The sequence below is a fragment of the Rhineura floridana genome, chromosome 10, assembly GCF_030035675.1.
Source record: "Rhineura floridana isolate rRhiFlo1 chromosome 10, rRhiFlo1.hap2, whole genome shotgun sequence".
Taxonomy (NCBI): domain Eukaryota; kingdom Metazoa; phylum Chordata; class Lepidosauria; order Squamata; family Rhineuridae; genus Rhineura; species Rhineura floridana.
Genome location: NC_084489.1, coordinates 18,316,079 through 18,604,436, shown reverse-complemented (window position 1 = coordinate 18,604,436; position 288,358 = coordinate 18,316,079). Strand labels below are relative to the sequence as shown.

The following is a 288,358-nucleotide window of genomic DNA, read 5'->3' as shown; positions in this document are numbered from 1 at the left end:
ACCACGGTATCCCTCACGATCAACGTTTTTGCCCGTGTAAAACGAAAGCTCTGGAAACCCTCGCCCATGTCTTGTTTGCCTGTCCCTTTTATCAACAGGAACGATATCAATACATCACTCCCCTTATAATGAAATTTCCCAATCTACCCCCTGAACGTTTGATAATCTACCTCCTGAGTGGTTCCAACAGATCCCAAACCGAGATGGTGGCCAAATTTGTCTATGTTGCTCAATATAAGCGTCAAAAACAAGTTTGACACTCTATTGAGAGTTTCTCATCCCTATGTTTTACTTCCATGCTTATTAACTAACCAATCTTTCCTTGTTTTATACTTTTATTCATTTTACCTTTGTATAATGCTTCTCTTTGTATTTTATCCAATACCTATATGGGTCTATGACCGTAATAAACCATATCATGTGATAACGTCAAACCAGCCTGTGGAGAGCAAAGGGAGAGGGAAAGAGCACAAGCAATATTCAGCAGCTGGAACTCATAGTCCCTGAACCTGGATACACAGTAGGTGCCTGCAAGGGTGTGTGAGAGCACTCTGAGTGTGACACTGAGGTGCTTAGCTAGTGCTCATACATCAGCCTCCCTCCTCAATGAACCGAAGGATGCACCGACAGTGGAGTAGCCATGATACCTACTAGCCTTTGATAGCCTTATCTTCCATGAATTTGTCTAATCCTCTTTTATGGCCACCCAAGGTGGTGGAACAAGCACTTTTGCTTTGTTGCTCCCTGCATCCAGTGCATTGCTCTAACATGGAAGGGGATGTCTATGCTCTGCCTCCACAGTCAGAGACAGTATGCTTCTGAATGCCAGTTGCTGGGAACCACAAGAGAGGAGAGTCCTCTTATGCTTAGGTCCTGCTTCTGGGTTTCCCACAGGCATCCGATTGGCTGCTGTGAAGAGGATGCTGGACTAGATGGGCCACTGGCCTGATCCAGCAGGCTCTTCTTATGTTCTTATGGCTAGCAGTGACCGTAGCTGAAGTGGAGTACCTGACTTTTGCCAACAGAGAGTTTAGGGTGTGTGTGTGTATGAGTGCCTCCTCTGTGTGTGGAAGCCACTGTTGGGAGATGGGGAAGAGCAATAGATCAGTATCATTCAGATAAGACATGATATTCACATGTAGGAAAATGGGAGGAGACAGTCACAGGAATCCTTCACAGTATGTGTTTTCCCTTCCCTAACCTGTGTGGGGTGCTCTGTCCTGGCAGGCCCCCAGTTGTTGGTATTGAAGTGGGATGTTGAGTATTTGTGCTGGAACTCCCCAGGTGAGATACGTATTAGAGTTCTAGGAAGAAAAGTGTTAGCAATGTGATGTGCTTAAACTCCCATGGGTCTTGTGATGCCAGGCTCTTTTGAACAAAATGCTCCCTTTGAGTTTTGGAGTGCGTTGCCATCAATATGCTGATGACACGCAGCTCTATTTCTCCTTTTCATCTTCTTTAGGTGAGTCTGTTGATGTGCTGAACCGTTGCCTGACCGCGATAATGGACTGGATGAGAGCTAATAAACTGAGACTCAATCCAGACAAGACTGAGACACTGCTGGTGAACGCCTTCCCTGCTCAGATGGTGGATGTTCACCCTGTTCTGGATGGGGTTACACTCCCCCTGAAAGAACAGGTACGTAGTTTGGGGGTTCTTTTCGATTCTTCCTTGTCTCTCGAGGCCCAAGTGGCCTCGGTGGCACGGAATGCATTTTACCATCTTCGTCTGGTAGCCCAACTACGCCCCTATCTGGACAGGGACAACCTCGCCTCTGTTGTTTATGCTCTGGTAACTTCAAGATTGGATTACTGTAATGCGCTCTACGTAGGGCTGCCCTTGAAGACAGTTTGGAAGCTTCAGCTGGTGCAGAACGCGGCTGCCAGACTATTGACGAGGACCAGTCGGTCTTCGCATATAACACCTATTCTGGCGCGTCTGCACTGGCTCCCTATTTGCTTCCGGGCGAGATTCAAGGTGCTGGTTTTGACCTATAAAGCCTTACACGGCATGGGACCTCAATACCTTGTGGAACGCCTCTCTCGCTATGAACCTACCCGTTCACTTCATTCAGAATCTAAGGCCCTCCTCCGGGTACCAACTCATCGGGAAGCCCGGAGGGTGGTTACTAGATCTAGGGCCTTTTCTGTGGTGGCCCCTGAGTTGTGGAACAGCCTCCCCGAAGAGGTACGCCTGGCGCCTACACTTCTATCTTTCCGGCGCCAGGTAAAGACCTTTTTATGCTCCCAGGCATTTTAATCTTTTAATTTTCTTAATCTTTCTACTTTTAATATGTATCCTTCTTAATTTGTGTTGTATTTCGTTTTTGTTGTGCTTTCTGTTGTTTGTTTGTACATGTTTTTGTGATTTTTTACTATGATATATTGTATTTTACCTTGTTTGTTCACCGCCCTGAGAGCTATTCTGCTAAGGGCGGTATATAAATTGAAATAATAAATAAATAAATAAATAAATAAATAAATAAAATACTGTTTCTCCCACCAAAGCTCCCCCTTGTGAGCTTCAAGTGTGCATGACATGGGGGACAAAGATAGAGCCCCCCACATCATGCGCCCTATCATTTGGTTTTATATACAGATGGTGGTGTGCTATGATTGGGTGCTGAATTAAAGCATATCCTATGTCCCAACACGGGCAGGTAGGTAGCCAACATAGGGGCAGGTATTCCCTGTCTCCCACTTTCTTTGTGCTCAGTCTGTGGTTTGAATGAAGTCACTCTATCAGCTGGGGCTTGGCCACAGTTTGATGTGATACAGTCTAAGTGGGCTCCTTCCCTGTATTGCCCAAGACCCAGCCACAAGTATCCCATTTCAGCCATTTTGCTGGCAGGGCAGTTGGTGCCACTCAACCTGGTTGGGCTGCTATGGGGGTGTGGCCAAGTTTTGGTTTTCTCCCCATCCTTCTCCTTGCAAACATATGGTGGGTACTTAGCATTCCAATTTTGCTTATAGTATCTAATTCAACTGCAAAATGTCTTACTTTGGTTCAAAAGGGATTCCACCTGTCACAGGTGCTTCTCTGTTGGGAGAAAAGTTGTGTGGCCATCTGTTCTGGTTCTTTCTCTACCCTCCTCCTTTGCAAAGAAATATGGACACTTAAACATTGTAGTTTTAGTAATACTTAGCACCTAACAGAGCTGTAGTCCTATGCTTGCTCTCATGAAGACACACACAGTTAAGTCATATCTCCTCAGCAGTGAACAGAAAACTAGATCTCTGCTCATTCAGTAATGCTTTCTCAATCCTCCTGTTTAAAACACACACACACACAAAGTGAGTAAGCTGCTGCAAACTCACATTTAGTAGGCATATACAAAAGGCTTTAATTCTGTGTTTGCTCTCATAAGTAAACCCTACAGAATACCGTGGGGTTTACACTTACTTCTGAATAAGATGAAGAGGTAACCAGCAGTACTCAGAAAAATCATTTTAAGAAAGGAAAAAGTAGTTCAGTTCAAGTTCATCCAAATGCACTTTTAGTTCAAAATAATTTCTGCCTGCCACACAGCTGTTAAAGGCACAAGAGTACTGCTTTCCCCCAAAGCCAATCCTAAACCATACAAAGAACTCAAGTGAAGAGTAAAAAGAAAACAGATATTTGGCCAATTTAATAATTTTTAAGAAATTAAAACATTATTAAAATGAGCATCTGTAACTGTATAAATGTAATGGCTAGAGTGCTGGACTAGGACCTGGAAGGCCAGGATTCAGTTCAACATCCACTTAAATAAACACAGTGGGGCTTACTTCAAGTAAAAATTATAGGTTTATTGAGTTACAACGGCTAAATCATGCCTCCTCTTTGGTATAGTTAAAAATTACATATGTGAGACTATGCGTCACTTCTATGGAGAAGATAGCAAATATTATGTTCAGGATTATGTTTTATTTAAGCTATGCCTGGCTTATTCCCTGATATGCAGAAAGAACCTCACTGACCTAGAGCAGTGTACGTAAGTATCACGGATAGTAGTTATTGCCTAAAGATCTCCAGAGTTTCTTTTTTAAAAAATAAAACCAATCCTGTGAACTGTAAGTTCCTATTGCTCAGAGAAAGAGATATAGCAGGTAGAAAAAAAAAGAAGCCAAAATGTTAGGAAAAAAGGAGTCTTTCACACCATATGATTAGTTCTAAATACTGTAGCAGGATGTTCCACAAGTTCCTCCAGTATTCCATTGGTGCGGGGACTCAAACATTCATAAAGTATATTTAAGTCTTTTGGTTGTTATAAAAACAGGGATTTACTTACCTCAGTATTCCTTCTCCTTTTGATCGACTACATTTACACAGGTTCCACCTCCCCACTCAGTGAAATTGGAGCAGGATGTGTGCAATAGCCCCACACATGCCCCACTAATTGGATTACCAATGGCAGGGAATCTGTGTTATCAGCTACTCTTCTGCTCTCTTCTCCCCAGCCCCCATCATTAAAGACACAGTCCTGGGTTCAGAAAGAAATTAAACACAGGGTCTGCTTCAAAGGACTCCTAAGCTTTTTGTTTTAATTAAAACAATTATAATAAAATCTTGCTTATTATACTTTATATAAGCTCATATCACATTTTCAGATATATTCATTTTATTTATTTAAAGTAAGTAAATAAAAAGGTCCAGTCCGGTCCATTTTTGGAGCAGTTCATCACCTAGAATCTCCTCTCCCTCCCACCCTGACAATAAAAAAGGTCCACCCTAGCTCCACCCTATGAAGAAACCAGATTCTATAACACATACACTCAATGCCAGCCAAACATTTGGGGGGGCAGTTTGCCACCAAGAATCTCATCTTCCCCCCCACCCTGACAATAAAAAGGCCCAGTCCAACCAATGAAGAAACCAGATTCTCACACACACACAACCTTATGATGCCAGCCAAATATTTTTAGGGGCAGTTTGTCACCAAGAATCTCCTCTCCCTTCCCAACCCCCTACAATAAATACAGTCCAGAAACCAACATGTTTTTAGTGTAGTTTACCACCACTTCTCTCACTGATATGTCTGTATATTGCTGAGCATGCTCAGAACCAATGTATGATTCTGATATATGCTAAGACTACCAAATTGGGCTATTCTTGAAGCAGCCTAGACTCTTCCCTAATTTGCTATACAGTAGGGCCCCACTCATACGGCAGATTAGGTTCCAGACCCCTCGGAAAAGCGAAAACCGCCGAAAAGCGGATCAGCTGTAGCACGGGGGTCTAGAAACTAACCAGCTGATCGTGCCAGAGGAGGAGAAGATCAGCTGTAGCACTCTACAGCTGATCTTCCCCTCTTCCAGCACAATCAGCTCCAGCGCCGGAGTCTGATCTTCCCCTCCTCCTGCGCGATCAGCTGGAGTGCAGGAGTCTGATTGCACCAGAAGAGGAGGAGATCAGCTGTAGCACTCTACAGCTGATCATCCCCTCCTCTGGCAAGATCAGCTGGAGCACAGGAAGCTCCAGTCCCCCCCCAGCTGATCACCCCTCTGGTACTGTATTAGCGGAACACCTAAAAGCAGGGTGCCGAGAAGAGGGGCCCTACTGTAGTGGCTGTATTAGACAGGCCTCATAACAACAGATGCAATAGAAGCCTTCCTATGAGGGCTGACAAGCAGGCAGACCAAGGGGAGGGACTTCTTTCTCATAGCTACACTTTTGGATTAGGATTGGCTGTGGTGCAGAGAGCTGATTGGCCAGAGAACAGTCGATTGACAGAAATGTTTATAGAGCTTCTCTCAGTTCAAGAAGTTTAAAATGTGTTTGGAACAAGAAAAAGTGTGTGACTTTTAGATTTGGGGGCAATATTTTAAAAATTGCTTGGCATGCTCATTAGGAGGGCTGTGCCCCAGTAGCCCCAACCAGCCTCCACTGTCTACTGGTATATATGAGGCATTCCACCCAGGAACAGCCAGTGTGGTGGGGTGCTGCCATACCACCACCCTCCTGACAGTAGCAGTGCTGCGACTTACTGGAACAGTGGGGTAGTGGGGTAGGGCAATGACAACATCAGGGCTGCATGGGCAAACACACTGGAGGAGCCAATACAAGACCCCCGTCATCATGACCACACAGCCCCAACCTCTGCTACACTGCCCAGTAAGGGGCAACAACATGACTGTCAGAGAGGTGGCAGGGTTTGCCACACCACAATGGCAGCACCTGTGAATCTGTCGTGGTGGCAGCATATCTAGTGTTCTACTAGCATTGGCAAGGGGGTAGAATTCCTGTAAGTGCCATAGCCCCTCAGCTGGTGGGTCATGAGCACAGGATTATGTCCATAGGTATTTGTGCTTCCTTCATTGTGTTCTTTTTGGGGGGGGGGCTGCAAAACAGCAAAAAAAAAGTCATTCCTACCTAAAGTCTTATAAAATACAATTTTGACTGGTTTCATCCTTCATTTTGTTCTGTCAGAATCCAATACCTTATTATTCCTTCAGATAATGGGTCCTTCTATGGTTATACCATTATTTCCCCTGTCTATCTAGGTGTCTTTTTATTTTAGAAGCTTTAACATTAAAGACAAAGTTGTATGTCACTGCTAATTTTAACTTTAAATTACTTCAAAAGAAGAGCTTCTGCACTAGGGCATATCTGAATGAAAAGGAATGCCTCTGCTCAAATTACCTTCACTTTTTTAAAAAATAAAAAACCTTCTCCCTTCAATATTATTTAATATCTTTTGAGTTTGAAATTGAGCTCTCATTTTTTTCTGTATAGCCAGAGATATAGCTTATTTGATCCTCAGTGATATAACTAAGGAGACTTGTAATTCTCTGAACTTTATCTTGATTCTGTTGGATTACCGTCTAATGGAGTTCCCCCACCTGAACCCCAGTGACTTTTACTCAAAAAAAGGACTGAAAACTATAGCCTCTTTTTCAAGGTTATGGGGCTTGGGAAGACATAGGTCCAGACACCCTCTGGCTAAGCCCCTTTGCAGGATATTCTAGGGTTACCCCAGTGGGCCAGCCCCACAGTATCCTTGTCTCAGAGGGTTTGGGTAGCAGGGAAAGTCTGTTCTCCAAGCCCCTTGTACCTCCCAGTTAGCAGAGAAAGCCACTCAAGTCACTATCTAGGCCAGCCTTTCCCAACTAGAGTGCCTCCAGATGTTGTTGGACCACAACTCCCATCAGCCTCAGCCAGCATTGCCAATGGTCAGGAAGATGGGAGTTGTGGTCCAACAACATCTGGAGGCACACTGGTTGGGAAAGGCTGATCTAGGCTAACAGTTCCTCACATCTCCACTCCTTCTCTACAAAACCCCATTCCCCAACTACTAGCTCTAGGCCAGGGGTGGCCACTCCGTGGCTCTCCAGATGCTGCTGAACTACAGCTCCCACCAGTCTCAGCAAACACAGCTCATGGTCAGGGATGATGGGAGCTGTAGTCCAGCAGCATCTGGAGAGCCACGGAGTAGCCACCCCAGCTCTAGGCTATTTATGCTCAGCACCTCCAGGAGACCTTCATCAGCCCCAGAAATTAGCAGCTGCTCCCAGCCCCACCCATCTCTTGGCTTGACTGACTGAGATGCTGCCCTGAACCTTACAGAATTGGGTTGGGGCCTTCGGGGCTGGGCTGGTAGGAAGCCTTTGGCCTGAGGCTATCCACTGTGGGCCTTCACACCATCTGTTAAGTATGCAACGAACTAGGGGGTAAATTTGTCAGATCTTCACTGAGAAAGATTCCCTGTCTCTTTAAAAGCACTGCAGCACTCCTTTCCCCACCCCCGCTCTGCCCCCCAGTCTCACAATTTCTTTTTCTTCTTTTTAATCCTGCTCAATGCCATTGTTTCCCCTCTCTGCTGCTCAGTGTCATTTTCCCACTTCTGGTTATGATCTCTTTCTTCTTCTTGGATTAATCACATTGACAGTTCCAAGCAGACAGGGATAATGCTCTGAAGGGGATCATGATGCTATGTAGCTAATCAAATATAAATATGTAATGACATCAGTGGGAGCAAATAAAGGAACATGAGGGCAATTTTTCTGAATCAGTCACATAGGCGGTCCCAGCCAATCAGGGATTACACAATTAATGCCATGTCACTGCAATACAATTTAGCTAATCACAGCTAAAAGAGAGACTGACTCTTGAACAAAGGTTCGGCTGGTTTTGGGGTGGGTAGTACCCCCCTGTAAAATCAGGTTTGCAGTCTGGAAGTGCTCCTAGGCTCACTTTTCCACTGGAATGACCAGGACTTTCTAGTGCTGAAGTGATAAATACCCCAGAAGCCCGCATGTTACCACAAAGGCCCCTGTGGTGTACCATTCTTCAGTATTAGGAGGACTGCAAAGTGGTTTAGCTCAGAAATAATGCCTGGTTTACCTGCTCACTGCATTGAGCTTGGACTGTGTCACTTGCCAACTGAGCCCCAGAAACAGTTTAGTCCAATAAATGGGAAGGTTGTTGGTAGGGTTGCCAGGTTCTTGGCCTGAGACTGATCCTGTATCTTTAGGAGAAGAGAAAGTCAGCCAAGTGCAGGTGTTCCTGCAACGTTGTAATGAGACAAACCACAAGGTGGAATTCTCCTTTCCCCCTACACAACTTTTAAAGATACAGAAGACCTCTTGGTTGCCAGGCCCAGCCTCCAAGAGGTCTTCTGTGTCTTTAAAAGTTGTGCAGGGGGAAGAAAGAATTCCACCTTGTGGTTTGTCTCATTACAACGTTGCAGGAACACCTGCACTTGGCTGACTTTCTCTTCTCCTAAAGATACAGGATCAGTCTCAGGCCAAGAACCTGGCAACCCTAGTTGTTGGAGAGCTAGAAGGGAAGACCGAAGTGGGTGCTGGATTATTAAGCCAATGGAGCTGATATTCCCTGACCAAGGAGAGTAGAAGTGGTGATAAACTGGCTGGTGGTGTCTGGTCTCTGAGCATCATGGACAAGGACAATACAGTCAGCTGGGCTGGAAAAGTTGGCTGCCCCTGATTTACACTACAGTCAGTCAGTCATGATCATTTTATTTGTTTAGCAATATGCCATTACAAACATAGATCATTCAAAGCTGAGACACAAATTTAGCTCTTAAATTCCTAGCTGCCAGGGCAACTAAGGAAACATGCATTGAGATATAATTTTCCTTGACTGATAGCAAAAAAAACCCACACAAACTTGCTTGGTGAAACAAAATTTTTCCTACAGCTAAACTCAGAGAAATATTTCTCATGAGGATCTTTATATAAAGGACACTGGGTAACATAATGAATGACATCCTCCATAGCTGTTTTACAACACACACAAAACTGGTGTTCTAAGGGAAGTTTTTTTATAGCGATCATCGAGAAAAGCGGAAAGTATGACATTAAACCTTAACTCAGTAAAAGTGATTCTGCATGGAGCTAAAGTAATTACCTCTGAATAATTACCTTTCTGGTGATCTGTTTTAAAGCATGGGTACAGCCTGGAAAATCTCAAAGAATGGATAGTTAGTTTATCAGTTAAAGAAGCTCTTCTGTACACAAACAGCTTTAACTGCAGTTTAGACAGTAAGTGAATCTCAGACAACTCACTATCAAATTCTCTAACAAGTGTATGTAAAGCAGCAACTTGCTTTTGGGCATTCAAGGGTGAGCCATAAGCTATGGAGACCAGGGGGGACGGTAGCAAAGCTAATATTCTGTTGCAAAAATTTAGGAGTTGAACCTGTATTCTGGCCTGAATAGAGGCCAGCCCACTTCTGCACGAACATGCACAGCAAGAGTACCAACAGGTAAGCCCAAAACTTTCTTTAAAAAAGAGCTTTGAACTTTCTCCAACTCATGAGTGGCTAAGGCCCCAAAGCTCTACACCATATAATATGAAAGGGACAGCCTTCGCCAAAAAAATTTTTAAGGTCTGGAACAACCAGTTTCCCACCCTTAGTATAAAGGAATGTCAAAATAGCTCCAGTAAGACATCTTGCTTTAGCAACAATAGTGTCCAGATGAACCTTCCAAAAGGAGTTTGGTGCAAAATGGACTCCTAAATAGCAAAATGATTTAGTCTGTTGGATAGGATTATTAAAAATTGACCAATTGAATATAGGTGATCTCTTACCGAATACAACCACTTTAGTTGTTGAGAAATTGATACTGAGCTGTTTCTGCTGACAATATTTAGCCAACAAATCCATCTGCTTGTTCAGGCCACCCCTTGTCAAAGATAATATAACCATGCCATCTGCATATAAGAGAATAGTGACCTTCCTATTCCCTATAGCTGGAAGACATGCATCCAAATTCCCAAGCAATTTCACCAGATCATTTATATAAAGACTAAAAAGGACAGGGGCCAGAACACATCCCTGTTTCAGATAATTGGGATAGGGTCAGATAAGAGACCAGTCCTGCCAACTCTGATTAGTATCTAGATGCAAACTTTGAAGCAGTATCAACAGCCTAGGATCTATATCAAGAGCATGCAGTTTGGTCCACAAGCGATTTCCATCAATTGAGTCAAAAGCTGATGAGAGGTGAACAAACACTGCATAGAGTCTTGAACTCGAAAGATGTTTTCTCAATAAGATGCAACAAGGTATAGCAATGATCAATGGTGGAGTAAGAGTTCCTAAAGCCAGCTTGCTCTTCACACAAAATAAAATTGGAAGAGACCCACTCCTGTAGCTTACGTAAAAAGGAAGCATATATTTTAGAACAGATGTCCAGCAGAGTAATCGGTCTGTAATTCTGGGAAAGAGAAGGGTTACCCTTTTTTAAAACAGGATAAACTACAGATAGTTTCCAACCTGGAGGAATTAGACCAAATTAATCTCAGTAAACAATTTAGCAAGAACAGGAGCTCACCAATTAGGAAATGATTTAAAAAGTTCTGGTAGCAAAAAATCTTCACCCGGGGCCTTATTGAGCTTAATCAAATCAATCAAAGATTTAACTGTATAAGGGGTTACTGGGTCTCGATCAGGGGGAGCTCTATGATCTACAAAAGGGGAGGAAGCTGATAAGGAGTTATATAATGTAGTAAAATAATTGGTCAGTCATCGACTGGAATCTGAGCATCAATAAACCCTCTTGCCTCAGCCAGACCATGTGCAACAACATCCCAGAACTTAAGCTAGCTATTTTCTATAGCAGCTTGGCCCAAGGCCTCCCAGTGAGTTCTGTTGTATTCATGTTTTGAGCATATGAGGAGTTCATAAAATGATCTAAATCCGATAAGTTGTTGGGTACCTACTTCTGTTTTCAGTTTAAGGTGTCGCTTAGAGAATTTGGCCAAAGTTCTCTTGGCACTCTGACAATCCTTATCAAACCCCGAGGAGAATGACTTGAAATTCTGGAACGGCATACAAAATGAAGTTTAGAAAGGTTTTAGATAGTCTACAATCTGTTCATACATACTTAAGGGAGTGTTTTCTCCCAAAAGGCAATAAGAACAAACTGATAATAACTCTTTGGCTCTCAAAAGAGATTTACACTACAGATTATTGCTATAAAGTGGGCTTTCCCTAACCTGATGGCCTCCACATTATTTGGACTTCAATTCCCACCAGCTGCACCCAGTGTGGCCAGTATAAGGGCTATGACAGCTGTAGGCTACAAGGGCATGAGGTTCAGGAAGGCTGGTATAGGGCATAAGGCACTCACTGCAATTTCACAAGATTGTAAGAGAGCGCTGTATTCAATCCATCCGTTGTTACATCCCACATTCATGAAGTATACATAGGCATCATGCCCATCAGTCTGCAGTGAATACAAATAACCCTCACAGTTTCAGTGAGAAAATCCCCAATACTCATTACAGACACACCAGAGTTTCGGTTTGTGGCAGACTAATGCACAGAACCAGTTTGCTGTATGCACATTCTGTTTGTGCAGAAAATTGAAAAATAACATCCACACCCACACAATGGCCATGCATTTTATCCTCCCTCCCTGCCATCTACATAAGAAGAACCAGAATAATTATTATTTAGGGAGATCTTGCTGCAACAAACCAATTCTCGGGGAGGGGGGAGTCAATGAACGTATTAATGTCCTTCCTTTCTGTAAGAAAATTGTCATCTTCCACCCTCTTTAGAAGCTTCAAAGTTTCACTTAAATCCAGGCTCGTTTGTGACAGAGATCTCTGACAGAAGTGAGTAAGGGATGCTAATGCTCATATTTGTATTTCAGACACAATCTCTGCTAAAATTGCCACCTACCATGAATATTCCATCAATAAACATTCAGCCAGCATTTCTCACTTGCAAGTCAATAATCACAATAATTTATTTACTAAGGAGACCAATTGGCAATAGTTCCCAGGCACTACATGCATGTATAAAACTAAGTGGAAAACTTCAGTTTCCAGAAGGAATAATAAAGCTTCAGAACATCATCTTAGTGACTGAGCTTCTGTGAACTTTTACAAAGATCATTCAGTTGGTGACTACACAAAAGTAGGGGAAAGATGCAACTGGTAGCAGTGAACTGAGGTACATTCTATGAGGACTATTCTTGCAAAGTTAATGAAAAAGCTGATTCACAAGTTAGAAAGAAATATATATATTACCCCCAACATTAAGATAATCTTATGTTAATCTTATAATAATCTTATTTCCAGTTGTGGACAATGGGGTGTAATAATTGTCCAAGATAAAGAAGAGTGAACAACAGCTCTGACTACCGTGCCATCTGATCTCACAAAATCGCTACCATCCCAAGCTCGTTTCAGATCTAGTTTTTTAAAAAAATAAAGTTCAAGCAAGCCTTTTTTCTCCTCTGCCATCAGACCCAGAACCGCTTCTCAGCGCAGGGCCTCCTGCTCAACAACAGCCCAGTGTCTCCTCCCAACAACAGCCTGGCGCGGGGCCTCCTGCTCAACAACAGCCGCTGCCGCGTCCTTCTCCTCCTGCTCCAGGCAAAACCCAGGTCCCCGGGCCAAGCTCCTGCAGCCACCCCCCAACATAAACCATCACCAGCAGCAGAAGCCCGGGGAGCAGCAGCTGAGCAACCCCGAGGACATGGAGAGGAATACAACATTGAAACAGAAACTCCCGCTCCGCAAGGTACTTACCGTCACGGGGTGAGATTTGCGGCCCGGGACTGAAGCCCTAGCCGCCATGTTAAGGAAGGGTAGGCGCGCCAGGACTGGCGTGACGCCATCAAGGTGCACCGCGGATGACGGGCGGCCGAGCCTATTTAAGCTCGCGCCGGCCCCTCAGCCACCTCTTCTCTTCTTCAGCAGCCTGAGCTTCGTTGGAGAGCATCAGGCTGCGGATCGACGGGCGCCATTCTAGATGGCGCAATCGCGGCGTGGCGGGCGCCATTTTGTTTTTGCGGCTCCAGGACTTATTTCAGCAGGGAGGATCTTCTGAAGGAGTTTTTTGGGCCCTTTAGCCAGGCAGAGGCTGCGGCCTTGGGCCTTCCTCTTACGAGGCCTGCCTGCTCCTTCACGAGGCCCATCTACCGGGCCTTTCAGCCCGTCCCCATACCCAGTAGGGGGGGTTATCGGCTGTTTCTCCCCACTAGGGAGCGTTCAACAGATAGCCCGGCCTCGAGTAGGCATCTTTCTGGGCTTCTTGGTCAGTTCCCCCCCCTCGGGTGGGCTTGGTAGCCTTGCGTGGCTGCTTCGGACCTAGGCAGAGCGCTTTCGCAATAATGCCACCTAAAAAAGGGCAGGGGGGCTGCAGGGAAAGGGCAGCGCCCCTAGAGGGGATGTCATGGTGCCGCCTCCCAGGGCTGCCAGTGCAGGGGATGAAGAGCCACCTTGGGCTGCCATCCTGGCACGCCTGGAAGCATTGGAAGGGGATCCCTCACGGCGTCCTGCCACTGATCATTTAGTTGCTGCCACAGCTCACATCCCCCCTGCAAAGCGGGCTAGGGGGAGGGGTCCACAGATGTCCAGCATGGAATCTAATGCTCATACCGCCACGGCCTCTTCCTCTCACCAAACCACCGCCATTCGGGTGGCTGCTGCTGCGGCCCACAACCCCTATGCTAAACAGTTTACGGGCAGGCACCAGCAGAATGCGACCCTCGCTGTTACCGTCCACACACCCCTGGTATGTTCCTCTCCGCGAGCCACCCTTGATCAGGTGGCTGCTATTCCGGCTAATCCCCTTGCTAAGCGGGGTAGGGGGAAGGGTCAACAACAGCCGAACTCAGGAGTCAGTGACCATTCGGTTTCTGCTGCAGATGACACTAACCATGCTTTGAATTTGATTCTAGCTCATTTGGATGCCCTCGAGGCGGGGCCCAGCAGGCTGGCTGGGGTGGTGACTAATTCTTACCAAGCAGGGGCTACGACTCAACAGTCGTCGCGGGATGCTGGATCTGGGGATAGCTCGGGTGAGTGTGCCAAGGCCAGCTCACAAGGACCAGGTCCCGTGTGGGGTAGGCCTACATGGGGTTACCCATATTGGGGGCCAGGGCAGGCTTGGCCCTTCTCAGCACCGGTTGGGGCTGTGGATGAGGGACAGGCTGTATTGGAACCCACAGGGGTGGGCTATCAAGGCCAGCAACCCACCTCACTACAGGCTTGTGACCAGGTGTGGGGATCCTCACCGATTGAAACTGCGGCAGGGGAATCAGTTTTCCTGCGTCCCGCTCCTCCATCTGATGTTAACCCAATGGCGACTTCAACTGACCCCTGGGGCATATTATTGAAGGAGCTCTTCCTTTTGGAGAGACTTCTGCCCCCTTAGGGTTTCACTTGCTGCCGGCAACCAGGGAAAGGATATGGACAGGTGACTACATCGATCTATTTTCCCTGTTGTATAGGGAGCCTGTGAGGAAAGAAAAGGAAAAAGGGGAAGACACGGAAGGGGCAGGCCTAAAAGGCGCAGGGTAGAACGTAATTGGGCCAACTGGCTTCCTGCTTTCTTGACTTATCTGGGGGTAGTCTTGCAAAAGCAGCCACAGAAGTGCTCTGTCATGATTAAATATCTTGACATCATTTATAGAGCATACACAGAGTTCCAGGGTGTGGCTTGGCTTTCATACGATGAAGCTTTTCGTATGAGGGCTGCATATGACACTTTTCTCCCCTGGGACAAGAAGGAGGCTGACCTGTGGTTACAGTTCATGTCCCATTCGAGGCCATCACCCGGTGACAGAACCGATAGCGGCCACCTTCTGACCAGGCAATCACCATTCCCCCGTGCCCATGGGACCGCGGGCCAGGGGGTTCAATCCCGCCTGCTCTGCTGGGAGTTCAGCTCCCATGTTTCCTGCAGTCGCAGCTCATACCGGTTTAGGCACGAGTGTTCTATGTGTGGCAGACAACATGCCTGCACTGCCTGCCCCAGGAGACGTTTCTTTAGGGGTGGGAATAGAGATCCCCCCGGCCCCAGGAGGCAAAGGCCTCAAGGGGCAACTCATGGAAAAGGGCCCCAACCCAGTTAAGTTGCCAGAGTTACGGCGTTTGTTGGAGTTTTACCCCTCAGTTAAAGATGCTCAGTTTCTCTTGGAAGGTTTTACTTTGGGGTTTCGGATCCCTTACACTGGACCTAGGCGCGCATTCCAGTCCAAGAACCTTAAGTCTGTCTTGGGCATGGAACAGGTAGTCCAGGAGAAGATAGACAAGGAAAGGAAGGCTGGCAGGGTTTTAGACTCCTTCCCTTTACCACCCACTGCCTCCCTACGTGTCTCTCCTCTGGGCATTGTTCCAAAGAAAACACCTGGTGAGTTCCGTCTAATCCATCATCTCTCCTATCCCCACGGCCGGTCAGTAAATGATTTTATCCCACATCACCTCTGTTCGGTGCGCTACACCCCATTTGACTGTGCAGTTACCATGGTCAGGGGCTGTGGGATCGGTGCCCTGATGGGGAAATGTGATATAAAATCAGCATTCCACCTCCTCCCTGTCCATCCTGAGGATTTCAAATTGTTAGGGTTTGCTTTTGCGAACAAATTTTATGTGGACCAAGCATTGCCCATGGGCTGTTCGATTTCTTGCTCAGTATTTGAGCGTTTCAGTTCTTTCCTGGAATGGGCTGTCAGGAGGCGGTCTGGTTCTAAATCAATGATTCATTATTTAGATGATTTTCTGTTTGCTGGCCGTGCATACACTGGCGATTGTAAGGATCTTGTGGATCACTTCGCTGGGTTATCTGAAGACCTAGGAGTCCCGCTGGCGGAAGAAAAAACTGAGGGCCCATCCCCTATTATTACTTTTTTAGGCATTGAAATAGATACTTTGGCCCAATGCTGCAGGCTCCCACTGGAGAAGTTAGACTTGTTAAAAAGAAAGGTAGCACAAGTTCTTGCCTCCAGAAAGGCGACCCTGCGTTCTCTTCAAGAGCTAGCCGGTTCATTGAACTTTGCTTGCAGAGTAGTAGCACCTGGGCGCGCCTTCCTTCGACGGGTATATGAGGCTATGTCAGGACTATCTCATCCCCGTCACCATGTTAGGGTTTCAGCAGCCCTCAAAGTGGACCTGACAGTCTGGTCTACATTTTTGCAGGAGTTTAATGGGGTTTCTTTTTGGAGGCAGGACCACCTCCTGGAGGCTGGACTGCAGGTGCACTCAGACGCTTCTGGGTCTTTTGGATTCGGGGTTATTTAAATGAAATATGGTGCCGCGGTAGCTGGCCGCAGGCCTGGGTACAAGAGGGTTTAGTTAAGGATTTGACCCTCCTGGAGTTCTTTCCAATAGTGGCAGCAGTGTATCTTTAGCCGGATAGGTTTCAGGATACCACAGTCCATTTTTGGTGCGATAACTTGGCCACGGTGCACGTTATCAATTCGTTGTCATCGAGGAATCCCAGGGTCATGCACCTAGTGCGCGCCTTTGTTTTACACTGTCTCCGATTTAATATATTGTTCCTGGCACGCCACGTCCCTGGTACTGATAATAGTATTGCTGATGCTCTTTCACGGAACCAGATGGAGAGATTTCGACAGCTGGCACCGTGGGCCAGGGCTCAGCCAGACGTGGTACCGCCAGAACTATGGGAGATTGGCGTCTTGAATCTGAACAGGCAATAAGCCTATCCATTGCGCCCAGCACTATGGCCAGCTACCAAAGATCAGGTAGGGAGCTTTTGACTTTCAGGGCTGAAAGGGGATATGTACACCAATGGCCAGTCCCAGTAGAACACCTCATTGAGTTTTGTGTAGAAGGCAGGAGGAAGGGCCTTGCAGTCAAGACTATTAGAGGTAAGCTTTCCGGCCTTTCCTTTTTAGCCAAGTCTCGGGGATTTCAGGATTTCTCAAATGACTTCTGCATATGTAGGATGTTGGAAGGTTGGACCCAGGGGCACATCGTGGCTCCAGATGCCTGCTCCCCTATTCACCCAGAAGTTCTTCAGGGACTTCAGCTGCAGTGGGAGGTTCTATGCGCTTCCACTTTTGAGGCGCGGTTATTCCATGCTACCACACTCACACTTTTCTTTTGAGCATTCCGGATCAGCGAGGTGGTGGCCGGGTCCAAGGCTGATTCTTCCTTCCGGGCTCTGTTGATATCTGACCTCAGTTGGCGGAATGAGCAGGCCCTACTACGACTACGATGGTCAAAGACTGACCAGCGTAGGAAGGGATGGGTGGTTTTGCTTTCTCCGACACTGAATAGTGGCATTTGCCCAGTGGCTGCCTTGCGGATTTTCGTGGCCATGAGGGGCCAACAACCTGGATATCTTTTCGTTCATCAGGATGGCACACCCCTTTCTAAATTCCAATTCTGGGCATTAACTAGGATGGCCCTTGCTAATTTGGGGCTTGACCCTCGGTTATTCGGGACTCACTCCTTCCGTATTGGTGCGGCTTCTACAGCTGCATGCCTGGGCTTTTCACAAGAGCAACTGCAGGCACTGGGGAGGTGGCGTTCCAATGCTTATAGGTCTTATGTTAGGCCATTCCAAGGGATTTGAAACACTCAGCCTTGAAGTTTTGTTATTGTTTTTACAAGTTCTACTGATTGTTTTGGCAGGCCACTGGAGGGGAGACGGAAGAGCGTGCGTCCTTCTTTGCGGCCATAGTATGGTCTTTTGGGCAGGACGCAGGGTGGCAAACTCATGTGTTGGCACACAGCTGGGGCTGAGCCAGTGGGCCACAGTGCAGTGGCTGGGCCGCCGAGGGATGCGACGGGACGGGCTCCTTCCTACGCTTTTCCATTCTGCAGTGGTTCGTGAAGTACCACAGTTTTTGGTCATTCACCTGGGCGGTAATGACCTGGGGATGCTGAGAGGCAGGGCTCTTATTGAGCAGGCGTGTGCTGACTTCCAGGCCATCGAAGGATGCTGGCCAGGAGTGCGCTTGGTGTGGTCTGATATTTTACCCCGTAGGCAGTGGAATTGCATAGGTGACCCTAGGGGCATAAATAGGACCCATAAGAAAGTCAATAGGCAGCTCAGGCTGGCTCTTTTGGGCTCTGGTGGGTCAGTCATACATCATCCAGAGATAAGACACAGTAGGTTAGAACTATATAGGTCAGATGGAGTCCATATGACAGATATGGGTAATGACATCCTTTTGGGGGACCTGCAGGGGGGGTTATGTGAGTTGCTCAGCTGTGGGGTAAGCTGGGACTAAACTGAGGTTTGTCCCCTCTTTGGTGGCAAGGATGTGCGGGAAAGGTTAAAGGTGAAGGGCAGCTAGGTGACACCTTTAGGCACCTTTGCAGGTGATTGGCAGTTCCGGAGGCCTGCAGCTCCGGGTTATACGGCCTGAGGGCAGGATACAGATCGCCTTTGGGGCCAACATGTCTCATCCACTCGGAGTTTCAGGGCACCGGGGGCAGGTGGTGACGCAGGTTGGCCTTCCTACACACCCTATGGGTGTGGTCAGGGCAAGGGGTTGGCAGATTGGCAGCCCCTTGCCTGGCAGGGGTTGAATCGCCCCAATAGCTGCAAGCAGGCTTTGCCTGACTCACCAGGAGAATCCCGCACTTATGTTCCCCTCTGCAGGTTCATTATACAAAGTGAATTTGGTTAATAAAGTGGCCCGTTATTTAACCCAAATATATATTGTGTCTGTGTCTTATTTCACCCCTGGGCTGCAAACAGCTTCGCTGTAACAAATGCCTGTCGCCCTTCTGCCTCTCGGGAGCTCCCGCCCCCGCTAACACCACCTCCTCTTTCTTGGCGGTGCTGATAATGATAATGTTATTTGTGATGTAATTTTATTTGTTATTATGTTATTTGTTATTTAATTTAATTTTTGTAAATTGTATTGCGTTTATTGTATTTTTAGATTGTATTTTTATACCTATGTTTATTTTTCTTTGTAAGCCACCTTGAGGGCAGTAATATTGAAGAGGGCAGTTTCTTTGTCTAATTCATAGCCTCTTCTGAAAACCTTCCCAATATGAAGCTTTAATGCTGTCCTTGCTTTTCTGGGAGTAAAGCTGCGATGCTAATCATACTGGGAGTAAATCCCATTGAATTCAATAGTATTTACTTTTAAGTAGACATAGTTAGGATTGTGCTGTAAATCAATGCGACTTTTGAGTGAACTTAGCAAAGGATTGTGTTTGTGTTGTAAATCTTTCTCTATTTCTTGAGCAATTAGGCAAGGCTTACTTAGATATCATTGCTTTTATTTTGTAGGAAACTAATACTGATTTTTTTAAAAATGTTCTGCAATGACCAACTGGTTTTGATACTAAACTATTATATGGGGTGTATGTATTTTACATCTCCAGTGTGTGTGTATGGAATCTTTCCAACAACCCTGTGAGGTAGGGTTGGAAACCAAGGCATCTTACAGCAAGAAATACATCTATTTAAAATCCAATAACCATAAAACAGCTTAAAGTGGCATGATTCTGAATTTTGGGTTCTGTGAGTGAAGTTCCTTATCATTTGAGGTTGCAGTCCTGTGCACCCTTTCCTGTTTCAGTAAGTCCCATTGAATACATTGGGACTTGCTTCTGTGTAAATATGCATAGGATTGCACTACAAATATATTTACAGGTTGTGTAAATAATGAACATCTTTGACAGTCATGCTTACGTAAATATTTTTTCATACTATGTCCCAATAAGTATTTGATTCCACACTACTATACAGTAAGGGCCCGCATTTCGGCGCCCCGCTTTTCAGCGTTCCGTTAATATAGCGCCAGTGGGGTGATCAGCTGGAGGGGGGCTGGAGCTCCCCGCACTCCAGCTGATCATGCCCGAGGAGGAAAAGATCAGCTGCAGCTCGCTACAGCCAATCTCCTCTTCTGGTGTGATCAGACTCCCGCTTGAGCTGATCGTGGCCGAGGAGGGGAAGATCAGCTGTAGCATGCTACAGCTGATCTTATCCTCCTCGGGGGCGGTCAGACTCGTGCACTCCAGCTGATCACACCCAAGGAGGGAAAGATCAGCTGCAGCTCACTACAGCCGATCTTCTCCTCTTCTGGCGCGATCAGCTCAAGCCGAGGAGGATAAGATCAGCTGCAGCTCGCTACAGCTGATCTTCTCCTCTTCTGGCATGATCAGACTCCCGCTGGATCAGTGGGTTAGGTTCCAGACCCCCGCACTACAGCTGATCTGCTTTTCGGCAGTTTTTGCTTTCCGGCAGGGATCTGGAACCTAACCTGCCATATGAGTGGGGCCCTACTGTATACTATTACATTGTTATTTCCTCTACATTTTAAGTGTGCCCTTCTTCTGGGGGGGGTCATGGTCCCCCTCTGTTGCTTTAACTCTGAGGGGCAGATTAGGCTGAGTTGCCAATAATCACCCAGTAAACTTTGTAGATAATTTCCATTTTAAAAATTAATTAAAATGATTTATATGCAGGCAAAGTTTACGAAGTAATGCAGATCCACCTAATACATTTAAAACACATCCAACTCACATTTAAAGTGCATCACTTCCTGCAAATAATCCTGGGAAGTGAAGTTTCCCCCTCACAGTTATAGTTACCACCACCCTTAACAAACTACAGTCCCCATGATTCTGTAGTGGGATTCATGTGCTTCAAATGTGTGTTGAATATGCTTTAAATTAATGGTGTGGATCTGCCCTAGGTATGCTCTGTATTCATTAGTGAATTGAAAAAAACAATTTTAAAAGATACTTTTTTAAACAGGGAAAGGGCTGTGGCTCAGTGGTAGGGCACATGCTTTGCACGCAAAGGTCCAAAATCCAATCTCTGGAAAAGACTATTGCTTGGAAGTCTGGAGATCCAATGCTAGTCCATGTCATCACTACTGAGCTAGATGGTACCAAATGGCCTGTGTCTGTATAGGGCAGATTCCTTTGCTCCTAAAAGAGGAAAGAGACCCAAGGGCCACAGTGACTCTAAAATTTATTTATGTATTTTTTTACAACATTTATATACTGCTTTATTGTAAAAAAAACTTCAATGTGATTTAGAGAAGGAATTAAAACAATGAAATTATTGGCAAAAACAGTTAAAGACAGGTATTTAAAAACATTAAAAACAATAAAATGATTGATTGATTGATTGATTGCATTTATATACCGCCTCATAGCCAAAGCTCTCTGAGCGGTTTACAACAATTAAAAACATTAAAAACAAGTATACACATGTAAAATCATACCAAATTAAAACCCATAAAAACCGATAGGCAAGTTAAAAATGTACTATTCTAATGCTGTTAAAAAATGCCTGGGAGAAGAATAAAGTCTTGTCCTGGTGCCAAAAAGATAACATTGTTGGCGCCAGGCTCACCTCATCAACAAGATCATTCCATAATTTGGGGGCCACCACTGAGAAGGCCCTCTCCCTTGCTGCCATCCTCTGAGCTTCCCTCGGAGTAGGGACCCAGAGGAGGACCTTTGATGTTGAGCATAGTGTACAGGTGGGTTCATGTCAGGATAAAACTTGATAAATCTATCAATGAAATAAAAACATAGTAGCTTCTACATGCCTAGGTAGGCTTGCCTCAACAAAAATGTTTTTAGCAGGTGCCAAAAAGAGTACAATGAAGGCACCTGCCTAATGTCAATAGGCAGGGAGTTCCAAAGCTTAGATGCTAAACGATCAATATCTTACAAGAGCAGAACAAGTACTATGTGGTACCTGTCACATGGAAAGCACACAGTGAACTTGGCCTGGTAGCAGATCGGCAACCAGTACAGATTTCAAAGCAGAGGTATTATGTGCTGATAGGGTCTCAATCATCAGCAGTCGTGCCACAGCATTCTGCATTAGCTGCAGCCCCTGGGTCAGGTTGTGCTGTGTGGGGATTTCTGTGACCTTGGCTGACTGCCTGCCAGCATTTTTTTAGTTTTGGTTAGGAAACCTGATTCATTGTGGGAAGCTGAATTCATTGTCTTACTTGTAGGAATCTTGTGGTTAGGCAATCATCACTATCTTTTGTTTTTGTTTTTCTATTTGCATTTCATTTATCTCTGACCTTATTCCTTTACATCCATAGAACAACAGTGTTTCCATGTGCTCAGCTCAACCCTCTTAAACTCACTGATGATGCACCTTGTTGTGTGCATGATGGTTTGTTTCTTGCCCAATAGTGGTAAAATAGAATTCACATACTGGGAAGGGTGGCTTCAATTGCTGTTGTTCCCAATCTACTCCCTGTGAAGGTAGACCAATCCATGTGTGTTTTCTCTCTGTCAATTATTATTCACTGGAATTGAGTTGGCTGTCAAAATGAGTTTACAGCAGCCCACAGGGTAGGCAGAGAAGGGTGGAGGATCTTCTTAACTCTTACTCATTTCTCAAACCTCTCTCTGCAGTGAAGGGTCAAGTCCGTAAAAATGTTTGGAGCAGCCACATTAAAAGGCACGCAGGGCATTTCAAGGCAGGGGGTTGCCTACCCTGCTTTGATATCAATAACTTTGCAGAGAATCCCTAGTCAAGTCTTACCAACAGCACAATCCTAACCCTATCTACTAAGTAAGTCCTGTTGAGTTCTATGGGGCTTAGTCACTTAGTGTGTTCAGAATTGCAGCCTTCAGGGTCATCCATCTGTATTCCTGAGTGCTCCCACCTAACATCTCCACAACACTACATTCCCTTCTTTCTACAATGGCCTTCTGGTGATTGGCCTGGCCTAAGGGCACTTAAACGCTTCTTGCCAGAAGCAAGCAGGCTAGATTAAATGTTCCTTACGCAGGCTGTCTAAGCTGGTAAGAAGGAATGATCCTGTCACTTCAGCTGGACCTGGAAACACCCTCATTTAGCTAAGATTTCTTAATTTCCATTCAGAGATTTATTTTTGTTTGAGTGGTATGCTCCAAGCAACTGTGGTTGATGCCTAATGACATCACTAGAGCCTGCCCCATCACATCATTAGGGCCCACCCCCGTGATATCACTAGGCCCCGCCCCTGAAATCTTAGGGTTTGGGATGCTTCTGACCTGACAACCCTACTACCCATAGATGTGCAGAGAATTTATATATATTTTTAGTGAGGAGACAGTGGCACTCTCCACATGTGTAATGGCACAGTTTCCTAAATAAGTGTTGTACAAGTCCTATTGTGATGAAAACAGCAAGGTTTAAAACTGCAGCCCTACCTAGGGAAAAAAATTACCTGTCAACACTGCCAGGAGCAGCTTCTAGCTGGCTTGTTTGAGGTTTGTCTATTTTTCAATTTGCATGAATGACCCAGCTGGCTGAAAGTTCCAGGTGTGGAAATTTATCTCTTCTGCACTGACATCATCTCTGGTTAAGAGTTAAAAGTTTGAAGATAACCCTCAGTGACGTCACTAGGGTTGGTGTCACCCAGTGCGGGGCCTGATGGCCGCACCGACTGGCTGCCGGGACCCCCCGATCGGTGGCTCCGAGCTGGTGGCAGGCCGGCAAGGACGTTCCCCCGAGCCACCCCCAGCCCCAGCCCACCACGGGGAGGGGCTCGACCACCCACTTGCCTGGAGCCTGCCTTTGGCCCGCCTCCTGACAGATCTCCTCCTCCTCCTGGGACCGCTTCCCCTTCACACGTCCCTTGCTTCCTCTGCGGTCTGGGCTCCCGGCGCCTTTGCGCAGGTTTTGCGCACTCCTGGGTTCTGCGCCAGCCAGATGGGAGCCCCCACGGTGGCTCTGGGTGTCACCCCTCTCATGGTGTCACCCGGGTGCGGTCCGCATCTCCCACACCCGCCTAGTGACGCCTCTGGTAACCCTATCTGAACTATGGACAGTAAAAGCTTCTATGTCTTGTCAAATCTCTACAGAGGCCAATTCAATTCAGTTATGGACCTTATACAAACTTTGCCAATAAAATGAAGGGTGATGGTAGTGATCTGGTGGATCCATGGCCTTGAACCTTTTTGAAATTGGAGGTTACGTTTCTTGCTTTCTGGCTTCAACCATCACTTATCCTTTCTGTTTTCTTTAAGCATTTTGCTGCTCTGTTCTGAAGCTGTTGTTATTTATAGTAAAATAAGCAGATGGCATACTGGGCAAGTACCTCACAGTTCATTCTTCATGTCTATCAAGATCTTTGCGCTGCACTCTCTCTAGTTCATCTAACTTTTTTTCTCTTTCATCTAATATAACACATTCAGCATTGCTTTGTAGCCCGTGATCGTGCAAGTCTGCAATTACTGTAATTTTGAAGTGTAACTCTTTGGCTATCATATGGATTTGATGCTTGTTCAAACAGGTTGCCATCATCTTTCAAGCACATGCTTTTGGGAAAGCTTATTGATTTCGAACTCACTTCATATTTGTTGTTCACACCAAATATGTTTTTTATTATTAGTTCTAGATTGGGTTTTTTTTAATGATACTGTATTATTCTTGCTTTGGAAGATGCTTTAAGGTCACCTGGTAATGAAAAGTGGCATTCAAATATACCAAATAAATAAATAATAAGTCCACATTAAATATTCACATTGACTTTTAATTATATTTTATTGCTTCTTTTATTTCTTATATTGTATTACAATTTGAATTCTATGTATTGTAATGCAACAAAATACAATATAATGAGGCAATTACAATGAAAAATCATACAGCATCTAGCACAATGCATTACAATTGCGACAACAAGCAAAGAAATCATTAAGTAGTCCACCAAGACCATCAATGATTTTCATGTAGTCGGTGGGGAAAAAAAGTTTGGGGACCACTCGTCTATAGTAAGAATGAGGCATCTTATAATAGCAAAAAGGTATGGGCTTATTTGTATCAGGACCCCACATCAATATCCTTCCTCAGTGTTAGGTTCAAGTTACAATAGCCATCAGGAGGTCAGTCTATTCATAAAAGTTGCAGTTTGATGGTGATGATAGCTATGGTTTCACTTCATGATGATAGAGTTGTCTTACGTTTACTTTATTTGGCTATAGTGGGGACAAACAGCTGCAATAACATTCTGTAGCTGTTCCTCAACAAGCCTTCTGTTGGCATCTCAAGAAGATGAGGCATGTTCTACTGGTTTTGTTAACTTCTGAGCTGTGTAATGCTACCATTTTATATAAGAACTGAGGTCTTGGTTCATCATAAGCACAACCATAAATTAGTACTAACTATGTGAAAATCCATTCTGATACATTGGAGATGGAGTAGAAAGTGTTGAATGAATCAAATATCTATGGTGTAATAGAAGCAATTAAGCAAGTTAATCAGCATTTTCGCAAAGCATGTTGGAAATCAGCAATAGATCAAAACTGAAATGCTGGTGTAAGCAGGATCATGAAATACAACCCATTCATAGGAAGCAAAGCCTTTGTTGAAATTTCAGTACCATTTGATAGAGTTTACACTTTTTTTAAAAAATCAGTTTTCAAAATATTTGTTGACTAAGCTTTGAAATGGTTGAGCATTTGAGATTTATGCTGTTCACACATATCATAAATACCCAAAGCTGAGACTTATGTATCTGGGAAGATATCTGTTTTCTCATTCAGAGGAAGTGAGATTTTTATTCAAAACATGGGTAAAATACTGAATAAAGGTTCTGCATAAACATTATCTTATTCTTTGGCAGATTTCCCCCACTCACAGTGAATTCCATTGTTCCGTTAGAAAGAGCCTTAGTTTTTCAGGGTCAGTTAGAAATATACATGCAGATACACACACACACACACACACGTATGGGATCTCCTCACACCGAGATCCCTCCTTTTCACATTGATAAATGATTAATGCTACCATACACCCAGTAATTTTGTAATGCTATTCTCTTTTTTTTCTCTTCACCAAATACTTTAGGATAAAAAATAAAAAATAATGTGATATTGTGTGAAGCTAGTATTCTAGCTAGCTTCAGAGGGTGGAGATGATGGGGAATTTTACATGTATAGCTAATGGGGAATTCAATATACATAAACAATAAGCAAAATGTATTCTGCTATAAAGGTTCATAACATTTTAATAGTTTAGTAGTCAACCGGAACCCTTTTTCTTCTTGCAGCTGTCTCCCTGACCATGCTGGTTTGTTTGGAACTATTTGTACTCTGTACATCCCTGTACTCTCCAAGACGTAGAAAGGATTGCATTAACTAAAATGCTTAGCTCACTGTGAAAATATACTTTCATGTGAAGTACTGAACATTGCCAAATTCATTAGAACACCAAATTCACTAGAACACAATGCAGAGAAGTACAGTACCTATGCAATGCCTATGCAAAATGCCTGTGTAATACTGTCATGCCTATGTCTTTCTGATGTGTTAAATCCTGATTGATAGATGCTAAAGTCTTTGTCCTGAAATGTATAAAAACCCCAGGCAACCAGTGCCATACTGCAGTTCTCAACTCACTAAGAGGGAGACTGACCAAGTGTACACTTGTCATCCAATAAAGGCCTACCTTTTTGCTGCAAGCCTGTGTCTTCAAAAATTTTATTCAAGGACCCCCAGCAAAAGATCCCAGTGGAGAAATACAAAATTCTCCAACACAGGCAGCGGGTTGCCAACCCTGCTTGGATATGGATATCTTTGCAGAGGATCCCTAGTCAAGCTTTACCAACAGCCCAATCCAAACCATATCTACTCAGAAGTAAGTCCTGTTGTATTCTATGGGGCCTAGTAAGTGTGTTTAGAATTGCAGCCTTCAGAGGCATCCATCGTTGCTCTTGAGTGCTCCCATCTAACATCTCCACAACACTAGGCTCCTTTCTTCCTACAATGGCCTTCTGGTGACTGAGCTGGCCTGAGGGCATTTAAATCCTTCTTGCCAGAATCAAGTAGGCTAGATTAAATGTTCCCTACCCAGGCTCTCTCTTTCAGCTAAGATTTCTATTCTAATTTGCAATTGGAGAAATGTTTTTGTTCAGATTGTATGCTCCAAGCAACTGTGGTTGATGCGGAAGGTATCATGCCTAATGACATCATTTGGGCCCACCCCGTGACATCACTACACCCCATCCCCATGACATCGCTATGACCTGCCCCCATGTTATTGCAGCATCTTCTCCAACCTGTATTTCACTTTCTTCTGAGGCATCTTCTTCTTCACTTTCCAGCCTGTTCTCCTTCAGTTCTTGGGGCTTGTCGGGCCCAGGATGGGAGGCAATAACCGAACTCGTGGGTGTGTTTAATTCTTTCTTTATTAAGGAAATTACAACATTGAATTTACTGTGCTTCATGCAAACCTCTAATCTAACTCACTGGATTCCCTAACTATCTAATCCTGCAGCGTTGAAAGAAAGTTGACAGAGCAAAGTTTTCCCGCCTCCCCATCACTTATGAAGGAGGGAGGCGGGCGCACAGCCTCGCGCTTCTTCGGAGAGATCCCCCTCCCTCCACCTTTTTCTGCTCCTCCCTCCTCTGCCGTCTTCGAGCTCGAGGGGAGGGGGGATCCTTGGGTCCCTCTCCTTCCGAGGTACTAACGTCTCTATCCCGTGCGGGGGGGGGGGTGAGTGGAAACTGGACACTGGCTTCTTTCCGGGGCTGCTGGGCTGAGGAAGGGTTACGTATCCTCTTCCCTCCGACTCCTCCTCCATCTCTCCTCCCTGCTGCTCGAAGGGAGGCATGAAAACTGGTAGGGATGAGTCCCCGGCCGTTGGAATCCCAAGGTCTCTTACTGTAGACATCTCTCTCTCTCCCCCCTCCTCTTCACTCCCCAGCTGCAACTCCTGGAATTCCAAATCCCCCTCCCCACTCTCTCCCACATCGTCTTCAGGATCCCGATCCAAAGTCTCGACAGTATCCCCCTTCCCAAGGCTTTCCTCCCTCCACCCCTCAGGTCTGGGTCTTTGGGGGTACTGCTGGTGAAAGTCCTGGATCAAGTCTGGGGCGTGGACGTCCTCCGCATTCTCCCATGACCTTTCTGCCGGGCTGTAGCCCACCCACTGTATGAGATACTGCAGACGATTTCTTCTCTTTCTGGAATCCAAGATACTTTCCACTTCGAATTCCGTCTGTCCGTCTATCGCTAGAGGGGCACCTGGTTGCACCTCTGGCCTGAGGGGGCTCAGGAGGTGTTCTTTAGTGAGTAGGGAGCGATGGAAGACTGGGTGCACCTTGAACGTAGGTGGCAATTTCAACCGGTAGGCTACGGGGTTGATTTGCACCTCCACCTCAAAAGGACCCACCCTCCTATCCTGTAATTTTCTGTACTTACCCGGCATGGGCAAGAACCGAGTTGATAGCCAGACCTGGTCTCCAACTTGGATCGGGGCTCCCTCCTGGCGGTGCTGGTCCGCTACATGTTTGTAATCATCCTTGGCCTTGTCTAGCTGGGCGCGCAGTAGCTGTTGCATAGCCTGTAATTCCTGGATGAAATCAGCGTATCATGGGAGCTAGGGAAGGCCTTGGGGTGAAGCCCATAATTTGCGAAGAAGGGTGTTTGGCGTGTGCTGGTGTGCAAGGCATTGTTATAGGCAAACGCCGCTAGGTGCAAGTAAGACTTCCAGTCATTTTGCTGATACAAGATATAGCAGCGTAAATACCCTTCCAAGACCAAATTGAGGCGCTCCGTCTGCCCATCAGTCTGGGGGTGATGTGAGGACGACATCTTTAGCTCTGTGCCTAGCTGCTTCCACCGAGCTCTCCAGAACTTGGCGCTAAACTGAGTTCCTCGATCCGAAACTATGCTATCGGGCAATCCGTGCAAGTGGTATACCTCTCTCACGAACAGTTTAGCCGTCTCTTCTGCGTTTGGTATTCCTGTGCACGGCAGGAAATGAGCCATCTTAGTTAGAGTGTCTACTACCACTAGGATGGTCGATATCCCTTGGGAGTCAGGGAGGTCTGTTATAAAGTCCATCGAAAGTGCTTTCCAGGGGGCCCGCGGCGTGGGCAAAGGTTCAAGTAATCCAGCTGGTTTCCCAGGCACGTGCTTTGTCCTCAAACAGACTGGGCAGGTCTGGACGTAGTTCTCTATCTCTCTCCTCATTTGTAGCCACCCAAAATCCCTGGAGACTGTTTGGATGGTTTTGAAAATGCCAAAGTGGCCTGCCACCGGGGAGTCGTGGCACTGCCTCAACACCCGGGTCCTTATCTTCCCAGGAGGCACATACCTCACTGATCGGTAGCACAAGAGTCCATAGCTTTCATGGAATCCGCTCTCCTTTTTGGCCGGTAGATCCAAGTCAGCCAGACATTGTAGCGCGTAAGGGTCTTTTGCTTGAGCCTCCTTACGTTCCTTTTCCCAGGATTCTTGACACGCACCCACGGCCACTCTCTCTGGAGGGATGATGTATTGGTGAGTAGTTGGGGCTTTCCCTTCCAAATATCCCGGCAGTCGGGAGAGAGCGTCCGCTCGCTGGTTCTTGGCTTGGGGGTAGTAAGTAGAAGTTAAACCTAGAGAAGAACTGTGCCCACCGTATTTGTCGCTGGTTCAACTTCCTAGTCGTCTGCAAGCTCTCGAGGTTCTTATGATCCGATCTAACCTCAATCTGGTGTTGAGCCCCTTCCAGGTACTGTCTCCAGTGGGCGAATGCTTCTTTAATCGCAAGGAGCTCTTTCTCCAGGACAGTGTAATTTCGCTCGGGGTCCGTTAGCTTCCTTGAAAAGTATGTGCAGGGGCGCAGTCCCCCTCCTTCTTCTCCCTTTTGTAACAGAATTCCTCCGATGGCAAAGTCTGATGCATCGCTCTCCACTATATAGGGTTGTGTGGGGTCTGTGAACTTCAGGATCGGCTCTACAGAGAAACGCTTCTTTAATTCCTCAAAAGCCTTCTTGGCCTCCTCCGTCCACCTGAACGTCCCCTTTCCCCTTAGGCAGTCCGTCAAGGGGGCCGTCAGCTTGGAGAAGCCCGGGATGAACTTCCAGTAATAGTTAGCGAACCCCAAAAAGCGTTGGACATCTTTCTTGGTTTTAGGCTGACTCCATTCCAACACACAGCTCACTTTCCCTGGGTCCACCTCTATCCCCTCCGGGGAGATTCGGTATCCTAAGAAATCCAAGGCCGTCAGGTCAAAGCCACACTTCTCGAGCTTCGCATACAGTCTGTTCTCCCTCAGTCTCTGCAACACTGTTCTTACATGTCGGTCGTGATCCTGTGGGTCTTTTGAAAAGATCAAAATGTCGTCCAGATAAATGATAACGTAGGAGTCTAGGAGGTCCCGGAACACCTGGTTCATGAATTTCTGAAACACTCCAGAAGAGACAGATAGGCGAAAAGGCATCACTAGGTATTCAAACTGACCCTGCGATGTAAGAAACACGGTTTTCCACTCGTCCCCCTGTTTCATTCGCACCAGGTTGTATGCCCCTCTCAGATCCAGCTTGGTAAAAACCTTGGCCGAACGTAACCAATCCAACAGCTCAGGAATGAGGGGCAGGGGGTAGCTGTTCGGTATAGTGATTTGATTTAATGCGCGGTAGTCATGGCACGGCCAGAGCTCTCCTCCTTTTTTCTTGACAAACAGCAAGGGCGCTGCCGCAGGTGACTGTGAGGGTCGAATGACCCCTCGCTTCAGGTTCTTCTCCAGGAACTCCCGCTGCACCTCCCTCACTGGCTCCGTGAGCAAGTAAATTCTCCCTGCCGGGATGCTAGCACCTGGAACCAGATCTATGGCACAGTCATACAGGCGATGCGGGGGTAGATTCTCCACTTCCTTCTCATCGAACACATCTTGGAATTCTTTATACTTGTCTGGCAACACAACCTCCTCTGGACTTTGTCCGGTCCCTGTCAGAATGGCTTCTGTCATTGAGGGCTGGCAATTCTCGTGGCAATACTGGGAGGTAAACACCACCACCGCTTCCTCCCAATGGATCTGAGGTCCATGTTTCGCCAACCACGGCATCCCCAGGATCACTGAGAAACTTGAGAGATGAGACACATAAAACAAAATAGTCTCTGAATGCCCTGGGATTTCCATCTCCAATTCTTGAGTCGCCCATGTCACCCCCCCCGATTTCAAAGGTCTTCCGTCAATGGTCTCCACAGCTAAAGGCTTTTCCAGCTCCCAGGTGGGAATCGCGTAGCGGGCCACTAGCTGTGCATCCATAAAACAAGTGGATGCCCCGCTATCTATCATAGCTTCTATCTTAAAACTTTGCCCCTTGGGCGTCGTAATCCGAACAGGCATTATCAGGACCCCCCACGAGGGGGGTTGTGTCACTGCAGGCCCTTTGTTAATGGTGGCCCCCAGCCCTCTGGCCTCGTCGAGAGCTGGGTTGTTTAGTTTCCCGACGGCTTGGGCTTCCCCATCTTAGCCCCACAATTCCGCGCTAGATGACCAGGTTTAGCGCAATACAGAGATTCTCTCGCCTCCGCCTCTCCTTCTCCTCGTCCGTCAGGTGCGGTCGAACTCCCCCCAGCTGCATGGGTTCCTCGCCGCTGGTGGATGGGGGTGTCGAGCTTGGCGGGATGCGGCTTCGGGGTGCTGGTATGGGAACAGGGTATCAGGGCGCCTCATGTCTTTTCTCCAGCTGGCGCTCCTCTAGCCGGTGGTCTATCTGGAGGCACACACGGATCAAGTCTCTCAGATTGCCTGGGGGTGACATTCGGGCCAGTTCATCTAGGATCTCTGGACTCAATCCACTTCAGTACAAATACATGTGCGCGGGATCATTATAGTCAGTCTCTTGGGCCAGGAGTTTGAATGCATTGGTGTAGCTCGCCACTGATCCTCTCCCCTGTCGAAGCGCTCCCCTCCTCTTCACTCCCCAACTGCAACTCCTGGAATTCCAAATCCCCCTCCCCACTCTCTCCCACATCGTCTTCAGGATCCCGATCCAAAGTCTCGACAGGGCTTCACCTCCATCTTTCTGATGTCTTCCCTACTGGCAGGCTCCTGGACAATCAAGGTCTCTTCTTCATCCACCATTGACTGAAACTCCACAAAGTCCAAACCCTTCAGCTGCCCATCCATTTCCTGGATCTGTTTAGCCACTTCTGTCTGGTTGCTCTGTGGCTGGGCTCCTGGATCACTCTCAAACCCTTGTAGTGGCTGGTCAGACAGGGCTCTAACCTCCTCACATGGGGCCTCCTTTTTCTCGTCAAAGGTGCTTCTAAACATCTCCATTTATTGCCAGTGCTCCTGGCATTCCCGTTGCCTTTGTCGCTGGTCCTCCTGGTGGTGCCGCTGCCTTTGTTGCTGGTTTTCCTGGTGCCACCGTTTCATCTACTCCAGGAGTGCTGCTAACTCTTCCTCCATTTTTGACTCAGGCACACCTTGCTCCCAATTCTTCTTCCAGGAAACTCAATCCCACAGCTAACACCAGTGTTGTGTGCCACCCCAATCTCCAAGCAGTCTTCCAGAGGTTCCTGCGCTTACCAAGGGTTTGGTTTCTTTGGAAGGAAGGCCAGCCGAGACTGCAGTGTCTTTTAGAAAATATGTTTTTTATTTACACACATTCCAACCTGAGCTTAAAAAGGAGGGGTTCAAAGCATCAGCAGTCCAATAGATCTTGCTTTTCCATCAGACTCATAGAAGGCACCCGAAAGCCATGGTGCAGGGAACCAGCCTCTCTGTGGCTCTCCAGTGCTCCGCTTCTCCTCAGACTTGCTAAAAACACAAGCCCCTCAGGCCCTGGGAGGTGGGGAGAGCTCTCCTGAAGAATTTCAGTATCAATAGGATCTCCCCGGCCCATTCACTATTTGATAGGTACTTGACAGACCCATTAGCTCACCTGGCCACGCTAGTTTATTTATTTTATTTATTGTTTTAGTTATACCCCGCCCTTCCTTCCAGCAGGAGCCCAGGGCTGCAAACAGAAACACTAAAAACACTTTAAAACATCATAAAAAGACATTAAAATACATTAAAAGAAAACAAGGTTAAAAACATTGAAAAACACTTTAAAAACATCTTTTTTTTAAAAAGGGTTAAAGATATTAAAAGACATATTAAAAGCAATTCTAATACAGACACAGACTGGGATAGGTCTCAATTTAAAAGGCTTGTTGGAAGAGGAAAGTCTTCAAAAGGCACTGAAAAGATAGCAAAGATGGCGCCTGCCTAATATTTAAGGCAGCCTTTCCCAACCAGTGTGCCTCCAGATGTTGTTGGACCACAACTCCCATCAGCCTCAGCCAGCATTGCCAGTGGTCAGGAAGATGGGAGTTGTGGTCCAACAACATCTGGAGGCACACTGGTTGGGGAAGGCTGAAAGGGGAGGGAATCCCACATCGTAGGTGCCGCCACACTAAAGGTTTAAAGCTGTAGTCTTCTACTGTAGATCATTAGTGTGCACTTTATCATCCCCAAGAACTATTAGCATTAAGCATGTCCTCTTGGGGGTTGAACCTCATGCATTTCTGCATAGGAAGTAGGTTCTTATCTGAAGCATCTTTCCTCCTTTTAGGCAATGGACAAACCATCTGCATCACTGTAGCTCAAATGTTAATATAGCAGCCTTTATAAAACTGTAATTATTGTTAGCACTACTAATAATTGAGCGATGCACCAGAAACTACAACAACATATGCTTCTGTTCATTTTCAAAGCCATGTTTAAACAATCAACAAATATTCCCAATTGTACAGATAGATACTAAGGTTCATGGTAATGTTTATGTGAACATATTGTCTCCTCCCTTGACAAAAATCAAGGGTATTCAGCAAGACTTCAATTTTCACAAGGTCACCCACAACACCTATATTTCTTCCTTGTGATATGATCCTTCTCATCTTGAACATAGTATGGCACTGTCACTCAGACCTTAAAATCATGCAACATTTATCACCTTTTTTTTCTTTGCATCTACATGCTTCCTGCCGCAATCTTCTCCTACCCTGTTATTTTTCTTTCTCTTTTGATCACAAGAGTGTCACTGTCCACAATTCATTCTCTTTATTAGAGTTCTCTATGTACAGAAACACATAAAGTCACCATTTTATCTGGCTTTCAATACAGCACTAACATGGATGATGATGTTTGAGAGAAATCAGCAGGGAAGTCCATGGGAGCCAAAGCCATCTGTACAAATGGCTTAACTGACTATACTGTTGTAACAACTTCTAGGATTTCATTACAGCTATTCCACAAATATCAAGCCTTATCTAAGATATAACTATCTTTCCAGTTTTAATAAATATAATGGGCCATTACACTGTTACTGACTACAAATTCTGTTCACAAGGTGAAGCAGTGGGCCTGTGTACACACACTCCAGTACATATTGTTGTGTGCCTCCCCAATCTCCAAGCGGTGAGATTTCAGGGTCCCTGTGCTCCTCCAGGGTTTGGTTTCCTTTGGGAAGAGGGTCAATGGAGACTGCAGTGTCTTTATGAAATATGGTTTATTTATTTACACACATTCCAACCTGAGCTCAAGATGGAGAGGGTTCAAGGCATCAGCAGTCCAATATCCAGCTTTTCCATCAGGGTTACAGGAGGCACCCCGAATGCCATGGTGCAGAGAGCCAGTCTCTCTGCCTGCCTCCAGTCCCCAGCAATTCTTCTCAGACAACTAAAACTACAAGCCTCTCCCTTGGCTCCAGGGTGTGTGTGCTCTCCTGAAGAGTTTCAATGACAAAAGGGTCTTCCTGGCCCATTCACCAGTTGCTGGGCAACCGATAATCCCATTATCCTACCTGGCCACTCTATTTGTTTAACAAAGGAAATTCATCTGGCCAGCAGAGCCAGCCCCAAGGCATGGGATTCCAAATCAGAGGCTGGAAAGGGGACCCACAGAAATCATCCATCCCAACCCCCATGCTCATAACAATATATTATGTAATGTGACTTAGGCAATCAGTGTGCACCGTAGAGTCAGTTCCCATGATTCTCCTTTCAGAAAAGACAGATGGAAGAATAACAGGAACTGAGCATATATGGGTACGCCCAGTATCATGTGTTAGTTATGTCATATAGTTTGTTATTGCTGCTATTAATAAATTGTTGTGTTGCTGTGTTATGTATTTGAGGGTTGTGTTAGTTTATGGATTTTATGCTGTTTTTATCTTGTCTCATTTTGTTGTAAACTACCCTGTGATTTGTGTAAAGGGTGGTATATAGACCCTTTAAATACATGATACAAGTCTGAACCTGATGTCCTCCTGCACAAAGAAGATTTTTGAAAAAAAAGAAACAAAAGAATTTTTAGCCTGGTCTTGTATTTAGACCCAGGGCTTTTTTGTAACAGTACTCATCAGTACTGAGTACTGGCACCTCTTTTCTGTTGTCCATGGCACCCATGGCACTTTTATCAAGGTATGAGTATCAGTACCTCATTTTTACCAACACCACCCCACAAGTTAGACCATTTATAGTTGGAGGCCTATGTAAACATGGATGACTCTCAGGAGCCCATGTGTTTCATTTGTTCATTAACAGCATTTATTAAATCAATAAATCCAACTAATGCCTTCAGCAGAACTCAATATCCAATGAATATTTATGAATCCAACACAATTTCATTTAAGATTAGCCTTTCCATAGAGATGTGTAGGATCCAGAAGAAATGTCTTCTTCTCATATCCTGCTCAAGGGGTAGTTGAGAAAAGATGGCTCTTAGATCTCAGAATCTCCTTTTTGATGAGTCAAAGGATTCTCCCCTTCCCCATTTACCTACAGAAAAGTGTCGGGGAAAGGTGGTTAAGGAGTGGATCTTGCAGTGATTTGAAATGGAAATGGATTGTCTTCAAGTCAATTCTGAGTTATGGCAACCCTATGAATAGGGCTTTCATGGTAAGCGATATTCAGAGGGGGTTACCACTGCCTTCCTCTGAGGCAGAGAGGCAGTGACTGGCTCAAGGTCACCCAGTGAGCTTCATGGCTATGTGGGGATTCAAACCCTGGTCTCCCACATCATAGTCCAAGACTCTAACCACTACACCACAGATTTATGAAATTGACAGAGCCTGGAAAAGTTACTTTTTTGAACTACAACTCCCATCAGCCCCAGCCAGCATGGCCACTGGATTGGGCTGATGGGAGTTGTAGTTCAAAAAAGTAACTTTTCCAAGCTCTGGAAATTGAAATGTTAAAGTTGAACAGAGTACAACCCTCCCGGGCCCTCTTTTCATGCACAGAAAAAGAAATGAAAAGTACAATTCAGTTTACTGCCGAGGAAGTTACTCAAGGACATGGTAAAGCAAAGTTAGCTATTGATTTAGTTAATAATAGTGACTAGAATGGAAGTACAGGAATACCCCGCATTAATGTACGCAATGGATCCGGACCGAGTATGTAAACAGAAAATGTACTTAAAGTGAAGCACTAAGACGATGCTGCTGCCACAAGGCATGAGACACGTGGAATGCAATTTCAGGTGGTACTTAAGTGTCCGTCAGTGCAAAGTGAGCATACGTAAACAGGGGAATGGTGGAGAATGGAGTATGTCCGTACTGGCGAGTGTCCATAAAGTGAAGGTACGTATAGCGGGGTATTCCTGTACCTAGAATTAAGGAAGGTAGCAGCAACATACTCTTTCAAAAACTGACACAGCAATTTGTCACATAGCAGTAATTATGACAATTGTATTCCTGAAGGAAAAATAAAGCCAGAATGAGATGATTCTCCAGAGGTAGCCACTTGGGTTTTAATCAAATCCATCTTGGGGAAAAACCTTGTTAAAAGCAACCTTAGCTATGGTGCTGCTGTCTTTAATATAAGAGTTGCTGTGATCATCTCTGGAATAATGAAGCAGAGTTACTACAATCTCTATAACTGCTTTATATTTTTCAAACAGCACATTTTGACAGAAAGCATGAAAACAACCCAAAGTAACGCTATGGAACTGTCATCATAGGTTGAATATTTTGAATATCTGGAAGAAATCCCTTTAGGGATGTTTAATTATGGCTCACCACTGATAAGCTGAAGGCTTCACAAAGCAACAGCCAGAAGTTACATAATTGCCTGAAAGAACAAAAATCACTGTATCACGCCCAGGAAAATATTGCCACTGCACCTATTATTTAGTGCATTTTTTTTATTGTGGGGTTACCAAGACAGCCAGAAACAGAGAGAGAGAGAAAAGGACAATATACATGCACAACTGATGGATGAATTTAAGACAGTTTTGGTACACATTTTAAGGGCATGTGTCTCAATCAAGAACAACAATTTTTATCAAACAGCAGAGTGTAGATATTCAGAAAGCAGTAGCAATACATAGGAATAGGAAAGGGACCTTTCTCCGTGGCAGTTTTATTTTTATTATCGAACTCTGCTTGGCCTTGTCTGAAACTCAGCTATCTGTATCCTATGTTCTTTATTTGTATTCTTAGTTCTGTACTGGTATTAGCTTTGATCCAATGCCAATGGCATAATGTCCCATTCCCATAAAATTAATAGGTAGTCTTGCTGCATGGAAGAATATCCTTACTGCAGTGAACTAGGCTTCCCACTTATCACTTACTAGTGATGTCACAGTTACTAGCCAACAAGTGTGACTGTGACATTTGCACAACCACAGTTCATACTGCACAAACTATCAGGGCAGGATTGCAACATTGTAGGGGGAGGAATAAATTCTGTCAGTGACACAATACTGCGTTCTGAGTGCTGGAAAAGTGTAACATCTTTGCAACACAACTGCTTCCTTGATTTATAGCAAAGTTCTTTGTAAAGGTCAGAATGTTGTAAAGTATTGGAAGTCCAGAAGCAAATGGCTGACCAGTCAGCAGAATTAATGGAATATAGGTGATACTTGCAGAATTGGTCACCTAAATGAAATGTTTAGATGACCGCTCTGATCCCACAAATTAAGGAGAAAAACTATGCATTCAGACATCTTAGATTAATTTAGAGAGGGGGCCAAGATGGCGACTGAGTCGGTTGAATGATTACTCGGCTCCTATATTAATTTTATATCTTTGGCCATTGTGAGTTATCTAAAGTGAATGGACTCAATATAGGAGTAAGACAACTCCTCTATCTTCCCTGCGCTTTTGAAAACATCTGAAAAGAAAAGTGAGAAACCGGAGAGATAAGCTACAAAGCAGTTTATGTCGAGACCTGGAGGAGGGAACACACAGGAACAGCAAGCTGAAAACATCTACTGCCTCTTTATTGTATCGCAAGGAAGCAAGGAAGCAAGGAAGCTCCAGTTTCTTTCAAAGTACATCTCTGTAGCTGAATAGATGTAAATCCAGCTCACATATACAGGTACTCTCTATTATCTTTTTCCCAGCGGCCCAGCACCTCACTTAATTAATATAAACACCAACGTAGCTGCAATTTCAACGGAGAGAGAAGAGTTCTAAAACACTAAACTGAATTTTTAGTCGTAGGAGTATGAGAGCAGAAGTAAGATTAATTTAAAAATAAATACAACAGCTACACCCAATGTCGACTGTAGTTATCCTAAATGAATTGGCACACGTTGTTCGATGTATGGAAATGTTTGATTTGCCATTTAAGCCATACTGAAATCTATACAGAAAGTTTAACCAGTTAAGTTCAGGCTCAACTACAATATATAAATAAAGGGATCTAGCTGAGCTCCAGTTCAGATGATATGGTTCAGTAACTCAACCTCCTCTCCCAAGAATAATATTAGATAGCTTCATATATCTAAATAACATTAAATAACACCCAGCAGCAACAGAAGAGATGCAGTAGCTGAAACTCCTGCAGAGCAAACTTCTTGCCACATCCTACTGCTCTGAATTTTACTGCTGCCCTCTCTAAAGGAGGGCCATCATCCCATCCCTGGAGGAGAACCCACTCCCCCGCTGATTGCAGCAGTTGGCTTTGAGGCCAAGACTCCTAGGTGGGGAGGGGTATAAAATTCCCAGAATAACACACCTGACCTTGGGCTGGGGGGTGTTTACGTTTACGTTTGTGTTTTATTTTTATTTTTTTTATCTGCTGGAGAGTAGGTGAGGAATTGATTTTTTGCTTTGGCAGGCAGGATTATGTGCTGCCATACCTTTCTGTGGCTGTATGGGGATGGTTATTGTTTTGTTTTTACTTTGTTTTATATATGATATATTATTTTGGGTTTTAATTATAAGTTGCTTGGACACCTTCAGGTAGAAAACAACTAATAAATTGAATAAATTGTTATTGTTGTTATTACAATACTGAATAGCAAGAGAATTTAAAGTTGACTCTATAAACTTACCCTGTAAATAATTGGTTCTCAGATGAGGAGAAAACTGCACAAAATCACAAGCTGGTGTGAGTGAGTGTTTGGAAGCAGGAGACACTCCACTGAAGCAGTGTTTTGAGTTAGTTCCAGCTTATGTTCAGTAATGACTGAAAAAAATGGTTCTGTTTTAATTTTAAAAATGATTTGACTAGCTTCCAGATTGGGTTTGGTGAATGAGTCTTTGATTCTGATATTCATGCAAAACTTGGTGAGGTGGTAAACAAGATGGCCAGAACCCAAAGAACTGTGGATTGAATTCAGAGAGACCAAGGGGGGTTTAGACATATTGTTATTCATTTATGAATGAATGAATAAATAAATAACTATTCTCTTTTTTTTCATTAATTTTATTCAAATTTTCAAACACAAAACAAAACAAAGCAAAACAAAAAAGAAACAGATTAAACAATAAAATAAAATGTTGACTTCCGATTTGTCGCAGATCAGTTATAGGTCTATGACATATAACAAACCTGTCTCTTAATATATTACAAAATCACTTTCCTCCAGTAGTTATCTTAATTAATCATCAAATCTCATTAACATCACTTTATTCTTTCCGCAAAAAGTCAGAGAGGTTTCCACTCCTTGAGAAATATATCCATCGATTTTTCTCCAAATAAACATGTCAATCCATCTCATCAAGTCTGCTAGGTCCAGTAATTTCAATAGCCATTTTTCCATTATCAGTGTTAATTCCATCTTCCAACTTCCATCCTTGCACCCATAATAATCTTGCTGTCATAGTCATAGTCATATAGTAAGAGTCTGGTGGGAATTTCCTTCATCACAAATATTTCCTTGCCGTCAATTCTGAATGTGTTGCTGAAACATTGTTGTAAAGTCATATCTCTGTTCCTCTTTTTTACGAAATGCACTAGTACATCTCTTGAGAGTTTTTCCATTGTCACATATCTGGAATTAATTCTATAAATTTTCTCTTTTTCAAGTTCCATCAAATCATTCCAGTCCAGAAATTCCATCGAAGCATTGATAACTTTATCTGATATCTTCATCAATTTCTCCAGGGACAACGCCGAATTCCAAACAGTAATCTTTATCTCCAGGATCCACAAACTCCAAATATTTTTCCAGTTCCACACTTGATATATCTGTTCCAATCTCCAGGACTTGCATCCTCCCTTTAATTTTTGCCATAAAGTCCAAATCTTTTTCCAATTCCACATTTGATATATCTGATCCAATCTCCAGAATTTGCTCCTTCCCTTTAATTTCTTTTTCATTTTATATTGCTTGTCCATCTGCTCCTTTTCTCATATAATCCTTTATTTCTTTCAACTCCTGTTTCACTTTACCAAATTCAGTTGCCATCTCTTGTCTACTCTGTCCCAGTTCTTGTTTCGTTATCTTAATCTCATCCATTATCTTCTGAAACATATCCAGAGGGGAAAACCCTTCCAGGGATACATCCAGGGTCTCTGCCACTTCTTTGATTGTCATTCTTAAAGCCAAAGAAAAAACCCTTCAAATTTCCAATATAGCCACAATTCCCAAGCAAAGAGTAATTTGCTTCTTTTTCCAGCAATAAGGAGGTTAATATTCCAGGCCTGTTGACATCATCTGGCCAGCACAGTTCTTATCTCCCGCACGTCCAAGAATGCAAAACAAATTTGGTTCACAACGCCGAACAATTAGTAACATACACAAACAGCAGATTCGTCTAAAGAAAGTAGTCCAAGAAAAAGTAGTCCCAGACATATATCAATCAAATAATCATCTAGATCAGATTTTCTCTTCGGGTAAGTTGCCCCTCATCCATTTTAATCTTTATAGTTTCCAAATTCAGGCCAGCTTTTTGCCATAAAAAATAAGATAAGCTTTTTAAATTTTCTTTCCTCCTCCTTAATTCCTTGTATAAAAGAGAGAAGTGTAACTCACCCAGGTATCTTGATTTCTGATTCTTAAACAAATCTTTTACTGTAGTAATTTAAGCCAAATGATAAGATTAGACAGAAGAAAGCTCGCCCGTTGTGGATCGTTTAAAAGAAAAAACGTCTCGCTTTTTTCAGCCCAGCTTGCTGGAAGTCCTAACTCTGTCCTCGGCTGCTAGGTATGCCTTCCTTTCCCAGGGAATTCCTGATTGATTCCAGCCACCGACAGCCTAACGAAGTTTCTGTGGATAATCTTCGGTTCACCCTTGCCTGGGAGAACATTTATACTAGTCAAAGTTCCCTTTTGACTGATTTTAAACTGAAAAAAGCTTCCTCTGAGACAGAGCTCATCTCAGAGGCAGCCACAGGCGGAGCAATCCTTCCAGGAAGTCCATAAATAACTATTCTCAAACAACAACAAACATTCCACACTGCTTCTGAAATGGAGGCGTTTCAAACGTAGTTTGTGATATGGCGTGAAGCACAACCATTAAAAATATACAAAATACAATATATATAAAAACAAAACAGGCAAGAAAATTCCACTAGACCAGTGAAAGCCTCTTGCATAAACCTAAGCAGCTCTTTGGAAAATCAGTCACGCTTGCAAGTCCACATGTGACCAGCTTATAGCAAAACTGCAGCCCTGACACACCAAAACAAGATGTTCCGGTAATCATGGGGGACTGGAATGCAAACGTAGGGAACAGAGAAGACCTAGGAATTATGGGGAAATGGGGCTTAGGAGACAGAAATGAAGCAGGAGACTTAGTGAATTCTGTGAAGCCAATAATTTGTTTCTTGCAAGCACATTTTTTGAGCAACCAAAAAGACACCTGTACAAGTGGACATCACCAAATACAGGAATCAAATGGATTATATAATTGGTAGCAGAAGATGGAGAAGTTCCATACTTTTTGCAAAAACAAGACCAGGAGCAGACTACGTTACAGATCATGAACTGGTCATATCGAAAATCAGCTAAAGGAGAACAAAGCAATCATAATGCCAAAATACAATTTAAATAACATCCCAGAAGAACATAAAGATCAAATAAGGAACAGATTTGAGGCTTTAAATTTAGTTGATAGAGAACCAGAAGAACTATGGAGACATTATCAGGGAAGAATGCAAAAAGACAATACCTCTAGTTAAAAAGAGAGAAAGACCTCAATGAATGACTGAAGAACCTCTTAAAATGGTTAATAAAGAGAGAAGGAAAGCAAAAGGAGATATAAACATGGTTAGAATCCTAAATGCAACAATACAGCGTCTAGTATGTAGGAACAAAGAGAACTATTACAATAGTTATTGTTTAGAAACAGAAGAGGACAACAAAAAGGGTAAAACAAGAACCCTATTTCAAAAGATTAGAGAAATTAAAGGGAAATTTAAACCAAGAGTAAGGATGCTGAATAATCAACAGGGGAACACACTGACTGACCAAGATGAAATAAAAGGAAGATGGAAGCAATACACTGAAGAACTCTATAAAAGACATGTCAGGATGACAGATTCATTCATGGAGGAACCGTATGATGAAGAACGAGAAATTTTAGAATGTGAGGAGAAAGCTGCTCTTAAAATACTTGGAAGAAACAAATCACCAGGAACAGATGGCATAGCAATAGAGTTGCTACAAGTTACTGAGACTGAATCTGTCCAAATTTTGACAAAAACTTGTCAACCAATATGGAAAACTAAACAATGGCCCACAGACTGGAAGCATTCAATATATATCCCAATTCCAAAGAAATGGGATCCCAGAGAATGCAGTAATTATCGAACTATTGCCTGCATATCCCATGCAAGTAAAGTTATGCTCAAGATTCAACAACAAAGGCTCTTACCATATATGGAGTAAGAAATCTCAGATGTCCAAGCTGGATTCAGAAAAGGAAGAGGCACCAGAGATTATATTGCAAACATACATTGGATAATGGAAAAGACCAAGGCATTTCAGAAGAAAATCACCCTGTATTTTATAGATTACAGCAAAGCCTTTGACTTTGTAGATCATGAAAAACTATGGAATGCTTTAAAAGAAATGGTGGTGCCATAGCTTCTGATTGTCCTGATGCACAACCTATACTCTGGACAAGAGGCTACTAGAAGGACAGAATATGGAATAACCGATTGGTTCCTAATCATAAAGGGTGTGAGACGGGTGTATTTTATCTCCCTATTTGTTAAATCTGTACACAGAACATACCATATGGAAAGCGGCATTGGACCAAGATGGAGGTGTAAAAACTGGAGGGAGAAATATCAATAATTTAAGATATGCAGACAATAACATACTACTAGCAGAAACCAGTAATGATTTGAAATGAATGCTGATAAAAGTTAAAGAGGAAAGCGCTGAAAGTAAAAAAGACTAAAGTAATGACAACAGAAGATTTATGTAAGTTGACAACAAGGACATTGAACTTGTCAAGGGTTATCAATACCTTGGCACAGTCATTAACCAAAATGGAAACAATAGTCAAGAAATAAGAAGAATGGTAGAACTGGCGAGGACAGCTATGAGAGAACTAGTAAAGGTCCTCAAATGCAAAGATGTATCACTGAACACTAAAGTCAGGATCATTCAGATCATGGTTTTCTCGATTTCTATGTATGGATGTAGAAGTTGCAGTGAAAAAAAAAGAATAAGAGAAAAATCAACTAATTTAAAATGTGGTGTTGGAGGAGAGTTTTGTGCATACCATGGACCGCGAGAAAGACAAATAATTGGATGTTAGAACAAATTAAACCAGAACTATCACTAGTAGCTAAAATGATGAAACTGAGGTTATCATACTTTGGACACATCATGAGAAGACATGATTCACTAGAAAAAATAACCATGCTGGGAAAAACAGAAGGGAGTAGAAAAAGAGGAAGACCAAACAATAAATGGATTGATTCCATAAAGGAAGCCACAGATCTGAACTTCCAAGATCTGAACAGGGTGGTTTGCAACAGATGCTACTGGAGGTCACCGATTCATAGTGTCACTATAAGTTGCAAAGCTTGGAAAAGTTACTTTTTTGAACTACAACTCCCATCACCCCAATCCAGCTGCCATGCTGGCTGGGGCTGATGGGAGTTATAGTTTTAAAAAGTAACTTTTCCAAGCTCTGATAAGTTGTAATTGACTTGAAGGCACATAACAACCAAGTATCTTTGTAAATTGCAAAGATGCCACCAGAATCACTGGAGAAACCATTATGCTTTTAAGTGTCACATTAAATAAAAGATAGCTTTCATACTCATTTTCATATAGTCTTCAGGGTGCTGAGTGGAAGTCCACAAATCCAGAAGAGAATTCTTCCACATTAATTATCTGTTTGTTTCACTAATGAGCTCTTGCCAACAGGATTCAGCAGTGCTCTCAATCTGTTGTTGAATGCTAAACTTCTGAAAGGGGTAACTGGCAGAAAATAGAAATGATTTTGTCTTCCCTTCTAGTTTTTCACCACCATAGATGCACTTCATTCTAAAGCCTGAGCTAAACTACACAGCATCATGTTCAATCTATTCCTGAACCATGAAAAAATGAAATGGATTGCCTTCAAGTTGAACATGACTTATGGCAACCCTGTGAATAGGGTTTTCATAGTAAGCGGTATTCAGAGGGGGTTTACCATTGCCTCCCTCTGAGGCTAGTCCTCCCCAGCTGGCTAGGGCCTGCTCAGCTTGCCACAGCTGCACAAGCCAGCCCCTTCCTTGTCCGCAACTGCCAGCTGGGGGGCAACCGGGCTCCTTGGGACTATGCAGCTTGCCCACGGCTGCACAGGTGGCAGGGCACGTAAACCCCTGAGCCACTCACTGTGGGGGTGATCTTTAGCTGGCCCTTGACACCCAGGAGACACGAGCGGGAATTTGAACTCACAGACTCTGGACTCCCAGCCAGGCTCTCCTCCCCACTGTGCTATACCAGCTGTGTATGGTTCCTGAACCATATATTGGGTCGTTTCAGATAATCAGGAACTGCATGAGTTTGGTTTAAGTGCCTGTCTCCCTCACCCCCTCCCTCTCCTTCTGCCAAATGACGATGTATTAGCTATAATGTTACATATACTTTATTTGTGGAGGAGATTTTCCAAGGGTATACTTCTCATTAATACTTATATTATCTCCCCTTGAGCCACTTATGAAAGAATATGTAAAATCATACATTTTAAAGAAAACTATCCCAATGGAGTAGGATCCTCCATGGCGCAGAGTGGTAAGCGGTGGTAACTCAGCTGAAGCTCTGCTCACAGCCGGAGTTCGATTCCAACGGAAGGAGGAAGTCGAATCTCCGGTAAAAGGGGTCAAGGTCCACTCAGCCTTCCATCCATCCGTGGTCAGTAAAATGAGTACCCGGCATACACTGGGGAGTAAAGAAAGGCCGGGGAAGGAACTGACAATCCCACCCCATATACGGTCTGCCTAGTAAACATCGCAAGACGTCACCCTAAGAGTCCGAAACGACTCGCACTATAAGTGCTGGGACACCTTCACCTTCATCCCAATGGAGTAGATATTGTGTATTGATACTATGGTGTTTTAATACATGAATTATTGTCATACTAGTCTCAGAATGCTCCCAGATGGAGGGTGAACAACTGTGTAATGCTTGTGTGTCTTCATACAGAGTAGCCTTTCCCAACTTGCTGCCTTTCCAGATGTTTGGACTACAACTCCCATCATCCCTAACCATTTGCTGTGCCAGCTGGGGCTAATGGAGATTGTCATTCAAAACATTTGGAGGACAGCAGGTTGGGGAAGGCTGGTATAAACTATAATTGTATTCATACAATAGAATGCATTTAATAATTGTGGAGAAGTTAGCACCTTGTGTTACCTTTCACACTACTGAAGTTCTACGGTAGCCAAGCTGAGGTTTTCCTGTGATGGATGAAATTAACCAGTCAAGATTCAGCTTTCCTTCCCTCCCACTGCTATACTGTCAACTGCTTCTGAACATTTTCGTACTTCTGAAAATGGTTGTCTAACAAAGAACTGCTGTTGTGAGCAAGAGAAGCCCAAATTCCTTTGGAGTGTGTGGAAGTAGCTGTGCGCTTTTTGGATCCTGGCCAAGATCCTCTGTTCTACAAAAGCCTAGGAGCTTCATCCCATTCTGAATCTATGTCAGTCATAACCAAGCCATTTCCATAATTCCATTTTCACTGTGGACAGATGAATCAACAGCAGTGAATGTAGAGAGACATTTATCATATCCTTACTTATTATTCAGCCTAGGCTTCATGTATGCCCCTGAAATAAAGCATGTCATGCTAGTTTGTCAGCTAGTATAGGATTAATGTTTTTGAACACCATTTTAATGAGATGCAAATAAAAATAAACACTCATCACTATCAACAGTAATGGTAATAGCTACCAGCCTGTGACTGCAACCACGTTTCAGAAAATGGCTGGAAAATGAAAGGGTGAATCAGCCAAAAAAACAAGATACCAAGTAAGCAAACATTGTTACCAATAGCAAATACTATCTAAATAGGGAAGGTCATTTCTGAAAATGAGTTTTACCCTTCCAGGCATTAATTTTATGTATTTTATTATTCACATCCGCATATTGCAACTAAATGAAAACCAACAGGAAACACAAGCAAAAAGTAGCCTCAAAAATTAATCTGAAAATGTGACCTCCATATCAAAAACTGTGGGGCACAATTTAGTCCAGGAGTGGGAAAGATGTTATTGTACTACAACTCCCATAATCCTTGACCAATGACCACTGGCTATGCTGGTTGGAGCCGATGGGACTGTCCAATAACATCCTATGAGCAGGACTGTAGCTCCGTTGTAGAGCATCTGCCTTGCATGCAGAAAGTCCAAGGTTCAGTCCTTGGCATCTCTAGGTAGGGCTGGGAGAGAACCCAGTCTGGAACCCTGGAGAGCCACTGCCACTCTGTGTAGACAATACTAAGCTAGATGGACCAACAGTCTGACTCACTGTAAGGCAGCTTCCTATGTTCCTAACATCTGAAAGGCCACAGGTTCCCCACTGATGTAGACCTCACATAGGCACAGCTCCCATATGTTTGTATTCTCATACAGCAGAACAGAGACCTGTTTCCCTCCCTCCTATGTATGTAGATAGACAGCTACACGATGTGCCAGCCCATTACACAAAAGGGGTACATTTTGTATACCCCCTTTATCCACATCCTGTTTAGACAGATAGGCAGTGCCAGCAGTGTGCATGGTGCTTTGCAAAGTACAAGAGGACCTGCCCAAGGGGCTTACAGTCTGAAATTTGACAGAGGGGAAACAACATAAAAAGAGCCATTCTGGATGAGACCAAAGGCCCATCTAGTTCAGTATTTTGTTCTCACAGTTTGCATGTGAAGCTAACCCAAACCATGGCTTACTGAAAACAAGCAAACATGTGGGTTCCCAGTGAGGAGATTGCAACCATTTTGTTCTTTCCCAATCATTTTGCTGTAAGCATTGTAAACCAAGGTTTGTCCTAAGACAGCATTTCCCAACTTTTGCGTCCCTGGATGTTGCTAGACTACAGTTCCCATAATTCCTGACCATTAGCCATGCTGGCTGGGGTGATGGGAGCTGTAGTCCAGCAACATCTAGGGACCCAAAGGTTGGGAAAGGCTGGTCTAAGGTTTACAGTTCATTGTTTGTCTGGAAGAGCTAAAACATGGAATAGGGTTCAGACAACATGCTAAGCCAAGCCACCGTTTAGTGCACTGCAGCAGCAAAACAACCAGGGAGAAGCAAAGCAGTCTCATTTGCTTGTTTGCATTGTTTGGCTTTGTGTTACGTGCAAACAAGGGCAATGCTTAACTAAATGCCTGTCCTATGAAGACCATACATGTGGAGGAGGTCAGGAAGTCAGAGATTGTATGTGAGTTGTGCGTGAAGGGAGAAAGCTAGAAAAGGATTTTCAGTACTGGGAAGTCTTGTCTCTTCCCTGCCTCCACCCCACCCAACTGACACATCCCACAACTCACATACTGCTTTCCAATTGTCATGAAACTGTCATAAACTTAACCCAGTTCAGTCCCAGGACTCAATTCCCAAACCCAGGGCAATTGATCCTGGCAAGGCACAACCAAGTGTCTCCCTTATAAGGGCTGAGTAAGTAACAACAACCCTGCAAGGTAGGTAGATTGCCACTACCTCTTAAACTGGTCAACCACTCTGGGCCAAGGGGAAACCCAAAGTGCCAGAAATAGACCTGCCAAGGATTCCAACAGACAAGAGCCAAACATACACTCCTTGTTTTGGAGCCTTAGGCAAATAACCCAATACACAGTAGTCCTTGGCAAATGGCCAAGGCACCAGATTCAGAGCCACACTACTCCTGCAATGAACACACACTAGTAAATAAGAAGTAGCTTTATTAAATAAAATATAAGTGCACAAAAATAGCTGCAAAATGTTCATTAAACCCACACCCAGAGGGCCAGGGAAAATACCAAGAGTTACAGTCACAAAACAAAACAACAACACTGTCTAACCTATTCTATACTTACAAAGAAATAACAGTTGAATCATGGTTCCACATCTCCCCAGAGATGCATAGTCCAGATAGCTGATGGAAAATGGAACCCCACACAAGTAACATCAATAGGCATAAAAGAACCTAGGGAAGCAAAGGCTAAACTTTGAATCCTATACTTATGGGGAAATCCCTACCAACAACCAAGAATTAATTAGCCAGTCACAGGGCTCTCAGATGATGAAATGTTTCTGGAGTTTTCGCACCTAACTGGCACATAATCCCCAAACCTTCCCAGGCCTGTGGCCTTGATTGTACCAGTCTCTACTGATAAGCAGGTGTTCTTGCTTGGGCCTAATTAACTAGCTTCAGCTGTGAAACAAAACTGCAAAGTTATTGCTCTTCACAGAGGCCCCATTTCAGACAAGATGAAATCCCGCAGTTCTTTGCTTCTGAGCCATTTTGGAAATTAAAAATTGGGCTTTCTTGACACCAATGTTACAAATTTATGTGCCTGGCCTCAGGAGGAGGAGGAAACTTCCTGTGTTGTAAGTAATTATCCTATTTCCTCTTATAGTTTCCTACAAACTGCTCAGTTCATAGCCCTGGCATGGCAATCATACGGAAGAGACAACCAGCCTTCATGTCTGTAGCCATTTTTGTCTCACCTCTAACTTTCTTGGACTTTTTATGGAAGAGCTAGAAAAGCAAAAGAGCTTCTCTTGCTTTCGTTGATGCAGCTCTATAGACAGCCAATAAATAATAAGAAGTGAAACAGGGAAATTAGCATGGCCAAGCAACTGAAGGAAGAGGCCAGTGTGAAAGATCCTCCCCCAGGGAGCCTTTGCTGCTGATAGAAGCAGAAGTAGGTCTACAATTTGTATATATTTTTCAGAGGCATCAAAGGTGGGGGTTTTTTAAGTATATTTTGTTAAATGGTGAACAAAATGCTTCCTCGTCTAAAATTTAGATCACCTTTGACATCATGCCATAAAATATTGAAGGGGGGTGTTGTAGATAGTAACCAGAGCTTGGAAAAGTTACTTTTTTGGACTACAACTCCCATCAGCCCACTCCAGTGGCCATGCTAGCTGGGGCTGATGTGAGTTGTAGTTTAAAAAAGTAACTTTTCCAAGCTCCAGCGAGATTCAGTTTTATGAAAGTCCATAAAAGCTTATTCATGGATATATGTGTTGATTAATTAATTAAATTAGTAGTTATTATGTCAGTTATTCAAAGAGGGTCACACAGGTATAGGGAGGCCCATATTTATTTATTGGAGTACATAGGCCACACTATCAAGCTTTCCCCTGTGAGGATTCCAACTGCCATCAAGTCAGATGTCAGAGGAAAGAACTGTGCAACTGAAACAGACTTGCCCTCTTAGCTCTGGACATTATCTAATCCAGGAATAGCCAACATGGTGCCATCCAGATATTGTCGGACTCCAACTCCTAACTCCTGTCAGTATGGCCAGTGATCAGGCATGATAGGAACTGGAGACCAAGAACATCTAGAAGGCACCATGTTGGCTATCTCTGATCTAATCCATTTCTGAATTTCAGTGGGGGGGGAGCAAGTACTTCTAGAGAGGGGTTGTTCTCTAAGACAGCCAGAAGCTGCACAGACAATCAGGCTTAAAGTGAGGGAATGTTCCTTTGTTCAAGGGTGGAAGATCTATAGGGCAATGTCAATAGCCCAGTAGTACAGCATCTGCTTTGCATTCAAAAGGTCACAGATTCCATTTCTGTAGATAGGGCTGGAAAAGACTTCTCCCTGAAATCCTGGACTGGAGAGCTGCTGGCAGTCAGCTAGATGAACCAATGGTATGACTCAGTATAAGGCAGCATCCTATGTTCCTATAGACATGTAAAAGCCACTCCCACTGAAACTCTAAACTACTTTCTTTGTAGGCCCCTTTTTTACCATGTAAACTGCTTTGACAACTTCTATTTTTAATAATATATAAATATCCTAAAGAAATTATACAGCCATGAGTGTAGCTGTATACTATAGCCAGCGTGGATTTTTTCACATTCCCCAATGTTAAATTGAAATATCCCCCCATGCTGTTCTGCTGCTTCCCATAAACTCATTTCAAAACAAAACCTTACAAAACATATAGTCCTGAACTCAGAAATGCTTGCTTAATAACCCTCTAAATTTTCATGGCAATATACAAAACACGCAGAGAGAATCCAGAGTTCAAAGTGTAAATAAAGGGGGGGGGAATTCCAGACCCCTTTTGGATTTTTTTCTGTCAGTGGTCTCATAATCTGTTGAAATTAAATAAAAATTAGCCATGTTCACAGAGTACCTGTAATCCTGTTACTGAGTTTACCCCATACTCTGACCTTCATCTTCTGCAGTTTAAAAGTTTTTTAAAAATGCATGGCTGATTTTTAATTATCTTTAAAAAATCAACATTGGACTCCATGATAGAGTCAGTGTCCTAAAAGCCAGACTAACAGGTGTTTGCCGTGGCTAATCCATGCCAGAGTTTTATTCCACTTTAAACAGTCATGACTTCCCTCAAAGAATCCTGGGAAGTGTAGTTTGTGAAGGGTGCTAAGAGTTGTTGGAAGACTCCTATTCCCTTGACAGAGCTCCAGTGGCCAGAGGGGTTTAACAGTCAGCTCCTCTTCTGGGGATTGTAGCTTTGTGAGGAGAACAGAGCGTCTCCTAGCAACTCTCAGCATCCTTCACAAACTACACTTCCCAGGATTCTTTGGGGGACACCATGACCATTTAAAGTGGAATAAAGGTTTGGTGTGGATGTGGCCAGGGATAGCTTTGGTTTAAATTTGGGTGGAAGACTACATGTGCCTGCTGTATAATAAAAACATGGGGGAAACACTGAAAAATAATTATACTGTTCACAATGTTTTCCTTTTGGAAAAGGGGCTTTCCCTCTGCCCACTGCCCACCTACCCACCCAATGTCCTCCCCTCCTTCTCCCTCCCCCTTCCCCCTCCTCCCCACCCATGCCCCTCCTCCAGGTCAGTTTCACCTATCCTAAGCATGATTGTACAGAAGTAAATCCCACTGAACTCAAAAAGCATGCAAATGAGCAAACCTTCCCTCCCCCTCCTTCCTCCCAAATCTTCCCTCTTACCCCGTCAGTTGCCCTCCCTCCTCCCCTCCCTCCTCCCCTCCCTCCTCCCCTCCCTCATTCCCCTCCCTCATTCCCCTCCTCCCTCATGGTCAGTTTTACCTATCCTAATCATGATTGTACAGGAGTAAATCCCATTGACCTCAATAAGCATGCAAATGATCAGACCTGTCTTTCCCCTCCCCCTCCCCCTCTCTCCTCTTCTTCCTCCCCTCCTCTTCTTCCTTCTTCCTCCCCTCCCCTTCCTTCTTCCTCCTCCTCCCCTGCCCACTACAGCTCTCTCTCTCCCCTATTCCTACCGTCCCCCCTCCTCCCCTCCCTATCCCCTATGGTCAGTTTCACAAATCCTAACCATGATTGCAGGTGACTAAATCCCATTGAACTCAATCATGCAAATGATCAATCCATTCTCAGCAAACTTGCACAGAATCCCATTTCTTACCTCCCTGATTAAAAAAAACAGAGAAATTCACTAATAGGCAGAAAAACCTTACAGTTTGAGAACATACCTATAGCCAACAGATATTTCTATCAAACTTTAAAAACGTACAATATATGTAATTATCCATCTTTGGAGATGCAGTCCTGATTGCCTGTGTCACCACCACTTACCATATGCTCGGAGGCATATGTTACCAAATTCTTCCAAGCTACACAGGAAGTGGATTGGGCTGTGGGCATATCCATATGGGAGCATAATTTGGTGCTAAAAACGCTGTTTTTACCTCCGTTTTCTGTTTGCACCATCCATAGTAAGGGCTCAATGCCAGCTGCAACCACAGTGTTTTCTAGTCACACATGAGGGAAAGCATCAATCACACAGTTTCCGAAAGACCATGCCCTCTAATTTACCTTCCACTCCCTCCGGAAAGTTATCTGGCAACTGAGCATACTTAGTTTGTTCTACTGGTAAGTTTCATTTAAAACAACATGAAAGAAGGGAGGAGGAGGGAGTGGGCATGGAGAGGGGAACGATTGACACACCTACCTAAAAGCATTCGAGCAAAGCATCTGCAAGCCCTAGAGATAAAGAGTGAAGACATTTTTTCCTTCCCTTTTCGGATTATCAGAGGATTGGGTTAATACGGATATACAGGGGGGAAACTGAGTGATAGCTTCTGTTTGCCAGTAACGTCATGTGAACCATGCAAATTAAAGGGGGATGTGAGTAACACCAGACACACAGTAAACCCCTGTGTATATGAGCCCTGTGAAAGACCAACCCAATTTTTGTTTGCATTTTGACAAATTTGTAGGGCAGTACAATATCTCAGACAGGAGGTCAGGTGTCCAGCTCCCCTGGTGCATTCACTATAGCTGCCCACTTTCCCTGCTTTTTAAAATTTGATAGAAATATCTGTTGGCTATAGGTACATTCTTAAACCACAAGGGGTTTTTTTTGCCTATTAGTGAATATTATCAAAAAGCTTCAGGACAAACAGCCACGTGTTTCTAATAAAATAAAGTTGTCAGTTTAACAGAAGTTCAACCATCATAAGACAGAGATTTGGCTGGTGAATGGTTTGTCCTGGCAAGGTGGTCAACGTTTTCTGGATGACGTTGAATTATCTCGAAAATATCAGATTCATAGCTTTCAGGCAGGGAGGATGTTCATAGATCGTATGCAGTTTACTATAACTTGTCCAAGTTTATATTTGAGTCTTGGGGACAAATTGCTTAAAACTCAGAGAAACAGTACATCATTCTTCTCACTTCTCTCCCCCTTTTTTGGCTCATCTTTTATTCCCCTTCATTTCTGGATGGGATATTGAATACTAATAAGCCAATGCTGGATCTTAGCCCAGATGTTCACTTTTACCTTAATTCATATCCTAAGATGCCCAACACAGTTTCGCTGAAAAGATTTGAACAATGGCTCAGTTGCCAGAATCATGTCTCCGGGTGCCAAAGTTTTGTTTTTTTTCACTTGTGGCTTTATTGTGTTTATGCCAACAAGTTTAGCAGGCTTACCTCTATTTAGGTACACTTCTGTTCAGATCTTAGCATTTGAAATAATTTTAAAAATAAAGATTAAAAATGCTGGGCACTTGGACATCATATATGGTTAGTAAACTGCCAAACAACCAGAAAGCAATGAAAAACCTTTTGAGTTTAATAGTAACTAATTGCCTAAGTCAGCCTTTCCCCACCTAATATGGCAGTTATATTAAGAAAAACTGCTTGCAAAAATGTGTACTTTAGCCAAAACTACATATAAAAACATGTGTTGTTAGGAGAAATTTGCACTAAAATGCTGAAGATTTTTAAAAAATCGCAAATTGCTGCAGAAATGTGGAGAACTGAATTTGAAATTGGAAAAATGAGACACAAGAGAGAACCAAAACTGACAGATTCTTCCATCCCTATTTCTAACACCTTTACATTATATCTCACAGCTAAGCCAGTTACTTTACTACAGCATGACAAACCATTGGTGCCCTTTGAAGATTCCAGTAGGTTCCCAGCAGCTCTCTCTCACCATTTCACAGAAATAACTTTGCACCTTCGAATTGCACTTCTCTTTAATAGCTTCATAAAATTCAATTTGCAGAATGCCAAACTGTAATATAAGCTAGAAGTGTTAAGTGAATTGATTTGCCTTTCACACAAATTATCAGGAATGATTTGGTTGTCATTGACATTTCAGCATAATGCAAGAGTCTGAAGTATTTTTCACACTCCTTATTTAGCAAAAGTATGCTCCCCTTTGTATCATACTTCAAGCTCCCATTATTCCTGCCTGAATACTGTCTTCTCCATTATGCTCCTCTATTTAAGGCTCTAAACTATACAGCCTCTTATACCAGCTATTTTCCCCTTAGAAGCAATATCCTTATTTAAAAAGAAAAATGTTGAAATAGCAAGTCTCAATACATGTCATGACAGAAGAAACAGAGCTCTTTCCCTCCAACGCCTTATGAACCCCATGGAGAGCCTCACCTCATGCAATCACCAATGTAGTATTTGTGCAACATGTCCAGGAGCTAAACCAGCAATTGTAGGGCGAAGTGTATTGGTTTTTAAATTGAGTATGGGATAGAAATGGTGGAAATTCTGCAGCTTGACCTAGTTTCCCAGGGAAAAGAAAATACAGTATAAACTTTTCATGTAAAATAGCCAATTAAAGAATTGCCCTCCCCCATTTAATTTCAAAACAACCATTATATTGGATTTTCAAATGTGTCCTGATTTTTCCAAACATACTCTGGTTTTCTGTCATGGAGAAGTGAGAATTTGCTTTCTTCTTATTGTGGTAAATCAAGCTAATTAACGGGCAATCAGCTGCTCTAAGATGTTCTTGCAACTTGTTTGTCCCCAGCCATTATGTAAGGATAATGAAAACACTTCCAAAAAGGATAGTTAGAAGAAAAGCCATCTTCTTTTGTCAAAGATTTCAAAAGACCCAGGGATGCTTGCTTCCTTTGATGTGGAAACAGGTTATTGTGGAGTGAAGGGGTGAACTAGGCCAAACTCCTTATGGAGTGGAGTGGAATGGGACCATGGTCATGTTCCTTGGAAACTGTTGACCTAGGAGGTCCCAGTGTGACAGATATCACAGTATAGTTGCTTTGGGGGTTTTCTGGATTTGCAAGAATGACTACTGATAATAGGATTAATTCATCTCCAAACAGGGAACAGAATATGCGTTAGTTGAACAAAAGCAAGCTATAGCCAAATGGAAATGGTTTTTGAGAAATAACTACGAATTTGAAAAGGTAAATAAGTAAAAAGCCATAATTCTATTAAGGAAGGAAACTGACTCAAGCTCAAGGTGATTTTGAGGTAACTGATATCAGCTTGATTCACAGGATGGAATGGTTTGCTTTTATATACATAGAAAGAAATGTTGGATGATAAACCACGAATGTTTGAGGGTAAAGGTTTATCTGAAGTTTGGTGAATGCGCAATTTATCATTCAAGGCCATACAGGTATTTAAAGTTTAGTTTATCAATTAACAGTCAATACATTTTGAGCTAAGGAATGTGTAAACATGATATGCTGAATATATTGATGTCATAAGGATAGTCACAAAAGTTGATGTATTAGTGTTACTAATCAAAAGTAAATTTATAACTTACCTTATCTAGAAGAAATATTTGTCTCTCCATGTTTATGGTAATAAGGATTTTTCAGAGAAAGTAGTTTCGTAAGAGTATACTCTTTCTAAAGTAGTGAGAATGTTTAGAAACTACAGTATATGGGGAATAACTTCTTATCGTCACATGACAAGATTCTCAGAAACCTTATAAAGATGCTCTGAGCATGTCAGATTTTAACTATCTTACTAACTATAACTATATTTATTTGCATACATTTATGATGCTGCCAGCATCTTTTCAAGACCAGGCAAGACCTGAAAAATGCTCTCCTGTTGTGTACTAATAAAATCTTAAAATCTAGACTTTGTAACAAGAAATGTTTAAGTAATGCTATTAAGCACTCTAGGCTCTGTGTGTGTATGTGTGTTGTGAGATAATATGTATGTGTTCTTGGAAGAAGCCTCTATTTATTAATAAAAGTAGAACATGAACTTAAAGATACCCCTTGGAAAAGTTACTTTTTTGGACTACAACTCCCATCAGCCCACTCCAGTGGCCATGCTGGCTGGGGCTGATGGGAGTTGTAGTTTAAAAAAGTAACTTTTCCAAGCTCTGCCTATACTACAAATTACTGTTGTGCACAACCTAAATTCAGCCCACAACACTTCCAGGCGTACACTTTGTTGAAGTGGATTAATCGGCTATAGGTAATAATTGACACCCTAGGACTTCCTAAAAACTGGCATTACAAATGTATAATCGTTCCAAAGCTAAAAATCCTGACACCAAGTATGAAGGATTCCTTCTTCAGCCTTTGTATCTGTTTGAAAATATAAAATATAAAATGAAATAGGAACTAAGTTTCATGGTCCTATTTCTTAGAAGAGATATAAACACAAGCAGTAGCATGAGAATATAAACCAAGTCCACACCTTTCCCACAGACACACTAGTTAGTCAAATAACTCACACACAGAGTCTTCTTAGGTAAAAAGATAAAGAATATTTACTCACGACCTTTCATATGTTCAGGAAACATAGGCTCTAGCTTAGATGAAAGAAAAAATAGAAGTCTGTCCATTTTAGTCTTCGGTAGTGATGCTCTCAGCAGAGCATCTGCCATGCAGCCTCTCCCAGAAGTAAAGAGATCAGTAATGGAGATTATTCAGAAATCCCCAGGACAAAGGAGGAGGAAGCCAGGTAACTAATCCCACCCATTAGGAAGTTACATGGTAAACAGGTACATGGGATATTTCCCCAAATATCCCTTAAAGGGAACATCTCCCTTTTACAAGGAAACATGCAAGTTTGCCTATTCCAACGGTGTCAAGGGTGCCTAACCTTTTTTTTTTTTGCCTGAGGGCCAATTAACCCATGGCCAACCCTCCAGTGGGGACATGCTAGTGCTGGGCGTGCCCAAAAGTTGGTGTAGCTAACCACACTCTTGCATGCATGCACAGGACACACATAGGCAGAAAAATATACAGGCACATAGCTCCCCCCTCAACTGATCTGTGCAGATCAGTTGATTATTACCCTCTTTCCTCTAATCAAATGATCCATGTGATAATGGTTGCAGGGGGGAATGATTTGATTTCCCCCCCTTTTTGCCATTGCCACCAAAATTGGTGGGGTCTTGGGGTGGCAGAAAAGTTAGCTTTGGGAAGCAGACCAAGCCCCCAAACTGAGGATTAGCCACCCCTGCTTCAGATAATAGTTGAGAAGGATGGCATTCTGGGAACAGAACAAGAACCTTACCCCTGCTTATTAGGAGAAGGAGGCATGAGAACTAGGAAAAGGCTGAGCAAAAACACAGCTGTGGAACACGTTCTGCTGACTGGATGTTGTATACGGACAAGACAGAGCTGGAACAGATCACGGCATAAATGGGTGGAGCAACAGAAAATAACCCATAGAGGTACATGAGCCCCCAAAAGATTATGTTTGGCCTTGTAATGTCTTTAAACTCTGAGGAGGAGAAGCCTCTAAGTTTCCAAAAAAGGTTCAACAGGTCAAGAAGCAAGTCTCCAGCCCTGCCCCAGGAAGATCTGTGATTCATGTTTTCTTATGAGTAAAAACCAAGACAGCAAAAACAAAATTGCCAGAGCACTGGCCTCTTCTCAACTTTCTGCAAGATTTTTTAATATGACATTTCATTAGTACCCAGGGATAAACCTGTTTCAACTTGAAAAAATTTAGGATTTTTTTTAAAAAAAACAATCTATATTTACAGTGCCTTACAAAAGTAATCAGACCCCTGACCAAAGATCTCATATTACTGAATTACAAATGGTAGGCTACTATAAGGACAGAATATGGAGAAACTGAGTGGTTCCCCATCGGAAAGGGTGTGAGACAGGGGTGTATTTTATCACCCTATTTATTTAATCTATATGTAGAACATATCATACAGAAAGCGGGATTGGACCAAGATGAAGGAGGTGTGAAAATTGAAGGGAGAAATATCAATAATTTAAGATATACACACACTACCATACTCTTAGCAGAAACCAGTGATGATCTGAAAAAAAATGCTGATGAAAGTTAAAGAGGAAAGCACAAAAGAAGGACTACAGCTGAACGTCAAGAAGGCTAAAGTAATGACAACAGAAGATTTATGTAACTTTAAAGTCAGCAATGAGGACATTGAACTTGTCAAGGATTATCAATAACTTGCCACAATCATTAACCAAAATGGAGACAACAGTCAAGAAATCTGAAGGCGGCTACGACTGGCGAGGGCAGGTATGAAAGAACTAGAAAAGGTCCTCAAATGCAAAGATGTATCGCTGAACACCAAAGTCAGGATCATTCAGACCATGGCATTCCCAATCTCTATGTATGGATGTGAAAGTTGGACAGTGAAAAAAGTGGGTAAGAGAAAAATCAACTCATTTGAAATGTGGTGTTGGAGGAGAGCTTTGTGCATACCATGGACTGCGAAAAAGAGAAATAATTGGGTGTTAGAACAAATTAAACCAGAACTGTCACTAGAAGCTAAAATGATGAAACTGAGGTTATCATACTTTGGACACATAATGAGAAGACAGGATTCACTAGAAAAGACCATAATGCTGGGAAAAACAGGAGGGAGTAGAAAAAGAGGAAGGCCAAACAAGAGATGGATTGATTCCATAAAGGAAGCCACAGACCTGAACTTCCAAGATCTGAACAGGGTGGTTCATGACAGATGCTCTTGGAGGTCATTGATTCATAGGGTCACCATAAGTCGTAACTGACTTGAAGGCACATAACAACAATAAAACCTCCGCCTCTGCATCCGTGTGTATACATAACAGGAAACTGATAATACTTTGTGTGTCTGATGAAATGAACTGAAATCCATGAAAGCTTATGGCATAATAAATTGGTTCGTCTTCAAGGTACTATAGAACTCTTTGTTGTTTCTACAGCTGCAGATTAGCACTGCTACCACTTTGGAAGTATTCTTCACCAGCTCAATTTATCAAAGGCATCCTCACGCATAACACATTACAGTAATTGAGCCTGGATATCACTAAGCTGAAATAACTGTGGCCAGGTCATTTTTCTTCCAGGAGGCGATGTAGATGGCATACCAACTATAGGCTCTCCAAGGTACAGACAGATACCATGAAGGCATGTAGTGGCTGCCATCTGCCTGATAAGGCTTTAGGTCCCTCCCTGCACCAAGGGGTGGGCCAATCTGTTGATTTGATTTCTCATTTTTCCAGTTTTAAGTTCAGTTTGCCACATTTCCACATCTGTTTGTGATTAAAATTAAAAGTCCTCAGAAAAATTCATCCGCATTTTAGTGTGCATTGCTCTTTCTGTACCCATTTTTGCAAGCAATTTTCACTAACATAATGTATGTTGCAGGTCATTTCCACTAATATACTTATGTGTATGCACTTTTTTTTTGGTTGGAGAACTGCATTACAAAATTCAGAGAAGTGTGATTTTGAAAGGATAGCTGTGTTCTTGTTCATATATTATTTCAGGAAGTGCAAATTTTTTACATTAGCATTAAAATGCGAAGTGAACCAAATTTCTCCCTTATCTCTTGTTTGTGGGAGACAAGAGAAGGTTGGGGGATGTTAACTTGGTGCTTAATGGGGTACAATTGCCCCTGAAAGACCAGGTCCGCAGCCTGAGGGTCATTCTTGACTCCCAGCTGTCCATGGAGGCTCAGGTCTCAGCTGTGAGCCAGGCAGTGTTGTATCAACTCCATCTAATATGAAAGCTGCGCCCCTACCTTCCAAACCATCTGCTCCCATTGGTGGTACATGCCCTGGTCTCCTCTCGCCTAGACTACTGTAATGCGCTCTACATGGGGTTACCCTTGAAAACAATCCAGAAGCTACAACTGGTACAGAATGCGGAGGCTCGCCTGATTAAGTGTAGCCGCCGGAAGACCACATCACTCCAGTGCTGAAGGAGTTGCACAGGTTACCAGTTGCTTTCCGGGCCCAATTCAAGGTGTTGGTTTTGACCTTCAAAACCCTGCACAATTTCAGCCCAGTCTATCTGGAAGAGCGCCTCCAGCATCATCAACGTTGCCGCCCAACAAGATCAGCCTCAAAAGACCTTCTCTCCGTCCCACCAGTTAAGACAGCTAGACTGGTGAGAACTAGGGAGGGCTTTTTCAATGGTGGCACCCACTCTGTGGAACTCCCTCCCAAATGACATCCGTCATGCCCCTTCCATGATGAGCTTCTGCCAGATCTTGAAAACCTGGCTCTTCAGGCAGCCTTAAGAGGCGGGTTAGGTTTTATTGTTGGAATTTTAAGGTTTTAATGTGAATTATATGTTTTATGTTGTACGTCGCCCAGAGTGGCTGGTAAACCAGCCAGATGGGCGACTAATAAATTTAATAAATAAATAAATTATCCCTATGCTGAACACTTTTTTATGTTTTACTTATTGCAAAGGCAATTAAAGAATGGAAGAAAACAAATGCATTCCAAAACATTGCAGCTAATGCTGTTCTTATTTCATTGTGTGTGTGGTCTAAATTCATATAAAATTTTAAAACCATCACAGGAGCTAAAAGCCATTCCATTTCCATTGGCTTTTTCTTTGTAACAATGAGCATACTATGTTTTCAAACAGATTAAATTTGTACTTTTTATGGGCAATTCAGCAGTTCAAAGAGACTGATGCAAAACTGCTTTGGGAGAGAGCCAAATCAGCGACCAGAGATAATGTAATTTCATTTGTTGTAGCCATGAAACATGCAGTGGTGACCCAGAATAGTGATGTTTTAAACCCACTTGGGGGGGGAAATCAACAAAGCTTTTAAAGATATGAGGGGAAATGGTCAGGAAAGAGTACAGAAGGTTGATTATTTTTGAAAGGAACCTATTTGTTAATATTTGTAAGCAGAAGATGATCAGATTCATAAAAGCATTATGACCCCATTTATTGAGCAATTCTGTAGAAAGTGTCACACACAAAATGGGCACAGTGTATAAGGAATATCTCCCATGTGCTTCAAAACTGATGAGAACTACCTAAGAACAGAAACAACAGTAGAGCATGGTCAGGATGATCTTGGAAAAGATGATGGAGTTACTTATGGGAGCCTCCAGAATGTCAGTGTTTTGTGGGAGGGGTTCAAGTGCATACTAGAACTGGAAGTCTGTGCGATTAAAGTAGATTAAAGCACTCTGTTGCCCTACTGCAACAAATCTACTTTAAAAAAGACAGACAGACTTTTTGTAATTTGGAAAGTTACAGGAAAAGGCTTTGAAAAGTGTGGGTTGAAGCCATGTAAACACCCCATAAGCAAATCAGGATGAATACTCATTGTCATATAAACAAATCAGAACAAATACTCAGTAAAGACTGGAGATAGTCAAACATCTGCATAAACTTTGTGCCAACAAACCAGGGCGAATACTGGATAAACAGGCCATCTGGAGGGCCCCTATTTATAATCAGTGGTCTTTAGCAGAAACTCCAACCATTCTTACCAATGGGCATGGAAACTCAGCAAGCAAATACACCAACTTCCAGTAAAGGGTGTGGGACAATAGCTCTGTCAAAGAATAAACTATAATGCCAACATCAAGGCCTGGTGTCACCACAGCATGCTCAGGCCCCTAGTACCCCAGCATGATCTATCACTAACACGTGTCTTCAGTCCCCCTTTGATTTTTTCACATGCTCAGCATTTAGCAGCCACCATTTTAATTTCCCATAATGACTCCAACACCATCATGAGTAGATGAATTTCTAATGTTGAAATTTGAGATGCATGAGAGCTCAGAAACGGAGGGTTTTTTATGCACTGTAATATGCATTTTCTAATGTGCAAAAAATCCTGGGGAAATAACTACCCATTTGGGGAACAATCTCTATGAACTATAATAATAACCCTTTTTAACCAAATGTTTATTTACAGAGTATTTTCCCCATAAATTCTCCATATCCCTTATACATATTGGTCCCAATAGAAATCTGATGAAAGCTCCTCATTAACCTTGTTACAGACACTTAAAATTTCTGCCATAAAAACATACCTTGCTAATATATAAATAACAGAATCACAAGGGACAGGATGGAAGATCTCACATCACAACCTCTCCCATTATAGACTTCATATTTCCTTGTGACTTGGCAAAGGATCACATCTGCAAAGATACAAACTTCTCCCATTGTCCTTCACTTTAGAACTAGTCAATTCAAGAAAGGCAAGAGAAATAACCTTCATTTCCCCTGTGTTCATAGTATTGTCACTTGGAGAACACTCTGGGTAAAGGGTCAGGAAGCACTCTTTTCCATCCATCTGCATGAAGTATGTACCCTAGGGGTACCTGACATGGTGCCCTACAGGTGTTGGACTCCAACTCCCATCAGCCTCAGCAAACATGGGAGCTGCAGTCCAACAATATCTAGAGGTTCCCCATCAAGCATGATGAAAGTTGTGTTCCAGCAACATCTAGGGGACACTATGTTGGCTATCCCAATGTACCCCATTAGGCTGTACCTAATGAGGAGGCCTCTTCCTTCTGCTAAGGCAGAGGTTTGCTAACACTATGGAAGTAAGTATGCTTGACATTAGAAATGGATTTCTGTAGCTATTTGCATTCAACACAGCATATATCTGTCTTTTTCATGTTTTGGATATAAATTGTCAGGGGATTGGAGACAGCAGCTCTGCTGACACAATGAATTCTATGAAACAGCGATAGCTTCCTGGCAAACAGGGATCCAATTGCTATTCCTTATCATTATTGGTAGAAACCAAGCCAAATAAGCTGTCAACAGAAGATATTCATGTTTTCTTACTCTGAACATTTTTGCTGTTTTTTTGGCTTGATTTTTGGTTTAGGTAAAATCCTGCTGTGTTATATATAACATGAATGAACTTGCTAAAGCGAACTGTATGGTGCACCCTTAATATCTTTCTAAAAGAGGCAAGGCACTGCAAAATTAAACTCACAGTAATGTCACAGGACCAACTAAACATTGCATAAGCTTAAAGCAGCTGGTGGAAATTCAAATTGGGCCATGCGGCCAGGAGCAGCTTTGGGGAGGTGTAACCAGGAAAACAGTGCAGAACAGAAGTGTTATCCTCCCCTCCCCAGAATTGTGACTCCTTCCAATCCAAATCCTCCCCCATCATAGCACTTTTAAGGAAGAAAAAGAGTCTGGGGGTTGCACATTGCATCTAGTTTGTTCTATAGATGACTTTTCTGAATCATTTCCTGACAGGCATTTCATCAATTAATTAAACCCCCAAGCAGACCTTTCGACAAGCACTAATTTTTAATTTTGATGTGTACAAAAACTGAATTGCACAAAACAATTGGAAAAAACTATTTTTAAACAACATCTTTTAGTGATATTTCTTATATATAGTGCAAACTGTCCTGATATAGTGTCTTTATACAAAGTTGCTCCACCATCTGATCTCAAAAGAAGTCCACGCAGAACTGTGTTTGCGGTGGGGCTGGGAGTAGGGCAAGAAGTCACTTCCAGGTCAGCACCATTGCAGTGTGCCTGGACTTTGGGGGAGCAGGCAGGGTTTATAAGGTGGCCCAGCCTCTATCCCCCTTCAGCTTCTGGCTGGCACCCAGCCTGCCAAGTAGGATTTTTGTATCCTCATCTGCAATTGGCCTGTAGTGGGTGTTTTTTCGCCTACTCCAAATTGTCAGAGCACTTAGAGGTGGGAACTGCACAAACAGGTTAATTGGACTGGTCACTTAGCAGATATGCATGGGAAATAGGTTGGCACAAATGGTGAGCACCTGGAGGCACTTTTCAGGTGAACAGTGATTCCGAAGACTTGCACACAGGGCTGTAGGGTAAGGTGTGAATCACTTTTGAAGCTAACCTGTGTCTTTTTCAGAATTGTGGGGTACTGAGGGGGCACAAGTGAGGAACGCCTCACGTGAAGGGCTATGGCACTAGAGAGGTGGAATTAAAGCCATCTTTCTTTCTGCAGGGTAGACTCACTCAATTATGACAGGCTTAGTGTTGGAAGTGGGGCAAGAGCAACTCCTGTTTTGTTCTTTTGTTTATGCTCCAGAGGGAAGATAGAGCTAGGGTCCTCCAGATGGACAGGCTTGTTTACCTTTTACCTGTGATGCTCTGACTGACATCCTTCTGTCGCTAGACTGTTACGTCTTTAGGGAAGCTTACCTGCCCCTCCTCCTACCGCCCTTGCCATTCCTTTGTCCTCCAGCTGTCCAGGAGAGAGACATCCCTTTGTCTCTGCTCTCTCTCCAAGCATGGGGCTGACTACCGCACCTGGGCGTTATGCCTCCAACTTAGCTAGTTAGTTAGAACTAGGTATGCCTTTTCTATCTACTATGTATTTCTCTAAATAAAGTAGCTTTTCTTATTTTACTAAGTCTCCAGTCTCAGTGATGCTGATGTAGGGTAAAAGCCTGCTTTCTTAGGCAAATGCATGCACACGCTGGCACACTCGCATTTCAACATCTGCTGTTACTCTTCTTGTTGTGGTGCTGCTTTTAAACTAAATTAAGCAACACAACTACACACTTAGGAGCCTGATAATCCTTTTGGAATACTTCCCACACATTGGCTTTCCCTACGCAGATCATAAGCTCTTAACTGTCATGAATAAAGTGGCCCTTGTTTAAACACACACCTTCTCTCTCGCATATTTATTTCCGATCTCCTCGTGCAACAAAATGCCATTATTTAAACTTTGAATTATGCAAATCTCACATATGCCAATCATTAAAAAAAAAGTAAATCTTGTTTATTTCAGTGCAATTCATTTCCATTTAGTTTCTTCATGGGTGGGGTGCTTATGATTTTGAATAAGTAATATCTCTGTCTTAGGGCTCATCCAGATGACTGCAAAATGTGATACATGATCACTTTGTGTTGTCATTATTTTTCGGTTGTCCATATGACCTCGCACGCTGTTGCACTTTTTCACGGGTTAAATCTGCTCCTGGCAATACCGCAAAAAATGTGATTTGCCTTTTAAAATCGGGAATCATCCGCTGTGCCTTCAGGAGCCAGGACGCAATATGGCAGACTTTACAGCTGTCACCATCATGCCCTGCCTGTGGGCTTCCCAGAAGCGCAAGACTTATTCTAACCTGCAGCTACACACATTTTGTGCAGTGTCAAAAATATTTGCGCAGTGTGAAACACGTTTTTGTCCACTTGAGCACATGGGTTTTAATAAGGAGCTAGGTAGTTTCTAAAAAAGAAATAGAAAACGAAGATAAATACTGGTGCCTTTCGAATCTTCATAACCTTACACTATAGTTAGCACTTTTTAGTCAAAAAATGAGGTGCTGGTACTCCTATCTTGATAAAAGTACTGTGGGTGCCAACACAAAATGGCTGGCATGAGCAGCAAAAGAAGAGATGCTGGTACTCCAAACCAGTGAGAACTGTCGCCAAAAAAAGTCCTGCTAATAGTATATTACGGAACAAATTCCTGGACGAGTTTGGAGGCAGGCAGTGTGCCGGCTGCTTGTGCAGTAGGGAAAAAAGCTTAGAATAAACCCAGCAGAAGCATCTGCTTGTCCATTGTGTGAAACCAGATGTTAGAGTAGATGGACTTTCATTCTGATCTAGCAGGTATCTTCTTAAATCATTATGGAAGTATTTTTTCTAGTGCAGGTGCCGCACACTGAGACAGGTGTATAAAGGCCGCCTGCAAGAGAGCTGCCAGAACTGTGAACAGAGCAGCTGTGAAAAATCAAGATGCTCTGCTCTACTATATCCAACGTCAGTGTTTCAAAAAGATGCAGAATTTGCAATTTCAGTATAACAGGAAATGAACTATAGTACCACTTCCAATCAATTGGAAATCAATTTCACAGGAACCTGGGTGGAATCCTTCCTAAGGCACACATAAATCATGGCATGGGTATGATCATGAAGGAGAGGATATATTAATACTCAATGTATAGACTGACTGACCTGAGCCAAACTAGATATGTTAGCTGCATATCTGTTTCTTTACGTGCAAGGGTTTTTAAAACACAAATTGCCAACATGGTGGGACCAATCCTCACCCTCCCCCATAGTCCAAATTCAGATTGGAGGACCAGCATTGGCAATTTTGTAGGAAAAAAACTCCCATTTTCTTCAATGAAATTTTTTTCCCCTATGTAAATTATCAGCACAGGGACAATCCAGATTGGGACCATGACACAGCAAAGGATTGAACCCCCCCCATCTGCCTCACACTAGGAGCCTAATCCAAATCAACTGAAACTCATTATCAAAGGATCATTAAATTTTAGCTTTCTGCTGCTTCAGAAGGAAGTAGCATCAGCTTCTTTCTGAAAAGGCTTCAGGACAAACCTTTATGTCTTCCACTTCAGGCTTGCCATTTTCCTTTTTGCTGTGCATTTCTTGTTTGACACTGGCTTGCTCTTTAATGGAAAATGCCTTGGTAGTGACAGCATGCCAAGACCACTGCATAAAAAGCTGTGACACTTCTAGTCATTAGAGCTGTGTTTCAAGCATCCCTTTTCAGCTTTCAGAGGCAACACTGATTCATCGGTGCTGTAAGGCTGATTGCACTGTGTCCAGCAGCTCTTAAAGAGCATAGCTTTATCTTGAAATGAAGATGCTTTGACTCTGCCTCCCTGGAATACAAACAGAAGTATCCAATGAAAGGAAGCTGTGCATAAGAAACTTTATTCCCTACTCCTTAGCTCGCTATTTTTCCACATTTTGGGGTTGAAGCCAGTTGTAATTTTTTTTAATAAACGAAAATGCACCAGTTTGCAGATGGCTGAATACCTGTGGGCAATGCTAATTTTGCTGAAGTGTGGAAGAAATCCTCTGTGAAGGACTGGCAAAATAGATGGGAGTGTTCCAAGTCAGAAAGGGATGAAGTCAGATAGGCCTTACTGGGATCTTACCGCTGCGGGTGCAAAAAAGTGTTTTTTTTTTAATTGGGAAAGAGCAAACTAAAAGGCAAAGTGAAATTCAACCAGTGTGTATCTCCTTAAATATCCATAAAGGCAGAAAAGCACACATTCGTTTAAGCATAATATCGCAGATACAAACAAGAAAGGGGCTGCTGCTCGGTTTCACGCCTGCCTCCGGAAAGCTTTGTCAATTTTATTCTCTATGGTTCTCCAGTCTCTAAGGAGATACTGTTGATGGCAATTGCACTTATTTCTCCAAGGTGTCTCAAGATGCCCATATGCGAATAATTACTGCATTTTGGTTGGCTTGTTTTGTGATATTTTGCAATAGCGACTGTATGCTTTTCTACCCTTACGCAAAAGCAACCACTCCTCTCCCTTTTCCTTAAACACACGCTGGAGTCTATTGTTTTTAAACACACACACACACACACACACACAGAGCAAACAGGTTTTTGCAGGAGTGGCGAGGAGGGGGGAGGGGAGGCGGGGAGGCTAAAGCATCTGCATCCGCGCAGTAGTTGCAGACCCCCCCAACACCCCACCATTGCAATGATTGGTTCAATTTTCCCGGGCTTATTCTCACACATGCGCAAAAGTGCAGATACGTAATTGGCTGGAATGAGGAGAAAGGGCAAGGGGAAACACCCAAGAACCGCCCATCAGCTGTAAAGTCCGCGGTATTGCATTCTATCTCCTGAAGGCACAGCGGATGATTCCCGATTTTAACAGCAAATCGCATTTTTGCCGGTATTGCAAAGAGCGGATTTAACCCGCGAAAAATGCGTAACAGCGCGAGACGTCATTTGGATGACCGAAAAATAATGAACACACATAGCGGGCGTGTCACACATTTTGCAGTCGTCTGGATGAGCCCTATAATGGTAGTGCTGCTGATGCAACCCATCTAAGGTCAGGATGCAACCCAGTAGTGCAAGGATGGGGAAGTTGTAGTCCACCAGATGTCATTGGACTTCAGGTCCCCTTAGTCCCAGGCAGTATGGTCAATGGTCAGGGATGATGGGAGCTGGAGTCCAACAACAGTTCTCCATTCCTGCAGAACTGTGTCTTGACTCATGTTGAAGACCAATGAGCTAGGGTCATTGAATAGGGAAAGCAGGTGTGATGAAGCTCTTCTCCAGCCCCTGAAAACCTCAGCTGGAACATGCTGAACTGCAGGCTTTTTAGCAAATTGTATCTTTTAACATTTTTTTTCATCACAACTGTAAGGGCTAGAAACATACTATTTAAAAAAACAACCAAGATGTAGATGAGGGGGCTGAGACTCTCAAAAATTGAATGTATTCATTAGATTCTATGTAAGAAGCCATATTCTGTGATTCAAAACGTGATTGCACAATATTGCCTCTGGGAGCATTACATGTTATTAATAATTTTCCATGCACTGGCTGTCAATACAAATTCAGATGACTTGGTGTACAAACCATTTCCTGAAATTTAAGCTAACTATAAAACCTTCCTGTCTTAAAATCAAATAACATTTATTCATAATGGGTTTCTCAAGTGCAGAATGAATGACCATTGTTCCCTTGGCAATATTAGGACCCCGCTCTTCGAAAGATGAGGCAACTGAGAAATTGTCTTTCCCCATTGATAACAACAATCCTTACGCCTATCCTGTTTCTGTGTAACAATCAAATGGACAGCAAGATCATGAGAGCTGAACACACTGGGGGCTTGATACTGCAAATATTACTCAACCTTGCAATGGGCATTGAAGAAAGCAGCTCAAGATGTGTAACTGACATGTAGACAGGACCTTGGGACTTAAACTAAGAAAGAAGTGGAAGCTGAGCCCAATCTAGATGAATCCCACTGGATATAATAACGCCCATTCTCACAATAAAAGAGAAAGAATATACAGAGCTTGCAAAACTAAGAAGTTCATGACAGCCCTTAAGAGCAAGGCAGAATTATATCTATCATTGCTGAGTAAATGGTTTCCATGATAGGAAATTCTATGAATTTCAAGCAGGCTAACCAGTTTGGGATGACAAGCCTAGAAGAACATGCTTCATCCATCAACACTTCAGTTACATCCAGACATCCAACAAGGGTTATGTTTTTTATGCACTGGCTAGAGTTCGACGCTTGTCAGTTTTATGCCTTATGTGTCAGAGGATCTGTTTGTTTGTTTGTTTTCCAGGAGGCTTGTCAGATTTTATGAAGGCTGGATAGTGAACACATATATATTTCCAAAGCTGTCATCAAGAGCAATATGTGCAGCTATGGACCATGATAATTTTCCACACAGTATTCCTTGAGAGAATGAAAAAGAGACATGGAAAATTTCAGTGGAGAGTGTCAGTTTCAAGATGGAATTTTGGATTGAGGAAAACTGCTCATTTTAGTAAAACACTTTCCACCCACTGATGCAAACGTTTAGCCAGTTTATATATATAAAAGACAAGACAAGACAGATAAGTTGCTTTCAAAACTGTCTTATCTGTATACCAAAGCAACTCGCATCCAACGAGGATCCAGTCTTCTTCATTCAAGTTCTCCATCATGCACAACAACCACCCAAAGTGCGCAATGTTTTTACAAGAGAAGATTACAAAATGCCAACTTACTATAGAGCATCTTAAAGTATATAAGACCTTAAACATTATCCCACGAGGCCTTGAGATCTATAAACCAATTTCTATTCCAGAAAGTATCCCTTTATGTCTAAATTGGCACACAGAGAAACATCAGCTGAGCATATTCCTTATTTCTACGATTATTAAGCAGAATCTTCTGAAAATCAAGACCTTGAAACATGCACAGCAGGAATTAATGTTTCAAAGAAACATTCTAACACCATGCAACTATGAACGCCTCCTGTATCTGCTCCATAAAACAGAAGAGACAACTTTTATCAATGTCCATGCCACCAAAAAGAAAAAACTCAAAAGGGATATTCTAAGATATAATCTTCCTCTTATTCCATCCAATTTAATAACACAGTGTTCTATTTATAAAGAAATATTTTCATGTGCTACAAGAGCAAAAGCTAACCACAAGAAAAAGAAAAACAGGAGACTCAAAAGAGTTACTCCAAAAACTTCCACATGTATAACAAGATCACCTGACATAACTTACAGAAATGACTCCACAACAATAATAGATTTCACTGCAGCCAAAATGTCACCTAATGAAATTAGGCTTCTATCCAAAGGCCTCAACTTCTGCCCAACACCTAGAGAGCACAATATAGCACAGATGAAATGTGACATCAAAGCATTTGAAAGGAGATGCAGATTGGCTGAATATTTTTATGATGACTCTAAGAACAACATAGACCTCTACAATAGAGATCCTCCGCTACAGTTTCTGCCACCTAAAACTTGGACACCGAACATTCACAGGAATCCAGTCCTAGAAACCTTTCTCTTATCAATAAACAGAGTCATCAACAACCACACACCAACTCCTACTCACGACAACCTTTCAAAAGAAGAAAGAATAGCCCCAAAGGAACCTTCAGCTGAGAAGGGATGTTGTCATCAAGCCTGCAGATAAGGGTGGTGCTGTTGTGGTACTTAACACTACAGATTATATAGCAGAAGGTCAAAAACAACTAAAGGATGAAACAACATATAGATTTCTTGACAAAGACATCACCACAGATCTCAGTACTGGTATCATTACATCTATACAAAACCTTACAAGTAGGAAACTTCTTAAAGAGGAAACTGCTGATCTCCTTGTTAATCCAAATCCCACCCCTGGAAGGTTTTACATGCTGCCTAAAATCCACAAAGCCAACAATCCTGGTCACCCAATTGTCTCAGGTAACAACACAGCTACTGAAAGGATTTCTCTGTACATTGACTTAAATTTACAAAACATGGTGCAAAACCTCCCATCATATATCAAAGACACCAATGACTTCTTGCTTAAAATTGAGTCTTTAAACAAGCAGTATCAATTCCACAACAATACTATACTAGCTACTTTAGATGTCACATCTCTTTACACCAATACACCACATAATGATGGGATTCAGGCTTTAAATGTGTTCCTTAACACCAGAGATATGAACAATCCTCCAACAGAGGTTCTCACAACTTTAGCTACGCTAGTCCTGACTTGCAACAACTTTACATTCAATGGAGAACACTACCTGCAACTACAAGGCACAGCTATGGATATCGCATGGCTCCATCATATGCGAATCTCTTTATGGGTAAACTGGAACAGGAGATCCTCAAAAAGGCCATCAACAAACCACTTATATGGTGGTGATACACTGACGACATCTTTATGGTCTGGACGAATGGTAAAGAGAGTTTAGAACAATTTAAAAATTACATCAACTCTATCCATCCCTCTATTAAGTTTACATTTAATAGTACAAATGATAATCCGCACATCCCTTTTCTGGATGTCTTTCTCACCATTGAAAACAACAAAATATCCACTGATCTCTACAGCAAACCCACTGATGCCCACACCTATTTAAACTGGAAATCCTGCCATCCTAGGCATATAAAGAAGAACATTGTGTATAGCTTAGCTCTGAGAATCAAACTTATTTGTAACACTGAAGATAAATACCAGAGAAGGATCAGTGAACTTAAAGAACACTTTCTTCTAAGAGGATATTCTCCACATATTATCAGTTGCAACATCCACCGACCCTCCATTCTGTCCAGAGAAAACCTCCTCCATCATACTGAGGTGTCAAAGAGCAGAGAGCAACGGATTCCGTTTGTGGTAGATTTCCATCCAGCATCTCCTAACTATCACCAAGCAATCAGGGAGAGCTACCCATTGCTGGAAAACTCTGAACATCTTGCTAGAGCCATCAGCAGGCCTCCTGTTGTAGCATTTCGCCAGTCTCCTAATTTGCGCAGACTGTTGGTGAAAGCTATGCTTAAGCCACCTATCACCAATCCTGGGTCTCATCCTTGTCACTCCAAATGCTGTATCACTTGTGTGTACCTCAGGGAGACAGCCACTTTTACAAGCACTAGGACAGGCAGGACATATTACATCAAACAGAACATCACCTGCAGGTCCTGCAATATAGTTTACATCATCGAGTGCAAAAGACCAGGATGTCATATCCAATATGTAGGAAAGACCACAAATGACCTACGCACACGCTTCAGGAACCACAAGTCGGCAATCTTGACAAAAAAAGTGGAGCAACCAGTTGCAAAGCGTTTTAACATCGAGGGTTACAGCCTGTTGGACTTTTCCATAACAGCGATAGAGATGCCAGCAGATCCAGCAGCATTGACCAAAAGGGAGAACTGTTGGACATACTCTCTGGACACATTGGCACCACATGGCCTGAACCTGGAGGACAGTACCACCACTACTTAGCTTCCGCAAATGAAGCCCCTCTGAGCATTCCATCCTCAAAGCTCTATAACTGCCACCTTGGTAACAGCATTTATATGTTAGCAGCTGATGAAGGCGGAAGCTGAAACGTTTGTTAATATAATAAAAACCTCTGTTTGGTTAATCACAATTACGTTTGTTTATATATATATATATATATATATAGTTTCCATAGGGAAACTGCCTCCAAGATAGGACTGAGTATTATGTACAGGCTTCCTCGAGTGACTTATCTACAATCAGGCCATCCTAGATATCTATCCAAAAAAAAGCTTCTCTAGGAAATCTTTGCATAATACAGTATCTAGGCATCATTTAGGCGACATTTTCCCTACCAGCATTGCCACTGGGTTTTAAGGAACAAGTTTAAAGGCAAATCCAATGAAGAAAATTCTCACAAACATTTTAGGAAACCAACACACAATGCACATCTCACCACCATTCTGTAGGTGTTGCCCTGCTACCCCAGAGGAGTTTAGGCTAAACCCTACATTGATGTATTTTGAATAGGAGCAGTCTGAAATGTGCTAGCCTCAAATTGTGCCCCAGTTTGCTGCCTACAGCAAAACCTTCAGTCCACATCATGACGTGGTCAGGCCCTATCTTGCTTTTTAACACTGGGCAGCTTTTCTGTAAGGACACATAGCAGGGCCAGCATCACCAACCAGCACCCTCAGGCTGATGCCCCAGCAGGGACGACTGGTACTGATATCTGCCTTGTCCCTCTTTTCCACTTGTTGCTTCAGCAGCAGCAGCAGCAGCAGCAGCAGCAGCACCTGGGTCTGGAAAACCAGCAACCACCATTTATAATTTCTCATAGTTCTCCACAGTGCCTAGTGTAGTGTCACTCCTAAAGAAGCCTTCCCTAGACCCGGAAGATCTTAGACCACTAGCAAATGTCCCCTTTCTGGGCAAGGTTCTCAAGAGGGTGGTTGCCAACCAGATCCAGGTACTCTTAGAGGAGACAGATTTTCGAGATCCATTTCAATCAGACCTGGGTTTGATATGGAAACTGCCATGGTTGGTTGCCCTGTACGATGATCTGTGTCAGGAGAGAGACAGGAGGAGTGTGACTCTGTTGATCTTCCTTGATCTTTCAGCAGCTTTCAATACCATTGACCACGGTATCCTTCCGGGGCAACTGTCTGAGTTGGGTATTGAGGGCACCGCATTGCAGTGGTTCTGTTCTTACTTGGATGGATGGCTTCAGAAGGTGGCTCTTGGGGAGCATTGCTCAGCTCAGCTCAGCTCAGCTCTCTAGTATGGGGTCCTGCAGGGGGTAGTTCTCTCTCCCTTGTTGTTTAACATTTACATGAAACCGCTGAGTGGGGTCATACACAGTTTCGGAGTGTGTTGTCATCAGTGTGCTGATGACACACAGCTCTATTTCACCTTTTCATCTTCTGTAGGTGAGGCAGTGGATGTGCTGAATCAGTGCTCGGTTGTAATAATGAACTAGATGAGAGCCGATAAACTGAATCCAGACAAGACTGGGATGCTGTTGGTGGGTGGTTCTTCTGACTGACTGAGTGGTGTGCAGCCTGCTGTAGATGGGGTCACACTCCCTCTAAAGGAGCGGGTTTGTAGTTTGGGGGTTCTGCTGGATCCACTGCTGTCACTTGAGGCACAGGTGGGCTCAGTGGCACACAGTGCCTTCCATCAGCTTAGGCTGGTGGCCCAACTGTGACCCTATCTGGACAGGGATAACCTGGACAGTAGCACTCTCTGCTAACCTCAAGGTTGGATTATTGCACTGCGCTTTACTTGGGGCTGCCTTTGAAAACAGGTAGGAAGCTTCAATTAGTGCAGAATGCAGCTGCCCGATTGTTGACGGGTTCAAGGTGAAAAAAGCATATAATACCTATCCTGTTCCAATTGCATTGGCTGCCTGTATGCTTCTGAACCCAATTCAAAGTGCTGGTTTTGACCTCTGAAGCTCTTTACAGTTCAGGTCCCCAGTATCTTCTAAAATGCCTCTCCCAATATGAACCTACCCAGACCCCTTAGGTCATCCTCTGAGGCCCTTCTCCAGCTCCCCCCTCTGAGAGAGACTCAGAGGGTGGTGACAAGGGAGAGGGCCTTTTCAGTTGTGACTCCCCATCTATGGAATATGCTCCCCAGTGAGGTCCACCTGGCACCTTGATAGACATATTTCAGGCACCCAGGTAAAGACGTACCTTTTTCCCAGGCATTTGCTAGATTGAGATTATGTTTTATTTTAATATGCTGCCAAACCTTTCTGTGGCTGCGTAGGGGTGTTCTTGCAATTGTTTTGTTGTGTATTGTTATATTTTTATAGTGTGTTTTATTTATTTATGTATGTATGTATGTATGTATTGCATTTGTATACCGCCCCATAGCCGAAGCTCTCTGGGCGGTTTACAACAATTAAGAACATTAAAAACAAATATACAAATTTAAAAACACATTTTTAAAAGCAATTTAAAAACACATGCTAAAATGCCTGGGAGAAGAGGAAAGACTTGACCTGGGCACAAAAAGGTAACAGTGTTGGCGCCAGGCGCACCTCGTCAAGAAGATCATTCCATAATTTGGGGGCCACCACTGAGAAAGCCCTCTCCCTTGTTGCCAGACTCCCAGCTTCCCTCCGAGTAGGCACCCGGAGGAGGGCCTTTGATGTTCAGTGTAGTGTACGGGTGGGTTCATGTCAGGAGAGGCGTTCCATCAGGTATTGTGGTCCTAAGCGGTGTAAGGCTTCATAGATTAAAACCAGCACCTTGAATCGAGCTCGGAAACATACAGGCAGCCAATGCAAATGGGCCAGAATCAGTTTTATATGTTCAAACCATCTGGTCCCTGTTACCAATCTGGCCGCTACATTTTTCACAAGCTGCAGTTTCCAAACCATTTTCAAAGACAGCCCCACGTAGAGCACATTGCAGTAATCTAACTTGGAGGTTACCAGAGCATGGACAACTGAAGCCAGGTTATTCCTGCCCAAATAGGGGCGTAGCTGGGCCACCAACCGAAGTTGGTAGAATGCAATCTGTGCCACTGAGGCTACCTGAGCTTCAAGTGACAGAGATGGTTCTAGGAGAACCACTAAGCTACGAACCTGCACCTTTAGGAGGAGTGCAACTCCATCCAGGACAGGTAGGACATCCACCATCTGGTCAGAAGAACCAGCCACTAGCAGCATTACAGTCTTGTCTGGATTGAGCCTCAGTTTATTAGCCCTCATCCAGTCCATTGTCGCAGCCAGGCACTGGTTTTTGTTTTAACATTGTGTAAGTCGCTTGGGGACCTTAGGGTATCAAGCAACAAATAAATCTAATTCACATTAATATTGTGGGAAATTTAATGGTGGGCAGCTTTTGAGACCCAACTGCCAGGGAAGGAGCACCTTGCCAGAGAGGGATTGAACCTGGAGTTGGCCATGACGTAGGAAGAGTGCCTCCATGGCTGGAGAGAAGAAAGTCAGACAACTTTACTTACAATTGAATGAATTCTGCATTTCCTCCATGCATGTTTTGGCAACAAGATTTGCATAAACCATCACAGGGTTCCATGCCTTATATGCTAAAATTTCTATTGCCATTTGTGTGTGTGTGTGCAAAATCCATCTGTCCTTAATGCCATTACATTAAGGTTTCACCAAAAAATGTTGTTCGTTATCAGTGTTACTGATACGGACTGTCAAGCAATTGGGAATGTATCAAGATCAAAAAGGTCCTCAAATGCAAAGATGTATCACTGAACATTAAAGTCAGGATCATTCAGACCATGGTATTCCTGATCTCTATGTATGGATGTGAAAGTTGGACAGTGAAAAAAGCAGATTAGAGAAAAATCAACTCATTGGAAATGTGGTGTTGGATGAGAGCTTTGTGCATACCATGGACTGCGAAAAAGACAAATAATTGGGTGTTAGAACAAATTAAACCAGAAATATCACTAGAAGCTAAAATGATGAAACTGAGGTTATCATACTTTGGACACATAATGAAAAGGTAGGATTCACTAGAAAAGACAATAATGCTGGGAAAAACAGAACGGAGTAGAAAAAGAGGAAGGCCAAACAAGAGATGTATTGATTCCATAAAGGAAGCCACAGACCTGAACTTACAAGATCTGAACAGGGTTACTGATTCATAGGGTCGCCATAAGTCATAATTGACTTGAAGGCACATAACAACAAAGCCTGTCAGTTACACACACACACCACACACACACACACAAACAGAGGGGGAGAGACAGACAGACAGACAGAGCAGTTTTATGAGTAAGAATACGTTTTTAAAACTATGCCAGCTTCAGGATCAAGACTTTGGACTGGCCTTTTCTGGCATCATTTGTTTTAGTGCATAACTTTATCTGTGGTCTGTGACAAGTTAGATTGACTACGTAAACTATTTAAGCAAGTCTCTTGGGAAATAGGGGTAATCTTTGCATCTGTCTCAGGCTGCTGGTTTTGGCTTCTAGGCTGCTCTTCTTTCTCTGACTTTCTAGGCCTCTTGGAACAACATCTGGGTTGCGGTGATGATGAAATGGTAGACAATGTGTACCACACTCAACTCCTTGGAAGAAGTGTGAATAAAAATGTAATAATTAAATGTGCCATGCACTACACCCATAGCAACTCTCAGTGGGTGAAAACCAGCAAGGGAGTGTTTCTGGGCCTTTGAGGCACACAGTGAAATGTTTCCAAGCTTTACTTTACAACCATTATAGGGTTTATACAGTTATAATAATATAAGCTAACATTTTTGTGAAAGTTGTACAGTCACTTTCCCATTTAACAACTGATAAATAAGAGTTATAAATGGAATTTTATGCAGCTGTGCTGCTGCAGAGTTTTGAATCATGAGACAGTGGAATATATTTTCATGAACTACAGTCAATGTGAAATTCCATAATCCATACAGTTTTAAAACCTAATTAAAACTGGGAAGAGGTGATTTACTGTGCATGGTGTTCACACAGTTTGAAAGCAGCAGAATGATTAAGAAGCTTCCTGGGGTCCTCAAGTGGAACACCAACAAAAGGTCAGTGTTTATTTAAAACCAGCTGATGGGGCAAATGTTCAGGAGGTGTACCCTGTAGTCATCATTAGACCCTCTTGCCAAATGAATCACATTGTTAAACATGCAGATGTTTAAAACGTTATGCATTTTTATTAGCCTGCCATACAAAACTCAAGGTCACATTGTGAGGCGTCATACTCCATTTTTAAATTCTTGGGCTCATATTGTCCTCATGAAAATCATAGCATATGATTGAAGATCATGTATTGCCAAAAGAACCTTCTGACTTCATAGGGTACAGCAGCCTTCCTCAATATGATGTTTTCCAAATGTTTTAGACTCCAGCTCCCATCATCCCTGACCATTGGGGCTGATGGGAGCTGAAGCATCTGGAGGGCACCAGATTCGGGTAGACTAGGTTACATTCATGCACCCAGTTATATACACAGTCTCCCTGGTTCTCTTATGAGTACAATTCAATCTTCTAATTATAACCTACAAAGGCCTAAACAGTTTAGGCCCAGCTTGCATTAAATACTATCTGCTCCTTTAGGTCTCATTGCAACTTCTAAAATCATCTAAGACATGGGTGGACTCCAGTTTTCATCCATTCTCACCATTCACTGTGCTGTCTGGAGCTGATAGGAACTGAAGTCCAGTAGCATCTGGAGGCTGACAGGTTCCCCATCCCAGCTCTAAGGAACCACTTATAATACTGTGCCTCTGTTCAGTCTACAAGGATGTGAAGAGAGAAATCCTTGGTGGTTAGCTGCTTCCCATTTATGCAACTTCCTTCTTGCTATAGATTTGTTCAGTCATGAACATCTTTTGGAAGCATTTTCAGAACTATTGTTTGGGCTGGCCTCTGGAGCTCATGATAAGGTTGGGAAAGAGTGGAGATATTAATTCATTTAGATTAAATACGATCCTGATTTGCTGGTTTTTGCTTTTCAGCCCATCTGGGGGTGTGCTATAAATTTAAGTTAGTTTAAAAACAAACGTGCCACTCAGGTCCCATTAGCATTAATGAACTTATGTACGTGCAACTAACAGCCCAAGCCTATCCGTGTTTATTCAGAAGTAAGTCCCACTGAGTTAAATTGTATATACTCCCTACTAAGGCTGCTTTCAACTGCTCTTTATTCTGTTATTCTTAAAATGTCTTACCTGATAACTTGTGCATTATATTTGACCCTTCACACAATGTAAAAGCTAGTTCTGGAAATCTAATGCAATATAATGGAGGGTTAGCACTAGTTTTTGTGATAAATGATACCAGAAATCTGTTTGTATGCCTGGAAACCCAGAAGACAGCAGGAGCTTCGCGCTATCTGCAGTTGCTCACGGGACAGGCATCCCAGCATGCAATGCATTCCTGCTGTATAGGCGCATGCCAATTTTTTTGCCTGATGAAAACTGTACCAGTATTCCACTGCAGGTGCAAGTAGTAGCATTCCCTTCCTTCTTTTTTCACACACCCCTGTGTCCAACACTAACTCAAGCAGTGAATAATGGGGAAAGTACAGTGCGCATGTGTGTAACGGGTGAGGGATGAAAACAAGGAGCTGTTTGGTGCAGCCATGTGAAAGACATTTGTGCAAAATACCAGTATATTGGCCAAAAAAACCATGGTTCCTTCATGCAACAGGTACTGCAGTGAGAAAGGAATGTTATAAATCAGGACAAAAGCACTATCATTTCAATCTGTTAAACTATCGCAATAAGCCCCATGTCTGAGTGCAGCCTACGTGTCTTTAGGATTGCAGTCTTAGAGGCGGATTTCTGTCATGTTTCTAATGGAACATCTCCTGGTGCAGATGTTACATATTCATCAGTTTGGAAGTTTGGGCTATGAAACAATTGAAAGTTACGAGAGAGGACTGCAGCATTAAAAACTCAAGCATACTATCCTGGAATGTTGAGCCTCCCTAAAAAAGCACAGTCCCAGATATTTTATATCCAAGGCTCAAATTTAATTAATTCATTTAAAAAATATATTTCCATAGGACTTATTTCCACTCTCATTTACTTCCAGGTAAATATGTTTTGAAAACTGTGGCCTTCCTTCTATGAATAAAATCAGAATCCTCAGAAATGCAAGGTGGTGTAGTGGTTAGAGTGTCAGCCTGGGACCTGGGAGACCAGGGTTCAAACCCCTTCAAGCTGTGAAGCTCGCTGGGTGACCTTAGTCAGTCACTGTCTCTCAGCCTAACCTACCTCACAAGATTGTTGTGAGGACAAAATTGGGAGGGGAAGAACCACAAATGCCCACTCATACATCCCCTTGAGCCCTTGTATACTCCCTTGAGGTAGGTTATAAATGCAATCATACAGCCTTTCTCAACATTTGGGTTCCCAGATGTTGTTGGACTACAACTCCCATCAGCCTCAGCCAGCATAACCAACGGTCAGGAATGATAGGAACTGAAGTCCAGCAACATCTTGGGACCCAAGGGTTGGGAAAGGCTGTAATAATAAATAAATAAATAAATAAAAGTTATTTTGTATAATGCAAATTCCCCTTTTATATTTATTTATTTTTTATATATATGCATATATTTGTATATTGCTATTTCATTAAAAACATCAACGCGGTTTACAAGTGAAAACACAAACAAGCAAACAACCATACGATAAAAACATTAAAAAATAATAAAAACAAAGGTCAGCTGTTACAAAGGCATCTTTTTAATTGCCTGCATAAGCCTGGCAGAACAGAAAGGTTTTCAGCAGGCTTTTAAAAGTTAAAACACAAAGAGTCTGCTGAATCTCTGTTGGCAGAGCATTCCAGAGAACTGGGCTGATGACCCTGAAGGCTCGATTTCATGTTGATGTTAAATGAGCCTCGCCAATCAGACGATCAGAGCCGTTCCTGCAGATGATCTCAATGACTGAGCCAGGAAATAAGGGTTCAGATGGTCCCTAAAGATACCCTGGACCTAAGTTGTTCAGGGTTTTGTAAATTTATACAAGGACCTTGAATCTGCTCGGTAGTGAATGGGCAGCCAGTGCAGGTGTTTTAAGAGTGGTGTCACATGTTGTCAGCAATGTGCTCCCATCAGTAGTCTGGCTGCCACATTTTGCACCAGCTGGAGCTTCTAAACCAGGGCCAAGGGCTTCCTCGAGGTTACCAACGCATAGACTACTGAGGTCAGGCTATCCCTGTCCAAGAACAGTCATAGATGATGAACCAGATAAAGCTGGTAAAAGGCACTCTGAGCCACAGAGGATACTTGGGCCTCTAGTGACAAAGATGAATCCAGCAGCTCTCCTAGACCTTCAGGGGGAGTGTCACCTCATCCAGAACAGGTAAGTTTCCTATCTCCCGGACACGGGAACCATCTAGCTAAAGAGCTTCCTGTCCCAGGATTCAAGCACAGTTTATTGGGTATTGGAGGCACTGTTTTACAGTGGTTCCGATCCTATCTCCAGGGTCGTTCTCAGAGAATAGCATTGGGTGACTGTCTTTGGGCCCCCGGCAGCTGTGCTGTGGGGTGCTGCAGGGTACCATCTTGTCCCCCATGCTGTTTAACATCTATATGAAGCCCTTGGGAGCAGTCATCAGGAGCTTTGGGGCGAGGTGTCAGCAGTATGCTGATTATACCCAGCTCTGTTTCTCCATAACATCTGAATTGGAAGAGGCCGTGCAAGCCCTGGACCACTACCTGGACTTGGTGGTGGGCTGGATGAGGGCCAATAAACTGAGTCTGAATCCTAGCAAGATGGAGGCGCTGTGGGTTGGTGGTTCCCGAGTTCGGATAATTGGTCAGTTGCCTGCTTTGGATGGGGTCGTACTTCCTCTGAAAGAGCAGGTCTGTAGCCTGGGGGTGCTCCTGGATCCTTCTTTGTCGCTAGAGGCCCAGGTGACCTCAGTAGCTAGGAGTGCCTTTTACCAGCTTCGGCTCATGAGACAGCTGCAGCCGTTTCTGAACCGGGATAGCCTGACCACTGTTGTCCATGCACTGGTAACCTCTGGGCTGGATTACTGTAATACGCTCTATGTGGGGCTGTCCTTGAGGTTGGTCTGGAAGCTGCAGCTGGTGCAAAATGCAGCGACGAGACTGCTCACTGGAGCAGGGTATCTCCAACGTGTCACCCCACTGCTAAAAGAATTGCACTCGCTGCCCATTTGCTGCCAGGCCAAGTTCAAGGTTATAGTTTTGGCGTACAAAGCCCTATACAGTTTGGGACCAGGATACCTGAAAGACTGTCTTACCCCTTATATGCCCAGTCGATCACTGCGCTCTGCAGGTGAGGGCCTCCTGCAGATACCATCTTATCAGGAGGTTCGTTCTGCACAATATAGGAAACAAACCTTTAGTGTGGTGGCACCTACCCTGTGGAATTCCCTCCCTTTGAATATTAGGCAGGTGCCATCTCTGCTATCTTTTCGGCGCCTTTTGAAGACTTTCCTCTTTCAACAAGCCTTTTAGGTTGAGACCTATCCCAGTCTGCATCTGTGTCAGAATTGTTTAATATGTTTTTGATGATGTTTTTACCCTTTTTAAAGTTGATATTTTTTAAAATGTTTTTAATGCTGTTTTGTTAATGTATTTTAAGATCTGTTTTTATGATGTTTTAAAGTGTTTTAGTGCTTTGTTTGCCGCCCTGGGCTCCTGCTGGGAGGAAGGGCGGGATACAAATCAATCAATCAATCAATCAATCATCATCATCATCATCATCATCATATTGGCCCTCATCCAGTCCACTACAGCATTCAGACACTGATCCAGAGTGTTCACAGCCTCTCCTAATTCAGGCATTATGGAGAAATATAACTGTGTGTCATCAGCATATTGCTGACACCTTGCTCCAAAACTCCTAATGACCACTCCCAGCAGCTTCATATAGATGTTAAATAGCACTGGGGAGACAATAGTACCCTGCAGAACCCCATAGCACAAGTGTCAGGAGGCCGGGGGAACACTCAACCAGTGTTACTCTCTGGGTGCGACCCTGAAAGTAAGAGTGGAACCACTGTAAAACAGTGCCTCCAATACCCATCCCACTGAGTCGAACCGGGAGAATACCATGGTCAGTGGTATCAAAGGCCGCTGAGAGATTGAGTAGAAGTAATAGGGTCGCAGTTCCCCTGTCTCTCTCACAATAAAGGTCATCCATCAGAGCAATGAAGCCTGATTCTGTTCCAAAACCAGGTCTAAATCCAGATTGTGATGGATCTAGATAATCAGTCTCATCCAGAAATACATGTAGTTGCTCTACCACCACCTTTGCAAGAAAAGGGTGTTGGTGACTGGTCTATAGTTGTTACATTTCTTTGAGTCCATTGTGGGCTTTTTAAGAAATGGGCACATCACTGCCTCTTTAAAGGCAGTAGGCATCACACCATCACAAAAGATGCATTTACTACACCTGTGACCCATTCAGTCACCCCACTCTGGCTAGCTTTAATAAGAACAAGAAGGATCTAATGAGCAGGTGGTCAGGCGCATCACTTGTCCACCTCATCAGGCCGCATTATATCTTATCTTATGAACCTGCTGCTATATATAACATTTTTCTTATCAAAAACATAATCATGAATGATTATCCATTCCTACTGGATGATATTATAAAATAAGGGAGATCATGTGCCCCCAAACTTTCAAGAAATATATTTTTGCTGTCATATACTTCACTTTCTTTTCCTCTTGAACATATATTTAAAAATGAGGCATCTCAGTAGAGCAGATTAAAACTCAAAAACCTAAAACAGCTTTTAGCAGGTTTTGGGCAATTATTGATTTTGCTATTGAAGTAGAAAGGATTGTTACCATAGCAACTAGCACAGGACTCAGTATGTACAGCACTGCTTGCTCTAAAAGGCTTAGTCCTCATTTTTGAAGAAATATGAAGTAATTCTCAAAGCATGTCTGTGAAGGAATGAAAGGATGCTAGTTCCTTTTACTGCCCACTGATTGCAGCCCAGTTCATACATGCACATGGCATGTACATCTAATATAAAATTGTGACCTCAATACAAAGCATTTAAACTCACTCTATGCATGCAAAAGTTATAAATATAGTAAATGGCTTCAGTGGATCAGATTGTATGTTATTTCTAATTTTTCACCTTTTCATATAGAACACTGTAGCTATTAGAGAACAAAAGGTTTACGTCACTAGCAAGCTGTCAAGGATCGGACTAGAAAGAAATCTGAGAACTCCTTTCATAATTCAAGGAGGCTCCCAGCTTCCCCATACAGGTCTTTTACTGAACTGTTCTGGTTCAGTAATTCTTATATAACCCTGCCACATAAAGATTAGCCTCAGCTGGTGCAGCAAAACCCTTCTGAGCGTCAAACCCAGTCTTACATGCCACCAAATCTACTGTACAAAATATAGTTGGTTTTCAATCCATCATAGCAACCCCCATGGACCCTGGAAATAAATAAATATAAATATAACAAAACATATGAAAATACAAAAAAACCCATAACAAAATACTTTTCTACCATCACTCTTACACATGAATGTTTATATTCACATTTTCATCAGTTACTCAGTAAATAATATTCTAATCTACAGCATCAAATCTTCAATCCCAAACCTAAATTCCTCCCTTAAATGTATTGGATTACTGATTCCTTAACAGCACAGTTAATTTAATGAATCCCAATTTGTTCCCATATTCTCCAATACTAACTTCATGTACCTGGGACTAAGCCCCATCGAATTCTTCAGGACTTACTTTTGAGGAGATTTGATTAGGATTACACTGCAACTCTACTTTACTAGATTTCTTATTATATTACAATATAGGCATTTAAAAAAACTGAATATAGTTCAGTAAAAACCGATCAGCTTTTTAAAAAGCTAATTCTTTGGTCATTCATTTCCTGTTCATTAATTTTGAATTGTATAGTCCAATATTTTTGCTATTTTTATATTTCTTTTGTTCTCATCTATATTACTATTATCATTTGTATTACTTTAAACCACTTTTCTAATAGTAAGTGGTCTAGAAATATAATAAACAATCACGGCTATGGCCATGAAGCTTGGGGAAATTCTCTAATAACCAACTTCACCAGAATGGCTTCTTCCAGGGGTCTTGGGAACAGCTACATTCATCTACATTTAAAACATATTTCCCTTTCCACAGGGCATCATGTTAAACCCAGCGCTAATCCAGTTGTCATGCACTGAATGTAGGTGAATACTGAGGGCCATTACCCAAAAGATAACCTACCACAGTGTACATTTAGCCATGTTGAAAGCTGGCGGTTTTTATTACATTGCCAAGCGGCAAAGATACTCTTGCTTCCCTGGATTTCTGCGGTCAGCCAAGACTGCTACTGGAAGGATTCATTGATGAAATAAATAATGTCAATGTTCTTTGACTGCAGAAAACATCCTTGGAGAGGTAAGGGAAGGAAAATATTTGGAAACAGTGGTATAGTTATTGTTGAACTCTTTCTTTTCCCATTGTTCTCACCGCCTTTGCCTGTTGACTTGTGACAACTACTTTAATAGATACATATTTATATTTAATAGATATTTAACATATTTAGTAGATACATATGCCGCCCTGGGCTCCTGCTGGCAGAAAGGGTGGGATAGAAATCAAATATTTATTGAATTTAATATGTACGCCGCCTAGAGTGGCTTCGGCCAGATAGGCGGCCTAAAAATTAAATTATTATTATTATTATTAAATAATAAATAAATAAATAATTGGGGTCTCCTAGTTTATTTCATTATTCTGATGCCAGATTTTTGAAGGAACCTCTAGTTGAAGCTAACAAATACTTGCTAGCCTGGAGAATGCCAGATGCACATAGGGTGCGTATGGATGACTCTCACCCAGTAAACTCAAAGGCGCAACACATTGGTTTGTCTTGTTTGCTATGGAATGCAACAACCCACATCACAGCTGACACACTGTATTTGTGATGCAGCTTTATCTCAACCAAGAGGCCTGTGATGTTGCAAAAAAGATAAGCTACGGGACAGACTGAAAAATGCGGTGATATGTGTACATGCTGATAAGCAGTATCAGCAGCCTCCTGCTACCACTGTGGGAGGATCAAAGATCCAGCAGACAAATGGCAAGCAGACATTTTCATAGACAAATGAGAACTGTAAAATCCAGTGCGACTCAGTTTTGCCCAAATGAGATTAACTTTGGCCCTCAGGAAACACATTTTTCAACGTAAGATGTATCTGTGAGGGAATTTAGAGCTTCAAAACTTTTGATTCCACTTACTATTATGTAGTTTCCAAATATCTATCAATTCTAATGATCTGACAGATTTTTTGCAAATGTTTCTATTTATTCCAGTCCCTAAATAAAAACTAGACACTTTTTAAAAAAATCTCACCAAGATCTAGATAAAGGGAAGTTACAAAAACTCACCAAGGTCTAGATAAAGAAACGTTACAAGGAATGTCATTATAACAATAGCTCCTAGAGCAGGGATGACCAGCAGGTCTATGAAGCAATTCTATCTTGCCATCTGGAGGTCCTGTCAAATTTTAACTAAGATATGGTAAAAAAAAGAGTCACACATAATTTCACTTATCAGGAAAATAACATTGCTTTCATGAGCTGTATATCCCAAACATAATTCAAACATTGTTAGTTCTCTCTCAGGGTTTTGGAGGTAATGCCCAGGCTATATCTAAGCTCATGTACTTTATTACTTAATGCAATGCAATACCATCTTTATTATAAATCCTGATCACATATGGAGGGTGATGTGCTTTGCAGTAAAATACATTTGTAGTTCCTGGACTGTGGTCTTGACAATAAAGTACCCCCTCCCAAAATACTGAAGTTAGTCATCTCTCTGCTGCATGAGTAAAAGGTTTCTATGTGCTTCCATACTAGTATATATAAGATAAAGCAATTAAATGATTACAGACTAATCCAGATCAGAATTTGAGAAGTTAGTGGTGGTAACTAATTCATAAGGTAGTTCATATTCATTAATAAGAATCAAGACAAGAGTTCTAATTGATGAAATCAGAACTAACAAGCAAGTAGGGAAGCCATGCTGTGTAGATACCAAAACAATAAATCTAAAAGGTAAAAGACAAGTGTGACACCAAGAAACATGTAACAGCAGGAAACAGACAAGCTGAGCTCCAGAAAATCAATCATATATCCTTCATACTGCCCTTGCATCTCATGGAGCGTTTTTGTAGCTTGTAACTCTAGGTAAATCAAGAATTGGGGGGGGGAAGCTATGTTCTCAGCTTACCTTTTCAGCACTGTGAAAGATCCCTGATTACATAATAGTAGCTTGATCTTACTCCTCTTAAAAGATAACATGAGCTAGGCTTATTAATATTCACTGTTGATATACTGAGCCTCAAGTTTGCTTATCCTATTGCACTGTGCTAGGAACCTTTGATATGAACCAAGGCCTATGAACGTATCCCTCACTCACATGATCTGTCCACTCAGTTTTTTTAATTTTTCAGTATGTAGATCATTCTAGCAGGGTTGACATTTACATGTGTGAGCTATAGTTCATTTTAAAGGCACTTTCTGTGTTGGTCAGGATACATGAATCCAGGGGTCACTCTTTGGTGCTCTGTTGTGTACACATGCTTCACAGTGGGGCTATGTATGAACCAGTTTTCATTTCAAAAATATTGGAAGCAAATTGGAAGCAAATATTGTGCAAAACCCACAAGCATTACAATCAGGGATGTAGCGATACCATTTTTATTGGGGGGCATAGACAAAAATTGGGGGACAGAAGGGTTGGGGCATTGGTCACTATAAAAAAAGGTTTCTGTGGGAAAGGTTTGCATAGGCAATGACACCCCCCCAATTTATGCATTTTATGACTTGTGAAATTTTCAAAAAAGCAAATCAATTTACATACAATATTTTTCACATGCAAAATAGTTGTGTAAACTCATGGCTAGGAAGTAAATTTATATCGTGCAAGTCATCCTACCATAATGATCTGAACGGTTAATAAAGTCTAATGCACCATGATTTCTCTTTAAACTGGCAGAGGAACTGTTCACTTGAAATTCCTTCAAATATGTTACTTTCAAAAGCCAAGATTACTGTTTTGCTGTGATGAAGCACTGAATGGTGTCAACACGTGTCAAAGTTGAGAATGAATTTTAACACAGTTATAGATGCACTAAAGGTGAGTCCTGTAGTATACAAAGTGTACACATGTGGAAAGGCTTCCTTGTACAGGTACAATGTTTTAGTAAGCCCCTGAACTGTGAGCTGAGTTCTTCTGAAACAGCTAGTTCCCAGAACTAACTATCCAGGTTTCCTTTGCCATGCCAAGAAAGCAATTAAGAGGAGTTTCACTTTAAAAAATAAATTAATACCTATAAACATAACCTTTCAAAAGGAAATGCTTCACAGCATGTCATATAGAAACTATACATCTCTCCGAACTACAGGTGATAGAATTAACTTTATAAGTACACAATCTCTGTTCTACAGAAAGGCCCTGGGCCAGCCAGCTAACACTGCTTCTGATGGCTCTACCAGCAAATGTCACACGTCCTATTTTGGTAGTACATAAGTTTGCGTGAGAAAAATTAAATAAGGTGAATTATTTATAATGATTTGCATAGTTGGTTGGAGGTCTGTTTATACAAAGGATACCTGCTGTGGAATTGCCTTATTAAATACAGTACACACAGAGGTTCCTCATTGGTGAGGCAGGTGCACTCAGTACATGCTCAGGCCATTTATTTCTGAGGTTTGTCGTTCCTAATCATCATGTCTCCTTTGATGGTACTTAGAATGTACCACACTTTGATTGGGCAGAATATTGCCTGCACATTTTCCTTCTCAGTCAGCCAATTGGCAAGAACCTCCTTGCCTTTATACTTCTAAAAAACAAACACACCACAGGATCTGGAGACTTGACTTAGAAATCATTCTATCACTGGCTCATTGTCTTGTGTTTAGGGTTGCCAGGTTCATGGCCTGAGACTGATCCTGTATCTTTAGGAGAAGAGAAAGTCAGCCAAGTGCAGGTATTCTTGCAACACTGTAATGAGAAAAACCACAAGGTGGAATTCTCCCCCCTGCACAACTTTTAAAGATACAGATACAGAAGACCTCTTGGAGGCCGGGTTGTGTTAGGTAAATTACTCTGGTATCCTTTCAATCAAAGGGGTAGCCAACTAGCCACGGCTTACAGCAGAAATGAAACAATAGTCAAATACTACTTTAGAGACTGTTTACAGGAACAGAAATGCAAATAATGAAAAATGCAAGAAAATATCCAAAAGTAGACAATTTTAAAAGACTAGATTTTGGCTAGACAGTTTCGTGAAATACATAATAGCCGGGGCGGGGGATAAAGAAATTGAAATATTTGTAAAAACCTCCAGATTCTGACCATAAAATGTTTGACATCCACTAGATTTCCCACTAGCCACTAGACAGGAAAATTTGCCACTAGAAACATGACTAAAAACACTAGATTTTAGTGGGAAAATCACTCAATTGGCAACAATAGAGGAGATGCTCTGCAATGCATAACAATACGATCCTTCCTGCCTTGCCTTCCTCCAATTGCAGACCCTTAGGTTTGCCAACTCCTCCCCATCCATCAAGATTTGTGTTCACTTCAGTCACACTTTCAACTCTTATATTTGCTGTGTTTTGTATCTATCTATTTATTTATTTATTTATTTATTATCATTATTTTTACCCCGCCCTTTTTCCAAAACTGGAACTCACGGCGGCTTCCAGATAAAAGCACACATATAATTAAAAACATACAAAAGTCTAGATTAAAATCGAATTAAACAATTTACAGTATTAAAACCATTCATACATACAGTTAAAATAATTCAAACTCAGTTTAAAATAATACAGTTAGGCAACAGCAATGCAGCACCCTTCAAGACCTGTCCTTAACAGCTTTCAGTTCCAAAGGCTTGTTGAAATAAAAAAGTCTTTGCTTGACGACGGAAGGACTGCAAGGAGGGGGCCATTCTTGCTTCCCTAGGAAGGGAGTTCCAAAGCCTCGGGGCAACCACCGAAAAGGCCTTATCTCGCATCCCCACTAGTTGTGCTTGTGAGGATGTAGGTATTGAGAGAAGGGCCTCTCCTGAGGATCTTGGGGCCCGGGCAGTCTATATCCGCTTTTATCGATGAGACAAGATACTGTGGATTCTTGAGGAGAACTTTATTGATCACATCCAGCCACATTCTTCGCCTAATCCCGCCTGCTCCTTTTCCCTCTCCTCCCCTTAACTAACCAGCCCTGCTCAAGACAAACTTCTTAAACTCAAAAACTTACTATTAACAGAATACAACACTATGCTTGCATTCCCTTGGTAACTTTGCCCTGCTCCTCTCGTTGGATGCCTAAACTATATTTCTAAAAGCTCAGCCAAAGTTTAAAACTACTGCAATACTAGAAATTTGGGGACTGAAGGAAAATTTCATTTGGGAAGCAGAATTATCATTGGGGGGGCAATGCCGTCATTTGCCCCCACCATCGCTACACCCTTGATTGTAATTCCAAACTATGTAAAAGCAGTCTGTGTATAACTTGCATGTTTTGCATGAAATATATTAGTCAAGTTCTAAAAACACATGTGGTGTTCCATTTATTTATTTATTAGGTTTATATCCTGCCCTTCCTGCTAAAAGGAGCCCAGGGCGACAAACAGGCAATAAAATGCTAAAAACATCTTAAAAACAAAACACCTTTAAAAATAAAACATTGTAAATATACATGCACATGGACTTTTCTAGTTCCTCATTCCTACTTCAGCATTCCCTCTGAAAGCCATTCCTGAAGGTTGGGTGGCCATCCAGAGTGACACTGAATACATCTGGAAGAGTAGGGAGGGCAGCTCCCTCTTCCATAAATTTCTGCTTTCACAGGATCCTCCCCTCTGAGATCAAATTCTGTTTTTCCATAATTAAGATTATACCTGATTATACAGAAAGGGAAGTCATATTTCTGATTTCTCATCTAACTAAAGATTCAGCCTCTGCTACTTTTCAAATGCAGCCTATTTCATTGTAATTGGAATAGATGTACAATTAATATAGTTCTCTAGGAATACATTCATAAATTAAGGGTGCTTGATGCCAAAGGTGGTGAAGGCTGGTTTATTATCTTAATCAGAACACAGCCTTCTGCTGGCTAGTGTCATGGAAACAAAGCTCTGGAAAACAGACATCCATTTGCTAGAATGTTGTCATAAATTTGATACAGGAACTTTCATGTGGCTAATACAAATGTTGTGCCTTGGAATGTGATCACTGTATTGTTTACAGCAGAAAAGCTGTAGAGAAGAGCTTTATTTTTAACTTAATTGATGAATAAAAGCCAAAGGCAATAAAAACAATGCCCCGCTGAGCAGCCTGTACAAGACCATATCATCTATGGAAAATCTTTTCCTTGGAGAGCCCATGGGTTTGCTCATTCTTCTCTAGTGGAGGAACCAGGCACCTTTTAAATGTATTAATCCATCTTACTCTACTGTAAAGTCTCACTATGACGGGTGGAAAAAACTAACTACAGACTGCTGGAGGTTCTTACAAAAAATACAGAGGAAGACAAATGCCCATTTGGCTTACATGTTTTACTGCTATTTACATGTGGGTTTGCTTATTTATTTTAAGCATGTCTATACCACCAGAGTAGTACACAATGAAAGTTTAAACAATATTGTTTGTTAATTTGCTGTTATATCTTTAATAGAATTACAGGCATCTTTCCCAAAACATATTCAGATACTTGGGTCAAAGATGGAGGGGAACCTTTACAAATACATCTGCATTCAAAGCTTCCCCCTTATCCTTAAAAATGCACCAGATCACCTGTGATCTTCTGTATCTTTAAAAGGTGTGCAGGGGGAAGGGAGAATTGCACCTTGTGGTTTTTCTCATTACAGTGTTGCAAGAACACCTGCACTTGCCTGACTTTCTCTTCTCCTAAAGATACAGGATCAGTCTCAGGCCATGAACCTGGCAACCCTGGGACTGTAACCATTCTACCATGGTCATTTGCAGTCCTGGAAGGTCACACCACCTCCATCTTTTGATTGAGGTGGGAGAACTGGAGATGTTGGTAGCACTAAAAAGGGAGGGAGAAGAAAAGTTAAAAACTAGAACTGTCACCTGTTCTCTTAATGTCAAGTATGTTACATGAAAATCAATTGGACCTGCTGTCATCAAATGGCCGTGACTCAGCAGGGCTGATGCATGCAGGAACTTGCCAGACAACACTCTAAACTTGTAGATAATCCCTTTGCACTCTCAAGATGTTTCCCTTCTTAGAAGAGATTAGGAAAGTGCTGCATATCGAGGGATTTCATACATGTCCAATGGCCAAGCTCCAAAGAGCCAGATGTATTCACCCAAGCACACCCATACATCCATCAGGATATCCATTTCTACATGCACCTCCTCATCGTACATTAGAAACTGCTCAACAGGGTCCTGGACTTTCTGGTGGGTAGGTGAAGGGAGCAAGGAACTACAATGGACAAGGGAACTTCTGCTGTCCCCAAATGTAAATGGAAGATTTTGTGCACATATGTAAGTACCACCCATAGTTCTTTGGAGTCCATCAGTCTGTTTAGAAACTAGAACAGAGGAGTGAGCTACAAACCATTTAAGGTAAAGGACTCACACTTTCTCTGAATTTGATGCAAATACTCTGGGCCAAAGCCAACATGAGATGTGATTTGATCTCTTTTCTTTTACTAATTTGGTCAGAAAACCAATACTGGGGGAACAGGTATATCCAGGCCACCAGTCCCTGGTCTTCTGGGCAAATACAAACTATAAGTACAAACTAAGTACAGGGCAAGTACAAACTATATTTTGTGAGATTGGACTAAACAATAAACTGTAGTTTGCTACAAATCAGGAAATGATGGGGGGGAATAGTGGTGCACAAGAGAAGGAAGGTGTCTTTCTAAGGCTTGTTCACATAATGCTAAACCATGGTTTGCTAATACATCTAAACCAGCACCCAAAGGTAGGTAGGGAAATCATAGAATCATAGAATCATAGAGTTGGAAGGGGCCTTGTAGGCCATCGAGTCCAACCCCCTGCTCACAGCAGGAAATCCACAGCTAGAGCATCTCCCACAGATAGCTGTCCAGCCTCTGCTTGAAGACATCCAGCGAAGGGGATCCCACCACCTCCCTAGGCAGTCGGTTCCATTGCCGAACTGCTCTTACTGTCAAGAAGTTCCTTCTAATGTCCAATCTGAATCTACACTCCTGCAACTTAAAACCATAAGACCTAGTCCTACCCTCTGGGGCAGCAGAGAACAAAATTGTACCCTCCTCTATGTGACAGCCCTTCAGGTACTTAAAGAGTGTAATCATGTCACCCCTCAGCCTTCTCTTCACCAGACTGAACATGCCAAGCTCCTTCAACCTTTCCTCATATGACTTGTTCTCCATACCGGCTATCATCCTCGTCGCCCTCTTCTGAACCCGCTCTAACTTGTCTATATCTTTCTTAAAATGAGGTGCCCAGAACTGAACGCAGTATTCCATATAGAAGCACATTGCTTTACTAAGAGAGAGAGAGAGAGAGAGAGGTGAAACGTATAGTAATAGAATAAAATAATTGTCCTATTTTTAAAAAATAAAAACAAATTCCCCACCCTGTTATTGGACAACAGATAAATTCACTTCCATGATATCTCTGGCACTCTATGCACCAGCTGAAATTCAGCATGGAGGGACAATCCACATCCATAGAAATAAATGGAAGATTTTTATTTACCATTTGATTTCAACAGAATGTAGATCGTTCATCAAAATGACTATGAATGAGAAATGATTACATGGAATAATTCTGAGTACTCTGTAAAGTTTGCTTATAACAGCAGCTGCAGAAACTCTAAATTATATCCTTCCAATTGTCCATAATGAGGCTATTGCCCAAGTACATGATAAATACAGAAGAGACATTTTGGCTGCCTCTTAATGTAAAACTATGCATCAGTAGATAGTTGTTGTCACATTAATTTCAAACTAGAGGAGTCATTTGAGCTAGGTGGGATATGCAAGCTTTCAAGTTTCACCAACATCTTCATCAAGCAGCACTGCCTAATTTTGGAATTCATTTGAAATATCAAGCGAGGCAGAAACTCATATAAGTGAGATTCCCAACTTCCCACTACGTACTTCTATAAGAGCCTTTTCCAGCATTCAAGAAATGTCTTGCTCTAGAACTGATCTCCAAACCCTGAGCCCAAAGACAAATGCATTATTGTATTTTCTGTAATCATGACCTAGAAACCAGTGGTATTATCATGATTCCCTGAGAGCAGTGGATAAAGCACTTGCATGAGTACAAAGAACAGGTTTTTTGTAACATTGGAAGTATGAGAAAGGTAGATGCATTAAGATTCAGTTTATCTTAATACTCATGCACGTTGCTATTTTGCTAGGTTCACTTGCCTTCCCACTTTCTTTTTCTAAAGGTTGATTGGTCACCTTTGTTCAATAGCTAATCATCTTATACCATGTGACTACTATAATTCTTACATACTGGCTCTGAAGCCTCCTTTCATCTTTTAAAATGTAGATCTAAGGCACAATTTACAAGGAGTGAACTTTGTAGACAGAGAATGTTTTGAATGAAACTTAACCAGTTTTTTTTTAAAAGCACGAACCATATATTGTTCACCTTAGTGCTGGACTAAATAAATGTTATATAAATGATATACCTTTGTTTTATTATTAATCTAGGAACTACATTTTTTGCTCTGTAAGTTGTATTTTTAAACCTACAGAACCATTGTCCAATTTCAGCTCTGTTGTACTTATTATTATACAGGGTGGAGCCCTGCTACCACCCTGGTAACCAAGAGTGCTGTGCAGGAGTGATTGTGCGGCGGAGGAGTCGGGAGACGAGAGGCGGCGGCGAGCGGGCGTTGTGAAGGAGCGGCTTGGCGGTAGTGAGAGTACCGCAGAGGAGCACCCGGCTTGTGAGAGAGCCGCGGGAGAGCGGCGGCGAGAAAGCATCGTGTGGAAGCAACTCCACGGCGGTGAGAGCGCTACGGAGGAGCTCCTGGTGGCGGTGAGAGCGCTACGGAGGAGCTCCTGGTGGCGGTGAGAGCGCCGCGGGGAACGCCCGACGCCGATACTGGCCGCGAGAAAACATTGTGGAGGAACGTCTCTGCGGCGGTGAGAGCGCTGCAGAGGAGCGCACGACGCTGACTGTGGCCACGAGGGAACATCGTGGAGGAACGACTCCACGGCAGTGAGAGCGCTGCGGAGGAACACCCGACGCCGACCGTGGCCACGGGAGAGCACTGTGAAAGGAGCGCCCGACAGTGGTGAGAGCACCGCGGGACGGGAGTGCCTGACGACGAGAGTGGCGGTGAGAGAGTGTCGTGAGGGAGCGACTTGGTAGTGGGGAGAGGAGTGCCCAGCGGTGGCGAGAGAGCACCATGTAGGAGCAACTCCGCGGCGGTGTGAGCGCTACGGAGGAGCCCCTGGTGGTGGTGAGAGCGGGAGTCGTGTTCCATCTTCGGCCTCTGGCGCCGCAGTCTCGGGTTGTTTCTGAATCCGGCACTGCCTTCCAGGTCGGCTCCATTCATCGTATTTATTGCTTTTGGGCCCATTTACCATCTATTGTTGTTTGCCAACCGTTGTTATTGTTGTTGTTTGGTTGTATGAATGGTTTGTATGAGTGTGGGTGTGTTTGTGTATAGATTATGAATTCTGTTGTTTATTTTATTTTTATTTTTATTATGTGCCTGGGCGGGAGGATAGGGTGTGGGGAGGGAGGACCAGAGGGGCCCCTATTAGCGCAGTGACGGGTTATGGGAGGTATGGCGTTGTGAGGAGGACATGCCAGTTTAGGGGAACCTGGCCCAGACAACTGGTGGCTGTACCGTGTTCCGGTCCTCCCCACATCCACAGGATTGCTGGTAGTTCTATCAGCCAACTCTCGGATCTCCAGTTGCTGCTTCTTAATGCCAGATCGGTAAATAATAAAACCTCTCTCGTCTATGATTTAATTATGGATGAGGTGGCCGATCTGGCATTTATTACTGAAACCTGGGTGAGCGATCTGGGAGGCATTAATCTCTCCCAGCTGTGCCCACCTGGGTATTCGGTTCAGCATCTGGGTAGATCTGAGGGTCGGGGAGGGGGAATTGCTGTGGTCTATAGAAGTTCAATCCCTCTTGTTAGGCACCCTATCCAGGTGGCTAATGGTCTGGAGTGCCTTCATATTGTGTTGGGTCAACGAGACAGATTGGGAATACTGTTGGTGTACTGTCCACCCTGCTGCCCAACAGCTTCCCTAACTGAGCTGATGGAGGTGGTCGCGGGCTTGGTGTTGCGGTCCCCCAAACTTTTGGTATTGGGAGATCTCAACATTCATGCCGAGACCGCTTTGTCTGGGGCAGCTCAGGACTTCATGGCCTCCATGACAGCCATGGGGCTGTCTCAATTTGCTATTGGCCCTACGCATATTTCGGGGCATACTCTAGACCTGATTTTTGCCACTGGATTAGGGGATGGTGATCTGGGAGTGAGGGATTTTACATCTATTCCTTTGTCATGGTCAGATCACCGCCTATTGAGGTTTAGACTCACAATGTTTTCTTTCCTCTGCAAGGGTGGAGGACCAATTAAGATGGTCCGTCCCCGGAGACTAATGAATCCTGAGGGTTTTCAGAAGGCTCTGGGGAGTTTTCCGGCTGATAAAACTGACGCTCCTGTTGAAACCCTGGTCCACCTGTGGAATACGGAAATGACCCGGGCAGCTGACACGATCGCCCCAATGTGCCCTCTCCTCTGCAGAGCTCAATTGGCTCCATGGTTTACCCCGGAGCTAAGAGTGATGAAGCAAGAAAGGAGACAGCTTGAGTGCAAATGGAGACGAACTCCCGACAGCTGTAACCTTGCACTTGTGAAGGTCTCTACCAAGCTCTATGTGAAGGCGGTGAGGGCAGCAAAGAAGCAGTACTTTGCTGCCTCTATTCAGTCATCTTCCAACCGCCCAGCGGAGCTTTATAAAGTTGTTTGGGGACTCTTACATTCTGGTCCTCAGAACGCAATAATATCATCAACAGCTCGCTGTAATGAGTTTGCGAGACACTTCCAAGATAAGATCACGAACATCCGCCGGGACCTTGACTCCAATATTGTAGCAGTTGATCCTAATGAGGTGTCCAGAGCAGTCTTGTCCTGTTTTATTGGATGAGTTTCAGTTGGTACAGCTCGAGGATGTGGACAGGGTGATTGGACAGGTGCGGGTGACCACGTCCGCTCTGGATCCTTGCCCCTCGTGGCTAATAAAAGCTAGCAGGAATGGAACAGCCGGATGGGCCAAGGAGGTGATCAATGCCTCTTTACGAGAGGGAGTGGTACCACTCTGTCTGAAACAGGCGGTGGTGAAACCACTCCTAAAAAAACCCTCCTTGGACCCTGAAAATTTTGACAACTATAGACCGGTAGCGAATGTTCCATTCCTGGGCAAGGTTTTAGAGCGCGTGGTCGCTCGCCAACTCCAGGCTCTCCTGGATGAAACTGATTATCTGGATCCATTTCAATCGGGCTTTCGGCCGGGGTTTGGTACAGAAACAGCCTTGGTCGCCCTGTATGATGACCTCTGTCGGGAGAAAGACAGAGGGAGTGTAACTCTGTTGGTTCTCCTGGATCTCTCAGCGGCTTTTGATACCATCGACCATGGTATCCTTCTGGGGCGACTTGCGGATTTGGGAGTTGGAGGCACTGCTTGGCAGTGGCTGTGCTCCTACCTCGAGAATCGTCTCCAGAAGTTGGTGCTTGGGGAGCATTACTCGAGTCCCTGGGTACTCCAGTATGGGGTCCCCCAGGGTTCGGTTCTGTCCCCCATGCTTTTCAATATCTATATGAAGCCGCTGGGTGAGGTCATAAGGAGATTTGGAGTGCGTTTCCAGCAATATGCTGATGATACGCAGCTCTACTTCTCCTTTTCATCTTCTTCAGGTGAAGCTGTTGATGTATTAAACCACTGCCTGGCCGCGATAATGGACTGGATGAGAGCTAATAAACTGAGACTCAATCCTGACAAGACTGAGATGCTGTTGGTGGGGGATCTCTCTGCCCAGATGGCTGATGTCCGACCTGCCCTAGTTGGGGTTACACTCCCCCTAAAGGAGCAGGTCTGTAGGTTGGGGGTCTTATTAGATCCTCTCCTGTCATTGGAGGCCCAGGTAGCCTCGGTGGCACGGAATGCGTTCTACCAGCTTCGGCTGGTAGCCCAACTATGACCCTATCTGGACAGGGAGAACCTTGCCACAGTTATCCATGCTCTGGTAACCTCTAGATTGGACTACTGTAATGCACTCTATGTAGGGTTACCTCTGAAGACGGTTCGGAAACTTCAGCTGGTGCAGAATGCTGCGGCCAGAGTTCTTACTGGGACTAAAAGATATGATCATATAACTCCTGTCCTGGCCCAGCTGCACTGGCTACCAATATGTTTCCGGGCCAGATTCAAAGTGTTGGTTCTTACCTATAAAGCCCTTAACGGCATTGGACCACAATACCTGGTGGAATGCCTCTCCCGCTATGTACCTGCCTGTTCACTGCACTTGACGTCAAAGGCCCTTCTCCGGGTTCCAACTCATATGGAGGCCCGGAGAGTAATAACCAGAGCTAGGCCCTTCTCAGTGGTGGCCCCCGAGTTATGGAACGCCCTCCCTGATGAGATACGCCTGGCGCCTTCTTTGTTATCTTTTTGGCGCCAGGTAAAGACCTACCTCTTTGCCCAGGCATTTTAATTTTAAATTTAAATTTAAATTTAATTTGTTTCTGTCTTAATTTTGTCTATATATTCTTTATAGCGTATTGTTCTCATGTTTACTTGTATTTTACTTGTATTTTAATCTGTTTTTACCTTTTTGTACACCGCCCTGAGAGCTTGTTGCTATAGGGCGGTTTAAAAATGTAATAAAATAAATAAAATAAATAAATAATAAATACAGCCATGAGAGTGGCTGTATACTATAGCCTGCATGGAAGTTTTTGCATTTGGCATTGTTAAATTGAAAATACCCCCCATGCCATTCTGATGCTTCTCATAACCTTATTTCAAAACAAAACCTTGGAAAACTTATAGTACTGAACTCAAAAACACTTCCTTAACAACCCTCTAAATTTTCATGGTGATACACAAAACAGTCAGAGAGAATCAAGAGTTCAAAATGTAAAAAGACAGGAAAAAAACAGACCCCCTGGACTTTTTTCTGTCACAGTTCTCATAATCTGGTGAAATTCATTAAAAATCAGCCATGTTCACAGAGCACCTGTAATCCTATATCTGACCTTGCCCCATACTCTGACCTTCATCTTCTGCAGTTTAAAAGTTAAAAAATGCCTGGCTGATTTTTAATTAATTTAAGAAATTTAACATTAAAGTCAATTATAAACCCAGGCATGCTCAGTAAGAACCAACTGTCAGGGTTCTAAAAGCCAGACTCACAGCTGCTGGGCTTGGCTAATTAGAGGGGGCCACACCCACACCAGACCTTGATTTCACTTGAGACAGCCCTGGCTTCCCCCAAAGAATCCTGGGAAGTGTAGTTTGTGAAGGGTGCTGTGAGGAGACTCCTATTCCACTGATAGAGCTCCAGTGGCCAGAGTGGTTTGGAGAAGCCATGACTGTCTAACGTGAAATAAAGGTCTGGTGAGGATGTTGCCAGCGACAGCTTTGGTTTAAATTTGGGTGGGAGACTACATGTGCCTGCTATAGAATAAAAAGGTGGGGGAAACTCTGAAAAACAATACTGTTCACAATGTTTCCCTTTTGGAAAGGAAAGGGGCTTCCCCTCTGCCCAGTGCCCACCCACCCAATCTTCTCCTCCCCTTCCCTCCCCTCCCCCTCCCCCAGTCAGCTTCACCTATCCTAAGCATGATTGCTCAGGAGTAAATTCCATTGAACTCAAAAAGCATGCAAATAATCAAACCTGTCCTCCTCTCCTCCTCCCTCCTATCCCCTCCCTCTTCCCCTTCCCTCCCCATCCTTTGCCCTTCCCTCCCCTTCCCCATCCCCTTCCAACCCCCTCCCTCCCCCTCCTCCTTCTCCTCCCCCATGGTCAGTTGTACCTACAGTAGAGCCCCACTCATACGGTGGGTTATGTTCCAGACCCCCGCCTAAAAGCAAAACCCGCTGAAAAGAGGAACTCCAATAAACTGGCGCCAGATGCCCAAAAACGCTGTAAAAGCAGAGCAAGCACCATATGAGTGGGGCCTTACTCTAATTTTAGCTGCTGTATTAGCGGAACACTGAAAAGCGGGCTTCCAAAAAGCGGGGCCCTACTGTATTCTAAGCATAATTGCACGGGAATAAATCCCATTGAATTCAATAAGCATACAAATGATCAAACCTGCCCTTGCCGCCGGCTCCTTCCCATCACCTCCATTTTGCCCCTTCCCTCTTCCTTCCTTTACCCCTCCCCTTCCCCTTCCAATACCCTCCTTCCCCCTCCTCCTCCTTCTGCTCCCCTCTCCCCTCCCTTCCTCCTTCCCTCATCTCCCCTCCCCCTCCTCCTCCCCCTCCTCCTCAGACCTGCCTTTCTCCTCCTTCCCCTCTCCTCTCCCTTCCTCCTCCCTTCTTCCTCCCCTCCCCTCCCCTCCCCTCTTCCTTCTTCCTCCTCCCTCCCATGGTCAGTTTTACATATGCTAAGCATGATTGCAGCGGAGTAAATCCCACAGAACTCAATAAGCATGCAAATGATCAAACCTGCCCTCCTCCCCTCCTTCCCCTCCTCCCCCCTTCCCCTCCTCCCCTCTGCCCTTCTTCCCCTCCCTCCTCCTTCCCTACCCTTGCCCTTCCTCCTCCTCCCCTCCCCATCCCCATATAGTCAGTTTCACCTATCCTAACCATGATTGCAGGGGAGTAAATCCCACTGAACTCAATAAGCATGCAAATGATCAATCCATTCTCAGCAAACTTGCACAGGATCCCATTTCTTATCTCCTAGATTAAAAAGCAGAGAAATTCACTAATAGGCAAAAAAAAAAACCTTGCCATTTAAGAAGGTACCTATAGCCCACAGATATTTCTATCAAACTTTATCATTATTATTATATTTATTTATATACCACATTTTCCACAAATACATATGTGCTCAAAGTGGTTCACACAAACAAACAATCCAAATGCTGTAGCACAACAATACATAATAAAAAGTATAATCACTACATTGAGAAAAATATATGAAATTATAATGATTATTATAATTATAATGAAATTAGGCTTCTATCCAAAGGCCTCAACTTCTGCCCAACACCTAGAGAGCACAATATAGCACAGATGAAATGTGACATCAAAGCATTTGAAAGGAGATGCAGATTGGCTGAATATTTTTATGATGACTCTAAGAACAACATAGACCTCTACGATAGAGATCCTCCGCTACAGTTTCTGCCACCTAAAACTTGGACACCGAACATTCACAGGAATCCAGTCCTAGAAACCTTTCTCTTATCAATAAACAGAGTCATCAACAACCACACACCAACTCCTACTCACGACAACCTTTCAAAAGAAGAAAGAATAGCCCTAAGGAACCTTCAGCTGAGAAGGGATGTTGTCATCAAGCCGGCAGATAAGGGTGGTGCTGTTGTGGTACTTAACACTACAGATTATATAGCAGAAGGTCAAAAACAACTAAAGGATGAAACAACATATAGATTTCTTGACAAAGACATCACCACAGATCTCAGTACTGGTATCATTACATCTATACAAAACCTTACAAGTAGGAAACTTCTTAAAGAGGAGACTGCTGATCTCCTTGTTAATTCAAATCCCACCCCTGGAAGGTTTTACATGCTGCCCAAAATCCACAAAGCCAACAATCCTGGTCGCCCAATTGTCTCAGGTAACAACATGGCTACTGAAAGAATTTCACTGTACATTGACTTAAAATTACAAAACATGGTGCAAAACCTCCCATCATATATCAAAGACACCAAGGACTTCTTGCTTAAAATTGAGTCTTTAAACAAGCAGTATCAATTCCACAACAATACTATACTAGCTACTTTAGATGCCACATCTCTTTACACCAATATACCACATAATGATGGGATTCAGACTTTAAATGAGTTCCTTAACACCAGGAATATGAACAATCCTCCAACAGAGGTTATCACAACTTTAGCTACACTCGTGCTGACTTGCAACAACTTTACATTCAATGGAGAAAACTACCTGCAACTACAAGGCACAGTTATGGGGACTTGCATGGCTCCATCATATGCGAATCTCTTTATGGATAAACTGGAACAGGAGATCCTCAAAAAGGACATCAACAAACCACTTATACGGTGGTGATACACTGATGACATCTTTATGGTCTGGACAAATGGTAAAGAGAGTTTAGAACAATTTAAAAATTACATCAACTCTATCCATCCCTCTATTAAGTTTACATTTAATAGTACAAATGATAATCCACACATCCCTTTTCTTGATGTCCTTCTCACCATTGAAAACAACAAAAAATAGCCACTGATCTCTATGGCAAACCCACTGATGCCTACAACTATTTAAACTGGAAATCCTGCCATCCTAGGCATATAAAGAAGAACATTGTGTATAGCTTAGCTCTGAGAATCAAACTTATTTGCAACACTGAAGATAAATACCAGAGAAGGATCAGTGAACTCGTCAGAGACATCATTCCATAATTTGGGGGCCACCACTGGGAAAGCCCTCTCCCTTGTTGCCAGACTCCCAGCTTTTCTTGGAGTAGGCACCCGGAGGAGAGCCTTTGATGTTGAGCATAGTGTACGGGTGGGTTCGTGTTGGGAGAGGCATTCCATGAGGTATTGTGGTCCTAAGCGGTGTAAGGCTTTATAGGTTAAAACCAGCACCTTGAATCGAACTCGGAAACATACAGGCAGCCAATGCAAGTGGGCCAGAATCGGTTTTATGTGTTCGAACCATCTGGTCCCTGTTACCAATCTGGCTGCTGCATTTTTCACAAGCTGCAGTTTCCGAACCGTCTTCAAAGGCAGCCCCACGTAGAGCGCATTGCAGTAATCTAACTTGGAGGTTATCAGACCATGGACAACTGAAGCCAGGTTATCCCTGTCCAGATAGGGGCGTAGCTGGGCCACCAACCGAAGTTGGTAGAAGGCACTCCGTACCACCGAGGCTACCTGAGCCTCAAGTGACAAAGATGGTTCAGCATACTGATGGCAGCACACTCCAAAGCTCCAGATGACCGTGTGATGTCCCTGTATATATATAATACTGTAAATATGGTAAGTGTGGGTTTATTAGAGTATATGTGGTAAGTAGGCTGAGTGAGAGGGGGGAGTGCATGGGTTGGAATGTTGATGAGTTTTGTGTGATGATTGGCTGAGCATTTGAGTGTCTGAAGGTATAAATGAGAGAATGACAGTTGGGTCTGTTGGTTCGTTCTGAGGGTTTTGGAGGGTTGGTTGGTTTTGGAGAGGGTTGTTGGGTGGATTGGATTAGGCGGGTAGTGAGGCAGGTTATTGATGACTAAGAAACATAAAGAGTAACGCATCTTATGAAACCACACGCTTCTTGACTAAACCTTTAAGTAATCTTGTTATTCCCTGTGTATATAAATAAATAGTTCTTGGTTTACCAAAACACCTGATCCTTGGCTGGGCTTTCACAGACCAGAAGGGTGGGCAGGGCATATACCAAGGTTGGGAAACAGTATCAATGGTGGCAGCGGTGAAGAGATAGTGTAACATCATAAGGTATCCAGAGCAACCCAGGGCTGTAATCTTTATAGGCACAAAGATACAGGGGGGTTGAGGCCTGTAAGTGCACCCAGACACAACGTAGCAATATGCCGGGAGAAGACGAAGGCAGTCTCAAGGCAATATTGTTTACAGGGACTGTCTGGTGGTGCTGCCTAGCAGTGGGATCTTGAGAGATCTTTGCTAGAGCCAGTGAGAGAACCGCTAGGAGACCAGGACCCTGAGGTGGGACCGTGACAAGGCGGTGACCACAGGTAGGGAGCCTGACAGACCACACCCAACGGTTTCATGTTGAACAGCATGGGGGACAGAACTGACCCCTACAGAACCCCATACTGGAGAGTCCAGGGTGCCAAGCAATGCTCCCCAAGCACCACCTTCTGGAGCCAACCCGCCAAGTAGGAGGGGAACCACTGCAATGCAGTACCTCCCACTCCCAACTCAGCCAGTCTCCCCAGAAGAATACCATGGTCAATGGTATCGAAAGCCACTGAGAGATCAAGGAGAATCAACAGAGTCACACTCCCCCTGTCTCTCTCCCGACAGAGGTCATCATACAGGGTGACCAAGGCTGTTTCCGTGCCAAAACCAGGCCTGGAACCTGACTGAAATGGATCCAGATAATTGGTCTCATCCAAAAGTGTCTGGAGCTGGCCTGCGACCACTCGTTCAAGGACCTTGCCCAGGAATGGAACATTTGCTACCGGCCTATAATTATTAAGATTTTCTGGGGCCAGGGAGGGTCTCTTCAGGAGTGGTCTCATTACCGCCTCTTTCAGGCAGCCAGGGACCACCCCCTCTCACAGAGAAGCATTAATCACTTCCCTGGCCCAGCCGGCTGTTCCATCCCTGCTAGCTTTTATTAGCCAAGAAGGACAAGGATCTAGCACAGAAGTGGTTGCACGAACCTGTCCAAACACCTTGTCAACGTCCTCAAGCTGTACCAACTGAAACTCATCCAAGAAATCAGGACAAAGCTGTTCTCTGGATACCTTGTTTGATTCACCTGCTATAACACTGGAGTCTAAGTCCTGGCGGATGCTAAAGATTTTATCCTGGAAGTGCCTTGCAAATTCACTACAGCGGGCCTCAGATGGATCTACCATGTCCTTGGGGCCAGCATGTAATAGCCCCTTGACAATTCTGAAAAGCTCCGCTGGGTGGCAGATTGATGATTTGATAGTGGCAGCAAACTATTGTTTTTTTCCTGCCCTCACTGCCCCAATACAGCTTACCATAGGCACTTACCAGTGTGTAATTGCATCCACCAGGAGTCCATCTGCACTCAAACCATCTCCTATATTGTTTCATCACTCTCAGCTCTGGGGTATACTGTGGAGCCATACGAGCTCTACTCAGCAGAGGGCGCTCAGGAGCAATCATGTCAAAAAGATGGAAGACTTAATTTTTGAAGGAAAGTCAATAATGGTCCTCCAAGATTTCAGCCCCCAAACCTTGAAAAAACAGGGAATTCTGCCCTATCACTGTTGCGCAGCGTTGAATGTAGAAGCGATATACCCAGTGTAGCAGTTACCCAGCGTTTAGCCCTTGTGCCCACGAGCATTGAATAAAGACAACAACAGCTTTTCATGTAAAGAGGGATCTTTACTGATCCTTAAGGCATAAGCAATATTGTAATACAGAGTCTTTCTCCTTCCAAGCATAACCGACTTCCCCCACACACACGTTTGCTCTCTCAAGGACTTTATACACATTCGGTTTGTGCCATCTGCAGCCCCCCTCCTTGGAGCTGTCCTTGAGCTACTGTGTAGCTTTAACTCCTTCCTTGTCTTTTTGGAAACTTTGCACAGTTCAGAAGCCTACAGCTCCCACCTTTCCACAAAGACAAGATTACATACATTTTACATTTCATTAATACATTTCACATTTGTGTTACACTTTGTTACATTTGTTTCAATTTCTGTTAGGTTCAATACACGTGAAACATGTTACTCCATCCATTGTTTCTTCAAACCCTATTCTGTTTTGAGCTTGTATTGAGCTAACCTGAAATCTTTCTGGAGGTTTCCCCAAGTTTTCTCTAGTTGATCTCCACAGTGTTACTTGAGGTTCGGTTTCTTGTGTGCTACTTAGACCAGCATCAATTGTTTGTTCCTCCTCCTCCTGCTTTATTCCTGTATCTATCTCCCTTTCAGTGTGTTCGTTATTTCTTTGTGTGTGTTCTAACTCAACATCTGTTGTTTCATCCCAATCCTGCTCTTGAGCTTTCACACTTCTGCTTAGCACAACCCTGCCATATTTGGGTAACCACACTCTATAATACGCATTTTGAAATCCCAACATATATCCTTTTTCAGCTCTGTGAGCCAGTTTCCCATTTCTTTTCCCTTTGGGAATGTGTACCCAACACTTTGCACCAAATCTCACAATGTGTTGTAGTCTGGGTTTCCTGCCATGTAGTTTTTCAAATGGTGACATGTTTATTGCCCTGTGATACAATCTATTTTGTAAATAGTTTGCATATAACAAGCTTTCTCTCCAAAATGCTCTTTGTAGTTCTGAATCCTTTAACATTGCTCTCATTGCATCCTGTAAGGTTCTGTTTTTCCTTTCTGCCAGTCCGTTCTGGAACGGAGAAAATGGTGCTGTTAATGTATGCTCTATCCCTTTCTCTACTAGAAACTGCTCAAATGCTTTCCCAGTGAATTCCCCACCTTGATCTGAGTGAATCTTTTGAATGTGTGTGCCATGTTGCACTTCAATTTTCTTTATGAACTGTTTCAACCTCTTTTCAGCTTCATCTTTGGTTTTCAACACATATACAGTACTAAATCTTGTGTAATCATCAACTATGACAAGATAGTATTTAGCTCCACCATTTGTTCTCTGAAATGGTCCTGCTAAATCAACATGTATAGTTTGATACGGTTCTGTTGTGTCACTCTTTGCTTCTTTAGGTATAGGAGCTACTGTGGCTTTGGTTTGGTTACATATTTCACACTCAATATGTTTGTTGCATTCTTTGAACTGTATGTCTGCGCTATTCTCTGGTGTTTTACTCATAGTGCCATAACAAGCATGCCCTAGTTTTCTATGCCACAGGTGAATGCACCTATCATGAGGCTTTTCATTCGCAATCATTGTTAAGCGTTCTGTTGGAGTTTGTGTGACATGAAACAATGAGTTCTTTAGAAATCCCTGTACACAAATCCTATCTCCTTTGCTTATTGTACATTTTCCATGACCAAACATTACTTCATAACCCATTGAATTCAATTTAGCTACTGATAAGATATTGTTTTCCAACTCAGGTACATATAATACATCAGTCATCACAGTGTTAAGTACATGTAACTTTACAGTTCCCCTTCCCAGTACCTTTTTGTGTGTACCATCAGCCAATATTACATCCTCTGTTGTGGGAACCATAGTTTTGAATAATGCTTTGTCAGTAATCATGCTATGTGTTGCACCAGAGTCCACTATCCATGTTACAATGTCTCTATTCTTGCAGCTTTCAGTTTTACTTTTCTCAGCACTCACCAGCTGCACGTACGACGGCTTCCACCCTCGTCCTCTCCTTTTCATCTCACAGTCTTTCTGTAGATGTTTATGCAAACCACATACAAAACAAGCTTTAAGTCCAAAGGTTCTTGTGTTTATTTCAGCTCTTTCAGATCTCCTGTCCTTTGTTTCTCTGGTCTCGAATCCACACTCTCTCTCCTCCGCTGCTTCCCTTCTCCTTTCCCATTCCTGGATCAGCTTCCCCAAAACATACTGTACCGTTAGCCCATCATCTGGCATCGCTTCCAGGGAGCAGACAACTGAGTCCCAGGTGGAATTTAATGAAGAGAGTATAATGTAAACCTGTTGCAATTGTGTATGAACAACGTTCCTCTCTTGCAACTCCGCAAACAGCTTCTTTATCTCCATCAAATGTGCTGACATCTTTCCGTCATCAGACAGCCGCATCTGGTATAGTTTCCTTGCCAAATGTATTCTAGAACTGGCTGTTTTCCTCACATGCACCTCATTAAGAGCAGTCCATATCAGATTTGCTGTCGGTTTCTCCTGAACATGTAGAAGTTGTGAATCATCCACCGCCAAAATTAGAAACGACCTCGCTCGTTCTTCCTTTCGAACCCACTGCTCCGGAGGTGGCACGGCTGGGGGATCGCTTATCACCGTTTGCCATACATCTTCTTTTGTCAGAAATGCCTGTATTCTCATACGCCAACTTAAGTAATTGTTTTCTATAAGCCTTTCCAGAGGCATCCCGGCTGAAAGTGAAACTGCCATTCTGCAGATGCTTTGCCTCTGGGTTTCTCTGTATTCGTCGTCTGTCAGCTCCTTCAAAGCTGCCCTCCACGACTCCAACACACGCTGTTCCTTCTTCGAATACTTTCGGCTGGGCAGACTGGATAGGCTGTATAGGCTGGGCAGGCTGGGCCCATAACCCCTGTTGTGCAGCGTTGAATGTAGAAGCGATATACCCAGCGTAGCAGTTACCCAGCGTTTAGCCCTTGTGCCCATGAGCGTTGAATAAAGACAACAACAGCTTTTCATGTAAAGAGGGATCTTTACTGATCCTTAAGGCATAAGCAATATTGTAATACAGAGTTTTCTCCTTCCAAGCATAACCGACTTCCCCCACACACACGTTTGCTCTCTCAAGGACTTTATACACATTCGGTTTGTGCCATCTGCAGCCCCCCTCCTTGGAGCTGTCCTTGAGCTACTGCGTAGCTTTAACTCCTTCCTTGTCTTTTTGGAAACTTTGCACAGTTCAGAAGCCTACAATCACAACCTGGTTGCAAACAGCTGGTATTTGCTACAGGTGGGGCTTCCCCTTTCGTCTGGTTGTTCCATGGAATGGACAAATATTAACTGCAACCACAATTAAGGAAGGAATGTCCATACTACAATTATGCAACACAGAAGGACCTAAGGACTCAGACAATACCTGAAGATGGGGAAGAAGAAGTAAGGAATCAAAATAAGGAGGGACAATGGCAAAGAAAACAACCAGAAAACAATTTTGCAAAAGACTCATCACAGTGGAGGACGGGGGGAGTCAACGAGAGGCATCAGGTGCGTCGTGAGATTCAGGTGTCATGGTCGACTTCACAGATACATTTCAAGCGGCAAGAAGATAAAATATGAACACTTTAAGAACTATTAGCAATTTCAGTGGTAGTATTAAATATAGGTAAAAAGGTAAGCGTGAATGTATATAGACGTAGGGAAATGTGGATATATATGCATACCTAATACCTGGTTAAATGAGGGGAAAATATTTGCAGGGATGTTGTCCCTTTTTGATTGCTACCTCCTATGTTTTAGGGAGAAATCTTGGGGGGGGGGAGGGAGGTAGCAAGATTATTATTTTTTTCAAGTTAGTTTGTAATATATAATTTGGCAGTTTCCCCTGAAAGGAGATAGTGTGCTGATAACACACAGGGCATAGGCCAGTGTCCCATACTGATGTGTGTGGGTGCAGCTCCAGCAGGTTTGCAGGACTGCACTGGATAAATCCTATACTGTTTCAGTTAAGAACATAACAACATAAGAAGAGCCTGCTGGATCAGGCCACTGGCCCATCTAGTCCAGCATCCTGTTCTCACAGTGGCCAACCAGGTGCCTGGGGGAAGCCCGCAAGCAGGACCCGAGTGCAAGAACACTCTCCCCTCCTGAGGCTTCCGGCAACTGGTTTTCAGGCAGAGCACAGCCATCATGGCTAGTAGCCATTGATAGCCCTGTCCTCCATGAATTTGTCTAATCTTCTTTTAAAGCCGTCCAAGCTGGTGGCCATTACTGCATCTTGTGGGAGCAAATTCCATAGTTTAACTATGCGCTGAGTAAAGAAGTACTTCCTTTTGTCTGTCCCGAATCTTCCAACATTCAGCTTCTTTGAATGTCCACAAGTTCTAGTATTATGAGAGAGGGAGAAGAACTTTTCTCTATCCACTTTCTCAATGCCATGCATAATTTTATACACTTCTATCATGTCTCCTCTGACCCACCTTTTCTCTAAACTAAAAAGCCCCAAATGCTGCAACCTTTCCTGGTAAGGGAGTCGCTCCATCCCCTTGATCATTCTGGTTGCCCTCTTCTGAACCTTTTCCAACTCTATAATATCCTTTTTGAGATGAGGCGACCAGAACTGTACACAGTATTCCAAATGCGGCCGCACCATAGATTTATACAACGGCATTATGATATCGGCTGTTTTATTTTCAATACCTTTCCTAATTATCGCTAGCATGGAATTTGCCTTTTTCACAGCTGCCGCACACTGGGTCGACATTTTCATCGTGCTGTCCACTACAACCCCGAGGTCTCTCTCCTGGTTGGTCACCGCCAGTTCAGACCCCATGAGCGTGTATGTGAAATTAAGTTTTTTTGCTCCAATATGCATAATTTTACACTTGTTTCTACTGAATTGCATTTGCCATTTTTCCGCCCATTCACTCAGTTTGAAGAGGTCTTTTTGGAGCTCTTCGCAATCCCTTTTTGTTTTAACAACCCTGAACAATTTAGTGTCATCAGCAAACTTGGCCACTTCACTGCTCACTCCTAATTCTAGGTCATTAATGAACAAGTTGAAAAGTACAGGTCCCAATACCGATCCTTGAGGGACTCCACTTTCTACAGCCCTCCATTGGGAGAACTGTCCGTTTATTCCTACTCTCTGCTTTCTGCTTCTCAACCAATTCCTTATCCACAAGAGGACCTCTCCTCTTATTCCATGACTGCTAAGCTTCCTCAGAAGTCTTTGGTGAGGTACCTTGTCAAACGCTTTTTGAAAGTCTAAGTACGCTATGTCCACTGGATCACCTCTATCTATATGCTTGTTGACACTCTCAAAGAATTCTAATAGGTTACTGTTAGTTAATTAATAGGGAGTTATATAGTTAAGTTAATGGTAAAAAATGTTAGGAGGGAAGGGGGGGTAAAGGCAATGGTAATATCAAAAGGGAATGAGAATATACCACATTTAGGTTTAGGTACTTATAATCTGTTAACAGGTAAAATATATTTATGGGAGAAAAAAATGGTTTAAAAATAGTGACTTTATATGCTAAAGGTTTAGGTAATGTAATAAAAAGAAAAAGGATAACATCATATGTTAGGAAAATGCATCCTACAATAACTTTTCTACAAGAGACACACAAAGTTAAAAACAGAGAGTCTTTATTTAATCATAGATGTTTTGGAGAGCAATACGTAGCATCAGGTTCCTCTAAGGCAAGAGGGGTGGCTATTATTTTTAACACCAATTTCCCTTTTGTAGCAGAAAAGATATGGAAAGACCTGGGGGGGCGTTTCCTCTTTATAAAAGGACTGCTTAATGGTATTGATTACTTTACAATTGGCACAATCTATGCTCCCAATAAAGGACAAATTAAATTCTTAACCACCCCCTTAAAAAAAGTAAAACTTTTCAAAAAGGACAATCGATAATAGGGGGTGACTTCAACATTAATCTTAGAGGCATGACGTCCTTTGTAAAAAAAGAGGAACACTGATAAAAACCCGAGGAAACAGTCCCCACCTTCTAAGGATAAACAATTTGCTACTGTTCTCAAGAAATTTAATTTAAAAGATACCTGGACTGAATTACACCCAAAAGACTATAGCTTTACGTTTTTCTCAACAACCGCTAAATCTCATTCCAGGTTGGACAGTATCCTCATCACAACAGATCTGCTCCCATGTTTAATTAATGCAGAAATAGGAGCAATAAGAATCACAGATCATGCTCCAGTCTCATTAACTATAGAAAATACACAATTCAATAAAAAACCGTATGACTAGAAATTGAACCCTATATTACTCACCACACAGTCAAGTAGAAACATGATCCAAAAAGCTTTAAATAATTATTTCAAAGAAAATAATACCCCAGGAATGCCAATCAGAACTCAGTGGGAGGCCATGAAAGCTGTACTCAGGGAAATTTGTATAAAAGAACTATATGAAATTAAAAACAGAAATAATTTGCAAATTAATACACTAGACACGGAGATAAAAGATCTTGTACAAAAATATGGGAAAACAGGTTCCCATCAGATTTAAAAACAAATCAAAATAAAACGTAAAGAATTACACCTATTGGAAGTTAACAAAACCATGGTTAACATTCTATACACCAAACAAAGGTTTTATGAGTTTGGTAGCAGAGGCTCACGGTTACTAGCAAACAGGATTAAACAAAAGCACAAACAACATACTGTAACTACAATACAAAAGAAAGATGACCCAATAACTTGTTCTCCAATGGAAATTAGGGAGACATTTGCTACTTTTTTAAAAAACCTATAACAAAATAATACTGTAGATGCAGAAAATATTGAGAAATTTATACAAAAAGCAGAACTTAAATCCCTGCAAGATATAGATAAAAGAACACTAATGAAAAATATTAGTACAGAGGAAATTGAATCAGTAATTAAATCCCTTAAAACAAATAAAGCACCAGGATCAGATGGTTTTACCAATGAATTTTACAAACGATATAGATCAATATTGATTCCACAATTATCAAATCTTTTTAACAGTATACTTCAAGGTGACCCTTTTCCACAGACGTGGACTCAATCTAAAGTTGTAGTCCTTCTAAAACCTCATTGTGATCCCCAACTGACAGATTCCTATAGACCCATAGCACTACTTAATACAGATTATAAAATATTTACTTCAATTATAGCCAATAGACTGAAACATATGGTTCCAAAATTAGTTCATTTTGATCAATCTGGTTTTGTGCCACATAGACAAATTGCTGACCCCGTAAGAAGAATTTTAAATCTTATTAATTATTGTAAAATTAATCAATTGCCCCTAGCCTTTTAATCTTTAGATATTTCTTAAGTGTTTGACTGCGTACATTTGCCTTTTTTTATATCAGTAACACAAAAAAATGAATTTTGGTAATGAATTTATAACACTTTAAAAAAAATTATTCCCCAGCAATAGCATCTCTAAAACTTAAGGGGATTGACTCACCCTATATTGATATATGCCATGGCACCAAACCAGGATGCCTACTGTGACCTCTCCTATTTCTCTTAGCAATAGAACCACTAGCACAGCATTTGAAAAACAACAATAAAATAAAGGTAATTGAAATTGCGAATGAAACGCATTTGGTTAGTATGTACACAGATGATACAGTCCTACTTATTACAAACCCAGTAGAAGCTGTATCTCATATCAAATATATACTGGAAACTTTTGCAAATGTCTCTGGGCTTCAGGTGAATCTTAAAACATCTGAAGCATTGGGTTTCCATGTTCCCCCCACAGCTCAGAGGCGATTCTCATCTGCTGTGGGAGTTAGTTTGTGCCCAAGGCAGTTGAGATGTTTAGGTATACAGATACATAAAAATATGAATAAACTATTTATGGTTAATTATAGGCCCTTGTGGTATAACATAAAGACAGATATGAATAGGTAGACCAAATTAAAACCCTATCTGCTCAAATAGCCATAATAAAAATGAATGTTTTACCTAAATCAACATTTCTTTTTCATGCACTCCCAGTATATGTAGCTGAAAAACAACTTAAAATTTGGCAAAAGGAACTAAGTCATTTTATTTTTGAGAAAAAATCTCCTAGGATTAAAAAAAAAAATTGTTTTCTAAATCCAATAAAGGAGGATGGGGAGTCCCACACACAAAATTTTATTATGATGCCAACCAGTTATACCACCTACTACAACTGATAATAGGTGACAAATAAAAAAAATTGACTCAATTAGAAAACACTGAAATACAAGGCATTCCGCTGGGAACATGGCTCCTTAGACTAAAAGCAAATAAAACAATAATGCAAGTCAGCAAAAACTCATTTTCAACTGCTTTGCCCAGGATCTGGGGACAATGGTCACGATGACTCGTACCTAAACCTTCTCCTTTAGTCCCTTTATTCTTTCACCAGGACTTTTTCAATAAAAATAGATATATACCATGGCAACAGTGGCAGGAACAAGGATTATTTCATTTAAGAGATTTTTACCCAAATAAAGCTTTAATAAGAGAAAGAAACTTAAAACAAATAGTGGGCCAATCAGGATTTCAATGGCTTTTTTGGAGACAAATTCATGATTTTCTTTCCTGCCCAAAAATCAAAGCACAAGCAATATCAAACCTATCATCTTTCAAAAATATAAATTTGGCAGCACAAAATGGAGAAAAGGGGATTATCTCTAGACTATATAACCTACTTTTAAATATGGGGTCAGAATAGCTAACAGGACTCAAACACCAATAGGAGGGAGATTGGTTGACGGAACTGGATGAGAGAGACTGGGAACAATTATGAAATAACCATTTGATACCCACTTCCTCCCATCAAGTTTGGGAGGTAATGTTAAAAATTGCCCATCGCTGGTATGCTACTCCAGTATACCTATTGAGGGTGAACCACACCCTCTCCCCTAAATGTTGGAGAGGATGTGGTTCAATTGGTACGTACCACCATATGTGGTGGACATGTGAAAAAGTTAAAACCTTTTGGAATGCTATTTTCAAATAAATTAATCAAATAACCAATCAAGAGATCACTCAAACACCATAAATTGCTATTTTAAATGTATTGATTGATTCCAATAAGAATGTAGAATGTAAGAACTTGGTAGGGCATCTACTTATGGCAGCATGTCGTACAATTGCCAAGCACTAGAAAGACTTAAAGGGTGCTTCAATAAAATATTGGTCACAGAAAATATGGCATATAGCGCTCATGGAAAAACTAACATCTAAGCAAATAGCAAGGGGAGAGTTGAAGAAAAAACCCTTTCTGGATGCTAGGTACCCTTTCATAATGTATGTAAGCCAAACAACGCACAAATGGACTTGTCATGCCCCCTTCGCTTGAGTCCAGAGGAAGGCTGAAGGACAGCAGCAGCAGATCCAGGAGAAGGAACAAGCGGAATCTCCAAGGATGCAGCTCCAGTCCTCCCTCAGCTGGAGAGTGTTCAGGATACAGCTGAAGCCCCTCAGTCAGATTCAGAGAGTGAACAGGAGACTCCTCTTCCCCCTGCAGAGTGAAGATGCCAGCGAGTAATGCAACAACACCGCCTGTCTGGCTGTTTAAGACAGCAAGCTCTTGGGAGCTGGAGGGCTGATTACATGCACCTGTCTTAGGGAGTGGGATTTAAAAGGCAGTTCTTGACTTCAGTGGGCTGCTGATTACAATGTCGGTTGTGACCTCCACGCTAGACCCCGATTGCAGAACCCAGACCCTTGGACTGATCTCTTGGCTAACTGGACCTGAAATTCCCCCTTGACTTTGCTTCTTGGACACTGACTCGGTACGTGCGCTCGGAAGGACTCCTCTGATCTTCCCTTGTCTCTTCCCCATTATCTTCCTGGCCTTGGCAGATTTACAACCGAGCCAGCTGCCAGCTAATGAGTTTACGGCCCAGCTTTCACCCCGTCGAAGCTGACAGGACCCCACCAATATAATATGTGGCCAGTTGGAATGCCTAAACCATAAAATTCGTTAATTTAGGTAAGGTTCCATATATCTATTTATTTTCCAGTTTTGTTAACATATCAATATTATAATAAAGTACTTAAGTGCATATAGGATATACCATTGCTTGGGAGTGGGGAGAGATACAGTTTAAGGGGATATAGTAAATATAAGATAGTTTAGTAAGTTCTATTTTTTATGTATGGATTGTAGTTTGATTATTGATGCTGTGTTAAAGATTTGTAAATTTAATAATATATATATATATATATAGGAAAGAAGCAAAGTAAGAAGAACACCAACAAGAACACAAAAATGAAATTCTCCATTTTTGGTGATTACAGGTGTTGCCACCACTCACCATATGTTCAGAGGCATGTTACCAAATTCTTCCAACTTACAAGGAAAGTGGATTGAACTGTAAAAAAACTAACCCAAATTGTGTTTGCATTTATACAAATTTGTAGGGCAGTACAATATCTCAGAGAGGAGGTCAGGTCTCCTGCTGCTCAATTTCCTTGCTTTTTAAAGTTTGATAGAAATATCTGTGGGCTATAGGTACCTTCTTAAACTGCAAGGGTTTTTTGTCTATTAGTGAATTTATCTCTTACTTCTATGTCAGCTTCCCCCCCCTCAAAAAAGTGGCCTTAGGGCAATCGCCAAGATGTTCACATAATTTACAGTTAAAACAATATAAAATGCATTTATAATCAAAACAATGAAACAGTGGCATAAAATAGAATTAATGCTTCAAGCAGTCACAGCAGAACTGAAAATAAAAAATAAAAATGGCTGTTTAATCCATTCCTTCAAAATCCTCACATAACCAGTGGAACTATGGAACCTCTTTCAACCACTCGAGGATGAGACTGGAGGACAGCCTGTGGTGGAAGAATTACAGCAGACCCCATGCGACAATGAGCAAGAGGCTGAAGCTCAGTCAAGCAGGGCCAATGAAACCTTCCCCACAACAACAAGAAGAGAAGAGTACTAGTAGTGGGAGACTCCCTACTGCGTGGGATCGAAGCCCAAGTGTGCAGAGGAGATCCGTGGACTCACCAGGTATGCTGTCTACCAGGAGGATGGATTAGAGATGTGAGGGAAGGGTTGCCATCACTCATCAAGCCCACAGACAGTTATCCCTTTCTCCTCATCCATGTAGGAACAAATGATACTGCCAAACGGAGCTATGAAGAAATCACATCAGACTTTGAAGCTCTGGGAAGGAAACTCAAGGACTTTGTGGCCCAGATAATTTTTTCATCCATCCTTCCAGTACTTAGAAGAGGAGTAGAAAGGGAAAGAAAAATACTCCGTGTGAATGAATGGCTACGAACGTGGTGTCGACGTGAGAGATTTGGATTCTGGGACCACAGGCTATGCTTCCTGGAAGATGGATTGCTGGCAAGTGATGGGTTGCATCTCACAAGGACTGGGAGGAATGTGTTTGGCCACAGCATGGAGAAGTTCATCAGGAGGGCTTTAAACTGAATCCTAAGGAGGAGGGAAACGTAAACTTGGTGGTAACGACTGATGAAGGCTTGTGCACAGTAACGGGAACAAAAAGATCAGCTGTAATAGGGACCAGTGACAGTCCTCAGAGAAATGTAGTAAGGAAGCCAAGCCATAAATCTCATGGTCTTTGATGCCTGTATACTAATGCGCAGAGCATGGGAAACAAGCAGGACGAACTTGAACTCTTCATACAGGAGGGCAATTACGACTTGATAGGTATAACTGAAACTTGGTGGGATGACTCCCATGACTGGAATATAGCAATTGAAGGATATAACTTGTTCAAAAAGAACAGAAGGAATAAAAAGGGAGGTGGAGTCACGCTATATGTTAAAAATATATATCCCTGCACAGAAATACAGGAAGATGAGCTTGGTAGTTCCACTGAGAGTATCTGGATTAAAATTAATGGGACAAGTAATAAAAGGAATGTGGTGCTTGGAGTCTATTACCGACCACCCAATCAAGGAGAAGACAAGAATGTAACTTTTGAAAAGCAAATTGCCAATGTTTCAGGGAGGCATGATGTAGTAGTGATGGGGGATTTCAATTATCCCGATATCTGTTGGGAGACAAATTCTGCCAAACACGGCCCCTCCAAGAAATTTCTGACTTGTGTTGGAGATAACTTTCTCCTACAGAAAGTGAAGGAAGCAACTAGAGGATCAGCTATCCTGGACTTGATTCTAACCAATAGAGATGATTTGGTGGATGAAGTGGCAGTTATGGGAACTCTGGGGGAAAGTGACCACACCATACTTGAATTCTTGATTTTAACAGAAGCAAAAGCTGAGAGTAGCCATACGCGCACCCTGGACTTCAGGAAAGCTGATTTTAATAAAATCAGAACAATTGTAAGTATGGTTCCATGGCAAGCGACCCTAATGAGAAAAGGAGTCCAAGATGGGTGGGAGTTTCTAAAAAAGGAAATTCTAAAAGCGCAATGGCAAGCAATCCCAACAAGGAAAAAAGGGGGGAAACAACAGAAGAAGCCAAAGCTTAGAGAGAACCTGAAAACAAAAAAGGACACATACAGGAAGCGGAAAGAAGGCCAGGCCACAAAGGAAGAGTACAGGCAGGTATCATGGAATTGCAGGGATGGTGTCAGGAAGGCTAAAGCTGAGAATAAGCTGAAGTTAGCAAGGGATGCTAAAAGCAACAAAAAAGCTTTCTTCAGGTACATCCATAGTAAAAGACAGAGAAAAGAAACATTGGCACAGCTACTCAATGAGGATGGCAAAATAACAGATGACAAAGAAAAGGCAGAAGTCCTCAATTCCTACTTTGGCTCAGTCTTCTCCCAAAAAAGGATCTGTGACCCTCCTGGGAAACATGAAATAGAAGGGGCAGGATTGGAGCTTGAGATTGATAGACAGGGAATACCTAATCATTTTGAACGAGTTCAAATCAGCAGGGCCCGACAAACTGCATCCTCGAGTATTGAAGGAGCTGGCTGAAGAACTCTCAGAACCACTGTCTATTATCTTTGCGAAATCATGGAGGACTGGTGAAGTGCCAGATGACTGGAGGAGAGCTAATGTTGTCCCTATCTTCAAAAAAGGGAAAAAGGAGGAACCGGGGAACTACAGACCAGTCAGCCTAACATCAATCCCTGGAAAAACTCTGGAACAGATTATAAAGCAGTCAGTCTGTAAGCACCTTGAAAACAATGCAGTGATTACTAGGAGCCAACATGGATTTATGAAGAACAAATCCTGCCAAACTAATCTCATCTCATTTTTTGACCAGGTAACCTCCCTTGTAGTCTGTGGGAATGCTGTGGACATAATATACCTCAACTTCATCAAAGCTTTTGACAAAGTTCTCCATCATATTTTGATTAGCAAGCTAGCTAAATGTGGGCTGGATGGAACAACTATCAGGTGGATCCACAGTTGGCTCCAGAATCATACTAAAAGAGTGCTTATCAATGATTCCTTCTCAAACTGGGCAGAAGTAACCAGTGGGGTACCACAGGGCTCGGTCATGGGCCCAGTGCTCTTCAATGTTTTTATTAATGACTTGGATGAGGAGGTACAGAGCCTGCATATCAAATTTGCAGATGGTACAAAATTGGGGGTACAGCTAATACCGTGGAAGGCAGAAAAAAAATTCAAAGGGACATTGATAGTCTGGAGCACTGGGCTGAAAACAACAGAATGAAATTCAACAGGGATAAATGCAAAGTTCTACACTTAGGAAAAAGAAACCAAATGCACAGTTATAAGATGGGGGATACTTGGCTCAGCAATACGACATGTGAGAAGGATCTTGGAATTGTCGATCACAAGCTGAATATGAGCCAACAGTGTGATGTGGCTGCAAAAAAGGCAAATGCTATATTAGGCTGCATTAACAGAAGTATAGTTTCCAAATTGTGTGAAGCATTAGTTCCCCTCTATTCTGCACTGGTTAGGCCTCATCTTGAATACTGCATCCAGTTCTGGTCTCCGCACTTCAAGAAGGATGGAGACAAAGTGGAACAGGTTCAGAGGAGGGCAACAAAGATGATCAGGGGACTGGAAAGAAAGCCCTATGAGGAGAGACTGAAAGAACTGGGCATGTTTAGCCTGGAGAAGAGAAGACTGAGAGGAGATATGATAGCACTCTTCAAGTACATGAAAGGTTGTCACATAGAGGAGGGCCGGGATCTCTTCTCGATCATCCCAGAGTGCAGGACACGGAATAATGGGCTCAAGTTGCAGGAAGCCAGATTTCGACTGAACATCAGGAAAAACTTCCTAACTGTTAGAGCCATACGACAATGGAACCAATAACCTAGAGAGGTAGTTGGCTCTCCGACACTGGAGGCATTCAAGAGGCAGCTGGACAGCCATCTGTCGGGAATGCTTTGATTTGGATTCCTGCATTGAGCAGGGGGGTGGACTTGATGGCCTTATAGGCCCCTTCCAACTCTACTATTCTATGATTCTAACTAAAACCAACCTCTGAAAGACCAAGTGGGAGCCAGCTTGATCAAACCTCTACATCTAGTTCTTATTCACTGACATTAAGCTAACTATTTAATGAAGATGGGACATGAGAAGAGCCAAAAGAGGCACTTTTGATTTCTCCAGGGGGAAAAAAGAGGCATATCAACATAACATTTGCACTGAAGAAAAGGTTTTGTAAGGTCAAATTTCTAGTCCTTCAAAGAGAACACAAACTGTGGGCGGAGTTTGTAGCAAGCTTCCTGTGAAAGTGATTTGTTCATTCAAATAAAATGGAAAAGCAGTTTATCTGAAATATTAACACTGATGGCAGACCATAATTATCTCAGCAAATGCATGTTGCTAACTTATCATGAATATAGCAGTGGGAGGCACTAGTATAGGAAGATGAGTAGAGAGGTGCCAGCTAATTTTCCAAATATTCACCCCACCAGTTTGCCTTACTTCTTATTTTAGAGCCTAGGTGGGGAAAATATTATTTTAAACAACCTGGGAATATTTGCAGAAGAGAAAAGCCAGGTGGGAGAAGGGTTAAGCAGTCCCCCCCACACACACACTGGTTTTCCTCTGCAAATGCCCATCTATCTCTCTACTTGCTTACAAAAGAAACACATGCTTTGGGAACTGTGTGTTTCCCTGATAAGATGTGTCTTCTGAAGCAAGAAATATGGCTCCAGAATGCTTTAGCATGACAGTAGCTGTGCCTTTCTTGCTGATCCCAAATCATAAAATAGTAGATCATTAATGTTTCCATTTTACAAATGGGAAGCTGAGGCAGGAAAAAATATTTATCCAAAGCGTTCCAAAAAGCATGTGGCTGAGCCAGGATCTGGGCTCTTGTGTTCCTATGTCAAATCTTCAACAAACTGGATTTAACTTAATTAGGTTAAAAAAAAATCACCCTTGCCTCTGATAGCAACCTCAAATGTTTATGTGTCTCAGAACTGGAGCCAAAACAGGGCCACTGGGAAACAGGAGAGAGGTAGGAACATGCTTGGATGAAACCTGAGATTTACAGAAGTACAAAACATTTACAAAACCACCACACCAAAATGGGGCAAAAAATAGCCCCATGAGGACTGAGTATACTCAGTGGTCTCCAGGAGCCACAGCGAGGGGTGGAAAAGAAAACCCCAGGGGAGGGGGAGAGAGCTATCTGGTCTGGCTGAGCTTCTTGGAGCTTACATTATATTGAAGGAGGACTTCACTTGGTGGCTAGCTGGCTGGCACCCTGAACAGGAGCATTCCTGTTATGGGATGAGGATGCAATATTTTGTTACCAGCTCCACTTTTTAAAAAAATATTCTTGGGTGGAAATGAGGATGTTCCCTGGTGCTGTTTGCTCAAAGATATCCTTTAATACTTTTTTAAGAAGATAGTTTATAATATCAGTAGAAAGATAAACATTGGCCAAAGCTGTGGTTTTCCAGAGGGATACATGGGCACTGAGAAGCCAATAACCAACTCATTTCTGCATTCCGTTATGTATAAGCTGACAGTGAAATGGCTATTTTTGTAACTGAAATTCTAAAAGTTGCCTCCTGGTACAGCTTGGCAGAGTATCAAATCTGCTTTCTTTGTATGATGATTGACTGAAATTGATTGCTAACATGTCATTTTGTTTTTTGTCTGCAACAAAAAGGCTTTTTCTCTTGGTTTTCTTTTTTAGTTCACATTGTTTTATTCAGTGTAACCCAATTTCCATAAGTTCTGAATGGATACAAGGAAGAGTGTGATTAGATTACTAATAGTAGGATTCTCTTTTATTTATGTATTGGTGTTTGAAACATGATGAAGTTGGCATGTGTGTTTTATGTACTCCTCTAAACACAAAATCCAATAAGAATATTGTCATGAATATGCTCTTTGGTGAAGCAAAGTGCTTCTCTGTCTCTCTAGTTTTTTATATAACCAGACACTTGACGGTGATTGAAACAGTCCTGATTAATGAGCACTGGTGGCTACTCCAAGCTCTTGGGATTTATATCATATCTCATCTGCCAGACTGGAGGCTGGAAGGAATTTTACATGCACACACTTACTTCTGGTCATGAAAATAGACATGGGAGGGGGGGGAAGTGTGAGATTCGGAACCACCCAGAAAATTACAACAAGGGTTCTGACTGGCAGGTGTAGTTTGCCAGATCATTTATGAAATAAACTGAGGTTGATCTGGGACTATTACTGCTTGTATAATGCTTGCTTGCTTCCTAACTATGCTCAACCTATACAATTTCAAAAATGTTTGCTCCAAAAGACACTATAAGTCTCCAGTACTCTATCCTTACAAGGAAACTGACCTGTAAATATCTGTGATTAGAAAGCTTGGAGAGGGGAACAGAACAATATGATGCATGAGGTGGTTAGAAATCTGAATGCCCCCCCCAAAAAACCCCAGAAAAAATAAGAAAAAAATAAAATGTTTTCCCCAAACTTTTTACATTTTCTTTCCAAAAAATTGAAAAAAGGAGGAAACGTTTTTTTATGTTTTTCTGACATTCACATCTCTAGTTGTGGTGTGAGCTTGACCATTGGTGAGGTCTTTGTGCTTACAGACCACAAAATTGTGAGAATTCTCTTTCAACATGTTCAAGGCACTGTTTTTGGTGTATAAAGTCTTATACAGCTTGGGATCAGGATACCTGAAAGATTGTCTTGTCCCCTATATACCCAGTCAATCACTGCACTCTGCAGGTGAGGGCCTCCTACAGAAACCTATCTTGTCAGGAGGTCCATTCCACACAATATAGGAATCAGACTTTTGGTGTTATGGCACCTAGCCTCTTGAATTCAAATAATAGACAGGTGCAATCTCTGTTGACATTCCAGTGCTTAGGTCCTTCCTCTTCCAACAAGCCTTTTAAGCAGAGATCTTTCCCAGTCTGCATCTATATTGAAATTGTTTTATGATGTTTTTGTTGTTTTATCACTTGTTGTTTGCTGCCCTGGGTTCCTTTTGGGAGGAGGGCAGGATATAAATTTAAATAACAAAAGCAACACCCGCAAAAGCCTTCTTGGGAATGTAGTTCTCTCTTCCTCAGTTGAATCCATACCTACAAACTTGGTTCCCCTCTTACCAAGATTCCTTTGTGTATCATCCGTTTTCAGTGTCCCAAGTAAAAAGCCTGGTCTACTGCATGAGATCTCTGGACTCTTGCCTGTTTGTTCATGGTATCACCCTGCAATTTTTTTTTTGTCTGTATAACTACAATTCTCACTTTCCCAATTAATGCTTTCTCTGAATTTGGCTGTGATACAGAACACTGTCTCTAGACTTAATTTTTGGTTAAGGCCAGAACCTAATATAAGCCCTTAAGCAAACCTTGCAGGTATTCCAGACATTCTGCAAAACTTTGTGATTAAGGCTCATGTATCATTTTTTCTAGGTTACATGGAAGTTTTCTTTTTTAATTTTTTCAGCTGTGTTTCACTGGTTATTGTTTAGATCCTATTTTACTGTAAGTTACTCGGAAGTTTTGTTGAAAATAGTTGAAACATTTTGTTAACAAACTTTCTAGTGCCACCAAATACTGCATATTCCCACTCTATGCTTCGGATTTTGTTTGTGAATTTTCACTATGCACATGGGCACAGAATCCTTAGATCTGCAAGGACAGTAATGCTTGTGGGTACACCACCACAAAACTGCTTTAATGTTTAAAAAACTGTCTCTGCATCCAGGTCATCCAATACTAGATCATGGTCATGGATTTTAAATAAATGCAGGTTTATATATACACACAAGTCTTCCAATATAGATACATGTGGGGGGGTATAAGAAATGGTGAGAAGCTTCAAGGGCATCCTTATTACATAATCATTTTCCCTGTGATGGGAGAGCATTAGAGATATATGATGTCTATCTCTTTATAAATATGTATAGCATATTGGAAGTAAGCAGACTCTTGAAGATGGCAGCACAACCACCAATCACGCATCAGATTCCCCCCAAGGCTGCATCCTATTAAGTTAACCCCAGCTGGATTCCCCTATCCTCTCCTCTCTGTTTCTCTTCTAAACACTGCCTAAAGTCAAACTTCAACTGCTATTTTTATGCCTTTAGCACTAGCTGAAGACTGAGAGATTTCCAGTCAATAAAGAACATTAAGGCCCTTTTGTTAAGCTCCTAATCACCCATCAGCTGCCATTTACAACTATCAGGATAGCCAAAATTCATCACATATATATGCATTATGCTGAATGCAGTGTGGAAGCATATCATGTTTCTTTATTCAGTGACAAGAATATATTTTTATATCTGTTTATTTCTCTATATACAATACATGGTGGTCTAATAACTCTTTTACTAGAACTGTGAAAGTAGAATCCCTGATTATTTTAGCAGTCCTTTTGCCAATTTCTGCAGAAACCTGTGGGTAATTTGCTCAGTAAATTCATGTCTGCCCAGGAACACTGTAAATCTTGCTGTGTACATGATTTTGAAGTTTCTACACAGATGGTATTAATCCCAGGGTATTATTATCAACAATGTATTATTCAAGTTTTTTTAAAAAGAAGGACAATGAGCACCTTTTAAGATAATTCATCTTTTGTATATGGAGAAGAGAGGAGGATTTTTATAATCCAGTCACATCAGCAACTCTCCACAGCCCATGCAAAAACTCATACTGCTTATATCACAACATCTCCACAGGCATTTTTGGTTCATATATTCACAGAATGAAATGTCTTCTCAAAAATCAGGAGTATGCTTTACTTGATAAGAAATGCTTTCTCATCCTGTCATTTCATACATATTTGATCCGCTGATAAAAAGAAAACAACATTTTCCCCAATGAATTGGATTAACCACAGAGAGGAAGAGATTCTGATGCTTTTATCAATGAGATTAGTAATAAGAGCACTCAGCTGGGCTGGTCATTTGCTCCAACATTTCATAACTATATAATTCAATAAAGCAGCACATAAACAACAGAGACATAATGAAGAAAATTGGATACATCCCCACTGTGAACCTCTGGTAGATCTCAGTGACGAAACACTTCAACTGTGTCATTGCAACATTTTATAATATCAGAGTTACTTTGTTTATTGGGATTCAACTTAATTACATATTTAGTATTTAATTTATGTCTACCTCCTGATTCATATATCCAAGAATCAACTTCTATATCCAAGGGAAACTTCCCTCCTGGGGAAGCAACCATAGCTCAATGGTAGAGCACATGTGTTGCTGGATAGTGGTCCCCAACAAGGATCTGGTAGCAGGTGATGCAAAAGCCCTCTGCCCAAGGCCCAGGATAACCATTGCCAGTCAGAGTAGACAATACTGGGCTAAATAGACAACATCTGTACATAGCCATAGTTCTGACTAGATAAAATTGACAGAGACAAGTACCTGCCAATGTGAAACAGCAGCCTACCTCTTGTTAACGAGCAGGGCAGATGGCAAGACTAATGGGTGAAATTATATGACCTTGGACTTAAGTCTCACAAAAACATGATCCATACACATTATTCAGAATCCAGCTATATTATGGTCAGGAAGACACTATGTAACATATTTTATATACATATAATCCCAATAAAGATTCAAAAGAAAAAAGAAAACATATTATAGATCCATACTTGTGCTCACTTGCAAGAGAAATGAGAGAACACCAGTGTTTTTACAATTTCCATGTACAAAAATATTTTATCTCCTTGCAATAGGGAAACAATGCTTTAAGGCACATCCTGAATACTGAGCTATCCATAAACTGGCATCTATCCAAGTCTGCAATCAAGATTCTCTACTCTTGAAGACTCTATTTTGGAAGAAAAGTAAGACAAATTGCTTAACTCTGCCCTTCAAGCAGATAAGAGAGCCAGTGTGGTGTAGTGGTTAGAGTGTTGGACTATGACCTGGAAGACCAGGATCCGAATCCCCGCACAGCCATGAAGCTCACTGGGTGACCTTGGGCCAGTCACTGCCTCTCAGCCTCAGAGGAAGGCAATGGTAAACCACCTCTGAATACTGCTTACCATGTAAACCCTTTTCATAGGGTTGCCATATGTCAGGATCGACTTGAAGGCAATCCATGTCTATGTGTCAAGTACATAATCTAGAACAATTTACTTGTGATTCCTCTAACTATAATAGCACATCCCTGCACTCATGTTTTCCAAGTCATCAGTATTCACATGTTACTCTGTACTTGGGTACAAACCTTCTGTATTTGGGTTCAGCTGCTCTTGAGAAAGAGTCTACATGCAGTGATTTCTCAAATCACCACGTGTACTGCTCCCCTGAAGAAAGAGGTCTTTTGTTCATGTGTAGGCTCTCCCTGCATGCTGTCCATATGGAGTTGATCATGAGGAATTAGTTTTCCTCCCTGGGGAGAGCTTGAGGCTCTGTTCTAGCACCAGCAGCTGCTGCCAATCAGAAATGAGCAGAAGGAAACATCAATTGCTGGAGCCACAGAGTGGGAAAGAGGAATAAGGCTAAAATGGAGGCAAGGGCAAGAAAGAGGGAAGGAGAATAGCCTGAAGCAGAGCTTCTGTGTGCTGGCAATGAATGAGCTTGAGCGAGGGAAGGAGGCAAAAAACAAGGGGGGGACATTGGAGAACTCACGCTGCAATTTTTAAAAAGTCTACTCAGAGTTCAGTGGGGCTTACTCCCAGGTAAGTGGAGTTAGGAGTGCCTAAAAACATGAGAGACTCTGTCAGGGAAACAAGGACAACGAATGGACTGTCTAAATTGTTAATTTTAAAAAAGAAATTTTTTTTGTTTTACAAACTTGAATGGAGTTCAAGCCTCTTGTGGTCTCAGACAAGGAAAAATTGCTGTTCTGAGAGAAGACAAAAGGAGGCAGGGAAGCAGAAACCTAGTGAGGAGAACAGCTTCTGAGGGCTCACATTGTAATTCTAAAAACATCTACTCAGAAGTCCCACTTCCTTCAATGGGGCTTACTCACAGGTAAGGGGAGTTAGGATTGCCTAAAAAGAACACTCCCTGTCAGAGAAGCTAGAGTTAGGCATGGACTGTCTAAATTGTTAACTTTTTTTTAAGTTTGGTTTACATTCACAATGCAATTGTAAGCATGCCTACTCTAAAGTAAATCCTATTCCATTCAATGGGACTTACTCCCAGATAAGAAGGGTTAGGATTCCAGCCCCATAGAAGAAACAGTTGGTGGGCTATGTCTCTGCTCACAGTACAATCCTAGCCGTGTTTACTCAGAAATAAGTCCCACTGAGTTCAATGGGACTTACTCCCAGGTAAGTGGGGTTAGTATAGGATTGCAGCATCACTTTGAGGGGAATATAGGAAGAGGTGAAAGGACAACAGAGAGATAATGAAGAGAGAAAAGCTGGGGGGACCCTAAGATTCTTAAGCAGAGCTTGTGTGGCCCCAATGGGCTCAGACAAGTGAAAATTGATATCTTGAGAGAAGGTGGAAGAATGTACCAGTAATCTAGTAAAGGGGGTGGGGAGAAAGACTAGGAATCTGAAGTCACAGTGCAATCCTAACCATGTCTACTCAGAAGTAAGTTCCACTGAGCTTAATGGAGCTTACTCCTGAAGTGAAACTGAACATAGAATTGCATCCTTTAACATCTAAAATCAATTATTTCCTTTAAATATTACCTGATTTATCAATAAATATTAGATTATTTATAATAAGTCTGTTAAATGTTCAATATGTCATCATGTGAGTCTTGTTGTGGCTTGCTATGGAGTAGCACAGCTACTCTTCAGAATTGTGCCACAAATACATTCCCAAAACTCTGCTTTAAACTGCTCCAAACCCCTGTGGCATGTAATGAATAATAGCTGTAGTCACAACTGCAATAATAAAGTAACTTAATGACTAGGTAACACATTGCTCAGAAATGAGAGTAATCAATAAATAAGAGAAATGTTGGGTAATAGTTATCCCTTGTGTCTTATCATAATCCTGAGCAGGTTTACTCAAAAGTAATTTTCACCATTCAGTGGTGCCTTCTCTCAAGTAAATGTGCATAGGATTGCAGCTTTACTTTTATTTAATGTCTTGTTTCCTTTATATTTCAACTTTCCAGCAAAGAGCTCAGTGTGACATACATGGTCCTGCACCTCCCCAGTATATCCTCAGAATAACCCAATGAGGTAGCTTAGTCTGAGAAGGTGACTAGCCCAAATGTGAGTTTCATGGCTGAATGAGGATTTGAACCCAGGTCTCCCAGGCCCTAGCCCAACAGTCTTATAATTGCACCACACTGGCTTTCGCAGAACTTGCACACTACAGTACCTCTATAAAGTGCAATATAAATTACTCCACTATACTTTTCTTCCCTGCTCTTTTAAAACCTATTGAAATCAATAGTAATGTAAATTCTGTTGTGTGCTTTACATTTCCTCCTAAAGGTCAAGAGAAATATAGCCAGTACTCTTCCAATAATTTGATGGCATAGGTCAGCAGTGACACATGGGGGGAGTAGAATGTCAGTGGCACTGAGATGGCAAGGTTGGGGGTACTTTGGTGGAAGGCAGCAGCTGCCTGCAGGTGTGTGCCCATGTGCTGCAGGATGGTGGTGCCACCACCAACCCTGAACTTGCAGACACCTTACCCCATATCCCCATTCAGTGAGTGACAGTGCTGCCATCACCAGGAGACTGCTGCTGTTGCAGAGAGTCTGGGATCTACCCTGTGTTTTACTAGAACCCCAAGAGCCACCAACTACAGCTAGCTGCAAATGACGTACAGTAGGGCCCCACTTTACGGCATTCCGTTTTCCGGCGTTCTGCTGATGCGGTGGCTTTCAATTAGGGGAAATTCCCCATTTTAAAGTCGATTTTGCACTTTTGTGGCATTTTCGAGCGACGCGACCCATTATAGTCAATGAGTTCTGCTTTATGGCGATTTCCGCTTTATGTTGGGGGCCTGGTCCCTAACCTGCCATATAAGCGGGGTCCTAATGTATGTCTAGTATGAAAGAACATGGTGTCTCTGAGTTGCTGAGCACAGGGTTATTAGAACTGAGATCAGCTCACAGTCTTTCCACACATAGATCTATTCCTAGTTTCCACAAGCACTCTTAATTTAAGTTGTCAAGTTTCCAGACGGTGTGTCCTTTTGTTGCTATTGTTAAACAACTGGAAGCCAGAAGCTCTTGCCAATTGACTATGTTAGGTCCAAACCCAACAACAAAAGCCGTCACTACTTACTCACCTCACATCCACTCGGGAAGGTGTGGAGTTGAGAGCACTGTCCCACTGCCAGAGGCCCAGGAAATATAACACAAGAATTACCTTTGCAAAGGGGTCCCAAAACCTTCCAGCAAGATGCCTTTCAGAGATGGGAACCCCGTTTATTGAAAAGACACAGATTATATACTTTCCCCAAAGAGTTACAGCGCGGGGAGTAAAACGTCATAAACAAAGAATAAAACATATGTCAAGGTAACTTTTTAGGCATATGAAAGGGGTGCTTGGAGTAACAAAAGCCAGGGACATCTTACTCCCCTTTCAGGCTTAGTCTTGCATATTTTCACAACCTTGAGATAAGCGCTGGTGCCAGGATGCTCAGGTATAGATTATAGGGAACATCGCAATAAGCAAGGCCATCAGGCTTTAGATACATACATTCAGGGCAAATTCCTTCCCTTAGGCACATCCATGATAAAGTTCAAAAGACATGTAAATGGGGCAAATTGGTTCTTTGTTACAACTGTCATTAGCATTTGGAATTGCATAGTAATATTGGAAACTGAGGCACTCAAGGGGAGGAGACCATTTCCAGATTATCCAGGCTTTTATTTACCCAGCCTCCTGGAATGTAGGGTCAGGTCAGGGGAAAATAAACCAAAATCATCTTATATCAATTCACGTTTTATATTTTTACTCAACAACTACAAATATCCCAAAGATCTACCAATAGATTAATCTACCTTTTTGCCATAAATCATTTGTATGGACGCAGGCTTACCTTACAGGGTTGTTGTAGCATGGTTCAAAGGAGTGCTTACAAGAATGAAACTACAATGGCAGAGGTAAGACTTCAAAACATTGCCAAAGAATTATTTAAAAAAAGCAGTGTCAACTTTCTTCTTTGTACTCAGAAACTGAGAAGAAAACAATTGTGGATTTGCTCATCTCTGTGCAGCTCTTACCTTCTGCATCAAGTGTCATTAGATACACCTGATGGTCAAACACATGATAATGGCTGCCTCCATTAGAAACTGCTACTAGAAGCAGCTGCATCACATGGTTTTATGGTAACACAAACCTGCATTGCAGGCTATAATACCCTAGATCAGGATGGTTAGAGTTCAGCTTTTTGCTGCTATTATTCTTGTTGTTGTTGTTGTTGTTGTTACTACAAAAACTCACGATCCACCAACCAGAGCAAGCCACAAAATATATACCCTTAGAATTAAATAATTCTTAGCCAAGGGACTTGTTTTTAAGAATAACAGGCAATGAAAAAAATCAATATTTTAACAGCTATAAGTATGATAGTTACAGAAGTTGGTATTTTCTTTTTAAAAGTTGGTATTTTAATTTTAAAGCTTAAGAATCTGCAAGAAAAATGAAAAGAGTAAAACTACATTCCCCTTTCTGCCAAAACTCTTTGTATTGAATGTAAGCCTTGACAGGAAAGTTTCAGGAAGTATAACAGACCCAGCATGCCTTGCCTTGTTGCCAGTAAAAGGGAATTGCTTCAATGTCACATTTAATATGTGTCATTGAAGCCATTTTCTTTTCCTGGCAGCAAAAGTGTATATAACGGAGATTGTACACTTGTTGAAAGTTACATATGAATAGCTGTATGAGTGTACAGCTCAACTATTTGTGTACCCAGGTACACATACTGTACACTCGCTGAATGTAACGTGAATAGGGCAGTGCTGTGTCACAGAAAACTTTCTTATACTCAGTCAACACAAGGCTTGTGTTCACCTATGGCCCTTCCCAGTGTCAGTTTTATCATTCTGATCTGTGCACCTGGTAAATTTCTTCTAGCAACCATATGGGTGTACACTGCAAACATTTTGACCCAGATTTTGTTTGGAGCCTCAGTATGGTATTCAGGATTCATGTTTTCTTTGGAAGGAATCCAGTCCCTCCTTCCTTAATGCTATACTCGGTACACTTAAATGTATTGCTGCTATTGTCCTTAATTTGGAAATTGGTCTAAGCTGGCATGGACATACTCTATCCATCATGGGTTCCAAATTTGCTCCTCTGCCTCTTCAAGCTGTCTGGCATATCAGGTGACAGTTTTTGTGTCTTCATGGAAATGTGAATTAATGGGAATAATTGTGCTGCGAGTCCCCCCCCCAAATCTGCTGTCATTGGAATATGTAAAAGCCAAATCTATGGTTAAGCAGAGAATAAAAGATATAGATATGTAACAGCCACATGCATTAGCTAATGGGCTACATAATCCATGGTCATTGGGTCCAACTTGGTCTGCCTCTAATAACTGTATGATACATTTAATTTTTTGAATATATTAAGTACAGAAGAGCTATTTTATTGAATTGTAATGTTTTCTCTTCCAAGATTTTAGGCAACAGATTTGCTAGTTACCCTTCATCTCAGCTCAGTTCCTGGGTCCCAATCAGAAAATATTAATCCTCCTCCCCAGGCTCTCACCCTGGGTTGGAAGCAGCACAGCCCTGCAAGAAGATAGTATAAATCCAGGACATCAACTCTCAGAAGAATGCAGGGCTCTTTGCAAACAGGATGCTGCCTTTGCTGTGCAAATTTGCTATCACAAGAGGGAGCTCTTAATTGCTTTATTAGTGGGTTCAATCTGTGCACTGGCCTTATAATCGTATAACTCTTTCCGTACACTATACTGAGTTGCTGATTTAGATAACATGGAAATCCTCTTATCTAAGCTTCAGGATAAGGAGGCTAAATATAAACAGCTCAAACAGGCCACTGGTCCATTTAGCCCAGCATTGTCTACTCTGAATGACAGCAAGTCTCCAGGGGTCCTTCTGCAGCCCTGTTTTAAAGAAATCCTTGCATTGGTGTGTAATATATCATCAAACAACCAACAGAAAACACCATATCCAACAGTTAAAGGCAGTAAAGAAGCAGCCCACTATCTGGTAAAATGTTCTGATCAAAATGGATCTTGCCTGAAAAACACCTACAGGATTAAGAGGATCTTGTCAACCACCGGTTGGAAGTTAAAACAAAACTCCCCAAGCTTCCCTAGGAGCATGTTCCAAAATGAGGGTGCCACTGATGAAAAGCCCTGCTCCTTGTCCTGAATTATCCACAGAATACTGGAGCCACCTACCACTATTGTTGTTGTGCTCTGCTTTAAGTTCTCATGCACTTCTGAGTGGCTGACTCACCTCCTTTCCGATTGGCTCCAATCAGCAGGAAAGGACAAGGAAGCATCTTAGAAGACTCTTTTCAGTGGCCAAAACACTCACCTTTCATGCTGATTGGCCTATAGGATGCTGGAGACACAGGGACCCTACTGGGACCTTACTCCCAAAGAAGTAAGGGGTCTTGGACCCTCCAAGTTCCTGGACAACTGCACCCTGATGCCCAGGTAAGTTGTCCATTGCATTCCATCTGGTACCTCGAGCCTACACCTTGCAGGGCTTTCAAGGTAAACAACTGCACTTTGAATTGTGTACTTGGAATATACAGTTGCCATCAATAACTGAAAGTCTAATATGTAAAAAAAAAGAGAAGCTGACATTTATATAAATATATAGGAATCAAGTTTTAGCACTAGGAAACTTCTCAACCATGGGTTATTTATAGAGCAGCTACATGTTGAATAAATGTAACCCAGGGATTAATTAGCTAAAGCCTTATGTTGACCAAAAACAAAGAAAGAAAGGCAACACTATCTGGTTAGATATTAAGGAGTCTGGTGTGTGTGCTTGCAGGATTCAGTTACAGTTTCTCTGATAATACTAAAGGGGGGGAGAGAATACAAAGTTATTAGAAAACCTTTATGTCTAAAGTTGATTAAAAATCACAAGATAACTTAGAAAGTGATAGTGTCCACTAAAAAAAAAGAGAGACCCCGACCACTCTCCTAATCATCCACTTATCCAGTCTTGGCATCCCAAATGCCTTGCTACAGTGCTATCAATTGTTCATGCTCTGTGCACTAGTCTGACATTTACATAAGTAATTGTTTAGGTTCACAGTTGCACATTACTAATTTATATCTTGAGCAGAGCAAGCTCTGGAGGCAAAAAAGCAATCTGTTAAGTTCTCAGCACATAACTCTGTGCAAGAAATAAAGCAGGCAAGACATTTTATCCTCCTAGGAAAACTAATCCCATATGCTGAATGGAAAAACAGAAAATGTAAATACTTGCCAGTTAACAAATGGGGTGGGTGGGTAAATTATTAGCCACATCAAATACATAAATCTGTATTAACTATCTATGGAAGATTTTAAGCAGGATCTCCTTCAACCAGGTGAATACTCCGAATCCATTTCTCAAAGCCAAAGTTTAGCTTTGGACTGTGTGAAGTAATAATAACCAAGATGAGAGACCTGCAGCATGTGCAGAGGGCTTTCCCCTTCTCAGAGAGGAACCATACTACCCCTTTTCAGGTGTTCAGTGCCAGGATGGGTACTGAATGCTTGGAGGGGGTGGTGAGAGAATGCACAGGTAAGCTCTTCTCCTAAAAACTGATGTGACTCTAACTGCGGCATGTTGGGTATCAACCTGAAGGAAGTTGTATATACAGTATGTGTGTATGGCTCTTTCCTTTTTTTTATCATTAATTTTTATTCAAATTTTCAAAAACAAAACAAAACAAAAATACAAATTAAACAATAAAATAAAATGTTGACTTCCGATTTGTCGCCGATCAGTTATAGGTCTACAATATATAACAAACCTGTCTCTTAAATTATATTACAAAATCACTTTCCTCCTGTAGTTATCTTAATTAATCATCAAATCTCATAAACATCACTTTATTCTTTCCACAAAAAGTCAAAGAGAGGTTTCAACTCCTTGAGAAATATATCTATCATTTTTCTCCAAATAAGCATGTCAATTAATCCATCTCATCAAATCTATTAGGTCCAATAATTTCAATAGCCATTCTTCCATTATCAGTGTTAATTCCATCTTCCATCTTCCATCCTTGCACCCATAATAATCCTGTTAGGTCCAGTAATTTCAGTAGCCATTCTTCCATTATCAGTGTCCCATAATAATCTTGCTGTCATAGCCATAGTCATATAATAAGAGTCTGATGGGAATTTCCTTAATCACAAATAATTCCTTGCCATCAATTCTGAATGTGTTGCTGAAATATTGTTGTAAAATCATATATCTGTTCTTCTTTTTTATGAAATGCACTGGCACATCTCTTGAGAGTTTTTCCATTGTCACATATCTGTAATTAATTCTATAGATTTTTTCTATGTCAAGCTCCATCACATCATTCCAGTCCAGAAGTTTATCCAAGACATTGATAACTTTATCTCTGATATCTTCATTAATTTCTTCAAGGACAACGCTGAATTCCAAACAGTAAACTTTATCTCTAATATCCATAAACTCCAAATCTTTTTCCAGTTCCACGTTTGTTCCAATCTCCAGGGCTTGCATCTTCCCTTTAATTTTTCTTTTTTTCATCTTCTGATGCTTGTCCAGTTGTATCTCTGAGCTCATCAACCTCCCCTCTCACAAAATCCCCTATTTCTTTAAGCTCCTGCTTTATTTTGCCAAATTCAATTTTCATCTCCTGTCTGCCCTGTCTCAGGGTTTGTTTCATTATCTCAATCTCATCCATTATTTTCTGAAACATATTTACTTCCAGGATCTCAGCCACTTTCTTGATTGCCATTCTTAAAACCACGAAGAAAAAAAAAACCACTTCTTATTCCAGCAACAAAGGGGTTAATATTCCAAGCTTGATGACATCACAGTGTAGACAGCACAGCCTGCCTTATCTCTTATATGTTCAGGAATGCAAAACAAATTTAGTTCACAGCATCAAAACAGTTAGTGGCATCGAGAACAAGCAGATTCGTCAAAATGAAATAAAATAGTCCCAGACATATAATACTCAAAAATTCATAAATCAGATTTATTTATTTTTCTCTTTGGAATAGAAATCCCTCATCCATTTGTATCTTTAAAATGCACAATTCCAGGCCAGCTTTTTGCAATAAAAAAAAAGATAAGCTATTTCGATTTCTTTCCTCCTTAATTTCGTGAATGAAAGAGAAGAGTTATAACTCACCCAGGGATTCTTTATAACTGATTCATTGACAAATCTCTTTTTGCTGTAACAATTTAAGCCAGATGATAAAAATAGAAAGAGGGGTGCTTGCCTGTTAATCCGTTTTTCTTTAAAGAAAAGATAAACGTCTCGCTTAATCAGTTAGAGCTGGTTTGAAAGTCCATCCGGTGCTGCTGGCTGAACCTTCTTTCATAAACTAATGAAATCCAGTCCCCCCAACAAACACAAGCTTCTGTGGTTAATCTCTACGTTTCTCCCTTCCCGGGAGAAAGTCTTTACCAGTCAAAAAAAATGTGCTGACTGATTTTAAAACTGAAAAAGCTTCTTCTGAGACAAGAGCTCGTCTCAAAGGCAGGCACAGGCGAAGCAACCCTTCCCGGAAGTCTGTGTGTATGGCTCTTTCCATGGTGATGGGAATCCTGGGTCGCTTCCAGGCAGTCACAATTTTGTGCATGGGATTCAGTCACATAGTAAATATAAGGTTGCACAGTTAAAGTGGAGTTGGTGTTCTTACAAAACTGCTTTTAAAAAATGAATTAGGAAAGTGACAAGAAAACACACCGGAATGTGTGGGACAACAATTGCTTGTTGCAGTATCATGTAATGACTGCTCAATAAAGAGTCAATGTCGTATAACCTCACCACAACTTTGTGTAAACAAATCAGGATGAGTGCGCAATAAACAGGTTGTTTGGAAGTGATCCTGGTCAATCAGGGTTTCTGTCTCCATGGAGTCCTCTGTGCATGCATTCAGTGCCTTCAGACAGATGCTTTACATGTGGAAGGGAGGGTTGTGGTCAGTGCAGGTGTGTCATGACTCATAAGCCCCATGGAAAACTCTTGGCAGGACAGGTTAGAGGAGGACGACGAGGTCTGGGATCCAGGGGAGGGGCCCAGTGGTCTAAGAGTGATGGATGAGGATATTGGGGAGTGGCCAAGTGACCTGTTGATGGCTCTTCTCCCAAGGTGTTGGCTGACACGGATAAAGGGGTTGCGTTTTCAGCTGTCCTATTACCTTGCTTCCAGCGATCAATCCACCTCCTGGCCAGCCTCTTCTTGCTGACCCACCTCCAATGCTGACCCACCTCCAATGCAGGAGAGTGCTGGAGGTGGAGCCGGGGGGTGACCTGGCTGAGTCATCTACACCTCCATCGCCACAGACACTATGGAGACTGTGCAGGTGCAAACAGACTGAGCCAGTTAATCGCCTACTCCTAGGAGTGCCTGCTTGCTTGCCCAGGCCCGAGCTGAGAGGCAAGTCCTTCACAAGTAGTCGTACCTGCCCCATTCTTCAAAAGAGGGATTCAGGGCAGCATGTCAAGTGTTGCAACAACATAGCCATGCCAAGTAGTGTCTTGTTGCTGTGATCTCAGCTCTGTGTGATCTGTAATCTGTTCTAAGTTTCAGTTATGTTACTAACCTGCAGATTAAAGCCATTTGTAATAACCGAGCCGAGAGTTCCAAGTCTGAATCTGTTGGTGGGAGTCAGGACAATGTCAGTATCTAGGGGGTGGGGCTAGGTCATACATTCTCACTAGCCCCTTCAAGTATTCAGCGGCCATGGGTACCAAATGCCCGAATTGGGCTACGCTGTCTGTGAACATGAAGGTTGCATTTAGCTATTATTGCTAATAGCCACTGATATACCTGTCCTTCCATGAACCTCTCCTTTGACTAAAGCAACCAGATGCAGATGGTATCAGGCTTCCTGAATCTTTATCAGTTGTGACAGAGAGCGAATTTCAGGAGGTCCCATTTTTCTTATCATGGTCAATAACGCAGTGGCAAATTCATAAGTGCAGAGTCCCTTCATAATAGTCACAGCCACGCCCCCTTCTAAGGTTATACAACCTTGTAAGATTACAAAATAATTTGGCCAGGTTTGAGTACTGCTTTCTGTTTCTCTGTTACTGTCACCAATTGGTTGTCTTTTGTCACTGCCGGTGATATTGCTTGAATTACTGGACACAGTGTCTCCTGTTGCTACCAAACTGCTTGATGATGTAGATAGGCTTGCACGATCATCAGGATTCACTATCTCTTCTTGTGCAATTTTTAGAATTCTCACTCTTCACAGCTTGGCTTTTTGAAACAGGAACTAACAGGAACTCATCACTCTGATTGGCTCCAATAAGCAGGAAACAACAACGAAGCAAGTTGGAAGACTCTTCTCAGTGGTTAACACGCTCCTCTTTCATACTGATTAGCTCATAGGACACTGGAAACATAGGTACCCTGCTGAGACCTAGCTCCCCAAAAAGTAAGGGACCTAAGACTCCCCAAGACCCTGGATGACTACACGCCAGTTTGACAAACTGCACTTGGCAAAATTCCTTCTTGTCCTTTTTTGCTTCTGGTTCTTCTGCCTTGGGCTGCTTACTTTCCTTGCTGATCCTGCATCTGCCCTCTATAGAAACACAGACTAAAAGCTTTTTCAGTGTCTATGAAAGAAGAAATCATAGAGCGTAACTTTCCTAAACTACCCCTCCATGTTATGACAGAGCCATTGCTAGGTACTTAAAAGATTCAGGGCATAAGCCCATAGACAAAAATGTGTATATGCTGATTTATATGTGTAGATGCAGATGTATAAGCTAAATGTCACAGAGAGCAAGCCAACTAATTTCCCTTCCAGGTTACATTATATAAATTCTTCAATTATTTTGAACCCCACCTGATCATCCCAAATCAGTTCCTCTTCATTTACTCCAATTCCCCAATAGATTATTTCCCAAATCAATTCAATTACACTCATTCATTACCCTCCAAATCATTTCTAGATGGTCATCTTAAATTAAATGTATGTGTATTCTCCCAAATTAATATCCTGTTCATTAACCCAGATAAACCCTAATTCAGTTTCTCCTGAATTCATTACCCACTCAGAAATATTTGGGACACATAGAAAAAGATGTGAGGCCTGTGGCCCATAGGCATGTCCCTACCAATGCCCCTGGTTATGCAAAGGGTTTGGCAAATCTTTCTGTCATAAATGAGATCCCCAAGCCATCACAGGGCTGCGTATGCTGGAATTTATATTGCTCTCCAATTATACTGATGAGCGCTCTCCAAAGGGCTTTCCTTCATGTTTAAATAATGTTATGCAACGTAATGCCAACAGGTGCTTTCTGTGTTGAAAAAAGATAAGAGCTGAAAGTGGCTGGATTGGATTGGCACCGTGAATCTCCTCTTTGCCTCCAGTCTGTAAGCTGAAGCGACTGTGTAACACAAGAACGATGTCTGGGAGAACTAGTAGTTGCAGGTTCATTGACGGCTTGTTTTGTGCAAACCAGTATGGAGCCATAGAAGGAAGCCTGGAAAGAGGCATGATCAAATACTTCTATAACTGGTGTTGATAAAGTCCTTGAGCAAGAGTGCCGAATTAAAGGGAAAATGGCGAAGAAGAAAAAGAAATGTGAATTAGAGGTCATTATGGAAGATGGTTCGTATGGAATCACCAGTATTTAGTCACAATTTTTTTGTACGTTTCATCTTGTGGGAAAGAATTTGACATCAAATTCATAGCCAATGTTCAAGGAATATCTATTTGATATTGAGTAGAAGAAAATCAGTAATTTGCACACGTATAGTAAAGCAGGAAAAAATAGAGTTGAACACAATTTTAAATTTAGCTCTCTCTAAGCCAGAAATGAGAAGAACCTATTTTTTCTCCTTATGAGTAATCTACTGTATGCTGAAGTATCAACAATAAATGTGATCGTTACATTTGCTTTTGCTTTGCAGCTGGGATGGAGATTGATGGACAAGTGGAGAGCGACTCAGACAGTGAAGGTAAAAGAGATTAATAGCTACTGTCTTTGAAAAGATGGTGCTGAAGAATTTATTTTCTTGAGAATTACATGCAGTGCATATAAATTTATACATACTGACAATGAGCTAAGCAATTGTTCAGTTACTGTCAGCCTTTGGGAGGACTTGCCTTAAAATAGGGGTGACTAATCTTTTTCAGGCTGAGGTCTGCATTGACCTATGGTCAAGCCTTCATGGACTGCATGTCAAAGTGGGTGTGGCCAAAGTGTAAAACTGGCATAAGAAACTGTAAAAATGCGTGTGGCTAATTTTTTTTTTAAAAAAAAAGATAAAAAGGGTTGGGGGGTCAAAAATATTTTGGCATCACAGAATTAGAGCAGGGGACCTATGGGAGTGCTCAGTAAAGATATTATTTTTAAAAAATCAAAACCTATTTTTCAAAATATGGACAAATGAGAGACCCTGGGAGACCACAAAAACAAACTTTTGACATCAGAGTATCACAGAAGGGACCTATGGGATTAGTCAGGGGGGGAAATGAAAAATGGGGAAATTTGGGGGGCCTTGGGGATCAGAAGAAACCCTTTGACATCATGACATCATAATAGGAGACCCACAGACACAGTGAGGAAGAGGAATAGTAGAATTATTCTTATTCTTACCACTTTTTTAATTACAAAAAGGGGAAAAATTGGTGGTTTTGGTTTGGAAGGCAACAGAAAAACATTTAGCATCATAACATCACAGTGGGGGACCTTAGGAGCAATCAAAATGACAAATTAGGGGGTTGAGGGCACAAAATCACCTCAGGGTCTGGGTGCAGCCCGCAGGCTGTGGATTAACCAATCCTGTCTTAATACAAAGGCTCTGCCTTTCATATAGAGGTCAACATTTGCCTATTTATTCTGTGGAATTCTTTTCTATGGTTTGAGTGCAAAGTATAACATACAGAGTCAAAGGTGTCCTGGGTGAACCTCTTCCCTACATCTTAAAAGCCAAACTCAGTTTTTCTTCTCTCCTAATGTACCTGAAATAATAGCTTTATTGGCCTTCAGGGCACCTGCCTGACAGTTATGATAGATGCACAAGTCTCAATGTCATATCAGTGTGCTACATAAACAATGTGTGGCAAGGCTAGGCCTGATCTAGAGACCACTATAGTCACTGGGAAGGTATCCTCATGGATTTTCAAGAACTAGATTTGACTACTTGTCTGTACTTGTCTGATGAAAGGCTAGTCCTTAATTACAGCCATATCAGCTGAGGGGAGTTTGAATGGAAACACACATTGTTTCCCTTGAATACAGATGAGGAGGAGGATGAAAAGACAGCCAGAAATCGGAATACAAAGGAAACTACTAAGGCAACAGAAAAACAAAATGAGGAGAGGGATGCTGATGATGAAGAGGAAGAAAAGAGTTCCAGGCGGAAGAAAGCAAATAAAAAGAAAAATCAGAAAGCAGGTGATAGTGACCGAGAAAGCGAAATAGAGGAAACAGGAAAAGGGAAGAAAAAGACCGGCAAAAAGGTCTCCAGCAAAGACCAAAAGGATGCCACTAACAATAAAGCAAAAGGGAAGAAGAAAAAGAAGAAAAACACAGGAGAGAGGTAAAGCCCCTCAAGCATACTCAATGTCTAAGGACTTGGATATTTTGTACTGGGTACAGATAACTATTTACAGCATATGTATGCTTTTCTATCTGTTCTAAGTGACACACAAACATTTAAATCACTGCTTTTCTTAACAAAATAAACACATGTCCATTGCATTTCCAGCTACCACTTCTGTGTATTTCACTCAGAGAAATGGAGATTTAATGCATGTGTGCCTTTCAAGAATAATGCATATTGTATATTGTGTATTCAAGCATCAGCGTCTACATTTCATGCTAATTTCCATCTTTATCCATAAGGGGTAATATTTTCCAAGTCATCCAGTTTCTTACATGTACCACTACATAGTCAGTCAGTCAAGGCACATGCTTGATTTTCTAATTCAGGGCAAAATTTAATTTAATAGTTTACACACAAAGAATGGCTTACAGAGTTTTCTCATACATGGATGAAGTTTGATTTGGAGATCACTCTGTATCCCAAGAGGTCCTAGCAGATAAATAAGCTTATATGAAATGGAAAAAAATTCAATGTTGACCTATTGAAAACCTCTGGATCTAAATCAGGGGGCATGAAGGTGAACACTGAAAGGAGTGAACCCAAAAAACAGTAAAAGAATTTCCCTACAAATTCCTGTCCATCTGATTCAAATCCATTGCATATTATCTAAGGAACCTATAATGCTTTTCCTACTCAATTTCTCTTAGAAGTTCTCTCTCCCTGAAGGGTCCAAGCCACCTTCTGATCAAGGAATGGAGAACCTCTACATATTGTTGGACTGCATCTCCCATCATCCCTGATCATTGTCACCAAAAACAGCAGCTCCTTGTGGTGTTCCCTTATCCCTCTGTAAAATTTATTTCATCTTACAGTAACTAATGCCATTGCACTGAGCACTACCTGCCTATGTTCTACAGCACTGGGTTGGGCTCCTACTAAGTTAGTCGCCCTTGGTTCTTGTGGAATCAGTGGGACTTAAAATTAGGTATGATTAACTGTTCAGACTGATTTCAGTGGGAGCCTGCTGCAACAAGCGCATAGTTAAACTATGCAAGCGCATAGTTAAACTATGGAATTTGCTCCCACAAGATGCAGTAATGGCCACCAGCTTGGATGGCTTTAAAAGAAGATTAGACAAATTCATGGAGGACAGGGCTATCAATGGCTACTAGCCGTGATGGCTGTGCTCTGCCACCCTAGTCAGAGGCAGCATGCTTCTGAAAACCAGTTGCTGGAAGCCTCAGGAGGGGAGAGTGTTCTTGCACTCGGGTCCTGCTTGCGGGCTTCCCCCAGGCACCTGGTTGGCCACTGTGAGAACAGGATGCTGGACTAGATGGGCCACTGGCCTGATCCAGCAGGCTCTTCTTATGTTCTTATGTTCTTAACAAACATTTTCTGACTCCAGCCCACCAGCTGCCACTGGTTAGGCAGGAATATGCTTAGCAGGACCTGAAATTGGCTCTACTTAACATTACAGATGGCAAGGGGGAAACAGCTGTTTTTGGTGCCAACCATGAGTTTTTCTGACATCTTGTTCCCCTGTATCCCCACATGTGTGCACAGGTTGTTGTTATTATTATTATTATCTTTATTTATACCCCCCTTTTCCAAACTGCAACTCAAGACGGCTTCCAGATAAAAATAAGTACATATCATTAAGAACCTATAAAAATATAAAACATATAAACATATAAAATCAGCATTAAAACAGGATTAAACTATTAAGATGTTAAAACCAATTAGATATACACTTAAAATACTGCAACCCAGTTTAGGAGCATACAAGTAAAACAGCAACGTACAGCATCCTCTTCAGTCACTACCCCTAAAGCCTTCAGTTCCTGCCGGAAGAAAAAAGTCTTTAGCTGTCGGCGGAAGGACTGCACAGAGGCCATTCTTGCCTCCCTAGGGAGGGAGTTCTAGAGCCTAGGGGCAGCCACTGAAAAGGCCCTATCTCGTGTCCCCACCAGTCGCACTTGTGAAGGTGTTGGGATCGTGAGAAGGGTCTCTCCTGAAGATCTCAGGGCCCGGGCAGGTTCGTATAAGGAGATATGGTCTGACAAATAGCCTGGACCTAAGCTGTATAGGGCTTTATAGGTCATAGCCAGCACTTTGAATTGTGTCCGGAAACAGACTGGCAGCCAGTGGAGCTGTTGCAGCAGGGGAGTTGTATGGTCCCTGTAACCAGCCCCAGTTAACATTCTGGCTGCAGCTCGTTGCACCAACTGAAGTTTCCGAACAGTCTTCAAAGGCAGCCCCACGTAGGGCGTGTTACAGTAGTCTAAGCGGGATGTAACTAAGGCATGTGTCACCATAGCCAGATCAGATGACTCCAGGAACGGGCGCAGTTGGCGCACTAGTCTTAACTGTGCAAAAGCATTCCTGGCCACCGCAGAAACCTGGGCCTCCAGGTTTAAGGCTGAGTCCAGGAGCACACCCAAACTGCGAACCTGCGTCTTCAGGGGGAGTGTAACCCCGTCCAGCACAGGCTGAACTCCTATTCCTTGATCTGCCTTTCGACTGACTAGGAGCACCTCTGTCTTGTCTGGATTAAGCTTCAGCTTGTTCACCCTCATCCAGTCCACCACTGTTATCAGACACTGGTTTAGAACCGAGACACTTTCCTTGGAATTAGGTGGAAAGGAGAAGTAGAGTTGGGTGTCATCTGCATACTGATGGCACCAAACCCCAAACCTCCGGACAACCTCTCCCAGTGGCTTCATGTAGATATTAAATAGCATGGGGGACAAAACTGAACCCTGAGGGACCCCACAGGCCAACGGCCAAGGAGTCGAACAGGAATCCCCCAGCACCAATTTCTGGGTTCGCCCCTCCAAGAAGGAATGGAGCCATCGTAACACAGTGCCCCCAAGTCCCATCCCAGTAAGGTGACCCAGAAGGATACCATGGTCAATGGTATCAAAAGCCGCTGAGAGGTCCAACAGAACCAACAGGGACACACTCCCCCTGTCCAGTTCTCTGCGTAGGTCATCTACCAAGGCGACCAAAGCCGTCTCCATCCCATAACCAGGTCTGAAACCAGACTGAAATGGATCTAGTAATGTACTGCCTTCAAGTCGATTCTGACTTATGGTGACCCTATGAATAGGGTTTTCATGAAGCTGAGAGGCAGTGACTGGCCCAAGGTCACCCAGTGAGTTTCATGGCTATGTGAGGATTCAAACCCTGGTCTCCCGGGTCATAGTCCAACACCTTAACCACTATGCCACACTGGCATACAGCCTTAATCTTGTTTATAGCCAATTCACATGTCTACTGGATGCGCTATAGTTACCAAGAACCTTACACATGCCAATCTATCTGTCCCTAGCCAACTAAACATCTACATCTGCTATCAAATGCAGATTTTTTTAACAGAAGTCACTCCTGTTTTTGCAATGGACTACAAAAAGTTTGATCCTGTGCATAATAATAACTGCATATGATGAGCTGAATATATTTGCTAAGCTTTTGCACATGCAAAATTTTCAAGCACCCGCCACATGAATAAAGGAATGAACTGACCCTAGGTCTGATTTTGTCTTTTCACTCCTAGTTCTTCCTCATCTGCTTCCAACTCTTCAGATGATGAGTCTCTATCTGAGGAGCAACTGACCAAGCTAAAGGAACAGGTGGAAGAAAAGAAGAAACTCATATCAATCATAAGAAACAAACCCTGGCGTATGGCAAAGAAATTAACTGTGCTGAGGTAACCTGCAACACTTGCTCACTGATGTCAGTTTTCACAACTGATATGTGTGTGTTTAGGCTTCTCTTTCATTCCGCAGAAGCTATGCTCTGCAGCTGCTATGTCATCTTGGGAAAACAACCAATGGAAATTTGCCACTTTGGTTGGTTTAACAATAAGGACACTGAAAGCAGGAATCTGTTATCAGCCTTTGTAACTGAAGGACAGATGATGAGTAAAAATCTTTTCAACTGATACCCAGCCTTGGCTCATTTTATTGCTTTAATTAAAAATACAAGCTTAAATGCCTGGCTTTCAGAAACCTTGTTGAAGTCAGCACTCTGCTCTTCTTTGATTATTCATGCTTTTTGTTATATAGACATCCTTTCCCAAGAGCTTTCAGGTGTTAAACATTTGCAAGCAGTTAGGGGAAACATATTGCATTGATTACTGATGTCTAGAGTATAGCTGCCAAGCTCATTCAAGGGAATGATACAATGCGCCTCAGCTAATAGTGTTTACTCGCCAGCATTGGGGAGTAACCATAGTTCAGTAGTACAGCATACAGCTTGCTTGCTGAAGGTCCCAAGTCAAGTCCCTGGCATCCCAGCAGATAGCAGGCAATAGGAAAGACCTCTGCCTGGGCAAGCTGCTTCCTGTCTGACTAGACAATACTGGGCTGGGTGACCAGTCTGACTCAGTATAAGGCTTCATATGTGTATTAACTGCTTAAAGATTGAATGGTTCATGTGGCTATTTAAGAAGGTCTTTGGCTGAATATTTCCTCTTTTTTGGTATTTTGATATTTAAGTCCGATGGCTGGTTTTCAATTGATGTTATAGTCTTGGTTTTTATTCTGATATTTTGATTTATGTGTTGATTGAATTGTGGATTATTTTATGGGTTTTTATAACTGTTGTTTTTTATTGTGATCCACCACGAATTTCTTCTGAAAATAAGCAGGATATGTTTTTTTGAAAATAAAATAGATAGTATACAATGGTATTCAAACTCTTTCATACAAAGAGCCACATGTTGCACTACAGAGAAGTGACTAGTTACTGAAGTGTCAACAAAGCACAACAAAAAGAATTAGTTTTTCCCCACTTATTTGGAAGAACACATCTATAACACAGATGTAATTGGTTTTAAAACATTAATCCATCCGAACTTCCCACAGAGCCCTGGAATTGTGGAGATCCCTGACAAAGAATATAGTCTCTGTGATGAAAACATATCCTTATGTATTGGAACTCACTGAAAGTTCAAAATTTGAGTAAGCTAGTCAGCTGACAGTGGGAGTTTCAGTTGTTAACTCAGGAGACATGGAGAGGGCAATCTGGATATAGTGGGATTTACCATCTTTAAATGCAACAAAATTCATGGACAGTGACACAACAATTACCAAATCGCTGTGGAGAGAGAGGAGAAGGCATGCAATTAAATCAGTTTACATTTATAGTACAGACATGCTCTTGGAGGAGAAACCCCAGATAGGAACCCCTTTATGTAAAAGGACTGCACAAGAGACTTCAGATTTCTTCATGACAAAACTCAGACCTTATTGCTCCTTTAGCACCACTCAGAAGGCTATGACAGAACTCAAGCATTATGACTTTAATGTTCGTACTGCATTTGTAATCAGCACAAAGGTAAACATTAAAGTTTCTACCAATTCTGTCAGATGCTGCTGCTGCTGCTGTTGGTATTATGTATATAAAGCCACCTTTTTGATCTTTAAATTAGGGAGGCTCAAGATTTTGTTGAAAAGTTTGAAGGTGCCTTGGGAAAGGGCAAAGGAAAAAAGTTATATGCCTACAAAATGATGATGGCAAAGGTAAGCAACGTGTGAATTTCTGATCAAAATAAGAGTTTCTCATAATTTTTGTGCTGTATTTTTGCTATTGGAAGTAAAAAGGCTGCATTTCTTACATTAAAAATGGAAATGCAGGGATTCAAAATGTTGACATACATTTTAGAAACTGCACTTTTTTTGAACCAAAGTTTAATGTGTGGTGCCACAATCTGAACACTAACATAGATCGATGAATCCTTCCACCACATGCTCAAATTCATTCAAAACATTTTGAACTATACGGAAAATGTCAACATGTGTGTGTGAAGGAGGGAAATCAGGATATGTGTGCAGGATAAGAAGCGTGCACAGACTTTCCAAAAATATGAAATAAAAACTGGACATTGGTACAGGAGGAAAGGTGGCACTGTGTTTTTTTGAAAGGAGTGAGTATTGTACTCTGCCTCTAAACATTATATTATATATAATTGTACATCTTTTTGAAAAATCACACAACAATGCAGGCACTATATTACTCATTACTAGTTATTGTACTGAAAGCATTTTACCCTGCTCTTAAACTGGAGAGAGACCCAGGGCAGCTTACAGATGAATTAAAAAAGAAAAAGACAGTCCTGTCCTCAGGCCTACAGTCTAAAAAAAAAACACAACAGGACACAAAAGAAAAAAGGAATGGGGAGGGAGGAGGAAAAATGCAGGCTCCATTTCTTAAAGTGAGAGTTCTTACACAACCAGTCAGTATCGAAACAGTACAAGTAGCCTGATGGAATGGCTACACAACACTTTATTTATCTTTATTATTTATTACATCATTAAACCCACTTTTCTTTCCAGGAGCTCAAGGTAGTGTGTGTGCATTGTTCTCCTCCTCGTAACAACCCCGTGACATAGATTAGGCTGAGAAGCAGTGACTGGCCCAAGATCACCCAGTGAGCATCATGCCTGAGTGTGGATTTGAACTCTGGCCTCTCAGAAACGAGTCCAATTCTCTATTACACCGCACCAGCTCTCAAAGAGAGCCCAAGGCAGTTAGTATCTTAGTACAGCTGATGGCTAGCCCCTGCTTCCCTCCGCTCCCTCAGCTCTGCAGCCTTGTTACAGACATTATCGAATAAGTTACAGACATTATCAAAAAGAAAACACCAATATTCATATATTGTATGCTACACTGCAGTGGAGCTATTAGCTGGGGGTGCATATTCCCAGCAATAAAATGGCCTAGTTGAAGTGCTGGGAAAATGCAGTCTTGTGGAAAGAGAAATGCAGCCTTGGATAAGATGACTGCATCTTCACACTAACAAATGTGTCACTACAGTATTCTCTGTATATTTTAATTAATGCAGAAAGACTTCTAGATCTGTTTCCTAAGCAGAATTCCAGCATTTAAAAATGTTAACAACAGATTATATTGTCTGTAGTGTGAATACAGTAAACTACCACACTGTTCTTCAACCTTGGGTCCCCAGATGTTGTTGGACTACAACTCCTTTCATTGCCAGATAGCATGGTCAATTGTCAGGGATGACGGAAGTTGGAGTCCATCAACATCTGGAGACCCAAGGTTGAAGAACAGTGTACTAGTCTGCTATATTCACACTACAGACAATAAAGTCTGTTCTTAACCTTTTTAAATGCTGGAAGGTTGAAGACCAGTGGACTAGTAGGTAAGATGGCAAATCTGTACATAATTACATGGGAGTAGGGATGGACAAATCTGTCAGTTACAATTAATTTCACATTTTTCCACAGTTCAGTTCACCACATCTTCACATCAGTTTGCAATTCTTTATAAAAACCCTCATGAAGATTCCTCAGCATTTTAGTGCTTATTTCTCCTGATATGCATGTTTTTGCAAGAAATTTCCCCTAATGTGCACATTTTTGTACACATTTTTGGTAGGAGAACTACATCACAACATTTAGAAAAGTATGAATTTGGAAGCATAGCTGCATTTCAGTTTGCATACTACCTAATTTGGGAAATGCAAATTAGATAGCTTCACATTAGGGATGGGGGAGAAATTTGATTCAGTTTACATTTAAAGCCAAATGTATCAAATTCACACTTTCTGAAACAATATGGGAACTGAAACACAGCCGTCCTCCAAACTTCACACCTTTGCGATGCAGTTCTCCAACCAAGCTATGTTTCCAAAAGCATATATTAGGGGAAAGTGTGCAAAATATGAATATACTTTAGTCAAAACTGCATACAAGAATGTATTTATTAAGATAAATTCACGCAAAAATGCAGAAGAACTTTCATGAGGATTTTAAAAAGATTAAAAATTGCTGAAGAAATGTGGAGAACAGAATTTAAGACTGGAAAAATGAGGAACTGAGAAGACCGAAACTGACAGACCATTCCACCCCTAGTTCACATTAAGATGTGAGCTGAACTGAAATTCTCCTCCAAGCCTACCTAGGAATAAGTAGTAATGAACTTCCTTCTGAGCAGGCATGCGTACAATTGTACTGTAAGTGTGTGAGCTGGGAAGCCCCTGGTTCAGATCTCACCAGAGTCAGGAATTCATTTGATAGTCTGAAGGCAAGGCAGTGTTCTCCCAGTCTCAGCCCTCTTCTCATTTGCAATACAACAATAATATTAACTTACCTTAAAGGCTGCCATGAGGATTGTTCAGAGATTATATATGAAGCATTTTGAAGTCTTGAAATGTACTAAATATAAGCAAACATATTAATTATTATTATTATTATTGTGATTTGTAATGTTCATGGAGCCTTGCAAATTAGAGAGTGAATCCCAAATACAAGTACTGAAGCTTTGGGAAGATTGAATTTTAGATTTTAAAAGCTGAGCTATTTGCAGGCCTCAGGTGACCTGTTTATTGAACATTAACCCTGATTTCCTTGCACAAACCTTACGCGGTGGTTAGACTATGTCTGGTCTTTATTGAGCATTCATCCTAATTTGTTTTGGGGGTGGTTATATGACAATGTACATTCATCAAACTTTTCAATACATTTCCTCATCATTTCCCTAACTACAAAAACCTGTTTCTTTTTTAAAGTGTATTTGTTTTGCTAGGACAACAGAGCCCTTTAACCCACGTATTACACAAATCCGTTTAATCCTAATGGCACTTGAATCCTTGTCTGCAAAATAGTGACAGGCTGGAAGCAGCCACAGACATCCAAATTGTGGGTGGTCTAGAGTGTTCTAGAGTTGAGTGGGTAGAATAACAACTTGAAATAAATATTTTAAGCATAGTCAATACTGAGCTAGATGGAAAGAAGAACCTAACTACTGTTAGGTCATTAGGGAGGGGAGTGCGAACAAGGATTTCTTAGAGTACTTATTGAATCTCTCCTCACTTAAACAGAGCCAGGCCAACATATTTTGCTGCCTGAGGCAAAGAATCAAATCCCACCCACACTCTGTTTCAGTCAAGGTACATAGTACCCAAGGCCAGTTAAGTTATTTTGGCAGCACAGAAAATCCCACACGCACCTCTCCCTGGGAGTAAAAATAATAAATTAACAATTTGCTGCCCTTTTATGACACTCAAAATTGGCTGCCTCACTCTCCCTAGTGATAAAGAATACTGTTGGAAAGAAGAGCCAGAGAAAAGCCCCTTGCCCTTCTTCTGATCAATCAAACGAGCTCAGTATGCCATAGTCTAAATGAAATCCAGCAGTTTTTCATGAGGGGCTCATCTTTAGTTTTTCAGGACACCAGTAAATGTTTTAAGAATTCCACTAGTCTGTCTTTGCCACCTGCAGCCCTGGAACAAAATTACGTCCTCCTGTGTTTATTTGCAGAAATGGGTCAAGTTTAAGAGAGATTTTGACAATTTTAAGACTCAATGTATACCTTGGGAAATGAAGATAAAAGAAGTGGAAAGTAAGTTAATCTTTCTATTTACATCTAGATACTATAACAGGAATGCATGAAAATAATTTTCATAGACCTACTTCAGTCACAGCCCACATATAATAACCATTCGCTCTGTCAGAACATCACAAGCTTGCTGTTTCACAGAACACTTCTTTTGTTTGCTAAATTTAAACAGTGCTTTTCAACTTCTGTTCCCAAAGCAGTGTGCAGATAAAATAATTTCATTAAAATAAAATTAAAATACCAGCATTAAAAGAACCTTAAAAGAACAAGTGCCAAATCTACACTACATTCTTTATTTTGGAGGTTTTAAAAAATATTTTATTGGGTTTTATGCATATACAAAGGGAATAAAAGTAACAAATACCCCCCCAAAAAAACAAAAATAAAAATTATTTGTTTACAATTTGTCCCATGGGTACATAATCAGAAGTAACCTATATTACATTTTATTCATGCATCACAAATTTCTAAGAATTCTACAGACTGCTGCTGGGGAAGGTTCACACTGTTAGCATGCACAATAAAGTTCTATCATGTAACATAAAAAATGTCCAGAGTTTCAATTCCCTATAGAGATCATAAGTTATGAGTGTTTTTTTCTAAGATGGTAGTATTCCATACATTACTATACCAAGTTTCAATGTTTGAACTATGCAATGTTTTCCATCTTCGGGCAATAGACTGTCTCACTGAAACCAGTAAAAATATTGCAAGGTCCTTGGATTAAATATTATGTGTTCCTGTTCAAATATAGACAATAAAAAAGTTGTGGAGTACATTGTAAATGTTCCTGAATAATATTGCGGGTTTCTAGAACAGAATAGTATTACAGATTTCTAGTTCCTTTCAGAACTGCTTTACTTGAGCCCACTAAGAGGTGATAATATGTACCTCTAGCACCATGCCTACGCCAACATGTTGGTTTTATGTTAGCTGTCATGTCATGTGTGAACTGGAGTTCTGTAGTATCTATGGCTAATTTCTGAAGTATTTTCCCTTATGTAGGCCAACAGTGACTTCACTGCTGTGGAAAACCATAGATTTATCAATTTCACTTTATCAGTTTATTCATCCATATTTGTCTCCCAGACCGTTTTCAATCCTGTTGGGGGGACTGTCATAATTTCTGTTAAGATCTTATAAATACTTGAGACAACCCCTTTACATTTAGGGCCAGCATTAACAATAAGAGCCTCGAACCCAGTAAAGGCCCTGTGGCCCTGTATCCAAATGCCTGATTCCATAAGAATATGTTGCAGTTGACATAATTGGAGCCATCCCACATTTAAGTTTCCAATATCAACTTGAAGTTGATCTTGTGTTGCTGAGGAATCGTTTTTGTAAAAACCACACAATCTATAATACCTCTTCTTTTCCTATTTAGCTATACTTCCCCGAAGTGTCATATCAAGTAATCTAGGGTGGTTAAGTAACAGAATCAAAGGAGAGCATACTGGTGATAGCCTTCACTGCCATTTATCCCAAACTTGAAACAAAGAAAGTGTAAACAGATTATGTAAAATTTTGAAGAAAGAAGTTGATATCAAATGGTAAAGACCACAAAGGGTCCTTATTCACATTTGAGCCTCTATTTTAATTCAGTGTTTGTTATCTTGCCAAATCATATTACATGACTGATGAAGTTGAAATGCATCAAGTACATGCCGGTATTTGGGAGTCCCCATCCCCTTCCATCCAGTTTTCTATACAAATTTTGCTAATCTTGATTTCACGTTTTTGAAAAACAAACATATTTAATATACGCTTCCGGTTTTTAACCTGACCCAGATGGAGGAAGATAGGGTACTTAAAATAAAAAGAAGAATCTGGGAATTTTGGAGATTTTTGTGTGACTAACAGCCTTAATAGTGTCCTACTTGGTGTGGAAGGAAAATGCTACTTAGTCACCACTTTAAAACTTGATAACTGAATTACAAAATGATGGCTAGATTAAGACAATAATTTTTTCTCTCTCTCCAGGGTGTGATGACTTAGGTACATATATGGATGCTGAGTGAGTGTGTGTATGTGTTTGTTTGAGACTGTGTGTGTGTATATATACTGTGTAAGAGAGAGAGCTGTAAGGTGTACAGGAACTTCCTGTATAAACAGTGACTTCTTGCACGTGGTCATCATATCAGAACTTCCCTCAACGTTGAAGTGAGAAGCCTGTAATCTCCAGAAAGTCCATGTGCTCATCAATGCTCTTTAAAGAACTTCTGATGTGTCCTACTGCATGATGGAATGCTTGTGAAGCTGAGAGCACAGCCTACATGGTCCTTACTTCTGAGTATCGATGAAATAAGTACACCGAGGATTTTAGTACATGCTGATTTCTTTGCCTTTTCAGAACAATGTGCAGAAAGTAACATTTTAAAATTAGTTTGGGGTGTTTGTTTTCTAATTTAATTTTTAATTTAGTTTTAGTTTTTCATTTCATTGTTTTTTGGGAAATAACTCCACATTTTCTCAAGTTGGCTCTCTGATTACTTCCTCCGTCCCAATGGTGGGTGAGTGCCTGCCTAGAGAAGGGCAAACGTGTTTTGAGAGGGTTGGAGATTAAGAAAAAAATTGAAAGCCCTGTCTGATCTGGAGTGCAAATGGCACCTTTCTCCTAGAAGTGGTAGTGGACAGGAGGGGCATTCTCTCTCCTTCATATGGACGTCAGCATGAAGTCACAATAGCCAGTCTCTCTCATTCAGTTTGGCAGCATCAGCATGAGGTCACAGTGGCCAGTCTCTCTCCTTGAGGCTGGCAGCATCAGCAATAGTCACATTAGTCAGTACTCTCACTGATACAGGCAGCAGAATCAGCAGTGTGTGGGCACAGTCTCTCCCTCTGAAGCAGCTAGAATCATGCAGGGACAGACTCTTTTTCTCTCATGGAGGTGAGCAGCAGCTGTGCAAGGGAACCAGGGTGGTTCGCTGTATGTGGGCAGAAATACAGCAGGAAAGGAGAATGTTGACAGGTAGGCACTTTACTTACAGCAAGTACCAAGAGTAGCCTGGCACTAAAAGCATTGGAGAGAAGGAAGGTTAGCACAGAAATGTTGATAGCTTACCAGCCATAACAGGATGATAACCTGCAGAGTATGTCAGAGCTATGCATGGTTTGAAAGATAAACTGGCAGGCTGAGGACAGAAGCATTCGAATCAGAGAAGAAAAGAAAGAAAAGAGGGAAGCTGGAAGAGGGCAGCCAGCATTTGTGCAGGAGCCAGAAGGGGGGGGGAGAGAGAGAGAGAGAGAGAGAGATGGTATAATGGCAGAAACACCAGTGCTTATACTGGACTTGGCAGTATGCTTATTCACCCTATCAAAGAGCACCTCAGGGAGCCCCAGCAATGGAAGATAATCTTTCAGGAGCTCCAGCTGCTAGTGTGTGTGCTATGTGCCTTCAAGTCTCTTACTTTATGGTGACCCTATGAATCAGTGACCTCCAATAACATTTGTTATAAACCATTCTGTGTTCCCCTGTTGATTATTCAACATCCCTACTCTTGGTTTAAATTTCCCTTTTATTTCTCTAATCTTTTGGACTAGGGCTCTTGTTCTACTCTTTTTGTTGTCCTCTTCTATTTCTATACAGTAACTATTGTAATAGTTCTCTTTGTCCCTACGTACTAGTCACTGTATTGTTGCATTTAGGGTTCTGACCGTGTTTCTATCTCCTTTTTCTTTTTCTTTCCTTCTCTCTTTAACCATTTTAAGAGTTTCTTCAGTCATCCATTGAGGTCTTTCTCTCTTTTTAACTAGAGGTATTGTCTTTTCTTGCATTCTTTCCTGATAATGTCTCTGACTTCACTCCATAGTTCTTCTGGTTCTCTGTCAACTAAGTTTAAAGCCTCAAACCTGTTCCTTATTTGATCTTTATATTCTTCTGGCATGTTATTTAAATTGTATTTTGGCATTATGATTGCTTTGTTGTTCTTCTTTAGCTTTACTCTGATTTTCGATACAAACAGTTCATGATCTGTACCGCAGTCTGCTCCTGGTCTTGTTTTCACAGAAAGCATGGAACTTCTCCATCTTCTGCTACCAATTATATAATCCATTAGATTCCTATATTGACCATTTGGTGATGTCCACATGTACAGTCATCTTTTCAGTTGCTCGAAAAATGTGTTCACAAGAAACAAATTATTGGCTTCACAGAATTCAATAAATCTTTCTCCTGCTTCATTTCTATCTCCTAAGCCCCACAATTCCTAGTTCCTCTCTGTTCCCTACTTTCACATCCCAGTCTCCCATGATTATCAGCACATCTTGATCAATTTCTTCCTGTACTTCTGCGTAAAATCTCTCCAATTCCTCTTCTTCTCCGTTTGCTGTTGGAGCATAGACTTGGATGATGGTTATGTTAATAGGTTTCGAATTTAATCTCATTTATATCACTCACTCATACATTGCGTTGTAGCTCCTAATGGCTTTTGCTACATCACTTCTCACTATTAAAGCAACCCCATTTCTTCTTAATTTCTCATTTCCTGCATAAAATATTTTGTAGTTGCCTGATTGAAAATGTCCCATTCCCATCCATTTTAATTCACTCATGCCAAGTATTGTAATGGTAATACATCCCATTTCTTGCTTGACAATTTCTAACTTTCCCTGGTTCATGCTTCTCACATTCCATGTTCCTTTTGTGTGTGTTGTACAACTCTGGATTCTCCTTTCGCATCTGTGCGCATCAGCCTCTGGGCGTCCTTTCAGCTTTGACCCAGCATGAGGTCGCAATGGCCAATTTACTATGCAGGCAGGCAACCTCAGCATAAGGGCAAATTAGTAAGTTTCTCACATTTATACAAGAAACAGAAACAGCACTATATGGGGCACAATCTCTGTCATGGAAGCAGGCAGAAGTGGAAGCATGTGGACATAGTCTCTCTTTGAGGTGGACATATGCTGGAGCATGTGGGCACAGACCTTCACTTTTCAAAGTAGGTATCAGCAGGGTCTCTCTCACTGAAAACGTCAGCATCATCCTGTGGACTGGTACTCTCCACACAGAATTACTAGCGAATAGCAAACAGCCTCCTTTAGTACAACTTTCACAGTGTACTTCCCTCAGTGCCCCTGATTAGGAATTGCCAAGTTGTGTGACACCATCAACCAAAGCCCTTTGGGAGGTTTTTATTTCCAATGTATGTCACAATGCAACATGATGCGTTTGCAATGCTAGCTGGGGCACCAAGGGTGCCACTTCTCATGATGCTCGTTCTCCCTATCCCATTCTTCTCCCAAATCTCTGGCTTAAAATTCCTACATAAATTTGCATCCTTCCTAATCTTATGGTAGACAGCTTGAGGGGACACTAATACTAATACTAACTTTTGTTTGGTTTCTATATAGTCTTTCAGTAACGAAAACAAAACTGGTTTGACTTATCAGCAAGAACTAAATGCATGTTCCTGACCTCATCTTACAATTTTCAATGCTTAAAGTATTGCAGATATGCCCTCACATATCTGAACTCAGTCAGTATGCTGTGTAATCTGTAGTACGATAGAATAGCAAGCTAGGGGTTTCTTCATTATCTATGAGACCAGAGTGAGCATGAGTTTTCATGTTTGAGAGTTTCTAAAGTGCCACACAGACAGACTAAATTCTTCTTGTGCTTTACCCAGTGTTTGTGATGGTATATAGTAAGTTAGAATAACTCCAGCTGAAAACTTCAAAGGAAGTCAGGGGCATCTTTATCACAGAAATTGTGAGGCAAGGTCTACTCCAGCTGCAGTGTAAATGTATGTGCAGTTTTAACTGTTTCCTTTTAAGCCGCCTGGAGGAAAGTAAGTGTAAGAACTTCCAGAAGAGTGCTGGGCCATGGGCATGACACTCTTGGTGTCACACAGTAGTTCTATCAGGGTAGGGCCTGCTTGGATAAGATGGAAACTCTGTGAAGCTATTGACAAAGGAAGCCTGAATGTAATGTGCATGCCCATCTTCGCAGCGATTTTTAAAAGCCATCTTGGAAGTGCTCCTCTTCTAGAACTGCTACCACCACCAGCAGAATTCAAGCGAAGGAGTAAAACGGAGAGGAGATGGCCAATGTGGAAGGTGGCAAGCACTGTTTTGGGTGGTCAGAAGGTCAGTGCTGGCCCTAAGAAAGTTCCCAATCTGGCCTGGAACCAACTTGTACTCACCACATCAAAGTAGAAATGTAAAAGGGAAAAAAGTGAATGAGTATCTATATTACAGAGAATTCAGTTTGAACCCGGCACCTTTCTAATGGCATCTCCTCATTATTTAAGGTCATTTTGGTTCTTCAGTGGCCTCCTATTTCATATTTCTGCGGTGGATGTATGGAGTGAACTTGGTCCTGTTTGGCTTAATATTTGGACTAGTTATAATTCCAGAGGTAAGTGTGGAAATAATAAGCTATACATTGGTTTGAACAGAGAAGGCATTAAGTTACATGTCCTCATATCATATAAATAAATGATGCCATCTACATGGGTTATAACACATAGCATATAGAAAACTATGGTAGCCTTCTAGGGAAGGGTTGTAGCTCATTGGCAGAGCATCTGCTTTGCATGCAGAAGGTCTCAGGTTCTATCTCCATGTAGGGTTGGAAGACACCCCTTTCAGAAACCCTGGAGGGCTGTTGCCAGTGTAGAGAATACCGAGTTAGATGGCCAAGTGGTCTGGCTTGGTATAAGGCAACGTCCTATGTTCTCCCTGGCATGCTAAATTCCCTTTTCTGATATGCCAGCTTTCTGTTTCCAGGGGTGATTCAAATCTCCACCATTCAGGGAAATCTTAACTATACCACTTTTCTGAATATGGAAATTTTCTGGAATGTTGCTAATAAGTCACAAGGCTGGACTTCAGTGCCCTGCAGTTCTTTGTCCATCCCCACTCCCAACTGAAGCAGGATAAATTTCCACCGATTTGCTTAATTGATACAGGAAGCAGGATACAAATCTTCTTGGTGTGGATTGTTTGGAAGAGAATAGCGGAAGAAATCTTTTTGATACAGAGTTCAGTTCAGCTTTACTTTGACCAGTGGGTCCTGCAACAAAATATTCTATTGTGGAATGCTGCTGTTGAGGAATTCAGCAGCTCCGTTCCACCACCAACCCTGTTTTCAGATTCCTGCCTCCCTCTATGGCCACTGTACATGCTCAGTCCTTAGGCTGTTTTTGGATTTCTCCCATTTAGTTTATTTCTAAAGCTTGTATTTTATTTTATTTTATTTATGCTGCTGTGTTGGTTTTTAGGCAGGAAATTGAACTGATAATGTTTTAAATGACATAATGTTTTAATTGCAGAGCTTGGAAAAGTTACTTTTGTGAACTACAACTCCCATCAGCCCCAGCCAGCATGGCCACTGGATTGGGCTGATGGGGGTTGTAGTTCAAAAAAGTAACTTTTCCAAGCTCTGTTTAATTGTATATTGCCTGAACTCTGTGTACTGCCCAAAGGACTATGTTGATTGGGCAGTCAACAAATATTATAGATCAAAAAGTAACATTTTTATTTCTGCAAACTTTGGGGTTCCTCAGATCTGCTGATGATATAACTCGTTGTGTGGGGGTATTTATTTAGTATTTATTTATTTATTACATTTATATCCCACCCTTCCTCCCAGTAGGAGCCCAGGGCACCAAACAAAATAGTGCCATTTGGCTGATAAGAAATGACAATCAGAAATAGCGGGAATTGATTTAGAATGATCACATTAGAAGTTTTAACTAGATTTTTTTCCAGAATGGCCTACTTCTTCCCAACTACAGATATTAGCCCCACAAGTACACATTGATGTGGCAAGAGAAACCACTATATGCAAACATATGAAGCTGCCTGATACTGAACCTGTCTAGCCCAGCATTGTCTCTTCTGATTGACAACAGCAGCTCTCCATAGTCTACGGCAGAAGTCATTCCCAATCCTACTACTTGATGCCTGTTTAAGTGGAGGTTATAGAGATTGAACCTGGGACTCTACGCATGCAGAACGGGAGCCCAAATAATGAGCCAACATCTGCTCTACCATTTCACATTTTAGAATAGTGCCTTTGGGAGGAAGGGCGGGATATCATAATAAATAAATTCCTCTAGTCCAGCCTTTTCCAACTAGTGGGCCACCAGATGTTGTTGGACCACAACTCCCATCAGCCTCAGCCAGCATTGCCAGTGATCTGGAAAGATGGGAATTGTGGTCCAACAACATCTGGTGCCCCACTAGTTGGGAAAGGCTGCTCTAGTCAAAAGCCTTTGGAGGAGGCATACTGCAAAACAAATCCACACAGGTCCAATTTCTAAAACATACCAAATGTTTCAATATAGCAAAAATATTTATTTACATCATGTTTATATTACTAATTATGGTGCTGTAACTGACTCAAATGAAGAAACTAGAGTAATAATAATTTCTTACTAAATAAGAACATAAGAACATAAGAAGAGCCTGCTGGATCAGGCCAGTGGCCCATCTAGTCCAGCATCCTGTTCTCACAGTGGCCAACCAGGTGCCTGGGGGAAGCCCGCAAGCAGGACCCGAGTGCAAGAACACTCTCCCCTCCTGAGGCTTCCGGCAACTGGTTTTCAGAAGCATGCTGCCTCTGACTAGGGTGGCAGAGCACAGCCATCATGGCTAGTAGCCATCGATAGCCCTGTCCTCCATGAATTTGTCTAATCTTCTTTTAAAGCCATCCAAGCTGGTGGCCATTACTGCATCTTGTGGGAGCAAATTCCATAGTTTAACTATGCGCTGAGTAAAGAAGTACTTCCTTTTGTCTGTCCTGAATCTTCCAACATTCAGCTTCTTTGAATGTCCACGAGTTCTAGTATTATGAGAGAGGGAGAAGAACTTTTCTCTATCCACTTTCTCAATGCCATGCATAATTTTATACACTTCTATCATGTCTCCTCTGACCCGCCTTTTCTCTAAACTAAAAAGCCCCAAATGCTGCAACCTTTCCTCGTAAGGGAGTCGCTCCATCCCCTTGATCATTCTGGTTGCCCTCTTCTGAACCTTTTCCAACTCTAGAATATCCTTTTTGAGATGAGGCGATCAGAACTGTACACAGTATTCCAAATGCGGCCGCACCATAGATTTATACAACAGCATTATGATATCGGCTGTTTTATTTTCAATACCTTTCCTAATTATCGCTAGCATGGAATTTGCCTTTTTCACAGCTGCTGCACACTGGGTCGACATTTTCATCGTGCTGTCCACTACAACCCCGAGGTCTCTCTCCTGGTCGGTCACCGCCAGTTCAGACCCCATGAGCGTATATGTGAAATGAAGATTTTTTGCTCCAATATGCATAATTTTACACTTGTTTATATTGAATTGCATTTGCCATTTTTCCGCCCATTCACTCAGTTTGGAGAGGTCTTTTTGGAGCTCTTCGCAATCCCTTTTTGTTTTAACAATCCTGAACAATTTAGTGTCATCAGCAAACGGCCACTTCACTGCTCACTCCTAATTCTAGGTCATTAATGAACAAGTTGAAAAGTACAGGTCCCAATACTGATCCCTGAGGGACTCAACTTTCTACAGCCCTCCATTGGGAGAACTGTCCGTTTATTCCTACTCTCTGCTTTCTGCTTCTTAACCAATTTCTTATCCACAAGAGGACCTCTCCTCTTATTCCATGACTGCTAAGCTTCCTCAGAAGCCTTTGGTGAGGTACCTTGTCAAACGCTTTTTGAAAGTCTAAGTACACTATGTCCACTGGATCACCTCTATCTATATGCTTGTTGACACTCTCAAAGAATTCTAATAGGTTACTGAGACAGGACTTTCCCTTGCAGAAGCCATGCTGGCTCTGCTTCAGCAAGGCTTGTTCTTCTATGTGCTTAGTTAATCTAGCTTTAATAATACTTTCTACCAGTTTTCCAGGGACAGAAGTTAAGCTAACTGGCCTGTAATTTCCGGGATCCCCTCTGGATCCCTTTTTGAAGATTGGCGTTACATTTGCCACTTTCCAGTCCTCAGGCACGGAGGAGGACCCAAGGGACAAGTTACATATTTTAGTTAGCAGATCAGCAATTTCACATTTGAGTTCTTTGAGAACTCTCGGGTGGATGCCATCCGGGCCCGGTGATTTGTCAGTTTTTATATTGTCCATTAAGCTTAGAACTTCCTCTCTCGTTACCACTATTTGTCTCAGTTCCTCAGAATCCCTTCCTGCAAATGTTAGTTCTTTATGGTGTCCTGCCAACAATTAACTTCTAAATCTGCCAACATATTTCTCCACTCTAGACCACTGCTTGTATGATACTATTCTTTGTCACTGATAAAAAGCTCAGCTTCACAAATGCATCTATATCACTCAGTGGCTGCAACATCAAAGGATCATTGACTTTGCCGCCATTAAGTGATGAAGATGCATGCAAAGCAGTCATCATGACATCACCAATTAGAATATATTGCTTCAAATAATGCAATTAATTCCATTGACATGCTCAGCAGCAAGGAAACAACTAGGTAGCAAGTGATGCATATGTATGTTTGAATTAGCCGTCAGGACAGTTTGTTTTGTATTGTTTAACTCTCATACTAGATACCAAGGCATCGTCACAAATATTTGAATGGATCCAGACAAAATGAGTTGCACTTAGTTTCTATAGAAAATCAATTGGATTTAAGTTATGACTAACTTGTCCCATAGATTTCAATGGGACCTAAGTTCAACTAACTACCTTCATCACACTGAGTCTTTCCTTGTCCTCACCAGCAGCAGCCAATGATATAGAAAGGATGTGAAAAACAAACAGTGTAATGTTGACAGATGGACACACAGTAATTTGTACATGTTACAGAGGGCAAGGGTGGAAACTTGACATAGGCTGCCATATTTGGAGTAGCCCCGTTTCTTATAATTAGTTTATTTATTTATTGTACTTATATACCGCCCCATAGCCAAAGCTCTGTGGGCGGTTTACAGTAACCCACTGTATGTGTTGGATCCAATGCTAGCCCTACTCATTGTAGTAGGCCCATTGAAATGAATGGACCCAAGTCAGTCAGTCATTTCAAGGTGTCTAGTCTGAATAAGACTAGCAGTGGCTAGAATCCTAAGTTACTTGGATAAGTCATGATGACTAACTTCTTCAACAGGTTTCAATGGAACTGAAATTCAGCTAAGTTAGGGTTGTATCCAGTGCTGCTGTTCTGTTTGTGCAGGAGACATCCACTTGCTCAGTAGAACTTCTCCTCTCTTCTCCCTGCAGGCCCCCACGCATCCTCAAAACCTGCTCCAGAGAGTTAGGGGACCTGCAGAGCAGGTTTTGGGAGTGCACATGGAGAGGAGAGGAGAAATTGTGTTGTGTAGGCTGAATTCTGCTCTTGCAGCATTGGATAGAACCCTTAGTCTGGTCTGGAGTCTGCAGCCAACCTTTTATTTCTTACTAATTTCAATATATGAAGGCAGCAGCAACGTTTCTGTATGCCAAGCTATCAAATTCTCCTAGCCCCTGGAACAATGTCCACCTTGTGTCCTCTTGCTTTTGTCATCTATCAGCCTCAGCATCCTTTCACACACACAGAGAGAGAGGGAGAGGGAGAGAGGGAGAGAGAGAGATTACTTCACAATATGGGTGATATATTACAAAGCCTCTCTCCAGGCATGAACAAATGCCCCAACTTTATCCTGATTTTTGTAGAGAAATGTGTGCTGCATAGAGAGATAAACATAATCTGTTTATACTATTCAAGGGGAAAACAACACATGACTTTTCCAGCAACAAGAACTCTGCCATCAGCCCAAAATGAGCAGAATTCAAATTACTGCAGTGTGAAATTACTGCAATGTGAAAAAAATCTTTTGAAAGAAGACTGTTTAAGTGTATGGGAGATCGGGATTTTATTCTGAATATTCATAGTATCAATATTTTGTTTGATTTCCAAGTAGGAAAAACAATACAGACACAAACCATGCAAGGCAACAAATCAGTATTACTATATAAAATGGAAACCCACTGTAGAGACAGAAAATTTTATTATAAAAATTCTCAAATAATAGGAAACTATATTAACATCATAAATCTCTATTTCCCATTCTAATATATTGCAAAGGATTCCATTTCTTTAAAAAAAAATAGCCTCCAAATTTTTACCCACCCTAACTCCAATAGATTTTGTTAATTTGAACATACTGTCCATACACCACATCAGTTATACAATTCTGGGGAAGAACTGCTTTAATCTATGTTGTAAAAAGCCGCTGCTAAAAATGAGAAGAAATCTGTTCATAAAATAATGGTTATCAGTTCCCTTAATATATTCAAACACAACTCCATGTTTATATGGATTTCTCTCCAAATATCATTTTGCTACTGTGAATATTTCCAGACTAAGCCTGCTTAAAACAGTGGAAAGGGAAGATGTAACATTTAATTCAAAGGGATAGCTCTGTTAGGCAGTTGCAGCAAAATCAACAAAAAGTATTGTGGCACCATAAATATTAATAAATATGTTATGGCATGAGCTTTCATGGAGTATAGTCCATTTCATCAGATGCCATAATATATTTCTTAGTCTTTGGGGTGCTGCAAGAGTCTTTGTTATCAATTCAGAAGATAGGATCTTCAGAGACTTTCAGAATAACTATAAAACTGACAAGCTTCTCCTCAATTGATGTAAAGTCTAGTTTCTTGGATACGAAAAGAGATGCTTAAGTTTACTCATGGAATCTGGCAATTCAAACATTGGTCAGCAAAATATGTGGTTGTATCTATTATCCGCACCAAAGGTCCGCACCAAAGGTCCATATCTGGAACATATGCAACATTCAGTAATGCCAATGGAACTAGAGGAACCACCTTAAATCCAAATACACATCATCTTTAGTACAGTAGGGCCCCACTCATACGGTGGGTTATGTTCCGGACCCCCGCTGAAAAGCAGAACTCATTGAATAGAATGGAACACGATGCCCAAAAACCACTGTAAAAGCAGAACCAGCACAGTATGAGTAGGGCTTTAGTCTAATTGTGTCTAATTGAGACCGCCGCATTAGCGAAGTGCCCTAAAGCGAAGCGCCCTAAAGCGGGGCCCTAAGCCAAATTTGATGTTTTGAGCCAAACTTTTCATATAAATCAGCCCATTTGTCTCACATTTTTAAACAACACAGCTTACCAATGGGAAACGCAAGTTGCTGTGTACTGTTATTGATGTGTCAGGAAATCGAAGAACATTTGCAATGCTTCATGTGCCATAAAAAAGATGATTTATTTGTTCCAGATATTAATGGGAGCACAATATGGAAGCATACCTAGAAAAATTGTCCCCAGGGCTGAGCAACGAACTGCCATGGATTTCTCTGTTCTTTGGGATTTTGAGGTAGGTATCTTCATGTTTGTATTTATTTATTACATTTGTATATCATCCACATCACTGATTTTTCTGGGTGGCTTGAAGGCCTTTAAAAATACAAAACACAATATAAAATTTAAATGATATAAAGACAATTTAAAATCAGCATTTAAAACCAGGAAGGGGAATAATTTAGTGCAAAGTTCTGAAAGCACTAAAATAAATGTACCTATTATAATTAAAAGGCCTGGAAGAAAAGGTGTCTTCACCAGGCCCTTAGAAGACCACAGTGAGGGCATCGGCTGAGGCTCTGTGGAAGGAAATTTCCCTGGACACCCTCCCCTTATGTCACCAGGTGGGGGAGTCTGGAGGATTCAGTGACAATCTCAAGGCCAGGGCAGTATATAAGGGAGAAGATAATCTTTCAAGTAGCATGGCTTCAAGTTGTTTAGGGCTTTAAAAATTAATAACAGTACTTTGAACTGGGCCGAGGAGTCAGTGCAGATGAAGAAGTGAGCATAGTTCTGGCATGATGGTGTACCCTAAACCTGTCAGAAATCTTTGACCATCAGATTTTAGAAAGGGGGGGGGCAAACATTGCACCAAAAACTTTCAGCTCAAAACCTAAAGTCTTGCCATAAGAAATTGAGTGAATCTCTAGTACCAGTCATACCATGGTGAAATCAGTATGATCTGCAGAACAGAACATGACTGAAGGCATACACACACCAAAAATATACATTTAAGGGGACTCAGTGCTCCATAGAAATGTATGATGACATACCAACTGATTCCTTTTTTACCATTCTTATTATGGGAACTTGTTCAAGAATGGAGCTCACATGCTATACTAATTCTTCAGTTAAAATGTGACATGGTTGCTGTTTTTTGAAGTTCTGTTCATGCTGCTTTGGAAATGTTTGAAATGGAGCAGAACACATGGGACAACAGATGATGTGGCTACACTTCTTGCTACACCCCACCACCTGCCTGTCCTGTATGACTTCCACATTCCAAACATAATCAGTTCAACGTGGCACCACACTGAAATGGCAGCCGTGACACTCAGATGATATATGGGATGGTTCACTTAGTAACATAAAGAGAGCCCTGCTGGATCAGACCAAAAGCTCATGTTGTCCAGCATTCTTTTCTGACAGTGGCCAACCAGATGCCCATGGGAAGCCCACAAGTAAAACATGAGGACAAGAGCACATTTCCATTCATGTTCCTCGGTAGCTAGTATACAAAGACATATAATTTCCAATACCGGATGTAATACACAGCCATCATGGCTAGTAGCCAATAGTCATTGATAGCTTTATCCTTCACACACAAGAGGCTACACCATTTGACTCAACATTTCATTACTTGCAGCTGAATCCATTGAAAAGCATTGTGTATGAAGAGACAGGAAAATGGTGTTGGATCCCTGATGGTTTGTAAGTCATATAAGTCATTGTTTGATGCTTCAGTCATCCAATGATGAAGAAACATATGTTGGTCTCTGGCCCTAATATCTTCATTGGAATCAGTTCATATATATTCATATCAAGCGATGTAGATATACTGTATGTGTGAACCAGTTCAAAGCATCCTCCCTATACATCACGAGTATGGGTGGACTATGCATCAGCCTTTCCCTGATTAGTGATCCATATGCTATGCTGCTGCCTTGGAGGTCCACAGAGCTAATCTGTCTGCAAATGCACTGAAGCTCAGCCCGAAGTGCACCATAAGCATCTGGGAAATGCTGAGATTAGGTTTAAGAATGGAAATAGATGAACAGTCAGCAGACCGCTGATCCCAGCAGACCCTGATTTTGAAACTGCATATCAGAGAGTGTAAGAAAAACAATACTTTTTCAAAAAATGGGTTACATAATAGAGGGCAACAAAGGGAAAAGAACAGGCTTCATTTGAGCTCAAGATACCATTTCTGACAGAGTGTTCTGGAGGCTATAATTTTGTTTTTATTTTTACAAGGGGAAAAAAACAGCTGAATAAAATGTAAGTGCATAGTGAGATCCCCAAGCTGAAAATAATAAACTTTCTAATGAACACCAAAACAGAACTCGTTTGCATTTGATTTTCTATCATGCCTTTTGTCTTTAGCTGAACCAGCAATTCACACAGCAGATTCTGACCCTAAATCAACAGGGCTGCATGACTGCCCTTGCTTTCACTGTTCTCACTGTTTCAGTCTCTGCAGCAATTCTGTTGTGGCAAAGAAGAATGAAGAGCCTTTTGTATATGTGGCAAAACAGAGTAAGAGCAGTAAAGCTAACATTGGTCACTTTAGACATACTGCTAGGCCACAAAAGTATGCTTAAACAAATTGTGGTCCACGCACGTCAGGTTCTCCTGCTCAGAGCTTGGAAATAATTTGTTACAAGTAACGAATTACTTGTAATTCATTACTTTTTTGAGGAACGAGTGGGTAATTCCTTTATATTTTGATTGTAATAGAAATAGGAGTAATTTTATTACTTTTGTGGAGTAATTGTAATGTTTCCAGCATTATGTTTGGACATTACTTGGGGGGGAGTCTTCTGCTCCTCTGATTTGTGGATGAAAATCATGTGCCTCAAACTGGGCTTCTGTGCAGCGTCGCTCTTCCCTCGTGCTCTGTGGGTGGGTAGGAGGCGACGAGGGAGGAGGTGGAGAGTGAGACGGGGTGAAGTGAAGAAAACAATTGTTGAAAAAAATGGATGGTGGTGGTGAAGAATGGAGTGGAGGGAAACAGGAGCCCGAGGGCAAGAAGAACATGGATAAAGGAGGCAGCAGCAGAATGGAGTTAAAGAACTGTGAAGGTGAAAGATGACAATGTGTGTGTGTGTGTGTAAATTCTGTGTTTGCACTTGGCACACAATGTTGCCTCCACCACCCTCTCTAGCTACTGTGCTGCATTTGCAGTATTTTAACTTTTTTGCATCTCAGGAGAAAATATTTGCTTGGGTGAGTGTCCCTTAGTCGGTGGCAGGGAAGGGTGTGGGAGGTGGTTAAGTCAGAGAGATTATGCTTGCTGGCGGAGAGGGGTGCACTTGGTTTGTCGTGCAAAGATCTGAGTAGTGGCCTCTGCCTCCCTCCACATCTCCCTTACCAGCGGAGAGACCACCATTGCTATCTTGTGTATAAAAAGAATTATTCTACTACATCTGTATGTGTGTGTTTATTTTTAATGTTGTTTTAGGCTACTTAGATGTGCAGCAGCCAAGGCCAACACCTTGTAGGAGTTTTTTTTAAAAGTAACTGAAATGTAATTGTAGTGATTACCTTTGAGAAAAAGTAATCAGTTACTTTCAGAGCAATTGGAGTTGTAACGGTAATCACTACTTTTTGGGCCATGTAATTGTAACTGTAATTTATTACTTTTTAAAAGTAATCTTACGAGTTCTGCTCCTGCTTTGCTCCTCCCTTAGTTGAGTGGGAAATCAAACCACAGAGCAGCTGTCCAAACCAGTGATCATAGTTTATCTCCAAACATACCACAACAGAAGCAAAGTTGTTATTGTTGTTTGCTTCCCATACTTGGTTTGATTCAGAGAAACAAACAAGTGCTGGTTCAGATGTACCATTAAGGAAGCTGTTCTATGGTTTGTTTCCCTGCTTGACTAAGGCCCCATCTGCACTAATCATTTAAAACCTCATGCCACTTTAAACAGTCATGACTTCCCCTAAAGAAATCTGGGAATGGTAGTTTGTTATGGGTGCTGAGGGTTGTTAAATGTAAATGCAGAGCTTGGAAAAGTTACTTTTTTGAACTACAACTCCCATCAGCCCCAGCCAGCATGGCCACTGGATTGGGCTGATGGGAGTTGTAGTTCAAAAAAGTAACTTTTCCAAGCTCTGTTAAATGTACTGCCTTCAAGTCGATTGCGACTTATGGTGACCCTATGAATAGGGTTTTCATGAGGCTGAGAGGCAGTGACTGGCCCAAGGTCACCCAGTGAGCTTCATGGCTATGTGGGGATTCAAACCCTGGCCTCCCAGGTTGTAGTCCAACACCTTAACCACTACACCACACTGGCTGTCCTGAGGGTTGTTAGGAGACCCCTATTCCTTTCACAGAGCCGCAGTTCTCAGAGTTGAGAGAGAACAGGGGTCCTCTACCACCTCTCAGCACCCTTAGAAAATTACAGTTCCCAGGATTCTTTGGGTAAAGCCATGGCTGTTTAAAGTGGTATAATACTGCTTTAAATGTATAGTGCAGATGTGGTCTTAGTGAGAAGTAAAGCAGGAGAGCTCAAGCATCCACCAACAAGCAGCTCATGCACACTGCACAGTATGTTTAAGCAAACTATACTAAGTGTTATCTCTGAGTACAGTCACAATCTGGTAGATGAAATGGCTGTACACTTATGTAAAAAGAAAAGAAAAAGCTTTGGGTGCTATCCAAAGTTAGTCATACTCAGATCAGACAAGTCCAGTGATTTAAGTGAGTCTACTCTGAGTATGACTTGGTCAGATATCACCCTTTGGGGGAAATTAGAGTCTCTTCCTATCAGGGCAGCTGGTGGCTCCATGTCAGTGGGGCAGTAGAATCCACTCTGGGTTTTAGTCCGAACTTCCAAGGAGCTGTCCAGGGTGCTCCAGATGCTTGAAAGTTTGGACTAAAACCTGAAGTGTATACCACTGCCCCACTGGCATGGAGCCACCAGCCACCACTGCTTCCTATATTATTTTAGAAGATAGATGTGTCACAGTCATGATATAGAGATACGAAGACACAACTTGGAGAAGGAAATCTATATATCTGTCTCAGGGAAGATGGAGCTGATCTGGAGATTGTACAAGAAATCTGTCTGACTCAGTAATGTCTATGAAATAGCAATCTATGGTCTTTCATCTCAGGTTCTAGTTTTGCTTGTTTTCTCATACACCAAGCCAGGGGAGGAAAGCAGTGTACTGACCACTTGCAAATACATAATGAAAATTATTTTTAGCAGCCTTTACTGAATGCTGCTTTGTTGGGGATGTACACAGGAGTGAAAAACTGATATTTCAAACAGCCTGTGCAATAAGGAGATGTAATGCAAGACATTGTATGTGTTTATGCTGAAGAGTTGCTCACTTGACTAGGACAGCTGCAACCCTAACCACAGTTATTGGGGCATGAGACCTGTTGAACTCAGTGGGATGTCTGAATAAGCATTGTGCTGAAAAATTGCTTAGTATTGCCGCAAGGAATTGTGGCTAAAGCTTCTGCTTATACCATCTCTTGTGTCTAACAAAAAGTATCACTCTCAGTGGTAGATATTGTTGGAAGTGGGGCAAGAGCAACTCCTGTTTTGTTCTTTTGTTTGTGTTCCAGAAGGGAGATAGAGTTAGGATCCTCCAGATGGCTAGGCTTGCCTACTTTTACCTGTGCTGTGCTCTGACTAACTTCCTTTCGTTGTAAACTGATATGCTCAGGGAAGCTTATCTGTCCCTCCATCCTTTGTCGTCTTCTTCAACTGTCCAAGAGATAGGAGCAGAGCTTGGAAAAGTTACTTTTTTGAACTACAGCTCCCATCAGCCCAATCCAGTGGCCATGCAGGTTGGGGCTGATAGGAGTTGTAGTTTTAAAAAGTAACTTTTCCAAGCTCTGGAGAAGAGACATCTTTGTCTTTGCTCTCTCTCCTGAGCCATGAGGGCAATACCCACGTCTGGGCATTGCGCCTCCAACTTAGTTAGTTAGAACTAGGTGTTCCTTTCCTATCTACTATGTATTTCTATAACTAAAGTAGCTTTTCTTATTTTACTAAGTCTTAAGTCTCAGTGATCTCAATGCAGGGTAAAAGCCTGCCACTTAGGTGAATGCACACACTGGCGCGCACACATCTCAGACTGTTGATGATCTCTGCTCATTTATACAAATTTATACAACAGATATTACGCTAATGAAGTCATGAACAGGCATCTCAGCTGTAGCTTGTACCTCATCAGTTTCAGCAGTGAGAAGTAGACTGAATCCAGTTTGTCCCCTCACTAGCTTTGCACCCACTGATCATGGAATATGCTTAGATTTTACATGTGTAAGAATGAATATCTAAAACTGATCTGCTCAAACTGATTTAAGCTATTTTGTCCCCCCTTTTAGGGCTATATTAAGTACTCTGCTGTTTTCTATGGCTACTACAACAACCAAAGGACAATTGGTTGGTTAAAGTACAGGCTACCAATGGCATATTTCATGGTTGGTGTTGTCGGTGTATACGGATACAGCATAATGGTTGTAATAAGATCGTAAGTTCAGCTGTTTCTCTGTTGGCTTTCTCTGACTCTACTGATAGCATCCTTCCTATGCCTCTAGTATGGTCAAAAAAAACAGCAGCCTTATAAACTACAAGGGGTTTCAATGCATTTTCCAGCTTGCTTAAATGATGTAGTTAAAAAATAATTACATCGAATGAAAATGGTTAGCACTCTAAGCTAAGAAGTGAATGGATGAGTGCAGTAGCCTGTCCTGTTTCAAACAGCTTCTCAAGAACAGAATTGGAGAATTATGGATAACAATAAGTAATGTGTGCTGGTATTATAGAAAGCATAAAGATTATTCTTTGTAGGAACTGCAGGTAGGGAAATTTAACATGGGGCTGTCTTCACAACATACGCTGGAATATGTTGCTTTTAGCTAAGGTGGTACTACATATTTTCATAATATACAGTGTATATTATATACATAAGATATAGTGGTGCACTGAAGGTCAGCTTTTGCTTGTAATGAGCGGTTCAGACAAGCAGGTACTTGTCTCCCAAAGGAGTTCAGAGCAGCGTTGGACATTAAACTGAGGGGGAAATTACATGTTGCAAAGCAAATATGGGGCACCCAGCCCTGTTTTCCCCCCAATACTAATGTGAGGATGGATAATTGCTGGACCCAAAGCGCATACATGACTGCTAACTGCAACCTCAGCTGTTATGTTTTTCTTTCAGCTTTACCCTCAGCCAGTTACAGGACTGGAAATAAGCCCAATAGGGAGGAAAAGGCCTTTAGGAGGGATTAAGAGGGTTAAGCACCCTCTGCCCCTTATCTCCACCACTCATCTCCACAAATGTTTTCTCATTCTTTACAGTTAAATTGCACAAACACAAGTTTCAAAAATCCATGTTTTGTCAAGATAACATATAGCGTCACTATGGTGCTCTGGAACAGGATGCATGGATATGCCTGTCTACATGCAAATAGCAGTTTTGGAAGGGAAAAAATTGTCAACACTCCCCAACCATCATGGTCCCAATCCTGGTTGGGGCGCCAGTGGCTCCTATTGGGCGGAGTGAGATGGAAGTTTCAGGCAGCAAATGCTGGGGGGCAGGAAGCAGCAACAAAGTGTTGGAGGACAGACCTGCAAGTGCCACACAGCCTGACCTATATTCCCTAAGCTAGCCTGCTGCCCTCCCATTGTCAGAGTTGATGTAACATTCAGCTGTGAGTCTGGTTGGCTTCTACACATAGAATAGGGGGTGGTGCCATCTTCTCCATCCTTAGGCAAAGAGGACTGACACTCTTTGCAGTTTTGAAAAGATGCATGTTGTTGGAGGACTCTGCCCGTGAATCACTGAGAACCTGAACCCAGAGGGTTAATCTACACCTTCTTGAGATGGGAGGGGATATTAGGGAATCCACTTTGTCACTGTCAATCTTTGCCAGCTGCACAGTGGTGATTGATAGTGCAGTAAAACAAGTAGCCAGCAGCTGGCCAGGCAGTGGGTGGCTTGTAAATTTGCTGAGGCTGGCGATATTGAGGGACAGGGAGGGAAGATCTGGGGCAGCAATACCAGTTGGGTTTCTGCAAGCAAAGTCTGGTAAGGCTGTCCAAGATTCAAAATAGTCCAGCAAGGCAGTCCAGGATCCAAAAGACTCAAAAGGGTCCAGGTCATGGGCAAGGCTGGTGATGCTGGTGACTGATGTTGCTTCTAGCAGAGGGCAAAGGCCACTCATGGCCTTTTGAACTCAGCTCCCTGTTACAGGTGATTGCAATTAGCCTCCAGCTCCCAGGATTTTGCAGCCTTAAACAGCCAGAAGACCTGCATTGCTCTGCTGCTGGCTGGTTTCTTTGCTCTGCTGAGGCAGAGGGCCTCCTGTTCACTCCCTGAGTCTGACTGAGGGGCTCCAGCTGTATCTTGAACATTTTCCAGCAGCTGGAGGACTGGAGCTGTGTCTTTGTTCTTCTGCTTGCTCCCACCGCTGGGTCTGCTGGGGCACTCCACTCCTCCTCGTTCTCTTCCAGGGACTCATCCGATGAAGGCTTGACAGTCACCTTCTGTCTCTCTCACCTTCTATCCCTGCTCTACTTCTGCCCAATGTTTTCTCGTCTTCCTTCCAACCCTTCTGTTTATAAGCAGCTATGCCTTCTGCTGGGAGTTCATTGCTCCAAGATGTAAACATGCCTTACTTCTAGTAAACTCTTATTTGGAAACCAGTGATCAAGTCTCTTGTCTGATCCATCGCTATATACAGGGAGCTGATTCAAAATAACACATGCACTGTTAAACCACATGTTTAACATCATGTGGGCTTTGCCCTGGAGTGACCTGCACACACCCTGTGGATTCTGCATAGAGGGAACTTCGGCCCAATGAGATGCAAATTTTAAATGCATGTCCACGCATCTCACTATGGTGAAAGCATGCACATTTTCTCTTTGCATGTCACACTGGAATTCTGAATAGAGGATGCATGGACCACTTACCTTCTCTTCTTCACGCTTCTGTGTAATATTTGAAGATGCCCTCAGTGCTGACCCAGCACCCTATGGGTACATTTTTCCTGGCTTACAAGAACATTGAACTTTGTATTATTTTATCAGAATGCTAAAAAGGAGCATCAAACATTTGAAATGAATTTCCTGTCCTCATTCTTGAAGATACATGAAGCCAGAAATGGATTCTTTACCTTACAACTGTCATGCCTTTCCTTAATCACACAAAGCTATAAGGTGTTTGTAGGCCAAATGGATTTTTACATTTACTGGCAATTCCCTTCCCACCCACTCCGCGGCTCCCTACAGTGATCATAAATAGCTCTTTCAAATTGGACCAAAGGGGATGGGCAAACATGCAGACCTCCAATGCATTGGCATTGTTGAGAAACCTCAGCATCATTTAACCTTATCTATTCAAGAAATAATAGCATGCTGTTAACTAGGAATGCAGTTCCCCACAAACTGTATTTCAGCCATCAAATCAAATTGGAGACTACTGTTTTAATCAGAAAATTCAAGGTATGTCCATGTGGTTCTTGCTTCAAGGACTGCCAGCATAGCCAGTGTGAAAAACATTTTATAAAACATGAACTTGTGATGATAACTTCAAAAATGTTTAACCAAGGTTGTGGCATTTTAATAGTAGCACCTTGAAATGGAAGCTTCACATTCAAAGGTAAAACCAAAAGACAGTCCTCTGGCATCATAACTGCTTAACATATTACAGGATACGTTTTCATTGACAGTAATAACCCACTTCATCATCTGCATGAAGTGGTAGCCTAAGTGGGTGGGCATATATACCCAAGTATAGCATTTGCCTGCAGCATCTGGCAAAGTGAGTTCTGGCCTACAAGAAAAAAACCACATGCAATAATATATTTGTGTTAAGCTGGATTTTATCTTGTCTTTATTGTACTGATATTTTGTGTAAGCCATTGTATTACTTAATTCTTTTTAAAAAAGGATTTATCACTATAATTTTTGCATTTTATTTCCCTCTGGCAAGTGGTGGCTGGTGGCTCCATGTCAGTGGGATAGTGGAATCCACTCCAGGATTTAGTCTGCCCCACTGATATGAAGCCACCAGCCATCATTGCCTCTGACCTCACTCCTTTCCATTCTCTCCCGCCCAACCGTGTATGTATATATGCCTCCCAATATGGGATCACATTTCATGCATTTGATGAAGTGGACTATGGTCCGTGAAGGCTTATGCCATAATAAATTTTTAATATTTAAGATGCCACAAGACCCTTTGTTGATTTGGTTGCAGCAGCCTAACATGGCCACCCCTTTAAAAAACGGGGAATAATAATAAATGTGATAACTATAGGTACAATCCTCTGGACCACTGTTCTTCAACCTTGGGTCCCCAGATGTTGTTGGACTACAGCTCCCATCATCCCCAGTCAGCTTAGCCAATGGTGAAGGATGATAGGAGTTGTAGTTCAATAACATCTGGGGATCCAAGACCGAAGAACAGTGCTCTACACTGTAACAAAAGAGTAAACACAAACACATACTGAAGTCTACTTTGATTCCCTTTGAGCAACACTACATATTGTGGAAAGCACCAGGGGTATGTCTGTAATATATGCTTGGACAGACATCTAGGAATCTTGAATCAGCTTTCCCAGATGTGTATCACAAGTATATATTGCTACTGGAAATATCCATGTAGCAGTCCTAATGAACTGTGCTGTCCTACTGCTGTGCTGTTCTGTGCATACAGAAGAGAGCCATCTAGTGGCTGAATAATATATTGTAAGCAACCTTATATGAATTTGTTGAACTGCAGGATGGCCCGTAATGCCCATGAAGACACAGGAGACGGGGATGATGAGAACTTCATTTTTAGCTCGAAAATGTTCACCAGTTGGGACTATCTCATAGGCAACCCAGAGACAGCAGACAACAAGTTTGCATCCATCACAACTAGCTTCAAGGTAACCACCACCCCCTCCTCGGATCCCACCACATTAACTTTCCACTCTGCAGCAAGATCCTTGTCTCTGGAGATGCTGCTGCATTGCACCTTTGGCAGAATTTCAATGAGGGAAGTATACTTATTTTATATAGCTAGGGAATCATGGGTAGACACACTTTGTGATTTTAACAAAAGGCTTGTGGCTTTTTCTTAATATCCCAACTACTGGGATCATCAGTTTCTTCTTTTGGGCTTTCTAGCTATCCCAGTTCACAAGGAAAAGCTTGATGACAGTACTGTTACATTGTACAGTGAAGGCTGAAAATCCAAAAGGCACATTAGAAGTATTCCAAATTCTTTGTGGGTTTAAAAAAATCAATTTATTCTTGAGCTGAACACAGCCCACATCAAAACTGTAGTGATCAGGTTTATTCTCAGGTTTCCTTCTGTCTCAGGGACATTGCCCAAGATTGCTTACCTTTAGCTGCCAGGATACAGTCTTCTTAAACTTTATCTTTATTTTAAAATATTTATAAGCTGCCTTTCTGAGTAAAACTCTCTCAAGGTGGCTTACATAATAAAATACAATTTCTACAAAACACCCACAACATTAATAAAACAGCAATAGTAAAAACACACACATCCTGCCCAGAATATAAAATACCATTTTAGCAAAGTCCGCAGTGAAAAGGAACACCATGACAGAAATAAAATATCATGCGCACGGACATAGGTTAGACAAAACAAATAGATCTTCAAACTCTTCTAAAGGATGGAGTGTGGAAGCTTTCTGGAGGACAGCTGGCAATAAATCCAGGGTCACCTCCAGGGTGACTGTCAGTATTTCGCAGGAGGGATTCAATTGCTTTGTCACAACAAATCCACTTTGCAAAGTGGATTTAGTGCATTGTGAAACGCACCTAAAAAGTGTGGGATAAACAACTGATTAATGGGAAGATGTATAACCATCATGCAAGAAAATCAGGATGCTCAGTGTCGTATAGCCCCCCTCCACAAACAAATCAGAACAAATGCTCAGCCAGACATTGTCTAACAACTGTATAAGGTTTCTGCAAGCAAATCAGGATGAATAAATAAAGAGGTTGCCTGGAGGAGCCTCCACAATCATAGGGCCAGCACAGAAAATTCCCTTGTGCCTGCCCATTTTACCAGTTGCTGTTGCAGTGGCGGGCAACCAAGGAGGGCCTCCATCAGTGATATGGGGGTAGGCTGTCCTTCAAATCAAAAAGAGCTACACTGTTCAAGGTTAAAGATTAAAACCAGCACTTCAAAACATCTTCTTTTATTAGTCATAAACAAGCAAAATGTTTAAAGCAAGCTGAAATGACAATACTATAGCATGACAATACTAATAAGCATTTTTAGGATGAAAAAAGGAACCAGCAACTACAGATTAATCAAGATTTCAAGGTTGTGATAACAAAACCAAGGAGAGTACATTTATTATAAAGCTTTGTTCACTAGGAGGCATATGGAATGGAGAATACTTTGTTTATAAACCACAAAAAGTTAGGAAGCAAAACATACAGACAGATGAGCCAGCCTTTTCCCGCCTTTTCAGTGTTTTTAGTCAATGAGTGAAGTCAGAGTGTGGTTGATAGTCAACACCAGGATACAAAAATCCCTGGGTCCTAAAGATCATCGATTTCCCCCTTCCCTTTAGTTTCTGTTTCCTAGTCTATCTCTGTAGCTTGCCCAGGCCTAGCAGCAGCAGTCAGTCAGGTCAGAGAACTCCTCCAGGTACATTTGTAATTAATATAGTACAGACTTGTTTCCCCAGTATGTTTTGGTTATGTCCCCCACTACCATGAAATATGGCTGATTGTTAAAATTTTAAGTTTTTATTATTGATTATGATTTGTCGTACTACTGATCTTTGTAAGCTACACTGGAAGCCTTTTTTGGCTGAGGTGGGGTAAAAATGCTTTGTTTTTTTCTGTCACTTGTGACAACATTGCTGTTCAGAACAGTGAAACTTGCTTGGGTTCTTGAAGCAATTAGGTATGTTCACAGTTAGTTAAAAAAAAAAAGACACAACAGACCAGAAACATTGTTTTTTTAAAAATGGGGGGGCAGTGTCCCCTTCATTTGCCAACCCTCCACCCCCAAACACACACACACACACCAGGCGCCCCCCAACACTTCCCAGAAGCTCCCACTCACACATAGGGACTCACAAACATTGGGACTGACTCTTACATGCATACAAGTACTCATAGGCTGCCGGCACGCCACCACCACTGGCCTCCTGCTAACGTGGTGAGGCTGCTGCCGCCAAGGCTGCTGCTGCCAGCACTGCCCTCCCACCAACCTAGCAATCTGGGGAGATTGCTGCTGCCGCCGGCCACCAACTGAACCACTGCTGCTGCTGCCACTGCATAGCCAGCCAGACCAACCTGTTAGCCATCTTTCCCACCATCCCCCTGATGTCATGCTGAATGATGGCATGGCAGCTTGCCTTTTTATAATATAGTAAGAAGGTGGGGGGAGGGGAATCCCTCTGAATATAAGAGCAACCAGACTGGATGAAACCAAAAGTCCACCTAATCTAGCATCCTGCTTCCCACAATGGCAGCCATATACATCAGGAAGCCCATAAGCAGGGATTGAGACCAATAACCTTTTTGCTGCTGTTTGTCTTTCCTCCCTGAGCACAGTCAGAGGTAGACTACCTCTGAACCTGGAGAAGGAAAAGTGTCCATCAATGGATATTTTGACCAGGTTGCTATGTGGAACCTCCAGGTTAAGAGCCAGTCTACCTGTGAATAAGCTGAAGTTGTGGAGACTAACAATTGGAAAGGGCTCTTGGTCTCACATCCTGCTTTGTCTAATCGCCTTTAAAGGATGGGTAAGTCAGTGGCCCACAAGAATTGATGTGCTGTGTGAACTGTCTCTATAACAGTCCTCAAAAGCTGCAACCTAATTTCTTTTGTCTTGATCTATAAACATTGCATTTATGTTCAACAGGGCTTCCTCCTGTAGTGGGCACAAGGCTGTAGCCTTAATGTCTTCTTTGCTCCACGCAGCTCAGAAGAGTTTAGAAAGACACACTGCCTTTCATTTCCTGTTCTTATTTTAGAGCTGCCATTTGGGTGGCAGGACTGTGACAGGTGTGGAAACCAAGCGTCTCTCCCTATCTGTGTGGGAAATGCTTGGCGTTGGTCACAATATTTCATTTGGAAACAGGGAAAGCCAAACTGTTGTAGTTAAAATCCTTGATCTTTCCTTTCCACTTGTCCACAAATGACTGTGCTTTTAAAAGTAGGGAGTTAATAGGGTACCTGCTGTCTCACTAACATGACAGATAGGTCTGCCAAAAAGACTTGGAACAGAAGGGACGTGCATAGTCATTGTCTACGAGAGTCTCTGGCAAAGAGCATCCTAGTGACTGCTACAAAAGATGAGAGCGTGCCCAAAGCAGTGTACATGGTTCTACCCCCTCCACTGTATTCTCTCAACAACCCTGTGAGGCATTATTTATTCTTATTTATTCATTTATTCAATTTACCTCTCGCCTTCTTTTTCCTCTTCATTCTCAGCTAGATTCCCACATGCTCACAGTTATAATTTCTAGACACCTACTTATATTTCTTTTTATTGTGGCCTTTTCTAGTGTGTAATCTGCCATTGTTTAATTATTGCTGTCTTATTAGTGTTTTTTCAGAATTGTACACTATTTAGATATGAGTATGCATGTGTTGCAGTATACAAATACATCTAATAAAATAAATAGTAAACATTAATTCAATACTTTTTTAAAACAAATCATGCATTCTTTTCAGGGGGGGCTTTGGGGGAACTGCACTAGGGACCACAACCAGCTTCATCCAGCCTTGGTGAGGCTGCATTCCAAAATACACTTGCTAGGTTAGGGAGTAATCCCCGTTGAATGTAGTGAGACTTTAGGTCCAAGCAAACATGCATAGGATTGGACTGTGAATCATCTATTCCCATTGTTTCTTGCATTTATTAAGGAGTCAATTGTGGATGAGCAAGAAAGCAACAAAGATGAGAACATCCATCTGAGAAGGTTCCTGAGGGTTCTAGCCAACGTACTTATTATATGTTGCTTATGTGGTAGTGGCTACCTTATTTACTTTGTCGTTAAACGGTCCCAGGCCTTTTCAAAAATGGAAAACATTGGCTGGTATGAAAGAAATGAGGTAAGAAGAGTGCGTATAGCAGTGACATTTTCAAACATTGCCTCTGTTGCACACCACCCCAATCTCCGAGCGGTGTGAGACTTCCATGGGTTCCTGCACTTACCACGGGTTTGGTTTCCTTGGAATGAAAGTCAGCAGAGGGCTTATCCAAACGGAGCGGGATAATCCACGGTTTCCATATTCAGTTTGTCATCTGATAGTCCTCACTTTGCCTTTTAGTTCGCTCTTTCCCAATTAAAAAAATGCTTTTTTGCACCCACACATGCAGCAGTAAGACCCCTACATTCTTTTCGCTTTTTCCAAGCTCTGCCTCTAAAACCTCCCCCTATCAACCAATTGGTCAACAAAAAACATTACGTATGCTCCTCTCCCCCTTTGCAACGAAGTACAATATGGCTGTAAATGAGTTCTCGCCTGGAAGGAAAGGCTGCTGGTCAGTTTCACGCCTGCCTTCCCAGGAGAATGAAATTGACAAAGCTTTCCGGAGCAGGCTTGAAACCAGCCAGTATTTGCGATATTACACTTAAACGAATGTATGCTTTTTTGCCTTTATTGATATTTAAGGAGATACACATGCTGGCAATTGCACTTATTTCTCCAATAAAAGCAAGAAACGTGTCACACACCCCTCCTTCTTCCTTTCTTTCCCACAGAGAATGAAATTGACAAAGCTTTCCAAGCAGGCCTGAAACCAACTAGAAGCCCCGATTTGTGATATTACACTTAAACGAATATATGCTTTTCTGATTTGAAGCAAAAACCCCAGCAAGTAGAATGAAATTGACAAATATTTTGGAGGCAGGCTGAAACCAACCCCCCCTTTCTCGCTTGTTGTGCATTGCAGATCTCACCCAGTTTGCAGGCTGGCAAAAAATAAAATGCATCTGCGCAGTAGTTGCAGACCCCCCCCAACACCCCACCATTGCGATGATTGGTTCAATTTTCCCAGGCTTATTCTTGCACATGCGCAAAAGTGCAGATATGTGATTGGCTGGAATGAGAAGGGGCAAGGGGAAACGCCCAAGAAACGCCCATCAGCTGTAAAGTCTGCGGTATTGCATCCTAACTCCTGAAGGCACAGCAGATGATTCCTGATTTTAAAGAGCAAATCACATTTTTGCCAGTATTGCAAGGAGCGGATTTAACCCACGAAAATGCGTAACAGCGCAAGACGTCATTTGGACGACTGAAAAATAATGAACACACATAGCGGGCATGTCACACATTTTGCAGTCGTCTGGATGAGCCCAGAGACTGCGGTGTCTTTAGGATAAGTGGTTTATTTACACACATTCACAGCCTGAGCATAAGATGGAGGGGTTCAAAACATCAGCAGTCCAATAGATCTTGCTTTTCCATCAGGCTCATAGGAGGCATCTAAAAGCCATCCTGCAGGGAGCCAGCCTCTCTGTGGCTCTCCAGTTCCTAGCCTTTCCTCCAACTAAACTAAAAACACAAGCCTCTCTTAGACCCCAAGAGAAGAGTGCTCTCCTGAAGAGTTTCAATAACAATAGGATCTCCCTGGCCCTTTAACTGGTGAATGTGCACTTGACAGACCCATTAGCCCACCTGGCCACTCTATTAGATTAACAAAAGAGACTCATCTGACCAGCAGAGCGGGTTTGTCAGCTGCAGAGCCCGCCTCCAGATGCAGGGTTCCAAATCAGAGGCTGGAAGGGACTCATAGAAATCATCTATCTCAACCCCCAAACCCATAACAGCCTCAATTGCATCAAAGTCCATATTCTCCTGCATTTAGTTTCTAATACTTGTAAGTGCTCATAAGCTTGGCATGAAAGTAGTGCCCTTTCCTTGTTGTTTTTTATTGCCAACCTCTAGTATTCAGAGGTATACTGCCTGTGAACATGGAAGCTCTATTTAGCTATCATGGCTCACAGTTGTTGGTACGCCTGTCCTCTATAAGAACATAAGAAGTTGAATCAGATGAAAGGCTTATCTAGTCCGGCATTCTGTTCCCATAATGGCCAACTACAAATGAATCTGTCCAGTACTTTTTTAAAGGCATGTATGATAATGCTTGTAGACAAAGATGAAAATGTGCCTCTTGTGTGACACTTGTTACCATGAGTGATATATAGACCAACTCTCAGCCTATACACTTATCTTCTTTCTTCCAGAATTGTTTTTGGATCTAGAAAATCAGTTAGTAAACCCCCTAGATGGACCACCTGCGATGATGCTAAATAATTATGTGGTGGTGGAGGGGGGAACTATTAAGAATTGTAAAACCAAGTATTTTTCTTTGTTTCTAAAACCTTCCTGTTGTAAAGCCAATGGCATCATTCTGAAGGCAAGGTTGCCAAGCTAAGTATAAGGTTTCCCGCCTCCCAATCTTCAGAAATAGGTATTCAGGAGCAGTGCACAATCACAATATAGAACATGGGTGGGGAACCTTTGGCCGTCCAGATGTTGCTGAACTACAACTCCCATCAGTCCCAGCCAATGGCTAGGTACGATGGGAGTTGTAGTTCAGCAACACCTGGAGGACCAAAGGTTCCCCATACCTGACATAGAAGAATAGTGAGAGCTTTAACCAATTAGCTTATCTATGATAAGTGAGTAATTTGTGCATGGCCTTCAGCAGCTTTCTTCAACACTGGACCCCCAAATTTTGTTGCACTAGAACTCCCATTGTCCCCAATCAGCTTAGCCAATGGTCAGGGATGATGGGAATTGTAGCCCAACCACATCTGGGGAAGTAAAGATCTCTGGCCTGCAGTAACCTGATGAACAGAAAGTGTGGCACAGTGGTGAGAGTGGTCTTCCAGGGTTCAAATCCCCACTCAGCCATGAAACTTGCTGGATAACCTTGGGCTATCTCAGCCTAACCTACCTCAGAGGTTTGTTGTGAAGATTAAATGCCCCCTCTATAATGAGTTTCCGCCAGGCCGTGAAGACCTGGCTCTTCAGGCAGGCTTTTGGGGTGGGCTAGATTTTATTATCTTGTGTCCAGATTTTTAATGTTTATTGTATCTGTATGCTTATTTTGTATGTCGCCCAGAGTGGCTGGATAGCCAGCCAGGTGGGCGACTAAGAAATTCGATAAATAAATAAATAAATAAATAAACCATGTACACCACCTTGAGCTCCTTGGAGGAAAGGTGGGATATAAGTATAAAAATAAATAAAAGAGTACTCCTCTGCTTTCCACCATTTATATCCACTGTCTCTTCATGTCATGGCTCAAGACATGATGAGGCAATCAGTACTTAAATTCATTAACACCTGCTATCCATTTTAAATCTCCCAGATCCTTACTACTGATACATTCCTTTCACTATTCCAGAGCTTCTGAGATTGATCCTGGAAAGCTATAGGCTCAATGCAGACATTACACCAAACCATGGTCAAGGAATCTTGAGTACATATAGACTTAATATGATGTCCATTTAAAAAGGAAAGTTTATGGCTATAGTTTTACGTGCTAACAATTATCTTGGCTTACTAAAAAAATAAGATCAAAGCACCAAAAGCCAGCCCTAAGATTTGAAGCGCTCTGAATAGAAACCTAGTTTTGTATTTGCTCAGTCTGGTTCTCTGATCTCCCATCCAGCTCTGTTCTGTTGATAGTTATCAACCTATATCCTGATCTGACCTGAAAGAAAACAAGCATCTTGTGGTTTGGGGTTGCTAGGCAACCACAGGAAGGCTCTCATCAACCTCCTCCTCATCAAACAATCGGAAATTACTGAGAATTGTACCATGTGTGTTTAAGCAAACCAGAATACTTATTTTCCCCTTTCCTGCTGCCAGCCACCAAACTGGTCAAGCCACAGTAGGAGTTCAGTGCCCAGGAGCAGGTGACAGGCTTCTTAACCTCCCCCTTGTAAAACTGAAAATGGGTAATGTCCCACTTGCCCTATAAATGGGTGTTCTTTGTATAACTTCATTCCCTTTGAAGATACAGATATTTGTGATGGGTGTGCATGTAGAGGGCTAATTCTCTCAACATACAGAAATACCTACTGTTGATTTCATCCCTCACCATCTGAGCATAATTAAGCTGCATATCCACTTTACATCAGAAGTGATTTAGCCTGCAGATTCACCAGCTGCTTTAAAGGAAACCAGATCATTTTCTCTGGCTTTGGTTTAAAACACGTTTGCCCATGGCTAGACACATCTCCCTTCTCAACTGCTGATCTCAGACCATTTAGGACTGCCCACAGCAAACCATTAGGCTAAGGACTGTCTCTGCCCAACCTTTAGCAAAGTGTTTTCATTGGACACACCATGGAGTAGCAACAAGTTCTACCAACCAGTTTTGATTTCTGTGTAAAGCTGATTTTCACAGAGAAATGCACTGGAGCTGCATTCCCCCAGGTTTTGGAGTAAACAATGGGATTTGACTAGCCTCATGCATCTCTGGCCTAGCCAGAGATGCACTGAAGCCAGCAGAACTACAAGTGTGTCTCTATCCACAGTGTTGTTTCTACAGGAGGCGTTGCAAGCTGAAATCATTTGTTTAAAGCATTTACTTCAAGGAATGCATTTTTTAGGAAGCATCTCACTGCTGTTTGGTAAAGGAATGCTCCCATGCAATTCAAACATGTGCTTTAAGCTATCCGACTGTAATTAATTAGTTTCATTAGAAAGCACCAGAGCCTCAAACCTGATGACATACTACTTTATGTTGCTGTTGTTGTTACATTTATACCTTGCCTTTCTACAAAAATCTACCAACATTTTCAGAGCAGCGTTGTAACTATTAGTATCTCCCACACTGTATTGATGAAAAACTTGAAGCAAGTGCCAATACACTTTTATATATTTAGAAAATATATAAACTGCTTGATCAAAAAGCTCTCAGAGAAATGTACAAATAAAATGATAGATAAAACAGCAAAATCCAGAAACCAATTAAAAACAAATATACATAAAACCATCATTTAAAAGCAAATATAAAGCTTTTAAAACAAATATAGGTAACTAAATAATGTGTCTAGATAAGCTTGTTGAAACACACGTTTTCAGCAGGCATCTAAAACAATATTGTAATGGTGCCTGGATACTACTCCTTGGATACCATTTTTTTAACATATACAGAAATTCTGCAGCAATTCAGAGAACAAACAACTCCGCAGCTCTATGTTCGCCTGAGGGAGAGAAAGATGAAGCAGAAAAATCCATCCTGTAAATGCCCAGCAAGGTAGAAGTGTGCTTTTCCCTTCATGACTCTCTGAGAGAAAATATGAGACCCAAACACAGCCCAAGACATTTTGCCCTGAGATGATGCAGGAAATCACACCCCAAGGTTGTCCCTATGTTATTTTGGCACCTGAGGCAGAAAATCCTGCATGCATTTCTCTTCTCCGGCAGTAAAAAAATCTGACAATAATAAACTACAATAATGAGTAATTTGTACCCTTCCATGATACTCAAAATCACCTGCCTGAAGTGGCCATCTCACTCTACCTGATGGTGTGAGAGAACTATCCTCCACAGGAGGTCAAAGGCAGCCTTTCCCCACCTCACCCCGCCCCCCAAAAGTAGGATGGGCAAAGGAAATGCACTTTGCCATTTGGCAAAGTGAAGCAACTGCTTCAGGCAGTGGATGCTGGAGATTGGGGACTGGTGGCAAGGTACTAAAGGACAGAACTGAGTGTGTGAGAATACTTGACCAGGGCCCTCTAAGCTAGCCTTCTGCTCTCACCAATGGTGGAGGACGCAGTCCCATCACTACTGTTAAAATAAAATTCAACTGCCAGTCCAGCTGGCTTTTGAAAATGGAGTGTGGGGTGGTGGGGGTGCCATCCTGTCCTTTGCTTTGCCTCAGGCAGCAAAACGTGGGTAGCCATGGGAATGCAGGATGGTAGCAATCATCCCAGCATGATCTTGCACTCTAGCTCTTATTTAGTGAGCAATTTGTTTGCCTTTATCCATACATGAGCAGAACCTGGATATGATGCAGCAGGAAAGCTGAAGGACAGTGCTCATTTTCACTTCTGCATCATCTGTCTCACTTTCATACCATCAAAAATCCAGTGGCAATCTGCTCTAAGTGAAGCTCACTTAAGATCTTGTGTTGGCAGGTGTCTGCTCATTAACATTGTTCTGAAAAAAATCCTTTTTTTTCCTGTATGACAGGTTGAAATTGTTATGTCCTTGCTTGGAATGTTTTGCCCTCCACTGTTTGAAACCATTGCAAACTTAGAGGAGTATCACCCTCGCATTGGACTGAAATGGCAACTTGGACGTATTTTTGCACTCTTCCTTGGAAACCTATATACTTTCTTGTTGGCTTTAATGGATGATGTCAAAGACAAGGTGAGAAGTGAAAAAGAATATACATTTGTAAGTTCCAGAGGGGTAGCCGAGTTAGTCAGTAGCAGCAAAAACAAAGAGTTTTGTGGCACTTTAAAGACTAACATGTTAAGATTAATGCATTTGTTAGTCTTTAAGGTGCCCAAAGACTCTTTGCTGGATTTGATACACTAGTACTGGGGTCCCCAACATTGTACCCATGGGCACCACAACATCCTCAGACAGCCTCCTTGGTGCTCACCAAGACCCCTTCCTTCTCCCAGATTTTATTTTAAAAAATGAGTTTGGGGGGTATTTTTGTTATTGCTTTGGTTGTGGGGTTGCCTGCTCTTTTTTGTCTGTGTTTTATTTGTTTTTGGAGAGTATAGATGTTTTACCTGTTGGGGTCATGGTTCTGACCATTGCCAGTTTTTCTTGCATGAAATGGGTATTTTGTGCTGCTAAAAATTGCTTAGATTTCCAAATGTCCCCCTGCACTAGTATGCTCCTGATGTAGCTAGTGCCTTGCCTCTCATATAATAAAGTCCGATATTTCTGTGAGAGTCAACGTCTTCCTCTTAAACTGCTTTGCCAGCTTTGCTAGGAGAGGTACCATGACAGGAGAGAGAGAAGGTAATACACTGTGTTTATAGAGCTTGCAGCCTTTCATCTGGGAAACACACACACACCCCGTCACCCGTGCATGCCTTCCCATCGGGAACTACTGGGGAACCTGTGGCCCTTCAGGTGTTGTTTGAGTCAGTCCCAGTTAGGGATGGGCAAATCTGTTGATTTTGGTTCTCTCAGTTTCTCATTTTTCCAATCTTATATTCAGTTCTCTGCATTTCTGCAGCAATTTGTGATTTTTAAAAAATTTCTCCAGCATTTTAGTGCGAATTTCTCCTAATAAACACATTTATGTAGGTGGTTTTGACTAATGTACACATTTTGCAAGCCATTTTTATTTATTTATTTATTTATTTATTAGCCAAAGGTCTACAATAACTAAAAACAAATACAATTTAAAATACATCTTTTAAAAACAATCTAAAATACAATTTAAAAATTTAAAACAATATAGAACACATGCTAAAATGCCTGGGAGAAGAGGAAAGTCTTGACCTGGCGCTGAAAAGATAACAGTGTTGGCACCAGGCACACCTCGTCAGAAAGATCATTCCATAATTTGGGGGCCACCACTGAGAAGGCCCTCTCCCTTGTTGCCATTCTCCACTCCGAGGAGGGCCTTTGATCTTGAATGTAGTGTATGAGTGGGTTTGTATCGGGAGAGGCGTTCCATCAGGTATTGTGGTCCCAAGCCGTGTAAGGCTTTATAGGTCAAGCTCAGAAACATAAAGGCAGCCAGTGCAAGCGGGCCAGAATTGGTTTTATATGTTCGGACCGTCTGGTGCCTGTTACCAATCTGGCCGCTGCATTTTGCACAAGCTGCAGTTTCCGAACCGTCTTCAAAGGCAGCCCCACGTAGAGTGCATTGCAGTAATCTAATTTAGAGGTTACCAGAGCATGGACAACTGAAGCCAGGTTATCCCTGTCCAGATAGGGACGTAGTTGGGCCACCAACCGAAGTTGGTAGAAGGCACTCCGTGCCACTGAGGCTACCTGAGCCTCAAGTGACAGAGATGATTCTAGGAGAACCCCCAAGCTATGAACCTGCTCCTTCAGAGGGAGTGCAACCCCATCCAGGACAGGTTGGACATCCACCATCCAGTCAGAAGAACCACCCACTAGCAAATCTCAGTCTTGTCTGGATTCAGCCTCAGTTTATTAGCCCTCAGTCCATTGTCGCAGCCAGGCACCGGTTCAGCACATTGACAGCCTCACCTGAAGAAGATGAAAAGGAGAAATAGAGCTGCGTGTCATCAGCATACTGATGGCAACGCACTCCAAAGCTCCGGATGAGCGCACCCAACGGTTTCATGTAGATGTTGAACAGCATGGGGGACAGAACTGACCCCTGCGGAACCCCATACTGGAGAGTCCAGGGTGCCGAGCAATGTTCCCCAAGCACCACCTTCTGGAGGCAACCTGCCAAGTAGGAGTGGAACCACTGCAATGCAGTACCTCCCACTCCCAACTCAGCCAGTCTCCCCAGAAGGATACCATGCTCAATGGTATCGAAAGCTGCTGAGAGATCAAGGAGAATCAACAGAGTCACACTTCCCCTGTCTTTCTCCTGACAAAGGTCATCATACAGGGCGACCAAGGCTGTTTCTGTGCCAAAACCAGGCCTGAAACCCGACTGAAATGGATCCAGATAATCGGTCTCATCCAAGAGTGTCTGGAGCTGGCCCGCAACCACTCGTTCAAGGACCTTGCATATAATGCATTTTGCATGTTATTTTCACTCATATATTCATTTTTATGCACGCTTTCACCTAATATAAGCAATTTGTAAACATTATTTGGTTCACAAACTACATCATAATATTTGAATAAGTGCTAATTTCAAATGGCTGTGTTTCAGTTATACTGTTTTGGAAAGTGTGGATTTGATAGATTCAGCTTGAAATGCAAACTGAAATGAAATTCTTGCCCATTTCTAGTCCTAGCCAACTTGGCCAATTGTCAGGGATGATAGGAGTTGTAGTCCAGCAACACCTGGAGGGTCACAGCCTTCCTGCCCTGGATCACACCACTCCCCATTCTTACCTCACCCTGTTTCCATGTCTTAACGCCTGACCCAACACCTCACATTAGGGAAAGGCAGCAAAAGTGGCTATGCTTAACAGTCCTAGAAGCAATGGGTCAAGGATGAATGGAGCCATACAGAGGTAAGCAATAATACATGTTCCCACCATTTGCTAACCCATCCTTCTAGCTACATATAATATACAAGTTTCAAAGTTTCTAAATTCAAATGCGTACAAGAGGTAGCAAACATTCCTCTTTGGACACACAGTTGGACTCGTTATGTTGCTCAGTCATTCTAGCACAGCATCACAGCAGTACACAGTCATTATTGAAGGGTACCATTTTAAAATGTTTCTGTCAGTGCAAACAAATATAATACTGTTGTGAGTTTGGGGGGTTGAGATGGATAATTCCTATGAGTCCCCTTCCAGCCTCTGATTTGGAGACTTGCGCCTGGAGGGTGAGGAACTCTCTCTGCTGGTCAGATGAGTTTCTTTTGTTAATCTAATAGAGTGGCCAGGTGGGTTAATGGGTCTATCAGGTGCCCAGCAACTGGTGAATGGGCCAGGGAGATCCTTTTGTCATTGAAACTCTTCAGGAGAGCCTCTCCCCCCCCTCCTGGGCCGAGGAGAGGCTTGTGTTTTTAGTTGTTTCTGAGGAAGGCTGGGAACTGGAGGCAGGCAGAGAGACTGGCTCTCTGCACCATGGCTTTAGAATGCCTCCTGTAACCCTGATGGAAAAGCTGGATATTGGACTGCTGATACCTTGAACCCCTCCATCCTAAGCTCAGGTTGGAATGTGTGTAAATAAATAACCATATTTCATAAAGACACCACAGTCTCCGCTGACCTTCCCAAGGAAACCAAACCCAGGATGAGCACAGGGACCCCTGGAAATCTCACCGCTCGGAGATTTAGGTGGCGCGCAACAATACTGTTATATAAACATGGGTGTACGTTGAGTTTATTGATTGTGCTTTGGTAATATAGTAGCACATGTTTTTTTCTTATTATGAAAGAGACCTTCTTTCATACTCTCAAAGTTACTGGGGGTTTCATGGGTGGGTGTGGCCCCCACAACCCCACCTCCTTTGGGCCCTGCTTATGGAGAAAGGCAGAACTATTCATGTAATCTTTGTATTTTTGGTGTCAATTTATCTTCTTTGGGGGATGCCAAGTTAGTAGGGTGGTGTGAGAGAGAGAGTGATAGTTTTACTGCCAGGAACAAAGGGAGATGGTTGTGGGGGTTTCTGTCTCAGGTGCCAATGTAACTTGGCTGGCTTGGGGTATTATGGACCTTGACTTCCATGTACGGATATTATTTGCTACGCTGCCTCAAACCGCCCAGAGAGCTTCGGCTATGAGGCGGTATATAAATGTAATAAATAAATAAATAGCAACATGTCTTAGGCAAGTCCTGCATTCCCTGCTCTCCCAGCAGCTGATGTAGCCCATCCTACATGGCTCAGGAAGAACCTTTAGAGATGCTTTTTGGGGGTGCAGGTGGCTACAATGTGGTGAGGGGGGTAGTTCTGTGAACTTCCTTAAGGTGACTTATCGTAGGATTCAAGCCAACATTTATATTGCTTGCTAAATGCCATATTCCCTGTATTCTCTTTAATATGATGATGATGATAATGACACGCTGAAAATCTTACTGATATAGGATGAAGACAGGTGTAACATTTGAGAGCAATGTGGATGCTTTACAAGCGCCTTGCTACATGTAGTCCAAATGTCCCCTTGAACTCAGAAACAAAAAGATTCTTGAAGCTTGAAGCTGCAGATGGTGCTGAATGACTGACACCTGTGATGTTGTCACCAAGAAATCACCACCATCCAATCCCTGGAGCAGTTCTATGCTTTTAAAGAAGTGTTTCTAGGGTGTTTTATTAATGAATGTGAAAAATAAATAAATGCCTTAATGTGTATGTAGTACATTTTAAGCTTTTCAAAGGCAGACCTCTAGAAACAAATTCTGATGGAAATTGTCAAGGAGGCAGGTGGTGCAGTGGGCTGAAACAAAGTTGGAGCTACAACAGCAGCACTGTGGAAAATCTTGCGTATAAGTGTAAAAATTGTCTATTATCCAGATGAAGTAGTCCCTTGCTCCTGAATTAAAACCCACAGTAGATTCAGTCTGCGGAGACCCATGTTCAAAAATCTATTCACTGACGTAACTCACTGACTTCAGACCAATTACTATTTCTCAGCCTAATCTCCCCCATAGCAGTGGTGCAATTAGTTAATTTTAGACTCTGGACTTAATGGTCTTACAGGGGTGGGGTCTTACAATTATAATCACTTACTTCAATGTGTGGTAAGCTGATGTGTTTGGGGGGTCCTCCTGCTTATCTTACTGCATGGACCCCTGGAAGTCTGTCCCCAAATGCAGTCCTGATGGCACCACTGCCTCAGAAGGGTTGGTATAAAGACAAAATGTTATCAATAATTTTCTTATTCTACCCGCATGACAGTTGGTAAAAACCTTTGTGAGACAGAGCAAGTTGCTAAGATTTTCATAATGATCCAGGCTACTACCACACTGAACTACAGATTGCTGGGGGGGGGATTGATCCAAGTAGATAATACTACTTTGCATTTACATAATGCTTTCCAGATTCAGCACTTCACATAAATTAGCTCAGTGAAATCCTTACAACCACCCTATAAGTAAGCCAGCCCAATATTGTGCCCATTTTGCAGATAGGGGCCAGAGGCTCAGAGAGAGTTAATGGCTGTGGTGAGGTTCAAAGCAGCCTCTTAACCTTATGTTATACCAGCTCTTACTCTACATTTTGGATTGCCTTAGGAGAAAAGATCCAGACAGATCTGTCTGATCTAGAGCAGAAAATACAGCCAGAATGCACTGGAGATGAAATCAGTCAGTTAAAAATAGCCTTTGTTGAGTCTGCAATTACAAAAACTGTAGGCTGATGTAGAGGACTAGCTAAAGAGGAGCCCATGACTCCTGGAAGTGGCTAGTAGGGCTGAGCCACAGAAAAGACTGAGGGCAATGGAAAATAAATTTATAGTCCATCAAGCAAGGCAGGGAGGTGTAAGCAGCACCAAGCCCTTGTCAAATCTCCACTCCCATCTTCCTCTGTAGAAGCATTAACCAGCCCAAATCTGAATGCCCTGAATCTGAAATTGTACAATTTTAAAATTGTAATTGAGTTGGTAATTTTTTCTGTTTAGAAGTGTCCTTATGTTCATATTATGTTTATATATGTATAAAATGACTGGTGTTTTAATTTAGTTTTGTATTTTTTATCTCCTTAATTGTCTATATATGTTTCGGTTTTATACTTAAATTGCAAAGGCCATTGGCTGATGCAAATACATGTCTGTCTGTTTGTTTGTCTATCTATCTATCAGGCCCAAATAAAAGCATACTGCATTTCATTAAAAGATTCCTTGGAAGGTTTGTCTATCCACATTATATGTCAAATGAATAGTTAGGGAGAAGGAGGGAAGCTTCATGACAGCTAATTTACATGGCCTACCCAGCTCAGTGCTTCTCAACCTTTATGAGTACAGGATCCCCTTTGTAAGCTCAAAAATGTTCGTGACCCCTCCCCACTAACTGTAATTTTAGTCTCTGTTAATTGAAAAAACAGTGTGTGGTAAAAATCACATCTCCAAATACCCCTTTCCATAAAAAGCTCCCTGCAGACAGGAAGGTGTTGCTTTCTTTTCTTAATGCAAAGGTCCAATCAAATTGGTATCCTCCTCCCCACACACACACACAGCCTGAAGATATACAGTCCTGTCTCCCAACAGTTACAGTGTTAGACTAAGATCCAGGTTCAAATCCCCACCCAGCCATGAAGTCCACTGAGTGACCTTGGGCCAGACACAGTCTCTCAGCCTGACCTATCTCACAGAGTTGGTGTAAGGAGAAAATGGAAAGAGGGGAGACCATGTGCACCATCTTGAGCAACTTGGAGGAAAGGTGGGATATAAATGCAATAATAAATAAATAAATAAATACATTTCAGCTGCAAAATGTGGAACCGAGACTCAGCCAATCTGCTGAGCTTTTTAAAAATAAATAAATAAATAAATAAATAAATAATAATAATAATAATAATAATAATAATAATAATAATAATAATAATAATAATAATAATAATAATAATAATAATAAAGAAGCAGCAATGTGGTAGTGGTGGGGATGCAAGATTGTGAAGACAAAAGGGTGAATAGATTGAGGAGGGCGTTTAGTGCTTCTAGGCCTTGGGATGATTATCAGAACTGATCACTTGGTTAGCATGCACTTGGAGAATGGGAGTAGAGCAGAAGACAGATCAGCACATGAATGCACACAAACACACCTGCCCCTCCTGCAAGCATCTGCAGGTGTGTATGCATTTGGGCACGTGGGAGGGAGGAAGCCCTCAAGTGCCGCAGCGCCTTGGAGAGAGAAACTGGGGGGCGGAGTGTAGGTGGAAGAAAGAGGGAAAGGTGACACACACAGTTAGCTTCCGCAATGCAGGGCAAGCAAGTCCTGAGCTTCCTCACTGCTCCTTGGCTCTGTCTGGGCCAAAGGAGAGAACTGGGCAGCCTCACAAATAAGAATAATTTTTAAAAGGAGGTGGCAACGAAGAAGGAGCCAAGAAAGGCAGGCAGGCTGGCTGTCAGAAAGGAAGGGGGGAAGCAGCATTTCCTTGTAGCCTTACTGCTTTTTGCTTCAAGAAAAGCCCTCTCCTCGTTCTGAGCAAGGGCGTCGTCAGCAGTGGCAGTGCGAGGAGCCAGTAGCCAGTCATAATAATCCCCTCTTCTTCCTGGTAGCTCCACCCTCAGCCTCCTTCGGCATCTGCCACATGTTTTATAGGCAGATGCCTGCCCTCGGCATGCCTGAAAGATGCTCTGGTGCTTCAGCAAAAGTCCTCCCCTCTCATTTGGAACAAGGGGAAGGTGTCATCTACAGCAGCAGTGGAGAGCAGACAGCATCCAGGGAGTGAAAACTTTTTAAAAAAAGAATAATTCATTTCTTTACTGTTTGCAACCCCCTCTGGATTACTTTGCTGCTCCCCTACGGGTTACAGCCCCCAGGTTGGGAACCACTGGCCTAGCTCTTACAATGTTACAAAATCTACCCCAAAGTAAGAGAAAGGATTATTAAGACTTGCAGCTCTCAGGTTTAGTACAGTGCTGTACAGACCTGGTCAATTCTTCAAAAGCTTACTGAGATATAAACTATTGTGGAACTCCACTCTAACTATAGCAGGTGAATCAAAGGATTAAAAACAAACAAACAAAGGCTTAGGGGCGAAGCTCAACAGACCTGATGTGTTCAGAATACGAACACTTGTGTACTCCTGACATCAGCCTTTACTTCTCGTCTCTGCCACACCACTAATGCCCAAATTTCCAATTTAGGAGAGCTAGCTGATTTTCATTCTCATCAATAGCCAATGCCATTGGACTGCCTTGTCCACCACTCTGATATACTTTCAAATGATAATCCATAGCATATGCTTTCCAGGTGGCTTACCCTGGATGATACAGCTTTAAGATCCCTGTTGTTTTTCAAGTTCTTGCTTTTTTCATCTAAATGTTGAATCATGGATGTTTGAGTTACTGTAATGAGGATTGGTGGTTAGGCCTAGCATACATTTTAGGAAACTTAACTTAGATTATTTTAATACAAATATGTCTTCTATTGTAGCTGGGTGAAGAAGGCAAGATCAGAAACATAACATACTGGACCATCCTCAACTACCATAATTCATCTACAGGGAATGGTACTGTTCCTGTCCCTCCTATGGATCCAGCAGATGTGCCTCGAGGTCCTTGCTGGGAAACAACTGTAGGAATAGTAAGTGCTTCCATGAGATTCCATTTTACAGTGCCTCAGACAGGGCTGCTAGCATGAGCCCTATTAAAGCAGGTTCAGAGCTATACCATCAGTCAACATGAATTGTATTGTACAGCCATGGCACCTCTGTATCATTTTGCAGCCTGACCTCATAGAGCAGGTGTGGGGAACCTTTGGCCCTCTAGATGTCGCTGAACTACAGCTCCCATCATCCTGGTCATTGGCCATGCTTGCTGGGGCTGATGGGACTTGTAGTTCAGCAACATATAGAGGGCCAAAGGTTCCCCACACTTGTCATAGAGGACTGTGCAACTTCCTCAAAAGACTAAGGACTCTAAATACATAATCAAGTAGTATTTTTTTCCTACGTTCTTACTCTGTGATTCCACAACAGAAATTCAGGAGGAAATAAGGGTTGCAAAACATGATAAGCCAAACTGTGGCTTACGGGCACCACACAAAGATGCAGACTTCCAGAGAGGAGCTTGCAGCTTTTTTGCTCCATCCCTGTCTTATTTACTCCCATGCCACACTGAGATAAGCGAACGTTTGGTTTAGCGTGTCATCCGAACCCAGGCTCATGATTAAATTCTCTCCTTACTAACCACAAGCTGTAGCCAAGAACAGTGACCAGGTCATTGTCACAAGGTTGCTAGCTAGAATATGGTCCAAGCTGAAATGTTCCTTCTCCTGAGCAGAGCAATCATTTTAAAGGACCTACGAGTCTCAGTGATTGCATGACTGTTCTTTCTTTACCAGGTCAAGTGCCAGTGCAGAAAGGCTATCCTAAGGTAAATCTGTCACAATAAATAATTAAAACAGTATTAGAATCAAAATCAAACTTCATGACTCAGCCTGTACAATAGGTGAACTCTATATCACTGTCTCCTGCAGGAGCAAAAGAGTAACTGCCTTATCAGTAATCTCCCTTCTTAATTATCAGTGTAGTTAAAATCTGGTATTTCTTTAACAGCAGCATTTAGGGCCCAAACTTATCTAAATGGTGACTCCTAAGACTACTGTAAAGCAAGAACTTCTCTCCCACAGGGCCAGCCCAAGTTATTTTACTATCTGAGATGAAGCAGCAAATCGATCCGTACCTCAGTCCAAATGTGTATACCAAGGCTGGCTAATTTATTTTGGAAAATCTCACAGGCACAGCATCTCTATGGAAGTAAAATACAACAATGATAAATCAAATAACCCCTCAGAGCAGCTGCCTCACTCTGCCTGATGGTAGGGCCTACCGGTAGCCTCTTTCATCTTGTTCCTACGGAGCCAAAGTGCTCACTGTTCATCCCCACCCCACCTTTTACCCTATGCAGCTGAAATAGGGTTGCCATATTGCCCAGTTAGCTCAGTTTTACCCGGATTCTAGCCATGCTACCTGGTGGCTGCTTAGCCCATTAGATTGCCCAGATTCCCGGCTTTCATTAAAAAAGAATCAAGTCTCAAGCCCTTGTGGATCTAGAGATACAAGGCAAAATGTAGAGGCAGTTTTCTGCCCATTTTGTGAGAAATCAACCTAGTTCTGCCTTCCATTGTTCTTAGCCAGTGAGGGACACCACAGCTCTCCTGGGAAAATGAAGAATTTTAGTGTGTCTGCCTGATACATATGAAGAAACTACACATGCTCACTGGATCAGCACATGCAGCTCCATCCCTTATCCATAGACTTTCTGATTGAGTCAGCAAGGAGAAGCAGCCTTCACCTCAATTGCCTCTGTGTCTCAGGGTATGCGTCTTAAGTGGTGAATGCAATGGGAGTGTCTGCCTGCCATCCTGGAGGAGGGAATAAAGGAGTTTGAATCCAGCAAGTGCTCCCTTCTCTGAACAAATGCAAGATATAAAAACAAACCTCTCTGTAGAAAAGGCTGAGGTATTAGCATTTGCATTTTTCAGCCCAGCCCCCACCATATTAAATGGTGTTATTCCCAAGTAAAGTTGAGTTGGACTGCAGCCTCACTCACCCTGTTGCCTGGCAGCGCCTCTGTCTAGCAATTCAGAAAAGACTAAAATGTATTTTTAATACATATCCTTCTTCAAAATGACTGGCAGGCATCTCCTCACCAAAGATCACCCTACTTCATTTCCTCCCCAGGGATGGATGTGTGTATATGTGTATGAGTACATATATACACACACGTACATATATACACACAGAGACGTATTCAGTGCATTGGGAGGGTGTAACCTTTTCTCCCTGTAAGATTAATAGGAATGGTTCCTCGCCTTAATAGGAATGAAACAGCTGCCCTGTCTAATGCCAGCACATCTTGCCAGGTCTCTAGTATTTATTGCATTAAAAAAAAAGGTGTAAGCACTCAAGTCTCCATCAAGTTCCAGCCTGTATCATAGAAGGCTGTGTTTCCCCTCTCTCTGATCTGGTTTGTGAGAATCAGTGTACTAAAGACATTTCTCACATGCTCAGACACTACTCTCTTTAGATAAGATGATTGACTGAACTGATAATATTGAAATCTTGATTTCTATCTGTGTTACAAGTTATAGTGGTGTGTTCATTTCACATTTCCTAATTGTTGGTACAGACAACCTCTCAGTCACAATATTGCTTTTAATTGATGCTTTGCGAGCTTTTTATGCTGGATTTTTATACTGCTGCATTGACTTGTTTTATGTTTGTTTCTGTTTTGTGTTTTTATATTGATTGTGTATTTGTATTGTTTTTATTATGCTTGTAAGCTGCCATTAGCTCTGTTTTTAACAGTGGTAGGGCAGGATATAAATTCTCTTAATAAATAAGGGTAGAAACACTGTTCTGCCAGTTCCAGTGCATCACCACTAGGAATCCTCTCCGTTTTATGTTTTGTTTTTAAGTGTGGCCCCCTGGTAGTTGTTAATGATCCAATTCGTTTTTCCTCCAATAGCTTTTCATTTTTCTGATCTCCTCCGATATTTTTTTTTGCTTTGCACAGAATTGTTGATATTATAATTTCTATTTATTCACGAGATTCCACTGGAATCAATCTTTATTCTAAACTCAGTCATGATTGCCTGTTTACATTCGTTTTCAAGTGCACTGCAGAATAGGTGAAGGCAAGTCAGTATCTTTCCTCCTGCTGCTTACAATCAACACTTCATTCCCCCCTCCTGCTTTTTATCTGTCAGTTACAATCAACACTTCATTGATGTCAGTGAAAAGGAATACACATTTGAAAAGCTCACCTAGAATGTAGATCGATAAAAGTATCACTTACACTATGGATGATTTCAAAGCAAAATTTTTTTTAAAGTATCAGAAAAAAGAAGAATGAATTACCAGGCGTGGAGAGTTGCTACTTCAAAATTCTTTCTACAAACACAGAGAATATCAGAAACAATTAATCCAATGGCAAATCCAGTTATTGCAGCAACAGAGCCCATCACAAGTCTCCACTTCTCTCTTTTGAAAATGGGGCACACAATGCTAGTCAAACCCCACCCCTTTTTACTGTAAAGTCTGGTGGGAGTAGGTTGAGTGCATTTTTTAAAATTCAGTTTCAAAGAGATTTTGCAACTGATCAGCAGATCAATCCATTCCCCCTCCAGGTGTGGCTAATGGAAATGCTTTGCTCTGGCGACCAGTGTGTTTACAGCCCAAATACTCTATAGCAGCCTTTCCCAACCAGTGTGCCTCCAGATATTGCTAGACTACAATTCCCATCTTTCCTGACCATTAGCAATGCTGGCTGAGGCTGATGGGAGTTGTGGTCCAACAACATCTGGAGGCACACTGGTTGGGAAAGGCTGCTCTATAGTGTTGGAAACTAGAGTCCAGGCATTTAAAACTAAAAATGTAAGTTTTTTTTTTAAAAAAAACTGACCTTAAGTCGTAATCGACTTGAAGGCACATAACAAGAACACTAGGTGCAAAAACAAAACAACTGGACAATGCAACCATTAATATGTTGCATAATTAGCAAATAATATGCAAATTAGCCTGCCCAGATTTGTAGAACTGGAATATGGCAACCCTAAGTTGAAAGTACTCAGCCACTACAAAGCACAAAGATTTGAAGGTTTTCTTTTTGACCATACGGATCACTGAGGACTTTCCTGTCAACAGTAGCTCTGGATTGTTCTGATATCCATGTCCCACTACCTGTTCTCTTATAGTAGTCTTCCTGATCAAATCACTCTGGCTGGATTATGTTCCTATCACCCCCAATCTGAAGAAGAGTTATTTCAATTAAAGTCCCATGGAAGGGGCAAATCCTACCCTCAATGCACACGCATAAAAATGGAAGAGCCCTTCTGGATCAAAACAGAGGCCCATCTAGTTCAGCATCCTGTTCTCACAGTGACCAACCAGATCTATTATTTATTTATTTGATTTATATCCCGCCATTCCTCCCAGTAGGAGCCCAGGGCAGCAATGCCTATGCAAAGCCTGAAAGCTGGGCAGGACACATATCAACACACAAGGCTGATATCTTTGTATTCTCCAGGTCATAATTAGATGCCTTAGTTATCGACAGGGTTTTTTACAACTAATATCACAGAGGTGTAGTGATCTGATTACATGTAAAATGCTTTTCGTCTTTTATCATCAATAATATATTCAGCTTACATACGTCACTCCTTAGTGCCAAATAGTCTCTTATTGAGTCTGGCATTGTTCTCCATTGGGGAGGGGAGGAAAGAGGAGATTATAAAATTATTTTCCATTATTTTGATATTTTTGTCAGTAAGGACAAAGAAGTAGCCAGGGTTACAACAAAGCCTATGAAACTACAGCACAGGAGACATCTAGTGGCCACAGCCAAAAGGAAAAGTAGAGATCTGCGTGGAATCTGTGTCTGACCAATAGGAGAGCAGGTCTGAAGCAGAAGAAGTTCAGAACTTTGGGAAATTTAAAAGGAAAAGAGCAGTTGGAAGGACAGTTAGAGAGAGAAGCAGCAGCAGAGGGCAGAAGGCTAAGAGAGGAACTACACATCGTAAAGCAAATGTGAGTGCCCAGTCCTCTCACAGTACTAATATTTCAATGTGGCAGGAGCATTTTAAGGGAAGACTCAGCAGATACAAATGCCACCCTTTTCCATCCTTATATTCAGGTCACCACCAGACACATGCCTTGCTTGAGAAAACATATATTTGCTGGCAAAATGTGTTGTAACCTAAGGGAAAGGCCTTGAAGAAGAGGAAGAGACAGAAGCAGCAGACTCAAGCACAGTTCTGATGTGAGAAGTCTGTGTTGCTACTATGATAATTTATTAAATTCCCATCCCACCCTTCCTTCAAGAAGTAGCCCAGGGACAAAATGCGAAAGACATCTTAAAACATCTTAAAAGCATCTTTAAAAAAAAAACACTTTAAAAACATATTTAAAAGGAGCTGGGCTGAGCTGTAAAAAGTATCTGGGCTGTACCACTTCAGAGAGCAAGTGGGAGCACTGTATACTCTGCAGACAAAAGATTCACTTCCCATACAGAATGGAAAATATAAAGGAGATGTCTATCCTGACATGTAAAGGAAAATTTTGTACCTGCAGCATTCAGTCCTACAGCATGCAGACAGGTTTATTGACCTCAATGAGAACTAGACAACTGTCTTGAAGAGCACATAAGCTGACCAGCAACCTTAATCAGGAAAGCTGAAGCAACAGTGAAAAGCCAGCATGGCATCAGTTCAGCCAGAGGCCAGCGTGCTTCCAGAGACATGTCATAGCCCTAAAACTTCCTTTCACCCCTACCCTAGAAGCCGTGTTGCTAGGGCTTTGGGAATTTGAGGAACCAACTGGCTGTGCTATGACTTGGACAAATGCAGTTGAGGTGAAAGGGTTCTGAGGCAAAAAAAAAAATTAGCTTAGCATATAGCAGGACATCCAGCTTAGCCTCTAAAGTCCCAACACATGCTTTCTAGGGAAGACTGAAAGGGAAATACGAAAGCGACTGAATTAATGGCTGTCCAAGTTGAATTAGTGGTTTCCAAAATATTCTTCCCTGTTTTTAATGTCTAATCTATTTCATCTTAATATAATAAAAACTGAGGAAAGAGTTTCAGAATGTAAATTGGAAAATATACTGGTTAACTACTCCTTAATTTTTATTTTATTCCAGGAATTTGTGAGGCTCACTGTGTCTGACATACTTGTGACATTTGTAACAATACTTGTGGGAGATTTTCTCCGTGCTTGCTTTGTCAGATTTGTAAACTATTGCTGGTGCTGGGACCTAGAGGCTGGATTCGTAAGTACATGACCTGTAGATAAAGCACTATTCTCAGCTATTAATAGATTTTTACAAATGCTTTAAGCCACACTTTAATCCTCTTTAGCATTTTCCCCCACTGAAATGTACATACATAATTCCCCACACACTGCAGGAAAAGATGGAGTTACTGCTCACAGGGGGGCATATTATGAGTTATAAATGTGTTATTTCCTGGCCTGAATACATCTACCACAACTACACAGCCCACAGGGCCTCACAATGAGGATGTATTGTGACCCCACCTGGCATAAATGTACAACCAGAACTGGATATCCTCCCTGTAGGAGAGCCCATACTGCTCAGGGTGTTTTCAGTGTAGAAAATCCCCAGTTCAAATTCCTGATATCTCTTTCTTTCAGGGCTTCAGAAAGAAGTGCTGTAAATTACAGATCCACCTGAGACTTTGGAGAGTTCATAACTGCCAGCATTTCATAGATAAATATAGGGGCACATTTCTAACACCCTTGTTCCTGTTCCCATTCCTGTATCCTAAGGGTAATCAACATGGTACCTGTGACGTCCTTCCCTGGTTCTCCCTGTCAGGTTCCCACCTGCTTGTGGCTACTGCCTTTCATTAGGCACCACCAGGGACACCACCAGTCAGGACCGTCCTTTATATGGTTTCTCACTCCGCTCTAGCACAGATCTCACTAGATCCCACTGCTAGGCAGCACCACCAGTCACTTCCTGTAATCAATACTCCCAGAGACTTTGCCTAAGTCTCTCTACAGCTTGTTACTTTGTGACTGTGTGCCTATGCTGTTCCCAACCCCCTTGTATCTTTATATATAAAGCATACAACTCTGGGTTGCTCTGGATACTTGACTTGTTACAATATCTCCCTTTACTGCTGCCACCATTAGATACAGTTTCTGTTCAGCCTTGGTAATTACCTTGCCCTCCCTTCTGGTATGTATATTTCCCCAGCCGAGGATCAGGGCTTTGGTAAACCAAATAAGTATTTATTTACTAACAACAGGAAATAACAAGATTACTTTAGGAATGTTTCACAAGCGTATGGTTTCATATATGGTCACTCTTTATTTTTCTGTTCATATATATACTTTAAATATCAGCCAAATACAATCCAAACTTCCCTCAGAACTCTGCCAACCAACCCTCACCAAACAACCTCACTCCAACCAACTCAACAACTTCTCCCCCCTCATCACTCACAAACCTCCATTTATACCTTCAGCCAGCCAGCCACTCAGCCAATCATCATCCAGCACACTTCAGCTTCTCACCCATGTACTCCCCCTCTCAGTCAATTACCATACATCACCTAATAGACCCGCACTTACCATATTTACAGATGCTTAACCTACAGGAACATCACATACCCTCCAGGTATTGATGGACTACAGCATGACCATTGACTATGCTGGCTGAGGCTGATGGGAACTGGAGTCCAGCAACATCTGGAAGGCACTAGATTGGCTATCTCTGCTATATCCTATTGCCAAGGATTCATAACCAGATTCCCTCTTCACAATGCTGGAGGCAATCTGCTGTTTGTTTAAAATATTTGTTACACACATTACATTACAAGGCAATATCAGAGCAGCTCACATAAAATTTAAAACAAAAGATAGATATAATAAAACTCAAACCCATATATCTGATATTACAACCAAAACATCAGGCTGTGCACTGCACAGTAACTTCATGTTCATGTGCAAATGCATGCATTGATGAGTTTTAATCTAAGTCACTTTGGGTCACTTCAGTGAGAAAAGTGACTACTGTAATAATAATAATAATAATAATAATAATAATAATAATAATAATAATAATAATAATAATAATAATAATAATAATAATAATAATGAAAAAATATTCTCAGCCTCCACCCCACCCTATTCAGAAATGTAACTTGTAGAGATCTTAAGGAGGACGTTGAACTCTAGCAACTCATAGCCTAACTAGATTTGATGCCAAATACATAGTTAGAAACCATGCCAGGATTTAAAATTTTAATAGCAGGAGTGGGATGGCAGCCCACAGGGAGACTTAGCCCTTCCCTCCCCAGTCAAGACCCCAACAAACAAAAATCCCCTCCCCTGCGATGAGTCTTTCAGGGAGGATTCCCACTGGTGTCAATGGGAGCTTTTTGTCTAAGGCTCATATCCACAGGAAGGATTTTCATTGGGATCGCAGCTGGGAAGAGAAGGGTTAAGCCTGTTCCTCATATGTTGCAGTCCCAAGAAAAATTGGGCCTCCCCATGTTTGCTATTTTTTTTTACAATTGATGTGGTTTCAGTGACATCTTTAACATACAGCTAACATTTGAACATAGTGTTCCCCCAAAGGCAAAAAGTGGGGCAACAAAATAAAATACAGACAGCACAAATTTACCAAGGGCAGGTTCCAAAAAATAAAAAAAATATCCCTGGTAACAGTTGGAATACATGAGAGCTGCTGCTAGTCACATTACTGCTGGGCTAGATAGACAACACTGAGTCATTATAAGACAGCTCATTATATCTCCAATTTTACACAGCATCTGTAATTCTTCTTTCTTGACAACCCCAACATTATGTAATTCTTGCATCTATGGGGTCACATCGTTCCAGCTTGTCATTCCAGTGGAAGAAAGGCAGCCTTTAGTCACACAGATTGTTTCAGCAATCCTATTATTGTATTCCCAGTTTGCTGCAAGTGTTCTCACCAAGCTCTGCTTTCCTCCCACTCTCCAGTTTTGGAGAACGGCACTACCATCAGTCTCTCTAACAAGGTGGAGGCTTGGTGCAGAGGAAGGATGTGTAATGTCCTCTCCATAGATGTGAATAGATGATTGTGTATCTTTATGCACTTGTTTGCATAAATACAAGTAGAATTTATTTTGCCTGAAACGCAGAAACAACAAGGAATCCAGGGCTGCTTTATGAATGTAGCGTATGCTCCATCCAGACAAATTTTGCAAAAATCAGATCACTATTTAAAAGGAATTGGCTTTTAATCCATTTTTAAATCTTATGGAGCACTGTTAAAAAAAGCTCTGCACATGGGATTGGACATGACCATCTCATGACCAACCTAGATGTAACACTGTTTGTGCAAATAGCAAAAGTGTCTTTTAAATGTAAATTGCAGACATGCCTTTGCCCCTCACTACAATCCTAATCTGGATCAAGGGCCCCATACCTAGTATTTGAATTGGGGAAAAGCTCCCATTTGCTCCAGTGAGGCTTTCTGTCCAAGGGCTTATCCACAGGGGAGCATAATTTTGTACTGAAGACGTCATTTTTACTTCCATTTTCTGTTTGCACCATCCACAGTAAGGGGTCCAAGGCCAGCTGCAATCATGGTGTTTTCTATTTACACTGAGGGCAAGCATCAATCACGCAGTTTCCTAACCACGCTGTCTAATTTAACATTTCTACTTCCTCTGGTTACTTGGCAACCAAGCATGCTCAAGTAAGTTTCATTTAAAAAACAACAACCCAGAAGTGCGATTACTTGTATTTTCACTGGTACAATACAGCTGAAATACAAATACTTGTTTGGGCAATGTTATGCTTTTGTGCACAAGTTAGGGGGGGAAGAAAAATAAGGCACAGCTTGCAGCAACATAAAAAAGGCTAGCAGAACGGGGGAATGCAACCGGAAGCTGTTTGTCAGCCTACAGGAAATAAAACGAGTGAAGGGAGGAGAAGGAAGTGGCCGTGGAGAGGGGAACGATTGACACACCCACCTAAATGCACTGGAGCAAAGCGGCTGCAAGCACTAGAGATAGGGAGTGAAGACATTTTTCCTTCCCTTTTTGTACTATCAGAGGATTGGGTTAGTACAGATTTACAGGGGGGAAACTGTGTGATAGCTTCTGTTTGCCGGTAACATCATGTGAACCCTGCAAATTTACAGGAGATGTGAGTAGCACCAAACACACACTAAACCACCATGTAGATGAGCCCCAAATCAAAAAGCAGATGTGGAAAGACCAATGTAAATCATAACTGAAGCAGGAGGTAAAGGGTTAAAGCCCCCAACATCCCCCCCTACTAAATTCCCAGTCAGATCAAGAGGCCCAAGCCTGCAATTTACATTTGGATTCCATTCTCACAGTGAAAGTCTGGACTGATCAGGGATGTGCTAGAATTCCACCCAATTCAGATTTGGTACTGAATTTTTCCATTAATTCACTTTTTCTCAGTCGTTGAGGATCAGGGGCTATTTTTGAAAATGGGCTTTTTTAAAAAATCTGTTTCTAAAACATTGATTGTAAGAATTATAATGTATCAATATGTCCTTTTAAAAATATTGATATTAATATCAATATTTTTTTCCGAGCCAAAACACACACACACACAAAGATCAGTAAAAGCAGCGGCTGGCAAATACAGAATGAACTTGAATTGATGCCAGTCTGTTAGGTCGACAGAATGCTTTGAAACGGCACCAGCCAATGGATCCCATCCTTAACCCCAATGGACAAACAACCGCAGCTATAGCAAATCAACATCATGAGAATACATCCTAAAATTGTTGGCAAAAAGAGATCTCCTGGGCACAAAAATTACCTTGAGTAGAGCATGTAGTGCCCCATGGAGTTTGGGAAGGGGACTCACTCTGTCAAGAAACCTTGCAACAGGTCTGCCATAATACCATGAAGCAGCAGGGCTCAGGAAAACTTCAACAGCCATATTTATTTGTGAACACAGATCAACAATCCAGTATAACAGCTAGGACTTGCTACATAGGTAGGCTAAGATTTCAACTTTTCCCCACTGAACTATGGAGGGAGTCACACTCACCCGGGCAGGGGAGAAGAGGAGTTTCTATTACAGACTAGGCATGTATCTTAAAGAGACACGCCACACACACTTCAGAGCAAGCTCTGAACCACAAACAATATTCCACACACTATCCAGTAGCAACAACATAACTTTATATTATCTACGCTAGGTAGAATTCAGAAAGGGGACATGGGAAAGCTAGTGTCTGTGCTTAAACGATTGAGTTTATGCTCTAAAACGAAGACCACATCTCCCCTCAAAACATCACCTTTGAAGGGTAGGTGAGCAGAATCAAAAAATAAGTTCTTGACAACTGAACCCAATATATTGAACAGATGAAAAAAAAACAAGGAAAAAATAACCCACCAAAGCAAATAAACTTTTCATACTATGTAAATTTGATGTGAAAGGAGATCATCTGCTATTTGCTAGTGGCTCATGACCACAGCAGAAAAAATACAGAATCTGGGAGACAAGGTATTGAATAGATATGTCTGGGCTCCAGTCTTAGGCCTTGGACATCAAATGTTGTGTATCTATACAGTTCATGCCAGGAATAAAAAATGACTAGTATGTAACCTTTTACCATACCCTATATGTATTAGTTTCAAAGAGAAATAAGCTTCCAGAAAGCTTGTTACAGACATTAGATTGTGCATGTCCTAATGATAATTGTGTAATATCTAATTCAACAACAGGTGGATTAGAAAACTACTTTTTGAAATGAGAGATCAGCTATCACTATACCCATTTTATACTTATTCAAATAATCCAAAGGGTAAGAGTAAATAGAAACCACTCCAATGTGTAATTTCAGATGAGAATTCTTTATTTTCCCCTTGACTTTTTTGTATAGTGTCCCAATAGTAAAATTTAGCACCTAGTCATATTCCCTTTTTCTTTACAGCCTTCGTATGCAGAGTTTGACATTAGTGGCAATGTGCTGGGTTTGGTCTTCAATCAAGGAATGATCTGGTGAGATATTCCTGCCTATTAATATCCTTAGCCTAGAGGAAATGCGAAATGAAATCATGAGAACTGCACCCAGGAAGGGGCGAATCTCAGTGGTAGAACATCTACATTGCATGTAGAAGGTCCCAGGTTCAATCCATGATATCTCCAGGTGGGGCTGGGAGCGACTTCCGTATGAAATAATGGAAAGCCACTGTCAGTCAGTGTAAACATTACTGAGTTAGATGGGCCAATGGTCTGACTCAGTGCAAAGCAACTTCCTGAGTTCATTGCTATTCACCAAATATGTCTTCCCTCCTTTCTCCACCCACATCTGCTCCCAAAATTCTAGCCTATGCACTCCAAATCAAGCAAATTTTATAGACATTTCTTTCTTGGTACAGTAGGATGGAGACATCCAGATAGTTTGTGTCCACCCACTTCCCAGATCAGGCAGGAGCAGGTGTTATGGCTTGAGCAGGCAGGGAAGACTATGCAGCAGTTCCAAGTATCCAAGACCATGGTCTTTGTGATAGATACCAAATCAGTGACCTTCACAGGGATCCATTTCTTCGGGGAAGAAGGGCTGAAGGACATTTTGAGGCAAAAGACAAAAATAATATGTTTTCTTCTTAAAGGAGTAAAGAGAGGTGCCAAACCCATAAAGACCCCCTCTTCCTTTTATTCCCATAGGTCCTTCTACAGGTCCCAGGATTTTAATCCAGCAGACCCCACCCCCCTGGGCCTGCCCCAGATACACCAGTAAAAGTCAGGGGTCCTCAAAGGGAGGGTTCTTCCTGTCCAGTAAGTCCACTAAACAGCTATTTTGACACCCCCTTGCCTCTCATAGGAGGTCATCTTTTCTTGTCAGGGTAGACAAGGTCTGTGCTAGATCTCTGAGGATTATCAGGTGAAGCTAATGCATTAATTTCTCCTCAAAATCCAGAGACAAGTTCCTCCTAACCCCAGCTTCCAAGTCACCAAGCAAGCAGACCATAATGGAGGCCATCAGCCACCTTCTCAGTATCAGAACCAGTGCCCCCTATAGAGCATCACAAAGGAGTGGATTTGTTTCATTTTTGTAGTCCTAAAAAAAGGGGGGGGGGGTGATGTGCCATTTTGGAATTGGTATGTGGACAGGTTTGTGACCTATTTCAGGTTTAGAAAAGAGACCCTGGGGACTAGTTGGGAGGCTGTCCACCTAGAGGATTTCCTGTGTTCTATAGACCTCACAGGACTTGCCTGCATGTTCCATAATGGAACCAGATAGAAAGTCTCCAGTTCTGCTACCACAGGAGCCATTATAAGTAGCATATACTCCTCTTTGGCCTGGCCGCAGCTCCATAAGTTTTTACAAAGTTTATGGTTGATATGGAGGCTAGTCTATGCCTGAAGGAGGTGCATGTGTACCCAAACCTGGATTATCTCCTTGTCAGGCCTTATTTCTTTCCAAGACAAGGGCAGATGCAGGACTTACATTGGAGGTCCTTCAGGCTCATGGTTTTGTCATCAATTGGTCCAAAAGCTAGTTGCAACCCACTCCAACACCTGGGGGCTCATTTGGACAGTGCCACAGTTGTGATACCAATGTTAGTAGAGAGACAAGTTGCAAGAGGTAGCCCAGCAGGTAGCCCTCCATTCCACTTAAGATTTGATGGACCTCTTCCACCTTCTGGGACTGATGAGTTCTACCACATGTTATCACATAGGCTCAGTTCCACAACTGCCCCCTTCAGTGCCTCCTGACTTTCCACCATGTTCCCCAGCCATATTAAACATACAACCACCTTCCTTCTTCCCACTTTTGAAGGTTTGTGTGTGTTGCACCTGGCTCTGTCTTCCCCACTGGACTGAGAACAGAACATTGGCTACTTACTGTGGCAGTCCATTCTGGTCCACTGTGAGGGACACAGCCAGTCCCACTCAAGTAGGTGACTAATGATGTTATAGAGCTCTGGGGGTCTGGTTCTGCCATGCTATCTCAGAGGAAGCTAGTCATAAGCTAACCTTGCTTTTCCTTCAGTATCCTACTTTTCTACACTGTCTTCTGCTTCACAGTGCAAAGAAGCTGAACTGAGGTCTCTTCTGCCTGCTCAAATCATCTAAGTTATATCACATGTTCCTGCCTGATCTGGGTAGTGGGTGGAGACAGCTCATCTGAATATATCCTTCAGACTGAACCAGAAGGGACTTTCCTAGTAAGTTCCATTTTGCAAACCTGGCAGGAAAAAAGCTCTGTTTTAAGGAAAATGCCCATTATAATGCTATCACATTTTAGTCTGTCACTGCTTCCTAGTCTAGTGAAAACTTGCTTTGAGTCCAATAGCAGACTCCTGTGCTCTTCTGAAGTACATTCAGGTAAAGTCTTCCTTTAAAATGTTCTATATTTCTCTTTTTTTCTTCCCTATAGGATGGGATCCTTTTATGCACCAGGGCTAGTTGGTATAAACGTGCTGCGTTTATTAATCTCTATGTATTTCCAGAGCTGGGCTGTTATGAGCAGCAACGTTCCCCATGAGCGAGTGTTCAAGGCCTCCAAATCCAATAATTTTTATATGGGGCTCTTGCTGTTGATCCTGTTCCTAAGCCTGTTGCCAGTTGCCTACACCATAATGTCCCTGCCTCCCTCCTTCGACTGTGGACCATTCAGGTACTGGGGGGTCCTGATAAAGAATAGATACTTAGCTTGTGATTAGACTCCTCCTCATTGGTACTGCCATGCACACTGCATTCTCTCTACAGACCCGATACTATCCATATTTACTCAGAGGTAAGCTGTGCTGAGTTCAACGAGTCTTATTCCAAGTACATATATAATGGGGATTTCTCTTAATCCCCAGGGTGACATTCTGTGGTGTCATCCCACTTACACAATGGGACTTCCTCTACTTCTCTCCCCTGCAGCATGTCTGCCCCCAAAGCTGCTCCAGAGGGTTGTGGGATTTGGGGGGTGCACAGGGAAAGAAGAAGGGGAAGTCCTGTCAAATCTGCTGGTGCAATGCTTGATATTACTCTTGATTTTCATATCAGTCCCATAATTACATGAATTATTTAATAGGTAGAGGAACAAGAATTGTTGTTGTAACTATTGGGAGTTTTAAAGAAAATGTACTCTGTTTATTTATTTATTTATTTATTCAATTTATATACCGCCCCATAGCCGAAGCTCTCTGGGCGGTTTACAACAGGTAAAAAACATCTGACATACAATTAAAACCTCATATTAAGCAGTTTAAAAATAAGTTAAAATATCAAGAATTAAAACATAATTAAACACACACTAAAATGCATATTAAATACTACTAAAATACTGACTGGGAGAACCAAGTTGGATTCTCACTGTGTCTCTCCTGCCTTTCCTGATTAATCTACTGTTACTTTGTAGGCCACAAAAACCTTGGTTTGAAGGTGAGAAACTTGCACTCCTTATTTGGGCAGAAGATGAGGGGCACTGAAAAAGAAATTCTCTCTGACCTATGTGAACTGTGGGGATGAGTTCATGAAGAGCAGCAAGCAGGAATAGCATCCAGGGGAAGAGATTGCTAGATTAGAGTGAAAGGAGAGGCCGTGGACAGCAAGTAGGCTGATGTACGTGTTAGGCGTATTGATATTCTCCTCGTTGCAGAGGGAAACCCCCTGGATTGAGGGGCAAAGGGGATGGAAGCAGAGCAGGAGGGCTATCTCTGTGATGAGATTGGAGGGGGGCAGATTGAAACTCCTTCACTTGCTGGCTCAGCCATGGCTTGGGAGTGGAAAATCCTCATGACACTGTCAGACAGATCTGTGGCGCTAGTTGGATGTAGATTATGATCTCTTCTGTGTCCTCTAAAAGGGAGGCACCATATATGCTTGAATCCTAGCTATGTAACCCTAAGCATGTGGTGATAGGTTTCAGTTGTTGGCAAGATAAACATTCTGCATGGGCTTGAGCACTATTCTTCACCACATAGGAATGTGCCATTCACAAACACATATCGCCACACCCAGGAACACATTATGCACCAGGACATGCAACAGCATGTCACATGCAGATAGAGAAAGTCGCAGTCTGGAATAAATGCATTGTGTAATAATTTGCTCCCACCAGAGGCAGCGATGGCCACCAACTTGGACAGATTTAAAAGAGGATTAGACAAATTCGTGGAGAAAAAGGCTGTCAGTGGCTACTAGCCATGACGGCTATGCTCTGCCTCCATAGGCAGAGGCAGCATGCTTCCAAATACCAGTTGCTGGAAACTAGGAGGGGAAAGTGCTCTTGCACTCAGGTCCTGCTTGCGGGTTTCCCTTGAGCAACCGGTTGGCCACTGCGATGGGCCATTGGTATGATCCAGCAGGCTCTTCTCATGTCTTTATTGCTTTAAGAATAGTTCAGAATATTAACTATGTTGCAGTTAAGAATAGTGCCTAAACATCTGGAGAGTGCCTTTCCTGTTGGGGATGGGAGCAACTCCCATCTTACAGCACTTCACAGTTAGACATTTTCAGTCTCTCCAGGATTGCAGTTTTCAGCCAACTGGTGACAACACGCTACATCCTAAAATTTAGGAGAAATCAATGGCCATTCCTCCCATGTCACCAAACTGGATGAGGAGAGCAGGAGAGGAGGAAAGTGAGAAATCAAGGTGTATAAGCCTGTAAACTACACTGGAAATATGCCATCATAATATACTCATGGTTCCCAGTGCTGGGGGTAGGATGGGAGAAAACTGTAAGAGAGAGACTATGGAAGACAGTTTTCACATGACAGAAAGGAGTTAGGCTATGTGTGCAACAGCTTGGTAACACTTCATGCTCTCTCTATGAACCTCAAAAAAGAAAAATGTTTCCCTTCATTAATTGTTTATTTCTTAAATTTTCAACAAATAAATAAATAAATAAAAAGAAAGAAAGGATTTAAGATCAAACAGCACTCACCAGGGATTAACCTCAGAACTCATTTTCGGTGTGTCGAAGCTTGGCAAATGTAGAATGCGTTTCCTTTACCAACAACCAGCACCTACATATCTGGAATGACAGGAGATTAATTTCTAGGGAGGTGTTTTATCTTGGAATTTCCTATTGTACAAAATGTAATACTAGGAACATCTACTAAGGAGTAAATTGGACCTACTCCCAGGTAAATGTGTATAGGATTGTAGGATTTAGTCTACTTTGCTGATAGGAAAATATGTTGCCTAAGAAGATTTCATATTTTAAGCACATATCTGAACAGCAGCTCTTGGCTACGTAAAGAATTTGGTGCACAACTTGGGGGTTGGACTCAATGGCCTTACAGCCCCTTTCCAACTCTACTATTCTATGATTCTGTGATAGAAACGCACAGCAATGCTATAGGGAACTATAAAAGCATTGTACACTTAATTTGGAAAATGGAAATGTAATGGGTCAATACAGGCCAAAACTCAGAGAAGTTTCAAAAATAAAGCCCTGCTTTCCACAGCAACATTTCCATCTCCTATATCCAGTGTCTGTAATCTAAGATAATGACTACAGATGACAGAAGAATAATAGAAACTGACTTGTTCAGAATATGCTCCACTATCACTGTATTAATAAGCATTTTTACTGTCATTCTAAATCAGCTCTACACAAATTGTTCTGTAGACTAGATTAACATGTCAATGAGCCCTAATTTGATTTAGTAACTGTTTCTTGCTGCACTGCTGACTCTGACTCAGAGTGGAGCCAGTTCAGAACAAATTGTTCCTTTTGCTCCACTGTCTGAACCCTTCTTTTGTAAATAAGCAGTGTCAGTAGCAATCTCTTTACAGAGTTTTGAGGAAAAAAGTTTGTTTGGATTATTTTAGACAAGTCTATTTGCAGTTAGTTGTCTTACCCTTTAAAACTGCATCAAAGAAGCACACAGATTTGGGGCACCATCTGACCTCTTACATACAAAGAATGTGGTATTGTATAATGTCTGATCTCCTGAAAGAATTAAATGGCTCTCTGAATTCACAATTGCTAAATAACTTAATAATACTCTTGATAGCTGTTAAATGGTTTAGGTAGATAAACAGACATCCTTAATCCAGTTTCTACCAAGCCTAACTAGTGTACAAAAATCCAGAACAGAGGATTACTTGCAATATTACTGTTAGAAAAAAATGGATTGTTTATTTATTTATTTAATTTGTATCCCGCCCTTCCTCCCAGCAGGAGCCCAGGGTGGCAAAGCACCAAAAAACTTTAAAACATCATAAAAACAGATTTTAAAATACATTAAAACAAAACAGCATTAAAAACATTTTAAAAAACAACCTTAAAAAGGGTTAAAAACATTATTAAAAAACATATTAAACAATTCTGACACAGATGTAGCCTGGGATAGGTCTCAACTTAAAAGGATTGTTGAAAGAGGAAAGTCTTCAAAAGGCACCGAAAAGATAGCAGAGATGGTGCCTGCCTAATATTCAAAGGGAGGGAATTCCACAGGGTAGGTGCTGCCACACTAAAGGTCCGTTTCCTATGTTGTGCAGAACAAACCTCCTGATAAGATGGTATCTGCAAGAGGCCCTCACCTGCACAGCGCAGTGATCGACTGGGCATATAAGGGGTAAGACGGTCTTTCAGGCATCCTGGTCCCGAGCTGTATAGGGCTTTGTGAGCCAAAACTAGAACCTTGAACTTGGCCTGGTAGCAAATGGGCAGCCAGTGCAATTCTGTCAGCAGCAGGGTAACATGTTGGCGATACCCTGCTCCAGTGAGCATTCTTGCTGCCATATTTTGCACCAGCTGCAGCTTCCGGACCAACCTCAAGGGCAGCCCCACATAGAGTGCATTACAGTAATCCAGCCTAGAGGTTACCAGTGCGTGGACAACAGTGGTCAGGCTATCCTGGTCCAGAAACAGCCGAAGCTGGTAAAAGGCACTCCTAGCCACTGAGGTCACCTGGGCCTCTAGTGACAAAGATGGATCCAGGAGCACCCCCAGGCTACAATTACAATTTTCCCTACAATTATGCCCATGTAAGTTGATTTTTTGCTAACTTTTATGTAACAGGACAAATTTCAGTTAAATACCATGTTATAAGAAAAGAAGAGAAAATGGGTGCATCTGTGTCTTAAAATACACAAAAGAGTTACACAAATTGAAAATCACTCTGAAATAATACAGTATACTGTCATTTGTATGTCCTGTTTATTTATTGTTTCAGTGGAAAAAAGAAAATGTATGATGTCATCCAAGAGACGATCACACATGATTTTCCACCCTTTGTAGCCAAGATCTTCAGTTATGTGGCAAATCCAGGACTGATTATACCTGCAATTCTACTTATGATGTAAGTTGTTGTGCCAATAAAAGGTTAAGGACTTGACAGCAAAGGAGATTTTCAGCAACATGGATCTCATTCTCTAGATTATCAGTTAAATTTTACTATGATTTAAAAGGTAACTGCTATATATGTATAGCGTGAAATCAAGCTCTTCAAGAATGGATTATGCAGAGTTCCAAAATTTCTTCCCTTCCTGTGTCCTCCTCTGTCCTTTCTTCTGTAATACTTTTTTCCCCACTGTAATACATTGATCACTGATTGAAAATACGAATTTTAACACACACCAAAAGCAGGAAAGTGTTTAGCAGAATTTGCATTTCTGAGGTCACTATTCAGAATGCATGTGTCTTGAATTAGGAATTGTGTTTAAGATGATCTCTCAAATCATAAATTGTTCCTTCTTTTTATCAACTTTTAAGTCATCCTAAAGCATCACAGAAATTTAACTAATTGACATTTGATTTTGTAGTCTCGCTATATATTACCTGAACGCTGTGGCTGAAGCATATCAACATGCCAATGCAGAGCTGAAGAAGAAAATGCAAATGGTATGTTTGCATCTTATCAAGTTACCTTACAAACAAAAATACCACATCTGTGTTTTTGTTCACATTGTTGAACCATATGGCTGAAAGATTCATGTGCTGATTCATATGCTAATTGCAATATTTGTAACATTCTTTAAATTCATATCATTTCTTCCCAAATTGTCAGTTTCTTCTTTATATAGCATATTTTAAAATCACTTCTTTTATGCCTAAATGTTTAACACTGATATCAAAAACATTAAAACATTTTTCTAATGTGAACGCTACCCATGTATAAGTCTACTCAGAGGAAAACATTTGAAATGAACTTCATGTTTGACAAATTTAAGGTGCAATCCAAACTCTGAATGTGTTGAATCCAGCGTACGCATTCCAGCATAGATACTCCCTGCCGATGGAAGTTCTGCCTCACTGGCAGAACTGCATATGCCAGCCAACCAGCAGGCAGAACATACGCCTGCCTGCCTCCTCCAAAAAGAGATGTCCCAGGGAGAAGACGGGCAAATGTAGGGAGGGCGCCACATCCAAAAGCCACTCAGACCGAGGCCCACTCTCACAGCTGGGGCAGAATCTACACCAACCAAAGGGATGGCACAAGGGGACATGCCCCACAGGAAGCAATGGGCTGGGGCCAAAGCCAGATCATTAGTCCACTTCTCAACTTGCCCACCCAGCGCAAGAGCACTCTCTGGGTCCATCAGGGCCACAAACTAATTGTATGACATAGCAGAATATAAACTGCCCATACATCAGCCACAGATCACTTGACCTTTCTTGTGGCATGGCCCTCTGCCAGATGTAGCTCTTGCAGAGACTTTGTGCTCAGGAAGGGGAAAGTGCACAATGGTGGAGGAGCACTGTGCAGAGCACAGAGCACAAACACCACGCACTCAGCAGGAAAACACTGCACCTTAAGCAATATTCACCTCCCTAGAAGCAGGGGAGGGAGACAGAGAATGTTATCACTAACACTTCTCCCTCTAGCCTCCCTCCCCAATAGGCATCTAGCTGAAGAAGAGCAGAGGATAACAAGAAACAGCCCGGAACACTCCCATGGAGCAGACAGCATGAAGCCCACCCTCAAGGTCAGTCCAAGAAAGAGGGATGGTACCTGTTGGGAAACCCCAGAACACCCTGCCCCTCGCACAGAAGGCTGGCGGCAGTGGCAAACTCCTTCCCAAAGAGCTGCAGCTGCTCCAGCCTTCCACACAGCCCACCCGCTCAGGATCACACCCTAGCTCTAGGGATGGTAGTACTGTAGATGGTATGTTGATCTGCTACCAAACAATCTGACCTGGCTCTGACACTCAGCTCCGTGCACATGCAAAGATGCCAAAGCCCAAACATGTTGATATGAATCTGCATGTACTTACAGATAACCCAGCACAAAGGCCAGAGTGGCAGAAGCTCTATGCACACGTACGGGAGACCCAGAAGCTTACAGGGGGTAAGGGGCTATCAGCTACCATCCCTCATACATGTGTGTTTTGTTCTTTTCAGGAGCACAGATATCCATGTTTTGGCAGAGCAAGAGTCACCCAGTACTCAGAGGGCAGACTTGCAGTGAAGGAGAGGGTAAGAGGCCATAAGGGCTGCCAGGAGCCAACAAGATATCAAAATCAAGCAGCTCTCAATAGGGTGTGTTTTGCTTTGCAGGATCACAGCCACATGGGCCACAGCAGAAGGAGCCATGCAGCACTTGAACAAGAGGCCAGGTGCTTCATGGAAGGGGCTGCTAGGCTAAAGGCCAACATGACATCCAGGACCACAAGGCAGTCTTCTTGTATGTGCTTTGCTTTGCAGGATCACAGCTACTCAGTCAGGCTCCTGCAGCAGCAGAAGCCACGCAGTATTCAGAGGACGGAGTAGGTTCCAAGGAGGGGTAAAGGACCACCAGGCAATCAGCCTCACAAATACCCACAACTACCAGCCAACCATTCTCCCTCTCTCTCTCTCCCTCCCTCCCTCCTCTTTCTTTTTATGTGTATGTGTGTTGTGCTTTGCAGGATCACAGATGCCCAGACCACAGCAGCAGAAGTCAACATTCCCACACATCCTCTATCAGATGAGATTCTCAAAGGAAGCTTATGGCTGCTCTGGGTATGCACCTACTCTTCCCTCATGGCAAAGGGGGGAGAACTACACTTGGCTGCTCTACCAGCACTTGGGAAGCACACCTGCAACACTCCCTCACTCCTGCTCCTCATACTCCACCCTGCACCTGCGCATGCTTAAACTGGACACAATTGTCTCCTTGTGGCTGCTTTCCTGCTCCCCCCCCCCGGATTCATAGGCTGCCTTGCAACAGATACAGGCTGTATATTGGTCCTGGCCTCAAGGCCTGTCCAGAGGCCCGCAAGAGCATGACTGAAATCAATTCTGAGGAAAAATCCCTCCTGTACCAGCTTGTGGAGAACTACAAAGCAGTGGTTTGCACTTGTGGAAAGAGCCCTGCAGAGGAGCGCCATTGGAAGTGGTTTGCAAGAACTACTGAGAAGGTTGGCCCCCTGAGCTGCCACTGTTGCACCAATTCCTGCTGCAAGTGATGGAACGACAGCTACAGTGACCCACACAAGCATGCCCAGGAGCTCTTCCAGACTGGCATGCCCTTTGAGGCGGCTTTGGATAGGGATGTGGGACTGGATGAGAAGGCGCTCACCTTGATCATACCCCATGAGGTGGTATGTGGCACTGATGTGGACTGAATCTCAGATGAGCCTCTGGCATGGGTTGAGTAAGCGGTTAGTACCTGAATGGCTTGCACTAGAGCTGTCACTTGCATACTGACCATCCCCTCCCGTCTTCCTTGCATCCCACTCAGTGTGCAAATCTCATCCTGCCAGCTGCCAAACAGAAAACACATGACAGCCAGACAAGCACTGTTGACCCACTAGCACCTGTAAAGAATGCTGGAGAGTGGCGTGCCAGTAGAGATGCCACCAGAGGCAGCCCATTCTACTTGTCCTGTGATTCCCTTATTGTCCTCTTGGGCTCAAGGTATTTTTTTCCCCAGGTGGCTCCTTGGCTCCACCCTGCACTCTGTGGTGTCTTTCATGACCAAGGCCAACTGCTTGGCTAGGGACAGGGCTGGCTGCATTGGCAGGATGGTGATGCTCTGCCTGGCTCCCCCCATTTTGGGAGGACTAGGTGTGCGCTTGGAGGAAGTGCTGACAGTTCCCCAAGCTCTGGATGATCACCCACAATGCCTCTGTAGGAGACAATACCTGAGTGATGGGTGACAATTATGCAGTTCTTGCCAGAGACACCTCTGAGAGGAACATCCCCTCAACAGGAGGGGGAGAATGGTGAACCAACAAGTGGCAGTCTCATTGCTCCAGGGGAGCTGACGGAGACCCATAATCCAATGCTGAGGGGAGCCCTCTCGAGAAGCAGCAGCAGCAGCATGAAGGAACTGGGCCATTGATTGTCATCATTGTCGGGAGATGCAGGACATGGCTGTTGGGGTGGAGGAAGGTCTCCCTATCTGTGCCTGAGCTTGTGGCCCACAATCTGCTCAGCCGCTTTGAAGGACGCTGTATGTGTGAAATGGAGTCGTGGAGGCTGGTCGTTTGCAGCGGGAGTTGGGTTCTACCTCAAACCTGGACCTGATTACTGCACCTGACTACTGTGACGTAGCTCTGGATGATGGCAACCTTACTGCAGATGGTGATTTCATGGTCTCCCACGGCCATGCCAAATATCTCCAGCAAAGCACTATGAACCTTTGCCATGACCTGGGGTGGCAGTAATGCCTCCTCTTCTCCGTGAACCAATCCAGCAGTTTGCTGGCTTGGCCACTGCATACAATTGGCTGTGCAGCTGGCCATGGTGCTGCCGCTGCAATAACCAATGAGGGAGAGAGGTGCCTGCTGCCAATGCTACTGCTTACCTCCACCATCACACCTGATAGGACTGTCCTCATGTGGTTGAGTTTTTTGAGAGGTGATCTGTCACTGCTCTATGCTGTTGTGCTCATTTGGGCTGTTTATCTCCTTCTGTGCTTGCAATAAAGCTTTATTTAGAATGGCCCTATGTGTGTTGTCATGGTTCACTGTGTGTGGGCACTGTCTGCAAACGCTTGAGGTGCTTGTGATACTGCAGTCATGGGGCACTTGGTGGTGCCTTTGTGTCCACATCAGAACAGCCTGCTGGATCAGGCCAGTGGCCCATCTCATAGAGCATCCTGTTTAGCCTGATGCCTATAAGAAGCCCAAAAGCAGGACCTGAGTACAATAACACTCTCCCTACTTGCGAATCCCAGCAATTGGCATTCAGAGGTATACTGCCTCCAACAGCGGAGGTAGAACATGCATTTGTTTACTATATTGCACCCATGCTGACTGGGTGTGTACTGTTGTGGCACAAATATCTGGAGGGCGATGGGATTGTGCTATGTTGGTGGAGTTGCTATGGACACTGTGAGCATGTTTGTCTTCAGCTGGGCTCAGGCACTTTCCACCAGCTGCCACCAAATGGGATTTGAATGCAGCCATTTTTACACCAGCATATCACCAACAACCACTAAACATGGTGGATGCCTATATAATGGGTTTCTCTGTAAGACATTAGGAATAAAAGCTACAGAACTTTAAACAGTGGTGAACTTACTAGACACACAAACTTTACGGAGAGTCTGGTTTCCCTGAATTCACTTGCTTCAGCCATGCTTTATTTTTTCTGGAGACAAAGAGGAACACAAATCAGAGACCCAAACGGAACAAAAGTGGTCAAATTACAGCTAATCTATGTTTTCTGTGATCATATTTTCTAGGAAATGGCAGGAGCTGAAAACTGCCAAATGATCAGATGTATCAGTAAGTGAAATGTGGCAAATGGTCAGGGAGCTTTGCAGGATGCTTCTGTGATGCTCCTGTCTAATGCCTCTGAAATGACAGGTGTATATCTGCTTTCTTCTGTGTATTTTCAAACCTAAAGTAGGAAAATAGAACATCAGACTGTTATGAGACAGAAGTGAAGCTTTCAGATGGTCAAATATAAATTCACATACTGCTATATTTCAGGTAATTGTCCCATTTTTAAAATGTCAGAATTATATTGGGTATATTCAGGTCACATTCTCAGTCTGCCAAAATGTGATGCTATTTCTTTCCAAAATGGTTTCTTTTAAAAAAAGCCTAATGTTTTTATCTGCAATGGTTTCTAGCAACGTGAAGAGGAGAAAAACAAGAAGAACAACAAGGCTTCCACCAACCCTGCAATGCAAGATCTAGAAGACTTGCTTGTTCCACGTGCAAAGACTATGGAAGGGCCCAAACCAACAGAAGGTAAACAGCCTGTTCCAGTGGCCTTCGGTCAATGCTAGTCAATACTCAGCCATGCAAAAACAGCTACTTTAGCTTCTTGCAGATGAATGAATGAAGATTCTTTCCTCCAGCTACAAACATAGTGCTGCCCTCCCCAACAGTAAGAGACACTGGCTGCTTGTCTCCAATCCCAACATCACAGGACCACCATCTTTAGAGAGTGATGGTCAACAGCTTGTTTATACTGCTTATACTGCATTCCAGGTTATAAAATTATTAGCAGATGCCACATTGTAAAATGTTGATGCTATTACTTCAACAGTCACCTCACCATAGCCCTTAATAAAAGGGCTTTCAGGTTCCCATCTTTCTATGCTTCATCTTGGGACAAAGCCTGTCAACGCTACCAGTTATTAGTCTGGGTTCTACTGGGGCTATATAACCATTCAACATCCACTAATCAAGTTATGTATACCCATCACCACTACAGGGCTATGCACTGTAGTGTGATTTACTTATTTCTATTTCTAGTATGCCCTAAGAGGCCTTCTTCATCCTGTGCTGGACCAAGGCAAGGTTAGAACAGAACTGCTTTGCCACCCTTGCAAATCTTTTATACAAGATGTTCTGTAACCCATTGCCCAGTAAAGTCTTGGCATCTCAGTAGACCTAATAATTAGGCCTACTGGAAAATGCACCATCTACACAAATCCTTTTTTTATTTAAAAAGAATACAATGTGCACATTCCTGCTCATTCACAGTAACACACAAGGACGTTTTTCTGCTTAATAGCAGCATGTATATATCCATTAGTTTAATACAAGGATCTGAGGAGAATGAATGTAGCTGTCTTATGTTTGGGAAACAAATTGCTGCCCTTCCAAGAATTAGAACTTCACTGATACGAGCCACACAGGTATAATGATGCATGCAGTTAAGATTTAACAGGGACAACGGCATATCTCCTATTACCATGGCCCATTAACAAGAATTTCTCAAGCGGTAGCTGTGTTAGTCTCTTGCAGCAAAACCCACCAAGTCTTGTGGCACCTTAAAGACTAACCTCAGGGAGACCCCCTATTATGGATAGGGTTGTGAAAGTCCACGTTGACAGCTATGCTCAAGTCTAAACTTATGGCTGGAGGCACAAGCGTCTTTGGTGGCGAGGAATGCCTACACCCAGCTCTGGCTGGTCCTGGATCAGCAGTTGGTCCTGGACCAGCTTGGCCTGTTATTCATGTGCTAACTACCTCCAAAATAGATTAAGGGCAGCCCCATGTAGAATGCATTGCAATAAATACAGTCTGGAAGCCACTGACTGGATGTTATCTAGGGCAGTTGGGGTGATCACATTACCTACATCCCTACAATCTTTGGGCCCAATTCAAGGTGTTGTTTTTAATATATAAAGTCCTACAACTTGGGACCCAAGTATCTCGAACATCTTCTCAAGCACTGCCCTGTCTGTTAAGATCTGTTGAGGGTGCCCTGGTTGTTAGTCCAGCTTTAGCTTCTGCCGGGCAGGTGACATGAGACAAGGCATTCTGTGGCAATACACACACCCATTATGGAACTTTCTTCACAAATGACATTAGGTTGTCCCAGTGTTGGCCTAATTTAGGCACTGGATCAAATATGGCTCACTTTCTGTGGATAATTGTAGACTGGGGAAAGGCACCTGTCAGTCACCTGGCATCATCATAACATCAGGCCACAACTTCAGAGGGGTTTGCTGTCAGCAAGTTTTGTCCACTTGCAGCATGGTTTGGATTCAACCATTAAAGTGGCCATCCTTGAACACAAGTCCCCAGATGCTTATGCCACAATAAATTCAAGTCTTTAAGGTGCACAGGACTTTCTTGGTTTTGCTCCAAGAGCCCAACACTGCTATCCCCCTGGGCCTAGATATTGAACTGTTATAGATGCTCACATTGAAGCTTAGCCAATATAAGTACTAACACCAATCTGAATAATTTAAGTTCTTTCCTAAGTGCTTTGCTGTGCATAAAAGTAACAGCTAAATAAGATCTTAGATAATACGTGGATGGGATGGTTAATATGTGAAAAGGCATTGTTCTTTCCTTTCACAAGGTAAGTCAGAGCCTGCCAACAATATAAATACTTCTGCAAAGGAGGAGGCAAGCACAACCAGAGCCTGTAATGCTGACAACCCTGCAAGAGGAACCCTGATGCCACCCCAACCTCATGTTATAGTGACTCGTCCACCAACTCCAAGACCTGGGCTGCCTTACTCTAATCAACTGAGACCTTCTCCAAGGATGCCACATCCAAGGGGACCACACCCTGGAATGGGAAGAGGGAAGAGTCAGTAACAATCAATTAAAAGATTCATTTGTATGCACTAGACGTATATAACATTTTCCTACAAATGACAGTTTCATATACCCACATTTGAGATGTAAAGCTCATTACCACTTTCATATAAAAACAGCCTTGTGAGAGGTAATTTCTCCTACTCCCTCTCCCTTTTATTTCATTTTCTCATTTGGCCCATATGCAATGCTTGTCTAAACCATCCAGAATATTTGCTTTTTGAGGTGGGGTTCAGACGAAGCAACACTAACAAGACCACAGATCTTTCATTTGAAAACACAAAGCTTAAGAGATCAAGAAGCATTGAAAATAGGGCTGACAACCAGTTAGATGGTTTCAGTCACCTTCCTGGCTTTTAGAAGTATTTAAATACATTTACAGGAAACACCACTGAATGTTCCTCTCTAAAAGTTCTAAAAGAGATGGTTTCAAGCATAAGATCAGATACATTTTAATAAAAGCAAAAGAGAAGTGGCTCATAAGGAGTCCCAATCAAATCTTACCCCAGCAACAAACCCAAGGGGTTCACACAAGCCACTATCTTTCAGTCTCTGAAATATAGGAACAGTACTGACCTATCGTAGGTGGTCATTCTAAGGTTTGTGAGATAGGTGAACTGATTTGTCTTCCCTTGCACTGCAACCCCCTCCAGCAAAAATGCCCCCACATGCTTTTCATAATTAGGCGTGAAAAGCATCCTATTGGCTCCAATAGGTGGTTCTTTCCAAACATTATTGCAGCAGGGTAGGTTAGAGTAAGAGAATGTGTATATGCGTGTTTTGGTGGCCCCTTCTAGCTGACCATACCCACCACTAGCATGCAGCCCCCTGCAGGTTGACAACTAAACAGTGGGGCCCTCAGGCTGAAAATAGTTCCCCAGCCCAGTCTAGGACCCCATTTTCAGTAACGGAGGCCCTTTGAATTTGTGTATTGTAGAATATCCTTGCATTTCAAGGCTTAGTCTGATATTTTTTTTCCAGACCATTTAGCTATTGTTGGGACACTGATCACCAGTTATTCAGATCTGTGTGGATAGAAGTATGTTTGCGTAAAAGAATGGGCATACAAGGTTATCAAAAAATAAGACAATTTTGTAAAGCTGAAGCTCTAGGCACCATTACTTGATAAAAAGTCAATAAAGCTTAATAAAGCATGGTCAATATGGATTTAATTTTTTTTCTTATGGTAACTTTTGTGAGACTTGGAAAATACCAGCAGCAGTATCCTGAACAGAACCTGATGCTACCTGAAGATGGGATTTTATTCTCTAAGAGAACATTGCCTCCAAGGCTAGGTAAACCTCCATCTGGTTTCCATTAACTTTTGCCTAGCACACCACCTATACATTACCTCTACCTCTGTTTATATATAAGGACTATCTTGTATCTCTTTATTCATGTTCATCTACCAAAGAAACCTGTGCATTTCACATAGAGCTGAAAACTGACTTCAGTAACAGCCAGTTGTCCTATTTGCAGAGATGAGAAATAATCCATTTTGTGCCCCTCCTTTCCATAAGGCCAGAGTGCAATTTGAAACCTAAAGTACCTGAAAAGGCCTCATTTTCTTATATAACTGCTCCCACTCATTATCTTAGAACTTTTAGCAAAGGCAGATCAGCATTTCAGTTGGCCCAATCAGAAAAGTATTGCCCCTAATATGGATTTTAATTCTGTATTTTTTTCTTCAGAAAACAGCAGAGTAAACAAAGTTAATGTACTGGCCTGTTAGTTCTTACTTAATTCAAAACACAGTCTCCATTAAAAACAACTTGCCTAACAGAGATTGGGTAACTTACCGCAGTAGGCACTGCCCTGTGTAGTAAAGCAACATGGCACAGATATATCAACATTATTTAAACATGCCCTGTAAGATGTATAACCACTTTAAAAGGGATTTGATGCATGAACTTCTACATGACTCAAAATTTAATAAACATCAGGTGTCAAGATTGTCTAACTCGACTGTGGCATATGGCCTATTTTTTAGAATGCAGGAAGAACTTGTGGCTCTCAAAACACACCAGTACAATACTGCATACCAGAAAAGCAAAGCAAGCCAAGCCTGATCACAAGAAAGATCTTTATTTGTCACTGTATTAATGAATTCCTGTTGCTATATTATGACCATTCTGTAGCAGTGCCTACCCACTCAGTTGCCTGAGCAGTGGGAGCTGCAGACCAATCTTCAGTGGCAGGCTGTGCACTCCAATCCTCTGAAAGAAAAAAAAACCACCATAATCAAAAATGTTTAACTCAAGCAAACATCCCCAACCCTCTTCATATTTTGAGACTACATGCTGTGGTTACCAGCTATCAAAGAGTTTTACACTTCTAAATGTTGAGATTTATCACAGAAACCTCACTGCAAAACTAGAGAGAGATACCACAAACGAGTGCCCGGATAACTTTTCAGAGATTACTGTCATCAAATGTTTCTTTTCAATTCCATCGTTCAAAATACTTACCAGCTGGAAATGTTTGTATTGGCACAGAGGGCACTTGCACTCCTTCAGACCAGTCAGCCACCTCAGGCTGTGGAGGAGCAGTGAATTCAGGTGCAGGTGCAGTCCATTCACCTTGGAATTCTTCCTTTGTAACTGCCTTCTCAGCTGCAGCCTGCTCTTCCTTTTCAATCTGAAAAAGATAGCACAAGTTACAATTAAATACAGCTGCTATGTGGTAGCTAAACTTCGTTGCATTTACATTTTGGAAAATAAAGTGTCCCCCCCCATGCCCAATTCATGCACTGTAGCCAATATTCATATGAAAAGTGCCCTTTTGATGCATCTCTGTTCAGTAATACCACTCCAATTTCCAGTGCTGAGTTATTTAAGTACTCTACAAACTCTGGCCACTACCTGAGACACAAGGAACAATCATCAACTTAACCTCTGAATTCAGCAACATTTAAGATTATATACAAAGCTGCTCTTAAGATTCCACAGTAAGAGGTTCAGACAGGTTGCAACTCATACCAATCTGAGTTTTTACCTCTTCAGGATCCCGGTAGAAGTAGAGATCAGGCATGACCTCCCATGGGTGCTCACGGGAAATAGTGCCACGCATACGTAGGACCTCACGAGCCAACATCCACCACATCAGACCGACTGAGTGAGCCCCCTGAAACACAGATTAGGTATTTATCCATTAGGACCAAGATTCTCAGAAAACTAATTTGAGAGGTTAAAGGGTGAAGTGGCACAGCAAAAATAGCATTTAATTAAAAAGACACAGGCAATCAGATTTTGACGAAAAATGTACACTGCACAGCAAAGTCAAAAGCACGAGGACTTTGGGGTAAAATGCAGTCAAATTAGGTAGGTATTTCTCTTGGCTACCAATTTCTCAAACATGTAGCAAGAATCACTATCAAACTCCACTCATTGGACCATAAAAGTCCTTATGGCGTTAGCGAAAAATCCTGCCAAGACTGATATAGCACACTTCCTACACTCAGGAGTTCATTGGCCAGAAAATGACCTCAGCTCTGAGCTCTAACTGTGTACATATGACCCATTTTCCTCTCTAAACTAATGTTTGCCTACTATCAAAACAATCATTTTACATGCTTCCACTGCAGAAAGACTCAAAAACATTCTGCACCCAGAAATGACTTTAAAAGAGAACCATAGATGAATATAGCAGGCCATACACTACCTTGTTGTTGCATGGGATTGCAATATCCACATAGCGCAGAGGAGAATCTGTATTACACAAAGCAATTGTGGGGATGTTTACATAAGATGCTTCGGTCAATGGCTGATGATCAGCTCTTGGATCAGTGACTACCAAAAGGCGAGGCTCACGAAAGGCAGCCTGGATCTGATTGGTGAAAGTGCCAGGAGTGAAACGGCCAGCAATTGGTGTAGCACCAGTAGCAGCAGCAAATTTCAGAACGGCACGCTACAGTGGAGAGATAAAAAACAAGGCTGAAATATCTGAACTGTTTCAAATCAACCTTGAAAAAGAATTCTTCTACAGTTTATACCGCATTTTCAATCTGAGTCTGACCGAGGGATGCCATTTTGAGTAATCAAACTCTAACACACTTGGTTCCTTATTTAGAAGCTCAGCTTACAGATTTGCAAAAATGTTAGAGCCAAGCCTATCCTGATACATGACGCGGGCAATTCACTTTCCTAAACACAGGTAAGCCCATACCTGCCCAGTATTCCTGGAGGAGATAACGCTCACATCAGCCGGGTTCTCAATGGCAACAATGGCACGGGCTGCCAAAAGCAGTTTTTCCCATGTTCTCTTCAGATTGATGATGTAAATACCTAAATAAAATACAATAGTATTTTAAATTCAATTTCATGTAGTACTGAGAATACGAGCTGAGAACGTTTTGATAATGACAACTGAGAGGTCATTTTGCAGGAGGGTTGCTCCCCTTCCCACCCAAAAGGACTCAGCAGTAAATTCAGAATTCCATGCTTACAAAGAGTCCAAATATTAAGTGTGCCCCTTCATTTTATCAAGCTTGGCATGTGGCAGTGACTACTATCAAACTCCAGTCATAGAGCAGAACTCTCCTGGCGTTAGCGAAAATCCTGCCAGCATTTACTCTAGCACACTTCCGACACTCAAGAGTTCATTGGCCAGAAACTGGTCTCAGCTCTGAGCTTTAATAGTGTGCAGTTAAAATAAAATGCATAGCGCAACCTATCTACCATATACCAATGCTTATTCAAGCCATCAAAGCCATTTCATTTTGACACATATTCCTGAAAAACATCAGTATACCAAGTGGAAAGTACAAAAGATAAAAACTGCCCCAAAAATGTAACCTACATGTCAGTCCAGTCCCACAATACTGTGAGATGGAACTAGACAGGGATGAGAAATCTGGCCCTCCAGATGTTGTTAGATGCCAACTCCCATCAGCCCCAGCCAGCACAGCCAATGGAGAGAGGGATGGCAGAAGTTGTAGACATCTGGAGGGTCACAGGTTACCAATCCCTGGGCTAGACATATCGAATAATCCAGCCAAAGTTAAGAATTATTTCTATTGATATGAATGGGAGAACAAAGCATGCACGTTCCTTTTGCTTTTTTAGAAAGGAACAGGTCTACAGCAAGTGAAAAGCACTATATACTGAATAGACTGAACGTGTAAATGAACAAACAGTAAAATGCAAAACCCACTACATTATGTGCTCATAGGTCACCGCTGATTCCAGCATCAGTATGGAATATAAAAAAATTCACCCTAAAGTACCAAAAGCCACCAGTTTCTTACCATCACTTTTTCTTTTATAGATGTACTGTTCCATCTGAAAGTCTAGATTGGTGCCTCCCAAATGGGTTCCTGCAGCAAGGAATTTGAGGACATCTTCCTCCTTCATTTGTAGGACATCAAGAGCTCCGGACATTGTGTAAGTTTCCTTTTAAAGCAACGACAGGAAACCTAGAACAAAATCAGCTACATTAGCAGAACAGCCTTGGGAACATCACTACTTTAAGTCTGCATTGCCCATCAATAAAATGGAAGTAAGAGTGACCTATTACCATCATTGCAGAGGCTAATCTACAATTGCAACACCTTCAGTACAAGAATGATTAAGCTAAAAATGCAATTTCAATGCTTTCCACCTTGGTAATCATATCCAAAACCTTAGGTATTCTGCACTATTGTCTTGCAACTTAGAAAATGTCTTATTACATACAGTGACAATCAAAAAGGCAAAATTATTATTAAATGACTGGCCTAACATTGCCTATTAGGTATTTCTGTTGATAGAGCTACTGAAGGTATAATGCTTAAGCTCTTCAATTTCAGCCCAAAGAAAATATTTTTATTTGAAGAGTTGCTTCTTTTGATTAAATGACCCACAATGCTCATCAGTAATTTTTTTTTTCCAGGCTGCAGCAGGAAGACGTGGGACTGCAGGCCAGTGTATCAGCGATGCTGAGACTATGGGTCCTTCCCTCCAACTGCCATCTAGCCGCAGCCATACTCTCAGGCTGCAGCACAGGAAGAGTTGGGATGTGGAACCCCTGCACCCAGAGCTGCCCCTAGGCACCGGGAAGCGGGGAAGTTGCCCTGGGCCCCACGTTTTGGGGGGCCCCGTGCTTGGCAATCTGCATATAAAAGCAGCCGCCGGTCCGAGGCCGCAGTAGCGAGCTGAAGGGAGCGAAGAAACAAGCCGGAAGGAAGAGATGCAGCGGTGGTCTCCGGTCTCCTGACAGCCATGGTAGTGAGCCGGAAAGGAGAAAACCTCGCAGCGAGAAACGCTAAGAGAGTCTACAACAAAGGCTGCAAAAGAGGGAGCCGCCGCCAAAAAATACAAAGCCACCGCCAACGAAAGCTGCAAAAAAGGGAGCCGCAGCCGCAAACTCCTAGGAGCCGAAATACAAAGCCTCCGCCGCTGCCTGGAGGAAAGGATATACAGGCGGGCCCCACTTATACGGCAGGTTCAGTTCCGGACTGCTGCCGTAAAGCAGAAATCACCATAAAGCAGAACCCATTGAAGATAATGGGGCGCATCGCGCAAAAATGTCGCAAAAGCGCAAAACCGGCAGTAAAACGGGGAATTTCCCCTAATTTAAAGTGACTGCATCAGTGGATCACCGGAAAACGCAATGCCGGTAAGCAGGGCCCTACTGTATAGAGAGAATGTGGGGGGGCCCAACTATGCTTTTGCCCCAGGCCCCACACATGCTAAGGGAGGGCCTGCCTGCATCAACTCCAATAGGTTGCCCCCTTTCCTTCAACTGTTACCATTCAAGAGGATTTTTTCAAGATGGACTGGTGCCCATTTGAATGTTTTAATCTTTGCTCATTATTGGTTTTAGGTAACATTCTCTAGGAACCTTTTTGACTGCTAAAAGTAAAAATTCTTTAAATGAATATTGGATAGTGTAGATTACAGTTGAAATAATACAAAACAGAAAATAACATAGTTTATATTAGTTATATCAACAATTGGTAGTAAGCTTTAATTTGTACGTAGTAAAATGTTACGCTTTTAAATATCGTTTCTAGGTTTCAACCTTCCTAGTTGAAACTAGAAGCTATTAAGCAACAAAATCCCATATGACATTTTTAATATAGATTTTATTTGGACTGGAACATTATGTGCCCCGAAAATGTAAGATAGCTTCGACTAGAGCCGCAACTGAGGGTTCTTTCGTGCAATAATGGAAAGTCAATGAATACGAAGGAGGAGCATTTAGTCAAAAGAAACAATATCATTTTGAAAAGGTTCCAAATGCTGACGCCCCGCCTTGAGACAGGCGCGCTCTGCTGCCCAAGCCGGCGAGAGGTCAGGCCGCCTTTCTTCTGTAGCCTCGGCCTCCGCACTCCAGAGTTCCGAAGCACAAGCAGCAGTGCTTTCCCTTCCAGAAAGAGCCCTTTCTCTTTTCCCTCCCGCCCCGCGCCCCTCCACGTGGCCTGCGCGCTCGCGAACTCATCGGTGGACTCACGCGGTAACAACGCCGTATGGAGGCCTCTCAAAGATCGGAGAGAAAGAGGGCCTTAGTTTCAATGACGTCTATATATAGCTTCCCATCCTACCAATCGCATAGAGTCTACTCGGAAAGGTAGTGACGTCAGGGTCTCGCTGTAGAGAAGCGGGACATTGCTGTCTTCTCAGGAGTTTGACATAGCGTTCTTTCACTTCCGGGTTCTATATTGAACGCCGCCATATGAGAAGAACCTAAGGCAAAATAGACAGGGAGCCTCTCTACTACTCTAGTAGATACAGCTTGCTGCTACCCCTCTGCAAATTCTACACTCTGTGGTTCCCCTTTACTATTTATTTGCATCAGACGTTCGACTGGGAACAGCAGATGTCACTATAACTTCTTCGAGTCTGGACCCGCTTGTGTGCTGAAGCAGGAGGTGGAGCGTAAAAGGAATTACAGTTCGAGAGCATAGACTTATGTATGGAGTTAGGTTTAGAATTACACAACCTGTGTTTGGATTCAAGCACTAAATGTTTTTCACATGAAATAAGACTTTAAAAGAGCATGATTTTTTTGTTTCTAAGGGTGCAGGGAGAGAAAGGCGAGATATTCTGCAGTCTTAGCTATTCTGATTTTTTTTCACTGAACAGCTCTCGCTTGTACCCCGCAGGCAAAAGAAAATGGCGCCTAAAATCTAAAGGCCCGATCTCTAATAAGGATTTATTCAAATATGACCTTCAGTCTATGCAAGCAACGTGAAGAAAGCAAACTGTTATATCCTCCCAGGCTGCAAGGATAGAGCTTGGCGACGCTCTGTCCCTTAGCTTCTCTATGGTACTATTATCATATCTCCATTGTTCGCTATACTGATAAATTCAATTCTCATTTTCTCTCTTGAGTGCCAATCCTTATGCAGCCAAAATCCACCCACAAATATGAGAGATCGAGGGAATCCTAAGGTTTGCAGAAATGCAAAACACAAAACAAAACCGCAAAGTGGGGTAGGGGAGCTAAACAACCCAATGAGGCCTGAACATGCTCAGTGGCCAGAAAATGCTGACAAAGTATTGGAAGGGGAGGATGGAGTAGAACAGGGAGCTGGTTAGAACCCTGAAGAGCAGTACTCGACGCTGCAACATTTTGTTGCAGGCTCCAGTTAGATATTATGTATCTCTATGTTTAGTAACAGCACTGAGGTGGATAGCCGAGGTGCTGCCTGTAGGTGGCAGCAGAAACCACTTGTTTTTCTCCCCAGTCTTGCTGTTGCAATTCTGGTTCTACCTCATTTCATTGGTAGTCTGAAGTACCTGACATATATGGTACTCAGTTGGCAGGTAAGGCTACAATCCTATAGGAAGTACAGTCATGTTGAATACATGCATAAGAATGTGCTACCAATTCCCATCTGCAGACCACCAGTAGGTGAACCTGTGCAGCCTGATCCTGCACATGTCTACCAATAAGGTCCGCAGCTCACCCAGTCCCATGCAGCCATATTCATTACCTATTCTGTGTAGATCTGCCATACATTCAATAAGGTTTTGTCCCAAATAAGTGGGCATAAGTAGCCCAATCCTAAAGCATGTTTACTCAGACACAGGTTCCATTAACTTCAGGAAGGCTTACCCTCTCCTATGGTTAGGACTACAACCTGAAATTCCTGATGACTTGATAGTTACAATGGCATACTCACAAAGTGGATTACCCTCATCCTTTCATGAACAAAGTGAGTGCCAGAATCCACTTTAGTTCCTGTCTTAGCTTAGGACAGAAGCACAGAACCAGGTCAATGGAAATGGTCTATATTTGTTAACATGCCGCAAAAGGTTGTGCATTATCTTGTACATGCAACATCCACAAGGAGCAAACATTTTCAACCTTTTCCACATCTAATGAAGAGTGAAAAATAGATCACTTCTAGTTTCAGGCCCAATCAGACATATAAAGTAGGCTGCATATCTATGGAAGAACAGTGTGTGTAAAGTTAAAAGAATAAATATTGAATGGAAAATGTGCTAGTGTGGACTCTGACTAGGAGCAGCTGCTGAACGAGTAAGCATCAGGCGTCTTATCAGAAGGAAGCTTGGTGCAGATGCTTTTTGTTATCAGCTCCAAACAGCAGCAGAACTGCAGAAGCAAAAAATAGGAGAGTAAAGGAGCAAGAAGAGTTTTTTAAGACCAGCGTTATTATGTTGAGGTAAAAATTGGAATTAGTGATCAGTGACTGTCTTATTAAGTGTACTGCGTGTTCTTCTGGAGTAGCAAATTGCAGTGCCCAACCTTGTTCCTTACACAGCAAACTCTAGCACTCTTGCAGTTAGCGGAATGCCTCAGAATTTATTTCTATTTATCTTATATGCTGATTTGTTTAAGCTTGTTTTCGAATGACATCATTTCTCGAAGGAAGGCTGCGATGAGGAAAGTGGTGGGAAAAATCCACCAGAGGTGCTTAATGCCTTCTGTTTTGGTGGCGCTATTAAAACCTTTTGTTTGGAGGTGGATGGGTAGAAGGAAACTGAATGCATCATTACCATCACACAAACATTATTTTCACACAGCACACTAATGGCTATCAAGCTGGGATACAGGTTGTATTTGAAGCTGTCTTTACCAGGTTCTGCTCCATGGTCACCTAATTCCATGATGGAAGTATATTACGCTCCCTTATTTCAAATGAGCATGGTGGGTTGGGATTCAAGCAACTTAAGGATGCATCAAGCACAACCGTGTATCAAGTAGCATTTGTGCAGGCCACTGCCAGTGATCCCAGATTACATTAGGGCTGTTTCATGTAAAACAACCCTAAGAGTCAAAAGCATTATTTCAACTTTGATACAAAGCAGGCAGATTTTGTCACCGCTTCACATAGGCTCAAACCACATTAACCAGGTGGCCCTTAACAAAATTAATGACTCAGCTAAGAAGTGCAGAGAGCACTTGCAGCCATATAGCCCCATTTGCCTTTTGCATGTCCAGCCAAAAACAGTCCCAGGAGGCAAGAGAGCTTTTAGGACTCTAACCCCTACTGCAAGCTCCACAGATCAGTTCCCTAACCACCTGGCCATAGCAGAGACAGGTCTAAAATGTATTTAGGGGGTGTTCTACCCCACCTCCAAGACCCACTCAATCACGGCTTACATATAGGTCTCAGGCCGAAATCCTGCCCCACACTACACAATGTGTAAGAGGAGGAACAAAAGGCAATGTGGTTTGCTGGGATGCTACCCAACAGGCGAAACAGCAGTGGGGGTGGGATTGGTCACAGATTGCCAGTAGGAGGGGTGGGCCAAAAAAGCTAGTTAGCCCATACAGGAACCCGGCAACTGGTCCTTCCACCACACCTGCTGATTGGGTCATGTATGGCTAAAATGGTGGGAGGGAGAGACTCACTGCTGTTCCTACCATGGAATTGTAATCTGTGTTTGAACCTGGCACCTCTTGCATATAAAATGTTCTACCAGCGCAGGGCTCCTCCTGTAGGCCATATGCTCTCGACATCTAAGACACAGGGACAAAGAGCTATTCAAATGTACTATGTGTCTGTTTGCGGCTGCTGCTGGGGGCTGAGTGAGTAAGGAACTAGCAGTGTGGGTTTGTGTCCTGGGAGCTCCTCAATTTTGCCCCAGCTGTGACTTGTTTTTGGGCAGGCATGTAAAAAGGTGAGTAGGGCCACATTGTCCCTGGCATAGTTCAGACTCGTGTTTTGCTTCCCAGCCCCACAGCATATGCAGAGTCACTGGTGGTGGTGGTTGTCAGTATGTGGCTGTGGCTTCCTTGTTGTACGTCTTCCCTCTCCTCCCCAGCCCTTTGGCTGCTTGGCAAAAGTCTGCTCCTTCCTTGGTGAGTCTTGCATCCTTGGCCCAAGGAACTCTGTGCCCTCTCTGTAGGCCTTCTGCTCTAGAAGGTACGGGGGTGTGGTGCTGTGTGGGCTGTTTCTTCCCCTTTGTGCGTTGGGGTGCAAAACACTGCTTCTGAGGACCAGAAGAAGACCTGAATCCCTGCCTGTAGGTGTGCCTGGGGGCCGGCAGTCATTAATACCTGGGCCACACTAGTTCAGGGAGTGCGAATGCGGCGGCATCATGCAGCGTGTTGTGATGCAGGAAGAAGTGCTGGGTACATCTGTCCATCGCCAGGAATTCACTGGCTTCCCTGACAGCTGTATGGCAGAAGGGTAGTAGCATCCTGATATGTGGGCTTTGTTGTTATTCCTATGGATGCTGGGGGTGCAGCTCCCCTTTTTGGATTTTCCAAATGGTGCATTTTCCCCTCACCTCTTGCACATATAGGACCTGGTGGCATACCTTCCCCCTACCCCAACGTAATTGGAGTATCTTTGGAAACTCCAGACTGATTATATTTTTTTTGTAATTGAAGTCCAGGCAGCTTAGATGAGAGACCCAGGTATGACAACTCATTGGATTTTTCACATCAAGCACATACATTATTTGAAGGATAGAGCTTTGAATTATGCACGTGCATACATAAGGCCAGATTAGCCCTTGAAAGGGAGGCCTAAACGGAATTAAAACTGTCCACCCTCACAGATGATTCACCTGTTTACTATTAATTCACATTTCTATTCCTAAGAGCATGTCAAGCTTTTAATTTTTGAAGTATTAGGCAAAAACTAAGAGGGAAAATTACGCTTGCACGCATTTAAAAAATTGAGCATTTTTAAAATTCAGTGCTTTTAATAATAATAAAAGAAATGGCCCAGGACAAGTTTCTCCAAGCACTCCTAAGTCAAATGGAGTCCCTTCATAGACAAAAGAGAGAAGGAAGTTCTCTCATGAGGCTTCAAGGCAACAGATCTTTGGAGAGGACAAGGCTTCTTAACATGGAAAGCACAGCTATATGAGTAGCAGTGGAGCCACACAAAGGTGTTTTAAATGCCATTAATGCAGAGATTAATAGCTACCTCCACTTAGCTTTTCACCTACTCTATTCTCTTCACACGAAAGATAACTATACAATGGCAGCATAGCCACTAAGATTGATCGGTGGAGTAAGGAGTGCATAATAAAAACAAGCAAGCAACACTCAGCTAGGAGAAAGCTAAACAGGAAGATTGAAGAGTCAGCTTTGCTCAAGACAACTGACTTACAGCAACGTTTAGACAGATAATTTCTTAGCTTAAGAGGGATTTGTGCCAGCATTTGACTCACAAGCATTGTCTTAAGTAGCTTAGTTTTTCCTCCATTTTATGAACACAGAAGAAGAGGACTGAAAAGACAGGCGCGCTTAACGAAGACTATTTGAATAGAAGAAATCATGATGAAGGTTATAGCTTCACAACTACAGTGCTGACCACACTAAAGCTATCCTGTAAAGCAGAGATGGAGAACCTGTATGCTTCCAGATGTGTACTCCCAACTTGCATCATCCCTAGCCAGCACTGGTAATAGTCAAGGATGATGGGAGTGTAGTCCAACACAAGGAAGACTACAGGTTCCCCATCCTTATTATAAGGAATAGCAAGAGCATGTGTCACAGGGTTGCTTTCAGTCATGGTGGTGTTTGTTCATTCTCAAATACTTAACACAGTAACAATTGCACTAGACAAACTCTGGAAGAGATGCACTTCCTCTAACCCTTGCAAGTGTCTCCGCTATAGGCTTTTTTTTTCTTGGGCTACAAGGAGAATGCATTACTGAAGATGAGAGAAGGCAGCACACAGTTGAGCAGACTGGAGTCATCGAAAAGAATTGTGAGGTTGCTAGGTTCAGCCATCCCAATGCCAACATTTCTTTCTTAAGAACCTTTCCCATGTTCTCCACTGAAGCTGCTCAGAATCAGTAGCTGAAGAAGACCTTTCAGGAGGGAGTCCCTCTGAAGAAACTGGGCCTTGACAGCACAGCTCACACATGCACCCAATAACAAGATGCACACTCATGTGCCAAGTATGGCACAGTTTTCTTGGAATGCTCCTCCAATCATGACCAAAGTAATATTTTGCTCCGCTCACTCTCACTTCTAAGAGCCTGGTCCACTGGCGTAGACATCAGGTAGTGCTTCCCCACAAATGGGTACAAGTCACCCCTCACATAGATCTGCTCAGACTGCCAGTCTCACAAAGCAATCACAGTGAGTGGAAGAACAAAGTTAGGCCGATTATCCTCCAACATAAGTCACTCAGGATTTTAAGCCCATTTTATACATCATCTGTTCATATACAGTCCATGCCACTGCTGCCATCAGTGTGCGCCGCAAGGCCCTTGGGACGGCACCACGGAAGAAGCCAGCCAACCCATAATCCTGTAGAAGGGGGAAAAAAGAAACAAGCACCATCATTACTCTTAAGCATTCAAACTCTTGAAAACAGCACCCTAAGGCTGCAGCAAATGTTCACCAATTTTGATTTTTAATTAGAAAGTAAAGGTTAGGGTGGTTGAAAAGTACGGTTTAAAACAAAAAAGTATGTAAAATGTATGTAAAAACCTGTATGTATGAATAGTCAAAAATGTCAGTGCCACCATATCTCTTACCTCCTGATACTTCAACACGTATTTTATCCTGTCTAGAGATTTTCCCTCCTTGCTACCTAGGAATTAAGCACTAGCTTGTAAGGGATCACATAGTGAATATTACTACATAGTGCTATGTGTTAAAAGCTCTTAAGGGTAATGCTTTCTAGACTGGTCACATAATTAATCCTAGCTTGTCAGGCATCACTGTGGGCAAATGAATCCTATTCAGAGTATGAGCAATACTTTCCAAATAGGTGAACATGTTTATTACCTTTTACAGCTGTCACCAAGGGGGGGGGGGCTTTTGACGTAGATATGAATGCTCGTTAAAGCTCTACCACCACCATCAGATGTTTCCAAGAGTACTGCGCTTGCTATCATTTGTACACAATTAATATGAACTCATAAGACACCAAACTAAAAGGCCAAAGGAAAGAAACAGGAATTATCTGGGACTTATAGCTGGTTCACATAGCTACCTGTCTGCATGGTAGCCATAGAAAAAGCCTGTATGTGCAAAGGCATCTCATCACCATGCATATTTGCCTTTCAACAGACAGTTTTTCTGGTACTTAACCAATATGTGTTGAAGGCCAAAACCATGCATGGCACTAAGTAAACCCAACCAATACACCATTGTTTAGGGATGACTCTATGGAGGTTTTAAGCATTCCTAGCTGTTAAAATGTGTGTGTCTAAATAAGCTTTTGATTGATTTCTAGAGAGAGGAGCAGAGGACACAGACTCTTAATGAGACTATGGTTCCAATCATGCTTTGAACAACAGAATCCTTGTGTCTTAAAAAAAAATCAGTTAAGTATATTCCCAACTCAAATTTTAACCAGACTGTTGGTTTCAAACTGCTTCCCTTCCACTGTGTTAAGGTAAATAAAAATGTGCGAAGACAGCCTCCATCTCAAGCCAGTACAATAAGACAAACTTCTAAATCACACAGTCAGATTTGGTGAAGATTCCATTTAGCCACGTGTGCCAATAATAATCTCCAACACCATGTGTTAGGTTCAGGAGGCAGGACTTTGGCCCTGCAGCTTGTCCTTCGCTACCTGGGTTCAAGTATCTGTTCACAGGATTGTGCATTGGGGAATCCCCCCTCCACGCTCCTCTGCCAAAGATTTCTTGTTAAAACTGGATGAAATGCATCTCAGGACACTCAAACTCTATTTCAGAACTGTGTTTAAAGAAAATCCAGGTTGCTGAGTCACGTGCATTTTAGTCAGGGCTAACAGTGGTCAATCTAATTATGATCCTGCCCAGTAGAGAAGAAAGGAAGGGTATTTATTTGCGAGTGAAATCAAGCAATCCTGTGAGCCTATCCTATGCCCTCCTCCCAAGCCCTTCACCTGGATAGGATTGCTTCTGCGCCACAATGTAACCAAGTGAAATATACTTATGAAGTAGGACAAGGAGCAAACATATACTCACATACAAAAAAGAGTAAGCATTTGCCATATGGACACATGCAACAAAGCTTAGACACAAATGCCAATGAATGAAATTAATGAATTCTCTCTTGCAACAAAGAAAGCATTTTGTATGGGTTCAGCTGATCAGCATGACTATCTAGCAAAACGAAACTGTGCAACAGGTATTCTTTGAACAACACTAGGAACTACTCCAAGTAGGCACTTGTGCATCTGGAACCATAAAAGATCCAGTTTGGTGGACAGTGGGATCCATGCATCGTTCAGTAATACCTCAGCTTAAAGAAGAACTTCTCACCCAAATAAATTCCTTGGGAAGGGATGTGTTATCTCTCTCTTTTCTTTTAATCTAGTGTCCAAAGGACAAAGATATTGTTTACAACCGTTAGTTCCCAGAGCAGTCTTACCACAGATTTTTTTCTGCCTCAAAGCAAGCCAAGAGTGATAAAAAAAAACTAACCAACAACAGCTCAGTACATCCGGATCTTGTAACTTAGCTAACTCATGCAATTATATCGGTCATCCAGTTACATTCTGCCTCTGCCAGTTGAGGAGCCAAAGTACTCCTTCAGACTCGACGTAATGTGAAACCTCTTTAGGTCTGGGGTTCCTAGGAAAATGTCAGGGAAGGCCTATGCACGGACAAAATAACGCTCTCAAAATTCTGCAACAGAAAAACAACGTTGTAAAGTCAGACTAAAGTGTGCCAGACCAGAAACTTTGAAGCACTGATATACTGAGTTTGTAAAATTCACATTTTGCTGAATTATAGATTGGCCGGGGGCAAGGGGAAGCTTGAGCCTTGAGAAAGGGTCACAATGTGTGAATGAGAGAGGCTGAAGAAGAGCAGGTGTTTTGCAAGTAGAAGGCCCCAGATTCAATCCCTGGCATTTCCAGTTAGGGCTGGGAAAGATATCTATTTGAAACCCTGAACAGCCACTGCCAGTCAGTACAGAAACAACACTGAGCTACAGCAATACAAACAGTGAGATTCTGTATAAGACCATTTTCTAGGAGAGTTGCTCTCGTAGGAGAATACCCACAAGGCTGTTGGGGCTACAGACAAGGACAAGCTGCAGGGTCAAAGTCCTCCTTAGAAAAGAAGAACAAGAGAAAAATGTAATTAGTTCATTAACAAACTCAGCCTTACCCTAAAGATTAAGGCAACTGCTTGGCGCGTCTGAAGGTATTTTTCAGATGACAACTGTACATGTGTTTTGATGACATCAGCAGGCTGAGTAGCCAGCGATGCCAGAATCCCTGCAAAGATTCCACAGCCAAAGTTCACTAAAGGTGCAAGTGCTGGATCCACTTGGTCTGGAAAAGAGCAAACAAATAACTAGAACCATTTCACAATTAGCTTTTGCTAGGAGAAAGAAAAGATCATGGAGTCTTATATAAAATCTGTCTTAATGATTTCAAAACCTCAATTGCAGACACTTACTCTACTTAAAAAGTACCCTAATATAAAGGAGGTTTCCTTAGGTAACCTGTCCTATTTCCCCAATGGAAAGTCTAGCCCCATCCTAAATTCACAACTTCTTGCCCCACTTCTAGTGAGAAAGGAAAACAAAGCAGCATTCCTCTCCCATTATGTCCCTTACACAAAACCGCAACACTCCCTTTACCCAAGCAAAACTTAGCCTATTCCTCCCACCCATTGCCGTGTGCCTTCCTTTATGCGCTTAATCTTTTCCAGTTTGAGCATAGTTTCCTTGAAGCACACCTCCAAGCTCACTCTGATATTTCAAATAAATACTAACTAGTGTTGAGGGTTAGTCACAGTACTATTACAACATGCATGTAAATAAGATAAGAGGTGTCTGTAATGCCAGCTCCAATGACATTCGACTTCATTGTGACATCATCCTATTGCTGACTCAGGTATGTGTTCTGCTGTAGCTTTCTGGACCTTTCAGTGCTCATCTCTAATCTGGCAAAATCTAGACAGCTGACTAAACAGATTACTCAGCAGATTATATTACTGAGTTTGCTTTTGGAGTTTCCCCCCTGCAGAGTAAGGCTGCAAAAAGGCAACAACTTAAGCAAAGGAAAAAAAAACTCTGCCACACCTCACACTGCAACCATCTGTAATTATGTACATCAATAGTGAAAGGGGTTTGGCAAATTTTCTCCATGCAAAATCTTTGCTACATATATTGAAATGCATCCTGTCTGCCGTCCACCCACCCACCCCCACCCATGCAGCTTGTTCTTTGGTCTACCAGGTAAAGAAATCTTACAAAGCCTCATCTTGATCCTATTGGAAAAAAGGCTGATGCACTTTATCTAAGCTCTGCAATTCGCATTACAGGAACAGCAAACTGTGATGGCAGCATTACAACCACTCTTACCATATGGTGCAATCTTTTTGGTTTGTGTGTAAAACATCAAATAGATGCCGGAGAAAGGCGCATCACGTAGGAGTGTTGCTGTCAGGCCACTAAACAAGCCCTGGATACCTTCTGACCGGTAAATATTTCTCAGTGCTCCGTGTATGCTTTCATAGCCGTACCTTCCACTCTGCAAATCGAATACAGAAGTGAAACCGCATGCCTACAACACAAGCAAGCAAAGACTTATGCTGCATATTTCAAGGGCAGGAAATCACCTTTATGAATAAGTTGAGGGGACAGGACAGCAAAACATTCTCCAGGTTGTTTTTAGAAAACTCACCTCATACCGTGTTTTCACCACAGTGATAGGCAACATGCAAACAACAGCTATGGTACGTGAGGTTCCGCCCAAGAAAACAGACTCCAGGGCTGTAGGGGAACGATCCAGCAGAAAGCGCTGTTTTATCATATAAAAGGTACTGAAGTAAATCCCCACTCCTGGGATACATCTTGCAAAGGACTATGAAGAAATGATGGGGGATGGGGGGGGAGAGAACAAATATCTAAATGAGAGCTTCCAATGGAAATTTTATAATTTCTCTCTTTTTTCAAGCGATGTGTCATGTATATATCATGGAGAGGCCCACAATTCAAGGCAGGCAGGTTGGTATATGAGACTACATTTTCCAGAAAAGAGAACATGCATGTAAAAAACCACCCACACTCATCTCAATCTGCTGATGCCTTAAGGTCTGCTTCAGATGTCCCACTTAGGTGCCTGCCTACAAAAACAAGTAGGTTGATGGCATACAAACAGGGCCTTCTCAATGGTGGCCCTACAATTGTCAATCCTACATGAAATTAGGCAAGCCCCATCCCTCAATAGTTTTAAATGGGCCTGGAAGATCTACAGTACCTTTCAGTCACGGCCTTCAGTGGCTACTTGTAAACTGAGCTGTACAAAAGGTGTTGTGGTCTTGTTCTGTATATTCAGGTTATCCTGGGCAATTTGTTGCTTTTATGCTGGCTTCAGTATAGTATGAAGATGTTCTATATTGTTTTAAATTATATTGTATTGGTGATGTTTTGATGTGTAATTTGCAAGCCACTTTGTGAAGAATGCCCCTTACAAAGCAGGTTATAAATCTATGAAATGGACAAATATCCTCACCTATCCTTTCCCACAGGGCAAAGGGTGCACAGGGGAAGAGGGGAGCAGGCAGTGGAAAAGAGAAAAACAGCACAGAACTTTAGCATTGGGGCAGCACAGAAAGCACACTAAGCTTCAGACGGGCAGCAGTAAATGGCCCTTATAAAGAGGTGCAAAGAGTAGGAAGAGGTGCTCCCATGCTTTATGAATTAATAGGCACCATTATCACCAGATTATAATTTAAGGGGGATAGTAAAATGGCCAGGGGCTGCATGACTGATAAACACCCTCAACTTTGGGGAATTAGCTGCATCTGAAAGGCGTGCTGCTGACTAACAACAGGTTTCTGTGCCACATTAAATGACCACTGGTACACCCCACAAGGTCCTCCTGCGACATTCAGACAGAACTCTTTTCCCGTTCTATGCAACAGACTATGCAGCCTATTTCAAGGATCACAACTTCTGAGAACGAAAATAATCACAAACATTGTCAAATATGTTGTGCATGTTGTACATGCCTGTCGCTGAACCATTTGCTTTAGATGGCAATGATTAAGATTTCTGTTAATGGGGTGTGCACCTCAGACACAACAAATTAAGTTCATTCCAACAAACCCAGAAGAAACACACCGTTTGTTAGGCAACTTACAGGAGAAACGCCCTTCCACAGCCCCAATATACTTTCTGTGCGAACAACCTTAAAGAGCAGAGTTACCATGCCAACATGGCCTGACCTAGAAGGAAAACCATATCAGATATTAAAAACAGGCAAGCAGATCACAACAGTTCACTAATAGGAACAGGTGCAAAACACCACAGCATAATCCTTTCCTTCTTGCCGTGGCCAAATCACAGGTTTCAGCATTTAGAATCACCAAAGACCAAGCCTTTTTTCCTCCTAAAAAAGTTATCCCATTTCCTTTCAATGCACAAAGAGAATTGAATCCCACACTTCTTATCTATTGACAGCCAACACTATAGTTAATGACATCACTATGTGAAAAGATAAAGACACTACTCTGGCATGTATAATTCATGATCTCTAGAGTAACTGCTGTTTGAATTGGAATGTCTGAAGGCATCACCACTTTTTAGGACTTTCTGTAAAGATTATCCAAGACACCTCTAGCTATATCAGTGCCTCAGAACAGGACTGGATCAGACATACAATAAGGATGTTTTTTCTTTGCTATTAGTACTCTCATTGTGAACCAAGGTAACTACACAGACACAGCCCAAAATCAGTTTTCCCCATTTGGAAGAAATATAGATTATCCAAGTTATCTACCAGCTGGTAACACCATATAGATGCATTTCAGAAGACCTTTCCTGCCCTATTGCCAAACACTTCTCACTCTCTCTTGTCCCCGCTATGTCTCCAATCCAAAGCTTCAACACCAAGAGCATAAGAGTCTCTTATCGAAATGTCAAATACTCACCCATTGACACATGGTTGCAGGGTCTGCAGCCGGGTTTTAAGCAGGTCTAGAGGCTGGAATAGCAGAGTAGAGCAGGTCCCACTGATGGAACCACAAACAAAGGCTTTCAGCACAGGGTGCATCTTCAAACAAAAACAGTACAATGTTAAAAAAAAGCACCTCTAAACAGCATGCATCATCCCAGAAAACTAACATAACACAGCTCCCTAAGCAATCACATCATAGACTTCCCTCTCCACAAAGGATTTTTAAAATGTATAATTTAGGACTTGCTTTCATAAATTGTATCAGTCAAATTACAAACAAGTGACAATTTGTTCATTTGACACCAATGTCCTGAAGTCTCTCTTATATCAGAACACATATTTAAGCTAGCTGGAAGTCTTGTAACAATTGTGTATGCCTTCAACTACTTAAGAATTATAAAATCAGAAGAGATCTCAGAGGTCATCTAGTCCAGCCCCCTGCCAATTCAGGAAATCCATAACTACAACATCTCTTATAGGTAGCCATCAGCCCAATCTCACCTAAGCAGTGTCTACCACTTTCCAAGACAGTCTTTTCCACTGTCAGACAGCTTGTACTACCAGAAAGTTCTTCCTCATGTTTGTTCAAAATACCATTTTCTTATGGAATAGTTTACCTTGCAATAAATTTCTCATGAGTGTAGCCACTTATATGGAAGCATTCAGTTATATAATCACCATAATTGAATGAGCATCTCAGGATCATGTGAAACTCCACAAAATATAATGCTTGTTTAACACACATAGTGTATCTTCTGGATACATCAGCATGTTATTTCTCATCATTAGTACACTGACAGTGCAATCCTATGCATGTTTGCTTAGACATGTTACCTTCCTGCTCATCAGCTCCCACTGGTGGTACATGCCCTGGTCACCTCTCGGTTGGATTACTGTAATGCGCTCTACGTGGGGTTACCCTTGAAAACGGTCCGGAAATTACAACTTATACAAAATGCTGCGGCTCGACTACTTACAAACTGTCGCCGCCGGGAACATATCACCCCAGTGTTGTTCGACCTACACTGGCTTCCAGTTATTTTCCTGGCCCAATTCAAGGTGTTGGTATTAACCTTTAAATCCCTATACGGTCTCGGCCCAGTTTATTTGATGGAGCGCCTCCAGCGCCACCAACCATGCCGCCCAACAAGATCAGCCACACAGGACCTTCTTTCAATCCCGCCAACTAAAACAGCTAGGTTGGCGGGGACAAGAGAGAGGGCATTTTCAGTGGCGGCCCCCACTCTCTGGAACTCCCTCCTGTATGACCTTCGACATGCCCCTTCCCTGAGCTTTGAAGACCTGGCTCTTCAGACAGGCCTTTGGGACTTACGGGGAGGGTTAAATTTTTACGACGAATAGCCTACTACTCTGTACTGGAACTGTTTTATTGTTTTATTGTTATATTGTATTTTATGATGTATTTTATTATGATGTAATGTATTGTTGTTAAATTGTACGTCGCCTAGAGTGGCCATTGGCCAGATAGGCGACCCACAAATTAAATTATTATTATTATTATTATTAGAAGTAAGCACCACTGTATTTAATGAGGCTTACTCCTAGATAAGTACAGTCTAAAATTCGCATGAACAAAAATTATTTTACTGTTGCCATCATGAATCAGCAACTTAAACACTCCACAATGCAAACCCATGGGATTTTAGATTTATATATTAATCTGCACAGGAATAAGTGGTATATCCAATTATTATTGCAGTTTCAAACACTCTCACTATGGGGTAGTTCCACTGAACAAGGTGGGACTTACTTCCAAGAAAAATGTGTAGGATTGTGCAGTTGATTATATGATAAATGCTGCTTTTGACAGGCTTGTGTCTAATTTCAACTTGAGATATTTAAGCAAGTGCTTTACTCCCTTGGGGCTTCAGAAGTGCTTAATTTTGGCTGGAACATGGCTAGGACTTCAAGATTTCCTCTACAGTTTTTGGGGCCCAGAATCATTCATATTTTCAGCCATCACGCTTCTCACAAAATACAGACTGTTCTCAAGTTGTGGACCTGTCACTTCAGAAATTGATCAAGGGAAGAACACACAACATCCTGGACCCAATGCATCCATTGAAAGTGTCAACATTCCCATTGTAGCATCCCTGGGAATACAGCAACACTGGCTTTGAAATGAGACCACTTGCCTGCAATTAAGCAGCATCTGAACAGCTAAGTGCCAAACACTGACTGTTAGCTCTCCACTCTGTAACTCTTAAAAGCATAAAGTCCTGCTGGATCAGACCAAAAGCCTATCTAGGCCAACATCCCAATTCTCTCATTGTCCAGTTTAATGTCTGTGGGAACCCATCAAACGCAGGATGTGGGTGCAACAGCACTCTCCCACTAATGTTACCAAGCAACTAGTATCGAGAGGCATCTTATCCTCAAGGAAGTATATTTCCATCTAACCAGGAGCCACTGATAGACTTCCTCTCCATGAAATTGTCTAATCTCTTTTAAATTAGTGGCCATCAGCACATCTTGCGGTTGCAAATTCCATTTACACTGTGTGAAAAAAATGCTTCCTTAGACTATCCCGAATCTACCTCTTCCGGAGGCCGGGCAAATCCCCCGCCGAGCTATGACTACAATCCTCCACACTTACATGGAAGAGTCAACATGCAGAGCATGGGGCTACAAGACATCAGCCCTTCCTTCTTCCAGCCTCCAGGCGCCCCCACTTGGCTTGCCGAAAAGAAAGGAAAGATCGAGCGACTCGACGGACCACCGCACACACCCCCTTCGCAGGGAGCCCTTTTCCGCCGCTCCCAACCAACTTCTCAACTCCACTTCGGATCTCGCCGGTGTGCGGACATTCCACGCAGCTTCCATCCATCCGGGCGCATCAGAGGCTCGCCTCCGCCACCTGGCCAATCAAAAGGAGGGAGTCACCAGGCCACGTGAAGGGAGAAAGAACTACAATGACACCCTTGACACCCTTTCCATACATGCGCCACACGCTGATATGCCGCCTGGCACGAGTATCACAATAACGAAAAGGCGTGTTTAAGCCATTTTAAATAAACAAATTCCATTTCTAGATAGGAACCCCGTTTCTACAAATATCCCAACTCTAGAGGCAAAATATATTGTCTTCACACGGCACATAGTTAAACTATGGAATTCACTCCTGCAAGAGGCAGTGAGGGCCACCAACTTGGCTTGATTTAAAAGAAGATTAGACAAATTTATGGAGGAAAAGGCTGTCAGTGGCTACCAGCCACGATGGCTAGGCTGTCCCTTCAGGGTCGGAGGCAGTATGTTTCTGAATACCAATTGCACAGGAGGGGAGAGTGCTCTTGGCGCTCACATCCTGCTTGCGGGCTTCCCCAAGGCAACTGGTTGGCCACGGACTAGATGGGCCACTGGCTTAATCCACCAGGCTCTTCTTACGTTCTTATATTTGGAATTCTAATGCCCTTCTACCTCAGCGGAGGCCCAGTGGAGAATTTATAAAGGAACAATACTCACCGGCAGCCCCACTTTAGGAATTTGCGCAGAAAAAATCCTACCGAATCTTGGCTCCCAGAAAAAGCGTGCCACAGGATGGCAGCCGAAATACTTCAACTCAAGTTCAACAAAATCAATAAGACTTTAAATTTGCAGGATTATATAATCCCAACTAGCCTTCCCAAAACGCGCTTGTTCCCCGATTCCCGAAACTGGGATTACACCCCGCGTAGAAGCGGTACACCAACCCGGGTTTTCTTACCACTAAGAATTCCACTTTGCCTCCTACATCGCGCGCCTGAAGCACAGCAGGAGTCGACTTTTGAATCATTTAAGACGCCGAGGATAGATACTGGTGGGATTAAACCCCCTAAATTACCAAAATATTGCCGATAATTCACTTCGCTTCTCAATTTATTCGGCCAGTCCATAGGAAGCCGGATGGCCAGAGGTAGAGCCTATTTCTGTCACCACAGAGATAGACAATGTAGTATCACACAATTTCACAGTCTTAAACTGATTCCGGGTTAAAAATTGAAGTTTTCTCTGTAGATATATAAAGGTAAAGAATACTATCTAACTTCAGAGTTCACTTTGGGTTCCTTTTTTGCCCTCCCCCACGCGGAAGTGAGGAGTGCCCATAGAAATCAATGGAGGACTAGAACTGGACAGCAAAGAGCATTTCCCGTCTCTCTCTCTCTCTCCCGCCCCCCCCGCAACATGGAGTACTCTTTTCTTCTGACGCGTTGTTCTTTTAAGTCTTTAAGAACTCAAATATATATTTCACGCGAAACACGACTTCCGTTAGAAGGAGCTAGGATTCCTGTGTTTGCTTCTGCTACCTTCTGTGTCTGTCAGCATGCTACTACTGAAGTGCTCATCCAGTCACACTTTCGATATATCTTTTGTTTCTCCCTTGTTTTCTATGGGCTGTTCTCTATCTAGGCAGGCTGGCGGGGGGGGGTAAAGGGGAGATGATGGAGATGATCTGAACGTGGTAATGCAAAAGTGTGTCCTCAGCCCATGAAATATCCATACATAGTAGAGAGCTTTTTAGACTGATCTGATCCTCTTTCAAGAGACTTCCTTTTTCTTCCCCGCTCTACTTTCCTTTTCTTTTCTCTCCCTCCTTCAACCATCGCTTCCACATTCTGTATATTGCTTGTCAGGCTGTTGATTTGGGTTTTTTTCCCTTTTAATTTACAATGTATATACTTCTGGAGTATGCAGAATTCTTGGTGTGGGCCCTTTTCACTTCCAAACTGATAGGCAATCAACCTCCTAAGGCTGCTGTTAGAGGGAATGATAGACTTCTCATTATCTGAATTTTAATTATCTTGGACCACTAGGAGTCCTCGCACTAAACGTAGGCCTTGCAGCAAGACTGCAGAACCACAACCAAACTAGCCAAATGATGTGACAGCTGGCAAACGCTCCTGAAGAGGAATACTGTATTCATTTATCAGCACTCAGCCTGAGACCTCCAGTTTCTGACAAACTGAATACAGTATTAGCCCCAGCAACTGGAGTTGTACAATGTCTTTCTCAATAGGGAAGACAATCCAGCTACTGTAACAGGCATCTATAGGATGGTACCTGAAACCTGAGCTCATTCCCTTCCTTGCACCATTAAAAAAAATCCATGCCCAAGCTGTACATTGCTGGGGGCAGGGGGATAGTAGTTCAAAACATCTGGAGAGGACTAGGTTGGGAAAGGCCACCGTTTTAGATAAGACCGATCAGCCAGCTATTCCATGCTCCTTTGTTTCAACTGCCAGTTGCCCTTGGACTCCAGAGCATTGGGTAACAACACTGATCCCATCACCAGCAGCCAGTAAGAGGGACTGAGATTGTAAAGTAAATCATTAGGCTGCTCATACAAAAAGTCTCTCAACCCCAAACCTAATGTAAAAGAAGCTCAACAGTTTTTCTTTCCGCTTGGCACCCAAAAATAGCAAATGTTTTGCATTTTCAGGCTGTAGCTCATATTTTCTCCCAGCAATAAGAAATGGAAGCTGAAAGCACAATCTCAGTAGGCCACTTAAAGATAGATATAAAATACTGAAGGCATTTGAAAGGGTTTATTTTAACATCCATTTTGGTGTTAGTATGATATAGTGTTGCTCTGTTTTTTCCAGATTGCTACACTGCTGAAAAAGAAAATAGCCAAGGCTGCCTTTCCAGCTACAGTGAGTGGTGGCTTTGTTTACTAAACTCTTGATTGAGCTCTCTCACTTAAGAGAAGCAATCCCCTTTATTCAATTTACTAAAAAAAGGGGGGGCATTTCAATTGAGGATTTGAGAAAGTAAACATTTTATTTCAGGGTAAAAACACACTCGCTGTCCTGCCAGTACCTTTGCATCTCCACCTCTCTCTTCTGAAAATGGGACGCTAGTCAAACGCCACCCCTTTTTACTGTAAAACCTGGCGGGGGCAACTTGAATGCTTTTTTTATTTTTTTTAATTTCAGCTTCAAAGAGATTTTGCAACTGATCGCTAGATCAGTCCGTTCCCCCTCATGGTGTGGCTAATGTAAACTCTTTGCTCTGGCGACTAGTGTGTTCACTTCACAGACCCAGTTTAATCGATTAATTAAACAATGTTAAGAGTCAGATGATTATTCAATGTTTAACAGTCAGCCGCTCTGATTGAAGTCTGAGGGGAACAGGGTGTCTCCTAGCTACTCTCAGCACCCTTCACTAACTACACTTCCCAGGATTCTTTGAGAGAAACCATGACTGTCCAAAGTGAAATAAAGGCCTGGTGTGGATGTCGCCAGGGACATCTTTGGTTTAAATTTGGGTGGGAGGCGGCATGTGACTGCTGTAGAATAAAAAGGTGGGGGAAAGGCTGAAAAGCAATGATACTGTTCACAATGTTTTCCTTCTGGAAAGGAAAGGGGCTTCCCCTCTGCCCAGTGCCCACCCACCCAATCTGCTTCCCTCCCTCCCCCTCCGCAAGGTCAGTGTTGGACTATGACCTGGGAGACCAGGATTTGAATCCCCACACAGCCGTGAAGCACACTGGGTAACCTTGGGCCAGTCACTGCCTCTCAGCCTTAGAGGAAGGCAATGGTAAAACCACCTCTGAATACCATTTACTATGAAAACCTTATTCATAGGGTCAACATAAGTCGGGATTGACTTGAAGGCAGTCCATTTCCATTTTCAAACATGATTGCACAGAAATAAATCCCATTGAACTCAAAAAATATGCAAATAATCAAACCCACCCTCGCTTCTCCTTCCTCCTATCCCCCCTCTTGCCCCTTCCCTCCCCCTTCCTTTGCTTCTCCCTCCCCATCCCCATCCCCTTCCAATCCCCTCCTTCCCCTTCCCCCTCCTCCCACTCCCCTTCCTCATCCCCATGGTCAGTTTTACCTATCTTACCTATCTTAAGCATGATTGCACAGAAGTAAATGCCATTGAACTCTATAAGCATGCAAATGATCAAACCTGCCCTCCCCTTCCTTTGTCCCCCTCCAATACGCTCCTTCCCCCTCCCCCCCCATGGTCAGTTTTTCCTATCCTAACCATTATTGCATAGGAGTAAATCCCATTGAACTCAATAAGCATACAAATGATCAAACCTGTCCTTCTCCTCCCCTCTCCCTCCTGCCTGCTCCCATCCCAGTCCTCCCCTCTGTATTTCCTCCCCTCCCTCCTCCTCCCCCCTCCCCATCCCCTGTGGTCAGTCTCACCTATCCTAAGCATGATTTTATTTATTTATTTATGCGATTTATTTGTTGCTCATCTGGCTGGAGACTCAGCCACTCTGAGCGACATACAAAGTAAAGGTATATAAACATCACAACATCAAAAAAACAAGCAATAAAACCAAAACAACCAGATAAAAGCTACTAAGGTTCAATAAGGCTTCTAGCATGTATAGTCCAAAAGGTGCGTCATTTGCGAAACTGAAAGCGGCACCTTTCACTCTCAGCATCCAGCGTCCAGTGTAGTAAACAGCGAGGGGGCGGCATAAACAGGCCCCATGAAGACGCAACCAACAGGAAAGTTCTCCTTAAGCCAAAGGCAAAGGCACTGAGAGACAAACGCAGCCAATACAAGGTGGAACGAACAAAGGTCGACATGGCAGGATAGCTGGGGCCGCAGGGGCGCACCCCAATTCCAGCAGCCATCAGAAAATCACTGCAACCAGCAACGTTGTCTCCTGAAGATAGGCCGCGGCGTCAGGCCTGCCAAAAGGGCCGCAGCCCACCCCCAGCTCCGGCCTGGCCTGGCAAACAAGAAATGGTGGCGGCAGTGGCCTAGCATAGGTGGGAGTCTCACATTGTGTCTCTGGGTCACACTGATAGCTGGCGTCCAGGTCGGGTCCGAGGGTGACGGCATAAGAAGGGGGGAGGCTGCCCCGTATTTTCCAATGCAAGGGGAGTAAATCCCACTGAACTCAATAAGCATGCAAATGATCAATCCACTCTCAGCGAACTTGCACAGGATCCCATTTCTTACCTCCCGGATTAAAAAGCAGGGAAATTCACAAATAGGCAAAAAACCTTGCGGTTTAAGAACATACCTATAGCCAAGAGGTATTTCTATCAAACTTTAAAAAGCAGGGAAATTGGGCAGCTATAGTGAATGCACCAGGGGAGCAGGAGACCTGACCTCCTCTCTGAGATATTGGACTGCCCTACAAATTGGTCAAAATGCAAACACAATTTGGGTTGGTCTTTCACAGTCCAATCCACTTGCTGTGTAGCTTGGAAGAATTTGGTAACATGTGCCTCTGACCATATGGTGAGTGTTGGCAACACCTGCAACCAACCCAAATAATAGAAAGAAGACATATGCTGTACTTATCTTGTTTTAGCAGGGAGGAAGCAACATTATTAAGACAGGTGATATAGTTCAGATGTCTGATTTCCTTTGCAATTTTAGTGAAGTTTCCTATAGTAAAACATTATATTTTGCTTCTGTTTCTGTGAACATGTGAAGTACAGCAACACTTTGCAAAATTTACACTAAAAAAAACCTCCAAACATAATTGTGGAATTATTTATTTATTACATTTATATACCACCCCATAGCCAAAGCTCTCTGGGCAGTTTACAACAAATAATGGCACTCTCTGCAGAATAGTCTCCAGTGGACCTCAGGAGTGTCTCAGTTTGCACAAGATAAAACAGTGGGAGGTGAAATATATTCTAGCAAAATTCTAGGTGTGCTCTATGTTTTTAATTGACCGTGCCCACCTTGCCTTAAATAAAGTGGTTTAAACATAGCAGGCTGAAAACATGCGTCCTCTTTTTTCCAGCAGCTAGAGCCATTGCTGAAGTAGCAACATATTGTAATCAGTCTGATTTTACATCAAACTGCAGTCTCAGATTCCACTGTTAATGCACCCCAAATAGAAATAGAACATAACCTCCAATTTGAAACACAAAAGGCTGTCTTCACCATCATATGACATTGACCAATAAAAAGGCATTGAAATTAATAAAAATAAATTTGACACAGATTTCTAGGATGAATAATGAGGGAAATAAAATTTTCTAGTTTAGATTCTCTGCAGAAACAGTAGTAACACAGGAAAGAAGCAAAGTAAGAAGAACACCAACAAACATACAAGAATATAATTCTCTATCTTTGGAGATGGCAGGTGTTACCAACACTCACCATATGCTTAGAGGCATATGTTACCAAATTCTTCCAAGCTACACAGAAAGTGGATTGGACTGTGAAAGACCAACTCAAATGGTGTTTGCATTTTGACAAATTTGTAAGGCAGTCCAATATCTCAGAGAGGAGTTCAGGTCTCCTGCTCCCCTGGTGCATTCACTATAGCTGCCCAATTTCCCTGCTTTTTAAAGTTCGATAGAAATACCTCTTGGTTATAGGTATGTTCGTAAACCGCAAGGGTTTTTGCCTATTAGTGAATTTATTAAAAGTCATAATAACTGGTTTTCTCAGAGAAATCATAAGAAGAATATCTGCAGAAACAGACATGAGGGAAAATGACAGGAAATGCATTCATCAGTTTCTGGAAATGAGAGACAGTAAAGGCCTCTTATGTACAACATATGCGAAGCTTTGTATAAGTGATTTAATTAGCAAATAGTGTGACAGGGAACATCATACATAAAGCATTTCCAGATCCAGAAATAAAGCATTTCTGCAGATCCAGACTTGACTCAGTTGGAGTCTGGGTGTCTGTTTATGCCATTTAGGGTGTTCTCATTCATTTAGTTCAGAAACAAACGTTCTTTCTAGTTTTTCAGATTAATAAATGAAACCCTTATCTGCAAATAGTGCAATCCTTCTTAATTTTTCCCAGCATCCCTTGGGCACACACTTTCTCCCAAGAAAAAAATGCTATGGAAGAAAACAATGGTAGATGGATAGACTGCAGAGAAAAGGCATGGATTTCTTTCTGTATTGTATACAATGTTAGACAATACATATTCACATTTGTTAAAATCAATCCACACACACACACTCTCCTGTGTGAGTATTGCTTGTAGCCCTCTTTCATAATTTTTGTTGTCTTTACAAAGGATAGGAAATTCCTTTTGCATGTTTTGTGATAGAAAGAAGAGTTCAGTAGAAGAACACTGAAGTACAGATCAAACAGTTCTTCTTTGAATATGGTGGGTGAACATTAGTTAACAGAATCTGCCCTTTTTCTACCCAGTACCATTGGGCAGACTTCATTTCCCAAGATGACTGCACAGGTGGATGGATAGAAACCAAAGACACATAGCCTTCATTCTATAAAGCAATGGATGAAAAAAGCCCCTTTGTCTATTAAAAATGCCATTAATTTGTTTAAAAGTTTTTATAACCCAGCCTCCCAAAAATAAACAAAATTAGATCATACACCCATTAGAAAGACAGCAATAAGCCTCAATTCCAATCAGCACCAACATCATCAGGTTCCAAAAGCCTGGACAAATAACATGTTTTTACCTGCTATCTAAATATAGCTAATGTGGAAGATTGTTGTATCTCACTTGGGAGAGAGTTCTATAAACAGGGTGCCACCACCGAGTATGCCTTGTCTCATGTCACCATATTGCCTGCCATACTACCCAACAAAACCACAAGCAGGGATTCTCCAGTAGATCTTAAGGCTTGAGGTGACAGGTATTTGAAAAGGCATTATGTCAAGTATTGAATCTGGCCCAGGTCATTTAGGGCTTTATTGACTAATGTAAACACCTTGAATCAGGTCCGGTAGCTTATTGCATTAGTCTGTCTTCAATGTGGGATATCAAATGTGAGCCCTGTTTGTGGCTCTCATTCTTAAAATTTCTTCATTCTGAATTATGGATGAATGAAAAAGACACTGATATTTTTATGATTGGTAAGCTTGTCGGAGGAGGCATAGCTCTCTAGTACAGCGTTTGACTGCAAATCACGTAAACTATTTTCTGGGTGTCCCCATAGAACTTTCTCCTTAGTAGGCCCATTTCTCATCAATACAAGCAGTCTCCTTAGCAATTTCCAGTACACCGTGGGAGCGCTTTCTCTTCCGAGAAAGACAAGTATGACTGCAGGCAGGAGTTCACTGTTAATAGTACGAAAGCATAGACCCTCCTGCTACCTGAAAGCAATAGATGACTTGTTTTTTCCTATCAGAATCAGAAACCACAGTACCCATTAATTATGTTATTTTCATTTCTCAAGTTGTAAAGAGGAAAATGGGAGATGTGAAATGGCTGCAGGGAGTAGAATCACAGAGTTGCTTTGAGGCTTCCAAGCCATCTAGTCCAACCCACAGCCCAATGCAGGAAACACAAAGCTAGAGCTGACCAGCCTCTCACTGAAGATCTCTAGGGAGAGAATGCCCACCAATGTGGGATTTCCAATATGAGCCCCTCTAGGGGTCCTTCCAGACACGAGCTTAATATTGTATTGAGTTTGATGGACACTCATCTCATAATCCTGCCTCTCAGCGCAATGCAACACATGCGTAATTAAACATGCATGCAGGATGGAACAACATCCCCATGCAATGCTGGTCAGTCTATGCAAGATCTTCTTAGAGGAAGTAGTTCATTTCACTTGCTGAGCTTTCAATGAGGAAATAGTTACAGCATCTACAGTAAATGTTCTCTCTGTGTGTTTGTTGCTGTTATGTGCCTCCAACCATCCTGATCTGATTTGAACATATTCTCATTCAAAGCAAGGCAGAACTGATTAAGGTAAGACTAAGATGTACATATAATATTTGAAGGGCAACACTGCAACTAATACAAAACTGTCCAGTGTTTTCCAGATACGTATACTACTCAAAAGAAGGGTGCCCAGATGCAAATGAAGACAGGGTTCTTGCACTTTTAAAAGTTGTATAGGAGAGGGAATTTCAACAGGATACCATGTATGACAAGCTACTGTTAAAGGTGCAGGAGCTCTATCCACTTTTTACCTGGCCATCTTAGTCACATGGTGCCTAAAAACAGTTAAGTTTTCATTGTCTTAAATTTCTGTAATTTCTATTTTTTTTCCTTACTTGTATTTGTATGTATTCTTCGTGAGCTGCCTTGGGGGCCTTTTTGGCCAAAAGGCGGCATAGAAATAAACGATGTCATGTCATATATCATAATGTAATCTTGATCTCAGCTAACAACTATGAAACTAAATATTAGACTGATTAATATTAGTTGATTAATAATATAAGATTTGGCTGCAGTGCAAAGCTTATTTTCTTTATTTTGAGAAGATGAATGCATATCACCATAGCAGGCATTTTAGAAGAAATAGACCATCCTATGTGTAAGAGAAGGGGAAATGCTTCTTTAAAGACTATCTTGTATTTGCTGCTTTTTAAAGTACTTGTGTGTATATATAGAGAGAGATCTTTAAAGAAGAAGGGGTTATCTCAGAAATAATTAGAGAATTAAATCGTTTGCCATGGAGACTGCAATAGTACTACTATAAAAATACATAAAAGTAGAGTTGAAACACTCATTCAGGATTGTGGTGAGGAAAAATCCAGTGCTATTACTGGAAAAGGAGCACAAGTCCGCAGCTAAGCACTTCCACTGACTTCAATAGGACTTACTGCCTAACAAGTGTGTTTAGGATTGCAGCTTCATTTTATGACATGTTTTGCAGTTCCAATAACCATATCTCAATATCTAGAAAGCTTAGGGCAACGTCACCATAAGATAAATCAGTGTTGATCACAGGACAATTCTAGCATCCAAAATTATCAACCTTTTGTGGTATGATATACTATCTGTAGAACAATACCATCTATGGTTTATTTTTAACATGAGGACGATTTATTTCCCTTAGATAGTATTAACCTAAATTCTCTTGGTGTTGAGGTATACACAGGTGATGCATACTGTTTCAGTTGCTGCTGAAAATTGTCTCCTGTTGTGGCTCACTATTATAATAAATCATTAATTTTGAACTTTTTTTTTTTGCTTCTCTATTGCTAATGATTATTTTGTGATATCTCAACAACCCATTTACAATATTAAGCCCCATCTGGAAAGCACATTTAGACCCTGGAGTGCTAATGAAATAATGGCTGGCTCAGAATATCTGTTTCACAAGAGATCCTTATGACAGGCTAGAGACAGAAGATAACTTTTTGAGAGTCAAACGTAGCTTGAAAGAGACAGGATAGTGTATTGTAGCTTGTGGTATGTACACTCTTCCCAGTTTTTTTGTATCATTTCAATACAAAACAATAAATGTGGCTAAAAGGAGATGTCTTGGGGATGAATGCAATAAGAAAAACCCTCTCTAAATCTATAGTGGTGTCCTCCAGATGGTGTTGAATTACAACTCCCATCATCCCTGACCATTGGCCATACTGGCTAGGACTGGTAGAAGCTGAAGCCCAACAACATCTGAAGGGTACTGTGTTGCTCCCCCGATCTGTAGGGTTGCTTACGCTCTAGCTACACACAGGAAAACTGCCCTACACTGAATCAGGCCATTTGTCCATCTAGCTCACTGGTCTTCAACCTAGGGTCCCCAGATGTTGTTGGACTACAGGTCCCATCAACCCTAGCCAGCTTAGCCAATGGCCAAGGATGATGGGAGCTGTAGTCCAACAACATCTGGGAATCCAAAGTTGAAGAACAGTGAGCTAGCTGACTCTTGACTATGTTGACTGGCAGTCTCTCTCTGGAGTTTCTTTCTCATCCTGTTTGGGGATGCTAGGGCTTGACCCTGTACTCTACCACTGAGGTACTTAACCCAAAGGCCTTCCTGCCAAAATATACTATGCACACTGATGGTGAAGTGTAACAGTGCCCATTGCTAGCCCCTGCCCTCAACATACACGTACCCTCCACACATTGAGCAGAACATCAGGAAGGAACTTACACTTTTATAGCTGGATGTGCATAGGCTCTTCTTCCTGACAGTCTAGTCAGTGAACAGACATTGTGGGGGGCAGGGTGGGGCTTGGAGGTACGCATATGTTGGGTTTGGGGTCAGGAGCGTGGTCCAGTTGTGCACCTCCATGGACTAGCTATACATGTGGAGAAGCCTTTTGTAAACAGCCCTTATGTATGGTTCCCGGATTGGGGGGTTGGTTTGGATGATGTCTATGGGTACTCTCCAAGCCTGTAATTCTGTATCTAGAAGGAACCTGCTGAACTGGTCAAGCCAGTTTATTTGTTAATAGGTCTAGCGAAGTCTGTCAATTGCTCCCATTAACATGTCTTAAGACTTGGTCAAGAGCAGATGTGTTGCTATAGGGACAACTGAGGTAGGCCCTCTGGTTGCCAGACCCAGCCTCCAAGAGGTCTTCTGTATCTTTAAAAGTTGTGCAGGGGGAAGGGAGAATTTCACCTTGTGGTTTTTCCCATTACAGAGTTGCAAGAACACCTGCACTTGGCTGACTTTCTCTTCTCCTAAAGATACAGGATCAGTCTCAGGCCAAGAACCTGGCAACCCTAACACACACACACACACACACACACACACTTGGCTAGTGCCAAGATGTATTCTGTGTGCTTTAGTTTTGGATCTGATCTGGGAGCTGGGAAAAGAGAGAGTCCCTCTCTGTGTGCTGAATCCAAAGCAGCTATGGCTTTGGGAAGTGTCCCTAGAAATCTAATGGGGAAGCAAGATCTGTTGGAGTGTTAATGCTGTTAGCCTTTCCATCTTATTGGTTGTTGGCCTCCACAGTCACTTACAGACCCACCATTAAAGACCTTATTTTGGAAGACAATCTTACTCTGTCATGAGTGATCGCCATAGATAGATAGATGTGTAAATAAAACCATATATTCTGAAGACACCACAGTCTAGTCACCTTCATTCCAAGAAAACTGAATCCTGGGTAAGCACTGGAACCCCTGGAAATCTCTCACCACTCAGACAACAGTATTTAAGGCTGCAGTCCTATAGATATTTATTAGAAACATAATTCCAAGTAAATGTTTTTCAGGTCTCAGGTGCAAGGCCAGTTCAAGGCTGTGCTGTTTTCCTCTGCATCCAACCCCACCATCCTCCATCTTCCTGTTTCCTTCGCCCCCCTCCCCATTTAAATTGAGACAAGAAAGAGGAGAAAAAGACACGCAGACTGTTCCCCGTGGGATTGCACACACCCATAAAGGGCAGCGGTGGCATTTGCTGTGTGAGAAGGTAGGGAGATGAAGCCACCTAGATCAAAGCTTTTGCAGCATTACCACTTCCACTTGCACATGCCCCCTTGTTGCCACATTTGAGGCTGGGTGTGGGAAGCCGCATCCTTTTCTCACTTGGCTGAAATCATAGTTGCATCGGCCAAGAAGGTGCAACAGGCCACCTTGGTGTAAAGGGTGTAGCTGCGGTGGGAAAATAAATATGCTTAGTGTGAAACATCTTAGAACAACCTAGTGTCTGGCTTCTAGCCTGGGTTGAAAACTAACACCAAGAGTGGGAACTATCAAAAATTAGACTGCTGAGGTTTAATATTTTGGGAGGGGAGCTGTTTTTCGGTGAATACGAGTGAGCCTCCAAGAAAAGGGACAAAAAGTGTTTCTCTAGCTTAATGGCTGGGGCTGCAACTCCACATTATATGAAATGCAAGACAAGATTTTCATCGTTGTTTTCCCACTGCACATTGTCTTTCCACTGTAAACTACAAACATCTGTAAACAACGTGCAGAATTGCAATTTACTTCCTATTCTTTGGGAAGTAGAACAATGGTGTGTGTGTACACATTTCACTATGTTCCATCTAAGCTATTATTTATCTATCTATTCTTTTTATGTCTAGCATCCCCTTCATCAATTCAGAACCCCAGGATGGGTTGCAGCATAAAATATTAATACTATTAAAACAAGACCATTCATATGAAGTCATTCAAGCACCAGATGGAAAGGTACAACACGGCGGATGGACAACCAATTTCCAACTGGCAATATTAGGTCAGCCTCCTATAAAGCCTGGGTGAATAGGGCCTGCCTTTCGATGGCATCAGCTAGGTGTAACATAGTTATGTGGGCTGGAAAGGGACAACTCATGGAAGCCAAGCATGCCATGGGGGGAGTGCCACTTTTTAAAATCTTTTTTTAAAAACAACAAAAAATACACTACATTGCATTTTCCCCAGTTTTTTTTAAATTCAGTTTTTAAAAGTCAGAGGAAAAAATGGTCTCAAACACTGGAGAAGGGAAGGAAACCATGGGGAAGGGCCATAAATAATGGAAGAGCATCTCCTTTGCTAGCAGCAGGTCCTGAGATCAGTCCTTGACATCTCCAAGCAGAGCTGGGAGAGAGACCCCTGTTTGTAACCCTGGAGAGCCACCCTCAGTCAGTGCAGGCAATACTGAGCTAGAAGGCCAACGGCCTCACTCAGTAAAAGGCAGCTTCCTATGTGCACAGGTTCATTGCTGCTCACTAAATATGGCTTCCCTCCTTTCCCCACCCACATCTGTCCCCAAAATTCTAGCCTGTGCATCCCAAATCAGGCGAATGTTATCAACATTTCTTTCTCAATCCAGTGGGGGAGGGAGACATCTCAGATGTGGTGTCTCCACCCACTACCAGATTGCACAAGATCACGTGACACACCTTAGATGACTGGAGCAGGCAGAGGAGGTGTCATTTAAGTGCTATTCGACTTTAAATGTAATGTTAAAAAGTGGAAAAGTGCAAATGAAAAGATTGGTTAAGTTTTGAGGGTTTTTTTTAAAAAAAGACATGGCTAGAATGGTTGCAGCCAGAAAGGTAATGGTGTATATAGGTATAGATGCATGATGATAGACTTACCTGCCTGATAGGTTATGGCGCACATCGAAACCACATCTTGTAAACGGACCAAATAGTGTTAAGGTGCTCCACCTCTGCAGATTATGCTACTCTCCCATTCTTTTTCTAAAATCAAATTATTTGTGCCCTGAAAAAAAGATGTAAGCAAGGACCTGTTGTGAACTAAGTATGGCTATTCCATAGGAAATACCTAGTGTGGAAGGACCCTAAATCAACTTATCCATTTCCCAGAATTTCTGACAGCTATAGTTACTTTTTTGGTTTCTCAGTGGACATGCAGTTTGAATGGAATTTAATCTTGTAATTCCTTCAGTTGACTAGTTTATAAAGGGTTGGCATAATATTTTTAGGGGTCAAGGGATTCACTAGCATCATTCTAATATGTAGTGCGATCAATAGTTTATTTTTATTAATGCACCTCACTTTTACATTTTATATAACACTTCCCAAACGGCAACAATATCATTATACCAACATTACACTTAAAACATACAACAAACAAGTAAAATTACTAGCAGAAGGTAAAAAATAAAGTAAAGCAATAAAATAAATGTTTGCTATGCAATAACTATTCTAAAAATTTAGATCTTAATATTTCCACAATAAACATGTTAGACATTGCATCACTGGATATAAATCTCTTAAACTGATTCCAACAACTTTAAATAAATAAATAAACTTTATTAGAAAAACAGATTTAAGGGGGCCATAGGATGATAGAGCCATGTTTTGTAATAAATCACTTAATATGCCAAACTCCAAGGAAATATCTTTCTGTACCCTTTGTAGATCTAACAGTGGTTTTCAGCAGTACTAATCACAATGAGTAAAGTTTTAGAACACAAATACTGACAATGTTTAGAATGGTCCACCCTGATATACTAATTCACTAATAAGCAAAAACCTTTGCAGTTTAAGAATGTACCTATAGCCAACAGATACCATATTTCTATCAAACTTTAAAAAGCAGGGAAATTGGACAGCTATAGTGAATGTACCAGGGGACCAGGAAACCTGACCTCCTCTCTGATATTGTACTACCCTACAAATTTGTCAAAATACAAAAACAATTTGGGTTGGTCTTTCACAGTCTAATCCACTTCCTGTGTAGTTTGGAAGAATTTTGTAACATGTGTCTCTGAGCACATGGTGAGTGATGGCAACACCTGCAATCAGCCCAAATAGCAGGATAAAGACATGTTGAGCTGATCTTGTTTTAGCATCGAGGAAGCAACAATATTAAAATAGTTGTTATCGTTCAGATAGTCACTTTAAATATGTTTGATTTATTTTGCAATTTTAGTGAAGTTTCCTATAGTAAATTATTTTCTTTTGCTTCTATTTCTGTGAATATGTAAAGTACAGCAACACTTTGCAACACTAAAAAAAATCCAAAAGCAATTGTGGAATAATGGCACTGACTATTCTCATAATAGTTTCCAATGGACATGAGGAGTGTCTCAGCTTGCACAAGATAAAACAGTGGGAGGTGAAATATATTCTAGCAAAATTCTAGGTGTGCTCTATGTTTTTAATTGACCATGACCACATTTCCTTAAGTGGAGTTGTTTAAGCATAGCAGGCTGAAAACATGCATCTTGGGCTGGCCAAGTTTGTTTTTTCCAACGCTAGAGTCATTGCATAAGTAGCAACATATTGTAATTAGTCTGATTTTACATCAGACTGCAGTTTCAGATTCAACTGTTAATGCCCCAAAATAGAAATAAAACATAACCTTCAGTTTGAAACACAAAAGGTTGTCTTCATGATCATACGACATTGACCGATAAAAGGCTTTGAAATTAATTTTTAAAAATTGACACTGATTTCTAGGATGAATAATGAGAGAAATAAAATTTTCTGGGTTAGATTCTCTGTACAAACAGTAGTAACACAGGAAAGAAGCAAAGTAAGAACACCAACAAACATACAAAAATGTAATTATCCATCTTTGGAGATGGCAGGTGTTGCCACCACTCACCATATGCTCAGAGGCACGTTACCAAATTCTTCCAAGCTACACAGGAAGTGGATTGGACTGTGAAAGACCAACCCAAATGGTGTTTGCATTTTGACAAATTTGTAGGGCAGTCCAATATCACAGAGAGGAGGTCAGGTCTCCTGGTCCCCTGGTGCATTCACTATAGCTGCCCAATTTCCCTGCTTTTTAAAGTTTGATAGAAATATCTGTTGGCTATAGGTATGTTCTTAACCCACAAGGTTTTTTGCCTATTGGTGAATATATGCAAGAATAGCAGCAGAAGGCAGCAGCCTGAAATTAGATTTGGGGGACTGAGTGGAAGTTGTTGAGAATCTGATGCTGTCTATATGCTTGTTTTTGCACTCTGTAATACCTGAAATCCTATGAAATTGGAAGAGAACAGATGATTAGGCAGAGGTTTCTTGTTCTCTGTTCTACCCTGTCAGACATCAGGTTTGCATGACTTACTTGGTTTGTTGGTTTGTTTTGCCAGAATCCTAAGATTTGCCAGCAAGAGCCAGGTAGACAACCGTGCCTCAGGCGGGCAGACAGACATGCACTAAACACCTCTAAACACATTCTCAGTCCAGAATTTGTGATCAATGTCAGTGCTCACATGCCCTTTCACACAAAAACCCACTCCTGGTTTTAACCCAAGCATGATTTTTCAGCAATTTAATTTAATTTAGCAAGCTTTTTAGTTGTTGGGATTTTTAGATCATTGGGAGTCTAATCTACTGCAGATCATCCATAGATCTACCAGATTATCCCAATCTACCTTCTGTTCACTCCTACTGTAAGGAATTATCTACTGCTTGTACAGGGAGCAATGTTTTCCCCTCACCAGAAATACTACAGTTTTCAACACCCTTAACAAACTACAGTCCCAGGATTCTTTAGGGTGAAGCCATGTGTATTAAACGTGCTTTAAATGTATGGTGTCAAGGTAATTGCAGATAGAAAGGACTATCCACCACCACTTGAGCAAAACCATTCCGAACGTAATAGGACAGACCTCCACTGCCTTAACAGTCAGAAAACAGCTACAACCTTGTACTCATGCAAGGAAGCCGGGGATTATCCTGAATAAACTCCTTTTGCAGAAAAAAAAATACTGGACTAACACTTCCTGCTTCTTAGGCCTTTGTTCAAATACTATCTACTGGCTTTCATAATATTGTAGGCAAATTACATCAGCTTTTTACAGCATGCCACCATTCTAAGCAGTTTTTAAAAAATGTTTGCGTTGTTATTTGCTGTCTACTTCCTCTAAAATGTTGTGCTATTTCTAGATGGCCCCAAATTGTAGGAAGTTAAATGTGGAAGCACTTTCCTAGCATACATTTTGAGTGCTGGGGAAATTTATATATATAAGGTTGTTGAAAGAATAAAGAAACTTAAGGTTTATTACTACAAAGAGGTAAAGCCATACATGCTGAAGCAGCCATGAGGCTGGTACTCAGGGAGCCATTACTAACGAACTGAGAACAAAGACAGGAAGAGAAGGGAGGGAGGGGAGAAGCAAAGCCTGAAGAAATAACAAACACTTTAGAGGAGGAATCAGCAGAGGGGAGAACAGATTGCCTTTCTGTCTATTCTCCAGCCCAGTTCAGGTTGCTTGTTACATGTGTTGGTGCTTTACTCCCAATAGGAAGATAACACAGGATGAAGGGAAAAGGTTAACATTCCTCCCCCCCCCAATCCCCATGCTGTGATGCCAATCCAAATTGGGCCTCATGGTGTCATCTTTTTTACAAAAAAAAAAAAAAGGAAGATCTGATCACGGATGTCTTATCTTAACAGACAGTTGGAAATTCCACATCCATCTTTCAGACAGGCAAACTCACAGGTACTAAAACTTTTTCGTTTGTTCAGTCTCCTGGCCACCAAACATCCATTTGTGCCATTGGAATGGACTCCAAAGACAACTACTTTTGTATTGGAATATTTAACATTTGATTGTTCTCTATGTCGAATGGTCCTATAATATCTCAAAAGGCAATTCAAGTCAACATCATAGTTAACAGCAGAACCATTTCATCAGCATAAAATAGTATTCACTAATAGGCAAAAAAACCCTCTCAACAATGCACCTATCATTATATATACACATGCAAAATGATACAATTATTCTTGTAAATGTTCCTGACATTCATTGGCATGATTATGGCAAGATGAATTAAATGTGCTTAGCCATGCTTTGAGGGAATGTGCAGAAAAACCCTTCCTGGTCTATCATCTATATATAATAATTATGCCCTGTCTTTCAGCATGCAAATCTTTCCAAGGTAATTTACAGGTAACATAAATATACATTAATAAAATCACAATACTGAAATACAGCAGTTCATCAGGATCCTTCCTATAGGGCAGTCGGTGGTAAAACAGCCTTGTGCAGGGCAGGAGAGGGTTCTGGCTAGCTGGAGCAAGCCCTGATGTCTTGTTCACATCTCTCTCAGAATCCTTCTCACAGAGGAGTTGGTGGTAGATGGCCTAGGAGAGGGGGAGTCCTGAATTAGAGAGGCCAAGGTGGTCTTCATCAGCTTCCCTCTCCCTCTCTTGGAATTCTTACCACAGGATAGATAAGAACGTAATGCTGGTTTAGACCAAAGGCCCATCTAGTCCAGCACCCTGTTCTTACAGATGCCTGTGGGAAGCCTGAAAGCCAGACATGGGTGTAACAGCACTCTCCAGCTTTTGATTCCCAGAAACTGGCGTTCAAAGACGTTTCCAACAGTGGAGTTAGAACACAGCCATCGCGGCTAGCTAACAGCCATTGGTAGCCTTGTCCTCCACGGATTTGTCTTATTTTCTTTTAACACCATCCAGGTTAATGGCCATCACTACACTTCTGGTGGAAATCACCACAAACCCATGAAATCAGTGTAGTCTGCATAACCTAGAAGTGAGCAAGATCTTTGTACTTGCTTTCGAAATAAATGCTTGATGTAGTGCTGTACCATCTATAGACAAAGCTCTTGTGCAGAGGCACTCATTTGCCCTGAACTTACAAATAACTGCAGACACACAGAATGCCTCCCAAATACAAAGGATGTTTCATTCACTTTGTACATTAGTATTATTATTTAACAACATTGTGCTGCCTTCACTGCAACTGAGATCACATGCACACACGCACATACACACTATGTACACAGTGAAAGCATACATGAGACTGGATCAGGATGAAAGACTGAAGTTAAAATGGGAAGGAAAGGAACTGTGGGACAGAGAAAGGATTCTTATAGACAGGCTATAGCTATGTCTATATATATGCTGTTGATGAAGCAAACACTGAACTCTCTGCATTTAATTCCAAGACCCACATTTCAAATAATATAAAAATAAAACACTGGTGAAAGTGCAAAAATCCAAGAACTTCAAGGACAAAAATATTGGGAGGGATTGAAACAGGAGGTAATCTTTGCAATAATTAGTTGCATCTGACTTCCTCTAAAATCAGCAGGGCTTACATCTACCCAAAAGTAAGTCCCACTGAGTTCAATGGGGTTTACTCCCAGGTAAGTGTATAGGAGTGCAGCCGCAAGCAAATTCAAACTGCGCGTTTCATGTTCCATTAGCCAACTTTTGCTGGGTTGCAGGGAGAGATGGAAGACGTTCAAACATTTTTCAAGCATCAGAAATGTTATCTAAAATGTTAAGAGATGGCTTATGCTACTGAAGAACTCAAACATAGCACTCACATCTGCAATGCATTTGAAAGAAATTTATATATCTCTTCCACAGCTAACTGTGCTTCTCTTTTATATTTTCTTTTTCATACAAGTATTCATCATGACTGAGGAAGATCTTGTGGCAGTCACCGAATATGCCTATGAAGAAGCAGCTTCCCTGTGTGAGAAAATGGACATCCAGACATTTGGCAAAATCTTTCTGCCTATACTGTATGCCCTGGTGTTCACCATAGGGCTAGTGGGAAATTTCCTGGTGATTTTAACCATCGTGAAAGGCGGGCGTCAAAATAGCATAACTGACATATTTCTCTTAAACCTGGCCATCTCTGATGTTCTCTTTGTTGTGTCTCTTCCTTTTTGGGCTTCTTATATTGTACGTGGATGGACACTTGGGAATCTTTCATGCCAAATAGTTTCTTCTTTCTATTCTGTAGGATTATTTGGGGGCATGTTTTTTATCACTGTCATAAGCTTTGATAGGTATTTAGCTATTGTCTGTGCAACATGCCTTATGAAGACCAGAACCATCAGATGTGGCTATCTCGTTAGCCTTGTAATCTGGGCAATGGCAATTTTATTTGCAGCCCCCCAGTTTGTGTTCATCCGAAAGTCAGAAAGTGAGTGCACATCTCTGTATCCAGAACATCTTCAGGATATCTGGCCAATTGTCATCTACGCAGAAAATAACATAATTGGTTTTCTTCTCCCACTGTGTATCATGACTTTCTGCTACCTGATGATCATCAAAACCTTGATCTCCTGCAAAAATCACCGGAAAAAAAGAGCCATAAAACTAATTTTACTGGTAGTTATTGTGTTTTTTCTGTTCTGGACCCCATACCACATATCACTTTTTCTGCAGATATTAAGGTTCTATGACTTTTTTCAGAACTGCAGCTCCTTAAGGCTTTTAGATTACACCATGCAAGTGACTGAATCACTAGCTTTCAGTCACTGCTGTCTTAATCCAATTATCTATGCTTTTGCTGGTGAAAAATTCAGAAAGAAGCTTGCTCACTTGGTTCTCAAATGCCTCTCATTCATTTGTTTCTGTGGGCATAGCATTGAGTATTGCAGTAGAGCTCCCACTCCCATACCAGAGACCAGCAACCAGACACAGAATACTAGTGACCAAGATGGATCCATCCTTCTATGACTGTTTACTAGTGGATAATACTGGAGAATATTTTGCCTAAATGTGAGGAAATGCATAGGACTGGATCCAGAGATCGGCCCAAAGAGAATCTGGCAGGGGCATCCCCTGTGAGAAGAGCAAAAGGTGACTCCATGCAGTTTCCTGCCATCTTCTTCTTCTGCCCCCTACCCCACAGCCTACCCCAGCAAGGTCTCTGGACTCTTGGGGAACATTTTTTGCAAGCTTTGGGAACTGATCGGGAGAGAAGGGGGCAGGAACCCACTTTCCATCTGCCTGCTTCTATGGGTATATCTCTGGATCCAACCCATTGTTTCTCTTACAGCATGTAGCTGTCTGTATTGGATGTATTTTATTTAGAGCCAGAAATGTTGTAAATACATTAAACACTTGTGTACATTCCTGCTTTACTTATTAGTGTGGAACTATGCATTTATGATTAATTACAAATAGCTACTATGAATAACTAGTAAAGTTATGCTGTTTGAAGCAGTTGTCTCCTTTCCTTCTATTCATATCTTAATTAAATAATATACTGGAATCTCCAGAAGCTCAAAGAACTAGCAGCAGCACAAATGGATGGTGGGGGGAAAATGACTAAAGTGCAGAGCCATAGTAGCCGCTTGCCCACTAGTTCCTGGCACTGCTACAAATTCCCCCAAACTTCTGAGGGATTTGGTGCAGTGTCCACCTTTCTTCCTCACTCCTTGCACCCTTTTGCCAGGGCTAGAAGCCACAAGCTTACAAAGGAAAGGACATAATGATTTTCAGGGCTGTTTCAGTGTAACAGCCTCATAACCAAATCAATAACAACCATTATGTTGTTTCAGTCAGCTCGAAACAGAATTAAACTGGTGCAGCAATTTGCTCTGTTGCTTTAAATTATATAAAGAGCTGTGCCTAAACAGAAAGAAAAGCTGAAGGAAGAGCAAGCCAGCAATTTAAAAAACAAAAATCCATGTAGCTGTTTTTATAAGATCAAAGAGGAAGAATCCTTTATGACAAAGACAGAAGTCCCATGCATGCAACATCAAGGAAAACCAGCAAAAGGAGAAACAACATCAACTTGTTAGGCAAGCATTGGATACCCCCACCTACATAACCTGATAAAGCAGGCTAGACAAGTCAACCACTTCTGGTTTTGTCCCCCAGCAGAATTCGGATGATGTTCCGTTTTGAAACCACTGCACATAGGGGCTCTACTTCAGAAAATGAGTAAAGTATACATTGCACAAGGCTAGGGGTTTGAGTGTGGCTGTTTTGTTCTGCATCTGTCCTCTCCTCTTGCCTCACCAAGAAGCTGGTGTCAGCTCTTCAAAGAGAGAATTATGTTGTAAATGTATGCATCAAGGTTCATTGTGGTGTCTCACTGCTCAAAGCAGACATATTTCTTACAGTGCATTTTGCATCTTTCTTCACTCCTTAAAAATGCACTTGTGTGAGGTGGGGGGGATGGAACCGAGGGGAAGGGCTTTTCCTGATTGGCAGGCCCCACTTTTTTGTGTGAGAGTTTCCCAAAAACAGAATGACTATGGGTTGCCACCAGACTGGTGAGCCTCCTGCCAGTGCTGTCAGCTCGTCATTATTTATAAACTCACTTATAGCTTTGAGGTTTCAAGTGAAGACCTGCCCAAGCAAAACTTACAGAAAGAGTACTGTAAAGTGTGATGGCCAAAGACTTCTCATCAGCTATGCTTTAAAATAAACGTCTTTGTCTCGAATCCACCAGCATTTCCAGAAAATGCAATTTAAATATTGCTGGTTCAAGGGCTTCCTCTTCCTCAGGCAGTCAGAAGTTCCAGGGCCATCTGCTACAAAGTCTGCAAATGGCAAGTGCTGGAGAGGTATCATTTTTCATACATCTACATTTTGCAGTATCAATTTGTTTCTGTACAGATGTAGAAGCTGAGCATGAAGAAGCAGTCAGATACCAACACAGACAGTGCTAGTCTTTAAAGCAAGAGAGAAACCTTACGGGAACCAACTGACGGGGGGGGGAAGCCGGGGAAGACAACGCAGGGATAATATTGTTTATAAAAAAGTTAAATAAAAAGGGGGCCAGTATACAACCTTGCTTCACTCCTTTTCCCACCCGAATATCGCGGGTGAGAAGGCCCTGTAACCCTAGACGCCAATGACCTGGCCCTATTATCCTTAAATAAAACTGGACTTAAAAGGATGTTAAACCACTTGAACTCCTATTCCAAGGAGCAGCATTTATCCATCAACCACTCCAAAACCAAGATAGTGGTTTTCGGCAGAAAAAGGGCAATATCGAGTTGGTCGATTGATGGTTGCCCGTTAGAACAAGTTCGCACGTTTAAGTACCTGGGCATCTGCCTCAGTGAGAACCTTTCCTGGAAATCACATGTGAGGTCCACCAAATTGATTGGCATCAAAACTCTAGTCCAACTTAAAAGGTTCTTTTATACCAAGGGAGGCCAGCTGATTTCTCCGCTGCTCAAAGTTTTGTAGTCAAACTAGTTGCCTCAATACTTTATGGGGCCAAATTATAGGGGGTACCCGCCACCCAGGAACTAGAACCACTACAAAATAAGTTTATGAGGCAGATTCTGGGGTTCCCTCCCGGTACACCCGCAGCACACCTCAGAGCTGAGCTCGGCCTCCCCACCCTCGCGGCCAGGATAGACCTAGCCTATTTTAAATACTGGCGTAGATTATATCAAAAACCTGATAGCTCTCTTGTTAAACTTTGCTGGTCAGAGCAACTAGTTAAGGATGGATGGGCTACCTTTAATCAGGACCTGTTGGCCCTGTATAACATCTCACAGAACGAGCTGTTGAATCTCAGCCTGCATGCTCTTAGACGCAGGGTCTTTGACTGAGCGGCGGGTCGTGATTGAGTGTCAATACTAGTAGCTCCTTTTTCAACATGGTTCCCCCATCTCACCACCTCCCATACAAGACCAAGATATTTTGAGAGCCTTACTCATCCTTCCCTCCACAGAGCATTTTCTGAGCTCAGATCCCAACTGATGCCTTCGGCCTATTTGGAAGGGAGATACCAGGGGATACCTTCCGAGGATTGGAAATGCGTTGCCGGTTGCAATGTCACAGAGGATATAGTCCACTACTTGCTATTTTGTCCTTTATATGATGACCCCAGGCGAAACTTTCTGGCCCAATTTATCCATCCGAATTATGCCCAAAGCCCACAGGAGTCTGTCCTGGAGCTACTAAAGGACAACTGCACGCAGGTAACAGTAGCAACAGCCAAGTACGTGTTGGCAGCCAAAAAATTACATGTGGCCTACCAAAAAAGTGTCCCATTTTATAATAACTGCTTATATAGTTCAATTGTATAACCTTTAAATTGCATTTTGTCATATTTTAATCCTGTTCTGTTTTAATTGCGACGGCCTTTGGTTAAAAGCAATAAACGTTTGATTTGATTTGATTAGTCTTTAAAGCAACATCAGTTACCTCAAAAGCAAGCGGCATGCAGCTGTTGATGATCTTCCAGGCTGCTGCTTGCAAGTCAGTTGCAAAACTCATGCTTCTTTGTCCTCTGCCTATGTACTAACTTCTCGAATGTTCACTCTTCAATCCAACCCAATCAAGTTGTGTAGGCTATGGGTAGAGACACATTTACTGTTCTGCCAGTTCCAGGGCATCTCTACCTCTCTTTTCTGAAAACGAGGGCACACAACACGGGTCAAACCCCACCCCTTTTTACTGTAAAACCTGGTGAGATCAGCTTTAGTGCATTTCTTAAAAAAAACCCAGCTTCAAACAGATGTTGCAACTCATTGGCAGATCAACCCTTTGCCCTTCCAGGTGTGGCCAATGAAAATGCTTTGCTGTAGGCAGCTAGTGTGCTTACAGCCAAAATCCAGTAGCTAATAGCCACCACCCATCAAACAGAAATATATATAGCCATATGGAAACTTAGAAACAGTTATTGCACTTAACACTGCACGGTAACATTTTCGTTTCAGGATGCTTTCACACATTCTGGCTTCCTTATTTCCCAAGGGTAATCCCTATTTTTTGGTAAACAATGTTCTCTGTTTTGCTTTTCCTGTTCAGAAACGGCACACATGCACCAAACATGCACTTGGGCACAACATGCCAAAGTAATGTTTTCCTTCTATTTCCACCCCTTCCACATAATTATTAAACATGCTTTTAACATGGTTTGCTCACTATCGCACCCAGCTTCGGACAGCAGTGCAGTCCTTAATTGCGGAATAGATTAATGCAGCATGCAACAGGTAGAGAAGAGCCTGCAGCAGGAACGGGACCATGCAGGGAGAGAGAAACCAGGCAACAATCCTTGATTTGAGAGTAAATGTGTTATTACACATCCACACAATTTCCCCTATTTAATCTGTGAAATGGTGGAGCCTTGGAATGCATTTTCCATTCATTCTTGCTTTCCTCTACTCCTCCATAGAGAGGCTGGGTTGTTTTTCCTTCCTTGTGTAAAATAGCCTATGCTTTGTCAGGGAATGCTTTCTAAAAACATTTATTATTATTTATTGCAAATTCAAAAGAATGACAAAGCATATATATATCTAAAAGAGTAAATTATATATAGAGAAGAAAATTTTTAAAGGCAGAATATGACTTTAAATGTTTTCAAAGAGTTCTGTGTGTGGTTTTGGTTTTTGTCCTTATACTTCCGTACGGGATTGCCTATATCTCTTGTTTTACATTTATGGGTGATTTGAGTTTGTTCCAATAGTTGATAAATTCACTGATGATATTGCTATGAGCACCCCAATCTCCAAGTGGCGAAAGATCTCGGGGGTCCCCAATGTTTTCTTCCTTTTTTAAAAAACATTTTTATTTAAATGTTCAATATATATATCATAGATAGAGATGTGAAGGCCTGGGAAAAAATGGGGAAAAGTTTTTCCCCTTTTTTCCTTCTTTTCTTTTTTGAATTTTTAGGAAAACAGAAAACAAAAAAAAAGGTTTGAGGGAGCAAGTAATTGGAAAAATTGAAAAGTTTCCATTTTATTCCTCAGGACTTCATCTCTAATCACAAACAACTACATTTCAATCTATGGTATAGGTCATACATTTTACATATATTGCTGAGCATAAAAAGGAAGTGATCACAACCTTAACACTCCAGCAGATCCTGCTTCCCTGTTACGTTTCTAGGGGGCTCCCCAATGCCATAGTACAGGGAGCAAAACAAGCCTCTGTCACATAGAACAGAATTATTTCAAGCACATTTCCAACACAAAGAGTCCCTCAAAGAATCCTGGGAACTGTAGTTTGTTCCTGGTGCTGGGAACTGTAGATCAGTGAAGGGTAAACTACAGTTCTTTGTCTCAGACCCAGTTCAAGACTGCTGCTTCTTTATTGGCACCACCTCCAGTCAGAGGAGGCAAACGCCCTTCTGTTCCTCTTTAGCTTGCAGTTTCTATGCAACACTTTGGCCCAAGCTTAAGATAACAAAGCTGACACTTAGCAGACCTGGGTAGGGCTAATAACAAAGGAGACTGGCTTGACCATTTTAGCAGTATTTCTTAGCAGGAATCCCATTTTACAGATATAAAACCATAGGCTTGGAGGAGACGGAAAAGATGGCATCTGGATTACCCCCCCCCCAAAAAAAGTACATTATTTTATTTACTTTCTTACATTGCCACAGTCTTTTATAATGGCTAAGTTTATTCGTTAGCTTTGTGTACCACATATGTCTCCTCCATTTTTCTAAAAATAGAAATCTCCATCAAGCCAACTACTCCTTCCCTCACTACAGCTCCAGGACAACTGTGTGCTTGGCCTGTTAGAAATCCATACATTGTTATTATTCAAACCTGTTTAAAATATAATCAATACACCTACGGATTCATTTTAAGTTAATATAGAACCAACATTCCATGCAATAATAATAATATAATAATAATAATTTTAATTTATAAGTCGCCTATCTGGCCAATGGCCACTCTAGGTGACGTACAACTCAATTAAAATACATCATAATAAATACAGTACAACAAACAGATGCGTTTTCCTAAGTTTAAAAATAGGTCATTAAGGCTGCAATTCTAAGGTGTGTGTAGCAGGCATGGGGGAATCTGAAGACATTTTAGTTGCCTTATCCTGCACCCTGAGGAGCTCAAGCCAGTGGGGTGGAAGTGAGGGAGGAGTAGCACTGCCCCTCCTGAGCTCTTAAACTTTTTTTCAAGTTTTTTTTTACATTTTCCCTAAAAAAAAATTGGTGTCCTCAGCGTGTCTAAATTTCTTACCATTTTAGAGGCATGTCATGCGATCAGATTGAAACCACCCACTGCTTTTCCGTTAGCCCTGTCTTCGACACGGGTGGGGAATTGGATCCAGGTGGAGCAGTCGTGTAACTAGGATGGTACGACAGGTGTCCCAACACCAGGTGCAAGATCGGGGGAGAGAGATTAGTTGCTGCTGATAAGAGTGCAGCTTAAAATCACTATAATAGTGTGAATTTCACACATTAAAAGATCATTTTAATGTTTTCATATATCCAAAAAAAAATATCAAAATTACCCATGTGTAATTAGTGAAAACCATTATTAACAGTGAATAATAGTTTTATTAATCCCACATGGGTATTTTTGATTTTTGTATGACAAAAATAAATATGAAAATCATATTTAAATGTATAACATTTGTTCAATTTTCATGATTTTTTGCTCAAATTTACTTCTTAATAAACTGCATTAATGTGATTTTGTGAAATTGTAATATTTATTGGCACCTCAGTTTAATTAGACTAAATTAACTCACCTTCATAAAACAATAGTTGGATGTAATTTTTCTTATTTAATTGTAATTTTGCATCTGTGGTTCTAATTTAAATAGACATTTATAGCAATATATAGGTATATGGAGGAGGGCACACAATATATCTTTCACACCAGGTGCAGTTATGATGCGTTACAGCACTGAGCTGGAGAGCCAGATCCAGAGGTTGACAAGTCTCTGAAGGCCACTTTGGCAGGTGTCCCAGGGGCAACCTGAAATCTGCATAATGCCTCAGAATTAAGTCCCAGGTAGATGGGTATAAAATTGCAGGCTTCATTATCTCTGCAGAAGTTCAAAACTTACTCACTCTTTTATTGCTTTGGTTGTTCCAAATGTTCAGGTTGTGGGGTCTGGAATTCTTCATTTTTCAAATATATCATTTATTTATTTATTTATCTGTTTAGTTACTTATTTCTATCTTGCCCTTCCCAGGGCAGCAAACAAGCAATAAAATATTTACAAGAATATTTAAAACATCTTAAAAACAAAACATCTTTTTAAAAAACTTGTGACAAAGCACTGGCAGATTGCTTCTCTTTAGGATTCCAGTGATATTTCTGCAGTGTTCCATATTATTTAATCAAAGGCTTCTCGTTTAATAGAGTGCTGTACTTATTACATTATAATACATTTATTAAATGTAGAACTATAATGGTGGGGGTAAAAAGGAAAGAAGGGAATTGAAGACAGTTCAAACTTCAGATGTCAGTAACGTAAGCCTGACATCTAGTGACCACAGCACAAAGATTTCATCTACTGTGTTATGGGTTTTATTGCAAAGACAAAGCAACAATAACAGGAAGGCCATGATCCTGCTCTTCGGCTGCGTGAAAAACACCTTGTGGTTTTGTGGGCCTCAGTGTTTGTACAGTTTTGCAGTACATATTTTTCAAAGAAGTTCTCCAGCTGAAGATGCATAACATGGTATTGAGGCCAAGGGTTGAAACAAACACACAGACACCAAGGCTGGGTTGAACTAAGGGCCACTTTATTAAACTTTAAACTTAAAATAACCTGCAGAGGTAAAACCTAGGGGCGGGAGCTAAGTTATATTTGATGTCTGTGCCAGCTCGGGCACACTGACCGCCCTCAACTGGTGGCCGGGACTTTGATCCCGGGCTGCAAATACACCCTGCTGCCCCAGGCTTTGCCAGGGCCACAGAGCAGGACTTGCAGCCAAGGGCTGAAATAAACACACAGACACCGAGACTGGGTTGAACTAAGGGCCACTTTATTAAACTTTAAACTTAAAATAACCTGCAGAGGTAAAACCTAGGTGCGAGAGCTAAGTTATATTTGATGTATCTAATTACAGCTATTGGGCGACCACCCTTGCCTGGGTAAGAGCGAGCCATTCTGTTTGCCCCTACCCCCGCCTCACCTCTAGGGTGAGTAGGGGGGCCTTCCCACATCACCCCCCCGGGCCATACAACTCCAGGTGGATAGGTAAGTTGGCCCCAAAGGCAGCCCGTATCCTGCCTCCAAGCCATAAAGCTCTGAAGGGCAGGCCTCCAGATCCGTCAATCAACCCCAAAGGTACCTAAGGGTGTCACCTAGCTGTCTCTTCCAGTTTCCCTTCCCGCACCTTCCAGCCACAAAAGGGTGTCAAATCTCTGTTTAGACACCCTTTACCCCACTGCCGAGGACCAAAGCTCGCAGAAACCTCTGCAGGTCTGCCAAGAAAATGTCGTTACCCGCATCAGTCAGGTGAACACCATCAGGCCTATAGAGTTCAACCCTGTCCGGACTTATGTCTGGATGCCGTATAACTAAATCCCCTTGTCCAAGGAGAGCCAACCTGATCTGTCGGTTGATCTTCTTGCGCGCCCTATCAATACCCCTTGGGGTCCCACAGTAGCAAAAACACCCTAGAAGGTAGGATGTCAGACCACACCAACAGAACTTGAAACCAACTCTCCTTGATGACACGGAAGTCGTGGCATGCCTGTAACATCAGGGCCTTGCCCTTCAACAAACCTAGGTCATTACCACCCAGGTGAATGACCAGAACATGCGGAACAGCCCGCACCAAATTTTGCTGGAGAGCTTGGAAAAGTTACTTTTTTGAACTACAACTCCCATCAGCCCTAGGCAACATGGCCACTGGATTAGGCTGATGGGAGCTGTAGTTCAAAAAAGTAACTTTTCCAAGCTCTGGGGGGTAGGAGCCCATCCCAGCACATCCCTCAATGACCAAGCCATTGTACTGTGGCCCACTGGCTGAGCCCGAGCTTTGACCCAACACTTGACTTCGCTGCCCTATGGCCAGCCCAGAAAACCATGCTGTGGCCGCAAAGTAAGATGCGCACATGCTCCGCTCCCATCCAGCAACCTGCCAACATAAAAAGACAAATTAAAACCAATCGAACATTCAGATCCTGCTGCTTACTCCATGATCGAATGTACAGCTTGTAAGCCTTAGAACGCCATCTCCCAATAACCTGGAGCTGGTCTCATGGAAGGCCGATGCAGGCTGCAGTTGGAGCTGCCCCAATCCGAAAGGAATGGGTACCAAATGCAGCCATGTCCACTTCTTGGCCCCGAAGGGCAGACTTCGTGAGGGCCCCAAATTGAAACCTTGTCAGAGGGGAACCCTCTTTGTGTATAAACAGATAAACAGGCCCAGATCCCCACATCAACATAAAAAGCTCCAATGCCCTTAACGGGGCAAATGTCCTCCTGCGATGAAGGTGACAAGACCACTGTCTGGCCCTTATGCCACTGGTCAGACTTAGACCACCGGAGCCTAACATTGGCCTGCCCGTCAACCAAACTAACATCTGAAATTAACAAAGCACGGAAGGAGCCATCCATTTTTGACCTGGCCACTACTTCTCCTACCCTAAATGCCCCAAGAAACAATGTGAGGGCAGTGGCATGAGACTAACATGCCTCAAAGGGGGAAGAACATAAGGTGTTCCATTGCCCTAATTACCCCATGAGCAGTTGTGGTGAAAAAGGTCGTCTAGCATCAGGGGAGAGGGTGCTCCCTGGCCCAACCATCCAACATACGCCTCACTTGGAAATCCTCAGTGGAATCTATGACACCCCTGGCTTTGGCAAGAAATGCGAGACCAGCTAACTTACCCCTTAGTGTTCTGACTGAAAGACCCCGTTGTCTACCTTCCACGAAGAATTCCAGCAAATGATCAACTGGAATGGGCCACGACTGAAGATAGCCCCTGATGGCTCTAAAGTCATGAAGCTCCCTACCTGCTCTGTTACAGCTGGCCATCGTGCTGGGGGCAAGCAATAAACTTATTGCACTCTCCGACTCCGCTCTCCAATCTCCCAAAGTGAGGGTGGGATGACATCCTGCTGAGTCCTGGCAAGCGGTGCCAGCTGGTGAAATCTCTCCATCTGGTTCCGTGACAGAGCATCAGCAATGCTATTATCCATGCCCAGGACATGCCGTGCCCGAAAGAGAATATTAAAGTGGAGACATTGAAGGACAAATGCCCTAACCAAGCACATAACATTGGCATTCTTGGATGCAAGGGAGTTAATCACCTGAACAGTGGCCATATTATCGCACCAAAAATGGACAGTAGAATTCTGTAGCCTAACTGCCCACAAGTGCACTGCCACTACAATAGGGAAAAATTCAAGGAAGGTTAAGTCTCTAGTTAATCCCGCCTGAACCCAATCCTCAGGCCAGCCACCCTTACACCAAGAATCGCCAAAAATACCCCAAAGCCAAAAGACCCAGCTGCATCTGAATGGACTTGCAGCTCCGCCTCCAGGAGGCGTTCTTCTCGCCAGAAGGTCACTCCGTTAAATCCCTGCAAGAAGGATGCCCGCATGGCTAGATCGGCGCGCAGGGCAGCCATAACTCGAACCCTATGATGAGGCCTAGAAAGTCCTGTCATGATGTCATACACCCGGCGCAGGAATGCCCGCCCATGTGTGATGACCCTGCAGGCAAAGTTCAAATGCCCGGCCAGCTCCTGGAGGGTGGCAAGGGACACTTTCTCTGCCTGAGTCACACTGCAAATCCTCTCTCGTAATACATCAAGCTTAGTCCCGGGAAGCCGGCAACACTGAGCCCCAGAGTCAATCTTGATGCCAGAAAGGTTAGTACAGGTGAGGGCCCTTCAGTCTTCTCATGTAAGTGCCAGCTCTGACACACTGACTGCCCTCAACTGGCGGCCAGGACTTCAATCCCGGACCACAAACACAACCTGCTGCTCCAGGCTTTGCTGGGGGCCGCGGAACAGGCCTTCTGGAGCCCTAGACATGCATTAGTTTGGCAGATTAAATCAGCATCTCTCACACTGAGCTCTTTGAAGGAAAGATAGAAATGTAATAAAAATAAAAATAAAATGGTCAACTACATTTCTCCGGTATATCTTTAAGGATATTTGTGCCAGTCCTGGAAATGATTATTCCCTCATGCAGTCCTCTTTTTCTGGTAAGAAAAATAAGGTGCCAGTACTCATAAATTGATTAACGTGCCAGCAGAAAATGGCTGCTATGGGCAGCAAAAAGAAGGTGATGGGACTCTGTACTGGTAAATACTATCACAAAAAAAGCCCTGCCGTCATGCAGGAATTGGTGGGATAGGCATATCCTTGCCTGTCCTCTTTGCATGGTCCTCTGTGCATGGGCAGAGAAATAGTGAGATAGTCCTTACAGCTGGCTAGGCTCCCACTGATCTGTGCTGATCGGCTCATGGCCATTGCAACCTCCAACTTAGCTAAAGAGAACTAGCATCTTTCCTATCCAGTATGTATTTCTATTAATAAAGTAGTCTTTTCTTATTTCGAAACCAAGTCTAAGTCTGTCTGAGTGATTTAAAGCAACGTAAAATCTCGCTTTCTCTCAGGTAAAATCATGCAGCACAGAGCACTGAGCAATCTACACTAAGCTAAACTCTGCTAATTTACTAAAACTAATTGGTCTACCAGCCATTGGAGAACCCAACACAGAGGACTCGCTTTCCCATCCTCAAGGGACTACTTATTCTTCGCCAGCAGCAGTAGATCACCAAACACAGGCATAAACCCAGGAACCAAGCCCGTGACCATATCCTGGTGCTCTGTCCCAGTACCAAATAAGGTGAGCAACATGGGAGATAAGTGAACTATGAAATACTATGCGTATTTACTCAGAAGTAAGACCCACTGTATTTGTTCAACAGGGTTTGAGCCCATAGCAAGGGAATTCAGTGAGACTTACTTCTGAATAAACATGCATAAGCTTTCTTTGTAAGACAAAGTAAAACAAGATCAGGCCAAGTCAGGGAACACAGAAGCTTCAGTGATTTCCCCTTTCGCATGTCTCCATTTGGGCGTGTTTGTGTGTACGTGGTCATCCCTTTTAAATGTACCCTCCCTTCGGTTTCACTGGGGAGGAAAATAACTATACCCATTCCAAGACTGGTATAGCATAATTTTTCATCTTTGTCAGGGGAACAGGAGGGGGCCTTGAATCCTGATCTGCCCCGACATCAACATTATTTTTTTTATTTTGTTTGTTAATCACTTCCTATGAAACATCCCAAAACAATTTACAATAAAAACATACTGTGTTAGTCTGAATATAGGCAGTACTTTCTTCCCAAATCTGGCTTGTATAAAACCTGAGTGCAACCTATAATTACACTCTTGTAAGTAGAGAAACTGTGACTTAAGTGATCTGGTTTTAGGGATGTGGCCTATATTCAGAGATTGTTTATTTTTGAACCACTATGGTGTGTGTGTATGTAAAGGAGTTCCAAAGGGTAGTGCCGCCATACTGAAGGTAAAGCGCCGACATTGTGCAGAACAGACCTCCTGAGAGGAGCTATAGTGAATGCACCAGGAGTGCAGGAGACCTGACCTTCTCTGTGACACATTGTACTGCCCTGCACATTTGTAAAAAATGCAAAGAGAATTTTTGGTCTTTCACAGTCCAATCCACTTCCTGTGTAGCTTGGAATAATTTGGTAACATGGGCCTGAGGAGACTAACAGCAGTGGACCCCCTTCTCTATTTGTCTATCAGCTGCTCTTTCTGAAAACCTAGGACTGCTCCCTGAAAGGTGAAAATAGGGATAAAATAAGGATAATAATACAGCAGTGCCAGGTAGCACAAAAAAGGGACAATTGGAGCATATGTTAACATAGATAAGAAACACACAACCATCTACAAATGTTGGTTTACTATCTCACCTTTCAACTGTGTCTGCCTTGGGCAGCTAGTAGAGATCAAAAGTGTCCCTAGCTGGAGGAAAGCAGAGGACGTAGCACCTAGCCAAATGCTGCTAAACTGACTATGTAAACTTCCTCCAAATTCAGGGTGTCTCTCTGTGCAATATATTCACTCACAGGCAAAAAAACCTTGCAGTTTAAGAATGTACCTATCAGGGCTGGCCCCAGAAATGCTGGGGCCCTTGGGCACCAGCCTGCCCTGGGCCCTGGCACACGCACACATGCACGCCCCACCTACCTACCTACCTACCAGGCAGGCAGAGGAGTGAAAGGTCGGGCAGGAGGTCGGGTGAGTGAGTGGGGGGGAGATGGGGGAGGACAAGAGAGGGAGCTGGCGGAGGCGGAGGGCAAGTGAGGGAGGGAGGGAGGAAGCGGGGGGCAGGGCAAGCGAGCTGGCAGGGGCAGAGGGCAAGGGAGCAGGCAAGAGAGGGAGGGAGCAGTGAGGCAGGAAAGGAGGGAGCCCTCAGGATGGCGGGCAAGCAAGCCGGAAGTGCCGGAAGGGCCAGTGACTGGGCAGGCAGCTCCTTCCCTCTGATCTGCTGCAGCCTGCCGTGGAAGGGGAGTGCTACTCCCCCACCATAATGAGGCGCCTTCGGGATGGCGGGCAAGTGAGCAGGGGGAGGGCGGTCAGCAAATGGGCGGGCCACTCCCTCCCTGCTATCTGCTGCCACAGAAAGGGAGCACTACTCCCCCACCATAACATGGGGCCCTTCAGGGGGCCCTGTGGGCTGTAGGGCCCTCAGCCAGGGCCCCACCTGGCTGCCCATTAGACCTGGCCCTGGTACCTATAGCCCACAGATATTTCTATCAAACTTTTAAATCCAGGGAAATTGGGCAGCTATAATGAATGCACCAGGGGAGCAGGAGACCTGACCTCCACTCTGAGATATTGGACTGCTCTACAAATTTGTCAGAATGCAAACACAATTTGGGTTGGTCTTTCACAGTCCAATCCACTTCCTGTATAGCTTGGAAGGAGAGGGGAGAGGGGGAAGGGAAAAGGGGATTGGAAGCGGATTAGGGTTGCCAGATCTCCGGTTTTCAGCCGGAGTCTCCGGCAAAAGGGGGCCGTCTCCGGTCTCCGGCCATACTTTCGTTAAACAGGTGGATCTCCGGCTTTTCAGCGGCCCCCACAGGCACGCATGTGTGATTGACACATGCATACGTTGGGCTGTGGCTGGCCACCTTCCCGCCCTTTCTCAGTGAGGCAGGGACTGCAGAGACAGGAGGACTTGAGCCGCCGTAGTCGTTCCTGTGCTTGAGCGAGGCCCAGCACATCTAGCTGCTGCCCCTGCAGGGACCCCCCCAGCAGTAGCCCCTGCCCGCTGGCGAGCGGCACACAGCCACAGCTGCAGCAGCAGCCCTGCCGCCCACACAACCGCAGGTGAGGGTGCTGGAGTGGAGCCCGCAGCCACCTGGCTGAGCGAGGGCAGCCTCCTGGCCCGCGTCTGCCACGATGTGGGCGCCTTCGTCCAGCCGCCCCCCCTGCAGGGACCCCCCCCCAGCAGCAGCCCCCGTGGGAGCTGTTGCTAGAAGACAGCGTCCGAGCAGCCTCAGCAGGAGCCATGAAGAGGCGGTGTCAGTGGAGGCCAGGCTGGGCCGGCTCCTTCTTAGGCCCCGGCGCGGAGCCAGTTCCCCTGCTCCAGAAAGGATGGCTGGCCGCTTCACCCCTCATGCTGTGGGTGCTGCTGGGTGGGAGCAGCCGCGGTGGGGCTCAGCAGTCTCTGCCTGGGGGGCCCCATCGTGGCTGCTGCCGGCCAGCGGCGCCCACAGCATGAGGGGTGAAGCGGCCGGCCGGCCTTTCCGGAGCAGGGGAACTGGCTCCGGGGCTAAGAAGGAGCCGGCTGGCCAGCCTCCACTCCTGCTGAGGCTGGCCGGCCGCTCGGATGCCGTCTCCTAGCAACCGCTGCTGAGATGGCGCCCACGTGGCCTGGCAGCCTCAGCAGGAGCCGTGGAGGGCAGGCCAGGCCGGCTTCTTCTTAGCCCCGGAGCCAGTTCCCCTGTTCCCCTGCTCTGGAAAGGACGGCCGGCCACTTCACCCCTCATGCTGTGGGAGCCGCTGGCCGGCAGCGGCCGCGATGGGGCTCAGCAGTCTCTGCCTGGGGGGCCCCATTGCGGCCGCTGCCGGCCAGCGGCGCCCACAGCATGAGGGGTGAAGCGGCCGGGCGTCCTTTCTGGAGCAGGGGAACCGGCTCTGGGGCTAAGAAGGGCCTGGCCCGGCCTCCACTGCCACCGCCTGTTCACGGCTCCTGCTAAGGCAGCCAGGCCACTTGGGCGCCGTCTCGGGAGCGGTTGCTAGGAGCAGTAATGGGTTGTGTACATAGTCACAAACCAGCCTCCTTTTTAATGCTGAGAGTGTAAACAGTTGTACTTTAGAATCATCAGTAAGTAATTGCCATAAGGACAGGAAGTGCAAAATGAGGAAAGCCCGACCCTGGAGATGGATGCTTGCAACTTTCTGAGTATCGCAGAAATCTTTCTCAGACTGGATGGAAGGTAAACCCTTAGCGATGCAGCTCAGCCCCCAGCCTAGTCTAGTGCTCAGAGGTAGACTGCCTTTGATGAGTGTTGCTGGATTGGACCAAAGGCCCACATCTTGCTTCTCAGAGCAATCAGTCAGATGTCTCCAGAAAGCCCACAAATCAGGGATGAAAGCAAAATCCTCCTTACTTATAACTCCTTATTGCAAATCCCTATTATTAATTATTACATTTATATCCCACTCTTCCTCCAAAGAGCTCTTCTTCCCCATTTTCTCCTTACATCAACCTTGTAAGGTAGGTTAGGTCTCATCCCTTCCGTTATATGTGTGAGTGTGAGACACGCATGTGCGTGTGTGTTTGTGGGTAATATGAATAATTGTTTTTGTATATAACCTAGAGAATTCTAATGAATATCTGAGATTATATCCTTTTTCTGTGTGTGGGGTCCTCTGCAATTACTTGCTTGTGAAAGACAGGAGCACGTGCGTGTATCTATTTTTTAAAAATTATTTTCTTAACCTTCTCAGGACCAGGGTTGAGCCCTAGCTCAAATTAAACCCTGCACCTCTCTCCTGTAACACGACGCCTTTAAAAAATTAATGTTGAACTTTGTGTGTGCATTCTCATGGCGGGCGATATTCAAGCAGACTTTTCCACAGTGGGAGATAACCTGAGCCCTTTGTGCTGCTTGAGAGTTGTCCAAAACTCTGAATAATTCCACTGTTAGGCTGCAACTTGGGTGATGGGTCTGGTAGTTCTGGTTAAGGGTGGTGTGGGTGTCATACTTTCAGGGTGGTGCCTTGTTAAAGGTTAGCCTCCTACCTCTTCTGAGCTTGAGGAGGAGTGGAAAGGCAATGGCATTGAGGTTGTCTGTTGGCCTTATGTTGGCTCTGCCACAGATACTTCCTCTATGGAATGTTTATTCCTGTTAGAGCAGTCATTTCCCATGAAAACCCCTGAGAAATATACCCATTTCATAGATTGGAAGACAGTGGAACCGAGGGCATTGTGTGCACTCTGCTGTCCTGATTTTAAACAACAAACACTGTCCTTAATTTGCCTGTGAGGAACATGTTGAGGAATACTGCCTTATTTTTTGTTGTTGTTAGTGTGCAGACAGGTGCTAAAATGTTCTATTTTGCAGCCTATTTTGCATTCTTAGCTATTAAACCTCCCGAGAGGGTTGTGTGGCTGCATTGTGATGTAAATTTGCACACAGAGACAAAAAAAAACACACCGCACCTCCAGACACGGCTTTCATCACTGTATCTCCTTTGCCAGGTTGTAAATGTGCTTGGCTGTGCATCAGTTCTGTAATAACTACAGTCAGCTCACAACTCTCATCAGGCCTACAGATAATTGAGGGCAATGGGAGTTTGGGGTCCAGCAACATCTGGAGGAACACAGGTTCCCCCATCCTCACCGTAGAGCCAATCTGAGCCCAAGGGCCGCATTCCTTTCTGGGCAGTCTTCTGAGGGCCATGTCCCAGTAGTGAACGTGGCCACTGGCCAGAGGCAATGAATTTTACCTTCTGTGTTGTTGTTATGTGCCTTCGAGTCGATTACGACTTATGGCGACCCTATGAATCCGCAACCTCCAAGAGCATCTGTCATGAACCACCCTGTCCAGATCTCGTAAGTTCAGGTCTGTGGCTTCCTTTATGGAATCAATCCATCTCTTGTATGACCTTCCTTTTTTTCTACTCCCTTCTGTTTTTCTCAGCATTACTGTCTTTTCTAGTGAATCATGTCTTCTCATTACGTGCCCAAAGTATGATAACCTCAGTTTCATCATTTTAGCTTCTAGTGATAGTTCTGGTTTAATTTGTTTAACATGGCTGCAACCATATCTACTCAGAAGTAAGTCCTATTGAGTTCTATGGGGCTTAGTTCCTTAATAAGCATGTTTACAGTTGCTGCCTTCAGGGGCATCCATCTGTGCTCCCATCTAACATCTCTGCAACACTAAGCTCCTTTCTTCCAATAATGGCCTGGCCTGAGGGCACGTAAACCCTTCTTGCCAGAAGCAAGTAAGCTATATTAAATGTTCCCTAAAGGTGTTGAACTGTGACCTGGCAGACCAGGGTTTGAATCTCCACACAGCCATGAAGCTCACTGGGTGACCTTGGGCCAGTCACTGCCTCTCAGACTCAGAGGAAGGCAATAGTAAACCACCTCTGTCTGAATACTGCTTACCATGAAGACCCTATCTGGGATCAACTTGAAGGCAGTCCATTTCCATTTTGCATCACCCTAAGCTTGTGAGAAAGAATGACCTTGTCACTTCAGATGGACCTAGGAACACCCTATTTTAGGTAAGATTTCTATTTTAATCTCCAGAGAATTTTTTTTTGAATGGTATGCTCCAAGCAACTGCGGTTGATACAATGTATCATGTTTAATGATGTCACTAGGGCCCACCCCATGATGTCACTAGGGCCCGCCCCATGACGTCACTAGGGCCCGCCCCCATTTTCTCAGGTTTTTGGATGATTCCGACCTGGCAACCCTAAAGCAGATGGGGATGGGGAGTGAGGGGCAAAGGAAGGGGGAAGTGTAGTTAGTGAAGGGTGCTGAGCATTGCTAGGAGACGCCCTGTTCCCTTCACAGACCTTCTATCAGAGTGGCTCACTGTTAAACCAGTCTGGCCACTGGAGCTCTCTCAGTGGAACAGGAGTCTCCTCTCAGCACCCTTCACAAACTACACTTCCCAGGATTCTTTGGGGGAAGCCATGACTGTCCAGAGTGCAATAAAGGTCTCGTGTGGGCATGGCCAGGGGCTGCTTTCACATGGCCACAATGAACAATGTCTTGTTTTGTTCATCACCCGTTATACACACGTGCACTGTAGTTCCCCACTGAGTAGGAGGTCTAAGATCTCGTTCCATCGCCATGCAGCCCCTCTCCTTTTACCATCTGACATATTGTTTTCTAGTTTTATAGACACAGGGGTGTGTACAGGACATGCTTTTTCTATCCACGCCTATGCAGGAATACAATCTTTGTCAGGCATAAATAAATAAATAAATAGATGTGCACCCCAAGGGTGGGAATGCACTGCATGTTGGGATGCCTGTCACATGAATGGCTGCAGCTACCAAAAAACCTCCATGATTTTCCGGGTTCTTAAGATTGCAAATGGATTATTTGTGGTATAATTTATTACGAAAATTAGCACTAAACTTGCAATATATTCCACTAGAATTCCAGAACTAGATTGCACATTGTGTGAGAGATCAAATATAATGCACAAATTACCCAGTAAGAAATTGTCAGAATAGCAGAATAAAGTGGTGTGAAACAGTGTGAATCTAAGACCATCTGCATGCAAAGCATGTACGCTATCATAAAGCATGTGCCATTCAACAAAGGTCTCCTACACCTTTAATTAATAGGTCCCTCCTTGTAGTGTGACAGCTGGTATAGCACAGTGGGGAGGAGAGCCTGGCTGGGAGTCCAGAGTCTGTGAGTTCAAATCCCTGCTCGTGTCTCCTGGGTGTCAAGGGCCTGCTAAAGATCACCCTCCCAGTGAGTGGCTCAGGGGTTACATGCCCTGCCACCTGTGCAGCTGTGGGCAAGCTGCATAGTCCCAAGGAGCCCAGTTGCCCCCCAGCTGGCAGTTGCGGACAAGGAAGGGGCTGGCTTGTGCAGCTGTGGCAAGCTGAGCAGGCCCTAGCCAGCTGGGGAGGACTAGCCTCAAAGGGAGGCAATGGTAAACCCCCTCTGAATACTGCTTACCATGAACACCCTATTCACAGGGTTGCCATAAGTCAGGATCGCCTTGAAGGCAGTCCATTTCCATGTTCCTTGTAGTGTCCACCTTGTCCTTATTTCCCTTTTCAGTCCAACAGCAGCTGCATTTGTCTCAATTGCCCCATTTTCAGTTTCTTGGGATAGGGTGCCATACTGGTTTTCTCTTATTATTTGTTTATTTTCTCTATTTTATTATGAAACAATGCTCTATTTATATATTAATAGCAAAATCCGATGTTAAATTATGATGGCCATGTGGGAAAAATTTGGCTTCTGAGACACAAGACGGGTATCAGCATGTCTGGGGGAACCTTGAGGTTTAAAGAAGTAGAAAAAGTCCTGAAAGGGAGGGGAAACCAAAATAATCCAATGAGGTTTGAGCATGCCCAGTGGCCCCAGAATGTTTACGGTCTGTTGGAAAGTGGGGGGAAAGGAAAAGCAGCCTGAAAGAACACATGACTGTCTGCTTGAAGCTCTGTACAGAAGCACTTCATACTACAACATTATGTTGCAGATCCAAATGGTTTTTCTATTTTAAAAAACTGCTTTGTATAATTTTGTATATGAATTAAATTTGTCCTTCTTATTCACCATGTTTGTAAGTAACTGTATACATTTTATAATACATAAAAAAATTAAAACTGAAAGAAACCCAGTAATTACCATCTACCCCTCCCCTACTGCAGGGAATAGGAACTGACTAATCCTTCCAGAGGAGGATGTTTCTACTCTAATTAAAGGCCTGAAAGTAACCTTGAAAAGTCTCAATAGCACTTTGCCAGTCTGTACCAGAAAAGCTAACACACTGCAATTGCATTTTGTGCTTGTGAGAGAAGGGGGGATTGTCACAAATTAGGTCTGAAAACAAGAAGGTAGCACAGATTGGCAATCACATTGGTGAATTCTCCATTACTAAAGTAAGGATGCAATTCCAGACTCAACTGCTAGTTTGGAAGCAATCTAGTTAGGATGGTGCATACATGCATGTCTGTGTCATGGTAAGCATAAGAATTTTGGTGAATTTTAGGATTGACTAGTAATTGTTAAGATTTAAGCAATGGGAAATGTCAAAATGTTATTATGAGGCTTGCTTTTTATAATACTTATTCCCTTTACTGGTAAATGACGGAAATGAGAATGACATTTAGATGTTTACTGGAGGCACTTATCAAGCATGGTATCAAGATTAAGAATCTTAATAATGATTTGCAAATGTCAATGTGTTTCTGAGATGTTTTTGCAACCTATACATGCCATCTCATTCATCTCTATTTCATATTGTTGGTTACTTAGCTTTGACAAGATTATCCCCTGAATTTCAGTTCATAAATCATTAGGCACAATAACATTTTTCACCATCGCCAGTGCTAGAGGTCAGAATAGTTCAGTAGTTGAAGGGTCCAGACTGACTCGATCTAGCTTTCAGCCTCAGGCTTCAGATGAGTGGAGATAGACTATATAGGTTCAAGGTACTTGTGTTAATTCACAAAGCTCCAGACAACTTAGGCCCAAAGAACCTCAAGGACCGCCTGACTCCCTATGTTCCATCTTGATCACTGAGATCTTGTGATGGAACAAGTTTGGAAGTTCGGTTGGCTGCACCAGGGACCGAGCCTTTAGTGTGGCAGGTACTGCCCTGTGGAACTCTCTACCAATAGAGATTCGGAAGGAACCATCCCTTCTTTCTTGCAGGCATTTATTGAAAACCGCACTTTTTAGACAGGCCTTTTAACACGATTCTTCCCCCCCCCAACCAATGTAGTATTTGTTGATGCTTTTATTATTGTTTTCAATTATGTTTTCGTTGGTTTTAATTTTGTAATGTCTTTGTAAGTTGTAAGCCACCTTGATGTACCTTTATGAAAAGTGTGGCTTATAAATACGTAAATAAATCCTTTCTTCTAAACTGAACATTCCTAACTGCATCATGTCAGAACCACCAGAGGGCCCCCTTTTGCAAGACATCACCCTAAGAGTCCGAAACGACTCGCACTATAAGTGCAGGGAGACCTTTACCTTTAGAAACATAAATGCCTTTATCATTTTCAGCAGGACTATAAGAGCACTGAGCCACCAATGTGCACACAGGAACACTTCCTAATAGTTTTTTGTTAATTATCTATGCACCCAAATGGAGTGGGTTACAATCATCATCACTAGAGATCTATAATAGATTAATAGGGATTGTGAATAAAGCTTCCTGTGAAGTTGGTAGCCTTTTATTTTATTATTTATTTACAGATTTATGAACTGCTCCACAACAAAAAGTTGCTGAAGCAGTGTACAATGAAATAAAACAAGGTAAAATATAAAATACAACAAATTACAAAGGCAATAAAATACAGAAGGTTGCATACTCCATAAACTAAAGACAATAAAACTATTTCTACAATTATGCAGTGATTATTCCCTGGGTTGCATTGTCGTCCCCCACGGACCTTGGATCAGATACTGTGTTGGGGCACAATCCAAACTGCCTTTGTGCTGGGGTGGGACAGGGGGTTGGACTGGGCTCAGGTTGCCCTCAGGCGCTGCTTGCAGGCTTCCCACAGGCCTCTGCTTGTGGAGCAATGCCAGCAGTACTCCACCAGTGTGGAGCTCCTCTTTCTGCCCACTAAACATGCAGGTGGGTGGAAGTGCCACCGGGGGGTACCAGCATCACCCAGAGAACAGCTCCAAAATGGGGTGGGGAAGGTCTGAGCTAGCCCAGGACCTGTTTGATCCCAAGCTGGCTCCACTGCCACCACGCGATGGCATCAGGCCTAATCCAGGACTGATCACTGCACCAGCTCCAAGTGGTGGATGCAGTGGTGTCCCTGATGCTTTGTTAACCTCTGCTGGACAGCAGCCAGGGTTTGAATTGCACTCCTAGATAGGATACCATAATTTAGTCAGATAATGTAATTTCTGCCTCTTTACTTGCAAGCTGAAAAGATGGGAATGACTTCTGATGGCATGTGAGTGATGTAGTGTCTAGAGACTGACTGTTGGTCTTGGACCAGGAATTCAGGTTACAAATCCCTATATATGCGAATGACTTTGCACTAGTCAGTCATTAATCTGCCAACCTAACCTACTTCACAGGGTTATTGTCAGGATAAAAAAGGGAGAAGAGAACAGTGTATGCCGTCCTGAGCACTTTGTGGAGAAAAGATGAACTGAAATGTAATTATTGCTCTTCTGAGAGGACACTCAGATAAAGACATGCCATTTAGGTCCTGCCATGGAGGCTGAGAGTGATGCAAGAAATTTCTGTTCCAAAGTATCCCCAGACTGTCTCAGAATATAATTCAGGGCTCAATTTGACAAGATAGCCAGAGGTCCATGATTAGACCTTCTGTGTCATTGTTTTTAAAAGGCATGTATAACTGGATCTTTCTTAAAAAACCGAAACAGCCATGGGGAGGGGGCGGGGCTTAGTTTGGATTTGGAGCCATGGCACTGAGCAATAACCCTCAGTTAACCCTCTTTCCCAGCTCTGGTTCCAGCTGGAGTCTCTGCATCTGCATTTCAACTTTTTTAAAAATGTCAGTGATCTGTCATGTCCAGTTTCTTCAGATAGAAGCGAAGGAAGTGTTTTGCCAGTCTCTCTCTCTCTCTTCCTCCATGTTTCTGAGAGCAGCAGGATATCCCAGAGCAGGTTTTTTTGTGTGTAACCTTGGCCTACTTCCCATTAGTCACCCTAGTGCCTTCACTAAGAAGACCCCTCCAACCAAAGAAGCAAACTAGGCAGCTGTTTGGGATGCCCAAATTCCAGAGGTGTCTTCCTCAACTTTTGCAAATTATACAGCCACAAGAGTGCTGTATACTATAGCCAGTGTGGATTTTTCACATTCCGCAATGTTAAATTGAAAATAACCCCCATGCCATTCTGATGCTTCCCATAAGCTCATTTCAAAACAAAACCTTACAAAACTTATAGTCCTGAACTCAGAAACGCTTGCTTAACAACCCTCTAAATTTTCATGGCAATACACAAAACAGTCAGGGAGAAATAGAGAGTTCAAAGTCTAAAAAGACAGAGAAAAATCCCAGAGCCCTTTTGGACTTTTTTCTGTCAGAGTTCTCACAATCTGTTGAAATTCATTAAAAATCAGCCATGTTCACAGATTACCTATAATCTTATTACTGACCTTGCCCCATACTCTGACCTTCATTGTCTGCACTTTAAAAGTAAAAAAAAAATGTCTGGCTGATTTTTTAGTTAATTTAAGAAATTTTGCATTGACCTGAATGATAGTGTCGGGCACGCTGAGTAAGAACCAACTGTCAGTGTTCTAAAAGCCAGACTCACAGCTGCTTGGCTTGGCTAATCAGGGGGCCACACCCATGCCAGACCTTTATTTCACTTGAGATAGTCATGGCCTCCCCCAAAGAATCCTGGGAAGTGTAGTTTGTCAAGGGTAATGAGAGTTTTAGGAGACTCCTATTTCCCTGACAGAGCTCTGGTGCCAGAATGATTTAGTCAGCCCCTCATCTGGGGACTGTAGCTCTGTCAGGGGAATAGGGTGTCTCCTAGCAACTTTCAGTAACTTTCACAAACTATACTTCCCAGGATTCTTTGGGAGAAGCCATGACTGTCTAAAGTGAAATAAAGGTCTGGTGTGGATGTGGCCAGTGGCAGCTTTGGTTTAAATATGGGTGTGCCTGCAGTAGAATAAAAAGGTGGGGAAACTCTGAAAAACAATGATACTATTCACAATGTTTTCCTTTTGGAAAGGCAACAGGTTTTCCCTCTGCCCAGGGCCTGCCCACCCAATCTCCTCCCATTACATCCCCTTCCCTTCCCTTCTCTCCCCCTTCCCCCTCCTCCCCCCTCCCTGCCTTTCCCCCAAGTCAGTTTCACCTACCCTAAGAATGATTGTACAGGAATAAATCCCATTTAACTCAAAGAGTTTGCAAATGATCAAACCTGCCCTCCCCTCCTCCTTCCTCTTATCCCCTCCATTGTGCCCCTTCTCTCCCCCTTCCTTTGCCCCATCCCCCTCTCCTTCCAATCCCCTCCCCCTCCTGTCCCCTCCCCCTCCTGTCCCCTCCCCCTCCCCCTTCTCCATGGTCAGTTTTACCTATTCTAACCATGGTTGCATGGGCGTAAATCCCATTGAACTCAATAGGCATGCAAATTATCATATTTGCCTTTTCCCTCCCCCTCTCTCCTTCCCCCTCTCCTCTCCCTTCCTCCTTCCTCCTCTCTTCTTTCTTTCTCCTCCCCTGCCCACTCCAGCCCTCTCTCCCTCCTCCTCCTCCCCCATGGTCAGTTTCAGCTATCCTAAGCATGATTGCTTGGGAGTAAATCCCACTGAACTCAATAAACATGCAAATGATCAAACCTGCCCTCCTCCCCTTCCCCTCCTGCCTGTTCCCATCCCCCTCCTCCCCTCTGCCCTTCCTCCTTCCCTCCCTCCTCCCCCCCATCCCTGCCCTTCCTCCTCTTCCCCTCACCCTCCCTTGTGATCAGTTTCACCTATCCTAAGCATGATTGTAGGGGAGTAAATCCCATTGAACTCAATAAGCATGCAAATGATCACTCATTCTCGGAAAACTTGCACAGGATCCCATTTCTTACCTCCCGGATTAAAAAGCAGAGAAATTTACTAATAGGCAAAAAAGTTGCGATTTTGGAGTTTTTTTAGTGTAAATTTTGCAAAGTGTTGCACATATTGACAGAAACAGAAGCAAAAGAAAATGATTTACTATAGAAAACTTCACTAAAATTGCTAAGTAAATCAAACATATTTAAAGTGACCATCTGAACTATATGAACTGTCTTCATATTGTTGCTTCCTCCCTGCTAAAACAAGATCAGCACAGCACATGTCTTCTTTCTGTTATTTGGGCTGATTGCAGGTGTTGCCACCACTCACCATATGCTCAGAGGCACTGTGAAAGACCAATCCAAATTGTGTTTGCATTTTTACAGACTTGTAGGACAGTATCATATCTCAGAGAGGAGGTCAGGTCTCCTGCTCCACTGGTAAATTCACTATCGCTGCCCAATTTCCCTGCTTTTTAAAGTTTGATAGAAATTTTTGTTGGCTATAGGTATGTTCTTAAACCGCAAGGGGTTCTTTTTTTCTTTTCTTTTTTGCCTGTTACTGAATTTCTCTGCTTTTCTATCCAGGAGGTAAGAAATGGGATCCTGTGCAAATTTGTCAAGAATGGATTGATCATTTGCATGCTTATTGAGTTCAATGGGATTTACTCCCATGCAATCATGCTTAGGACAGGTGAAACTGACCATGGGGGGATGGGGAGGAGGGAGGGAGGGCTGTAGTGGGCAGGGCAGGAGGAAGAAAGAAGAGGGGAGGGGAGGAAGTAGGAAGGGAAAGGAGAGAGGGG

The 288,358-nt window shown here is 42.5% G+C and overlaps 4 protein-coding genes, 2 long non-coding RNA genes and 2 other non-coding genes across 20 annotated transcripts in view; 3 read left to right on the top strand and 5 right to left on the bottom strand.

Annotated features, from left to right (window-relative positions):
• Nucleotides 1-4,379, bottom strand: part of LOC133365481 (uncharacterized) — a 68,132-nt gene extending 63,753 nt beyond the window's left edge. The window contains exon 1 of the long non-coding RNA XR_009758227.1: nt 4,271-4,379. This is a non-coding gene — a long non-coding RNA (uncharacterized LOC133365481). The remainder of the gene's footprint in view (nt 1-4,270) is intronic.
• Nucleotides 4,380-125,559: 121,180 nt separating this feature from the next.
• TMC2 (transmembrane channel like 2) lies at nt 125,560-220,234 on the top strand. The gene is made up of 20 exons (XM_061585568.1): nt 125,560-125,637; nt 137,938-137,985; nt 139,272-139,572; nt 143,135-143,287; nt 145,013-145,103; nt 148,866-148,947; nt 155,193-155,299; nt 162,142-162,240; nt 168,295-168,440; nt 172,701-172,848; nt 176,825-177,013; nt 183,122-183,301; nt 191,603-191,752; nt 197,812-197,940; nt 203,611-203,678; nt 206,065-206,304; nt 210,811-210,936; nt 211,400-211,478; nt 216,643-216,763; nt 218,835-220,234. The coding sequence occupies exons 2-20, from the start codon at nt 137,943-137,945 to the stop codon at nt 219,074-219,076; spliced, it is 2,694 nt and encodes an 897-aa protein (XP_061441552.1). The 5' UTR covers nt 125,560-125,637; nt 137,938-137,942; the 3' UTR covers nt 219,077-220,234.
• Nucleotides 220,235-221,142: 908 nt separating this feature from the next.
• On the bottom strand, nt 221,143-226,615 carry RPSA (ribosomal protein SA). Its single transcript, XM_061585570.1, has 7 exons — nt 226,508-226,615; nt 224,322-224,489; nt 223,241-223,359; nt 222,737-222,982; nt 222,071-222,199; nt 221,545-221,713; nt 221,143-221,292 (listed from the first exon to the last, which is right to left on the bottom strand). The coding sequence occupies exons 2-7, from the start codon at nt 224,452-224,454 to the stop codon at nt 221,198-221,200; spliced, it is 891 nt and encodes a 296-aa protein (XP_061441554.1). The 5' UTR covers nt 224,455-224,489; nt 226,508-226,615; the 3' UTR covers nt 221,143-221,197.
• On the bottom strand, nt 222,429-222,588 carry LOC133365705 (small nucleolar RNA SNORA62/SNORA6 family). Its single transcript, XR_009758297.1, has one exon. It is a non-coding gene; the product is annotated as a small nucleolar RNA SNORA62/SNORA6 family (small nucleolar RNA).
• On the bottom strand, nt 223,566-223,721 carry LOC133365704 (small nucleolar RNA SNORA62/SNORA6 family). The gene has a single exon (XR_009758296.1). It is a non-coding gene; the product is annotated as a small nucleolar RNA SNORA62/SNORA6 family (small nucleolar RNA).
• A 7-nt stretch (nt 226,616-226,622) lies between the features above and the next one.
• On the top strand, nt 226,623-227,553 carry LOC133364774 (uncharacterized). The gene is made up of 2 exons (XR_009758024.1): nt 226,623-226,967; nt 227,160-227,553. It is a non-coding gene; the product is annotated as an uncharacterized LOC133364774 (long non-coding RNA).
• A 3,607-nt stretch (nt 227,554-231,160) lies between these two features.
• On the bottom strand, nt 231,161-243,396 carry SLC25A38 (solute carrier family 25 member 38). Of its 8 annotated transcripts, XR_009758155.1 has the most exons (8): nt 243,076-243,396; nt 239,326-239,447; nt 238,536-238,620; nt 237,075-237,254; nt 236,753-236,954; nt 235,549-235,715; nt 234,859-235,062; nt 232,659-232,744 (listed from the first exon to the last, which is right to left on the bottom strand). XR_009758155.1 is itself a non-coding variant. In XM_061586956.1 (7 exons), exons 1-7 carry the CDS (start codon nt 243,142-243,144, stop codon nt 232,622-232,624), a joined length of 948 nt encoding a protein of 315 aa, XP_061442940.1. In that variant the 5' UTR covers nt 243,145-243,385; the 3' UTR covers nt 231,161-232,621. The 8 variants fall into 8 exon arrangements, 7 of the variants coding, with proteins under 7 accessions (XP_061442940.1, XP_061442942.1, XP_061442941.1 ...); XM_061586956.1 differs by lacking the exon at nt 234,859-235,062 and having other exon boundaries at nt 231,161-232,744; nt 243,076-243,385; XM_061586958.1 differs by lacking the exon at nt 234,859-235,062 and having other exon boundaries at nt 231,161-232,744; nt 243,193-243,384.
• Nucleotides 243,397-250,814: 7,418 nt separating this feature from the next.
• Nucleotides 250,815-263,278, top strand: CX3CR1 (C-X3-C motif chemokine receptor 1). Of its 6 annotated transcripts, XM_061586131.1 has the most exons (5): nt 250,815-250,978; nt 254,194-254,390; nt 255,007-255,158; nt 259,787-259,832; nt 261,771-263,278. In XM_061586131.1, the coding sequence occupies exon 5, from the start codon at nt 261,779-261,781 to the stop codon at nt 262,832-262,834; it is 1,056 nt and encodes a 351-aa protein (XP_061442115.1). In that variant the 5' UTR covers nt 250,815-250,978; nt 254,194-254,390; nt 255,007-255,158; nt 259,787-259,832; nt 261,771-261,778; the 3' UTR covers nt 262,835-263,278. The 6 variants fall into 6 exon arrangements, with proteins under 6 accessions (XP_061442115.1, XP_061442116.1, XP_061442114.1 ...); XM_061586132.1 differs by lacking the exon at nt 259,787-259,832 and having other exon boundaries at nt 255,007-255,112; XM_061586130.1 differs by lacking the exon at nt 259,787-259,832.
• The last annotated feature ends 25,080 nt before the right edge of the window (nt 263,279-288,358 follow it).

Excerpts from the sequence above, each read along its gene's own strand:
- TMC2 (XM_061585568.1), top strand. The coding sequence starts at position 137,943 with ATGGAGATTGATGGACAAGTGGAGAGCGACTCAGACAGTGAAG. Across the intron at positions 203,679-206,064 it reads TTCAATCAAGGAATGATCTG|GATGGGATCCTTTTATGCAC; the intron begins GTGAGATATTCC and ends TCTTCCCTATAG. Across the intron at positions 216,764-218,834 it reads AGGGCCCAAACCAACAGAAG|GTAAGTCAGAGCCTGCCAAC; the intron begins GTAAACAGCCTG and ends TCCTTTCACAAG.
- RPSA (XM_061585570.1), bottom strand. The coding sequence starts at position 224,454 with ATGTCCGGAGCTCTTGATGTCCTACAAATGAAGGAGGAAGATGTCCTC. Across the intron at positions 223,360-224,321 it reads CTATAAAAGAAAAAGTGATG|GTATTTACATCATCAATCTG; the intron begins GTAAGAAACTGG and ends TATTTTATTTAG. Across the intron at positions 221,714-222,070 it reads TCTACCGGGATCCTGAAGAG|ATTGAAAAGGAAGAGCAGGC; the intron begins GTAAAAACTCAG and ends TATCTTTTTCAG.
- SLC25A38 (XM_061586956.1), bottom strand. The coding sequence starts at position 243,144 with ATGATTCAAAAGTCGACTCCTGCTGTGCTTCAGGCGCGCGATGTAGGA. Across the intron at positions 238,621-239,325 it reads CTGCAACCATGTGTCAATGG|GTCAGGCCATGTTGGCATGG; the intron begins GTGAGTATTTGA and ends TTTTCCTTCTAG. Across the intron at positions 237,255-238,535 it reads TGTGGAAGGGCGTTTCTCCT|TCCTTTGCAAGATGTATCCC; the intron begins GTAAGTTGCCTA and ends ATTTCTTCATAG.
- CX3CR1 (XM_061586135.1), top strand. The coding sequence starts at position 261,779 with ATGACTGAGGAAGATCTTGTGGCAGTCACCGAATATGCCTATGAAGAA.